The sequence below is a fragment of the Pleurodeles waltl genome, chromosome 8 (assembly GCF_031143425.1).
Source record: "Pleurodeles waltl isolate 20211129_DDA chromosome 8, aPleWal1.hap1.20221129, whole genome shotgun sequence".
NCBI lineage: Eukaryota > Metazoa > Chordata > Amphibia > Caudata > Salamandridae > Pleurodeles > Pleurodeles waltl.
Window position 1 is genome coordinate 1,315,953,993 of NC_090447.1, and position 288,358 is coordinate 1,316,242,350.

Below are 288,358 nucleotides of genomic sequence, written 5' to 3' on the forward strand. Positions count from 1 at the left end.
TAAGCCTGACTGCTCTGTGCGGAACTATCCAAGGGTGAGCATAGGTTATACAGTGACTGTAATAACCCACCCCTGACGGGAGTGGTAGATTCTGCCAGACTAGGGTCTTACTTACCTCAGCCAACTAAAATGTGACACCTCCAACATCCAATCATAGTTTGGAAGGTGAGAATGGCTTCTGTGCCCCTACTTCCTTCTAAAGAAGAGTCCCACTGTTTATGTTTTCTCGTAAAGTAATTAATGGTCTGTCCTATAGCCCCCATCCTCAGGGAAGGCTTCTAGGCTCCAGGTTTCTCTCCAGGTCCACTCACAGCTGGTGGGCTGGATCATCTTGTGAGTAGAGAGCCCTTTTGCTTTGTGTGGTCCTGTAACTGTAACAGGAGGCTAGCCAGATATCTTTTGGGGAGCAGTTCGTACCCCTGTGTGCTAGCAGAAGTCCCTCTGCATTCTTTGCCCAGCAACTGGGGGAGAATAATATTTCTTCTATGTGCATGTGAGGAGGTAGTTGCGAGGTGCCTTTCTTATTCTATGCACAGGACCGTGATTGCAGAATTTTAACTGGGTGCCAAAGCAATCATAAAAGTACCCAGAAGTAACAAAAAAAACAGGCAATACTTGCATGATCATTCCAGTGTGGTTTCAGTTTACATACACAGATCTCATAAAAGAATACAATGCAGTTATAGAAACTCAGCCAAGTGCAAACAAATCAAGGTACAATGATTAAACGTTATTCATAGTGCTGCATGACTGCACAGAGGCTCACAAGAAAAAGCTAAAATAAAAGAAAGACTCGTGGGACAGCTGTTGCAGGAAATAAAAATCTTGGGCACACTGTCTAAAATACAGAGACTTCATAAAAGGAATTTAAAACAATTTAGCGAATATTTTATAAAAACCGCAGAAAGAAAAAATGCATCATAGATTACACAGACCTGTCGTCACAGGGGCACAAACTGGATTCAAGAGTCCTTTAGAAGTAATTAGTTGAGGAAATATCATGGCTCAATAGCAGATAAGCAACAGTGGGCTTTAGCATTTCCGCAGTCAGCTTGTTGGAGCAGGCCTAGGCAAATAGTAACCCTTGCACACGCCTTCTATTTAAATTGCCACTCAAGGTAGGTTCAAGGAAGGCATGGACTAGCCCAATCCCTTGAAAGTATTTCTTTACATACACTAACCAAGGAATGTAAAGACCTTTGTGACATGCTAGACAGTCGTTAATAATGTATCTTGTGAGAGACGGTTCTTCAGATACATAGACAACCACAGCAACAGTGGGTGTGTTCTAATATGGTCACTCAAATAATTTAGACCCACTTACATTTAATTCAGGCACACTTCCCTCGGAAAATATCTCCTTCCTTGCCTTAATCCGTCTGGAAGAGCTTGGTGTTATCAGGATTTATGGATAATAGTGTAATATACTCGAACATAATATAGCTGACAATCCCAGTCATCCACTGGTTGCAATCAAGGTACTGAATAATAACACGTTGGTTGTGTAAGGGGGCACAAACATAGAAGGCACTGATTCAGAATGGTGCCAATAACTACTGCTCAGATAACTTCGAGAGAGAGACAAAGAAACAGTAGGAGGCTTTGTAGATCAGCAACCACTGAATAAATCACACTAATGGTGTTTATTGTTTAACTTTTATTTGGCAAGGGCAAACTGACTAGCCTCAATCATACCAGCAATACGGCCTGGAGACGAATGGCTGAGAGGATCTGTGACTTCCGGAATGGAGCAAGGCTGCACACTGGTTCAGCAGGATGGTTGCAGAGGTTGCTATAGGAGCTGATACAAATGCCACAGAGGAGCTGCCAATATGAACAGCACAGCAAGCAGGTGGCTTTTCCCCTGCACCGTATTTACAAATTGGCGTAATGCTTGCATTGTGCCATTCTGCAACGCCTTAGGCCACATTATGCCTGCATAATGTATGCAAGGGGGCGTTCTGACACAGGGAGGCCCACAAAAACATTTCACTGCACTATTCTTCCCGTCATTTTGAATGCCTGCTAAGAGCAGACGTCAAAATGACGCATCTATTTTAATTAATGAGCCTCCCTGTGCTTTGCTGCACTAATGCTCAGAGCAGGCGTTAAAGCAATGTACCCATTTTAATCAATGGGCATCCCTGTGCTTTGCTGCACTAGCGTCAAAATTTGACGATAGTGCAGCAAAGCACCACAATAGTGGCAAAATCTTTGACGCTATTGTTCTAACCATGGTGCACGGCACTGTAAACAGCGCAACCATGGTGTTGTTAGGTGGACAGGGGCGATACAAGAAAAGTGGTGCATTGAGACCGATGCCCCACTTTCTTGAAATATGCCCCTTGGATTTAAGCATGCAAAGATAAGGAAAACAAAATGGTAAATGGTAAATGGAAAATAGAAAATAAGAAACAAAGGGTTCATAAGAGTAGCAGAGGTGGGGACCAAGAAGAGTACAACTAAGTGTGGGATCCCAAATGCAGAGAGACAATCTGATTGAACTGAACTAAGCCAAAACAACTGGGAGATTATGCGAGGTGCAGACCAAGTGCTTGCACTGGCCTTCTCTAGCCCAAGAAATGCCACCCAGGATCGAGATGTGAGAACTCGCCTAGCCTCAATGTTCCCATCCGCCATACTTGCCAAGCCTGATGTCTTCACAACTTAAATGAGGGAATACACCCTGGATGCCTGGGCAAAGGTACTATACTAGCCTTCCCGATATTCCCGACATGTATCCGCTTTCAGACATCCCGTGTGAATGTAAGGTCTCTCCTCTCCTGATGATACAAGTGTACTCTACTGCTTGGGGCCTAGACAGACAGTCTAAGGTGACTTTGAGGAAAATAAAATCTATTCCGTTCCAGAGGCTTCCATTTGAGATGTACATTTCAGAGGCAGAGCTGTTAAGGTAGCCTTTTGTGTTGCCATCTATTCCAGCCACACTCCCAGCTGACTCATCTGTTAAGCTGTCACTACTGATACCACAGAAGCCTTATTGCTCACAGTAGAATTTACAAGCCAGCTTGTATTCTTGTCTCAGTTACTAGGCAAACTGTTTTAAACTAATTTGCTCTCAGTTAACACAAAGATACCTGCCCACTACATTTTTAAATAAGATCTACTTTCTTTGTTGAAGTAGATTTCTATTAAAAATTGAACACACAATATTGAAAATCTCTATCAGTTTCCAGGCAGAAATAGGCTTTTTGTTATCACTGGGCCTGCTCACAGAACAAGCAGCTTTCTTTACATAGAAGCATACAGCTTTTGGCAGCTGCCGAATTATATTCCTTATTATTTAGTATGTCACGCATTTATGTATTAAGTGCCTATTGCTGAAGGCGTATAAGGCACCATTAGGAGTTACTTAGTTAATAGATAATGGTAGATTTCCTTGCCAGGTGTCACTGCAATCATTTTAAAACTGCAGCCCAGCCAGCACCCTCTGGTCATACACTTAAAGCAAACATGCGGGCAGTGTAAATACACATTGCTGCTCGCATCTGGAATTTAATTGCCATGCCACCACTGGTGTCTTTAATTTGCCCACTTACCAGTGCCTTATTGTAAAGGCATAAGGACACAGCAAAAGCTCTGTTGCACAGACTCAGGAAACGAGGAAAACTAAAGTACATAAAAGACAACAAAAAACTAAACCCAAGGAGACCACTCAATGAGCCCCCTCACTCCCCCACCGTTGTACCTTTTTCACTGTATCTATTTTACTAAACAGACTTTCCAGGGTAGCCATAACTTTTTCAGTGTCACATGGAGGACCATCCAAAGCCACATTCGGGTCCAAAACAGCCCTGTCAGCTTCTTTTTTGCAAGTAATTTGGTGAAAAATCCCCATTTTCTGCAACATCTCTCCACCATATGCATAGGAAACAGTCTGCACTGTAGGGAATACATACCGCAGAGCAGACTTCTGAGTCTGCCCCACCCCCTCTCATAGGCACACTACAGGCCTCTGCCTTCTTACTTACTTGGTAGTGTGTTCTCCACCATAGACCCCCACAACTACCACTGTCAGGTGCACAATCTGAGCCCTCTTTATGCTCCAGTCCATGCCAAAAAAGCCTGAGCTGCAGCCCCAAGGGTAAACAAGCATTTGCAATGTAATAGGTCTCGCATTAGCGAGAGTTAGAGCTGGTGGCGTTGTAAATGATAATGACAACTTCGCATTTGGGACCTTATAAATATTTAGCCATGGAGCACATTAAACCTTTATCAGAAATAAACTGTGTTTGTGCATTTCTTCATACAATTGGCATTAGACTGTAATGGTCTGAACAGCCCCTATAGAGAACCACAGTAAAATTAGCATTTGGAAGAAACATGGTCATGTAAACATATATTCAGCCCCTAGAGGGCATAATCACATACAAATGTTTTTTAGATAATATTGCAGTGTAATCATATAATCAGGCCCTTGAGGGCATAGTGTATTTCACATTTTCAGGCCTAGCAGGCCATTTAAATATCATTTAACTGTGGAGTCAGTGTGTAAATCTGCATTGAATGGTGGAAGAGGTTACATTTTCAGCCCCCTCTCACCTAGTGTGACCCACAGGTGGACTGAAAAGAAAGAGTACATCGTTCTGAATGTACTGGTGGTGGTCCCATTGCCCTAGGACCACCACAGGCTGAATTGTGGGCAAAAATATGTGGCAAAAGTAATGCCTGATAAGCATTATGGGTTGAGTTTCCCCAGAGTGCAGTGAATATTGTAGTATTGGTTCCCCCGCTGTGCTGGGAGAGCTGATGTTGACGATTCATTCCTAGCTCGATTTCATGCATATAAAGCAACAAAAAAAGCACAAAACACAGGTAAAACATAACTACTTGTAATGACCGATTATGTAGAGTAAGGACCAAGTGATAGGCAAACGTGCAAAATGAACTGTTCGGGTGAACAAGAGTGCTTACTGACAAACACGAGAGGCAGGAAACAAAGAAAAATAGTTCCTTCAAACAACAGAAAAACATTCCAGGCGTAAGTAAACTGTACTTGGCTGGTGTTTCTCAGCCAAGTACAGGAAGTGACGTATCGGCTGCCAAACCACTTAGCAGGCTGCACAACAAGAGAGTCACTGCCTCTAAACCTACTGGAAGTGAAGGCAGCGGCAGGCAGGAGCAAATGCCTATATTCCATGCAACAGGTCTTCCAGACAGAGAATGCGCGCTGTCTAGGCTCGACCTAAAAAGGTGGAAGCTGCATCAAACGCTTTCAGAAAGGTAACTATCATGCTCACCTCCAAGCTCTGTCCCAATTTCCATTTTTCATACATTTATAAAACACTATAAAATGTCGTTTATAATCTGAGTGAGCTTTCATTGTATTTAAAGTAGCTGTCTAATGGAGATGACTGCATCATTATGGCGTAGAAGACCAAATAGATGTTAGCATAAGCAGATGAACTCCCCTGGGAACCAAAGTGCAGTTTACAACTTGAGCTTTGTCAAGAAAACACCATTCATACTCACAAAATGCAGGACTGGTTTTGTGGCTGCAGGTAGGAAACCCGTGGGCTGCTCCAAGGCCAGCATTTCAGACCTCTGTCTATCCTGCTTGCCCATCACAGGAAACTGATTTGATGTTCTGGATATTCGAGATGGAAAATAGGTTGTCCCTCTCCATATTGGATTTACAAAAAGTTAGACACAATATTTTTGCGAATAGAAAGCAAATCTTAGCACACTTTGCTGAGACCCCCAATGCTGAAAAGGGGGGAGCAACTCATCTAAGAAGAGCTTGTGAATATGGTAAAATAACGTATTCAGCTTTCATCAGTATACAAGAACAGCATACTAAATACATTACTAATAATGCACGATGGTAAGTGCATATCAACAAACTGCAAGAAAACACAGTCTGCTTCCTAGTCCATTATACAAAACAAACAAAACAAAACAAAAAAAACTTAGAAGTACCACAAGTAAGAAATAAAGAAAAGACCAAAGGAAAAAAGCTGCAACATTGACCAAGCTAGCTGGCGACTGCTGACTTTTACACTAATAGGCAAACGGTTGCCTTGTTGGAACATATTGTGCCTGGTTGAAGTTTAGCTTCTCCCGTGATCGGTGAGGTAGTCCTAATTGCTGCTTTTTCAGTCTAACCCCTTGCCTGCCGTTGCGAAGCTCAATAAAGTATTTGTAGGTACTGAAGTAGTTTGGTATCTGCGAGGCATCTGGGGAGCCATCGACCCCTGTTTGACGCTCCTGAACGTTGAGAAGCCTGAGTGTGCCTTTCTTAGTATAGAGCGGATGGGTAAGACGCCTGTGATACACCAGAGGCTTGGTCATTTGGAGAACAGCTTGAAAAAGGTGGCAACTCAGAAGCTGTGCTGACAACCACACACAGTGAGACTTTATAGCTGCGGGGCAAGGCTCCAATTTGAAAATCTTATGGTGTTTCTCCATACCAAGGCTGAAAGGTTGACATATTTTGGAAAGCCTGAAATACCATACCAGGGAATTGAAGCGTACCAGCAAGGGGGAAATGTCCCAATCCGTGTAAGGAACCTGTGCACTTAGGTACTTGAATGATTAATCTGTGCTCTGCTTCTATGGACTGGACATTTGCATCTGCTGAATTTCCCCGTTTGCCATTTGAAACTGCTTAGATAGCTAGGTAAGTAGATGGACAGGGAAGGAGAGATAAAGATTCTGGGGTTGCGCCTTCTATGTTCATGAATTCAGTGAAGATTCTGTGATGAAAAAACAGCTCGCACAATAACTCGAGGATGCAGAAAGTAATTGTTTTCTAGGAAACCTGGCTAGAATAGGAGTCAACGCCAGAACTTGTACTCGTGAGAAACTTTAGTAAATCAGGGCTCCAGTAAATTAAAAATAAAATACCCCATTAGGGCGGTAATTCCGTGTCACTTCAACGTATTGTTAATAGGAATCATTACAACTCATTGCTCAGCCTGAAGTGAAGAAGTAAAGAGAATATGGACATTAGGGCCTGCGCTATGGCAAGATAATTCTAGACGTCTTCCTACAGTGTTAATCCCAACTTGAAACATCAAATGCCAGGGGTGGGGATAGCAAATATGTATTTTGCCCATGGAATCAAAAAGTCTACTGCCCGCCTTAAAGGAAGATTTATCAAAATGACTGTAGCAAGAGTAAGGCAGAAATAAATATGCACAAAAATAAAATCACACCACACAAAATGTATGTAAATATTTATTTGCAAATGTTAATAAAGAAATCTGTAAACGTATATTATTAAAATAATCATGGTACTCTTTGTTCTAGCGTACTTTCGTTAACATCCTAATAATAAGCACAGGATCAAGTCCTATTTATTTATTCCTACATTAACCACTGTGTATTATTTTCAACTCCGATAACGTGTAGCGCCTCCCGTGAGCCCGATGTTCTCATCTACACAATGATCAAGGGCAACAGGACAAACAGAAAAATAATAATGCAAGGCCACAGCTTGCGCCAATTCTAGAACATTCACAGCCTGGCCGGTTTTGGGAATGCAATCACGGAGAGAACCGGACACTAAAATGAGACCAGGGTGACACGTCTTTTTAAGTGAATCAGGGGAAACGTAATGACATCTTTCATTACAAAATGTAATTGTGCACAAAGTTTCTTCATAAAAGGTAGTGTGATAAATTGCAAATATACCACTGCATAGTTTTGGAATAATAAGACATACAAAATTCGGATTATTTAAAGAACAATTTAAAAATGATTAGACCCTAATCTCTATATATACAAATGGCAACTTTTGTATGCACTTACACGCTTTAAAGTTTAATTATAAATAAGCATGCTTCCACCTATAAACAGAAGTCAATTTTTAATCGAGACGCAGTCATCCAATCTATTACTAAGGGTTCTTTTCGGCATCTACAGCCTGTCTAGCATCTGCAACAGCCTCTGGGACTCGAACTGTTATTCCTTCCATTGCCTTCGTCAAACAGATCTGGCAGCCCAGTCGAGATCTGGAGAGAGAAACATATTTCCACGTAAGAACGTGTAAGAGAGGCATTTTAGTGTACATTGAGGAGGACTCATCTAGTACCACTTCCCATAGTCAAAAGTGCTTTTGTAAATTGGCCCAATGACCACAGCAATATGGCCACATTATACTCATTAAACTGATGACCGGGACCCTCTACTGAATTCTCAAACTGCTGGGATGACAGGAAGTATCCAGAGAGATAAGCCAGCGATTTAACCCCCAAAAGAGGTTCCCGTCCTCTTGAGAAAATTGTAAAAACATACGGTTAAAACTGCACTTTAGGACACATTTTTCGAACAAAGGCTGTTGCGATGCTGAAAATGCTGACATACGAGTAATCTGGTCACACAATATGACACATTCTCCTATTTATTTTTCACAATGAATAAAAACGTGCTCCAAATCAACCTTTTACCTGTTTTCATGTAATGTCCAAGATCATTTTATACCTTATTACTACTGTAAATGAAAATACAGATCTTATAATCACAACCTACTCAGAATGGCTACTGCTCAGATTACAGATAGTTTAAAAAAGCATGTATACACAAACGCCTATATATCTCAAGCTGCACCAGACCCAGGCCACAGATAGCAGATTAATGTAGCGGTGATAATTTAAGTAAAGGCTGACCAAGTGCCCCCAAATGTTTCATAAATTATGTCTCATAGTAGCCATAAATTCAGCAATAAATCCAAAACAGAACGGGTCTTGTCACATGAATATTAGCTTTAAAAATGCAGTAAATACACTTTTTATTAAACATGTCCTTGCCATTTCCAGAAAATGTCATTTTCATCCCCAAAAACCAACTTTACATTTTTGGTCAACGAGAAAGTTCTAGAAAACAAAATTTTGTTGCAAATTAGCACTAAATTGCCAATTAGTAAATGCACTAAATTATCCACAAATATTAATTTGTCAGTTTAATATAGTGTTGGAACCTTCAGTATATCTGGTTGCTTGGAAAATAACCTGTCATCAGGCTGGGAGTTCCCAGAAAAATGTTATGTTATACAGCAATATTAAAAACATCACGTTGACTCCGTGTCCTGGTAAAATCCTAGGGCCTCAATGAGATGGACCCACTGTCAACTAGAGGGCTGTTTTCTCAGCTAGTAACTCTGGTCTGTGGATAACACTTAGCAATACAGCTGGTAGAGGTACGTCCCTCTCGTGTTCTTGTACTCTCTCTCTCTCGTTCTCTCTCTCTCGTTCTCTCTCTCTCTCTTTCCCCCCACCCCCAAAAAAAGGAACATCCTGTTCTGGACTTAAAAAATGTTGCCTGGCAACTGGATAGAGTATATCCATATTCTGTATTGCATGCATGTGTAAAGTGGCGAGCGTACCGGTAAACTCCGCTCCTCCGGCGGTGGGCGGAGATTGTCAATCTCCAAATGGAGCGCAGAGTGTCAAAAACTCAAGAAACTCCGCGGGCGGAGTGGAGTTTACCATGCACCCCTACCTTCAACATCAAATGAACTGTTGCCTTGACAAATCACATTGCTGTATGAACTTTGACATATCGATACCCAACAGGACTTTGGTCAGATTAATGTCAGAGCTTGTCAGATCGGAGATGAGGAATCCTGCATGCCAAGCCCCTTGGAGAGGTATCTTCCTCTCTGCCTTTGTCCCTTTGAAATGCTTTGCTGAGACTTAAAGAGTTTGTGTTTTCTAACACTTAAAGAAGGCTCTTGACCGAGCTTCTGGCATGCTGATGTTTTCCCTTTTTACCTATCTTTTTCTCACCTTAGTTAGAAATCTGTGGCCCGAAATTACCCTTTTCCAAATTCTTTTTGTCCTTTTTGTCTTTTGCTCGCATATGTTCCGCCCCAATTGTTACCTAATTTGGCTAAACTGTAATGCTTTCCTGTGCCCAGCCAAACTGAACTTTGATGATTTGAATTGCCCTAATGCTTGTTAAAAATGAGCAACGTTTATTCTTCGTACTTCAGTTTATACTGTAGAAGTTTTGCATTGTCCTTGTCAAATGTTTAGTTCACCTAATGTTAGTCCATTTGAGCTTACTTAGTCGCCTTAGTCAAACCTTGGTGATTCTGTATCTTTATAACTTTGTCTAGTGAATTATCTACATGACTCTGAGCTTACGTTTGTAATAAATCCTCTAACTTTATTCCTTTATGGAGTTTTCCTTGTATGGCCACATTAGTCACATTGTGTAACTTAAATGGTTTGTATTGAAATTGGTTGTGTGGTTCTACCAAATCCTGTGCAGGGTCCAAAGATGCGTTGACCTCGATGAGCACTGATTCCTTCGAAGGATGAAGATGCTCCTGCAGATCTGGTAGCAGAGGAATGGAATCCCAAAAGGGGGAGAACCATTCAAGTATAGGGCTAGAGATATCGGATTGGTCCCATGCGATTGCCAAGTCCAAAAGTTGGCCACCTCGAATTTTGACCGATGGTCCATTCCGAAGTCGGATGAAGTTCCAGCATCATTCTTGCAAGAGACGGCAGTGTATTAGTAGGGTTTTGCACTTGCACTGCTTTTGGCCTGAAGATTGCGGTAAAGTGTGATGTTGTGAAGTGTTTTGCAGAGTCGTCGTACTCATTTGATTTTGTTGCTTTTTGCTAAAAAAAAATGTCAGTGGTTGTTGGAGACGGGTCTGTCATGGCCTAAGATACCAGGATAATGCACAAGTGTAGAATACACGATTACTTCATTGTCTGCAGTGAGGTACATGTTATGAGACATCCTTGACAGTGCAAATAGGTTTCCATGAGTGAGTGTGAGTTGTTGATATTAAGTGAGCCCTGAGTGCACATGGAGGATCTGTATCAACCGGAGTGAGAATTGCTGGTCAGTTTTACTCGTTGTGCTATTGTGAAAGCTACAGCCGGAAAGTGTATCTCCGTACAGCTTTGAAGTGTTTGAATTCATACCTTTTACTGTGCAGAGAGGATTGTTGTTTTTTGCTAGCAATATTTTGCATTAGGTGTGTGTGAGAGACAACTGCGAAGCGACTGCATTGCCGAAAAGAAGGGAGTGACACGTCAATGTGTGCGGCGATGGTATAGGTTGGATGGTGCGATGCTGCATTGCTACTTGTTGAGAACATGAAAAGGGAAGTATTGCGAGATTGAAGTTACTTCCTGATTCAAATGAAGTTATTGTGATTAGTTGAATTGATAGAAAAAGTCATTTTTAAAAGCTTTAAAGAGTGCAGTAAGAGAAGATGTGTTTATTCCAGTTAGAGAAGGTATAGAGACCCCACCCGAGGGATCGCCAGTTCATTACGTATCATCCGTTAAAGGATTTCACGCATGTTTGTGGCTTGAACAATGGTGCAAGATTACTGCGAAAGAAGGTGCCTTTGCATGTTCCTGTTATGGGACTTTTAACATGAGAATTCTAGACAATCTGGGGCGGACACTGTATGACATGAAACCACCTCCAAGACCTGCACAATTTGAAGCCCTTAGTACTTTCTTTCCACATATGAAATAAACACCTTGCATGATAGTGTTTTGCCCATTCAACATAAAAGTCCGAATACTCAAACAAAAATACATCTCTTCATTCACTAGTTTACCAATCTCAGGTAATTGTTTGTGAATTACGAAATATCACTCCTACTACTTGGCACATGAATATAACCTCCACCTTGTATCTCTTTCATGGGCATTATTTTCACATTGTCCTCAGCCTGACTTGCTCCTGCCAGAGGCACATTTGGCTTTGCTTTCTTCGGATCTTTTTTCTTCCCCCATCTACCTTCCTACTTGTCTATTTCTCCCCATTTCTGAATATATGTAATAAATTCCTTAATGTGAAATTTCATTCCAGGGGAGCTCATGTTGACAATATCTTTTGTGCCAAACTCCAATCTGTAGCTTCTCTTTAAGGGCTTTGATTTCTCTAAATCCACATCATATTTCTTGCCTACTTCAGATAATCTCTCATAAGCTTGTCTTTGCACATGAACTGTAGTTCATCTTCTGTGTGGGTTTCCAATTGAGATGTGTCTAACGTTCCTAATATCATTTCATTCAATTCCAGTTTCAATCTGGGCACATTCACTGATCTGTCTTTTTCCCTTGTCTCTTCTGTTCTCGTATTGCAGTTTGTTATACCTGTTGCTCACCATCAGGGCTCAAATTATTTAACCAGTCAATCAGCTGCTGTGCATTGAACCATCAGAAACTTAAACTGCTATTCTGTGATACTCTTGCCCTCAACAATCCTACATTCTGCAGATTGGGAGCATTATAATTTGACATATTCTCATGTGTGTTAAAGGTTACTGCTCTTTGTGGAGTGCTGTAGTTTGCATTTGAGATCTGATCAGGTCTGGGTACAAAATAAGTTGCGGTTCCCTGAGGAACCCTCGCATCAGTTGTAAATCCTATCTGATTAGTCACTGGATCTGCCATTGACGTAGGGGTTAACAGGTTTAACAAGCTAAACTGTTCTCTCCATTTCTGAGTTGTTAGAATAGACTGATCTCTGCATACCAATTGGTGATATCCCAGTAGATGTAACTGCTAGGACATTTATTGAGTGTGCATTACTTCCAGGTGTACCTGGAGCATACAAAGGGACAACAAGACCTACAGTCACAGGAACTGTTAATGTATCTGGACCCATATGATTTGTTTGATTCTGAGGCACTCCTACACTTTGTCCTGTTAAGACAGTAGTAAAACGTTGTCCTGTTTGACTCTGGTAACATTTTGACATTGTCTGAAATGGACTAAACATTGGCATAGGTTGATTCGGAATAAAGTTTTTCACAGGCGATTCACATAAGGTCACTGCACTGTCTGGTTCACATTGGAATTTGGCACAATCTGTTTCACAACAGGACTTGGTACAGACTAAACTGTGTTAAAACTCTGAAATGGCTGATTAGCTTCAGGAATTTGAGTAATTGAATATGCTGGTGTGTCAGCTACTATCTGATTTGGGGTCTGTGCAACTGGAGCAGTTGGCACTTTCGGGGTTACATTTTGTGCTGCTTCAATTCTAGCTCCTACCTTAACTGAGTGGTACGGAGGCGGACGATTCATCAGGATATGGTTTATAAACTCATCATCTGAATCACTCCCATATGTTGCTGTATTGTTATCCTCGTTTTCTGTTACTTCTGCCTTCACTGTCTTTTTCTTAGTCTTGGGTTTGGTGCTTTCACCATCTCCATTTGAAATAGCTGGATACGTTCTGACTCCTTTATAATATCTGCTCTCCACATTTTCTGTTCCGCATCCCATCTAGGCTTTGCAAGTGTTCTTATTGCTTTCTGCATTTTGTTCTTGTACTGCTTTGTCAATTTCTCTCATGCTACCGTGGAGATACTGTTAACCCAAACCAAGATGCAATATTTGACCTGTGCGCGTCTGACCCACTATGAACAAGTGATTCTTCCTTCAGCGACCGTCAAGAGTTGTACAGTTCTGAATCATGCTATGTTATTGCCAAATCCTGTTGAAAATGTCAATGACTGTGTGGATGAGGTTGACCGTAACTGTCTCAATGTGACTGAACTGTGCATCAAACCAAGACCTGACATTTAAGATGTTCCCCTAACTGAAAATTACTGTTACGTTCGCTGATGGCTCCTGTTTGAGAGATTAAGATGGTACCCTGAGAGCTGGTTATGCAGTTTGCACGGTCTCCGGTGTGACTGAAGCCTTCTGGCTTCAAGGAGCCTTTTCGGCCTAACTAGCCGAATTGATTGCTCCTACCAGAGCATTCTGTGTTTCTGAACAGCTCAAAGTGACAATATTTACTGGAAGACAGTATGATTTTCGTGTTGTTCACAATTTCAGACATTTGTGGTCCCAGAGAAGGTTAATGACCTCCTCTGGATCCCCTATCCGCAACAGTGATAAGTTGTGCAGTGCACAAGAATTCTACTGACGATGTAACCTTAGACAATACCTATGCAGCTGAAATGGCAAGATATTGTGTCCTAAGCTGTACTTCCTTTAATGAATAATAGAACAATGAAACAGATGAGACAAGTCAAAACTTCCTCTCACATATCAACAGCAGTTAGTAGGAAGTTAAGAAACTGAAAAAAGAAGTGACAGAAGAATAGCAGCATAGCTGGGTTAGAGCAGGTTGTGTCAAGAGAGATGAGGATGATATTTGGGTTTCAAATGTTGGAAGAGCAGTTGCCAAATAGCTTGTTGTCACAATGGTTAGATACTATCATGTACAGGCACATACAGGTAGAGATGCAATATTTAGAACCTTTAGAAAGACATGGTTTAACCCCAGCAGAGCCTGCAAATGCGCGTGTGAACATTACAGATTACTTGGTGCTGGATTAGTGCAAAGGACAGGCTGACGGGATCCGTTCTTTGTCTCATCAAGTTGGAGAAGCTACAGCACATCTGCAGCAGGAGATCTGCCATGACCTACGCCCAGGCAACTGGGACATGGTGAAAAAGCATGTGAGGAAAACATGCTTGAACTGCATTGGAGAGGCCCACATCGAGTGGTTTTGATAACCACTACAGCTGTGAAGTGTGCTGGTCTCTCTAACTGTGTGCATGCTAAACACACGTGCAAAATTCCAGGTCCCCTAGATGATACAGCATCTATTCCAGAAGGGGCAGTTATAGTGAGCGAGAGGGATTAGGTTAGTCAAGCTGTTGAGGCTGTACAAGTGTCTGCTACAGCACAAGTACGGTCTGAGGGGGGGGTCTGAGCTTGTCAACAACAGTGGATGGTACAGAAGGCTTGAGACATAATCAATTAACGCATGCAAGCTCAAATGCTGACGAAGGACCAGTTGCTGTAGATAAAAGAGCTGTACCAAGAGACAATTGGCCTGAAGAGCACGCTGTGCCAGCTGTACAAGTTCCTCCGACTATTACTGAGAGGACCGAAGAGTCAAGTGAAAGTGATCGTGATGCTGAGGATCGAGTAAACAGAAAGTCAAAGAGAAAGAGTACCAAGCTGAAAATACTCAGTACCTGAATGAACATAATTTGCTGCCAATTACTTTTGTTTTAATAATTCGAATCCAGTTTGATATTCGAGTTGCGGGGGAGCTGAACTTTGGGACCTCACTGTCCCTTGAAACAAGACATTACATTTTGGAAGTGATTATTAGTGATTAGAAACTGTGCCTTTTTTAGAGACGTTTGAACTTTTAGTAGAACCTTTTTAAACATTTGCAAGTAGAGAAAATACTTGATGACCTTTCTAGAAGCTCAATGAACTTTTTGTGAAAAGTTGCACTTTAAAGAGACCATTTTTAATTCTTCCTTTGCTCGCAAATAAAGAGGACTGAAAAGAGACAGTGATACCTTCAAGCCGCATTGTATTTTTGAATTTTCTTCTTTGGTCTGAAATTAAAGAACTCATGGAGTCGAACAGAAATTGAAACTGTACATGTAACTACATTATTTAATATTACAGTTATTATGATCATATTAATGCCCATTGGATTGAGTCTGCCCATAGCAAGTGATTCAGAGAAGTTTACATCCACAAGTACCCCGAGTTTTGCACACCCCATAGCAGATAAAAATCCCCTCTATAATGGTGAGGAATACCTGCACACTGATGGTTCTAGAGAAGATTTATCCGCAAATGTGTATTATAAGTTGGCATACAAGTATGTAGATACCATGGAAGCCAGAGATTGCTTCATATGCACACGCTTGCCTTCATCAGTAAGTGACGCAATCACATATCATAGCGTTTTCAACTGTCCCCATCATGAAACATTTGAGCAATATCCCTGACTGGAGTTTTCCTAGTATGGCCACATTGGTCATACTGTGTAACCTAATTGGTTTGTATTGAAATTTGGTTCTACTACATCCTATCTGGTGTTCAAAGATCCGTTATCCTCGATGAGCACCGACTCCTGGGACGAAAGAAAGACCTTCAGCAGTCAAACTCATTTTCATGATTCTACAAATATATATATATATCCATATATATCCATGTGGGCGACTACAGTCCAGGAGACCCCATCCCCCTGGAGCCAAGAAAATTAGTAAAAGGGGAGGGAGCCGCCCTGCCCCCTCCCCAATTGGTGCCCTAGGGACCCCTTTCCCGGAGCCCAGCAAATTAGTGCAAGGGAATGGGGCACGAAGCTCACCTCTCAGGTCCGATTTCAGCCCCGGGGACCCATCCCCTGGGGCCCAGCCACTTCATGTTGGGTGCCCTGACCCCACCCAGGGTACCCAGTGTGTGCTGTTGGGGGCCATGGGGGGAGCCTGAATGCCACTGCGGTCCCTGCCGGCTCCCCACCTCCAGCGGGAGACTGCATAGCTCCTGGATGCAGGGAGCAGCAAAAAATGAATTGTATTCATCTGTTTTCCTACCCGCATGATAGTGGGCAGGAAAACAGATGAAGTCCCCTCCCAGCGAGCGGGAGCAGTTTTCCTGCTTCCGTTTGCTGGGAGGAGACTCCCTATTTGCCCTCCCTTGGTGGGAGCTGTCAAAGCTCTGCCAAGGGTAAGCCAACAACGATGTCCCAAGGGTGGGCACTTCAGGCATACAGAACCAGCCCTGGGGGGTGGCAGTCCACAGGGCCATCAATGGTTGCAGGGGGAGGGTCTAGGGACAAGCGGCTCCTCCATCAGAATTGCACCGGTGGCCTGGGGAGTTTATGGTCTGCGTGCCCCCTTCCCCTTGTTCAAATCAGCCTGCCCCGGGGAGGTGGTGGTCACCGGGGCTGAGAATGACCCAGGAGGGAGGCCGCACGACTTCCCTTGTAGAAAATCAGCCTGGCCTTGGGAGGTGGTGGCTCCTCGAGCCAAAAGGGCCCAGGAAGGAGGAAGGGGGGGGGGTCAGTGTGGCCCCTCTCCTCTTGCAAAAGTAAGCCTTAACTCAGTGAGGTGGCAGTCCCTGGGGCCGAAATCGGCCATGGGTAGAGGGGCCGCAAGTGCCCCCTACCCCTTAATTTACATTGGCCAAGCCACAGGGAGGTGGTGGTCCTTGGGGATGAAATCGGCCATGGGGAGTAGGGCTGCATGTGTTTCCCTCCCCAATATGTTTATTTTGTTTGATCCCACAATCTGGCCCACCCAGGGGGCTAAAGTTTAAACAGACACAGGGGATCACAATTTTTTTCCCCAAATTTTAACAGAGATTTGCAGACCTTCTGTGATTTATAAAGCAAAAACTAAAAAAAAAATGTTTTGGGTCCCGGCAAGGTTCATGTGGGACCCCATCAAAAGGCCTAGGGGGTAAATTTAAACAATTGTTTCAATCTTGTGTGGAGCTACATGGATGGATGTTTTTCTCAAGACAGACCTGGGAAAAGAGGGAGCTGTTTCAAATTGGAGTTGAGTGGTCGATTTCTATTGGATGATGCCCCTTCAACTAGGCCTGGGCGGAGCTCATGGAGTTTCACTCTGTGGAATTCTGAGGAGTCACAAAACAACTCCACAGAGTTCAGTGAGCCGGTGGAGTACTGCTCGGCCACCAAGCCAGCACTGCACCACAGCTCACATAGAAGTTTATGGAGTATGGGTTCTCCCTTCAGTCCCTAACACATACCTCTCTGGAGACCTAGTGCTGGCTCGAGTCATGCACCAGGGCCTTTTGTGTCTGGGCTCTTATTCACTCTAGAATTTGGTGCTTACTGGGTTTACGTGCATAGCATCCCTAGTCTAGGAAGGGGCCAAGGGTATTCCTACCCTGCCCCTTCCCTTTTTTTTTTTTTTCCGGTACTCTTCTGAGTCCCAAAAAGGCTGCCAGCACTTCCTGATTGAAGTATTGTCAGCCAATTAGATCTCAGCCTGAAATCTGTTGGATTTACGGCCCTAGACATACAAATTTATTTTTGCTTTATTATCTCAAAAATTACTGAACAGATTTACACCAAATCACAATAAGAAATCCCATGCTTTAAAAATTATTATTATTTTTTTTTTTTTAAATCCACAAATTCATGACAAAAAAGTAGAATAAAATGCTTTTTTGCATTGCCAGGGTCCAAAGGGGATCCCTGCACCAAGGCTAGGGGATCAGGGTATTTATACCCTGTCCCCTTCTCTTTATTTTTTGTTTTTGTTTGGGACTCAGCTAAGTCAGAGTCCCAAAATGGCTGCCAACACTTTCTGAAGTGCTGGCAAGCAATCAAATCTCTGCACGAGACTGGGAGAATCTGCAAATTAATTATGCACTTAGATATACAAAGTTGGATTTTCTTTAAAATCTCAAAAACTACTGAACAGATTTACAACAAATAACAAAAAAGCATGCTTTTTGGACCACAAGCTACCTTTCTGCCAAATTTCATGTAACTCTGTCCAGTGGTTTGGGCTGGAGTTTGGTTCAAAATCCCTATGGGAATTAACAAGGGCAACACTTTTTTGACTCCGCCCCCTTTTTTCTCAGCCCCCCTGCTTGACAGATCACCCCAAAACGTTTCACGTACATAAGACCCTAGAGGACACTTTTTGGGGGAAAATTTCATGAAAATTCGCCAAATGGTGCTAAAAATATAGTCAAGTCAAAAAAGATTTTCCTATGGAAACAAGGTCCTAACTATGACTACCTACTGGCAAGCGCCAGTAGGTATGTGTATGTGTATGTGTGTATATATATATATATATATATATATATATATATATATATATATATATATATATATATATATATATATATATATATATATATATATATATATATATATATATATATATATATTTTGAAAATATAAATATTTTTAAAATATCACTTACCCAGTGTACATCTGTTTGTGGCATGAGACGCAGCAGATTCACATGCTGTGCATTATCCTGCCATCTAGTGTTGGGCTCGGAGTGTTACAAGTTGTTTTTCTTCGAAGAAGTCTTTTCGAGTCACAAGACCGAGGGACTCCTCCCTTTCGGCTCCATTGCTCATGGGCGTCGACTTCATCTTAGATTGTTTTCCCCGCAGAGGGTGAGGTAGGAGTTGTGAATATACTAAATGTGCCCATGCAATGGAGTAAGTATGTATGTACATAATATGTATCAAAAAAAAAAGTATTTATTTACAAATGTACAATTTTCATTCAACTCATAACGGCTACAGGCTCCCGGGGAGGTAGGAGGGCGCATGTGAATCTGCAGCGTCTCATGCCACGAACAGATGTACACTGGGTAAGTGATTTTCCGTTCGATGGAATGTGTAGCTGCAGATACACATGCTGTGCATAGACTAATAAGCAGTAATCTCCCAAAAAAAGGGGTGGCTTAGCCTGTAGGAGTTGAAGTTGTTTGAAATAATGTTCGTAATACAGCCCTGTCCTACTGTGGCTTGTTGTGTTGTTAACACATGTGAATGTATGAGGTGTAGACCATGTGGCTGCCTTACAAATTTCGGTCATAGGTATATTCCCTAGAAAAGCCATTGTGGCGCCTTTTTTCCTAGTGGAATGCGCTCTTGGTGTAATAGGTAGATCTCTTTTTGCTTTAATATAGCAAGTTTGAAAACATTTTACTATCCATCTGGCAATGCCTTGCTTGGATATAGGATTTCCTGCATGAGGTTTTGAAAGACTACAAACAATTGTTTTGTTTTGCAAAACTGTTTTGTTCTGTCAATATAATACATTAGTGCTCTTTTTATGTCTAATGTAAGTAAGGCTCTTTCGGCTACTGAGTCTGGTTGTGGAAAGAAGACTGGGAGTTCCACTATTTGGTTTAGGTGGAATGGTGATATAACCTTTGGTAAGAATTTGGGATTTGTACGAAGAACCACTTTATGTTTATGTATTTGTATAAAGGGTTCTTGTATAGTAAACGCTTGTATCTCACTTACTCTTCTAAGTGATGTGATAGCTATGAGAAAGGCTACCTTCCAAATTCAGTATTGCATTTCACAAGAGTGCATGGGTTCAAATGGTGGTCCCATGAGTCGTGTTAATACAATATTAAGGTTCCACAAAGGTACTGCTGGTGTTCTCGGGGTATGATTCTTTTTAATCCCTCCATAAATGCTTTGATGACTGGGATTCTAAAAAGCGATGTTGAATGTGTAATCTGCAGATAGGCAGATATTGCTGTGAGAAGTATTTTAATAGAAAAGAATGCTAGTTTAAACTTTTGTAAGTGTAAAAAGTAACTTACAATGTCCTTTGCGGAAGCATGTGATTATTGTGGCAGTAGTAAACAAATCTTTTCCATTTGTTTGCATAGCAATGTCTTGTAGTAGGTTTCCTAGCTTGTTTAATGACCTCCATACATTTTTGTGTAAGGTCTAAGTGACCAAATTCTGAGACTGCAGGAGCCAGATTGCTAGATTGAGCGATGCTGGATTCGGGTGTCTGATCTGTTGTTTGTGTTGAGTTAACAGATCTGGCCTGTTTGGTAATTTGACGTGAGGTACTACTGATAGGACAAGCAGCGTTGTGTACCACGGTTGGCGAGCCCAGATTGGTGCTATGAGTATTAGTTTGAGTCTGTTTTGACTCAGTTTGTTTACCAGATAAGGAATGAGTGGGAGAGGGGGAAAAGCGTAAGCATACATCCCTGACCAACTGATCCATAACGCATTGCCCTTGGACTGAGGGTGTGGGTACCTGGACGTGAAGTTTTGGCATTTTGCATTTTCTTTTGTTGCGAATAGGTCTATTTTTGGTGTTTCCCAGCGAAGAAAATAATCTTGTAGGATCTGGGGATGAATTTCCCATTCGTGTGTTTGTTGGTGATCTCGACTGAGATTGTCGGCTAACTGGTTTTGAATGCCTGGGATGTATTGCGCTATTAGGCGAATGTGATTGTGAATTGCCCAACTCCAAATTTTCTGTGCTAAGAGACACAGTTGTGATGAGTTTGTCCCTCCTTGTTTGTTGAGGTAAAACATTGTCATGTTGTCGGTTTTGACAAGAATGTGTTTGTGGGCTATCAGTGGTTGAAATGCTTTCAATGCTAGAAACACTGCCAACAGTTCTAAATGATTTATGTGCAGTTGTTTTTGTTGATTGTCCCATTGTCCCTGAATACTGTGCTGGTTGAGGTGTGCTCCCCACCCCATCATGGAAGCATCTGTTGTGATCACGTATTGAGGCACTGGGTCTTGGAATGGATGCCCTTGGTTTAAATTTATAGGGTTCCACCACTGAAGCGAGAAGTGTGTCTGGCGGTCTACCAACACTAGATCTTGGAGTTGACCCTGTGCTTGCGTCCATTGCTTTGCTAGGCACTGTTGTAAGGGCCACAGGTGTAATCTTGCGTTTGGGACAATGGCTATGCATGAAGACATCATGCCTAGAAGTTTCATTACAAACCTCACTTGGTAGTGTTGGTTTGGCTGCATGTTTAATGTTATATTTTGGAATGCTTGTACCCTTTGCGGACTTGGAGTGGCAATCGCTTTTTGTGTGTTGAGTGATGCTCCCAAGTATTGTTGTAACTGGGATGGTAGTAGATGTGATTTTTGGTAATTTATAGAAAACCCTAGTTTGTGTAGAGTTTCTATAACATATTGCGTGTGAAGAAGACACTGTTGCTGAGTGCTGGTTTTTATTAACCAATCGTCTAAGTATGGGAATACGTGCATGTGCTGTCTCCTTATATGAGCGGCTTCTACTGCAAGGCATTTTGTCAATAACCTTGGTTCTGTTGTTATCCCGAACGGTAACACCTTGAATTGATAATGCACGCTGTGTATTACAAACCTTAAGTATTTTCTGTGCAAAGGATGTATGGGTATGTGAAAATATGCATCCTTGAGATCTAACGTTGACATGTAGTCCTGTTTTTTGAGCAAGGGAATCACGTCTTGAAGTGTTACCATGTGGAAGTGATCTGATTTGGTGTAGAGATTCAGTGTTCTGAGGTCTAATATGGGTCTCAACGTTTTGTCCTTCTTTGGGATTAGGAAATACAGTGAATAGACACCTGTTCCTTTTTGAGGGTTGGGTACTAATTCCATTGCTTGTTTTTGTAACAATGCTTGGACTTCTGGTTGTAACAGGTCTAAGTGTTGTTTGGACATCTTGTGTGCTCTTGGGGGCACATCTGGTGGGAAATTTATGAATTCTATGCAATAACCATGTTGGATAATGGCTAGGACCCATGCGTCCGATGTTATGTTTGACCAGTTTTTGTAGCATGCAGTAAGTCTCCCCCCCCCCACTGGTGTTAAGTGTTGGGGGTTTGTGATGTTGAAGTCACTGTTTGCTTTGACTTGTTTTAGGGATTTGGAATTTTCCCCTTGCTCCTGGGAATTGTCCACCCCTGAATGAGCCTCGAAACCCTCCTCTCTGGTATTGCCCCTGATAGGTGGGTCTGGTTTGTGAGGTGGAAGGCTCTGGTGTTTGGGTACGAAACCCCCCTATAAATTGTGGCTTTCTAAAAGTGCCTCTGCATTGTGGGGAGTAGAGCGCGCCCATGGCTATGGTCGTGTCCTTCTTTAATTTCTCAATTGCAGTGTCCACCTCCGGCCCAAACAATTGTTCCTGGTTAAAAGGCATGTTTAACACAGCTTGCTCGATTTCGGATCTGAACCCTGAGCTCCGTAACCATGCATGCCTGCAAATGGTTACCGCAGTGTTGACTGTCCGTGCTGCTGTGTCTGCCGAGTCCAATGCGGATCTTATCTGGTTGTTGGAAATTGCTTGTCCTTCTTCAACAACCTGTTGGGCACGTTTCTGGTGTTCTTTGGGCAAGTGCTGTATAATATGTTGCATCTCATCCCAGTGTGCCCTGTCGTAGCGAGCCAGTAGGGCCTGCGAGTTTGCGATCCGCCATTGATTAGCTGCCTGTGCTGCCACTCGTTTGCCCGCTGCATCGAACTTCCTGCTCTCTTTGTCAGGTGGTGGTGCATCTCCTGATGATTGGGAGTTTGCCCTCTTTCTTGCTGCTCCCACGACCACTGAATCTGGTGTCAGTTGCTGTGTTATAAACACAGGGTCCGTTGGGGGAGGTTTGTATTTTTTCTCCACCCTAGGCGCAATAGCCATACCTTTCACTGGGTCCTGGAAGACTTATTTTGCATGCTTGAGCATGCCTGGGAGCATTGGCAGACTTTGGTAGGAAGTGTGGGTGGATGCCAAGGTGTTAAATAGGAAGTCATCCTCTATTGGCTCCGAATACATTGCTACATTGTGGAATGTAGCTGCCCTTGATAATACCTGCGTGTATGCAGTGCTGCCCTCTGGAGGTGACGGCCTTGTAGGGTAACAATCTGGACTGTTGTCGGAGACTGGTGCATCATATAAGTCCCATGCATCCGGGTCATCCTGCGTCATCCCCGTATGTGTCGGTCACTGCATTGGGGGTGTTGTTACCGGGGACAGCTGTGGTAAATGTAGTGGAGAAGGCTGTGGCGAAAACCTTGGTGGTGGTGTTTTGCCTCTAGCCACCTTTGCCTGCATTTCGGACTCTTGAAATGCCAGCTTTCTTTTGATTTTAATTGGGGGAAGAGTTTGTATTTTTCCAGTCTCTTTCTGGATATGCAGCCTCCTCTGGGTATGGTCTGGTTCCCCCCCATACTTATTTCCTGCTCAAATCTATGTACATGCATTTGGGCTGAAAGTCCTTGCTCCTCTGTGTAAGAGCCTAATTTCGGCTCCGAGGCTGCTTTTTTCGGTACCGAAGGTTTCAAAACAGTCTTTCGGTTCCGAGGTAACCTTTTACACCTTGGGTGTGTCGACTCTCGGTGCCAAGATGATTCGGAGCCTGTATCTCGACCGTAGTCGGATGTCTTCGGCAGTTGTGTGGCCTTTTTCGGTGCCGATGGTTGGTCTCCGTGTTTTCGATGGGTTAAGCCATGGCCTGCTGACGGTGGCATCCCCTTGGACTTTATGATCTTGGAGTGAGTCTTGGACGGGGCAGTTTTACTCACAGTTTTCTGCGTTGTCGTCGGTAGCTCACTTTCGGAGTCGTCTGAGTCCGTTCCTTGTATGGAGATTCTTTCCTCCTCTTCGACGTCGATCTGTTCTCTCAGTGTCAACGCCATTTGTAGTCTTCTGGCTCTTCGATCGCATAGGGTCTTTTTCGATCGAAATGCCCGACAGGCCTCGCAAGTATCCTCCCTGTGTTCCGGTGATATACACAGATTACAGACCAAGTGTTGGTCTGTATAAGGATACTTCGCGTGGCAATTCGGGCAGAAGCGGAAGGGGGTCCGGTCCATTAGTTTCGACGATGGACGTGGTCAGTGGAAGCCCTGAACGGCCGCCGAATCGCTTCTACTATCGGTGTCGATATACTAACACTAAACCGGTACTGAGCGCTAACAATACCGTCCATTTTTCGATGTTTAGCTAACTTTCCTGATTCGAAATACGGAGCGAAGAGGAACACGTCCGAACCCGATGGCGGAAAGAAAACAATCTAAGATGGAGTCGACGCCCAAGCGCAATGGAGCCGAAAGGGAGGAGTCCCTCGGTCTCGTGACTCGAAAAGACTTCTTTGAAGAAAAACAACTTGTAATGCTCCGAGCCCAACACTAGATGGCAGGATGATTCACAGCATGTGTATCTGCAGCTACACATGCCATCGTACATATATACATATATGGAAAATGTCACTTACCCAGTGTACATCTGTTCGTGGCATGAGTCGCTGCAGATTCACATGCTGTGCACAGTCCGCCGTCTGGTGTTGGGCTCGGAGTGTTACAAGTTGTTTTTCTTCGAAGAAGTCTTTTCGAGTCACGAGACCGAGGGACTCCTCCCACTTCGATTCCATTGCCCATGGGCGTCGACTCCATCTTAGATTGTTTTCCCCGCAGAGGGTGAGGTAGGAGTTGTGTATGTTAGTAATAGTGCCCATGCAATGGAATGAATACGTATGTACATAATAAAGGTTAAAGTAATATATTTACAAATGTACAAATGTTCAAGATCTACTTCTAAACGGCTACAGGCTCCCGGGGAGGCGGGTGGGCACATGTGAATCTGCAGCGACTCATGCCACAAACAGATGTAGACTGGGTAAGTGACATTTTCCGTTCGATGGCATGTGTAGCTGCAGATACACATGCTGTGCATAGACTAGTAAGCAGTTATCTCCCCAAAAGCGGTGGTTCAGCCTGTAGGAGTTGAAGTAGTTCGAAATAATGTTCTTAGTACAGCCTGACCTACTGTGGCTTGTTGTGCAGTTAAAACGTCTACACAGTAGTGCTTGGTAAATGTATGAGGCGTAGACCATGTTGCTGCCTTACATATTTCGTTCATTGGAATATTTCCTAGAAAGGCCATGGTAGCCCCTTTCTTTCTGGTTGAGTGTGCCTTTGGTGTAATAGGCAGCTCTCTCTTTGCTTTAAGATAGCAGGTTTGGATACACTTAACTATCCACCTAGCAATGCCTTGTTTTGAAATTGGATTTCCTGTATGAGGTTTTTGAAAGGCAATAAATAGTTGTTTTGTTTTTCTAATTAGTTTCGTTCTGTCAATGTAGTACATTAGTGCTCTTTTGATGTCTAATGTATGAAGTGCTCTTTCAGCTACAGAATCTGGTTGTGGGAAGAACACTGGTAATTCTACTGTTTGATTTAAGTGGAACAGTGAGATAACCTTTGGTAAAAATTTAGGATTTGTTCTCAGAACTACTTTATTTTTATGTATCTGAATAAATGGTTCTTGTATGGTAAATGCTTGAATCTCGCTCACTCTTCTTAGAGATGTGATGGCAATCAAAAATGCAACATTCCACGTTAAGTATTGCATTTCACAAGAATGCATGGGCTCAAAAGGTGGACCCATGAGTCTTGTTAAGACAATGTTGAGGTTCCATGAAGGAACAGGTGGTGTTCTTGGTGGTATGATTCTCTTTAAGCCTTCCATAAACGCTTTAATAACTGGTATTCTAAATAGTGAAGTTGAATGAGTAATTTGTAGGTAAGCTGATATTGCGGTGAGATGTATTTTTATGGAAGAGAAAGCTAGATTTGATTTTTGCAAATGTAGTAAATATCCTACTATATCTTTTGGAGATGCGTGTAATGGCTGAATTTGATTATTCTGGCAGTAATACACGAATCTTTTCCACTTGTTTGCGTAGCAGTGTCTAGTGGTAGGTTTCCTAGCTTGTTTTATGACCTCCATACATTCTTGTGTGAGGTGCAAGCGCCCGAATTCTAGGATTTCAGGAGCCAAATTGCTAGATTCAAAGATGCTGGATTTGGATGTCTGGTCTGTTGTTTGTGTTGTGTTAACAGATCTGGTTTGTTGGGTAGTTTGACATGAGGTACTACTGACAGGTCTAGTAGTGTCGTGTACCAAGGTTGCCTTGCCCATGTTGGTGCTATTAGTATGAGTTTGAGTTTGTTTTGACTCAACCGGTTTACTACATATGGAAGGAGAGGGAGAGGGGGAAAAGCGTATGCAAAGATCCCTGACCAGTTCATCCACAGAGCATTGCCTTGGGATTGATCTTGTGGGTACCTGGATGCGAAGTTTTGGCATTTTGAGTTTTCCTTTGTTGCAAATAGATCTATTTGAGGTGTTCCCCAAATTTGAAAGTAATTGTTTATTATTTTGGGGTGAATTTCTCATTCGTGGGTTTGTTGGTGATCTCGTGAGAGATTGTCTGCCAACTGGTTCTGAATCCCTGGAATAAATTGTGCTATTAGGCGAATGTGGTTGTGAATCGCCCAATGCCATATGAACGAGTTACTTACCTTCGGTAACGACTTTTCTGGTGGATACATTAGCTACCTGTGGATTCCTCACCTAATGAATTCTCCCATGGCGCCAGCATTCGACGGAAATCTTCTTCCTAGTCTCTGCACGTCGACGAGGACGTCACTCTAGCCCACGCGACGCGTCTGACGTCATACAGGCAATAAGAGGTCCTCGACGACGTGCCGACGTCAGTACCAATCATTTTTTACGTGCATGAGAACAACCAGGCAATGCAATGAAAGAGCAAGGCAACATCCCATAACATTGTAAAATACACAACATTGCATGAATAGCTGTAAATCTTTTATATATATATAACTCTCTCTTTTAAAAAAAAAAAATATATATATATACACATCAAGTATATACACAAAGATATATACATATATACATATATAAATATATTATACACAACATCTATTGCACCCTCGAAGACCAAGAGGAGCGCACTCAAGGATTACTTGGTAAGACCAGAAAGGCAACGGGGAGGCGGGTGGGACTGTGAGGAATCCACAGGTAGCTAATGTATCCACCAGAAAAGTCGTTACCGAAGGTAAGTAACTCGTTCTTCTGATGGATACAACTACCTGTGGATTCCTCACCTAATGAATAGAGTCCCAAAGCAGTACCACGCCTGGCGGTGGGTGCCTAAATGGTCAAACCAAGAAATCCTGCAGCACTGACCGTGCAAAATGGCCGTCCCTTCTAACCTCAGAATCCAAACAGTAATGTTTTGCAAAAGTGTGAAGGGACGACCAAGTTGCGGCCTTGCAGATGTCGACCACAGGAACACCTGTGGCCAAGGCCGAAGTGGCCGACTTAGCTCTGGTGGAATGAGCTCTAATGCCCTCAGGAGGATCCTTCTTTGCCAAAGAGTAACAGATTTTAATGCAAAGAACAACCCACCTGGATAGTGTTCTCTTGTGGACTGCCTTTCCTCTCCTCTTGCCCACGTATCCAATAAACAGCTGATCCTCCAGCCTGAAATCCTTTGTTCTATCAATAAAGAAGCTCAACGCCCTCTTTGGGTCCAGACGGTGCAGTCTTTCTTCCTCTTCGGAAGGATGAGGCGGAGGATAGAACGTGGACAAAGTAATTGCCTGAGCCAAATGGAAAGGTGAAACAACCTTCGGGAGGAAAGCAGCCTTGGTCCTCAACACCACCTCATCCCCATAAAAAGTTGTATAAGGGGGCTTTACTGATAAGGCCTGCAACTCACTCACTCTCCTTGCTGATGTTATAGCTATCAGGAAGACTGTTTTTAAAAACAAATACCTTAAGGGGCAAGAATGCATAGGTTGGTTCAAAAGGGGACCCCATAAGGAAAGTCAGGACCAAGGACAAATCCCATTGCGGCATAACGAATGGTTTTGGAGGATATTTTTTTAGAAGACCTTTCAAGAATCTGATAACAATAGGGGATTTAAATAAAGATGGTTGGTCTGGAAGACATATGAAGGCTGACAAGGCCGATAAATAACCCTTAATGGTAGCCACTGCACAACCTTTCTGCGCTAGAGACAGAGCAAAAGACAAAACGTCCGATAGATGAGCATGTAAGGGATCAATCTGCCTCTCTCCACACCACGCAACAAATTTAGACCATCTATTAGCGTAGATAGATTTAGTGGAGTGTCGCCTGGCCGCTAATATAACATCCACTACCTCAGGCGGGAGAGAGAAAGAACTCAGGTTGCCCCGTTCAATCTCATGGCATGTAGGTGCAGACTCTGGAGGTTGGGGTGTAAAACCTGCCCCTGCGACAGCGAGAGGAGGTCTGCCCTGAGAGGGAGACGGAGCAGAGGGCACATTGAGAGTTGGAGAAGGTCGGAGTACCATACCCTCCTTGGCCAATCCGGAGCTATTAGGATGACTAGAGCCCGGTCCTGGCGAATCTTCCTCAATACTCGAGGAATCAAGGGTATGGGAGGAAACGCGTAAAGCAACTGGCCGCACCAGGTTATTTGAAACGCGTCCCCCAACGCTCCCAGCATCGGATACTGGAGACTGCAGAATAACGGACAATGCGCGTTCTCTCGAGTGGCAAACAGATCTACCCGAGGAAACCCCCACCTCTGGAAGATTAAACAGACTTGATCTGGATGGAGACGCCACTCGTGGTCTGCCGAGAATTGGCGACTGAGACTGTCCGCACGCACGTTTAAGACTCCGGCCAGGCTATCAAGCAAATCCGATGGTCCTTTGCCCAGGACCATAGTCGAAGAGCTTCTCTGCAGAGAAGGTACGACCCCACTCCTCCCTGATTGTTTATGTACCACATCGTGGTAGTATTGTCCGTTAGGACCTGTACCGACTGACCACGAAGGGAAGGGAGGAAGGCCTTGAGAGCCAGACGTACAGCCCGTAACTCTAACAGATTGATGTGAAACATCTGTTCCTCTGGAGACCAAAGGCCTTGGATCTCCAGATCACCCAGATGAGCTCCCCACCCTAGAGTGGAAGCATCCGTTATGACTGTGGCCACTGGTGGCGACTGCTCGAACGGCTTTCCTTGTGAAAGATTGTTGCTTGCAATCCACCACTTCAAATCCACAGCAGCATCTCTGGAGATCTTGACAGTACTCTCTAGATCCCCTTTGTGTTGAGACCACTGCCTTCGGAGGCACCACTGAAGAGCCCTCATGTGCCAGCGAGCATGCGTGACCAACAGAATGCAGGAGGCAAACAGACCGAGCAGATGAAGGACCTTGAGGACTGGAACTACCGCTCCATTTCGAAACATTGGAACCAAATCCTGAATATCTTGAATCCGCTGAGGCGGAGGAAAGGCCCGACCCAATGTTGTATCCAGTACTGCCCCTATGAACAGGAGGCGCTGAGAGGGCTCTAGGTGAGATTTGGGCTCGTTCACCGAAAAACCCAGGTCGAACAACAACTGGGTTGTTGACTGCAGATGATGCGACACAAGCTCCGGGGACTTGGCTTTGATCAACCAGTCGTCCAAGTAAGGGAATACTGCTATCCCCTTCCTTCTGAGTTCTGCCGCAACCACCGACATCACCTTCGTGAAGACTCGAGGTGCTGAAGTAAGACCGAACGGAAGGACCGCAAACTGATAGTGCTGCGATCCCACCACAAACCGGAGATACTTCCTGTGTGACTTGAGTATCGGGATATGAAAGTAAGCATCCTGCAAGTCGACAGACACCATCCAGTCTTCCTTGTTCAACGCCAAAAGCACCTGTGCTAGGGTCAGCATCTGGAACTTTTCCTGCTTGAGGAACCAATTCAAGATCCTCAGGTCCAGGATTGGTCTCAAACGACCATCCTTCTTGGGAATCAGGAAATACCTTGAGTAACATCCTCGACCCCTTTCCTGCTCTGGGACCAACTCCACTGCGCCCTTTGAAAGGAGGGCTTGTACCTCCTGTTCTAGCAACAGGAGGTGTTCTTCTGAACAATAAGAAGGGCGGGGCGGGATGAGGGGCGGGAACTCCCGAAAGGGAAGGGTGTAGCCTTTTCCCACAATACTGAGAACCCAAGTGTCCGTTGTAACAGTCTTCCATTTGGTGAGAAAATGCTGTAATCTTCCCCCTACAGGAGAGGAGTGAGTGGGAAATGGTGGAAGCCTAAGGCTGCTTCCCCTGCTGCACCCCGCCTGAGGATGAGGAAGAGGCAGAGTGCTGCTGAGAGGCTCCTCTGGTGCGGATCCTACCTCTCCCTCTAAAAGATCTATAGGGATGGGAAGAGGCAGGTTGCTGATATCTTCCCCGAAAGGAAGAGGAGGAAGAGCCACGCCCAAATCCACGAAACCTCCTGAAAAATCTGGAAGAGGCCGTGGAAGAAGGAGCTTGGAGCCCTAACGACTTAGCCGTGGCCCTGCTCTCCTTAAAACGTTCCAAGGCCGAATCAGCCTTGGCTCCAAACAGTTTGTCCCCATCAAACGAGAGATCCAACAATGTGGACTGTACATCCGCAGAAAAGCCCGAGTTACGGAGCCAGGCCTGCCTCCTTGCCACCACAGTTGTGCCCATTGCTCTGGCCACCGAGTCGGTCGTATCCAGTCCAGTCTGGATAATCTGGGTCGCAGCAGCCTGGGCATTTGAAACAACATCCAAAAGACCCTGGGGAAGCTCTGTAAATGATGAGGAAATGTCATCCATCAGAGCATGAATATACCTCCCCAGGATACAGGTTGCGTTGGTGGCCTTCAACGCCAAACTGCAGGACGAAAAAATCTTCTTGGACTGCGCCTCCAGTTTCTTTGAATCTCTGTCCCCAGGCACCGTCGGGAAAGAACCAGGCGCTGACTTGGATGAACAGGAGGCCTGCACTACCAAGCTCTCTGGCGTAGGGTGCCTAGACAGAAAACCAGGGTCAGTTGGAGCCGCCCGATACCTCCTGGCCACGGCTCTGTGAACTGCTGGGGAAGATGCCGGCCTGTTCCACACCTCTAACACCGGATCCAGCAGAGCGTCATTAAATGGCAAAAGAGGCTCTGCCGCAGCTGAGGCCGGATGTAGCACCTCTGTTAGAAGGTTTTGTTTTGCCTCCACCACCGGCAAAGGCAGGTCCAAAAAACTACCTGCCTTCCGTACCACTGCGTGAAAGGAAGCAGCCTCCTCAGTATATTCTCCCGGGGACGAAAGATCCCACTCAGGGGAAGTGTCCAGCCCACTGGCCGACTCCAGACCACGCAGCCCATCACCGAGTCCTCTAGCTCTCCTTCCTCCAGGGCTCGTTGGTACTCCTGCTCCTCTAATACACGTAGAGCACGTCTCCTCGAATGAAGCCGTTGCTCAATACGCGGAGTCGACAATGCCTCCGCCGAAGTCGAAGATCGGCGCCGATCTTCAGAAGCCACCGACGCCGCGTCCGGCGCCACAGGTAACTTCGGCGCCGACGAAAGAGCAGTCGAAGCAGATGGACCCACCGGAGTCACAGGCCGAAATCCCGACGTCGACGGGATGGAAATCCCCGGGGCCAATCCCTCTGAAGCCACCGGAGCGGCCACCGGCTCCGACACCGGCGCCGAGCCCACGTTCCCAAAAGGGAGAAAGGGCATAAAGGGTGCCGGCCGAAGAGGCGCAGGATCACCCAATGAAAAGGCCAAAGGCCCAGCCGGAGCACCCCCTGGAGCCATCTGTTGGAAGATGGCATACATCGCATTCAAGAATGCGGAACTATCGGCTCCAGGGGTGGGAAAAACCGGATACTGGGGTGCCTGTCTCGGAGGCGACCCCGACGCCGGCCTCGACGTCTGCGACGCCGGAGATAACACCTGAGGCTCCAATACCTCAATCACCGACGCCTGTCCAGGTGAAGTCGGAGACGCCGGGGAGGGCAACGGCGTCGAAGGATGCGGCGTAACCGTGGGACTGATCTCCCATGTCCTTCGGCGCCGATCCGAAGACCTGGAACGAGTCTCCTTGCTTGAATGACGCCGAGATTCTCTACAGCGCCGGGAGTCTTGATGACGCCGATGTCTTGGCGAAGAAGACTTCTTGCGATGCTTCTCTTTTTTCGATTTCGCCATAAACAGCTTCGCCTCACGTTCCTTGAGGGCCTTTGGATTCATGTGCTGGCATGAATCACAAGTCGAGACGTCGTGGTCGGAGCTCAAACACCAAAGGCAGTCGGAATGAGGATCCGTCACTGACATCTTGCCTCCACACTCACGACAAGGCTTGAATCCAGACTTTCTCTGCGACATTATTACCACAGAGAAAGACTACGCAGCAAAAATACACTGTAACCACAAAAGTAACAGTTGCTCCCTCGAAGATAACCATTTCGAATGCACGGAAAAAAGGGAACTGACGTTGGCACGTCGTCGAGGACCTCTTATTGCCTGTATGACGTCAGACGGCGTCGCGTGGGCTAGAGTGACGTCCTCGTCGACGTGCAGAGACTAGGAAGAAGACTTCCGTCGAATGCTGGCACCATGGGAGAATTCATTAGGTGAGGAATCCACAGGTAGTTGTATCCATCAGAATTTTTGTGTTAGGAGGCACAACTGTGTGGAGTGTGTCCCTCCTTGTTTGTTTAGATAATACATTGTTGTCTTGTTGTCTGTTTTGACCAGAATGTATTTTTGGGTTATTATGGGTTGAAATGCTTTCAGCGTTAGAAATACTGCTAACATTTCCAAGTGATTTATGTGAAACTGTCTCTGATGTATGTCCCATTGTCCTTGGATGCTGTGTTGATTGAGGTGTGCTCCCCACCCTGTCATGGAAGCATCTGTTGATATGACGTATTGTGGCACTGGGTCTTGGAAAGGCCGCCCTCGGTTTAAATTTGTACTGTTCCACCATAGAAGCGAGATGTATGTTTGGCGGTCTATCAACACCAGATCTAGAAGTTGACCCTGTGCTTGTGACCATTGTGATGCTAGGCACTGTTGTAAGGGCCGCATGTGCAATCTTGCATTTGGGACAATGGCTATGCATGAAGACATCATGCCTAGTAGTTTCATTACCACTCTGACTTGTATCTTTTGTGTTGGATACATGGCCTGTATTACTTTGTGAAATGTTTGAACCCGTTGTGGACTTGGAGTGGCAATCCCTTTTGCTGTGTTGATTGTCGCTCCTAAGTATTGCTGCGTTTGACACGGCAAAAGGTGTGACTTCGCGTAGTTGATGGAGAAACCTAGCCTGTGAAGGGTTTGTATGACATATTTTGTGTGCTGTGAACACTGTTTTAACGTGTTGGTTTTGATTAACCAGTCGTCTAAGTACGGGAACACATGTATTTGCTGCCTTCTGATATGAGCAGCTACTACTGCCAGGCATTTTGTAAAAACTCTTGGCGCAGTTGTTATTCCGAATGGCAACACTTTGAATTGGTAATGTATTCCTTGGAATACGAACCTTAGGTATTTTCTGTGTGAAGGATGTATTGGTATATGGAAATACGCATCTTTTAGATCTAATGTTGTCATGTAGTCCTGCTGTTTGAGCAGTGGGATTATGTCTTGTAACGTGACCATGTGAAAATGGTCCGATTTTATGTAGGTATTTAGTGTTCTGAGGTCTAGTATTGATCTCAGAGTTTTGTCCTTTTTGGGTATTAGAAAGTACAGTGAGTAAACTCCTGTGTTTTTTTGTTGAATTGGTACTAATTATATTGCGTCCTTTTGTAGCAATGCTTGAACTTCTAGTCCTAGAAGATCTATATGTTTTTTTGACATTGTGTGTTTTCGGTGGGACGTTTGGAGGGAATTGGTGAAATTCTATGCAATAACCATGCTGGATAATTGCTAAGGTGTATCTGCAGCTACACATGCCATCGAACTTGCTAAGACCCAAGTGTCTGTTGTTATTTCCTCCCAGAGTTTGTAACATTGGCTCAGTCTTCCCCCCACAGGTGTTATGTGATGGGGGTGTGTGACTTGTGAGTCACTGCTTATTTTGAGGGGTTTTGGGGCCGTGGAATTTTCCTCGATTTTTTGGGAATTGGCCCCCTCTAAATTGCCCCCAAAAACCTCCCCTCTGATATTGACCCTGGTAGGTAGGCCTTGTTTGTGAGGTTGTGGTTTCTGTGGGTTGACTTCGAAACCCTCCCCTAAAAGGTGTTTTCCGAAATGTGCCTCTGCTCTGCGGGGAGTAGAGTGCGCCCATGGCTTTGGCTGTATCGGTGTCCTTCTTGAGATTTTCGATGGCAGTGTCTACCTCCGGCCCAAACAATTGCTGTTCATTAAACGGCATATTGAGCACAGCCTGCTGGATTTCCGGTTTGAACCCAGAAGTGCGCAGCCATGCGTGCCTTCGTATTGTGACTGCAGTGTTTATTGTCCTTGCAGCTGTATCTGCTGCATCCATGGAAGACCGTATCTGATTATTTGAGATACTTTGTCCCTCTTCCACCACCTGTTGCGCTCTTTTTTGGAGCTCCTTGGGTAAGTGTTCGATGAAATGTTGCATTTCATCCCAATGGGCCCTGTCGTATCTTGCCAAAAGTGCTTGCGAATTGGCAATACGCCACTGATTTGCTGCTTGTGCTGCAACCCTTTTTCCCGCAGCATCAAATTTGCGGCTCTCCTTGTCTGGAGGTGGTGCGTCGCCTGAGGTATGAGAGTTGGCTCTCTTACGAGCTGCCCCCACAACTACTGAGTCTGGTGTTAGTTGTGTTGTAATATATATTGGATCTGTGGGCGGTGGCTTATATTTTTTCTCCACCCTTGGAGTTATGGCTCTGCCTTTAACTGGATCCTGAAATATTTGTTTTGAATGTCTTAGCATTCCTGGGAGCATGGGAAGGCTTTGATACTGGCTAGGTATGGGTCTGGGTGGAGGATAGGGTGTTAAAGAGAAAGTCATCCTCAATTGGTTCCGAATGTAAGGAGACATTGTGAAACTCGGCTGCCCTTGCGACCACCTGTGTATATAGGATGTACTGTCCTCAGGTGGTGACGGTTTTGTAGGATAAGAGTCTGGGCTATTGTCAGACACTGGAGCATCGTAAAGGTCCCATGCATCGGGATCATCCGGACTCATTGTGGTATGAGCTGGTGAGTGCATTAGTGGTGGAGTTGTCGCTGGTGATGCATGTGTTGATGGTGGTGGAGAAGGTGGTGGGGTTGTTTTCTTTGCCACCTTTGCCTGTGGTTGCTTGTCCCCTTGTTGAAAGGCAAGTTTCCTTTTAATCTTGATTGGGGGAAGAGTGGTTATCTTCCCTGTGTCTTCATGAATATGAAGCCTTCTCTGCGTGTAGTCAGGCTCTACAGTTAGAAGCTCCTCTCCAAATCTATGTAATTGGGTGGTTAACCCTTGTTCCTCTGTATAGGAACTAGTTTTCGGCTCAGAGGCTGGATGTTTCGGGACCGAAACCTTTTGGGAAGTCTTTTTCGGCTCCGAAGAAATTTTCTTTGGTTTCGGCGCGGTGTCTCGGTGCCAAATCTCTTCGGTGCCGCTGTCTCTGTGCCGAAGTTTCTCGGAGCTGCTGTCTCGGCTCCGAGGTTGCTGTGTGGCGGTATCACGACCGGAGTCGGATGACTTCGACACCAGCATGCCCTTTTTTGGTGCCTTGGGTCGGTCACCTAGTTTTTGGGTTAAGCCATGGCCTGTTGGCGGTGGCGTCCCCTGGGCTTTTGTGGACTTTTCGTGAGTCCTTATTTTCGACGTCTTACTCACGGTTGTTGTTTCTTCGGCGTCGAGTTCTTCTGAATCCGACTCGTGGATGGAGAAAGCTTCTTCTTCCTCCTCGAACCGTTGTTGACCTGTCGGCGTGGACGCCATTTGTAATCTCCTGGCTCTTCGGTCTCTCAGCGTCTTCCTCGACCGAAACGCTCGGCAGGCTTCACACGTATCCTCCTTGTGCTCGGGGGACAAGCACAAGTTACAGACCAGATGCTGATCCGTATACGGATATTTGTTATGGCATTTTGGACAGAAGCGGAACGACGTCTGTTCCATCAGTCTTGAAGTCGCACGCGGTCGGGCCGACCAGGCCCCGATGGGGGATCGAAATTACCCCGAAGGGCCACCGGAGCTCTTCAAAATTCGGTGTCGATTTGTTCTAACTAACCCGATACCGAACGCAACAATACCGACGTTTTTTTCCGAGATTCTAACTAACTTTCCGACCCGAAACACGGAGCGAAAAGGAACAAGTCCGAACCCGATGGCGGAAAAAAAACAATCTAAGATGGAGTCGACGCCCATGCGCAATGGAATCGAAGTGGGAGGAGTCCCTCGGTCTCGTGACTCGAAAAGACTTCTTCGAAGAAAAACAACTTGTAACACTCCGAGCCCAACACCAGACGTCGGACTGTGCACAGAATGTGTATCTGCAGCTATACATGCCATCGAACATATATATATATACACACACATTTATAGTACAATTGTTTGTATTGATGGTTGTACTGAGGTACTCCAAGATGGCACAAATGTATCTATTTAGAAGTTAATGTTCTCACACACCGTTATGTTTTGTCAGCCTGTGTCTATTTAATCAGAAATTCTCTGTGTACCACTAACTGTGAGCAAGGCCATAAGGCCACAACATGTAGGGCTGTTTGTCTTGCCACAAAAAACTAATTTAGCAGCAGTGCAATTCTGGAGTGCGAATTTTCCTGTTTACTTGATGGAGTCATGAAAGTTGTGGGGGTGTATATAAATACATACATACACCCACTGGCATCACAGAATTGGTGCACCCAACCCCCATGAGTGGCCTACACCGGACCACCCCTGCCTCTCCCCCCGTTGCTGGCCAACTCCTTGATGGTGAAACGCCTCAAGGCTGGCACTATTTTTTTCTTCAAGGCCCAGCAGGTTATGGGATCCTTACCATGTCCTCTTACCCAGAGTAATAATAAGGAATCTCCAACATTTTCTTCAGGTTGCGGCCTGCCAATTGGATCCAGTACTCCAGGTAGTACTGCATTGCTTGATATAAAATTTGGAAACTTAATTTCTCAAAAACTAGTAAACTTTATATCAAATCAAAAAAGCACACTTTGTGGCATAAGGTCTAGCTTTCCACCAAATCTGATATGAGTCCTTTCAGCCATTGACTTTTCGCTGTTTAATTTTCCTCAGGAAAATTGCATGGGGAAAAATGTGTTTAGGGATCCCCTTTTTCTCAGCCCACTATTAAAGGATCACCCTAAGCTCTCCAGAAAGAAGCAGAGGTGGATTAACTTTTTGGGAAAGTTTTGTAAATATTCATCAAATGGCACCAGAGTTATGAGAAAATAAAATACAAATCTATTTCCTATGGAAACATGGGCTTAGCTATACCTACCCAATCGTGTTAAAAGCTTTTTAAATGGTGTAAGAGGGTTAATAAAAATGCAGCATCTTTCTCATGACCTCCAAGTGATTAATCACCTTCTGCACTATTGGTATGTCAAAGGGGAGGACAGAAAAGTTAATAGTTTATCAGCTCTCACACACTATTTCCTCACCTAGTTAATTATTCTAATAGATTTGAGGCTCATAAGCAGGAATGATTTAGTGAGTTTAAAGATCAAATAAGAGAATTGTCAGGAAAGCCTTTTTTCTCTTTTCGGGAACAAGCGAAATTTGAGACATGCTGCATTTTCTTTTGTAGGAGAGGAGGTGGATCAATGTTAGTTTTACTTTGAAGGCAGAGATGAGGCACATGAAGCGGAAGTGAAAGCACTTTACAAGCTTGTATTTTTGTGCTTGTTAAAAAATTGGGTTCATGGTTGGCTAGGGTCTGCACCTAAGCCAGGCAAAACCCACTCACTCCAGTCAGGGTGAGGGAGTTACACACCCAAGATAACCCCTGCTTAACCCCCCTGGTAGCCTGGCACGAGCAGTTAGGCCTATCCCAGAGGCAATGTGTAAAGCGACAACATACAACGCACTATCCCCACCACAAAGGAAACACAACACCAAGTTATATAAAAATAATCTGTATTGTACACAACATCAATAGACCAAACACAACATGTCAGTAATACCCTGCTACCCAAGCAGTTGTCAGAACATTACACAGTACTATTACTCTGCGAAAGTCCGCAGTAGTCACACAGGTTACTGATTATTCTGCAACAAAAGCAGTAGTCAGGAAAACATTACTAAAATAGGACCCATGCCATCATAAACATAAATGCCTATAAAAGGAACATGAGAAACACATGGCAAGTCATTAGAACATATCACCATAAATGTAGGGTCACAGTAAAACACGTTACTAAGAATGCACTTACCTTAGTAAGCATACCATAAACGCCCATAACAGGAACATCATTAGGAATAGTCATAGTATGAGAAACATAAGCTCAACACTGCTAAAATATAATGGTGGCACATTAGATAAAACCGACACATCCTCAGGGAGGTACATATCATGGTAACACACACATTACCAAAATGGCAAGACATTAGCATGAATGCATCTTCCCCTATACTCTTACCAGGCGGAGTAACCTAAGCCCCATAGGTGAAGCGTGGGAGCTATTATGCTCTTGTGATCAACCCCATGGGACTTGTGTGATTTTCAAGGTAACAAGCCTGTCTCCCTTACCAAGGGCCGTTCCCAACCGAACTGCAGCATCGAAATGGCGGAATAGGGGGGTGGTGACTCATGCCAGTCCTGTCTCTCTATGCCAAGGGAGGGAAAGAAACCGTCTGGCAACCGCCTGCGTGCACGCGGAACGGCTTCTAGTTGCGCCCCTGACCCCCAGCAGGGGGGGCACAGATCTCCTCTGTCGGCGGTGCGCTCCTCCTGGAGCATGTAATGAGTCCTCTGGGGCTTCAGACAGGCACAGCCACTCTACCTGGACGAAGGTTGCCAATGGACATTCTGCCCGATCGGCAGGTGACTTTACTTTCTCCCCGGTCTTGGCCACAACAGGCTCTGATAATGATGCCTGCTGGTGCCCAGAGGGCACTCTCCACCGTGCTCTGGTCCCCCGGGGCACCCAGCAGAGCACGATCGCTCCAGACGTCCTCTTTCCGTGCCCCTGGGGCACACAGCACAGCGCGCTTTGGACGCACTTCACCACTACAAGTTGCCCGGGTCACGGCAGTGATTCCTCCAGCGGCAACATAGGAATGCACCCTCAAGGCGCGATGTCCACGAAAAGAAAGCGCTCTCAAGGCGCCAAGGAAGCAAGTAGAGCACTACTCCCTGTACTCCAGTGAACAAGGGGAAGTGCTCCTCAGACACTCTGCTTCACCACAGGAGCCTCCAGGTGCATCGCTATCCTCGCGCTGAAAAGCAAACAGTTGCAGGGTGTCAGGGGCCACAGCACCCAGCCCCTGGGGACACAAATGAAGCACAAGGCGAAAGGGCCCAGCAACAAGCCTGCACAAGGGGGAGGCAGCCAGTGGCAGTTTATCCTAGTGACCCAGCAGGTCAGTGGTCAGCACAGCAGCAGCAGTCCAAAGCGGTTCCTGGTGAGTCCCTCCAGCAGCATCCTGTGTCTTTCTTCAGAATGTTTCTTGTGCACCCTTACATGTGGAAAATCCCCCTGTACTTATACTCAGTTTTGCAAAGTATTTACAAAGAGGGGGAGAAGAGGTTCCAACCAGTTATAACTGGTTCCAGGAGAGCCCCCTCTCTCCAGCACAGGCTCCGAACATCAATTGGGATAAACAAGCCCTTTTGTGAGGCTAGGGCACAGCCTTTACACATGCAGGTGTGCCCCGCCTCCTTCTCTCAGCCAAGGAAGACCATTCAATATGCAGATGCATCTCTGACACACCACCACCCTCCCTGTGTACAGGCTGTCTGAAAGGTATGCACACAGCCCAGCTGTCACTCTGCCCCAGAAGTGGATTGGTCAAGCAGCATTTCTCACTACCATTACAACCACACCAAACATGCCTATGCTACCCCTCATAAATCAGACAATACCACCTAGTCGTCATAAGGCAGGGCATTTCCAATGCAATCTTATGAGCAAGGCAGCACTCATAGCAGTGAAAAAAACAAATAGGCTGTTTGTCACTACCAGGACAGGCCACACAACAAGGCACATGTCCTGCCTTCTACATACATAGCACCCTGCCCACAGGGCTAGATAGGGCCTACTTTAGGGGTGACTTGCATGTTGTAAAAGGGGAGGTATGGGTCTGGCAAGTAAGTATAGATGATAGGTCCCTGTGGCAGTAAACCTCACACGCAGGCCCTGCACTAGCAGGCTACAGACAAGTTTGAAAGACTACTTCTGTGGGTTGGTTAAGCAGCGCTGCAGGCCCACTAGTACCATTTAATTTAGAGGCCCTGGGTATAGGCATACCACTGGACAAGGGACTTACAGGTAACTTAAATGTGCCAATTAGGTGTAAGTCAATCATACCAACTTTAGTAGGGAGAGCACCTGCACTTTAGCACTGATCAGCAGTGATAAAGTGCTCAGAGCCCTAGAGCCAAGAGCAAGAGGTCAGAAAAAACAGGAGGAAGGAGGCAAAAAGTTTGGGGATGATGTAAAAAGGGCCAGATCCAACAGAGCTTTATTGTACCAGTCATCTGGATCATCATCTTTTTAAATCACGGTGCGCTGACTGGTGACTAAGTGCTTCGGAATCATTTGTTGTTAAATCCAGGCTCAGTCCAACAGGTGGGAGGAGGAAAGAGTCTTGACAGCAGTTTACATCAATGAAAGTAGGCTTTGTGCCTTGTTCTTGCACCGAAAGCAGCAGAGAGGGCAGCAACGAGGTCCGGTGTCGCTGTTAGCAAAGGTATCAGGCTCCCATTTATTTTAATTTTTTTGGGAAGTACACTTTGTCCCTCCAGCCCTGGGTTTATTTATATGGCAGATGTACATATTTTGCAGCAGCAAAATTACATCACTTATAGAGAGAGAAGTCAAGGGCTGAAGTGGGCTGACCCAATGCTCTATGCTATCGTGCACAGAAGCAAAGTATGAATGGCAGCTAACAGCAGACCAATAGATGAAGACCTCTGACCAAAAGCTGCTGCACTAGTATATTGTAAATCACTTTTCTTTTTTTAAACTATGGTCTAGCAAGATAGCTCAACTGGACATTGCTTTTATGTCTGGATTATGAGACAGCTTAAGCTGCTAAAACTGTTTAAGAATAAATGGGTTGGTTGCTGGTCTTGTGTCTGCTGGCTACTTTGGTTTAAATGTTTAGTGAATAAAACATGTCAATAAGCAATCTCTGAATAATTTACCAGTATTAACTACTTAAGTGCCTCTGCGACCCCCCCATTCCTTCCCCAAGCTCAGACCTTTGTTTGTTTGATATTTGGGGCAGTTCATGCTTAGGCCTTCATAACATTTTTTTTCCACAAAAGATATCCAGGTTAAATGTGTGTAGGTTTCCCTCTGGTTAGGGAGATTCAGGTTATCCAGGGTCTGTGATTTTTTCTGGAGGGAACCAAGAAAATGACAAAAAAAGTAGCAAACGTTTGTTCTTTTTTGAAAAGTAGGGAAAAGGACTGTGCAAGAAGGGGTGTATTTTTCTTACATGGTATGAACAAAAGGTTTGCTGTGCTAAATCCTAGCTTTCAGGAACAAGCAGAGTGTGCGAAATATTTTTATTTCAAAACAGTTTTTCAAATGTTGTTGTCAAAGTTTCATATTTTGCACTTTCTGCCTGCTTGCAATTTGATGGGGGTAAACTAGTGTTCAAAATCCATGAGAGAATTTGGAAAGTAATTCATTTCTGAAAAACAGAAAGAAATTCTGAATTTAGCAAGGGAGTCATTTGTGTTGATCCCTCCCGACTTTACCCAGGAAAACAGCAATTTAAATTAAGACATTGTAAAAGTAGGAAAAAAGCAGAAATAGGAGGCAATATGTTCATCATCAGGTCTTTTCTCTGTAGGCTGATCTTCAAAGGTAATATACAGGGAGTGCAGAATTATTAGGCAAGTTGTATTTTTGTGGATTAATTTTATTATTGAACAACAACCATGTTCTCAATGAACCCAAAAAACTCATTAATATCAAAGCTGAATATTTTTGGAAGTAGTTTTTAGTTTTTTTTTTTAGTTTTAGCTATGTTAGGGGGATATCTGTGTGTGCAGGTGACTATTACTGTGCATAATTATTAGGCAACTTAACAAAAAAAAATATATACCCATTTCAATTATTTATTATTACCAGTGAAACCAATATAACATCTCAACATTCACAAATATACATTTCTGACATTCAAAAACAAAACAAAAACAAATCAGTGACCAATATAGCCACCTTTCTTTGCAAGGACACTCAAAAGCCTGCCATCCATGGATTCTGTCAGTGTTTTGATCTGTTCACCATCAACATTGCGTGCAGCAGCAACCACAGCCTCCCAGACACTGTTCAGAGAGGTGTACTGTTTTCCCTCCTTGTAAATCTCACATTTGATGATGGACCACAGGTTCTCAATGGGGTTCAGATCAGGTGAACAAGGAGGCCATGTCACTAGATTTCCTTCTTTTATACCCTTTCTTGCCAGCCACGCTGTGGAGTACTTGGACGCGTGTGATGGAGCATTGTCCTGCATGAAAATCATGTTTTTCTTGAAGGATGCAGACTTCTTCCTGTACCACTGCTTGAAGAAGGTGTCTTCCAGGAACTGGCAGTAGGACTGGGAGTTGAGCTTGACTCCATCCTCAACCCGAAAAGGCCCCACAAGCTCATCTTTGATGATACCAGCCCAAACCAGTACTCCACCTCCACCTTGCTGGCGTCTGAGTCGGACTAGAGCTCTCTGCCCTTTACCAATCCAGCCACGGGCCCATCCATCTGGCCCATCAAGACTCACTCTCATTTCATCAGTCCATAAAACCTTAGAAAAATCAGTCTTGAGATATTTCTTGGCCCAGTCTTGACGTTTCAGCTTGTGTGTCTTGTTCAGTGGTGGTCGTCTTTCAGCCTTTCTTACCATGGCCATGTCTCTGAGTATTGCACACCTTGTGCTTTTGGGCACTCCAGTGATGTTGCAGCTCTGAAATATGGCCAAACTGGTGGCAAGTGGCATCGTGGCAGCTGCACGCTTGACTTTTCTCAGTTCATGGGCAGTTATTTTGCGCCTTGGTTTTTCCACACGCTTCTTGCGACCCTGTTGACTATTTTGAATGAAACGCTTGATTGTTCGATGATCACGCTTCAGAAGCTTTGCAATTTTAAGAGTGCTGCATCCCTCTGCAAGATATCTCACTATTTTTGACTTTTCTGAGCCTGTCAAGTCCTTCTTTTGACCCATTTTGCCAAAGGAAAGGAAGTTGCCTAATAATTATGCACACCTGATATAGGGTGTTGATGTCATTAGACCACACCCCTTCTCATTACAGAGATGCACATCACCTAATATGCTTAATTGGTAGTAGGCTTTCGAGCCTATACAGCTTGGAGTAAGACAACATGCATAAAGAGGATGATGTGGTCAAAATACTAATTTGTCTAATAATTCTGCACTCCCTGTAATGTAACATCTGTCCGAATCTTTTGGTTGCAGAGACAATAGTGTTTCTTGCCTATCCATGAACGTAATAACAAGAGCCATCAACCAAGCTGTGGCATATAATGATTGTCATTCTGTTTCGACCAAGCATCAGTTTCAGATGGTAAAATATAAGGCGGAAAAAAAAAAGAAAAAAAAAAAAAAAAAAGGTGCTAAGGAACAATTAGAAATTTCCAAATGTTCAATATTTTGAGTTTAGGAACAGGGGTTGTTCACATCACTCTGAGTTTAGGGTTAACCATAATATCAGGTGACTCGGAGTTTTTTAAAATGTGATTTTTTTGTGGACACGGACTTACATTTGCAAGCCACAAACTGAGAGAAATTGAGAGACCATTTCCTACTAGTCTGCATTACCACAGTTCTGCTGACAAACAACAGTACCACACCGGTGTGAGTGGGCCTTCTGCCTACCACAGGAAAGGCCCTAAAATGCAACATCAACAAATCAAGATCTTTCCTTTGTAATTTAATCTTTCTGTCAATGCGGATTTCTGTGGTATTTCGACCTCCAGTTAACCCAGGAGATTTCTGAAAACTAGGCATGAGGGTGAGTCTGGGTTGCTTGACTTAAGTGAATCACATAGCTTTTTCCTACCCAGAATACCCTTCAATCGTGAAGCTGTGTCTAAAATCAAAGCTTTTCCTCTCATTTCTGTGACGGAAAATTCCAGAATCTGCAGGGATCCAGGAAAGTCCTATAATCAAGAGTTTCCTCCACTCGTCCCCCAAATAATGTGTGGGTGGACCTAGTGGGCCGATCCCTGCTCAGCGATAACCCATCAGCAGTCATTCCAGAGCAGGGATCACTAGGGAGAGATGAGGCTGGAAAAGGGTGTCTCTCCACTTTCAAAGGGTACCTCTCCCATTCAAACTGGCGTGTGAAGGGGGCACAGCTGTGCCCCCAAAGCACAGGGACATAGCTTCAGAGGGGTGTTTGGGGTGTTACAATCCCCACACCCCAAATAAATGTAATTACTTAATAAATAGCTGAGTACTGGGGCTTTCAGTCGGGTATGATAAGGTGTCGGGTCTGATAAGGTGGGGTGTTTAAGTACTCAAACAAAAACAAACACAGATGCACTCGTCTGCTTTGAAGGTCTTAAAACATGGCTATTTTACAAAATACTGTGTTTAAAGTACCCCTTACAATCCACACTCGTTTCCCTTTCAACTGGCCCTTAACCACCCCATGTGCTGCTTCTCATATAATGATTATTATGATATGCCAGTGTGATTGTCGGAAAAGCTGAATCTCATATTTCCAGTCTTACCGACAAAGCTATACCCCTACCCAACCATCAGTCACACAAAAAGCCTATATATAACGTCACTAAAAAAACACATACTGGGCTGTGAGGGAATCTCTTCATCATAAATGATATGTAATTGACAGTGGTATTTTGTTTTAGATAATTAACAATCATTTTGACTTGACTACTGCTTTTGAGTTCTGAGAGGTTAAGATAGAGCTTTGTATTCTGTTTCAATACAGATGTATTCCCGCTAACCTTTGTGAGGTTGTGCTTTTGCTAGATACCGATTGTCATACACATTGCACACACACTATGAATGAAGGGCTCTATCCTGGCACTCTACAGATTTACCAGGACGAGCCAGCATTTCAATGTGTGCAAAAGGAGTGACCACTGCCGTTAGTAAATGCGGTCTTTTTTTCAGTTAAAATGCTCTGCTCTCTGCAACTCTAAGGCAACAGCATGATATTCCGAAAACTGTAGATTAGCCTCACAAACATGGCTGCCAGGACCAGGCATAGAATAAACAGGCCTACACGTCTTGGCTATGAATTAGCTATTGCCAACCCTTAATTATGTCAAGCCCTGTACATAGGGACAATAATCAGCCTTAAAAAAGGGTTCACCGTTGGTAGGACTCCTCCTATCCAGGAGATTGTAGGAAAGGCAACAACCTAAACAGAAAAGCATCATTGCATATTTTAAAGAATTAAAGAAAAATTATCTTTGTTAAAGTTATAAAAGATCCCACAGGTGCACTAAGAGATATTCAATATTTCGGCTAACAACGTAGAGCCCATCACAGGGAAGTTAACTTATTTAAATCTGCAATGAGCCACCATTTCTTGCAGAAGCCAAACCAGTATTTATTATAGTTTTTTAAACTACAGTTGGGTGATGGTATTTACTCGGGAGACTTACAGTAAAACGGTACCTTCAAATATTTAATAATTTACCATGCTATCACAGAAATAAATTGCATGCGATTGGTCCTCAACAACTACTGGTCCATTCAGCTGTTTCTTCAGTCAGTCCTTCAGGCCCAAGTGAGGGACTCGCACTGACCCATTTAACAGCAAACCAGAGCTACTCGTTTCCTGAGAGCATTATGGGCGGAATTACACGCAGGCTATTTCCTTAAATTATCCATTGCACCTTTCATGAAAATCTGTACTCATAATCCAAGCTTTGAAAAACTCCTTTGATTACCTGCGGGGACCTAATACCCTGAATTATTAAACATTTTTTTAACCCCCCCTCCCCCCTTTAGTTCACATCACTGATTCTTATAAGAGCAGGTTTCAGAGGTACACATATAACATTCAGCTGCATTTGGAGCAACAGGAAAGCCCTGGAATACAGCCTAAAATCGGGCTTGTTAGGGAGCAGCGAGAGTCAATATACCAAATCATGTTCTTGCTGCGTAGTCCTTCTTCTCCGAGTTTTCGTTTCCTTTCATTCGGCCATTTTCTGCGAGTACACCGCCTCGGCCACTAGACAAAGTGTGTAATCTGCGATCTGCCTTTCGTTCGTCATGTAAACAACGTAGTTAAATATGTTTTCACCAGTGAGGATTATTTGGGGTCGACACAATAGTTGACCATCCCAAACTACACTATACATGAATGAAATGCACACTACCCCACCAAATTCTTCATCAAGCTGTTAAGAATACAAAAGAAAGCCACCTGACATACTCAAAATATGTGGACAGCTGAGTGCCTCAATACTCCGTTAAGAGCTTTTAGCTAGCTACTGGTCAAGAACATAACTAGAGTTCAAAATCATGGGCATCATTGACAGGCCCTGTATGGGAAGGCCCCAATTTGCCTATCAGAGATCTATATTATCGTACCAGAGTTCAAAATCCACCATCCTGAACCTCATTTCTATCCAGGCCACCAAATACAAGTAGTTTGATGGGAAATAACCACATTGTTGAGGTTCCACCCTATTGATCTGCCTCCCTCTCCGTCTCGGGCTTTAACAGAATTTCATGGACTACAAAAAAGGTTTGAAAAGCCATTAGATCCTCAAGGCATTTAGTGTCACCACACACTGGATTAAGCCACAATAATATGGGCTTGTCCCTGTTCACACCTGTTGGCCCCCTACTATTCTACGTGTTGCTTAGTATTTTCAAAGGATCGGAAAGTGATTTCAGCACTATTAAAATAAGTAACAATAATTAACCATTAAAAATGCAGAATTGACATGATCATAGTTTCTTAATTGCATCATAATTTTCAAACGCAAAATAAACCCACCCCCTTGCCTGTAAATTGATGACTTACGTTTCTGTTAATCCATATGCCAGGTCCAACATGTCCATCTCCTCATCTGTAATTGGTTCCAGCTGCTCATAAACATGGTTGTCAAAAATTAAGTGGCAGGTAGAGCAGGCAAGTGTTCCTTCACAGGCACCTAGGGATGCAGGCAATGTTTCATTAGCTCTAAACCAACATTCCGAAAAACACAAGATCAGCCTCACAAATATGGCTGCCAGGATCAAGCAAAGAATAGCAGACATGCACAATGACCAGAAGAAGTAGCCCTTGTAGTAGACCAGCAAGAAGCACTGAGGAAACCTACTCGTAAAAGATGTGATAGAAGCATGGATTTGGTGAAACCTATAAAGAGGCAATCAATATTTCAAGAGAGCCAGATCTCTGTGGTTTCAGAAAAGCCATCTCCACAGCGACCCCGCTGGAGGCACTCAGCAGGTGCCAAGTTTAATGCACAATCTCAGTCAAATTTTTTGTTTTCCAAAAATAAGCTCTCAAAGCAGGAGTTTGTTGTTGAAAACAAAAAAAAATAATGACCATAACAAGACAAGAGCTCCTGGGAAGAGAGATCAGGACTCCCAGAATCTCCATGGTAGTGAACAGGAAAAATTGTGGTTGAAACGTTTGCTCTTATAGGGCCATGTCAATTTTGATTTACTCGGACCCTCCAACCCAGATCCCTCTCATTCTTTATGTCAATTTGGCTGCTGAGCCAAGGTTTCCACCAGCGGGGTCACTACAGGTTGTTGCCCCGATTATTAACAGAGCTGGGGAACTCAAAGTATGGCAGATAGGGTACTCAATCACATTTTTTGGTACAGTACCATCAAACTCTAAATAAGGCCCCAAGATGTTTTTTTTTTCATCCACTCTAAAAAGAAAAAAATTATAGTATACGGTTGTAAGCCTACACTCTCATATAGGTGAAAACTTTCTCTAACAGATTAAGGTAGTCCGAAACTTCACAGTCACAACAATACAGCACAATGACAGTTGGCCCATAGGATAATTTTGGCTGCCCAATAAAAGGCATTGGATCTAAATTAGAACTCTATTTTGTGTAGGAAATAGGTGCTTTATGAATCTTGTTGGAGTTACAGGTAAGCAACTTTACGGTCTCGATCATTAATATTCATAAACACTAATGAAAATAACAAGATCATCCCCTCAAAGAGGAAGAGGCACAGTAATGTATGTCTGAAGTCAACACTAGTATTTATTTTGCAAACTACTTCAATAGGAAAATCTTTAAATAAGGCACGGATGTTTAAAGTCGCAGACTGAGATTATGTCCTGCCAAAAATGGTTTGATGAACTTCTTGTGACATATGATAAAAATAAATTCTAGTTCACAAACAGTTGATATGTTACCCAGCCCATAGGGACACAGGCCTAGTTTCTCTAGATTCAAATTATGGTTTTCATTCAAGCAATAGTTAATATGTCCTTACATCATTAAACGAGTGGGACACTTGCTTTGTTAGAACAGCACTGACAGAGAAAAATATGTTAGATAAAAAAAAACAGATATGCCTTAAACAAGAGATGGGACTTTGAGAAGGGGAAAGAAAATGATGTATGCTTAGTATGCCTTACACCAGTTAAGAGTTATGGAAGGTTCTGTGAACCTAGAACATGAGTGAGTAACTCTACTGATAATTTGAAGTCGTCTAATAGTAATGACTTTCTCATTTAATACAGTCATCTGGGTTTGTTATGGACTCCGAGGGAGAGTCAATTTAATCAGGAGAAAATAATGTTCATATCTATGGAGGAAAGGTGGAAAACCTTATCTGTAGTTAAAACACACTGTAATACTAAAAGACTCAGGAGGGGACATATCAATATGCAGCTAAAGGAACTAAAGGGCCTTAATAAAGAAGAGATGCAAATCAAATTTAGTATGATAAAACAGAATGCTGGGTAATCAATGAGAGTCACGCGTTCACACTTGGAAGCTTGGTATGAGCCACAAGGCTAACCTCAAAAGATGGTTAAGTAGGTAGTGTGCAAAATCAATCCACATTATAAAATCTAAATAGATGCAGGAAAACCACAGGTCAAGAGACTATTAGGGTCTGGACAGGAAGATAAGACTAAAGCCCTTAGAGCCCACTACCGCTCGAAAGGAGGACACAGCAGTCCACTGGGGCTGATACTCCAGATAGCAAGAAAAAAACATCCAACACTTGAGAGGAACCTAGGCCCAAAAGAAAATTCCTGGTGGATGGAGTGCCAACACCAAGAGCAAAACAACACACACTACAAAAATCGGGAGCAGAGATACATTAATTGAAAGAAAACCCTCATGTACAGCCTCCTTGCTGATCCCAGGCAGGTCCCACTAGGGCTTGTGGGGCAGCTAGGTCAAAGGACACCTTTGAGATATTTCCTGGGCAAGAACAAGAGGATTGTGAGCACCATTGAACTATATTCATAAAATAACCTTTTTTTTTCCTCTTTTTTTTTTGTCGGCGGGGCCAGTGTCAAAGAAACTTATGCAATCGCAGATTCAGTGACCAGCGGAGCTTAAACAATTCCAGAGGGGACCGCAAGATCAATGGCACGGTCACGTTATATTATAAATTACCCCTGTTTTTCTATTTTTAAGAGGTGAGGGCCTCCAACATAGGATCCCATGCCGTGAAGCCCCCATTACCATGGACCAAAGACAAGGTTTAACAGACCCTGCAAAAATTGATGGAGAAGCAGAGAGAGATTTTGATCCACCATCTGCCTATGGGAAAGTGTGACAGCCGGTGGCTGCATGCAGCTTTAATAAGAGCAGGAGCACCAGCACTCTAGCACCAACTTGGCTGCATCAATTTTTTTTTTTAAAGAAAAGGAAACATCTTACAGCCTGCAGTGGGTGCATACAAAGGAGGGGAGCAGCAAAAAGGATTATCTGTAAGCGCCATGAGGGCTAGTTGAAATCTTATTGTTTTAGCAGAAGTGCCATATCATGTTTGCGAATCACCCGGGAGCACTCGTGGGCCCTCAAAAGGCAGGTTTCATTGAAACTGGATACTCCTGTGGGACATTAATAGTGACCAGAAGGGATTTAGCCTATTCGAAACACTACTGGCAATGGTTTTGCATGGAAGTGCATGGATCTATTGATTTTCTGGGTCATCCGCAGTTGCTAGGCAACCAAGTTCAATAGTAGAGATAAGGGTTTTGGGGTAATGTTCAATGCCACAGGCAGTGCAGGGGCCCGGGCTTCCCACCGGGCATGAAAAGGCTGGATTAAAGTGGGGTTGTAATCAACCAGGTGGTGCTGAGCTCAGAGCTGCCCTGGCTGGTTACAACTCTGACCGCCGTCACCATGTCAGGAACAATGTTTCTGGCGGAAATGGTGGTCTCCTGGTGGGTCCGCCCGTCAGGGTTGTAATGTGACGGTCAGACATAATTCTTATATATAAAGATATATACACACACACATATATTTTTGATCATTATTTTTATTTAATTTATTCTTTATTATTAATATATATTTTTTAGATTTATAATTTAATTTTTTTATACATTTCATTTATTTTTTTCTCGCGTGCAGTAGGACTAGAGTAATAAATAAATAGATATGTAAGTACATAGTAAGGGAATATATGGCCAAGGAATATAATAATGGGTATAATATGAGGAGAAAAGTAGTATTGTATAAACACAGACTTTCAAGATTTGTAACATTTTAAGTTAACTAATTAATGTTCTTGAAGATGTGTGGTGGGCAAGGGTCAGAAGGGCAACCGTAAGGTCTGCTTGTTTTGACCAAATCCATAAAATCACCTTGTGATATTTGATTGAAGGACTGTAGAGACTGGGTTGGTTTATTGTTAGAGGGATTTTAGGCAGGGGGTGGTGCTGGTGGTTTTCTTCTGTTTTAAATAGGAGTCCAATGTGCCTGCCTGGTTGTGTAATGTGTTGCCAGTTTGTTTGTGAAATCTTGACTAGTGGGATGACTTCCTTCCATGCATGTAGCTGTTAGAAACGGGGTCTCTGGTTTGTAGTGGTTGGCACCCTGCCAAAGTAGGGACCCTCACTCTAGTCAAGGTAAGGGAGTCACACACCTAAGATAACCCATGCTCACCCCCTTGGAGCTTGGCACAAACAGTGAGGCTTATCTCAGAGAAAATGTGTAAAGTATTTGTACACACACATAAATAATAATGCAGTGAAAATATCACAAAAATACTCCACACCAGTTTAGAAAAACAGCCAATATGTATTTGAATAAAACAGAAACAAAATGACAAAAATCCAACATCCACAAGCAAAGATATAAATTTCAAAGTTTTAACTTCAGTATAGCGCTTAGAAGCACAATAGCTCCAACTAAGACTTTCACAACATCGTTGACGGGTTTGTTTTTAACAGTCCGATGCCACTCGCAAGGGAATGTGGGCCGGTCACAGAGTTGCATGGACCCCCAGGTACAGTACCTTTAAAAACGAAGAGGGGGGGAAAAAAAAAAAAAAAAAAAAAGACGTCACAAGGAGTCGGGGAGGTGAGGCGTAGCTGGAGTGGCGTTGGTTCCTTACTACTAATGGGGAGGTGAGGCACGGGTTCCTTACTGCAAGGCAGGGTAGGTGAGGAGTTGGTTCCTTACGGTTGCAGGGGAGGTGATGTGGTGTCGGTGGTGAGGCGTCAGTTCCTTACGATCCAGCAGGGTCAATGAACCAGCACGTCAAGGCATCGACTTTGTGGTGTCACGATCACACCGAGGAGCCGCAGGTGCTGCGGTGGAGTCTGTATCAGGTGTCCCAGACTTCAGAGACACCGCACTCAGGACTCACGCTATGGCGGGTCTTCGGATGCGCTGCAGCGGCATCAGGTCTGCAGTGTTGGTCGCGGTCGTTGCACTCAGCGGGGACCACGGCTCCTGGTGCAGGCAGTGGCATGGAGTCGGACAGCGGCGACAGTTCCTAAGTTGCTCCGGAGTCGTTGTAATTGGTTTCACTAGGACTCAGTTCCAAGGGCCCAGGAACCACCTAGCAAGTCAGTACTCTCCACAATATAGCCCAGGTGCTGACAGATGAAGTTGTTGATGTCTCTGAGACTTCTAACAGGAGGTAAGCTCAGTTTCAGCCCTTGGAGAACCTTGGAAAGCACAACATAGAAACCAAAGTCCAGTCCTTTCACTCCCTGGACGGAAGCAGCAGGCCAGCACAGCAAAGCAACAGTCCCTCCTATGGCAGCTTTTTTTCCTGGAGGAATGTCTTCAGTCCAGAAGTGTTCTTGTAGTGCACAAGACCCTGCCTTTTCTGCTCCTGCTCCAGACCCACACCGGGGGGTTGGAGCCTGTTTCGTGTAAGGACAGGCACAGCCCCCATTCAGGTGCAAGTGTCAGTTCCTCCCACCACTCTAGTCCAGGAAAAACCATCAGGACATGCAGGGCACACCTCAGCTCCCTTTGTGTGACTGTCTAGAGTGAATTAACAAACAGCCCAACTATCATCCAGACATGTATTCCACAGACAGGCAGAGGCACAGAATGATTAAGCAAGAAAACTCACACTTTGTAAAAGTGTTCTGTTCGAGGGCAAGCGCAAAGTGCTCCGTCCCCTGCAATAATCTCTCTTGGGCTTCTAACCACGCCCATGTCACGTCAGTCACTTTCATTGGTTCGTGGGCTTGCCTTTTAAAATCTGCTTGCTTTCATTCGTGAAAGGCATGCATACGTCATGCCTTTTCCGGTGTTTAGCCCACCTACACAGCACCGGTAAACTACTGAAAATATATGGGGCTCCATGTTTTCAGCATGGTTTCCAAACAACTTTATCTTTTTATTTTCCACGCAGCCCGATCGCGCTGGGGTTTACATAGCGCGATCGTACTCTGTTTTTCCGTTAATTTCAGTGCGATTGCGCTGCATTTTACATAGCGCAGTCGCGCTTCGTGTTTTTTCTTTTAATTTGTGTGGCAAGAAACGTCTGGTTAGGAGTTTACAAAGCTAATAGCTCTACCTCAAGCAAATGCGAGACCCGTTGCATTGAAAATGCTTGTTAAACTTTCAACCTAAAACCAACTTCACCAAAAGATGTATTTTTTTCATTGTAAGTTCAGAGACCACAAAGTCCATATCTCCAGCTGCTCCCCATTGGAAATTACACTTAAGATATTTTAAGGCAATCTCCATGTTAACCAATAGGAGAGATAGGCCTTCCAATAGGGAAAAACAAATTTTGCACTATTTCACTATCAGGACATGTAAACCACACCGGTACATGTCCTACTTTTTAAATACACTACACCCTGCCCATGGGGCTGCCTTGGGCCTACCTTAGGGGTGACTTACATGTATTAAAAGGGAAGGTTTTGGCCTGGCAGGTGGGTACACTTGAAAGGTAGAACTGGCAGTTCCAAACTGCCCACACAGACACTGCAGTGGCAGGTCTGAGGCATGTTTACAGGGCTATTCATGTGGGTGGTACAATCAGTGCTGCAGGCCCACTGCTAGGATTTGATTTACATGCCCTGTGCATCTCTGGGGCACTTTACTTGTGACTTACTAGTAAATCTGTCAATCATGGATAAACCAATCACAAATACAATTTAGACAGAGGGCACTTGCGCTTTAGCACTGGTCAGCAGTGGTAAAGTGCCCAGAGTCCTAAAGCCATCAAAAACGAAGTTCAGGACAGGATCAAAACAAGAGGTCAGAAGCCAAGAAGACAGAGGGAAACCACGCAAAGGGCTGATAGGTCTAACACCACCCCTGTAGTGTATTTCTTGTAATTCTGTTAATTGTTTTTTTCTCAAAGGCACACATTGCATCAACCAACTGCAAGAGTCATTGTCTATAACCTGTAGAAGACCTGTGAAATCAAAGAACACAGGATAGAAATAGTCTTAAGCAGGCCAAGACAGCTCAAACGTCTGCACAGCAGCATTTCCCAAAATCAAAGGCTAAATGCACACTCTACTGAGTAAACACATCGAATGTACCACAAGAGGAGATTAAAGAGGTTAAACTAGTATTGCATGTCCTCCTTAAACCAATTATTGAACCACACAAAGATATACTTAGCATCACTGAGTATGCTGCAAAAACCTGGATCTAAGAAAAACAATGCTCAATATATTTGATGAGGAAGCATCACCTACACGTTTGTGGCATACTTCTTCAAAGGCAACCTCATCCCACCCCGATAAGACGGACTCGATCTCAATAAGAGGGAGTTCAGAATAAGAGTAGCTAGATAATGAAGGAATCTACATCATTTAGTGAAACAACCTCTGTCTAAATCCAAGCGAATTCCCTTATTCAAGGGTGCATTGGGTAGGATTAAAAACCAAGAAAATGTATGAGACCGGAGTACTAGGTCTCTCTAATTTTTAAAGATGCCAATATGTTTCAGCCCATAAGGCAGTCCATATAGGGTCACGGCTTTCATCAGGGCAATGGGGATCTCTATTTTAAGAACTGTGTGCCCACCCATACTATGGTAAGAATACGTCTTGGAGTCAGAAAATGTGTATTAAGCCCATCTCTTAGGGTTGATATTACCATCTGGTCTCTGAGGAAGAGAACACTTTCAGTAGTCACACATTTGTCAAGAAGTCTGTCCTGCACTGCTCCATTTTCGTCCTCCACGGATAAATGGGTTAAGTATTTGGAAGGGGCGTATTAAAGGTGTCCCTTTAAGACACCGATTTCTTATGGGAAGTATTGTTTTGCAGCCAAACTCCGGTTGTAAAACGTTACTATTTTATCAACAACTCAAAGCTGATAACAAAAGGGAAGGTGTGCCCAGGGGACACCGTCTCCATTCAGAATGCAGACAAAGCATTTTTAGGACTAGGCAGTTTTCCAAGGGACCACTGCCTACTCCTAAAAACGTTTATCATTTATTTTTATATTTTAAACGCACCCCATTTTCGGTTACCAGATAATTTTAGGTAAATTTTACAAAGAGGCCGTGGGTTGAACATGGTCATTGTGGACAGTAGCGCAGTGTGCACTTGAAGTTAGAAAAACTGGACAAGACAGGAGCGGCTACCACAAAGCCATGTGGCCAGAAGTCTATTCAAAACTTCTGCAAAAAGAAAACGAGGTGCTGGACAACGCCACACGCATTGCCAGGGGATGTCGTGCTCAGGCTGGCCACTCATAAGTCACCAATCTCATCGCTAGGGAAGGGCTCCACAAGCAGCTATCCTTTGTGCTGATGTTTACTGCAGGATCTAACAGTTTAGTAGGCTAAGTGCCCTGGACAAGAAGGAGCTCTACTGGTGTAAGTGTCTTCCTCTCGGGGCTCCAGCGAGGCCCTCTAGTGCTCAAAATGCTCCGTACTGCCTGGAAGGACTGGGTAATGCAGTGAACTGCGAGCAAGTCACCCTAGGGCTGACTTTGAGCCAGCCGTGAGGCATCAGATGCTAACGGAAAAGGAGGGGACAGAGGGTGTCCTTACCACCTCCTCCCAGAGATTCACCCTCCCACGCATCACATGTGTAAGTAGGAGGCAAAACCATGATTCCCCAAGTGGTGCCTCGAAGTCCAGCGGCCGTGGCTTCAGGCTGCAGCAGACCAATGAAACACAGATCTGGCTACTCCAACCACTACACAGGGCCCAGAAGAGAGGGTCACACTTTGGTCCGCTGCTACTTAGCAAGGAATGCTCTTGCAGAGTCCCTCTACAATGTTAGTAACATGCTCGTGTCAGCTTGAACTCAAGATGGTGATGAAGTACAGCTCGAGTGGTTCTCAGCAATAGCTGTTACTTCCATCTCGGTCCATGAGTGGGCCACCGATGTCTTTGGCCTTACAGGCTGTGGTGGAGTGTTCAGACGCTCGGCTGCCTGGATACCAGGGAAGCTGTAGCTCACCTGGAGAATTTCAAAAATTGACAGCCACAGCCTGTGAACTAGGTGCAGAAAAGAAAATTAGAACGTGGATTAGGAAAGCCATGTTGGAAAGGTGACTTTCCAGATTAAAAAGTAAACAGACTAAATATGAAACCAAATCTATGATTTAGATAAATTCGTAAATACACTAGAATGCTTGCCAGGTCTTGTTTTTAATACAAATATTTTTTCTATATATTCGATATAGTTTTGTTTCATCAGATTTTTTTTTTTTATAATACTAGCCAGGTCTTGTTTTTAATACAATTGTTATATATATTCGATTTAGCATTGTTCAAATATTATAGTGCATTTAAATACTTATTTAGATCATACTTCAAATAAGTGTTTATTTAAGGCACAGACTAAGGCGGTCATTCCGCCGCCCGTCTGGCGGGAACTGCCAGAAGACCGTACCGCGGTCAAAAGACCGCGGCGGTCATTCTGACTTTCCCGCTGGGCTGGCGGGCGACCGTCAAAAGGCCGCCCGCCCGCCCAGCGGGAAAGCACCAGCAACGAGGAAGCCGGCTCCGAATGGAGCCGGCGGAGTTGCTGGTGTGCGACGGGTGCAGTTGCACCCGTCGCGATTTTCAGTGTCTGCCAAGCAGACACTGAAAATCAATGTGGGGCCCTGTTAGGGGGCCCCTGCAGTGCCCATGCCAGTGCCCATGCCAGTGGCATGGGCACTGCAGGGGCCCCCAGGGGCCCCACGACACCCGTTCCCGACAGCCAGGTTCTGGCGGTGAAAACCGCCAGAACCAGGCTGGCGGGAAGGGGGTCGGAATCCCCATGGCGGCGCTGCTTGCAGCGCCGCTGTGGAGGATTCACAGGGGCAGCGGGAAGCCGGCGGGAAACCGCCGGCTTCCCTTTTCTGACCGCGGCTTTACCGCCGCGGTCAGAATAGCCCCAGAAGCACCACCAGCCTGTTGGCGGTGCTTCCTCCGTCCCCTACCCTGGCGGTCTCGGACCGCCAGGATAGGAATGACCCCCTAAGTTGCTATCATTGAGGGAAGCCGTGGAAGTAAACAGTCTTACAGTCTCTACAGGCTGTTGCTGTTCCTAAAGACACTGTATCTTGTGCATTGCAAAAGAAACACTTTCTTGCAGTGGAAGGATATGTGTAGCACATAATCAGCAGCATAATGGGCAAGAGGATATACTCTGATTGGCTGATCTAAAATGTGAACAACATTTTAATCGAGCGATACCCAAAGGGGTTTAGGCAAGCAACCAGTGGTGGAAGGAGGAGCCTAAAATCCCCCTCTATCTGGATAGGTTTCGTTCATCACATGAGTTTTAGCACATAGCTAAAGTTGTCTTTAAGCAAGATCTAACAGTTGCACACGTAGGAATTTCTGCATTTTAAATGTGAACTTTTTAACTTGCTGCCAAGGGACCTCTACTCTCTCAGCTCACCAATTCATTGGACCAGTATTAAGAAAGGTTGTTTTAGCAAGTGCTGAAAAATCATACCCAATTAGGATTCTTCACCGACTACATTTTGTCTTTTCCAATCCCCTACTCAAGTGACTAGTCCAACAATGTTTTTCCAGGCAGCACGACAAGAATGATTCCCTGAACAAGTCTGCTGGGGAAAAGGAGACTTTGTATATTATATATTATGCACAACCCCCTCTGCAGATGCAAATCATTGTTTGCTCCCATTTTTTTGCTCCCAGTTATAGGGAATTATCCCACTTTAAAAAGTGTTTCCTTTCACGAATCCTTTGAAGTTGCTCACTTTATAGCTCTACTCAGGAAATATTTCCCCAGCACAAATTTCACTATTTGACATTTGTCATGAAAAATCAGTGAGAATCTGAATGCGTTTTATGAGATTCAGCTTGCAAAAGTGTACTAAGTAAAAGACAGAAAGTGACTCAGAAGTTCGGGCCAACAACACCCCTTCTCTGTACACCTACCCCCTCACCTCTCTTCACTGGAGCACACACACTCTTGCTTAAGAAATCGCAAAAAAAAAAGATGTTGTCCTTGCAAACGTTGGCAGGTTTTGAAACCTGAACATTAAAGTTTGGTTCAAAGGCCGGTTCTTGCCGAGGGTAAGTTTAATATACGGTAATATCAAGACGTCATTCATTGCCAGAGGAAATATGGACCTATAGAAATTATCATCTTCACACAATATGAGCTTTGAGAATCCATTATTTTCTTAAATTGCCCAAACAGGTAAGGATCAGCTATGAAATTGTGGTTTAGGTTTCAGTACAATAAAACATCTCTCCATTTGGTAACAGTGATTGAGAAAGAGCTTGCAACTGCTAAAACACTTTTTGTAATGTGCTAAACCCAATTAATGATTCAGAAAAGGTTTTCCGAATCAATAAATTGGTTAAGTAAACATTTATGAATCACTATTGAGAAAGGGCATGTTAAGGGTGTCCCTTAAAGATATCGATTTCTTTCTTAACGGAAGTATAGTTTTGGATCAAACTCCAGTCCTAAAACATTAATTCCCAACAATGTAAAACTAATCACAAAAGGGAAGGGGTGCCCAGAAGAGACAGTTTTATTTCAAAATGTTGACAAAATGGTTTTAGGAGTAAGGGTTATCTTTTCATTTTGTTTTTTTTAAATCACTCCCCACTGGCCCCCTAAAGGGAACCATGCCTGTGACTTTAGCCAATCGTAGTGGGTTACAATTTGCGACCTGCCTCGTGCTTATTAATGAGCTAGGTCAAAATGTGACCCAATATGATAATAACATATATGTCCCTTGACAACATTAATTTCCATTTGTAAAAAGTCGGTGCACAATGTACAACATTTTTTTGCAAATTGAATTTATCATCCTCTAAACTGTGATAAATAGTAATTAGAAATAGACTTAAATCAATTACCTCCTAGCTATGTATGCTGTGAGGATCAATCACTTTGGTTCCAGGATTACATATTATACATTTTATATAGCGCCACATGTCATCCTCTTTTAGGAGATACATGTTTTTATAGATTTTCCCACTGCATCACATGAGCAATATAATACTCTAACAGTAGGTTTACAGTAATTTGGCCACAAAAAAAAAAACTCGACAGCTGAGCTTTGCATAATTGTGTCATGCTAGCAAAGGAAAACCTACAAAAAAAGTTTGCAGCCTTTTTCATTGAGCGGAGGAGGTCTCGAGTACACGTAAAGAAAATTAGGCCATCGGTACATAAAAGGAAACACAATTTACAGTTAAATAACATGCGATTGTCCTGCCACCTAGTGGTCTACCGGAATACTGCTCAGTTGAATGAATGAAAAATTGTATTGCGCGATTACTAAAAATCATTCTAATTTCCCACATTTATACAATCACATTAAAATGAGATAAATAAGACATGAATCACACCAATGCATACATATTTAAACTATAGCTTGTCAATTGCGCTCAATTCAGGCACCATATTTAGGGTAAGCGGTCTAAATAGAAGCACAATGATAGCACCATTCCCTGCAGTTTGTCATTTAATCACGCATAGTAAATTATAGTCCTATTCAATATGAAGAAACATACATTTCGGGTTAAATGTGTATCTTCTAAGGCGTCGATGTGCTTATTATACATAGTATTGTTTGAAATAAACGTATGTTTAACAACTAAAAACTTCTATTTCTCCGAAACGAACTCACGCCTGGAATAACAGCTGCTTACTCAATTGGTAACCGTGCCAGTCATTTAATGGACACATGCAATTCGGGCTAAAAAAAATGCCTATCTTATAAAGTGACACTGTGCTTTTATACCTAGAACTTATGGAAAGAGGTTGTGTTTTACACTTGAAGTCTTGTATCTCCCAAACGCACTCATGCCTGATATACAGCTACTTGCGATAACTCTTGCATTGTTCTAGCTGTGTAATCTGCCGGCGTTGATCTGCTGAGTTTAAATGCTGTTCGGGAAGGCCCTCCACAGTTCGTACAGCCGCAGCTGTACACTGCCAGGCTGCCTCAGTGCTCACAGCCTCGGATCGCCACAGTACGTCAAACAAGACTGATAATGGGACATAAGCAAAGTACTGGAGCATCCATGAAGATATTGTTCTACAAACTACTCCTCTATTGTTCTCAGCGTTTCGGCAAACGGAAAGGAGACAAACAAAGTCTGCAAATTTCTGAGCACTTTTTGCCCAACACCTGCATAACTACAAATTGACCCTTCCAGAGTCTAGTAACTCGCTGAAAATGCATAGCCTAAATAGCTGCCTCACTGAAGTCCTGATACAGACATGCGACGCAATTATAATGCAACTATGAACACATCAATATGCCCTTAAGACTCTCCCCGAGCTGCTCACTGCAGTGAATCTCCCACGTCAAGTGTCCTCCAACTACACCGGACCCTCACAGATTTCCACAACCTGGCGTGTACCACCACAAGAATCCCATTGTCGCAAGCTTTCTCACACCCCATTGTAGACCATCTTGTTTAGAAAGCACTGGTGGAGGTAAGCCTCCCAGCTGGCTCCCCGGCAGACTTCTGTCCTGCTCAAACCTTCGAACGCCTTGCCAGTTCTTGCTGTGGTGGTGCAACTGTCCCCACCAGAGCAAGAACTCGTTATCAATGCTCTAACATCAGGCACCAGCCCCCTTCCTCCCCCCACTTCAAAATCTTCTACATCTGAACACTCATCAAGAAGAAGCCTGATCGGCAAAACCCAGAAAGCAATTGATCGATTTCCAAAGGACTACTGTTACTGACGAAAATAGGTGATTTCAGTCAGTTATGCAACTTCTCAGAAGAAATCAATCTTCTTTCAGACCCTTAATCAGCTTTCTGCCCTACTAGAGACAGCAAACAGCAGCATATACCAATCCAAGGCGAACTGAAGATTATAGCACTGGTTGCTGCTTGTCTATTGCTAAACCTCTCTGCAGCCTTCAGCACATTCTACTGTCACTTTCTCCTACTGAAGCTAGACCGTCTATTTCCTGTAGCTGCTAGAGGAACCTGGAATCCAAGCAAACCGCGCAGATTGGATCTCCTCTTACCTTCTTGTCAAACAGCTCTGGCTTCATCATCCTCTGTCCTTCTACAACACAACGTCTCAAAATGGACTCTTGCATAACAAGTTTCACTCATCTGCTCGACACTTACTACCAAAACTCATCATGTTTTGAACCGTGCCTGCTACAGTTATGCAGATGACAAAAAGCAGGGGTGAGCGGTGAACTTCGCCCGTCGGGGGAGTTCACAGAGTTTTTGTCACTTGGGCAAAAAAACTCTGTCAACCAAGAGGCGGAGCGGAGTTTACCGGTGCTTGCTCACCCACAAACAAGTTCTGCATAGTGTCAGTACCGCTCCTAATCTTTAGCAACTTGTTTTCAAGCAATGTGTAGCCATTCCCCATAGAATATATTTAGCCTGATTTTAAAATGGCTGCAGCTTATGACGTGACACCGCCCATGTTCACCACAATTTCTAAGGAGGGTGTATGTTGTTGTTAAGAAGCCCTCTCCAGGCATCAACTGAAACCATGAGGCTCTGCTTTGAAAACAAAATTCCCACGTGACATGTGCGGATGGAAGGTGATCATGGCTTCTGACAGTTGCAGAGGTTCCCGGATGTCACTCGGAGAGCCGCGGTGCAGCACCGGGCTGCTGGGGGCGGTGGATGATACCAAGGACCGTACATAGCGGCGGAGAGAAGCCCGCTCTACAATAACACCGGGGGAGGCTGACCTGCGTCAAGTGCGTGCACATTCATTTTCTTTGACATCCGCGACACTGAGAGGTGAGTTGGGGTCAGGGTGTAAGGGACAGGACGTACCTACCGCCTAGGTATAGCGGGTAGGTGGTGGTAACACTGACACCTTCCCAAGTCCCTACTTTCTTCCTCATTCATGGCAGTGAAGGATCAGAGCAGGCTCCCGGGTACTAGTGCCAGTGTTGTGAAACATGGCTTTTTAAAGGGTGCGAAAGGGCGCTCCACCTTCTGAATCACAGGAAGAGGTCCGATGTGTGCCCCAATTCTGAGGACTGGCAGGTTCCCGGACAATAGTCATGTCCCCTTTATTTGTGCCATGGCTCCGAGCAGAGCCCGCGTGTGCTGTGAACACCGGCTTTGCGGGCGCGCGCGCTTTACGCCCAGCATCAGAGATCTGCTCTCTGTGCCATATACACACTGTGTACTCAGATGTAGCGTAACATATTGAATGCTTGTTTTTTTTTAATGTTTTATTTTAATGTGTTCCCTGTGCATTATGTCAGTGTATTTCACGAGCACATACATACATACATCATCTGAATGTCTTAGGTGTGCATTGGGTAAATGTTATTCATTATTTTATTCCCAGGTATGCAGTGTTAATGTGTGCATGGGTTTAAAGTCCAAGACCAACAGTCCCATCACCTGATTAGTGGTGACGTCATGTCTTCGGAAGACCACAAGGCTCATCTGATTCTTGCCTAGCTCCTCACAACATGATGCCCGCTCCGCCCTGGGACACGAGCTGTGCACTTCGAATCAGGGTGGGAGGAGGGGGTGTGTGGAGCGAGGAGGCGCAGTGTAGAGCAGCACCCTTTGAAGGGTTGAGGCGCAGCGTACCCTACAGTTAGGACAAGGACTGGAGAGGCGCAGTGTGGCTCATCACTCCCTGATGGATGAAGTGGTGGCCGAGAGGGTGGTGCTGGTGCACCCCCTGCTGTAATTACATTGTGTTATGATGTCGACCCCGCTGGGACTATGATGCCTTCCACAGTCGCATTGTGTTACTCTTGTGAATTCTTGTTAGCTTACAAAGTGAACAGATACTGGGTAGCTTGCTTGAGTGTAGAGCTCCCAACTCCCCAGGTCTGCCATATTTGGAATCACTTTAACCCCGAGAACCTTCACCCTGCCATGAATCTCAGGACATAAACGGAGGACGACCAAAACTCTGCGGAATTAGGCAGAGTTTTTACAGTCACTCCGCGGAATTCCGAGGAGTAAAACTCCGTGAGCTCTGCCCAGCCCTAACAAAACGATTGTCTTCTGCTGGAAAACCTAAGAAACTAGGGAGATCTCCAGATTTGACCATTACCTTGAGGCTGTCGACCACTTGAGGTTGATGAACCACCTGAAACTTAATTCCTCCGAAACGAAGGTCTTAACCTGCAAATAATAAAAAATCTACCAGGCTTCGACCATACCATCAGCAAACAGCCAATTCCTTTACCAGTCATATGCAAAGTGAACAGTCACAAGAAAAGCTTTCTACAACATGTAAACTCCCCATTGCCTTGTCCTGCGTCCAGACTATGCAAACAGTTTCTTACTTGGCACTCTCCCCTACTCTGAAGACTTCAAAGAAAAAAACGAAATTGAGCAGCAAGAGATCTGTAACACATATTGCATACATCACATCAGTCCACCAACCACTTCACTGACTACCTATGGCTAAATGGTCTTTCAATTCTTTCAAGACATCTGTATTGACCAAAGGGCCATCTATACACAGGCCTAATCTCCACTCAAGCAAAACAGCAAAATTACTGCAGGAATAGAACCCTTTGATCAAGATTGGCACCCATGCGATCATTTGATTTTTCACGAAATGGTGCAATCGTGGAACCTCTGCTGCCATCATGGAACTCACTCTAAAAAAATATAGGAAACATTCAAGACCATCTGAAATTCACGAAAGTGGTAAATAACTGGCAGTTCCCTTTCAGATGATAAAGGACTACACCAACTAAGAGAACCATCGTTCATGACAAGAGTGTATGAATGAAATAAGACTCCTCAGAAACCTACCAATCCAAGATCTGGGAACACGTCTCTGAAGGCTGGTAGGCAAGAGTACACGAGCAACTATCTTTCAGTCCCCTTCACTCCACTCCTTGCAAAAGTGCAGATACACAATAAGAGCCACAAACTTGCTCAACAGGATTCTAACAAAATACTTCCCATAAGGGCAACACTTACAACCAACATGGTTCAAACCAACACAACCATACAGTATTATGTTAAGCAATATACCTATCATTTCTCTTTGCTCTACAACATACATAGACACAGCAAAATATGACATGTCAAGAGTACAGATGTGGTTATCAGTCATAACACCAAACAAAACTTACCAAATTGGCCTTCTAACTAAACTCAACATATGTTGTAGCATAGTACCCTCTGCCAAAGTGCTTCTGTGCCTCGTCAGGTGTACAAAGTGTAACATAAATACAATACAATGCAAACTTGCATCAGGCTAATCAATAAACGGCCAGTGAAAAGCACAGATGCTAAGCGATTGAGGGATGCTGGCTATGAATAGCGTTATAAAGATGATTAATGTCAAGTCCAAGCATCTTAAAACTCACTTCGTCCAAGCACACCTGCTCTTCCATATCAGGAAGTTAAAAATATATATATTAATTTTGTAAAGATGCATTATTAATGCCTTTCATTCAGTCAACCATCCAATGCCGCCATGGCTCTGTCAGAGTAAGGTAGAGTAAGGTTACATACTCCCAGGGAAATCTGTTGGTGAGGGAGAAGGAAAATAAATTAACCTCAATTGCTTTCACTTCTGTTTCACTTCATGTGTGTGTGTGTGTGTATATATATATATATATATATATATATATACACATACATATACACACACACACACACACACATACAGACACACACTTATTTTCACTAAAAAAAAAAACAAAGGTTAAAGTAAGTGACTTTATATTCAACGTAACAAAAGAAGAATAAATGAAATTCATAGATCTAAAAAATAAAAATAAAGGTTAAAGTGAGGTAGTTGGGTGACGAAGTCATACAAGAGCTATCCTCTAGAAACCGAAAAAAACACTAAAATGAATTGGTTATTGTTGAGTGAACTAACTACAGCCCCTGCCCACCCCCAACGCGCTACTTATGATCTCACATATTACATCACTCATGACACTTTAAATTACATCACTGGTGGCATCACCCAAGGCATCGCAAAGTACATCACTGATGATGTCACTGATGACCTCATCTGGGCATTGTGACAGCATCCTATAGGGTTGGTGGACTTGAAATAATTCAACATGCTACACCTGGGCACATTTTCTATCACAAATCATGGGGTAATGGACATAATCTTTGACTACATCCTTGTTACATAGCATATCGGTCAGTCCACCCATATTTGAGGGATGTTACCCTTTTTATTAGTATTTGTCAATCTAACAAAAAATGATCTGATAGACTTTAATGGTGTCATCCCCTTTTCAAACCTTGAACACCCTTTTAAAAAAAAGGGTTCATAATCTAGTACAAGCTAAAAAGGAAAAGTACTCACCAGAGGCTAACCAGAGTGTGTTTAAGAGGCTGCTTAATCTGCTTTGTGGTTTTAAACTGTGTTTGGGAAGTGTATGAAGCACTCGTTTTTGGGTAGAAAAAAAGTGATTTGTTTAAGTGCATGAAAAGTAGTATTTTTAGTGGCTTTAGATTTCGACCTTACCAGCAGGGTTGAACAGGAACTACAAAGTGTGGATTTAGCCTATCGGTATCCAAGGAGATTCTGAATTCAGGAGCAATTCCCTGCTCCGTGACACACCAGTTTATGTTTAAGGTCGTGTGCCCCTTATATACGTTTCTTGCTGGTTGTTGCACCTGTGCCCTGACTGGCTTCTGGAGGTAGGGTTTCTATTGGACTTGGGGTTAGAGTTCTAATCGGCTGATATGTCTAGGGTTCTGATTGGTTCCTAGGGCTTGGGTTTCCGTTGGACTTACGGCTAGAGCTCTGATTGGTCAATAGGTCTAGGATTCTGATTGGTTCCTAGAGCCTGGGCTTCTATTGGACTTATGGTTCTAATTGGCTGACAGGGCTAGGGTTCTGGTTTGTTCCTAGGGCTTGTGTTTCTATTGGACCTAGGGCTTAAGGTTTGGCTTTTGATTGGTTGATAGGGCCTGTGTCGGGCCTAGTGCCAAAAATGCTACCCTTTTTACTATTTGTGCCATTTAGCAGCCACCACCTTAACCCATCCACAAACATAATAAAACACTCTCAGCTAATGCACACTACTTAGTTACAACCAACAAACCCTAGCTACACACCATTGTCTCAACAACCACTACAAAACCCCACAGTACACATCTACACACCCTTCGACCACCACTGCTACACAATGGCACCTTCACTCTCACACAAAACACCACTTTGTCCTATACCACTATCAAATCCATTCATTACAAACAAAACACAAATCCAGAATATACTTAACCTTAATCCCTAAACATACTTCCTGTTCATACAAAACACAAGCTCTACCCTCTACTTGCTCCTAATAGATCCCATTCCATCACCACCAAATCTATACCCAAACCCTCTCTCATATGAACCACCAATATCACCTTCCTCCTTTTTCTACCATAAACACATAACCATACAATTGTTACACTCCACCACACATTACCTCTTCTTGCTACCAAATCTAACAAAGACTCATAACCACTGTCCATCCGTTCTTACACACCATATACACTCGTCTCCAATGCATTATCACCACCCCTTTACCACTCAATATCTACTCACCAACAGTACCTTACATTCAAATCATTCACAGAAATTTCCTTCATCAATATCTCATGTTGCTACTCGACAAAAACAAAAGATAACACACACCGGCACATCAAAATATCACACACACACAACTTCATTCCGCCACAAAATATAAACAAGAACCCACTCCCAGCCTCATGACTACACAAATACCGCAGATCCAAAGGCATCTTTACACCTAAATCTTCTATCTTCACCAAAATCTACCACAAAAGCTCCAACACAACAACATCCATTCATCCTCCTCTTATCCACTGCACAATTTATAGCCTTAAAACATGATCCACGTGCCCTTCCACCACTCCCAACCCAAATACCATCCACCTTAAACAGAAGCAAACAAAATAAACAACATACCACTCTTCACAACTTAGCATCTCCATGTCTATTGCACAACAAGGATACTCTACGAAAATAACAGCTCACCAACTCACTTTCAACCACCACCTACACTCGCAGATCCAACAAAATGCCCTCTAAGCCTGCTGGATAAGGATTAAGATACAGACAAACAACATTATGTCATTATCTTCACACAGTTAATACCAACACTAATAATACACTTGGCTAGAAGTTCAGAGTACTACTTTTTCCCCTAGCGAACAGTCACACCACCACCATAGCAAAATCTCTAAACTACTTACTAATAAATGCTTGATCACTCTAAAAACAAAGCACTGCATCTACCATCTACTCTCTTACCACACAAACTGACTTACTCCTCATAACTGAATCAATGTTGGGAGATGGCATGGCTCCAGTGTTGCATGATGCAGTTCCTCCAAGCTATCAAACTGTCAGTCAAAATTGCATAAACAAAAGAGGAGGTGGATCAACTGTTCCATTCAAATAAAATATAAATCTCCATACAAAGTTGTGAGGTCCTCATGATCAGATGTACTCCTCCTCAAACTTCCTCCTTCCTTACAGACCACCAACTAGCAATCAAAAATTCCCAGACACGTTTGTAGGCAGTTTCAAATCTTATGACACTACACACCAACCTATGCATCCTTGGTGACCTAAACATACAGTTTGACAAAACCAATATGGAACATCCAAGAACTATCATCAATGGCCTAGACACACTGAACCTACATCAGATCGTTCACAAACTAACACACATCGCTGGACATATTCTAGATGTCATCTCTGCTAATCCAGAACTACTTTTCTTTCCTTTCAAAAGAACACTTGTCACATGGTCAGACCACCATCTGGTACAGTTCGAACTCAAAACACCAAACATCAACATACCTAAGGCCACCATACATGCATCCACCTATCAACAATGGAACAAAGTCAATTAGAACACATAGGAACACAAATCATTTCAAACAAAGATCTAGACACAATAAATGTCATTCAAAAACTTTATTAGTGGCTCCAGGAAGCGCTTGATATCCTAATACCACTAAGAACACCAAAACAGGACAAAAGAAAACAAGTACCTAAGAGGAATGCAGAACTAAAACAGATAAACCAACAAACTGCAAAGCTGCAGCACACCTGGCTCAAGACAAATAGCAAATCAAGACAAACCAACTACCCAAGCTTAACAGAATATACAAGTCAACAATCAAAAAAGCTTTAAAGAAAAGTACCATTCAGTCAGAATTCAAAATGCTAAAGTGCAAATAAATAATTAAAAAAAATTCTCACTTAATTTCGTAAGCCCAAGTTCACAGAAGGAACTTATCCCATGATTCAAAGATTCACTAATAAATTGGCAAATTATTACAGAACCAAAGCAGAAATGTTGGACTCCTATTTAAAAAGAAGAAATCCACCAACCCATTTCCAACCACCCCCTCCAAGAGTAGCATAACCCAGCCTCTGCATTCCTTCAAACAACTATCACAAAGTGAATTTATGGATCTAGTCAAAGTAAGCAGACCAGCCATCCGCCCTTCTGACCCTAGTCCACCACAAACCTTCAGTAACACTCTTAACTACCTCTGCTGCCACACTAGTGAGACAAATCAATCATTATTTATCTACATGAGTTTTTCCAGAGGAAGACTTAAAAAGGCATCCATATGTTAATTTTTGTAGAAAACAAACCTGGACCTGCATGACTCCAACTACAGGCTGATTACAAATGGACCTTTTCTGGTAAAACTGATGGAAAGAGCAGCATTTGCCCAGATGATACAATTAATTGAAGATAACACCATACTTTCCGACTACCAAAAAGGATTCCGTCCAGGAAGAGGCACAGTAACTGCCCTCATTGCCATCTAGGATGAGATTAAAAACACAGTAGACTGGAACGGGGTTGCTACACTACTTCTCTTGGACCTTTCAGCTGACACTAATCCAAAGACTCTATGAAGCTGGCACAGAGGGAACTGCTCGACTAGATCACATCCTACCTTCAAAACAAATTTCACGCACACTCCCCCTTTCACATCCAAACCATAGTTTACACAATCAGGAGTCTCTCAATTCTCTACCAACTCACTCCTTCTTTTCAACATCTACATGAAGTCATTACTGGCAATGATCACTGAATTTCAGCTCACATGCTAGAATCTATGCAGATGATACTTAAACAGGAAAATCTAAAAAACGTTGGAAACCTCAAACATCTTCAGTTGCCTCAGAGCCGTTGATCAGTGGATGACATGGAACCACCTCAAACAGAATGCTTCCAGAACTGAAATACTCACATGGGGTGATTGGAAAAATTATGACCCAGTATTCGCCTGGCCTGACGATCTACGACCACCTCCTAAAGTGTCTAAGGAAGTAAGAAACCCTGAAATTACCATGGACTCCAAAATATCAATGAATGCCAACGTGGACATGTTAGTAATATCAAGCGTCATTACTATGAAAACTCGGTGATGCATCTTCCCCCACCTAGGACTTCCACACAAAATCCAAGCTACTGTCTCTCTGGCACCTTCTAAACTGGATTACAGCAGTGACCTCTACCAAGGATCATCTTAAACAACTCTGCTGCCAGAATACTCCTACATGTAAAGCCAGAAGCCCACATCTCCCCTGCCTTGAAGGCCCTACATTGGTTACCAATTGCCAGAAGATCCACATTCAAGCTACTTTATATCACCCACAAAGCAATACATGGAACAGGACCACTTTTTATCAGGAATAAAATCACAAAATACATACAAAGTGTTAGGCCTGACAGCCTTAGGGTGGTCACCCCTAACTTTTTGCCTGCCTCCCGCCAATTTTTAGATGCTGGTTTTAAAGACTCTGCACAATTTACCACTGCTAACCAGTGCTAAAGTGCATCCGCTCTGTCCCTTTAAACATGGTAAAATTGGATCATACCCAATTGGACTATTTAATTTAATTATAAGTCCCTAGTAGAGTGCACTATATGTGCCTAGGGCATGTAGATTAAATGCTAATAGTGGGCCTGCGGCACTGATTGTGCCACCCACATAAGTAGCTCCTTAACCATGTCTCAGGCCTGCCATTGCAAGGCCTGTGTGTACAGTTTCACTGGCAATTCGATTTGGCATTTAAAAGTACTTGCCAAGCCTAAAACTCCCCTTTTTCTACATATAAGACACCCCTAAGTTATGCCCTAGGTAACCCATAGGGCAGGGTGCTGTGTAAGCAAAAGGCAGGGCATGTAGTTTACATGTCCTGGTAGTGTAAAACTCCTAAATTCGTTTTTCCACTGCTGTGAGGCCTGCTCCCTCCATAGGCTAACATTGGGGCTGCCCTCTTTAGTATGGCCAGAATGGTGATACAAAATCCTGGTGAAGTTGGATTTAATATTACTATTTTAGAAATGAAACTTTAAGAAAGTGAGCATTTCTCTGCACTTAAATCCTTCTGTGCCTTACAATCCACGTCTGGCTGGGTTACGTTGACAGCTCCCTTGTGCATTCACTTAGACACTCCCCAAACACAGGATACTCAGCCTCACTTAACATACATCTGCATTTTGAATGGGTCTTCCTGGGCGGGGAGGGTGGAGGGCCTGACACTTGCATGTCAAAGGACAGTAGCCTGCCCTCACACAAAGGACTGCCACACCCCATACTGGGACCCTGGCAGACAGGTTTGAACTGAAAGGGGACCTGGTGCACTTCTAACCCACTCTTTGAAGTCTACCCCACTTCAAAGGCACATTTGGGTATTTAAACAGGGCCTCTGCCCCTACCAACTCAGACACTTCCTGGAGAAGAAACTGGAACCAGAACCTGCATCCTGCCAAGAAGAACTGCCTGGCCGCCCATACGACTCACCTGGCGGCTTTCTGTGAAGGACTTCTGCCTTGCTGTTGCCCCCTGCCTTGCCGTTCTATGGCTGTGGTGAAGAAGTGCTCTCAAAGGGCTTGGATAGAGCTTGCCTCCTGTTCCCTGAAGTCTCGGGACCAAAAAGACTTCATCTCTAAAAGAGGGACTCCTTGTGTTGCAAAATTCGACGCACAGCCTACCAGAAACGACGCACAGCCTGCACCGTGGTGAAAATTTCACTGCACGGTGAACCGGAACGATGCAATCCAACTCTGCATGGAGACGATAGACGCAGCACCAGTGTAGCAACTGGAAATTCGACGCACGGCCCACCGGAACAACGCACAGCCGAACCGGAACAACGCAGTCTGACTTCCAGAGAGGAATCGACACAGCGCTTGCCGTGCAGTAGAAAATTTGACGTAAAGGCCACCGAATCGATGCAGCTCCTGTGACTTCGTCCTGCCAGTGCAGGAAATCCAGGCATCATCCCCAGGGCGCCTGAAAACCCCACAACCCAAAGAGGATCCACGACCGAGTGCCGGAAATCGATGCACAGCCGCCCCTGCGTGAAAACTAAACGACGCATCACTGTGTGCTGCCAGAGAAATCAACGCACACCCCCTTTGTTTCCACCACATCTCCCCCCCTGCGGTTCTTTGTGGAGATTTTGCACACAAACCAGGTACTTTGTGCTTGAAAGAGACTTTGTTTGCTTTTAAAAGACTTAAGACACTTTGGGGGTCATTACGACCCCAGCAGTCGGTGGAATAGTGGAGGTATTACCGCCAACAGGCTGGCGCTACCTACCTCCAATTTTATGACATTGACGGTTTGGCCAAAGCAAAACCACCAATGTACCACACCGACCGCCACTAGGCTGCCCATGGCATTATGACTCTGCCCGCTGCCATGGTTTCAGTACCGCCACTGAAACCATGGCAGTAGGCACTATCAGTGCCAGGGAATTCCTTCCCTGGCACTGATAGGGGTCTCCCCCCACTCTCCTTCCCCTCCCCAGAAGCCCCCCCATCCTTCCCCTTTCGACCCCCCCAGCACATTTACACACATACACGCACACACATACACACATTCACCCAAGCATTCATACTTTCATACACACTAACATGCAATCTCACGACACAACATGCACGTACACTCACACCCACTCATGCATACACACGCATGCAAGCATTCACACACAGTCACACCCCCCCCCACTCATGCACACAACACCCCTTACCCCCCTCTCCTGTCAGAGAAGCCGACTTACCTGCTTGCAGGGGGTCCTCCGGGAGGAGACGGGACGCGGCGCTGCCAGCAAAACACAGCCAGGCCGTATCATGGAACATGATACGGTAGGCGGTGTTTTGCTGGCGTGGCACTGCTACTGGCAGCAGCGCCACCTTACCACCGTCCGACACCATGACCATGGACGGAATACCGCCAGCCTTCTGGCGGTATTCAGTCTACGGCCATAATGCCATGGACGGTTGGTAGCCACCGCAATGGTATATTGGCGGCCGTCGTATGTTGCACACTACTATTGGATGATCACATGGTGAGCTTATAAGGGACAGGGAAAATGGCATCAAGCATGTTGACAAAGGCACTGGGTGCCAAAACGCATTCTGTGCTTTTAAGGCTTCGATAAAGATTTTCGCCATTGTGCTCACACCAAGTGCCTGTCTTGGGAGGAGAAAGTGTGGAAAGTAGGCGCTGTGGCGCAACGTCATACGGGCACCACCAACACTTTGGTGTGGACCAGCAACACAGTAGCAAAGAAGTGCTTATATTATATGTATGTGTACATTATTTTATGCTTAAATAGTATATAGTTCACTGCATAGTTTTCATATGTTATTTGATTAGATGTGTATGGTTCCTGTTAAATTTTGCTTATCACAATATGTAAATATGATCATAATAATTGTATCTAACTGCTTTACTATTGAAATATTGAAGAAAACATGAAACTGAAATAAATAAAAAAAAAAGACATAAAAATACACGAATAAATTAGCTTTCACGTACAGCAACACCAAATGTCTGAATTTCTTTGTATCCATACTTGTACATATGGAACTTTTTGCAATACAACTTTCTCTCTCCATTATTTTCCTTATACATGTATACCCTTTCTATGTAGTTATGGCTCTATATATTTATCACTTTACTCCTACCGTAAAAAGAAAGAAAGAAAAAAATGTAAATACCTTCAACCCATCCAATGCACTATTCTATGTCTCATCCTACAACTCTCTCAATTTATCCTCTACTGACTCATCTCAAACCTCATTCTATTACTATGATCTCCCATATAACCCGTTCTAGTCGTTTCCCTCCTTGATTCACCCTAAACCTCATTTTACTACTATGCTTTCCAAAATAACACCTTGTATACTTTTTCCTCTTCTATCCATCCTTCACTCATCTCAAGCCTCAATTTACTACAATGATCTCCCTAATAACCATTTCTAAACTCTTCCCTCCTTTGACTCATCCCAAACCTCATCTAATATGAACTCCCAAATAACACTATCTAGACTCCGTCCTTCTCTACCCCTACTTTATCCTATTCACTCGATCTAACAGGCTCACATGTCCACCACTCAAAGTAACAACTTATATTTCCCTATACTAATCAAACACAAATCTTTTTGGTTCTAGAATAGCATGCTACTCACCAAAAAGCCCTTCAATGCCTCTTCATGGTCAGTAAGCACTATATAAATACAGTAACAATAGAATACGTTGACATCCCTGTATTACAACTATATAACACAGGCACGTGCCCAGATATTTACTGATGGACCATCTATTTGAAGCAGAAGGCGGCACCATATGATGAATCAGATTAAAACGTTCCCCACCAAAAATGTTTATCCACCTTGCCTCCTTCATAGAAATTTTAGCACTGTCCCATCAAGTGGCTACCTAGATTGAGGGATTTTCCAAGTTAACTCCCATAAAAAGCTCTGCTCTCAGACACAGCAAAAATGGCAGAATGGAATTACGACAAATTTGGCAAAAAGCACACTTTTTGTGATTTGGTGTGAATGCGTTCAGCCGCTTCTGAGAAATATGCATTTAAAGAGGGACTCAGATTGGGCACTGGGGATGAAAGGGTTAAAAAGTTAGGTATGTCTGGACCGTTGGTGTCGAGCTATGCTCTGATTGGCCAATTTAATGGGGACTAGTTAATTCTGATTGGCTTGCCACAATATGAACAATATGTTGTGGCAGCCATTACAAGACTCCGAGACATGCTTTTTGATTCCTGAAAATTAACTGAAAAAATATAAGGGGCAGGTTGATACACACAACATGTTGTGGCCGCTGACACAGGACTCATGGACATGGTCCTTACTGTAATGCACTGTAGTGAATGCCAGGCTAGGAGGGTTACAAAAAGGGTGATAACAGATTTTATCAGAATATAAAATCATTTGTTAGTGCCGTTATACTTATTTTAGGAATACAGGTGAGTTTGCAAGTGAATTTACCCGGTAAACCTGCTGGTCATCTACTAGGACTTAATGATCAACTGCAGCTTCAGCACAAAGTTCTAATGAGCAACTGGAGCGCTAACATTCTGTATTTTGGGAAAAGTGGGAAATGCCTGAACACCACCTTACTGGACTCAAATCTGTAAAACTGAATGCAATTCTTACAGAGGTTACTGCAGTAAAGGAACAGAATGGGTGTGTTCTTTTTGTTTTAGGAAGGATGATTAGTGCTCTACAAAGCTAGACCCAACCCTTCACAAGCATCAAACCCCCACTGCACACAATGTTCAGCCATACAAAGGACAACTTTGACACAGGACTTCGCATGCAGCCAGACCCTGCACTTATCCCTCCACAAGGGGACAACCTGTATTATGCACAGACTGTGGGCATACAGAATGGAGATAGTCTGCAAGGACTGGTATCACACCAGACCCTGCATCCAACATACAGGAAGAGTTGAGCCGTGACCAGACCATGTAGCCAATCCTCTGCATGTGGCCAAACCCCTCCTGTGCATGGCCGGTAGTCGTGCACAGGGTTAGGGGTTGGACCAAGGGCCTACCCCTATTCAAAAATACATTGGTAGTTTGCCCAATTCTACACACTTTGCAGTTGCTGCATTTAATGAAACATTTTTGTTGTTGCAGTAACCAGTTACCATCATTCTTTTGCACAAAATGACTCCTGACCAGCTTGTCTCTCAATGATTGAGCTTTTCTAAACATTAGTAAAGATTTATTGCCCATCTGTGGGCCAATATCAGGATCTTTCGATATTAGATTCCAATGCTTGTGTAGAATTTGGTGAATCATTTCACTTTCCTTACTGTACATAGTAATTAGTCTAAGCGAGTCATTGCCCTCCAACTTCTTACGCAACACGTTCGTAATCAAGAGTGTTATTGAGACTTATGGAACTTATTTTTCTCATGCTGTTGATTAGGACGCTATGTTTACATCCGCTTGCTGTAAATATTTGCATAGTTTCTTGATACTTTGTGCGTCAACATAATTGGAACAATTTCTATGCATGCATATCATTTCCCCATATAGTAAGCTGTTGAGAAAGGGTCTAGGGTTAAAGCTGCTCCCACGCAGCACACTATTTATAGCTGTTTCTTCACGAAAGAAAGTTGAATCAGTTTGACCATTCTGATCGTATACTTTAAGTTCCAAGAAATCTATTCGCTCTCGACTGGTGTTGCATGTGAAGTTGCGTTCTAAATCGTTTGCATTAAGAATGGAAAAATAAACCATGAATTCTTCAGATGTAGGAATTTTAAGCAGCAATAGAGCTGAAACCACTGGATGGGATTAAACCAAATCTGGCAGAAAGGTAGCTCTTGGTCCAGAAAGAGGCCTTTTTGTTATTTTGTGTAAATCCATTCAGTAGTTTTAGAGAAATTAATGAAAATCCAAATTTGTATATACATAGGGACGTGAAGGATATCATGCTGAGATCTGACTGGCTGCCAACTCCTCTTGTGCTGATATCTGATTGGCTGCTGCCATGTTGGGACTGCTTCAGACGAGTCCCAGAAAAAAAAAAAAAGGGGTCAAGTAGAGTCACTCTGACCCCTTAGCTCTGGTGCCCACCCCCCTGCCCCAGATGAAAAAAAAAACTTTAAAAAATAATAATTTGCCGCAATTCACCACCTCCCCGGGGCTACAATAGGAGGGGGGGGCGCGCACCCCCCTTGAGGAGCCACTGATGGCCCTTGGGACCGGAAGGGCCGTCTCCCGCTATTTCCCTGGGTAACCACCCCCGGGACTTAGCTGTTTGCTTTTGCTTGGTGGGGGCTGCCAGCCCTCAGAAAGCAAAAGCAAACAAAGGTCTGCTTTCCACAAGAGAGAGCTGTCAGTCTGCTCTCACTTGCAGAAAGCGGAGTTTCCATCTGTCTTCCATGCATGCATATTTACACACAGGGAAGACAGATAAAAACAATGCTCCCACAAGCAGGGAGATGTTACTAAAAGCAGCTCCCTGCTTGGGGGACCAATGCCAGCTCCCACAGGACGTGGGGAGCCGGCTAGGACCGCGAGGGCCTTCAGGCTCCCCACATGGTCCTGTCACACACTCATGCTCTCTCTCTTTCATTCCATAGTTGGGCGGTAACTTGAGGGTTCTAGTCCAGGTGGTCATTTTCCTACTTTAATTTTTTTTTTTTTTAATCTAGAAAAGTTTAAGGGTTCTTATAAAAGGTGATCTCACTGTTTGTAATTGACAAATACATTTTTGTTTTCAATTTATCCAGAAATATCTCATTCTAATTATATCATTCACCAAAGCCTAAAAAAATGTTTTTCTCTCTCTTACTTTCTGTTTTCAATCTTTTACCCACTCACTCATCCATTCACACCCTTACAGACCCACTCAGAAACCCACACACCCACTTACAGACCCACGTGCACCCACTCAGCCCCTTACGCACCCCCTCACAGACCCACAGAAGCCCTCATGCACCCATTCACAGACCCACACAGAAACTGACGAACCCAATAAGACACTGATGCACCCACTCTCACACCCAGGCAGAGACCCCCTCTCAGACCTATTCTCACACCAAGAGAGATAGGCTGTGGCCAACTCCTGCAGTGCATGGCAAAAGGGCCGTGAGCAGCGTGGGGTTTGGTGGCCGACCGCAGGGTCTGGGCGCAGGCCAGATGGCCCACAACTGCTGTGCACGGCAAAAGGTCATGCACGCCGCTTCGTTGGATTATATATAAAGTAACGAAAATTGCTTTACATAAAAAAAATAAAAAAAGAAATTCACTGAAAAAAAAGAAACAAAAGTTACAGGAACATTATAGTTAGGCTCACATTTTAAAGGTACCAAACCATAGAAATTCACTAGTTAAAGTTATCTCAAGTAACTATAACTTGTGCCCTACGGTAACTATAACTAACTGGTGAATTTCTATGGTTTGGAACGTTTCAAATGTGAGCCTAACTATAACATCCCTGTAACCTTTGGTTTTTAAGTGAAAAAATATATATATTTATATAAATTTCATCCAAGAAAAAAGACGCCATACTCTTGTGGATATTTAACAAATTTAGTTAGATTCAGTATCTCCACTTGCGCGTTTCAGCAATTACCCCTTGTTCACGGTTACAAATCCGCCAACAATTGCTATGTTAACTACTCTCCTTTAAACCCTGCTGGGAATTATGGTCCTTGTGGTTTCATGTTCTTTCATACCTCTGAAAGAAAATGTAACTTTCATTTTATTTCAAGGAAAAGCACTTACTGCCCTCAGAGCGTTTCTTGTGCAACATAACATTCACTATAAAACATATTCCCCACGGGACCAGTGTCTCTAATTCGGGCAATTAGCAATTGCTGTATTTGTCAAACATTAAAAAAACAAAGTCCATGAACCCTTTCCTCTCCTAGGGTTGTATCGGCGTGAAGTACATTTTGCTAGGGACACATGCTCGCCCTCTATTGTGAGATTGTCCTCGGCTCAACTCCTCTTGTAGGGAAAAACACTAGGCGTGTTTTGAAGTCCGTACCCCTCCAGACTATTATCGTCTTCAGTGTACAGTACTCACGCAGTAGACTACTGAGTATGAAAGAACATAAACTTCAGAACTGCCCAGAGTTCTCTACTTTTTTCAATAATGTATGCATCACTGTAATCCTGAAAGGGGTTTGTTTTGACATATACACATACTCACAATTACACACTCGTTTCAGACAGAAAAAAAAGATGACGGCGCGTGGTGCTCACAATTTAAATTTATTTCATTTACACCTTAAAAATGCACATACGCGTTTCGGCTAGTCGCCGCATTCACTATGATTGCCTCACCCATGGCCGGCCCTCTACATGTACTATCATTTTCACTAAAATCATTGACACTGAAACCAAACAATAACAAACATTGAAAAAGGACAATTTTCTCTCACAAAGTTTATCCAAATGTATAAATTGCCAAGTTAACGTGCTTTTGTTTGAGTCCATGCGGTTATTGGCACCATTCTTATCCATCGCTTGTTGTTGAGATCCATAAACGTCAGCTGCTGCTTGACTGCGTGCAGCCCCCCTATACATTACAAACGGTGTCGAGAAAATACTTAATACAGAGTTCAAATCTCCACCCTCACTCCTGCCAATAACCATTAACATATCTGAAATTAGCATGCACTAGATTCTTTTATGGGTAACAATTACAGGACAAGCATTTACAATGCATCTCGCGTTTGCTCATGTTAGAGCTGATCGCGTTAACTCCTAACCCGACTTTTCACCTATCGGGCAAAAGTGCATAACCCGAAAAAGTGAAATCAAGTATGTAAAGCGCTCGACTTCTGCCAAGCAAGATCGGGCTCGTAAATTAGAGGAAAAAAAGTCCACGAGCCCGATGGAAAACAGCGAGCCTCGCATGTTTTCTGTACTTGGTCGCTGCGCTGGAGGAGGGCTAGCCACCAGAAAAGGCATGCCATATGCGTGCCTTCCACTAATGAAAGCAAGCAGATTTTATTAGGGAAGCCCACCAACCAATAAAAAACACTGGCGTGAAGTTGACAGGGCTCCGAGCCCTTTTCTAAATACATAAGAGTCTCCCTGCTAAACGCATGCGCAAGCGCATGCAACGCAGGCTCGACCCTAAAAAGCAATTCCGACTCACCCGCGGAGTTAACCCAGAAGACGCATGTTCTCAATCCCAGAGGTTCTCAGCGCTTTACCAGGAGGCAAGACATCCCGGATTATTTTGCCTCTGCAGATTGCAGAATTTTGTTTTGTATATCTCTGTGGTTAATGGTGGATCTGGCAACCTGTCTTATTTTACAGTTCCACCGATAAACTACCGGTCCCGGCAGGCGGGTGCCTCCGTCTGTGAAGGTAGACTTACGTTGTATATTTGTTTTCGACAGTAGGCCAAGACAAACCAGTGAGGATTAAACATCTTTTAAACTGCAGTCCTGATTATGTTGTCTATTGCCTGTGTCTCCGTGGAATAGAAATACAAAGAAAGCACAATGCATCCAGTAAAGAGACTAATACTGGAACATATGCGAGCAATAGCAAATAGGGATCCCACATATCCTGTTGGAAGAGACTTTGAAATGGTGCATTCCAGTAATCGAGACCAGATGAAAATATTTTGCTTTGACAGAATATCCCCGGGGAAACGGGATGCAATAGGGTTTTAACCTTAAGAACACTTGAGTCAAGGTATATTATCAATTTGTGCACCAAAATACCTGAAGGCCTCAACAATGATGAGGAACGCTGGGCTGATGTAGGAGCGTGATGAATTTAGTGAGCCTGCAAAAAGTTGGCAGCCAGTGTTACCCCATTCAGGGTGATAATGTAATTCAATACACAAATTAGGCAATTATTATGATATATGTAAATAAAGCAGGTTACCACTTGCACATACAGGGCGTGAGTGAAATAGGATATCAGTAAGGCCATAAGGGATAGTTGGAAGGTACCATACAGAGAGGAAAACCAGTAGGCCACTGTAAGGATTTTTATAATATGTGTGTGATAATTACTGTAGAGACTGCACAACTGCATTTAATCAACAATACAACTGCAGATAAGTTTAACTAATAACTGTAACTGTTATTGTAGGTTATAGTATGACATTCCCATGTTTTACTTGATGTGTTACCATAAAGATAACAAATCATGAGGGAAACTGATTTTAGGGACTGACTGGGGTCGTTAGGATGGCCGCAAAATGCAATGATAGATTAAAGTGATAAGAGACAATAATATGTTAAAAACAATGTTACTGTTTAAAGATGGGTGCCATTTCACCTTTTGTCCATTATACAGGTGAAAAGTAATATCTCCTTTTTCTAGGTATGTTCTGGTTTGGTTTCGATTTCACTAATTTTGGTAAACACGGTGGTGGTATATGTAGATGGTGGGACATGGGTGAGGCAAGCACAGTGGACAAGGCGACTAGCCAAAATGCATTTGTAAGGTGTCAATGAAATAAATCGTGATTGTGAGCAAGTGGATGCCACTTTTTCTGTCAGAAACTAATATACAACTTGAGTCCACCCTCACAGATGGAGGGACCCGCCAGGATTGGCAACATATCAGTGCAAGATTAATATGTGTGTGTGTGTGTGTGTGTGTGTGTGTGTGTGTGTGTGTATGTATATATATATATATATATATATATATATATATATATATACACACACACACACACACACACATACACACACACACACACACATACATAAGGACACACACACACTGCTTAATTTGAACCAATGGTAGCGGGTGGGGCCACCGGCACTTGTTCTTGGGGACCAGTGCTTATTTTTCCACATTAGATATTTATCACGAGGAAAACACACAAATTGGAAAGAGAAGCAAAAGAAAACGGGCCCATTGAGAGAAAGCAGGAAGAAGCCTGCAAGAGTGACATAAAGGGGCATAGGCTGTCTAGTAGTGGATAAGAGAGGCCTGGGGTTGATTTAAGGCTACGAGTCTTGGTATTCGGCATGCAGAAATGTAATTGCACCTGCTGCAAGCTTCTGAGAAGAGCTTCTGGCACCTGCAGGCTTTCTTTTACAAACTAAGCACAGGATACACACATATCGAATGTACATCAACACAAAGACACTTCATTCTACACCACCTGTGAAGGCCACAGAGACTTTCTGTGAAAAGCTTGGGTTTTTGTAAACAAGCACAGCCTACAAAAAGCGCACAATGCTCTCATGTTTTGTCCCCCCAGCATTTCACTTTAGACATCAATATGCAGCTGTAACTCCTGGCCAATCCACATTACACAATCTGTTAAAAAAAGAACCAAGTGTGACATTGAGTTTCACACGAAGAACCAGAGTATAAAAGGAAACAACTTAACTAATTTTCATGAAGTTACTCCTAAGAATACACTATGAAACCTAATTTATGCATCCATGAAATGTACAGAAACAGCCTCAGTCCTGTCATATGGGCAGGATATTTCTTAACCGTTCAAGCGGCCATTCCCAAGGCAGTAAATGTCTGTTTATGGACTCGATTTCTGCATGGTGATATGAGGCAACATTAACATGTCCACCTGCTAATTTCCGTTTTTTTTTTTTTTAGTACATAATAGTTACGAGATTAAGAGTTTGAGCATATAGTTCTGCTAGACAAGCACTGGCAATACCAAAAGGTCTGGCGTATAAGTGAAAATGCAAACCAGGACAATTGTCTTCACCAGTGCCATTTATTTTTAAAAGCATGTAGTAATCCTAAATAACCTCTCTGCTCACCTTTAAGGACTAATGTTGTGAACTTCTACTGGGCCTTATCCTTGCTCCTACCGTAAGAAGCCTCTACTGATCAGAGGCAACATTTCGTTAGCTCAGACTTATTTACAAAATGGCATTTGCTGGTTAGAGTAGAGCTGCTTATCAGGATAAGAATATGGGGCAAAAAGATGGCTAGATCTGCATATGGCTACAAAGTGCAATGAGTTTTGGGGCTTAGATACAAACACCTGAATTGCCCTCAAATACCTTCTTGTAACTAAGCAGATATTTCAGGGGTCAGTAGTTAAGCAGTGAATCGTCGAAACAGACTATCACTCATGTTTTTCTGTCCCTTGTCCTTGAGAAAAAAGGTACAGCCAAACCAGCGGCTCAGACACTCATGCTGGGGACTATACAGAAAACCTTATTAGACGTTAGGTCATAAATATATGCTACGTCTGTTTTTAACTGGGGCCACCAGAAAAGCCAGTCTACAGTAGGGTCAGATGGGAATGAGATGTATGTAGTTGTCCATCTTGTGCTTTCTATTGAGGTTGTGGATGGCCATATCACCCAAGTGACAAATACCCCCCTCGCCTGTACCCTTACTTTGCTTCTTAGATTACATTTGTGATCTTGGGCATGAGAGGGTGCCAGTCTAACAAAGAAGCAATTTGGCTCCTTCAATGAAGGAATGAGAAAGACAGAAAAGGATAATTAGTCCTTAGTTCAAAGTATCGAAGTCCTGAATTGTACTCGGATAACTTACTGCAACTAAGTAGATCTCACAACAATGGAAGTAAGTAAACAAAAAGGCCTCTCCTCATCAAATAGAAAAAAAGTGACCTCATCCTATACCTCCTGATGTGAAGGAGACTTATGCAGCTGCCTTTCATAAGCTACTGTGGAGGTGGCCAGGGAAGTGCTCACTTGACAAAGACCTAAGATGCCACTCCTTCACTTAAAACCTTTGACAGGAAAATGTTACTTACTTTGTAAGCATCTTTTCATAGTATACAGTGCTCTAGATTCACTTGCTTTGCATACTCCTGCCATCTATTGTCGGGCTAGGGCATTTACGAGTATTTTTCCTTCAAAGTAGTCTTTCAAGTCATGAGAGATGCTTTTAACTCCTCCGCTGGTCCAAAATGCACACAACACAGACTTCACCTTAGATTGTTTTACGCACAGCAGGTAAGAATGTGTATGGAGTAATGACTAAGCCTACAATGGGGTACCTTGCACATTAGGCAGGGTCAAATGACTAGTAAGAGACGAGATCTGCAATCACGACAAGCTTCCAGAAAGGAAGGTGGGTGCATGTGAATCTACAGCACTAAACGCCTTGAACAGGTGCTTACAAGGTCAGCAACATTTGCCATTCGTAGCATGTGTGGCTAAACACACACATACTCTGCATAGACTACAGAGCAGTGCCCTACATAAACAGTGATTAGCGAGTAGGTAATGCAGATGTCTGTAACAAAGTCCTTAAATATGTCTGGTCAACCCTAGTCTGCTAGCGCGTCAAAATGCCTCCCAAACCCCCCACCCCCAAAGGTAGTTGGTAAAAGTGTGTTGTGTTGACCAGGTGGTCGCTTCAAAGATGTCACCTAAGGCATGGTCACCAGTTTCTTGAGGGTTAGAAGTAAGACTTGCTTAGCTTTGTGGTAGCAAGTTGAGATGCACCAGACCATCTTATACTTGTAGGATAATGATCAAACCACGGCACATCCCGAAAAGTTCATATTTTTCTTGTTTATTCTTCCATGATAAGTTATTCACATCCAGACAAATGAAGTCATACAGCAAATGAAGCGGTCATCAACAGCCGCAATAGATGAAGCGGTTCAAAACCATCAACAGCCAACACGTTTTTCGTTGAAAATGTGACTTTTTCAAGGCGCAAATTATATGTGGCTATGATTATAATATTTGTTCCAAATCCCGCAGCCATGGCACTGATGTAAATTTAAAACTAGATTAGAAATCCTGAATCACTCCAAGTCCATGAAGAAATTTAGACCATGATAAGTTGGATCGAAGTTAGGCGTCCTGCGAAGATCAGCGGTCGTGAAAAAGTCAAATCTACCTGTAGAAAGAAGGCTGGGAGCCATATTTTCTGACTGAGGTGAAGAGGTGATAGCACCTTCAGGAGAAACGTGGGATGGCTGCTGAGAACAACCCTACCATTATGAACCAGAGTGAACAGCTCTTGTAAGGTAACTGCTGGCAGCTCGCAAATACACCTGTTGGAAGTTGTGGCCACTAAGAAGGCTAACTTTCAAGAATGGGGCTGTAAGAATATGAGTGTAAAGGTTCGAAGGGTGGCCGAATAAGCCTTGTGAGAACTATATAAAGGTTCCGTATGAGGCAATAAAGTATTCATGGAGGTATGACCCTTTAAAACCCTCCAAGAATGGCTTGATATTGGCCTTCTAAAGAAGGATGTTCCCTGTTTTTCATGTAAGCTACTAAGGGAGCGAGCTGTAGGCAGGGCCTGACTTCTGCAGATTTAAAAGATAGCGGATGACGTCCTGGTCACTAGCCTTCAGAAGCTGCAGATGATTGAAAATGCATTAATGGACAAAACCTTCACATTTTGCAGCATAAGAGGTATGTTTGGTGGGCCTACGCGCCTCCTGCAAAATAGTCATGTGTTCAATGGGGAGGCTGAGGAACTCAGGTGCAAGATCACCAGATTGAGCTGTGTGGGTTTTGGGTGTTTGTTCTGGCCTTGTCTCTGTGTGAGAAGGTCTGGCCTGAGCACTAGCTTATAATATGGGATGATTGACATTTCCAGAAACAGGGAATACAGAATTGTCTGGTCTTAGTGAAACCCACCAGGTTGAGTGTCAGGGACCGCGGTCTCATTTTCCTCACCACATACATGAGGGATCGGAGGAGAAAAAGCACAGGCAAAGATCCCTCACCAGTTCATCCATAGTGCATTGTTCTTGGACTGTGGGTGTGGTGACGGGAGGCTGGATACTTTGTGGATTAAGGTAGAAGTTTATTGGTATGCTCCCCCAAATACAAAGGCTATCAGGACATCACTGATCCATTTCTACCACTTCAACCCCCTTTCCCCAAACCTCCTGTATCCCTGCATTCTACACACACTCCCACCCTGACATTCCACACTCTAACCTGGCATAACACTCTTATGGGTCCTGTCACATCCAGTGCTAATTTGGACCAAGGTATAGATGGAACTTCAAAAGGACTGACAGGAGAAGGATGAGTTACTTGTATCTTATTGCTCAAAATACATGGACCACAGTCTCTCACAAAACATTCAATATCCTTATCCACTCCAGGCCACCAAAGTCTTCTTGTACTCTACACTTCATGACTCTACTCCCAAGGCGGCCTTCATGCCCTAACTCCAAAACCTATGTTTTTTAAAGGTATGCAATATAACTAATCAGGTATTCCTGGATAGCAATCCATGGTTATATGCAAGTTCATTCACTATCTTAATGTAAGGCTTTACCTGATAATCTAACTGGCTGGCATGTCAAAACATCCCCATGTGTAGCATCTGAGTCACACCCGACTCTCCATTCCTTCTGACTCAGAATACCACTCAACACAACACATTCATCTTCCCCTTGTAACGGCATAGTGGACAGGAAACCTACAATAACATAAATTTTTCCTGGAACATAGTCCATGCAGTAATTGAATTCCTGCAGACAATATTGCCACTTGGCAATCCTAGGAGTGGCCCTGGAAGCTCCCTTTGTACTAAACAAGTCAGTCAATCAATGGTTTGTGATCAGTTCAGATGGTGAAAGATACACCCCAAATGTACGTGCAAAAATGCTATGCACCCCACCACAAGGCTAAAGCCTCCTTCTCTAAGGTGGAATAAGTGTGTTCTGCCCCCCCTCAAAGTTGTAGATGCAAAAGCTAAGATGTCTTCCTTACCGCTTTTCTGCTTTTGCAGAAGCACAGTACCAAAACCAAAACTGCTGCCATCAGTGACGATGCTGGTGTTGTCCTTGGCATCATATAATCTCTTTGGCATGGTTGAAATAACGTCCTGACGAATGTTATTTAATGATGGCTGACGCTCATGATCCCACAGATATGATGTGCCTCTTTTTCAACAAGTGACCCAAAGTATTGGTTTTGCTATCAGAACTTGAGCCAAATTTGGAATATAATTCCACAAAGCCCAGAAAAGATCACAGCTGATCTTTGCTGAGTGGCGCAGGGGTATCTTCAATTGCTTCCAACAATTTCACTTTAAGTGTTACTCCATCCTTGGATATGTGATGACCCAGATAATCCACCCCATTCTGTTCAAACACACCCTTTTCATGCCTTAGGATAAGGCCTCTCTGCTTTAAAATCTGAAGGACACTGTATAATCTCCTATTATGCTCTTCTACAGAACTACCAAAAACCAGTATGTTGTGCTGAAAATACATCACACCCTCACGATCTCTAAACATTTCCTTTATGAGTGTCTGAAAAACAGATGACCCTGACGCCAATTCAAAATGTATACAACTGAAATGGAGTAATAAAAGATGTTCAGTGTCTAGATCAGGGCTCAATATCACCTGGTGATATGCAGTCGACATATGAAGAGTGGAAAAAACTGAAGCACTCTCAAGTGTACATAAACCTTCATTTATATTGGACTGGTTCTCCATCAACCCAAATATTTTGATTCAAATCACGCAGATCAACACACAATCAAATGGATTTGTCCAATTTGTGTGCTATAACAATCAGAGCCAAACATTCAGCTCTTTCTATTGGCTCAATCGCTTCCAACTCACACAGTCTACCCAACTCTTTACACAAATCTGCTCTCAATGACAGAGGTATTTAATGAACCTGGAGAGCAACCGTGAAGACCCTTCACTAAAACTATTCAGTGTTGAAAATCTACCAACTTTCCAAGGTGCTCACCAAAGACTTCAAGAAATTTCATCACACACTGGTTCTCAACAGTAACATTTATGCACAGCAATTTAGATTTAGACACTACCCTATTAGGATGGTTGGGATTGAGAATTCTATCCAACTCACCTTGGTCATTCCAGCCTAAAAGGTTAGATCCTTGTTTAGCTACGTAAAAATTAATATAAGGCGTTCTTTATGTCAAACTCTAATATAGCCTAGAATTTAACTTATGTGCCAAATCTCTTACTCTCATATACATAAGACTTTATTATTAGTCTCCTTTAAGATGAGTGGTAAAAATTGTTTACAAATATTGGGACAAATCAACATAAATGGCAATCCTGAATCTGCCATCACTTCTACTACAATGCCGTTCACCATGACATTACATAATGATGGCTTTCTTCTTAAGAGATTCAACACAGCAACATTTCCACACTGCTCCCCGTCAGGACAGAGAGAATATTTTGTCCAATGTCTTAATAACAGATATAAAATCATCTATGACACCAGCACTCATACTGTCTCCTGATGCACCTTTTATACTAATTTGCATGTTGATCACAATTAAGGGAAGTGTTTTCAAACTTGAGCTGCCTTCTGGACCCAAGTTGTGTAGCAGTAAAGCTTTCTTTTTCTTCTTGGTGAATGTGTCCCCATCTAGAGCATCCATATGGACTTCCAATGCGTTATTACAGCGTACCAAATCAAATGGTGAGGGCCCTGGTGCACTCAAAAGCGGAGGCGGAGCCATAACGCTTTCCATATTTCAAACTACAATGCAGCAGCCAGCAAGCCAATAATAAATGGTCAATGAATTAGGTGAAAAAATAATATTAAAAATGCAGTAGAAATAAATGTCATTAGATTTGAGACCCAAAAATATGTCACCAAAACTAAGAGGAAATAAATTTACAATGTGCAGGGTCGAATTGTTAAAGTACGGATCCCAAAGCAAAATGATGCTCCAAAAGATAGGGAGCCCAGTTCAAGGTGGCTTTACAAACATGTGCAGATTGTATCCTAAAAATGGCGGTTGTTAAAACGATGTGAAACCCATGTAAAAATGGCAGTCCCAACAGGTGCAGTTTACGTTAAGGGATGGCACCAAGAACAACGATTGGGAGCCCAATTCTAAACGGTGCTCCAAAATGGACTGGATGATTCAATTTCTATTTCTTCTACTGTCCTACCTCCTGAAACAGCGCAGCACACCACAGGATACACTGCTGACAGGGGAAGCAAGGAGACACCAACACAGGAGATAGTTTGCGGGCCAAACCTTCCTGCATAGCACAGACATGAAAGGCGTCAAGACAATGGCAGAAAGAGTCTCAGGAAAGGACAGGCTGCAAACTGATGTTCACTGCCATTCATGACCAGTGAAGGGAGGTTGGATAGTTTGTGGATTAAGGAAGATGTTTATTGACATGCTTCTCCAAATACGAACACCATCAGCACATTGCCGATCCATTTCTCCCGCTCCAACCGCTTTTCCCTGAACCCTACGCATTCCACCCGCGCTCCCGCCCAGACATTCCACATTCCAACCTGGCAGAACCCAACACCTGGGCAACTGAAGAAGAAGCTTGAGCATTTTTTAACATAGTAAACTGTTCCTTTTGCGGGGTGCCCCAGCGCTGGAAATACTTGTGTAGGACTTGTGGAGTTCCCACTCACGGACTTGATGCATCCAGCTGAGCAGGTCTACAAGGTTGTTGTTCACACCCAGATGTTCTGCTAAGAGTTGAATATCACTCAGTGACAAATCCCCTACGCTAATGCTGAGAGCTAGGGAGAACGCATGATATCCCTGTTTCTGCAAGTAATACGTGGTCATCATGTTGTCTATCTTGATGACAACAACCTTCTCCCAAAAAACCCTGAAGACGGATTAGAGCATACAGCCAGCGGTTCAAGGTAATTCATGTGGTTCTAGGTAATTAATGTGGTGGCTCCTGTTTTGAGGGACCCACAACATCTGCACAGTCATGATGCTGAGACACTCATCCTAGCTTATGATGGAGGCACACGTGATGGTCATCTGCGCAACTGGGTCTGAGAAAGGCCTGTCCTGAGACAGGCTGTTGCTTATTAACTAATGGAGACCGTGGAGAGTGCTGGCCTTCACTTACAGCAGATCTTCCCAGTGACCCTCTGCTTCAGAACAATGCCTTGCAAGCACTTTTGTAGAGCACTAACGTGCAGCCTGGTGTGGGGTATGACAGAGATGCCCAAGGAATTCATACCTAGAATCCGCATCACAGTTCTAATCATGAGCTGACAAATAGGATAACAAAATAAAATAAGAGGCAGCAGCTGCTGGAATGCCAACATGCTCTGGTGGTTGGGGTAGGCCTTCCCTGTAACTGTGTTCAACAAAGAACCTAAGAAGAGTTGGATCTGGTGAAGCTGAAAGTGGTGCATGGTATTATTTATGGTGAATCCAAGGCTGTAAAGTGGGAAATTGCTGCTTAGGTGTGCACTGGGCACTGCCGTTTACTGCAGTGATTAACCATCCCATCATTGAGATAGGGGTGGGGAGGTGCCCCCTTCCCTGGAGATGGGTGGCTACCACTACTGGGCATTTTATGAGCACACTAAGTGATGTCCACTTATCACAAACATAGGTGCCCGTGATTGGCAGGGTGGATGGGCATGTGGAAGTAGGTATCCCTGAGGTCAAGCACTTTCATGCAACTGCCTTGTCAAAGGGATGGCATTCTTCTGGGTTGTCATATTAAAATGTTCAACAGGATACATAGGTTTAGAGGCTGGAGGTTCAGGATGGGCCTGAGGGAGCCATCTTTTCTGTGAATGAGGAAATAAAGCATTTTCCTTTTTCCTGATGATTTGGAAGCACTCTACAAATTGCCCCTTTCTGGAAGCACCTCTTCTTCGAGAAGGCAGAGATAGTCTCTACCAAGGACGTGTCTGCTGGCTGGAATGTTGGGAGAAGTTCTACGCAGTAGCTGTAGTGAACAAGCAGTAAAACCAACTGGTCTGATGTGATTAGTTTTCTACAGCAAGAAATGAAATCTGTCATTTTTCCCCCAACAGGAGTGATGAGTGATCAGAGGAGAGATGGGTCAATTCACTATTTGGAGACAGAAGCTCTTTTACTGGAGTCGCCTCAGCCCTTTCCCCTTTTGTTTACCCTGCATGCACCCCTACTGTAACCTGTGCAGGCCTGTTAATGGAAGGTGTACTGCTGTTTGTGGTAAAACTGCAGCTGGTCTGAGGGTGTGGCCTTGGCCTCTCATTTTTTGGGGCACCCATATACATTGCAATCTCTGCATCCTTTTTTTTTTTTTCCCAGCACCCTGTCAACCTAGGGACCAAAGAGATTCTCCTTGTTGAGCGGGAGGATGAAGAGATGCTTCTAGACTTTCAGGCTGGTGGCCGGAGATGTAAAGGCAGGTGGGTCGTTTGAGAAGGACGATGGTGTTAATGCTCCTTTAGGCTGTATCCATAGCGTTAAGCGTGCAACAAATGTTGGTGCTCAAGATGGTCTTCCCCTCGAACATATCAACTGCCCGCTATGTACTTGTCTGGAAGCAGTTGGACACATTCCTGCATCTCTTACCACTGAACTGTTGTACCTGGAGAGAAGTCAGAAGAAAAGGGAATACACCAGTGTGTGGCCACCTCTACTACTACTATTTAGCCTGCAGCCTTAAGTTGTTTACTCTCCTTATTAGGCGGAGGCTTTCTTAAGAGTGATTGGAACCACCAAGGACCCCTGATCTGGACAGGATTGATGGGCGAGTGCTTGTATATGTTCTCTGCCCTAGGTGTCACCACACTAGCATTTACTGGTTCCTTAAAATTCTCTTTGGTAGATTTAAGCATGCATTTAATCATGAGGGTAAAACTGGCCTTATTATTCAGACTTTTAAAGAGTCTCCACTAGAAAGTCTTCTTCCTCTTGAACATACATTTCCACTTTGTGGTGTGTAGCGGCCCTCTACATGACTTCATTGTAGGTCGTAGTATCATCCAGTGGGGATCTCCCCAACTGTGGAGCTGTTCAAGTCAGGATCACCCGGGGGATCAATATTCTAGTCTTCTGTTGGCCCTGTGTATAAGGGTGTATCATATAGGCCAACTGGTCATATGGACTGCTGAGGTCAGAAGAGGTATGTTGGAACTCTCAGGTGATATGCATGAGCATGATAGCTGAGGAGGAGGAGGCAGTGGTGGAACATATGAGGGAGGGCTTGTGCCCCTATCCCTGTGCTTCTTCAGTGCTGGCTCCGAAAAGGCCTCAGAGAAGTGATTTTATTTGAAAGCAAGCCTTCTCTTGCAAGAGTATGTCTCTGAGGGATTTGGTGGAGGTAGTTATGCCCAGATCTTCCCAGTGATGCGATGTATAGAGACACTTACGCCCTACTGGGATCCTGGCAGACAGGATGGAACTGAAAGGGGACCTTGTGCGCTTCTAAGCCACTCTTTGAATTCTCCCCCACTTCAAAGGCACATTTGGGTATATAAACTGGGTCCCTGGCCCTATCAACTCAGACACTTCTTGACAAGATACCTAGTGGAGAAGGAGCTCTAAACCAGAACCTGCAACCTGCTAAGAGAAGCTGCCTGGCTTCCCAAAGAACTCACCTGACTGCTTGGCTGTTGGCCTGCTGCCTTGCTGGCCTCTGGTTCTGCTGAGAGGTGCTCTCCAAGGGCTTGGATTGAGCTTGCCTCCTGGTTTATGAAGTCTCAGGGCCAAAAAGACTTCATCTCTGCAAAGAACTCCTTGTGCGGCGAAAAATCGCCGCACAGCCTGCCGAAATCAATGCACAAAAATCTCATCTGTGGCAGTAGAGATTAAAATTTTACTGTTAATGATGAGTGTTACATCAATCCATATTTCTCCTAATGCAGGCATGCAGACATTTGACTGGGCTTCTTCTCAGTGTTTTGGTTGGTACCACTGCACTTTACAGTATGACAGTTTAATCAAGGTTCATGAAGTACAGATGAAAAGAAGCCACTTATAATGGATTACGCATGAAGAGTAACTGTTAGAAACTGGGTTTCAGGTTGGCAGAGTTATGCACCCTGTCCAAGCAGGAACCACAATCCTAGTCAGGGTAAGTCAAATATATACCATAAATCAACCTGTGCTCACCCTCTGGTACAGAGCATAACTTAATACACACGCTTAACTTAATAGGCATTGTGTAAAGTATTTGTGCAACACTTCAAACAGTAAAACAGTGAAAACACCACACAAAAATAATCCACACCAAGTTAGAAAAACAGAACTTAATGAACAATACAAGACCAAAACGGCAAAATTCCAATGAGTAGAACTTGAATAATGAATGTGTGAAGATTAAAATGCAATATAGTGCTCAGTAGCATAAAGCACAAACTGGGCATTTGTAGTCACACTAGACCGGATTAAATCCAAAAGGTCAGGCCAACCATGTTGGAATGCGGGTCGGATACAGTACCAGATAATTCCCGGTGAAGTTTTATCTTCTCAAGAATTGGGACAAGAGTCCTGTTCGCGGAGAAGAAATTCACAGGGAGCAAGGAGAGCATCGATGGCGGTGGTCTGCGGGCATGAAGAGTTGCCAGGGATCAGATGGGCGGGCTGGTGCCTTCTGGTTGCAAGCAGCAATACTTGGTGTGTGAAGAGGCAAACTTGTGGTGGCTTGCGCTGATCCTTTGGACATGCAGCAGGCCAGTTCGCAGTCATTAAGACTCCAAAAGCTTGATTTCAGGAGACAAAAATCGCTGCCATGGGCCCACGACTGGAGAGGCAACTCTTGGGGGTCAGGAGCTGGTTGAAGACCGGTCCAGGAGCTGTAGAAGGTGAGTTGGAAGCCTTTTGTGTCCCTGAAACTTCAGAAAACAGAGGGCAAGCCAGCAAGTCCTTGGGCAGAGTATCCACAGGTCCAGAAGTGTACTGAGTAGGTTGTGTCAGAGGTCCAGCACTTGTACTCTGTTGTGCCTTTGAAGTGGGGGAAACTTCAAAGAAAGGTCTTTGAAGTGCACAGAGGTCCTGCCTTCCTGCCCTGGCTCCAGACTCACCACAGGGTGGTATGCAGCCTTTTGTGTGGGGCAGGACACTGTCTATTCAGGTTTAAGTGTCAACCCCTCCTTCCCATCCTGCCCAGGATAGCCCATCAGGCTTTTGATGGCCCATCAGTCACAACTAAACTCCCTTAGTGTGTGCCTGTCTTGAGGTAATGCACAATCTCAGCTGTCACTCCACCCCAGATGTCTACTGGAGACAGACAACAGGCAGCAAATGGCTAAAGTAAGAAAATGCCAACTTTCTAAAAGTGGCATTTTCAGAACTGCAAATTAAAATTTGACTTCATCATAAGTTGTTATTTTAAATTGTGAGACCAGACACCAAACTTGAAAAATGTATCTCTTCCAGATTGCGAATAGCACTTTTAAGATGTATTAAGGTAATCCCAATTTTATCTTATGGGGCAAATAAGCGCTGCAGTAGCGAAAAACATATTTGGACGTTTTTCACTACCGGAGCATTTAAAACTTACAAGTACACGCCCGGCCTTTCAAAATCATTGCACCTGCTCTACAGGGCCTACCTTGGGGGTGACGTGTATAAAAAGGGAAGGGTAGGCCTGGCAAAAGATTTATCTTGCCAGTGTAAACTGCACAGACAGGCTCTGCAGAGGCAGACATGAGCCACGGTTAGGGGTCTACTTTCTTGGGTGGCACAACAAGTACTGCAGGGTCACTAGTAGTATTTAATTTACAGCCTCTGGATACATGGAGTGCACTTTTACTAGGGACTTATAAGTAAATTAAATATTCCAATTGGGGTTAAACCAAATGCTACCATGATTTAGGGGGGGAACACAAGCATGGCAGTACTGGGTAGCAGGGGTAAAGTGCTCTAAGACCTAAAGACAAGAAAAACGAGGTCAGAAAAATGAGGAAGAGGAAGGCAAAAGTTTGGGGTGACCCTTCATAGGGTGTCATTTTCCAACAGTAACCCTTTACTGAGCACAAGATCTTTCGAGCATATCTCTATTGCACCCTAGACATCTCAAGCTAGTGGACGCATCAAAGTGTGAAATGCATAATCCAGTTTTTGGGTATTCACTCTTACCCTGAGAATCAAGGATTAAACTTGTTGTGAATGACAAATGAGGTCCAAGAGTTACTGATTCCTGGGAGACAGGTGGGAGAAGGGGGAAAAGGGAGTTGGTGCCTTTTTACTTTAACCCATAACAGCAACTACAAGAGGTGGCTGCTTCGTGAATAGATTCATTTAAAGAAGTTCTTCATCTACTGTCCATCTTTACAGGGAGTGCAGAATTATTAGGCAAATTAGTATTTTGACCACATCATCCTCTTTATGCATGTTGTCTTACTCCAAGCTGTATAGGCTCGAAAGCCTACTACCAATTAAGCATATTAGGTGATGTGCATCTCTGTAATGAGAAGGGGTGGGGTCTAATGACATCAACACCCTATATCAGGTGTGCATAATTATTAGGCAACTTCCTTTCCTTTGGCAAAATGGGTCAAAAGAAGGACTTGACTGGCTCAGAAAAGTCAAAAATAGTGAGATATCTTGCAGAGGGATGCAGCACTCTTAAAATTGCAAAGCTTCTGAAGCGTGATCATCGAACAATCAAGCGTTTCATTCAAAATAGTCAACAGGGTCGCAAGAAGCGTGTGGAAAAACCAAGGCGCAAAATAACTGCCCATGAACTGAGAAAAGTCAAGCGTGCAGCTGCCACGATGCCACTTGCCACCAGTTTGGCCATATTTCAGAGCTGCAACATCACTGGAGTGCCCAAAAGCACAAGGTGTGCAATACTCAGAGACATGGCCAAGGTAAGAAAGGCTGAAAGACGACCACCACTGAACAAGACACACAAGCTGAAACGTCAAGACTGGGCCAAGAAATATCTCAAGACTGATTTTTCTAAGGTTTTGTGGACTGATGAAATTAGAGTGAGTCTTGATGGGCCAGATGGATGGGCCCGTGGCTGGATTGGTAAAGGGCAGAGAGCTCCAGTCCGACTCAGACGCCAGCAAGGTGGAGGTGGAGTACTGGTTTGGGCTGGTATCATCAAAGATGAGCTTGTGGGGCCTTTTCGGGTTGAGGATGGAGTCAAGCTCAACTCCCAATCCTACTGCCAGTTCCTGGAAGACACCTTCTTCAAGCAGTGGTACAGGAAGAAGTCTGCATCCTTCAAGAAAAACATGATTCTCATGCAGGACAATGCTCCATCACACGCGTCCAAGTACTCCACAGCGTGGCTGGCAAGAAAGGGTATAAAAGAAGGAAATCTAATGACATGGCCTCCTTGTTCACCTGATCTGAACCCCATTGAGAACCTGTGGTCCATCATCAAATGTGAGATTTACAAGGAGGGAAAACAGTACACCTCTCTGAACAGTGTCTGGGAGGCTGTGGTTGCTGCTGCACGCAATGTTGATGGTGAACAGATCAAAACACTGACAGAATCCATGGATGGCAGGCTTTTGAGTGTCCTTGCAAAGAAAGGTGGCTATATTGGTCACTGATTTGTTTTTGTTTTGTTTTTGAATGTCAGAAATGTATATTTGTGAATGTTGAGATGTTATATTGGTTTCACTGGTAATAATAAATAATTGAAATGGGTATATATTTTTTTTTGTTAAGTTGCCTAATAATTATGCACAGTAATAGTCACCTGCACACACAGATATCCCCCTAACATAGCTAAAACTAAAAACAAACTAAAAACTACTTCCACAAATATTCAGCTTTGATATTAATGAGTTTTTTGGGTTCATTGAGAACATGGTTGTTGTTCAATAATAAAATTAATCCTCAAAAATACAACTTGCCTAATAATTCTGCACTCCCTGTATTTAAAAAAAATGAAAAAAACACATTACAAAGTAGCTTCTTCATAGATTCCATGCTTATAAAATGTAAGGAAGAAACGTGTGTTATGACTTAAGAGAAACCACACGGACCTGGAAGGTTTTTAGGAAGAGTGCACTATTTGCATGGACAGACTTTGCTTTGGAAGGTCTCAAAATCTTGCTTCTAAAAATGAAAGTAATGCCGCCTTCTCCATCAGTAGGAAATTCAATATCACCCCATCCTTCTCCTGCAATCTGACATGGTTAACTAGACACTAGACTGAGCTGTCACAAAGGGTAAGAGAGGTGAAAAAGATTCTGGGTAAATGACCTTCTCACCAGAAAAAACTCTGGTGCAAGATCAGTTTACACCAAAATCTTACTCTCAGTCGCACTATGGACTTTCCTAAAAGCTAGTACAATCAAAAGATATTGAAAAGTTCAGTAGAAAACTAAATGGGGAAATCAGAAGGCAAATGTGGTGTTTTGCCATCTTTTTATACTTGTGAAAAACTCTGAGATGTCACAGCCATCAATATTTGATGGAAAGTCTTCTCTAGTAGCTAAGTCTGAAGCAGATAAAATACAGGAATCTGCCAAGGTGCAAAGAATTGGGAACTATTACAATAAGACATTGCAAATGACAAGTTGAAGGGTCTTAGCCTACGAAAATGTAACTGGAAAAACCTTACCAAACTGTGGCTTTTTGGATTAAAACAATTTCTCAAAACTTTGGGAAGAGAAAGGCAAGGGAGTGTGCAGACAATACTCAGGTGTATTACTGTAGAAGACTTATAAATAGACCAGATGATCTGTGCTCCACACTCCGTCACTAAATCTGTTATGCCTTCACCTTGAAGTGAAATGCGTATGTGGGAATGAAACATTGTTCTCTGCATGCAAATGAGAAATTCTGATTCACGTGATCAGGATTTCCATGAAGATTTTATTACCCGAGGAAAAAAGTCTGCTAATAGTTATCTATTGCAACATAATAAAGGGTGGGAGAAGGAGACAGGGTAGTAGCTCCAGACACAGGAGCAGAGAAGTCTTAGGCATAGAACACTGTTGATATTTTCAGGTGCAGCTTTTTTGCTTTGCAAGTACCCAAAAGGTTACACATTTAAGTCAGGAGTAGACATGTCTACTCTCAAAGATTCACAACTTCCATTGTGAATCTGGTCCCATAGGACTGCAGTGAACTTGTATTGTATAACCCTTCAGACCCAGTTAATAAGAATCATCTTCTGTTAAATCTAGCAGATCTATAGCACATTCACAGTACTCAATACCAAGAGTGATACCTAGTAAGCTGTTAATGTGTAAGAGACCTATGGTATAACTGTCTCTCTCCTTGCACATTGAAGCCTATGGAGATACAGGCAGTTATGAAACCCTGGTGCCCTACTGTTAGACCTGACTGCGTTAGGGTGTTCACCCCCAACTTTTTGCCTGCCTCCCTCCACTTGTTGATATTGTTTTTGATGGTTTTAGGACTCTGTGCACTTTACCACTGCTAGCCAGTGCTAAAGTGCATATGCTCTCTCCCTTAGAACATGGTAACATTGGTTCATACCCAATTGGCATATTTGGTCTACTGGTAAGTCCCTAGTAAAGTGCACTGCGTGTGCCCAGGGCCTGTAGATTGAATGCTATCAGTGTGCCTGCAGCACTGGTTGTGCCACTCACATAAGTAGCCCCTTAACCATGTCTCAAGCCTGCCATTGCAAGGCCTGGGTGCGCAGTTTCACTGCCACTTCGACTTGGCATTTAAAAATTCTTGCCAAGCCTTAAACTCCCCTTTTACTACACATAGGTCTCCCTTAAGGTAGGCCCCAGGTAACCCACAGGGCATGGTGCTGTGTAGGTAAAAGCAGGACATATATCAATGTGTTTTATATGTCCTGGTAGTGGAAAACTCCTAAATTTGTTTTCCACTACTGTTAGGCCTACTCCTTTCATAGGCTATCATTAGGACTACCCTCATATACTGTTTGAGTGGTAGATTCTGATTAGAAAGGGGTAAACAGGTCATATTTAGTATTGTCAGAATGGTAATACATAATCCTGCTGACTGGTGAGGTTGGGTTTTATATTACTATTTTAGAAATGCTACTTTAAGAAAGTGAGCATTTCTCGCCACTAAAATCCTTCTGTGCCTTACAGCCTGTCTCCAATCCACGTCTGGGCTGAGCTTGTTGCAGCTCCTGTGTGCACTTCACCGAGACAACCACAAACACAGGATGCTCAGTCATACCTGCACACATCTGCATACTGAATGGGTCTTCCTGGGCTGGAAAGGTGGCAAGCCCGACACTTACAATTTAAAGGACAGTGGCCTACCCTCACACAATGGACTGCCAAACCCCCTACTGAGACCATGGCAGAAAGGGTTGTACTGAAAGAGGACCTTGTGCACTTCAAAATCACTCTTTGAAGTCTCCCCCAATTCAAAGGTACCTTTGGGTATATAAACTGGGTCCCTGACCCTACCAAATCAGACACGTCTTGAAACAGACATTCCGCACCAGAAACTGCAACCAGCCAAGGGAAGCTGCCTGGCTGCCGAAAGGACTCACCTGGACTGCTTTGCTGTAAAGGACTGCTGCCTTGCTGGCCTCTGGCTCTGCTGAGATGTGCTCTCCAAGGGCATGGATTGAGCATACCTCCTGTTTCCTGAAGTCTCAGGGCCAAAAAGACTTTATTTCTGCAAAGAAACTCCTTGTGTATTGAAACATCACCGAACTGGAACGATGCAGCCCGGCTCCCCGAGTGGAGACCGACGCAGCGCCAACGTTGCAACCGGAACTTCGAAGCACAGCCCACTCGATTGACGCATCGCTGAGTCAGAACGACGCAGCCTGACTTCCTGCGAGGGGAATCGACGCAGTGCCAGCCATGTGGCAGAAATTCCACTGCATCGACGCAACAGCTGTGACTTCGCCCCGCATGCCCAGCATTTCCACGCATTGTCCCTGGGTGTCAAAAGACCCCACATCACAAAGAGGATTCAAGCCTGCGCCGGAAATTGGCGCAAAGCCCTTGCCGCGTGGAAAAGAATCGACGCAACGTCTGCGTGCACCCGGAAAACCAACGCACACCTCCTTTTTTCCACGCATCTCCTCCTCTGCGGTCCTCATGTGTGTAATTTTGATGCATACCAGGTACTTTGTGCTTGCAAGAGACAATTGTGGCTTTCAAGAACTTAAGACTCTTCTTATCATTACAAAAGTGATATTTCAACTTGTGATTATCAAATCTTTGACCTTAAGTTAATCAGATAAATATTCTATATTTTTCTAAACCTGTGTAGTGTCCTTTTGTGGTTTTCCCACTGTGTTATTGCATGATTTATTGCACAAATACTTTACACATTGCCTTTTAAGTTAAGCCTGACTGCTCAGTGCCAAGCTACCAGAGGGTGGGCACAGGATAATTTGGATTGTGTGTGACTTACCCTGACTAGGATTGTGGACCGTACTTGGACAAGGGTGTATACCTCTGCTAACTAGAGACCACATTCCTAACACCAACCCTGTACGACATCTCAGATTTTCTTCTTTCCAGATCTGTACTTCAACGTACGGGAGACTAAGTCACTATTTCATAGTTGTTACAAAGGAAAGAAGATCTTCTTAGTGACTAAGCTGCTAACTGTGGAACCCACATTTCTAATATGTACTTCAGCATTTGATCAAAACAAACTATGTGATTCAGACCAATTCATACCTCTAACCTGAAATTGCAACACATACAAAAGGATACCAACCTACTATGTTATTTTGCTAGATTGGCCTTGTCAAGCATGATAAGAGGGGAAAAGTTCACACAGGAAGAGACACGTTTGTTGCAACATGTCCCGTCTGAATTTTGATTCAACAAACTGGTTCTCCCTTTGTGAAAGGCTGAGATTACAAGCCGTTTTTAATCTGTCAAACCCAGATCAAAACTTTCAAGTTGTTTTGTGAACCCCAGCCATGGGACTCCTAGTTAGGAGTCTCTCAGCCATAAGGTACTAGGAGCCATCTAGACGTCATTTTTAACTGAGAGTTCAAACTATAAATTCTTATAGCTTTAAAAAAAAAAAAAAACAAGGTCTAGATATTCAATCTTTATTTTTTGTGATTATTTGTACCATGCTGTCTCTTGTCAAAACCCTTGGCAACCCCACATCAAGCCTTGACTGATTAAGCTGCCACTGGACAGACATGAATAAAAAGGAAGCTTTGGCAGGCCTTTTGCCAAGAAAGACACAGATGCACATGCACTTCACAAACGCAGGTTATTGCTGTATTTTTGTAATCAACTGCTAGTTCTCTGATGCCCAAAATGATAAGAGATATTTCTTAAAGAAAATGAAAATACATATGAATGTGTAATACTATGCTTACCAAAACCATCGATATCCAGATTCTTCTCAACTACTACATCCAACAGAGAGTCGCCAACTTTTCCTTTTGCTACCAGTTTATCTCCATCACGATTTATAAAGTGGACAGTGACTTCATCTTTGGGGCTGCAACAGAAACATAACCTTTGCAAATTCATTGAAGAAAGCATCATAATTGTCAAATGTGCAAAATAGAACGTAAAAGCGAATTGGGCTATAGTAGTAAGTTTAAAAGTGCATTTGCAACTAACCTTATTTCATAATACAGTCAGTCCACTGCACAGTTCTCCTCAAAATTCCACACCCCTACGTGGGCAGATGTCTTAATTTATTTATTTAAGTCACCTGGTATAGCGCACAACTCAGTCCCAGAGGAGTATATCAGCCCTGCGCTGAAACAGGCAAGCTAAGCCATATTAAAACAACCACATTTTAAAGATCTTTTGAACATTTATGAAATCTGGGCAAGTATGTAGATAGAGCGAAAGTTTATTCCAATTGTAAGAGGCCTTGTATGAAAAAAATCTGCCTCCAAATCTTGAGATGTGGATGCACAGGGTCTGCAAGAACACTTCATTTGAGGACCTTAGCTGTCTAGACCGCTGATAATGACTGAGTAGTGATTGCAGAGAAGCAGGGCAAGCCTTGTAAAGTGCCTTATATGTCAGACAGCAAAGTTTGGAAAAGAGCCGCTTTCTGATAGGTAACTAGTGCAGTTTTCTTAGAATAGGAGTGGAACACAACCGTGCCGGAAGGTTGCAGATCAGCCGAGCAGGTGTATTCTGTACTACTTGGTCAGCAAGGCATAATTTACCAATAATGCATTCCCGTAGTCCGGGCGACTGATAAGAGCTTCAGCAAGGGTTTTTTGGGCGGTAACCTGTAGCCAAGGAAAAACTTTCCTTAAAAGCCTCATTGTGGCAAAACATGTCACGTTAACTTGATCTTTCGTGGACAGTGATTGATCGATTTTTCACTCCAAGATTTTTCACCACCTGCTAAGGGGCAAATCTGAGTTCTGAGGGCCACCAGTCCGCTGAGCATCTCCCATAAGCTTTACCGAAAAGCATGACCGCCATCTTCTCGCTATTTAGTTGGAGACTGTTTTTATTAATTCAGGCAGAGATTTCCTTCATGCAGCCCTTACATTTATTTTTCACTTTGTTTGGATCTGGGCCAAAGGAGATGAGAAGTTAAGTGTCACTTGCATGTGGCATTATCTCCAATCTTCGATGAGGATGGTTTAAGCCCAGTTACATTTCAGGATGTTCTGGACTGGCCGGGTTCTTGAAAATAGCCGTTTTTTTTTTTTTTTACGCTAAAATTTGTACTAAGTCATCTCTGAGATCTTGGGAGGCCACAATGGTGGAAGTACAAGCCCGTGGTTCATAAAGTTATTTAAAACTTTATATAATTATTTTGGCGTTTTTGTCAGTCGATGGAGATCTTTGAACATGCTAAATGTATGTGACTTGTAATGTGCATGTTACAAACCAAATTGTGTCAAGGCCATAACCTGCAGCAGGGCAGAGCAGAAAAAAGGCAGGAATGAGAGAATTTTATGAAAAGGCGATTTTGAACGCCCTGTGTCAAATATGGTTGGGACACCTTAGATCCGTATGCAAATCAGTTCCAAAATGTATAGACCATAACAGAGAAACACCCATCTCTTAGGCCCGTTCTTCTGGCTGCTGGGGTTGAGAAGGGAAAGCTGTCTGCGCTGTTTCCAGGGAAGGGGCAGGCTAAACCTTTAAATTATTAAATTCTGTGTTATTCAATAGGTGTATTTAGACAGTTTTAATTTGTGAGATAGCTGTGTTATGGCCACTTTAAATTTTTACGTTGTGCTTCAACTCACGCAAAGCATTCATTTATTTATTTAGAACGCCGCTTTTAAACTTGCACTGCATTCTGGTGCCTTTCGATGCTCTCCAGACCACCACGGCTGGGTGCCATTTCCTGCAAGGAGAGTTGGTCGTCTGTAAATTCGTGGGCCCTAGGCCCACATGATGTCATAACAAAGGACACAGACACCGAAGTACAAGTTACTTAACAGGCCTCGAGCATGTGCACTCAGGCTCTTTTACTAGTAGGGTCACCTGACGGGTGACGCATGTGATGGATGGGTGTAGAGTGGGTGTAAAATCCAGCCCTCTAAGTGTGGCTGAGTAGCAAACACTAGAATGTGTCCTGGGAGACACTACATTCCTGCCAAACGTTATTGAAAATAAAACTAAACTGTAAGGATAAAACATAAAAACACATGAAACACCAACTAAGTCTCTCGACCTCAAGTGTAAGTCCGCAGGATGGCAGTGGACAGGTGAAGCCGGACATCTTCGCACGCGCTCATGGTTTAACCAGCTACTGCTGGGCACAAACACTTTATGGATGGAGTCCAGATTCGGTGACAGCCAGCTGGTTGGCTCAGTGTCCACTCATGCACTGTGGGTCAGGCCTGTGTGCTCTCGTGGTGATGTGGCTGATGTGAACTGTTCAAACTTGGTGCATAAGGAGCGTTTGTGGTCTGTTGCGAAGATACTGCCTGAGACATCCTGACTTCAGGAAGGCCAATTTCTCAAAGACTGTGAAGGCATCTGCGGTGATGTGACATCTTCCTCTGAATCCCTGGCGCATCCTGATGCTTTGTCCGTGGAACTGCTTCCAGATCACCTCTTGTTACGGATTCCCCATTCAGGAATTCCCTTGAGGCCCTTTCAATGGGCTGCCACGGGCCTGGTGTGGACTGTGCTGGGCTGCGAGTGGGCCATATGTGGGCTGCTGCAGGCTCTCCAACAGGAGTCCTGGCCAAGTCATTCGTGCACCCGCAAAGGTGGATGATAGAGTCAGCGCGCTTGCCAACATGGACCAGGTGCAGATGGGCTCTTAGATAGTCTCTTGGCAATTGGTCTCCCACATTGCCAGGAGTACCTCGTTGGTTTCTTGATGTTTTGCAGAGTTACGATTCCACTCTGATGTTAGAATGCTCTTCGTTTGGATGAAGTGATGCCCCTGGCGATGATGGTGTTTGCCTGTAGGTGACCTGCCAAATAGACGTTGATGTTCCTGGCGTGAAGACAACTGGAGGGACTTCGGCATGGTTAGTGCAGTCTTTCTTTTACTTCATGTACAGATGCTAACAGTGATGCCATCTGCTTCAAGTAGCCGGTGACAGGTGGCTGGACGAACGCACTGTGAAGCGTGGGGCTAGTATGCGGTTTGCGCATGCAGGTGGGTTACTGCCGGTACTCATGTTGAGCTGTCTCCAGTGGTGTCACTGCACCCCAGCGGCGGTCTTATCAGTAGGGACACTCTTGAGTGTTGGCACAAGTCCTCCATCTCTCTACTCTGGGATCTTTCACTCTTACGCCTCTGCGGTCGTCAAGTTTCCCCACTGTGACAGATGTCACATGATTTTCTCTCTTCTTTTTTCTTCCTCCTTTTCAACGTGGCTTCCCGCCATGCTCTCTTCTCGTTTGCCATGATGTGGTGTCCAGCCACGTCTTCCCTTTGTGCAGACCTCTTGCCAGTCCACTCCTGTCCAAGGACTAGACATTTTGTTATTGTTGCAATGGTGGCAGCTTGCCATGCCACTTGGGATGCGCGACTCTCCTCTTGCCTATTGTGAGTCACTGTTGACTCAGTCTTGAGGCAGGTGGGAGAGGACACTCCTAGATCAGTCTCTGGCCCAATGTGCGGCAGTTTTGGCGGTTCACATCTTTTCCGCCTCATCGCTTGATGGTGCAGTGGCTGCTCATCGCAGGTTTGGCCACTCTACGCGAAACTCTTCTGAAATGGACAAATGGTAGCCATTCGATGCTGGGATGACCAGCTGTTGCTGCCTCTTTCATGCAGCCATGCATTGTCAGTATGCCCCTCAAGGCATTGTGTCTGCTCTTGCAGTGGTAAGCGTATCTTCAAGAGCGCAGTGGCGGTAGAGAGCCGCTAGGGGGCACACACTGCTGCTGCCATACTGGGCTCACCTTCTGCCCTGCTAATGTTCTTCATGTCGCTTGCTCCTGTCAGTATACATGTGCCTTCTGTAGGCTTGCCTGCTGAAAGGCAGGGCTTTGCAGTGCACGGGGCTTTGCACAGTTGAGGAGTGACTTCTCCGTAGTATGAGTGTCTAGTCAGTTAGGGGAAGGCACTGCTGATTTTCTTGTGCTGCAGGCCATGCCATTAGTTGCAGGTGCTGCAGGTACAAACATGGGGCAGTGCAGGCTCATGTATAGCGCTGGTACAGTTAGGGTGAAGATGCTGTCTTTACTGCATTCAGGCAATGCTAGGCTTTTCCCTCCTCTCTTGTCTCTGGAGAGTGCTGCAGGCACTGGGCAGGTGCGTGGGGTAGATGGCAGGCGGCTCCTTACTTGTCTTGGTGTGGGGAGCTGTGCCAGTCTTCCTGTTCATGGCATCTGCAGCCAAATCTCGCTGGTGGGCACCTAGCAGATGCTCCTCTCGTACACTGCCACTTGCTCATTCTCAGTCTCTCTGGGCGTGTCCACCGCAGGCTCCCCATATGCTTGCAGTTAGTTCTTACTTCTGGCGGTGACCACTTGCCACCAGGGGGCATCCGTTCTCTCCTACAGCTTCACAGAGCAGTACAATGAATGGGTGGCAAAGTGGCTGCACACTGGTTTTGCTCGATTCTGCTGCAGAGCTTGAGTTTTGGGGGCACCTCTGGGCTTCTTGGGAATCTGCTGCTGCAGGTCTCGTCACCTGGAGATGCAGCCTTTAACAGGGGCCATGAAAAATGTCTTGTACTGTGGGACGTTTCTCTTCACAGGCCGCAGCGGTCTCAGTGCTACAGGCCATGCCTCTCACATGGGCGCTGTGGCCATTCAGTGTAAGGGGTGGCCTCTGGCACTGGCTCTGCACCAGACACCTGCGGGAGGGGTGCTATCTGGCAAGCCAGGGGACTCGTCGGTGCGCTTCTTGCCTGGGGCACAGCCGGTGCTGGGGAGGCAGCACTGGAGGCAAACCCATCTCGTTGCATGGCAAAGTGTCAGCAGGGAGGGCATGGGGGGGGCACACTCTTCTTACACTGCGGCTAGGGCATTTGGCTCATATGCAGCCTTGGGGCAAGCGAGGCTCAGTCTTAATGTTTATCGAACGCCACACATGCACTGTGGCCATCAGTGTGTTTTACTGTTTTGTGCCACGAGGACATTACAGGCTCATTTTTGCTGGGTGGCAGGGCAGCTTGTCACTTTTCAAATTTCAAACCCTGGCCCAGTCAGGGCAGCTCCATGCCGATCACTGTTGCTGGTTGCAGTGTGATAGAGTGGCTGCTAGGCAGCACTGCGGTCACTCACTTCATGCCACATCAGCATCTTTGGTGCTGCTGGTCTCGCGGTACATTCAAGATGTTGGCGTGGGGCCGCAGTAGTCTCTGGTGCGGCCTCACGACAGGATTGCCTTTGTTGGCTAGGTCACCATACTATTTCAACAGAAGTGTTTCCCATACGGCTGCGGGTTAATGATGACTTGTCTTGCTGCACTGCCTGCCCACACCCACCTCTAACAGCAGGTTAATGGCGCATCCTCTTCTCCGTCTGGAGCAGACTCTTCGCCCCCCACAGGCACTTTTACTTGCGGCCGACAGTAGTGGCCTCTTGCGGGCAGGGACTCTCACCGGGGTCAAGTTGGCAGGCAGGGGCAGTATGCAACAGATGACGTGGAATACTCCTCTGACCTTAGGTGCCTTGATGGGGGTTTGCACAGTGCGGAGTTTTCAGCACCTGGCCAGCATTTTCACTTTATTCACCAGTCAGTGTTACGGGGGTGCATAGACCTCTCAGTGCCTGTCCTTTGTTTCTCCAAGCCAGACTTCAGGGCAGTGTTGGTTGCTGCAAGTCGGTCTGCCGGCGCGCATTGCTTTTTCTATAGGCGGGGACACTGCTGGCTATTTTGAGGACGGTGTAGCTAATGTCTGGGTGTGATGAGGGTTAATTGTGGGCATCCTGGGCAATGCAGTATTACTGTCCCCCTGTTTCTTTACTGGGATAAAGGTGGCAGGGAGAGGGAGTAGAGAGCCGCCGCAACAGGTGTTGGCAAGTGGGAGCACTGACATGCAAGGACCGCTGCATAACACTGGGTACAGTCCCTTATCTTCACGTCGGCACCGATGGTGGCCGGCTGGGGCAGCTTACGGGTGCTTTAGGAGGTAGGGGCAAAGTCAGTCACAGGCCCTTCTGCACCTTGAGGGGGGGTGCATTCTCTTGTAGGCACTCGCCTCTCGTCATCGCGCTGCCCGCAAATTCAAACAGGCACTCACCAGGCAGATGGCAGGAGATGAACAGTCTCTTGTCTTTCACCCAAGGGACGTTCAGCACAGCGAGTGGTTGCAAGACATGACCGGCGGATGGCTCTTCACTCCCCCACCCCCCAACCCTTCGAGGAATGGCAAAGCGGCTTCCAGACGACACGCGGGGTACAACCCGCTCATCAAAGTCGTGGGCCCTAGGCCCACATGCTGTAATAACAAGGGACACAAACACCAGTCTGCAGGTTACTTAACTGGCCCTGAGCCCGGGCTCTTATTAGCATGGTCACCCGACTGTGTGGGGTGGGTGTAAAGTCCAGCCCTCTAGGGAGCAAACACTAAAATGTTTCCTGAAAGACACTGCAGTCGTCTTCCTAGCCTGTACCTTTAGTGATCTACTGGACAGCCACCATCTTGGGTAGGTCGACAATCTAGATGCAAGGCTCCCGGCTGAAAAGCCACATATAAGCAGCTGCAGGCCAAGTAAAACCTTTTAATTATTAAATTCTGGGTTATTCTATATGTTTATTTGAACAGTTAATTTGCGGGACTGCTGTGGTTTGTTAGGACCGCCTTTAATTTCATGCTGCCCTTGAAATCACGCAAAGCATTAATTTATTTTTAACGCTGCTTTTAAACTTGCGCTGCATTCTGTTGCCCTTCAAAGAGTTCTGGTCCGCCGCGGATGGGTGCTGTTTGCTGTGGAGAGAGTTGGTTGTCTGGCTAGACTGTACCTTTAGTGAGCCACTAGACTGCCTCCATCTTGGGCAGGCCAGGTGTCTAGATGTAAGGCTCCTGCCTGAAAGGCTGCTGCAGATTGCGGATGTGTGTATCAGGCGTGTCACAGGTGCACCAAAGGTAAGCCCATCTGGGCCCATCCGTGCCTGGACGATGCCAGACGCCAGGGCCCCTGCCCGTTTTTCCTTTTAGATCCTGGCCTTACAGCCAACTGTATAGTAAGGAAGTACTCCCATACCAAATTTAAATTAATCCAGAGGACCTTCACTGAGGCAAGTTGCCCTCTGCTACGCTGCAGTCAATAATTGCCCTCCTTGCGGTCCCACCCTCCTGTAAGAAATGCAGATTCTCTTGCTCAATTACTTCGAAATCATCAGGAGCTGAAGACCTGGTGTCACAATCATGCCCACCCTCCAGTTTGTCTGAAGACACTTACATCCAAAACAGTAATTGGAACTCTCCAATTTATAATGACAACTTGAATAGGACAGATAGCCTAAACTGTATAATTAGGACTATGGCCGGGCATGCCATAGAAATATGGGATCTCTTCTCATCGCTTTGCCCCAAGCTGTTTCTTCATGGAAACTTGGCTCAGTAATACTGTTGTTACCTGTATCATCCCTACCAGAACATTACTTCTTCGATAAATTAGATAGGCTAGGGCGTCTGGGTGGTAGCATCACCATCGCTTTTCACGACTATCTCAAGGTGGAGTTATCGGTCATCTTATGCTCAGGCTGGATAGAAATTTGTATTTTTTTAAACCATAATTTCTGCCACAGACGTATGTCGGGGTGCCCTCATTCATCATCCACTTGGTACTAGGAAAGATTTTAGTCAGGCACTAATCAATTATATTATGCCTCATGTACTAGCTTCCAATAAGTTTCTATTAATGGGTGACTTCAATTATCATGGTGAGAATACCTACAATTTAGGAGTGACTCAACTACTAGTAGTAGATCTAGACACACTAGGGATGAAGCAGATAGTATCAGTCCCGACGCATAGGGCAGGGCACATGTTGGATCTCATTTTTACAAATATTGTGGAAGTAACATGCGAATCTCCGCTTCCTATCACTTGATTGGATCATTATCTGATGAAGCTTTGCATTCCTTGTAAGAACGCCCTTGAAAATCCTAGAAAGGAGGTCGGTAGACCTCAACGTCCCTGGAAAACAGTCACTCTCACTACCTTTTTCGGAGGCCTTTAAAGCTCCTTTAGTTACATCCTATAGGACTTAATAGCTCCTCATAATAAAATCTATTTCTACCTCTTCCAGAAATCAAGCTCCAAGATACATGAACACTCTGCATCAGGAAAAATCAATCTGCACACGCCTTGAACGCAGATGGCGTCTTACAAAATCTCTGGAGAATAAAGCAGAATATAGGGCTAGCCTAGGTAATTATAACATGATTAAGGTGGCACGGAAAGCGTACATAACCGCTACAATTGCCAATGCGGGCAATGCTACAAAATAATTATATAAAGTTTTAAATAACTTTATGAACCACGTGCTTGTACTTCCACCATTCTGGCCTCCCAAGATCTCAGAGATGACTTAGTACTAATCTTAGCGTTAAAAAAAAAAAAAAAAAAAAACGGCTATTTTCAAGAACCCGGCCAGTCCAGAACATCCTGAAATGTAACTGGGCTTAAACCATCCTCATCGAAGATTGGAGATAATGCCACATGCAAGTGACACTTAACTTCTCATCTCCTTTGGCCCAGATCCAGACAAAGTGAAAAATAAATTTAAGGGCTGCATGAAGGAAATCTCTGCCTGAATTAATAAAAACAGTCTCCAACTAAATAGTGATAGGACGGCGATCATGCTTTTCGGTAAAGCTTATGGGAGATGGTCAGCGGACTGGTGGCCCTCAGAACTCAGATTTGCCCCTAAGCAGGTGGTGAAAAATCTTGGAGTGAAAAATCGATCAATCACTGTCCACGAAAGATCAAGTTAACGTGACATGTTTTGCCACAATGAGGCTTTTAAGGAAAGTTTTTCCTTGGCTACATGATACCGCCCAAAAAACCCTTGCTGAGGCTCTTATTATCAGTCGTCCGGACTACGGGAATGCATTATTGGTAAATTATGCCATGCTGACCAAGTAGTACCGAATACACCTGCCCGGCTGATCTGCAACGTTCCGGCACGGTTGTGTTCCACTCCTATTCTAAGAAAACTGCACTAGTTACCTATCAGAAAGCGGCTCATTTCCAAACTTTGCTGTCTGACATATAAGGCACTTTACAAGGCTTGCCCTGCTTCTCTGCAATCACTACTCAGTCATTATCAGCCGTCTAGACAGCTAAGGTCCTCAAATGAAGTGTTCTTGCAGACCCTGTGCATCCACACCTCAAGATTTGGAGACAGATTTTTTTCATACAAGGCCTCTTACAATTGGAATAAACTTTCGCTCTAGCTACATACTTGCCCAGATTTCATAAATGTACAAAAGATCTTAAAAACGTGGTTGTTTTAATATGGCTTAGCTTGCCTGTTTCAGCCCAGGGCTGAGATACTCCTCTGGGACTGAGTTGTGCGCTATACCAGGTGACTTGAATAAATAAATTAAGACATCTGCACACGTAGGGTTGTGGCATTTTGAGGAGAAACAAAGAATATAGGAGCCCTCTCTTGCTCACTGGTAAACCGCTGAAAGCTTTCCAGTACTGGGGAGATTTTCCAAGGTCAGCAATTCGTCTCACCTCAGTTTGAGATCTTCTATAGTCAGTCAAATTTGGTAAAATTATAAGGGTGGTGGAATATATTTTGGCGTTGAGAGGGCCCACAGCAGCAGGCCACAAAGAAGGTGTGATGTGTGCTGAACTACTCCCGGAACAAAAGAATGCTCAGTTAATCACAATGTTGCCTTTTAATGTAGAGGGTGTTATCCAGGAAGACACGCAGGCTTCTGGCCAACTCGCAGAAAGGCACTTTGTGACCACAGCGGGGGGAAAAGTGGAGGCAAAACGCAGGGCAAAAGTATTTCCATTTAGCTTCAATGTTCTCTGCCTCATCCTTTCCTCCATGAAACTCTAAAGTAAGGTCAATGAGGAGTGACCCATTCTGATGACCATCGAACATCAGGCAGACTTGCATGTCACTTGCAGAGAAAAAGGCTAGCTCCGGAACACAAAGGAGCTTCATGAGAGAAAATGTAAAGGCTGAAAATAGAGAAAAGACGAACCATGGGAGGGCCACAGATGAGGGGAGACTGGTTGTGAGATTCTAAAGGCTGTTAGTTTATCATGAAGTAGTTCTTCCATATTTTGTTTCTCTATAGGTTACATGGACCTACACACACTGCCTTCACTACCACCTGTCTGTAAACAGGAGCTCCTTCAAGTATTAAGTGTCAAAACAGACTGCCTGTGATTCAACGTAGGTATACTTATTTTTCTTTCACTTTAGAAGTGCATATTCGTAAGATAGCTGTTTGACAACTGCTTTCACAATCATAATGCAGTAAAATTTCACAAAAAGACACCAATTGCCTAATGAGATTGACGTTACCTTTTGGAAGTGCAATCAATCAATATTTGATCCTTACAATATATACGTAAATCGATTTTATAAAATGGTACGTAAACATATCTCAAAGGAGCACAGAATTACAATGTCGCAGTCTTGATTTAAAAAAAGACCCAACAGCAAAACATACATCATGTCCCAGGGGTGTGGAATTTATTAAAATATCTACTTGTCCAGTGGACAGGTTGTTTCTCAAATCTACTTGTCCTGTAAAAAGATCTACTTGTCCCTTTGGTGCCATGTAGTGTGGCGACAAATTATGGCAGCAATCTCATTATGTAAGTGCTCTGATAATAACCTCTCTGATTATGCCAGGGCTACTACCATAGTAGGGCTTGAATACTTGCAGTTTCAATCCCTACTGTAGCAATTTCCTTATTTTGCCACCTTTCTGCAGATCTGCATACTGGGGCTGGAGGAAGCAGTAAGCAATAGTTCTAAGGCTGGAATGCCTTTGAGTCTGCAAACCTACTAACCTGCATGTTTTAAAGATTTTTACCAGCTTCTCTCTAATATTTTCCCATAATAAGAAAGATTGGACATTTACTCCTGACAATGGCAGAATTAGAACTTCTTCCAGGGTTGGGAAGAAAGTGGCTGGAGGGAAAATGAACTTGCAAATGCTCAGTAGATTTTTACATGAGCAAATCTACACATTGTATTTACCCATGCTAAAATACAGTTCACAAATATTTTATAGGGTAAGGCATATACAATGGGTGCACTTTTGTGACTTTCTTTAAGAATTTGGGGCCACATGTAGGTAGGTTCAGATTTGTAGGATGGTGTCCCTGACACCATCTGTGATTCGCAAGGTCTTCGCAAATGCCTACCTCATGAATAATCATGAGGTGGGTCGCAATTTGAAACCCCCTCGCGAATGGTGGCCCTCACAGGGATGGTGGTCTGCTGGAGACTTCGGACCACCATGTCTGTGACTGCTTTTCAATAAATCAGTTTTTTTTTTGTAATGCAGCCCGTTTCCTTAAAGGAAAACGAGATGCATAACAAAAATGAAAAATGAAACATTTTCGTTTCATTTTTTCAGAGCAGGCAGTGGTCCACAGGACCACTGCCTGCTCTGAAATTGTTTTTACAGTGACATTCACAATGGGTAAGGGGTCCCATGGGGATCCCTTCCCTTTTGCGAAAGTGTTAGCACCCATTTGAAATGGGTGCAAACTGCGATTGGTTTGCGCCCGCGTTCGCGGTCACAAAACAATCCTACATTGCACTGCGAGTCACAATTAGGAAGGGAACACCCCTTACTAATTGCGAGTCGCAAACCTGTTTTGCGATTCGGTAACCAGGTTACCGAATCACAAAACTGGGTTTGTGCATCGCAGTGTGCTTTTTGCATGTCGCAAACAGCGAAAGTCGCTGTTTGCGACATGCAAAAAGCTACCTACATGTGGGTCTTGGTCCCTAATTAGGTCTGGTGTTAACAAAGACATTTTGTTTTTATTAAACTTCTATTTCTCTCTCTTTCGGCCGGCTTTACTGTGAGTGATCGCATTCTGCTCTTCCACAAGGAGCATATTGCCACACAAAGTAGTTTTGTTCAGTGTCAGGAACTACAGTGGCAATCAGTGATGTAACTAAACTGGAGGGTGCCCCTTTGTAAAGAACATGGAGGAGCCCCCTCTCCAGACTCACTCAGGGCAGGTGCTGTGCTGAAGGGGACCCCTGGAGGGCAGCTGCGGGGCCTTTGTTATGCCACTGGTGTGCTTTTAGAGAGTTCAAAAAACTTTTTTGGGGTGGTTTGCCCGTGTTTGTTACAATGTTGAGGGCCTGGTAGCTCCCACAACAATAAAGTGTTACAAAAGCCATGTCAAAACAAGACATGCATTGATGAAACTAAAAGACTTATAAAAATATGTCAGATCAGTTGGCTTTGTCAGTGTTTGTTTATTTTCATGCTTCCCATAATCGTGTTGAAAATGGTTACACTGATTTTCCATTAGAAATATTTTTGGGAAATACTAGCATGCATCAACACATTTACTAAATGACACTTCATTTGCATATAATCAGAGAGCACTCTGGGAGCATTATACTTAGCCTTATAGCCTAAACTTTTCAAACATGTGTATACATGTTTTTTTTTTTTTTGGTACTGGAACCAACGTCAGTAGTGAAGTGTGACCTTAAAACATTTATTTACAGCACTCACCCTAATAATGAAGGCTTTCAAATAATGAACCATAAATACAAGTTCGAACAGCATTATCTTTAGGAAACACATTACCTCAACTGCAGAGAGTTCCACTCTCTGTAATCAGGCAGCCAAAGGGTTTGTGCTGCAGGGGGTTGGACCTACTTGTCCCAAGGACAAAGTAAACATAAAAACTTGTTGCCCTTGACCCCAAACAAGATGTCCTGGGCGTCGGGCGATAGGAATTCCACATCCCTGTGTCCCTTTAACGTCTTTAACGTCTGTAAAAAACAATGTTGGCCTGCATCCCTTAAAATTAAGCTTTTTGGGTAACTAAGTAAAAAATATCTTTTCATATACAGACAATAAAAAAAGTAATGCGCAGTAGTCTCTTATCAGATACCTCGTCACACAGGCAGGAACAATCAATACTGGCCCAAATGAAAGGACAAACTGTGGCACATGGTGCCAATTTTAAATCTTGAGAGTAAGGCTCTCTACCAACTACTTGCAAAACTTGACAAAAAAGATTCTATTCCATTTGTGGTTTGCACAATGACATATTTCCTTATTCTGCTGACTCTTCAGTGTGACACCTACTATTTAAAAGGACTTTTTCAGCCATGCCTTGTCTGATGTTATAGAGGGATTAAAAAAAAAATAAGGTTGGCCTACCTACTCATGACCTCCATTGCCATTTGTATGTAAGGCAACCATGGGCTCTGCAGACATTTACCACACTTAGAACAATTTAAAATACTATTTTGATTTAAACTGGCAGTAGAATTGTTCTGCACTGATTCCCACAATATAAGACTAGCATGCTTAATAGATTCTTCAATGCAACCTAAACCAAACTTCTCATGCCAAGTAATGTGGACTGCTCCATGAAAGTAAAAAGAAGATAAGACAGAAATAGTTCTCCTCGAACTGCAATCTCCTGACTTTCATGTAACTCCAAATCGCAGCAACACAAAAGGATGATGGACGGAATGCTGAACAATGCAAACACTCATCCCCAGTCTCAGATCTGGGTTTAATCCATCGTTCTTTTGCTCACCATGCCACCCCAGTTTGGGCCCAGCCATGCAAATCAGTCTTGACCCTGTTCCTCATGGGAACAGTCCAGCCCGAACTGCCAAGCCAGGTCCTTCCTGGACCGTAAACAAGCATCCCGGAACCGGTTTCAGGGTTTCACCCTTCATCAGCCAGGCTAGCTTGAATCCTGTGGCACAGTGAGCACGGGACCCACGTCTGGGCATACCCTTCCCACTTAGGGCAACTTTAGCAACACAAAAAGGATGATGGACGGAATGCTGAACAATGCAAACACTCACCCCCAGTCACAGATCTGGGTTTAATCCATCGTTCTTTTGCTCACCATGACACCGCAGCTCCATATAATGCAATCAGCAGGGATGTGGAATTCCTATTGCCCAACACACGGGACATATTGTTTGGGGTCAAGGGCAACAAGTTCTCCTGTTTATTTTGTCCTTGGGACAAGTAGGCGCAGCCCCCTGCAGCACAAACCCTTTGGCTGCCAGTTTACAGAGAAGGAACTGATTGCAGTTGAGGTAATGTGTCAATATGTTAATGGTGTTCAGGCTTGTATTTATGGTTCATTATTGAAAAGCCTTTATTATTAGGCTGAGCACTGTAAATAAATGTTTTAAGGTTACACTGCATTACTGACAGTGATTCCAGTAAAAAAAAAAAAAAAATCATTAAAAAAAATGTACACATTTGAAAAGTTTAAAAATATGAGGCTAAGTATAATGCTCCCAGAATGCTCTCGGACTAGACGCTAATTTTTGCAGGAGTTTGTAAGCAAGAGTGATGATTCTTTGCTTTCAAAATAAAAATGTTCAGGAAAAAAATTGAAGTAGGAAAAAAACATTTCGCTCTTATGAAATTTTAGGTGCTATTTCTTTGAAGTGCCATTTAGTAAAATGAGTTAGTGCATGCTAGTATTTCCCCAAAAATATTCCTAATGGAAAATCAGGGTAACCATTTTCAACAGGATTATGGGAAGCATGAAAATAAACAAGCACTGACAAAGCCAACCGTTCCAACATTTGTTGCGAGTCTTTTGGTTTCCCCAATGCATGCCTTGTTTTGACATGGCTTTTGCAACACTTTATTGTTGTGGGAGCTGCCAGGCCCTCACCATTGTAACAAACACTGGCAAAAAGCAAAACACGTTTTTTGGGTCTCAAGAAGCATACATTGCCACCAGTGGCGTAACAAAGGCCACCGCAGCCCCAGCAGTGTTGGGTGGGGGACCCCTCCAGGGGACCCCCCTCAGCAAGCACCTGCCCTGAGTGTGGAGGGGGCTCTCCATGTTATTTGCACAGGGGCCTCTCCAGTTTCATTACGCCACTGATTGCCAAAGTAGTTTCTGGCACTGAGCAAAACTAGGTTGTGTGCCAATATGCTTCTTGCGGAACAGCAGAATGTGATCACTCTCAGTAAAGCCAGCCAATAAGATAGATAAATAGAATTTTAATGAAAACAAAATGTCTTGGTCAACACCAGACCTAATTAGAAACCCAATTCTTAAAGAAAGTCACAAAAGTGCACCCATGCTATATGTCTTTGAATTAGTGGCTTTAATGAATTCACAAGAACTTACAGAAGTCGACCAGGAAGTTACACTCCTAGAATATGTTTGTGAACTGTATTATAGCATGAGCGAACATACATGTGTAGATATTCTCATGCGAAAATCTATTGAACGTTCACACATTCACATTGACTCCAACCACTTTTTTCCCCAATCCTGAAAGAACTTCTACTTCTGCCAATATCAGGAGTAAATTTCCAACCTTTCTCAGTAGGGGAAAAGATAAGGGAAGAGCTAGTGAATATCCTTAAAACATGCAAGTTAGTAGGATTGCAGACTCAAAGGCATTCCTGCTCTGGAACTATTGCTTACTGCGTCCTCCAGCCCTAGTATGTAGATCTGCGGAAAGGTAACAAAAAAAGGCAATTTCTATAGTAGGGAATGAAATTGCAAGTTTCCAAGCCCTAATAAAGTATTAGCCATGGCATGTTCAGAAAAGCTATTATCAGAGCTCTGACATAATGAGATTGCTGCGATAATTTGTCGCTGCACTGCATGGCACCAAAGGGACAAGTAGATTTTGTTTTTTACAGGACAAGTAGATTTAAGAAGCAACCTGTCCCATGGACAAGTAGATATTTTATTAACTTCCTCACCCCTGAATCAGTGCAGATTGTGGTTTATAGACTTCAAGTAGTAAAGCTATTGGTTTGCAACCTACGTTAGAGGCAAGGCTAAACATCACAGCAGCCAACTGACCAAATATTTGGCGTCTGACAGTAAGACAATATAGCCATGTATTTCAAGAGTGAAAAACTACTCCAAAATAAGAAAACTGTTGGACTTTCTCAAATATTTTGTTTTTGACATAGATGGTACGCATTCCAGAGCTATTAGGGTCACAAAACTTAATATCACATTTTGTGAGCTTAGTCCCATGGTCAAAATCCTCCATAAAGGAGACAAAGGTGTCCACTAAAGTTTTAAGGCTAATAGTTGGATGAGCCACTGGAAATGCTCCATCCAACTATAAAAGTGACAGAACTAGCCTGGAGTCTATTACAGGTAGATTCTGCCCACAGTTAATGAAACATGAATTAAGATTGTTAATATATACGATAAACAAAATAAAAGCAAGGAAACAGCCCTGATGCACACCCTGTTATAATTTATAAGGGTGTGTGCGCTCACCATTTGTTCCGTACCTTAGTACCTTATCCTTAGCAGATAGGTTAGAGTGCAACACAGACTAATTAACAACAAAACGGACAAGAGTAACTCCAAAACCTATTTCAAGTAAATGCTGCCAAAGTTTAGACCCATTAACACAGTGAAATGCGCTGGTAAGTTCCAGTTACAAGGGGTAGACTTTGGTGATTGTGTATTTGCCAATAATAAGATGTAGATATTGGCATTGCTCCGCTGTATCCGAGCCTTCTCTAAGTCCATAAACTCAAACTTTTGTGGTATGTGATCCAGTCCAAAATGCTATTATGCAAAATTATACCCACTATTTTCATGATTGTGGCAATCAAAGATACGGGTGTACAGCATTAGGATCTATATAGGAAAAGAAGTGGAAGTGGCCCAAGAACAAGGTAACAACTAACTTTACAGGCACTTCATGGGTACACCATCTGACGCAGATGTGTTACCAGAAGGACATTCTGACAGTGCAAGGGCAACCTCATGGCACTAAAAAATTACACTACTCCCTCCAAATATGTGACTATAACACATAAACCGTACTATTCTGAAGAATAAGACAATAAATAATGAGACATCCATTGACCAGCAGTGATATGTGCCCCCACGCTAGGGACAGGGCTGTAATTATTATTAACAGAACTGTTTGCCAAAACGATTTTGGATCTTTATGCTTACACACAGTCATTAAGAATTTCCAACATTTCCTTTCACCTTTCTTACTCTTTAATATTGCCTTATAGTGAGCAATATAGAGGTCTACCTTCACCATATTCCTTGGTTCATTAGATAAGGCTCTGTGAAGATGCATGTTAGATGAAGAACAAGCAACATCAAACAGGGTTTTGTACCTATTTAGGAAATTACCTCTTTATCAAACACTTTATGTTGACAAAGAATTACATTTCTTCATAACGGACCTCAGTAGGAAGGCAAATATTGAAATTAACTGTTTGATTCTTTCTCAGATTACACAACAATGCACAGGGGTACAGGAGATTCCAAACTAGGATCAAACCTTTATCTTTAACTGCTTGAAATAGATTATCCATCGTGTGACAATGTGGAATCTAGAAACCGGGAACTGTAAGGTAACAACTATTGCATTATGGCCACCATAATCTTTAGCTAACACCTCCCTACAGAGAGATATTTAATCAGGGTTCAGGACACAAATTACCTGGTAGATAACAGAAAATCAGCCTCGCCTAAACATTATTGGGATGGAATTAAAATCTCTTGCATCATATTGCAGGGCGTTGACTATGTCCCATTCTGTGATATAAACAGAGAAAGGAAGAAAGGACCCCCGGCATCAGATCGATTAGATACAGTACCACTGCTCATCGAGCCTGCATTCATTCATTCATCCATCCATCCATCCATCCTTCCACTGTGTGACGACCATCCTGCATATGCCTGCCAGCCATTCATTCATTCATTCATTATGCCACTGACTGCCAGGTATACTTACCCTGCATGCTAGCCATTTTCACACTACGCTAGCACCTACCAAAAGAACGTCTACCTTCTTCCCTTTCAATGTTACACATGTCAACTCGAAGCCATCTAGTCCTGTATTCTCACCCACACAGTCTCACCCAATTCCATCCACTGAAATTTCCCCCTTCAACCCACTCCTATTCATTCATTCTACTGCACCCCATCAGCCACCCATTAAACAACTTTTTCTCAATTCCAAGCATCCAGCCTCTAATTGCTACCGCCCATCGTTTCACAATATAAAATAGTTGCTATTCTGCATACCAGTCATCCCAAATGCAATCACTTATCCATATATGCATACATTCCTTTTCGTTCAACTCGCTACCGTGCATCAATTGTCCCACTTCTTCAATCCATCCATCCCACCCACCATCACTTATGTTCATGTTCCTTGGCACCTATAATTCCTTCATAAACATACATTCATTGTCCATCCACCCTCCCTGCTTCTTTTTGGCCACTTTTTATCAATCCACCAACATTCCCAACCTGTTTCATCAATTCTCCCAAGTTCAATCTATTGATCCTAACACAACCTTCTGTTCGGCAATTCTTTCACAAAGCAGCATCCCCTGTATGCCCGTTTTCTAGTCCTTTCATTCATTCACTTCTTTTCAGCCACTCTCCCACTCCTAACCTTTGGTCCATCAACCCAGTCCACCTATCCATTCTTCAACTCTCATCTGTTCTCCTACTACCTTTACTTTTTGTCTACCATCCTCCCACTGCCTGACTGCCATTCCACCCACTGCTAGTTTTATCACTAGTCTCATCAATCCACAGCCCCTTCCCATCAAACTCTCCCATCCATCATTCCGGTCCTTTCCATCCAATCTCTGATTCTCTTCCATCCATTATCCCCTCCCACTGTCAGCCAGCTATTCTCCTACTGCCTTCACTTCATTTACACACTCATTCCAATGATTCTATTTATCCTCTAAATTATACCCAATAATGCATCCACAAATTCCCTTTTGCCCACCCATCTTTCCACTTGCATTCATCTATCCATCCTTTCACCCACTTTCCTCCATACCCCACCTCCCCCCATCAGCCATCAAGCCATTCTCCAACACTAATCAATCCATTCTGCAGCAAGCGTGCAATCTGTCCATTCCACTGCAAGTGTTACTGGAAATATAGAAAATGCACATGAAAATATAACGCAACAGACACTGGCAGAATGCGCTACGTAGATGTATGAAATAAAAGGACACTGAAGGCCCATATTTAATGCTGGCCGGAATAAGATGAAAAGCTCACTTGAGGACAATGACATCAGTAACCTGAAAAGATTGCAGTTAAAAGCTAACTTGTGTTTAGCAAACATGTGGGTATTTATGACTTTAGGCATACAGGCTCACTGGCACATACTTAGTATTTTCAAATAGATGTAAAGGTTTTTAGACAATGAGTACAAGAAATCTAATCAGCTCAGATTACACAGAGGTCTTAGAGATACAATGATAAGGCACAGATGGTATTAAAAATGTATGTATTCAAAAGTGAAGAATTGTTAAAGCCAGAAGTGAAGAATGTGTTGAAGATTAGTTTATAGTTAAGGGGTTACGGCAGTGGTCTTCAAACTTTATGCCGTGCCCCCTTCAGTTGAAAAATAAAAATCATTGGGCCCCCCCTCACAATGTTTCACAATTATTTGATAAAGATGGCAATGTTTAAATATGTCTGGACTTATTTAAACATTTCAGTTAAGTACTGTTACCTATTTAAAAACAAAGCAGTGATATCTGTATGTTGCTTCTTTTGCCCAGAGCCTGGCGCCCCCGGAATGAATTGAGGCCCCCCTAGGGAGGCACGCCCCCCAGTTTGAAGATCCTTGGGTTACGGGGTCACAGGTGTTCAAATGTTTTTCTGTTTCAATCTATGACTGGTCAGTCAACAGTTATTTACTATTTTGTAATAAAGCATTGTGTGCTTTTGTATAAAAGAGACTGTCTTTGTCACAGCAATTTGAGACCGGCTGCCTGCCTGTGTGAGGAGGGTCAATCTCCCTGTCGCAACAGTAAAGGGCTGTCTTTTTATTGCCAAAGAAGATTCTGTCTTTTTTCCATTTTTATGTTTTTATTTAGCCTGCAACACAAGCAATCAATCCATCCATTCATCTCCAATAAATCATTTCATTACCCTCTTATCAATCTTACTATCAGTCTATTCTCCTTTTCCAACCCACTCATCTATTCTTCCTCTCCAATCCATCCACCCTCAGTCTCCAATCCCTCATTGTTTATACAACCATCACTTATATTCCCACTTCAGTCCACCTCCCAGCTTCCTATACATTCATCTTCACAACCATCCGTTTTGCCATTGGAATTCATACATCCATTCTACAACTCCCATCCATTCTCTCCCTCCCACTCACGTACATCAACCCCAACTCCCAAATAATCTACCTACCATTCACATACATCCACCCATTTCAAATTTTCACTCCCTCTCTCATCCTTCCATCCTATCACTCCCTTCCATCCATGTTCACCCATCATGCCTTTATTTTTCCCATCCCCATCCATTTGGTGTACCTGGCCTCATCCTCCTCAATTCGGACCAACACCATCATCGACAGTATTCCTAGTTGTGCGCCTTCAGCTGTGCAATCGAAGCAGCAGCCGTCAAAATAGCTGAATTACAACATTTGAACTGTGTTTTAAAATATTAGGGCTCTTGACTTTCCCCAAAATACTGTGAACTGGAGTTATAACAGTCCTCCAAGCTCATCCTCACTCCCTCCCTTGCTGCTACCTTGCACTGTCCCATGTCCCTTCCAACCTACTTTTCACCATTCCTGTACCACTTTCTTTGTGGTCAAACTCTCTGCTCACGAACTACCCTGCAGTTCCCCACCCATCGCTTCTTTCCACTTTCCCTTTTTTCCTCCACTCCATCTGCCTTCACATATCCTGACAGACTGCCAACCTCTCCACATCTTAGTCTGTTGCTCTTCCATATTCTTCGCCGTTACAGACTTTCAACTTCCCCTTCCAGTAAACCCATCCCTGCTGTTGAAAGTTAAAACAATGTAAACAAATTTGATTCAAAATGTTATGCATTAGTCACAAAAAAGTGAAACAAGGAAAACAATGACTTTCTAGGATGAAGACTAAGAATGGGCGCTTCTTCAGGCAAGGTGTTTGTGGTGGATCACATCACAACACCCCAATAATGGCTCAGACTACCCTGTGACTGTTGCATGTGTTTGTTAGTGCAAGGCATAACACAGATGTATCCCTACTGGCCCAACACACACGGAAAGACATCTATCTTCTGGGAGCTAGGCTCAGAAGCATCCCTCAGCTAGATAGTCGGGTCTTATTCAAACTCCAAATTTGTGCAATAGTCTTCGTTTTCCTCTCCTGGGGATCCCACAAGTTTGTCTCGCCCTAAATAGCTCCAGAGCCCTCCCGAAAGTTATTAATAATCCTCCCTAGACCCTCCTCATTTGGAGGAACTATTCCCCATTTTCCAGCCACTCTTCTTGTTACTCCCACGTTTACTACTAAAAAGCATACTTACAAGTGAGGAGATCTTCACCATTGGAGCTTAAGTCTTGCATAGAAAAGATAGAAGAGAAACTGTAGATTTATGACTAGCATTTTGTAAAACATGAGCAGTATTACAGTCGTACTTATTCATGTACTACAACGTGCAGTTTGTGAGAAACCCCATCCCTGTATTTATAAAGTACAACACCCACTCACGAGTTCTTTTGGTCCTGTAAAATGAGGCATGTTCATAGCTGAGAAGACAGTGAAGCATTGCAATGCTTTTCTCTGCCACGCTTTTACTTTTTTCATAAAAGACAGATGATAGATTTGGTTTTTAAGATGAAGAGGGAAAGAGTTCCAGAGTTTAAGAATTTAAACTCTGAAGGTTCTGCCACCCCATCTGATTTACCTTATCTTATATCATCTCATCTTAGGCACTACAGAATGTGTATACCTGTCTGCTTTAGTGTATCATCTGAAAATGCTTTACTTCCCTGGCCCTCTGCCTTGGTCACAAAGTGCACAAAGGGAAATAATATCTTCATACCTGCCACCCATCGTCAGCTTACACACAAATGCACATGGGAGAATTCTTCTCTATCCTCGAGAGACAAAGGGGAAGCTCTTCCACCCAGAACTGACCATGCACTTAAAGGGCAAAGTTACCTGAAACCAACTCTTTGGGCTGGACATATAGGATTCTATTTCAGGACCGGAGGCTCGGATTATGCTTTCTCTTTCTTTACTGTTAAATCACAGCAGCCAATCAAATAACAAGAAAGGAAAAAACTACATATCCCATGGTGCTATAGTCCAGTATCAGATGCACCAATCACTGTCCGTGACCTATCCCATATCAAGCATGAACCTAAACGTCATATCCTCTTTCTTTGCTGCTTTGCAGCAGATAAGTACTATTTCCCTTCTTCTTGGGTGTAAAACTTGTTTAATGTGACATATTTGTATGGTTATAACTGTCTTTCACAGCAACACGATTCCACTTGCTTTATTTCATAATTGCGCTCGATTTTGTGGCAGAATTCTGACTTATTTTGCCCGTTTTTTTTTTTTTTTCTGGTGGAGTGGGAGCAGGAGCGTCTTCGCGCAGTCTGTCTTATCTTTAATTTTTAAGACGCGCGCGCACATGGGACTACGAGCCGATCTCTGACTTTCAAGGACTGCTGGAGACCGGCTTGTGTTCCCGTCTGCGCGCGTATGAGAATCTAAATTTTAGATCTCAGTTGAAGAGAGCAGGTCTGCTTCGAACGCTTCCTAGTAGGAAGCATTATAAATCCTTCGTGCTCCCTGACGCCCAGAGTGCTCGACACCTGGGTTGTAAAATAAATTAGGCTCTGCCTAGAGTGGTCGCAGGCAGCTCCCTCCACACCTTATTGGGCCTGTATATTCTTTTGATTTTGCCTGCTAGGGGTTTTTTCCACTCTCCCTGTTTGATATATGTTACAGATAATACAGAATTCAGAGCATTACGGCTCAGTGGGAAGACCCAGAAGCAGAATTCTTCCCTGATGATTCTAGCAATCAGCTAGAGGTTAATTTAGTAGAAGCTTTGTATAACAGAGTACAGCAGTCTGTAAACGATGCTTTGGTTAGAGCTTTGGGTTCTTTTTCTGGACAGCTTTTCGAATATGCTCAATCGCAGGGCTGGTTGTCTAACCAAAATAACCCTCCTTTAGGAGAGGATACTTCTAAACAGAAAACTAAATCTAAGACTAATGAGGACACCAAATCCCAACCTATAGACCCTCATGCGGACATCTTTGACAAGATGCGCAAGAAAAGGGAGGCAGAACATAATTATAGCTCTAAGAAAGACACCCAGTTATTGTCGTCATCCTCTGATAAAGACTCTTCCAGTGATTTTGATGACTCAGACGTCCCTGGACCCAGTAAGAAAACCAGAAAACAGGCTTCTACTTCATCAGTTTTTAATTTTGACCCTAATGAACCTATTCACCCCAGATCTTCCAACTGGCTTCCTTCGGATGAGGTAGCGCAGTATGTACATTCTAATCTCAGGAAGAGTTTTGATAAGGAAGTCCGCGCTCGGCTCCGAGCGGAATGTCCTCAACCTGACTTAGACAATAAGGTATCGGATACCCCTGAGATTGATCCTACAATGGTAACATTTATGGAAAAATTTGCAAAAGACCCCAAAAAAGGTCTGGATAGGTCATGGAGGCTCTGTCAAGACAAACTCCTCGATTTATCGGGTCCTCTGACTAAAATCTTGGAGATGGCAGTTAATGCGAAGGAATCAGGGACCCCTGTTGACACAGATACTTTAATGGGCTGGACGCAGAGAGCCATTTGCCAATTGGGTAACACCAATTGTGCCATATCCGCAGAGCGCAGGAAGTCTATCCTTATGCGCATTGACCCTAAATTAGAGGACCTAGCGACTTCGGAAGCTGGTCCTGCGGCTGACGGAATGCTATTCAGTTTGTCATTCATTAAACAACTGGCAAAATTCTGCTCGACTTTTTCTTCCCTCGATAAAGCCCAGATGTCTATTAAAAAGTTTTCAGAAGAGGCCTTTTTGTCAGGGCCGGTTGTTTTGGAGGACGATTGCCCGGCAGAAGATCCTATTCTAGTCCCCAAAACTATTACCCAAGAGGCAGAGGTGGATGGTGCCGGAGATCAACCCGACCCTACCTTTTATCCCACCCGCTCCAGAGGCAGTCACCCCAGATTCCGCAGAGGGCAGCGCAGGAGTCAACAAGGAGCCATCCAAGATGCTGGCTAATCAGGTAAACATTATTCAACACACTCAAGTTCTTCTTGGGGGCAGAGTGGGTCTATTCTTGGACAACTGGAAGAAGATCTCTGGGGATCCCTGGATTCTGCGGACGGTCTCTGGGTTTCATCTAGAGTTTGTCAGAACCCCACTCCAATCCACTCCCCCTATGCAAATGAATTTTTCCCTCGACGTTCAGAATTTTATAGACAGGCTTTGTTAGACAAAGGAGCGGTAGAGTTTTCTAATCCTCACCCCTCTGGATTTTGCAGTCCTATTTTTGTAGTCGACAAAAAAGGGGGAGGTCATCGTCTAGTTCTCAATTTAAAAGACTTTTCTTGGATTGTTTACAGACATTTCAAGATGGAAGGAATCCACATGTTGAGAGACATTCTTTCAGAGGGAGATTGGATGGTCCGTCTAGACCTAAAAGATGCGTATCTATCAGTTCCAATCTTTCCCCCTCACAGAAGATTTCTTCAGTTTCTGTGGAAAGGCCATTGTCTGGAGTTCAAAGCACTTCCGTTTGGCCTGTCATCAGCCCCTTGGTGTTTCACAAAACTGTTGAGACCAGTTGTAGAATCGTTGAGAACGAAGGGGGTCAGACTGATTATATATCTGGATGACATTTTATTGATGGCTCAGGACCCTCCCTCTCTTCTAACACACCTGAACTGGACCATCACTTTATTACAGGACTTGGGTTTCCTGATAACTGCGCAGAAGTCGTCATTGATTCCATCTCAGATGATGGAGCTTCTGGGATTCAGGCTAGACTCTGTCCGAGCTCCCCTGGTTCTACCATCAGCAAAAATTCGCAATATCAAAAGGGAATTGAGAGCAGCGTTAGCAAACACATTTATCTCACTGAGGACCATTGCCAGATTGGTGGGTCTGTTGACCTCCTCTATTCAGGCAATTTTCCCAGCCCCCTTACACTATCGTGCTCTTCAGAGACTAAAGATAAGACATCTTCAGCAGGGTCTGAATTATTCCGAGTTGATTCCCTTGACGACAGAAGTCCGGGAGGAAATTCATTGGTGGTTGCAACACATGGAGGCTTGGAATGGGAAAGCCATCTTTGGATCACACCCAGAGGTAGTGATATAATCGGATGCCAGTCATTGGGGTTGGGGAGCCCGTTGCGGATCCCTGGTGACAGGAGGCAGATGGTCTCAGACGGAAAGCTCCCTTCATATCAACTGCCTGGAACTTCTAGCAGGTTCGTTTGCTATAAAGAGTCTTTCTCCTCAAAAGACGAATTGTTGCATACTACTGCGAATGGACAACATCTCAGCGGTGCGCTATGTCAACAAGCTGGGAGGGACGAGATCCCGTCTTCTAGCGGAGATAGCCAAGGAATTTTGGCATTATTACCTGGAACATCGATTATTAGTGATAGCAGACTAGCACTCTCAAAAGATATTCGTCTGCCTGGGGTAGATGGAATGGTTGGTGCAGTGGAAGAAATTGTAATCCTGTGGAGTCGGGCATTGATTTGATTATTAATTTTCTTGCTGAGTTAGCTTCTTCTGGTCTGGCTTACAGGACCATCAACAACTTTAGATCTGCCATTTCAGCTGGTCATACTATGGTGGACGGTAAACCAGTGGGAGAACATCCATTAGTATGTAAACTTTTGAGAGGTATTTGTTTGTCCAATCCCCCACAGGCTAAGTACTCTAAATTGTGGGATGTGAGTATTATTTTGAAGTTTCTAGAGAACTGGCCATCCAATAGGTATATATCACGTAAACAGATTTCTGCAAAATAAACTATGTTACTTTGCCTGGTATCTTGCAAGAGAGTCTCAGATGTCAAGGCCTTAGATCTCGCAGGTAGAGTATATTCTCCAGACGGAGTTTCTTTTAACATTACCAAAAGAACGAAGACAAATTGCAGGTCAGTAACGTATCCTACATTTCCAGATAATTCTCAATTATGTGTAGTTCAATGCTTAAAAGATTATGAAACAATCACTGAAGAGTTTAGACAGAATGTCAATGGTCAATTACTTATTGCCTTACAAAAACCCTTTAAACCTGTTTCTTCAGCCACTCTTGCTAGGTGGATGAGATGGCTCATGAGTGAGGCGGGTATAGATATAAATATTCTTGGAGCTCACTCTGTTAGAGGAGCTATGGCATCAAAAACATTTGCTTTGGGTTCGAGACTAGAAGACATTATGAAAGCTGCAGATTGGTCTGCGGAGTCTACTTTTAAGATATTCTATCATAAACCAGTAGTTGATGTTGCTTCTGTGGTTATTGATCAGCTTTGAACAAGCATAATCCGAGCCTCCGGTCCTGAAATAGAATAAAACAAATTCTAGCTTACGCGTCAAGAATTTTCAATTCTATTAAGGACACGGAGGCGAGGATTATCCCCCCCGTAGATGTTTGTTATACATATTACTGATTGCTCATAAATGAGAAATTATTATAGATTATATTATTGTGCCCACCCTGGGTTATTGAATAAGATTGTTTATATTGACTTTACTATGCCAACAGTATAAGGTTTTACCTTTAAATATAATATTTTAGGTTCAGATCAAAAGAATGCTTGATCATCTGAGAGAGGGATATCGGAGAAGATCTTGTTCGGTTGGTGTTTAGAAAATTGTTCATCTTCCAGGTCCATGGAGATCGTTCAAGTTGGAAGTGGCTGAAAGGGTTCGAGTTCTTCAGTTCATTGGCTCGTTTCGATGCAGAAGTTTCAAGGTTATCGATTTCGCAAAGAAAGAGGATATGACGTTTAGGTTCATGCTTGATGTGGGATAGGTCACGGACAGTGATTGGTGCATGTGATACTGGACTATAGCACCATGAGATATGTAGTTTTTTCCTTTCTTGTTATTTGATTGGCTGCTGTGATTTAACAGTAAAGAAAGAGAAAGCATAATCCTCGCCTCCGTGTCCTTAATAGAATTGAAAATTCTTGACGCGTAAGCTAGAAATTTTTTATTCCTCACAGCCTTCACTTTTTTCCTCTGTTAACACAGACGTCTGCTTTGTACACACAATTGAGAAAGCTCTGGGGAATTCAACCCACATGCTCGGCTAAGGCACTCACCCGGCCCCTCCCCTGGAAGCACTTGAAGCAGGGTTACGGATGCTGAGGATTTCACTGCACAGTCTCGGAGCTGGCCGTAGTGGCCGCAACCAAGCTAGGCAGAGTCTTGGCAGCTTAGTCAGAGGTCTGCAGCCTCCTCTACTGCTAGAGACACAGAATCGGGGCTCACTAGAGGAACAGTGCGCCTGCCTCAAGTTAATTCTCTCTGAAAATGGCGATGCAACGTGAATCCCGTTTTTTGGAGTTGAGTGCAAGCTGCAGCAAGGAGTCGGGACATTTCAGCACTCACCACTGAGAGAGACACCGTGGCTGTATGAAGCAGCGGACTCTTGCCAACAAAGCACTGAAACCTGGTCATAGATGGGATCACAACTAGACAAGGAGGCAAAGGGGAACACCTCGTACTTCGCAAGCTGGCTTGGCAGTGCTGTGGAAACCGCTATAGGTTGACTAAAGCAGCAAGTGGTTTCTTTTTGTAAAGGCATGAAGGAGCTGCTTTTAGTCTGTTCTTTAATGGCAGATGTTCTTACAGCAATAATTCAAGTTTCCTGCAGTTACCTAGACACGCCAACCACTCCAAAGTCTGGAACTTTGTCTCTTGGATCCTGCGAGAAGGAATAACTTGCTGCAGCATGCAAACGCTTCAACATTAAAAAGGTTAATACTACCGCCGCTGCATTTAGTCAATCCATCCCGGCTCAGAAATGTAAGCGCAGGAGGCGGCCAAGGGAAACTGGCCACAATTTGGGTGAATCGCAATGCGCAGAAAGGATGGAATCCAAAGTTGGAGAGCTCCTTGAGGCTGAGAAGACTAGGAGCCACAACAATCAAATAGAGAGCAAAAAGGGTTCAGAAATTGAGGGCAGGGGGTGGGGAAGAGTGGGGGGTTGGGGGGGGGGGGGGGGGAGAGTGTTCAGATCCCCAGTTGCTGGGCTCCCCTTTAGGTCTGGAGTACAAAGATAATAATATCAAACTGAGAACTAGCGCTACTGTAGACACAATGGAAGTTGCTTTAAGCCGAGTTGGGCCTAAACAATACCCCCTGTTCTCAAAACATTTGAAAGCCATTACACAGATGGATGTTCTGGCAATTGAAATAATGGACAACAGGTTCTTTCTCCGTTACAGGCATCCTTTCTGGTAGTTGTGTCCCAGTCCATGAAGTCTAATAATGAAAGAATACAGATGTTACCAGAACAAGAAGTTATTTTAAGGGGACATAATTTGCAGCAGGAACTAGTGGTCACTGGGTGTTGATTTGAGTAGTCCATCAAAAGTAGGTTTAAAATCATCCTAGCTGAGATCAGAGAGCTGAAAATATCATAGACTCAGGAAAACCCCACTTTCCAAGAGTGACTTCCAAAGATAGAGGAGGGTATGGCCTAGGTCCCAGGAAGATAAGCATTATAAACTACTAACTGGACTTTTCTTGCCACATAAATTGAAAATCAAAAGTAAAGTAGTTTCACATAAGCGAGCCCTTTCACAGCGCCACGGCCACCATGAGCATCAGCGATAAGGAGAGACACAAAAGGAAAAAGACTTTCGCTCGCTGTAAAACTTATCTGCAAAAATGCAATTAGCTATGTAACAGGGACGATAGCCAAGGCGGTAACAAAACCTCCCCAAGGAGGGACAAATGTAAACCATTTACCAATGTCATCAAAGGATTTTTGAAGGGCAAGCCCACAAACGAGTGATGGGCGTGAAGTGGGCGTTGTTAAAAGCCCATATACATACCAACATGTCAGAAAAGCAGCGTAAGCGTGCTGCTATGCTCAACCGAAAAAAGAGGCATGCTCTCTTGGTTCAAGGAGATTCATACTTCAGTTGGGGAGAGTGCATATATCGGAACCTCAGTGGAATGCTCAGATTGTCAATTTTCATCTCTGCTCCACTACCATGGGGGCAAGGCAGGGCTCTCTCTGGGTTTCCCAGGGCATGAGTGCAAAGGGGTTCAGTGTCAAGGCACCTAGGCTGCTTTGGAGTGAGAGGGAGGTTAGGTGGGCAATTCCTCCCTCCGGGGATGCACAGGGTGTGAGATGAAAGGGAGGTTATGGGATTATAGCAGTTAAAAAAATGGAAGAGTTCACAACTGGCTATCTGAAGCTGCATACTGGCTAATGGAATTCGAAAGGTAGGAAGAATGGTGCAGGAAGGGCTAGACGAGAAATGGTTAGCAATGTTTAGTGAAGCAAAAGGCGTATAGGCACTTTAAAACTGGAATGATGCAATAAAGATGTTCAAACCGGGTAACACATCACTGTGAAAGGCATTTGAATAAGTACTCGTTTAATTATGCACTGCATTTTGAGACCTGTTATTTTAAACAAATGTTTTTCTTCGTGGCGAAAAAAAACAAAAAAAAACAAAAAAAAAAACTTGGTTATGGGTGCTCTCATATCTTTCAAGCATGGCGCACTTTCTTAGTCAAGGTGGGGTTTGTCCATTTTCAATGCTATGAAATGCACTTGGATACGGTACAGACTGTCTGCAATGTTGAAGAATAAGTATAAACCTGTCCTTGCAATGCATTTTAGACTTTGGCAGAACAGGCATTCTACCACTTTAAGTATGTTTTTATTCCATTTTAAGCATGTCTCACTTTTTCATCTATGGTCATCTTTAAGGCACATTGCACGTTTTCATCCATGGGTGCCTCAGATATGCTGTGAAACGCATCCTGCACTTTATATAGAAGAGTGCAATAGAGAGATGACCCAAACCCCAAAAGGCAATCATTTGATCGTAATGTTTAAGAACAAGCTTATGTATAACTTTCGTACTGCACTTTAGTTAGCAGGTGGTAAAAATGTTTTGTGGAAGTTATGAATGTTTTGGGACTTTTTCAAAACTCAAATTTTATTCTCCCAAGGATTTAATCAGAGTTATGTTAGTTATATGCTGCCATGCTAATTATTCTGAGTATGCAATGTGGAATAAGCATTTCCTGGAAAGAGTATCCATGCTTATAAGTACTACCTGAACCACCTTTTAAGGCTGAAACGCTATTCCAGGATCATTTTCAGAATTTAGATGAAGGTATATATAGATTGTTTGTGGATGGTTAATGGTAATGGCCTTAATAACAAGTGTAAGAGCCTGAACTTGATGGGTTTATGGTGAGAGAAATATCCAGACAGTGGGAATATTCCTGTTTTTCCAAAAGGCATAAATGCGCCGCTAGATTAGATTATTTTCTTTCTTCATGTGATTATAAGTTAAGTAATTGTACACATGTCTTGAATTGTTTTTCAGATCACTCTTTAGTGGAGAAAGAAGTGGCAGGGATTAAGTTAGAAAGGCCCTTTGAGAAACTGTATTTTAGCTAAGTAAACCTGGAAAATGAAGAATGGTGTAAGGAGATACAAAGTGAGATAGTAAATTATTTTAAGGTGAAAGCTAACACGGCCCAGATGGAAAATATCTGGGATGCATTTAAGGCAACGATTTGTGGCTAAATAACCTCTAGAGGAACTTGGGAGAGGAAACGTCTATTAGAACATTGGACAAGGTTAGAATTGGCAAACATGGAATACTTAAGTACAAGAACTGTTGCTAATAAGCTGGCACTCAGACAGGATGGACTTCGTATGCATGATTATTATTACGAGCCAAGTGTACATTGCCAATGCTGCTTATCTTCAAAAGATTTATGAAGAAAACAAATATGGAAGCTGTTAGCTTGGCAGCCTCAAGAGCATCAAGCACAGAAGAGTGGCATCACTCTTCGATGAAGAAACAAAGACATACATTGCAGATCCTGCTCAAATTCAGGAAAAATTATTTAAATAATATGAATCGCTATATATTGCACATCAGAAAGTAAACTTTTCCCAACTAAGGTGTTTCTTAAGCCAGCTTCCTGTTTCAAAGCTACGACTAAGACAAGCTTGTACTTTGGCAGCCAGATTCTCTGTTGAGGACGTCAAGAAGGGAAGGCTTGGGCGAGGATGGCCTACCAGCCGCGTTTTATAAGAAATTAGTACCCGTTTTAAATCCTGAGATATTAAAACTTGCCAATTATATTATTGGACCGGGAGAAGTTCTGGCAACATTTCGTACCACAATAGTAGTAAACATCCTGAAAAAGGATAAAAACAAGGAAAGTGTAAATTCCTATATGCCCATCAGCCTTTTAAATGTTGACTATAAGATCATCACAAAACTATTTGCCAACCGTTTGATTAGCATTCTTGGTACAGTTGTTCACCCGAATCAATATGGTTTTGTTGCTGGTAGACAGCTATTCTCCAATACGATTTAATTGATGGAAGCCCTAGATTACATTCTGCAAAAACAAGTTTCTGCTCAAGTTCTACTATTGGACGAAGAAAAGGCATTCGACCTAGTGTGCTGGGAAAGCCTTTTTTGTTACTCTCAGGGAGTTTGGATTCCCTAGTAGTTTCATTCAGATCATGTCTTTGCCACACAAAGGTGCAACAGCCCAAGTAATTATCAACTCTTGCAATACTGGGCTTGTAAGATTAGCAGGAGAACCAGTCAAGGAGGTCCCCTGTCACTGTTACTCTGTTATTTTTATCAAACCCTTAGCAATAGCTTTTTGGATCAACACAAGCATAGAGCCGTCAATAACTGAGATGACAAACATTAAGCTATATGCTGATGATATAGCCTTATTGAAAAAAAACAAATTTAGAGACTCAAAAAAGGGTTTTTCCAATTTTCCAAAAGTACCAAGAACTGGGTGGGTACAAGATTAAGAAGTTGAAAACTGAGATTTTATTATGTAATTGTGCACTTGACACTTATACCTATAGAACTGAATTCCCTACTCAATTCAAGGCATAAGCAATATTTAGGAGTGTATGTGACAGAACATTTTAACACTTTATATGCACTGAATTTAATCACTCCCTCAGGATCAGTAATATCAAGGCGCTCTTTGCAAGATGGACTAACATATGTCTTTCAATAAAGGAACGTGTTGCATTGATCCGGATGTCAATTTTACCTTCATGCGATTTTCTGTTTGCTGCTATCCCTTGTTCTTTAGAGAACCAGAAGGAATGTTTTCTGCCTTTATATGGGCCAATAAAATGCCTAGATTAGCGCTAGACAATCTATGTAAACCAGTGATAGAAGGGAGCCTTGCTTTGCCTGATTTGAGAGAATACTATTTTGCACATGGCTCTTATTGGTATTTTAAGTCCCCAGGAATAAACTGGATTGATAACTTTTTTTAAACTTGATCTTTCCGAAATATGAGATTGATGATTTTTTACACCTCACAAGATCACCTAAAAAGGTTAGATATAAGACCATACAGTGGTCCCTAAAGCATAAGAAACAACTGTTTCAACATTACAATGTTCCTGCCATTAGTGGAATGACTTACTTGACAGACATCCATATTGGAGATCAACCCCCCTATTAGATAAGAACACTGCTACTAAATGGGAGAGCAATGGGTACCAAAAGATTGTTGATTTTCTTAACTTAGATGCTTGGAAGGTCTGGACCAAAGTTGAGCCTTCTACAAGGCATTTAAAGCAATGACACATTGGCCCGTTATTACGATATGACATTTTTTTTAATGATTTGGACCCGATTAGAATCCTGATAAGTCTGGATCTGGTTGAGGAGTTGATAGAAACTAGAACCCGCAGATCCTTTAGTTGTTGGGTTTCTATCTTTAGACTAAAGAAGGGCAATGAGGTGATCATGAAGGCCCGAGAAAAGTGGCAGTCTAAGAAAGATCTCCAGATCGAGCCCTGGAATTAGATAAATGTGTTAGAGAAAAATTTAATGAATGGAGCGAATTTCTGACAAAGGCAATTTTAAACAAAGTAGCACCTTTATAGAACCCCACCTTTTTGCAAACAATTAACACCTAGATACCAGAAAGTTGTTTTAGGTGTTCAATTTGGGGGAGGGAGGCTAACTGGACCCACATCAGTTGAGGTGGTAAATGGATCCACATCGTTTGGGGCTGTTAAAAAAATAAATCAATTTTGGGCAGATATTAAGGAATATTGTCTTCGTACATTAGGGACCGAACAGTCAACAGATGCCCAGACAGCAGTGTTGGGATATTCTCACAATGTTAAAATAGAACCTCTGCAGAAATTAATTGCAAGATCCATAATTATTCATAATTGGCGTTCAGAAGCGATTCCAACTTACCAACAATGGTGGTCGAAAATGGTAAAAATCAAAGAGCTAGAATATCGATGTGTTAAAATCATGATCTGATGATAAGTTTTAGAGATTATGAGGGGCTTTGGGTTAGCGGAGGTGCTAGAGGGAGGTTTCCTCCCGCTCTCTAGAATAAAATATATGTATTAAATGAAGTAAAACGAGACTGGGTTCAATGTACAATATAGGATTATTTATTGGCTTTACCATATTGTGGTTTATTTTTGTATTATGTGCAATTTAAATATCGTCTTTTTACCATGATGTATAATTCTACTGAATGCGTTGCTTGATGGCTGTATGAACTCTTCCAATAAAAATAAAAAAATAAAAACACAACTGAGAAAGCTCTGCCAGGTATGTCTCTTACCAACTCCATTCCTTTTTAATGTGGTTTCAATATTATTATACCACAATCTGGATTGCGGTCCTGCTTGCTAACATCACATCCTAGTAAAAGTTAGCCCTAATAATAATAGTTACTTCACTTCTTCTTCCCCATGCCAAATACACAGTCATGAAGGGTTCCTACCACCGTCAACATATTCGGGGTGTAGAAGGTTTTATAAAATAACTACTTGCTATAGGTCCTGTAAAAGAAAAATTCCCTGATAACTTCTGGTGCCATGCAGTGAGATGACAAATTATGTCAGTGCTATCTTTGTCTTTCCACAACCACTAACTTGAATCTTTAAGGGTTTTCACCAGCTCCTCCCCTATAACTTCTCAGGATGGAAAAGGTTGGGAGTTAGCTCTTGACTAGGACAAAAGTAGAACTTATTTCAGGATTTGAAAAGGAAAGTGTCAAAAAGTGAATTTACAATTGCCCACCATATTTTTGCATATGAAAAGAGAATTCGCAAAAATCTGTGAGGTGTATGATTTCCAGGCATACTCCGGTAAACTGTAAAATTCCTAAAAGTCATCAATTTGCACCATTGCAAGGACATGTACCTGTGGGTTCACTTTTATGTATTTCTTTACTAATTGGATCCCTAAATTATTTTATTGTTGCTCACAGCAGTTTGACACGGATTCTCCGTCATTTTTAGATGTACAACCTCTTGCATACATTTAAGTACACTTATACTGCAGGCTTAAAGCAATTTCATTCATTGGTTGCAGTCCTTTTAAAAATCCTTGATCACTAGTGATCAGTTCTGTCTCTTTGTCCCTCCTTTTTCTCTTTCAGAGCCGGGACCAACTACTGTTTAATTACACTTTTTCCTGTTTAGCTCTTCTGTAGGGGACTTTTTGTTTTGTTTTTGCCTTACACTGTGGGTGCGAGTTTCAGAGCAGCCACGCTTCCTCAGGCAAGTCCTCCAGCAGGTCTCCCTTCACCCCAGCTCCCTCTGCAAACATAAAACAGCAGCAGAGGGGGGCATTTCCAGGGCCAGCTCGCCCTCGTTGTCTTGTTTAAGTGGCTTCTACAGGAAGTGGCTTGTCTGAGGAGTGCGCTGTGAGTAAGGATCGTGTTGCAGCTTTTTATGTGGACACACTCGAGAGCTGGAAAATCATGTGAGACAGAAGAATTTTTCAACATGAGCATTACCCCAACCAGAAGAGCTAAGTGTTCCATCACAGCGACTCCTCTGTTGTGAGGGAATGATATCACTAGGCATTGCACAGAAAACTGTGTTAAGCAAGAGGTGGCCCACAACAAGACAGTTTGCGCAGAGGTTTGAATCCTGGGAGAAATGGGGGCCAGCACGCACATCATGAAGGGAAGAGAAGATGGAAACAGGGTCATGTGCAGCCAGGGAGAGACACAGTTATATATAAACTTGGTTTGGATTATTCACCCATAACCCTGACCTCTATGTATCCCAGTTTTCTTTCTGAGCTACACCTGCGCTCTAAAAGCCTTCTAAATTAGTTTATAGCTGACTCGCCCCTGTAAATATGTCAGAATGCCTGTGCCAACGTAAGAGGTTTTTTTACAAGTCTTCTTTATAGCCCTGAAGTCTCTGAATGCACGTATCTGTGGTGCTTTGTTTGTAAAAGAAAAGGAAAAAAAACTATAATACCGCAGTTTAATAGTTGATCAAAGCTGGAAGCAGTTGTATTACTCTTAATTTGAAATATTCAAAATGCTATATGATGTTCTATATTAAATTTTCATCCTTTTGAAACTGTTGTTATGTACTCCCATCCCCTATCACTCCCCACTCCCATCAACAATGCCCTCCCTCACTCTCTTCCCATAGGCACCCTCAAAAACACTTGTGTAATAAACTTATGGGGGCTAACCCGTATGCAACCCACAAGTATAGATTTCAATTAGAATGCTAAATGTCAACATATTCATTTTTTGCTGCAGACAGAGGAAGAAGGTAAATGGAAGTGCTTTAATTATATTGTGCAGTGCCGCTGGAATTAAATGGCAGGAAGAGACAAAATTATGAGGCAGGGTTTACCAATTTATGTGGCAAGAAAAGTCCAGTTATGAATTTACAATGCCAATAGCTCTAACCCAAGCAAATGAAAGACCTATTACATTGCGTTTTGCCAACTACAGCATATTGCATGGGGCAATAAGTCAGCCTACTACAGCTGCTGGCTAAATTCACTGAGTGACTGCATTTAGCCCTTTCACGAGGAGCACAGTCACATGAGGTAGTACCCCTCAGTGCCATTGTTTTTGTTTTGACTTTATTATTACTTTAGAATTGTATTTGTAGAGTCTGGTGTGATACCAGGAGGTTGTCTCGCATCTGAGAGCACAGGGAGCATTCCAGCTTTCTCATTTCCTGTCTTCTGCAAATGCTGTTGCAAATTCCTTTGTGTGACAACTGATTCTTCACCCCATACCAGCAGCTTCACATGTACTCTGATTATTAGCTTATGAGAGTGCTCAACTTTACAAACCTGTCATTCTTTCTTGTCTGGCTTTGCCCTCTTTCGTTCCTTTTTTCCTCATTTCCTTCCCTTCTATCTTCTTTCTTTCCTTCCTTCTTCCATTCTTTTCTTCTTGCTTCCATTCCATTCCATCTTTCTTTCCTTTTGCTTTACTCCTTTCTTTCATTCCTTCTTGCCTCCTTTCTTTCATGCCATCTTTCTTTTGTTCTTTCCTTCTTCCCTTGTTTTTTAATTTGTTCTAGCTTTCTTTCATTCTGTCTTCCCTTTATTTTTTCTTTCATTCTTCATTTCTTTCTTTCCTTCATTTATTCCTACTGTATTTATTTCTTTCCTTCTTTGAGTGACAGATCAATTGGCTTTTTTAAGTCTGTGCCTTTATATTTTACTTATAGGGGTTTCCAGACAGACTTGATCCGTTTGTCTGTCTTTCTGTCATTCGCATTCTAAAGCCCAATCCAGCAAGCATCACTGGGCAATGTGTCAGCTCACGTCAGTTGTTGGTGGACTTCACAATAAGTTATGGATTGATGCCCTTTAACAAAGAGCACATCAACACGCAAAGTTGCTCCCTTCAGTGCCAGGGAATGCTGCGGCAATGTGAGGGTTTTTTTTTAGACCAAAATAACAATTTGCCTTTAGCCAATGCTTTTGTTTAGATTGATGAGGATCCATCAGTCTCCTGAACAATAAAGTTTTGCAAAAAACATGACAACACCAAGAACTGCCAAAAGGCTGAGAGCCAATACCAGACTTCTAGGCTTCAACAATGCTTGTTTCTTGAAATATCACCATACATCAAACATGATTTACTAAATGATGCCTCAAAGAAATGTTATCTAATATTACACACCAATTTTGCAAAACGTTTTTTCAAGTTACAATTTTATGTTTGCATTTAATTTTGAAAGCAATCACCTAGTTTGCATTCAAGCTTCCCCATATAATAAGGCAGCATTAAAAGTAGCCTAAAAGTCAAAATTTTAGCAAGCATGTACATGTTTTTGAACTGCAACCACTAACAGTAATGTAAGCGGAGCTCACTTTCCTTACAGTGCTATAATAGTAAAGTCTTTGCGTTGATTAATCATCTAGACAAACTTGGACAATTTACACATAGCAACACAAATCTTGCCTTAGTGGCAGGTAATCTTCTTGCACAGACTCATGCTGTAAACTGGCAAAGGATTTGTGCTGCAGGGGGTTGGGACCAATTGTCCTTTGGACAAATTGAGCATGAAAATGCGTTATTCTCGACTCCAAACAATATGCCTTGACTGTAGGTATTTCACACCCTTGATGTTTCTGCATACGCTTTCACTTTCTATAAGTGAGGAGCAACTTCTACCTAAGTAAAGGTTTGACACTAACAGCAGATCAGAGAAGTGGCTGCAGATGTGTGTACAGCTCTGAGCTGGCATGCGGTCTACAAACGTAAGTTCAATCTTCAGGTGTTCTTAATGGGTCAATGATCATTTGAGTGGGATTCTGGAGACTGTCCCAGTGTTCCGCTGTCTCTACAGTCAGTGTGAAATAGCTGCAGTCAGAGAGAGAGAGATACATAGAAAAGAGAGGGAGAGAGAGAGAGAGAGATGGAGAGGTAATGACTGGTGAGGTAGAGAAGTAAGTTATAAAACAGAGTTAGAGAGATGAAGAACATAAGTACTGTGGAAAATACAGGGAAATGCAAAGTGAGAGTCAAATTAGAGAAAGCTAAGAATAAGTCAGAGGGAGGAAGAGAAGTACAGAGAGGTAAAGTCAGTTGAGCAGGGTAGGGAGTGAGAGAGAGGACAGGAGGAAATAATGTAGCTAAAGAGAAGTATAAGGAAAGATAGAGCGTGGTGATGTAGGATAGGGAGAGAGACTAACAGAGGTAGAGATCAGTAGAGAGGGGCTGAGGTTTAGGAAGAAAAAGTATCTTCCGACTGTATTGATCCCTTACCCAGGGAGTCCATAGGAAGGTGGGAACCCTGAATAATTAATGACTTTTCCTAGTTCTTAAAATGGCTCTACAGAGGGACATTTGCGGATTTTCCTAACAGGTTTGGAGTTGGAGATCATGACCTCATATAAAACAGAGCAGTATGGCACGTTCAAAAGAGTGGTGTGAGAAAATGCACATTTTTGTGTGGTTCCCCCAATTTTAGGGTCGAGCCTGCGAGTGTATGCGCTAGCGCATGAGTCACACTTGCAAGACTCTGTTGTGTTCAGTAAAGGGCTTGGAACCTGCCTGTCGCTCATCATTTTTTGATTTGCGTGGCACTCTTCTTTACAGCCTTGTAATTTGTCAAGGCACGGCTGGCATAATTTCTGTTTCTCTGTGTGGAGCAGGGAATCGCGCACTAATTGATTCAACTTAATTAGTGCCCGTCTGTTGCTCCCAACGGGATTGAGGTACGAGTTGTTCTTTTTAACTTTTAGTGCCCCACAAACAGAAGGTTTGTGACTGGCAAAAACGTGCCCAGCAGGACAAACAACATTTCAAAGTTTTATTTTTTAAAGCCTACTTTTTTATTTTGCCAAGTCATATTTTCTCAGTTTCCATGCATGTTTTCTTTTGTTTTTGGTCGTGGGTGCTATCATCAAAAGATGAGAATTAACTTGTTCTAAATATGCAAGACCTATTGCATTGAAAATTATTGTTATTACTGGATTTTGGATTCTGCACAATATTGCACTGCTGTCCAGTGCCCAGTGTATGGGCTTTGAATTCTACAATCTGATAAAACTGGCTAATTCCTGATGGGCATATTTAACTCCCCTACAGGGCCCCGGTAAATGTTTTCACATCCACAGCATGGACAGTTAAATTTCAACTGTAGACTGTCGCACTTAATGTGCCGCCCACAAGTGTGGCAAGAAAACATGGCTTCAGACCTGCCAGTGTTTACTGACTTGTGCAGTTTAAACTTTCAGTATAGCCTGTCAAAAATAACTTTTTGATAAACACCTCCCTTTCAACTATTAATACATTTCCCCATATGTCGGTCTTACAGCCCACAAGTGTTATTTAAAAGTGGGACATGTAGATATTAAATGCTGACATGTCCCTACAGTGACAAGGCCCCTCCCTCCCCCCAGCTCTTTTCACTGTGGAAGGCTCTGTCTGCCTTTGAAAATACTAGAGTATAGCTTAAACATTAATACTATCTTGAGTTTGGGATCATGTCTAAAACACATTCAGATACTGTTTTTAATATTTATTAAAAATGCAATCTAATGGTAAAATCAGGTTTGTAGTAAATATTTTGGAAATGTAGCTTTTACAAATTAAGCTTTTACCTGGCTGAAATTCCTGATGGCTGATTTGTATTAGTTCTTCTGCAGCAGCACAGCTAGCATGTGGCCCTAGTGAGGGATGAAAACTGCTCTCAGAGCAAGGACAATCACCTGGAAGTGGAGGAGGTGATTTCTTCCCCTGCCAGGTGGGTGAGCGCAGGAACCCAATTAACTTAAAAAGGGCCTGTCACAAGTAAATGTCAGGTGACAACAGGCAAGCACTAACCTTTGTCCCCCTAATCAGGCTGGCACCAAACCTAGTAGGGGGGAGAGCTACCCGAAGTACTGTTTGTCAATAACCACAGAGGAGGAAACTGTTCATTACCCTGGCTACACCTCTGGGTGGGCCTACAAGCTATGCATTAGGGGAGAATGGTTGCCTCATCTCAGATTTTGGGATAAGGGGCACTGTGGGAATATCTGCAGTAGGGAAAACATGAACTGCTGCAAACGCGAGCAGGGCTGCCATAGGAAAGTTTACCCCAGTGGTCAGAAAGGAGCCAAGAGTTACTCCCATTCACTAATTGAGGCCCAACATAAATGTGGCACCCCAAGGCACCCTCCTCAGAACAGTCTCTGGACCTGTAGAAGAACAGTAAGAGGACTCCACCTGCTGTTTGAGATCTGCTAGGAGACCTGAAAGGCTGGACCTGCTCACCCTTGTACCTAGGACAAAGAAGGGGACTCCAAGGCTCAGGCCCTATGTGGCTACTGGGACACAAGCTGGAAGAGGTTTTTTCGAGATGTACTTGGCTATAGCAACTGGAATTGGTGGGTACCTTGCTGGTGGGCTCCACTGGAGTGAGTCTTGACCTTCAAGCACTGTTCCAGAGGTCGTAGGATCCCCTGCTGTGTCTAAATGGACTTGTCATGGCAGCTCTGAAAGGTTTTGGACTTTAGACCTCTAAAGGACCGGAATCAACCATCAAAGCCAACTCACCCAAATTATGACTTTGCTAGGATTAAGAAATAGGTTTCTCCCACCTGGAGGTTCTCTACAGCAAAACAAATCAGTTTCAGCTGTACCTCAGCGAGAAGTTATCAAGCTTTGTGAAACTAACCATCGGATACAGCCTTCAACCTAGCCCCACTGGAGGCTTCTGAACTCCGAAATGTGGCCCAAGTCGAGCATGGAAATCTTGACCAGGTGTAGGCACAAAAAGTATTCATTTGATGAGTGAAATTTGATTTTTCCCACCCAAGCTAACGGGCTTCAGCAGGGCCTCGTCCAACCACTATCTGGCCTTGTAGAACTCTTCTTGGATATAGCCTGCAACTTTACCCCGCTGGTGGATTTTCACTTCCATGTCACGAGCGCAGCCACAAGGTAAAATGTCTGACCAGGACAACCCTACTTGGTATACATGTCCCACCTTTCATCGTGGTCGGGCTAAAATCACACATACGTCCCAGTCAACATAGACTATCATTTGTGTTCTACCTTTTCTTGGATCTTTGTAACTTAAGTCTCTCAAAATTCATATCTCTGGATCCTCTTTTTGGATTTTTGGTGTTTTATTGTCATTTTGTGCATTTAATTTTACTCAATTTCTATAAACTGGCCTGGAATTTCTTTTAGCGTTTTTGACTTAGAACTGTTTTGGTCCTTTAAAATGCTTTGCACATTTTCTCAAAGTTTAGCCTGTCTCCTCCTTTACCTTCTTCCATGTGTGTTTTCTTGTGCAGAGAATCTTTGGTAGGAGCAGGGGACATGCGCATCTTGGAAGAAGTTTCCTTTCCAGGAGTTTGGAGAACTCTTTGAAATAAAGCACAGGGATGTGCAGAACCTTTTTTGCTGTATAGTTTCGAATTACTCAGACTCATAATAAATACGCCTAAAATCATGCATCCCCCTTCAGTCATGTGCCACAGGCTGTCCTGGGCTTTTTCACTTGGGAACACCAGGTTTCTTGCTGAGAAATCTCAGACTCACAACCCCTGACAGTAATACCTAAGATTCGCCCCGATTATGGTCCTTCCCCTATTCTAAGAAGATTGTGTCCTGCTCATTTAATAATTTATGCAAACAGATGGCATTGCTCTTTGAAAAAGTGTACCATGGAGAAATATTTTTTCCGTTAATGAAATCCCTTCATATAACCCCCATTGAATGTGGGAGTGACTGGGGCTCAATCTCACAAAACATGGGCAGGTAGATCTATTTCCTCTAGGAGAGAGGGAGTACACACACACACACACACACACACACACAACAACTATTTGCATGGCTGGACACTCCTTTTATTGACTGACTTGAACAGGTTTTTTCTATTGCCCATTTGACACGAATGACAAGATGAAATAAGAGTACATGAAAGGATGAGGTTACACAGAAGAAAATGTTCAAGGCAAATAATGTTGGTCAAATGGCCTGAGCCAATCCTTATGAGAGAAAAGCAAGAACAAATAATGACACACTTTTGTAAGCGCCAGGAACCTGCTAGAAAAACCTGGGATGATTACAAAGAGAAATGCTGTATGACCAGGTCATCATTTCCTAGCATTACTACTGCACCCCCAATAATTACTTAAAATGCTTTTAACTATATGAAGTGTAAACAAGAATTGGCAGAGCAAACAGGTCTCACCTTGATGGTCAATTGGATTTAACAATTATTTTTACAGATGCTTTGTAACACAGACAATAAACTATTTTTTTTTAAAAAGGGAAAGAGCAAGAAAAAGATAAAGGGACAATGGCACAGCCACGGCTTGCAGCCATGCAATTTCTGTGGAAGGAGCAAGTGAGGGGAAAGCAACAAGAAGTGGGGGGCGGGGGGGCAACGGAGCAACAGAAACCCACAATAGTGTTTTTTTGGAAAGCGGAGCAGCCCAGCAGCAAATGGCAGCTACTGCGCAGTTCAAAATAACTAATGATAAAACGTTTTATTCAAAGGGCTTGAAGGTGTAGGAGAGCAATGGAAGAACAGGTTGGGAGTATGTGTAGGGGAAGCACCAGAAAGGGTGGGGGGCAGGTATCTGAGCAAGTAAAAGTACCACGTGAGAGAGAGAGCAAGAAAAAAACATGAACTCTTGTAAAATGCTTAATGAAAAAGAAAAAAGTAGTCCCCTAAATGTGAGTGGTGGAAGGATATAAGTAATTCAGTCGAAAGGATGGTACAGAGATTAATGATTAAGGAAATTAATTGAAGAAGTCAGAAACAAAAATGAGATTGACAGTATAGCCAGCGGTAAGCAACGGATGGGCTCTAAGCTCACTGTAAGGATTGGTTTTGGTCCACCAGATGTTTTTTTGCAAACACACAGCTAAACTCTGCCTGTAGTAAGACGTAAAAAGTGTCCGGTAAACAAATTATTAGGTATTTTCTTCTTCTCAACTTAGTTAAGGCACAATTTGTAATAAAGAGCTTGGTTTCAAAGGCACCATATGAATCATATTTTGCCTTCCAATACTTTTAAATAAACATCACATACAGAAAAAACATAATCGGTACATGTAAGAGGATATCATATTGCTAACCCACTGACTTATTTTATTTTTTAGCAGTCCAGTGTACGATCTCCCAAGGTACAATACTCACAACAACTGAGTGCACTGTTCCGTAACTTATGTTCTACAGACCCAACTAGGGGAGAACATAGGCCACCTAAAGCACGTCCCTAGTGCAGAGCAAGAGCCCTCACCCACCAATTGGTGGCATGCTTCATCATCTGGCTTTCTCCTCATCAGGCTGGCGCTGCAATGCATGACGGGCCCGTAAGGGAGCTCTTTGCTGGAGATCTTTTGAAGTAGTGCCATTTAGGAACTAAAGGAGTGCTGTGGGTCCTAAGGTGTAATCTGGTAAGGGACTGCGGAGTGTGAATTAAAAATGTACTATAGGTACTGGAGTTACATTTTATTCTAACTAAAGGTACCTACCTACTCAAGGTTGAAAACAAGGACAGAAGACTGTGGGAAATAATGTTCCTACCCTCTCTAAAAGTGCCTACGAATGGGAATACTACAGACGAGTCTTGTGCGACAGGAAATACGGGACTCTAGTTAAAGTAGTAGAGTCTCAAGGTGAGAAGGCCTAAGGATAAGTTGGGCTCATGTGACCGAGCTGGGAAAGCTTTGGGTTTAGGAGTTCAAGTTTGTTTTCCAGGGGAAGCCCAACTTAGTGAGTAGGGAGTCCAGGTAAGCAGAAAGCCCAAGGTTAAGTCTGGCTAAAGTAACATCAAGCTGAAAGAGCGTGGAGTGGATGTAAAGTTGTGGAGGAAACTTTGCTACGATGTTCACCTACAATATTTGTTCAATGGAGAGGGTTGTCATTGAGAGTATTTGAGAGTTGCAGATCATTCTGAACCAGGAATTTGCTAAGTGGTGCTGGTTCACCATTCTCTTTGCAGGATTGGTTGGTCTGATTAATATCTATTAGTAGAAGATCAGGGTTTTCATTGTTTAAAAAGTGTTGGGGTATTGTAAGGGTTCTATGGCACTGGGTGGGAATGGTTATTCAAGTGAGTAGGTGCAGATAGGGTGGAGGGAAAATTTAGTTCTCTATAAGCAAAACTGTGAGTGGTTAAGCACATGGTTCAAGCGTATTGTCAGATTATAATTTGCTCTATAGAATGGACCGTTTGTCAGCCTTATCTTGCGATTTCAATAACTGGCATCTATATCTCCTTGGCGTTTTATCGAAAATGTTTAAAACAAAATAATGGTGCAAGGCCTTTAATACATACTTTTATTACAAGTAACAAATTCTGTCTGCCAGGACTGATGGAATCAATCATAACCCCCAAGCAGACTGGACAAATGTGACCATCTTCGCAAACCCACCCCCTCTGTTTTCACACAGCCTCTATGAAAGATGTGCAAAACTTGCTTAATGTTCTGAAATGCGCATGTGCCCTAGACAACACTGACTAGAAAATGTGCACATATTCTTGTAGCAATAAATCTTTGTCTTTGTGCAATGGTGGTGAAGAATACCATCATATTTAAAAAAAAACTCAGTTATTAAATAACTTTATAGCCAATCAATGTATTTTATGGTCTTCAACATATTGATTACATTAAAGATCAGTCAGTTGGACTTTTTTTTGTTTTTGGTATTTTTTTTTTTTTTTTTTTTTTTTAAATTCAGAACCAGCAAGGTAATTTCCTCGGCCAATTTCAATCAAGACACAGAAAAATAGAATACTCCATACATGTGACTGTAGTCTGACCCTGACTCCATGACAGGTGAGGGCTCTTCTCCCTTCCTTTCGACCACCCTCTCTTCCATTTGCTTGACTTCTACCTTAAATTGCTATGATCTCAACTGATGACCATCAGCAGTAGCCTAAGATGGGAACTTCCAGTCATTTCTTCTAAGGGTAGAATGTGCTCTTCCAAAAAGGTGTCTTAATTTCCTGCTGCAATTTCAGATCTCTCAGAGACCTACTGATGCACACAGGACTTCTATATATACAGCTGAAACAATCATATGGTTAGTGGCCCAGGTGAGATTTGTCAGGACTAACTCACCAAAGTTGGATGCAAGCAATGAGTCCCATACCCTGTTCGATTACAGCAAAACTGACATTACAAAACTGAACACCACCTTATCTCCAATTCAAAATTGGAAATAGAAATCTAGGGAGTATCTTTTATGCACTATTTAGGAAGGTTCTCATTCATACTGTTGCCTGTCCCCTTATTAATACAAAATTGAGTACACCAATTCATTATTGTAAGGAAAGGCAAGAGCAAGTGATCGTACAATTATGGTGTTCATATGGTGTTTTACAAGGTACTGAAGAACATTTGCTATTGAGTAGCATACTACCCCTTAGCAGTGCACAGCTAGAAGCATGGATCTGTCATGATGCCTATGTGAATAACAGTATCATGTTGCATGGGCCAGAGGTGTGCTCTGATCATGTTTGTCTCTGGGTCTTAGTATGTAGTGAATCAAAAGGAGTGAAATTTAGGACACTAAAGCATACCAGATGTGAGTGTATGAAAGAAGAGTTGATGTGTGAACATAGCGTGCTCTAAGTGTGAAGTGCTTTGGCGTTGTATGTGTGCGGCAGAGGCTGCTCATTTGATGAAGCCACAACCATGTAGTTGTGTCTATGCCTAGAGCGGATCACAGGAGAGCAAGTGGTGCATGTTGTTGTTCCCAACGTCTGTGGAATGACTTATGGAAGAGCAATTAGGGCCTGGGTATGAACTGCGACCAGTTTCACTAACCTGGGCTCAAAATTGGTTTGCTTGGTCTGAGCAACAATTAGGGCAATCTTCAAAAAATGCATTCATGACCACCTATAGCCAAAATATCCTACCAGGTGTACAGAAGGTTTATGTAAAAAGTAAAATGCTTACACCAAATATAAAAGAAAATTGAGAAGCTTTGTTCAGGAATGCTGACATTACAATTAAAACACAAAAGTTGTATAGCTGCTGTTTAATGAAGTCATAAAAGAGGTGTAATATTTGCCTTAATTTCTTTAAAAAATATATATATATAATTCTGATGCGGCTGGCGATCTTTCAAAATGGTGGAGGTCAGAAAAAACGTCCCGAGCATGAGAGGTTTACTTTCTCAAAGAATGTTCAGGGTGGTGTGCGTCCAAAGAGAAGAGAATAATACAAGAATAAATAGTCCATTATACAGCAGAATTGTCACTTGTATTACTATGTTGCATGGGGCACTCATTAAATGTTCCAGTGCTTTCATGGTGTGCCAAGCAGTCTGAAACACCCCAATGTTTGATTTAATTATAAAGTGAAACATACAGCAACCCTCAGTTTCTTGGCACTAAAACTAAACAAGCATTTGCAATGCAATGGGTCTCACATTTGCTCGAGTTAGAGCTATTAGCGCTGTAAACTCTTAACCGGACTTTTCTTGCCACAAACTGAAAATGAAAAGTAAAAGGAGTTTCATATTAGCAAGCCGACGGCACCATGAGCGCAAAGATGACACACAAAGAGAAACAGAAGTTTGCTTGCAGTGAAACGTATCGGCAAAAGTGTGATTATCCATGTAACCGGTAAAAGTGCAATTATCCATCAACAAAAGGATCACCTTCCGGCTCCTCACCCACGCACACAAAGCCCTCCACAACAAGGGACCCGAATACCTCAACCGTCGCCTCAGTTTCTACACGCCCACTAGTCAGCTTCGCTCCGCCAACCTCGCACTCGCCGCCGTCCCTTGCATGCGCCGCACCACGGCAGGTGGGAAATCCTTCTCCTACCTGACAGCCAAGACATGGAATTCCCTCCCCACCAACCTCAGGACCACCCAGGAACACCCTGCATTCCGGAGGCAACTCAAGACCTGGCTCTTCGAGCAGCAGTAACCCCTTCCCCCTAGCGCCTTGAGACCCTCACGGGTGAGTAGCGCGCTTTATAAATGTTTTTGATTTGATTTGATCCATGACTAAGGTGCAATTATCCATGCAACCGGCAAAATTGCGATTATCCATGTAACAGGGTCGATGTCCTGCAAAGCGCTCGATTACTGCCCAGCGAGATGGCGCTGCCTATGAAATAAAGAGAAAAAGTAGTCCAGAAACCATATGGAAAACATGGAGCCTGTATGTTTTCAGTAGTTGGCCAGTGCGCTCAAGGTGTACTAATCAACGGAAAAGGCATGACGTATGCATGCCTTTCACTAATAAAATCAAGCGAACTTTAAAAGGCAAGCCCACGAAACAACGAAAGTGATGAGTATGACATGGGCGTGGTTAAAAGCCCACAAAGAGATTACACCAGGGACAGAGTGCTTTGCGCGCTCGACCCTATAAAATGGTGCTGGTGTCAGAGCTTGCAGAGGGAGAGATGCCCACTGCCTCAGCTATTTAAGATAAGCATTTTAATTGGTGTCCTAAAAGTCAAAACTGAGGGGTTTGTCTTAGAAAAAGAGTCGGGGTAATCCCATCCAAAGCTTGGTAACAGAAGGTAGGTGCGACTCACACTGTGGAGTTTCTTTGTTTTGGAAATCTGAAAAACATGGCCTGAGGATATCAGAGACGTTTGAGGACAGTAGTGCTTCAAGTGGAGACTGGTGTACAAAGAGGATTCATTAAAACAGTCTTTGTGCATCAAACAAAGGATCTTAAAACTGGCCAACGCAGACACCTCACTGTAACTGAGACATTGTCATGTTTCTTTATAATACAAATTAGTATCACAGCAAAATTCTGAATACACTGCAGCCTGGTAATTTGAAAAAGCAGTAGGCCCATATATACATCATTACAGTAGTTCCGCCTGGTCATGACGCAAGGAGATACTGTGGCCTGCTGAACGGCTGTAGGGAAAAAGGGTAGAACCTTTTTTCGGCACTTTCAGCCAACAAAAACAGGAATTGACAACAGAAGGTAGGCAGTGATCAACGGTTAAGTTTTCTTCAACTAACACCTACAGAGACTTAACCTCCATCAACTAGTGGAGCACTTACAGGACTAGGGCAGTTGTTTCAAATAAGTTTCCAACCGCTCCAAAATAGGAAATCTTTATTTTTTCCAAAAATAACCCCTGAAAAATGTGAGCCATCCACTGCTGAATCGCAACCCAGACACTAGTGCCGATTCCCTGCAGAGCTAGGTGTTGATGGGCATCTGGGTGTCACATTTGCTCTGCACTCAAAGATGAACACAAAGCTTAATTAAACTAGGGCTGTAGTTCCCAACCTGTGGTCCGGGGATTCTGGGGGGGTCCGCAAAGCCTCCTCAGGGGGTCCGCGACTGCTTAGAAAATTAAATAATATTAACAGATTAGGTCCACAGTTTTCAGTAATGACTCTGTGGGGGGTCCCCAGACTCCATTAAAGATTCAGTGGGGGTCCCTGGGCTCCAGTAATGATAAAGTGGGGTCCACAGAAGTCAAAAGGTTGGGAACCACTGACCTAGGGCACAAGGTGGAGCCTTGTAGTAACACTGTAAGGATTAAGAAATCCTGGGGATAGAAAAGTGGCTGATCTTATGATTCAGACAGCTTTGTCAAAAAGCACCTGAACCAGGTCTAAATCGTGTCTTTGAAACCTTAATCCGTTATTCTATTCATGAGCACCAGGAGGTCTATCATATCAAAAGCAGCAGAGAGATCCAGAAGTATCACTTCACCTTAATCCGAAAAGCCTCTCATTTCAATTACAACACCCACCCAGAAGCAATTTTAAGAAATCTGCCACAAAATGGGGGATTTTTTCTGCACAATTTACCTTAAAAAAATCTGAAGTGCCAAGTGTGATATTGGCAGCTCACAAACTGCATTTTTATTTGTCCCATTATTTTCAAAGTATCTTTATTTTACTCCAATATTTCATTTGTCAACCCCACATCTTCCATTTTCATACTCAGTTCTCTTACAGGACCTACAACCTCATTTGAAGTTGTTCCGTGGAAAGATAAAAATACGCAAATCTCAATATCTCAGGCTATCCGTTATTCGGGAAGTGAAATGCACGACGGGGCTGTGCATGGGGGCCTCTGCACTGCTCATGCCAAGTGCATGGGCAGTACAGAGGCCCCCAGGGGGCCTCCAGCACCCCCATTCCACCAACTGATGGAATGGAACTCGTAATCAGGTGGGCAGCGCTGCCCTGGTGGATTACAACTGCCAGGCTGGAGGCCGTCTCCGGCATGGCGGTGTCAGAGGTATTACCACAGCATTATGGCTGCAGTCGGAATGTGGCGGATCAGACCGCCACTACCGCAGCAGTCTGATGGCCACCTAGAGTCTGGCAGTCTCTAGACCGCCAGACTCGGAATGAGCACCAGAGTCTGCCACTGTCCACAGCATTGCTTAATAGATACGAGGAACTGGGAATATGTCCTGGTTCTCTTCTAAGTGCCGAAAGCTCTGGATTATTGTCACTGACTTCCAAGAATGCTCTATGTCCTCCTTGCAGATTTTATTACGTTTATTATACCAGTCAGATATTAAGAACATGAAAGGGTGAGTGGACCCACTGGGATTTCAACGTGACCATGAGGTAAAGAGTAGATCCCAGGACCAGATGCATAAGCCAACTGAGCCACCAAACCTAGCTGTCTGATTTCGGGTATTTAAACTTACCGTTCGTCACACAAGCCAATAGATCCGATTCAGGCAGAAGTCAGGAGCGCCTGATGAAGCTAAAACGGTTTTATTTTAACTGTTACCAGCGTCAAATTTCCTATGCTTCAATAGAGGTTAAGGGGGGGAATACATTCTCGCTATTCTTTTTTTTTTTATCTATTACTTTCCTCTCCTAAAATGTTGGCATGTATGCACTATGGACACCTTGCACTGCAGGTCTTACCCAACTGGTATGTGGCCAGTTCTAAAGAGACGTCCAGGAAGGACCTGACCATTCTAAAAAAAAAAAAAGTGTTTTCTTCGCGTGACAGATTCAAAATTTTCAGCAATCAAGCTTTTCGAGGGGTAAAGTAGCAATTTTGACTAACAGATCGAAGCGTATCATCGTCTGTTTGTCACTAATGGACAGTCTGTCACTCAGCGGCTTTTAGGAAGGCTCCCACCTCAGAAACCTCACTATTCCATAGAATTTCTCTGACAAACCCCTCGCAGTCCCCTACACCTGCTACGTAAGGAAGGCCTTTTTGGAAAAAGGTCACGAACTCTGCCCTTACAGTCAATAGATTACCACTTAATTTTTAGAGTCGGGGGGAATAGGGGCCGACCCTAGGCACGGGGATATGCCAGAAGCCACAAGACAGGCACATACAGGGCAATCCGAGCGTTCCGTTACCTCGGACAGACTCGCTGGCCGGTCACAGGTCACTGTCAGACCGAAGTACTTGCCGGCTTTTACTGCGCCTGCGCAAATCCCCGCTTCCGGCTTCTATCTGCACTTACCGGCTCTTACAAGACGACACACTAAGCGCGCGGGCTCCGCAGGCTTCGAGCCGCAACCACTGCGGAAGAGTACGCCGGGGTTTCGGCAGACGGCGCAGGGAAGCGCACAGTAACCTACTCGTGATGGCCGCCGCCATGTCTGACCGGAGGAGGCGGCTCAAGTGTGGGCGGGGACGTATCCTCCCACTCTACCGGGGCAGGCTTTCCGTGTTTTACGTAATGCGGAACGTTATTGGTCGGACGAACTGTGCGGGTTGCTTCACTGTTAGTGGCTTTAATCCTCTGTTGTGCTCCATTCCCGTAACTCGAAAGAATGGCTAGTTTTAGCGTTGGTGGTTCCCAGTACACCAGTCTTTGTTGACGTCCTGTTCCAAGGACGTCCTTCGCCAGCCATTCTCTAAATACTACTGTCAAATGGTGCCCCTCATCTCTCTGTAGCCCCTAAGAAGCATTTATTGAATTTATTTAATTTTCTAGTGTTACTTATTCTAGGATGCGTTGTCACAGTGCTTTACATCACACATTCATATCAAATGAGTCATACAAGTGTGCAAATCAATGTGCAGGAAATGTTACATAAGACAATGAGGGCTACAAGAAGTCAAGTCATACCTCACCCATTCTGGTTGGCTTATATGTTGAGTGCTTGGTATGGCAACCAATTAATCTTTGGCAAGGTAACACATGCCAACCCTCCCAATTCAGGCAGGATACTACCGATTTAAAGACTAGTCTCCCTCCTCCCAATTCCTGCATGTAAAAACCTGATTCCTCTGTGGGCTTCAGCTGACAGGGCCTGGTATTGTGTAACTCGGAGTATGCACTGACAGTAACTTGCTGCTGCAGCCAGTGCATAGCATTTTCATAACACACTTTCTACCTGCTCTAGTGCTTTCTCTGAGCTACTGATAGGTTAGGGGAAAAAAACAGACATTTGTGTATTTAATATTCAATCTGGCAGCAGCAGACTTGCAAATCCTATACATAAAAGTAACCCAATACAGGCACCTGTAGAAGTCAATGGGGGAAAAATATTCTCCTGATTTTATTTCTAGAAATCTCCTACTATTCTCTTCTAAAATGTTGGCATGTATGTAGTGATTATGGGTGTAGGAAAGTACCATCTTGCCTGGCATGTTACCCCCATTTTTACTTGTGTGTCAGTTTGTTTTTGCCTGTGTCACTGGGATCCTGCTAGCCAGGACCCCAGTGCTCATAGATTGTGGCCTATATGTGTTCCCTGTGTGGTGCCTAACTGTATCACTGAGGCTCTGCTAACCAGATCATCAGTGTTTATGCTCTCTCTGCTTTTAAAATTATCACTGCAGGCTAATGACCATTTTTACCAACTCTGATTGGCACACTGGAACACCCTTATAATTCCCTAGTATATGGTACCTAGGTACCCAGGGTATTGGGGCTCCAGGAGATCCCTATGGGCTGCAGCATTTCTTTTGCCACCCATAGGGAGCTCAGACAATTCTTACACAGGACTGCCACTGCAGCCTGAGTGAAATAACATCCACGTTATTTCACAGCCGTTTTACACTGCACTTAAGTAACTTATAAGTCACCTATATGTCTAACCCTCACTTAGTGAAGGTTAGGTGCAAAGCTACTAAGTGTGAGGGCACCCTGGCACTAGCCAAGGTGCCCCCACATTGTTCAGGGCAATTTCCCTGGACTTTGTGAGTGTGGGGACACTATTACACACGTGCACGACATATAGGTCAATATCCATATGTAGCTTCACAATGGTAACTCCGAATATGGTCATGTAACATGTCTAAGATCGTGGAATTGTCCCCCCATGCCAAATCTGGTATTGGGGTGCCAATCACATGCATCCCCGGGGCTCCAGCATGGACCCCAGGTACTGCCAAACTAGCTTTCTGGTTTTTCTCTGCAGCTACCGCTGCTGCCAACCCTCAGACAGGTTTCTGCCCTCCTGGGGTCTGGTCAGCCCAGTGCCAGGAAGGCAGAACAAAGGATTTCCTCTGAGAGAGGGTGTTACACCCTCTCCCTTTGGAAATAGGTGTTAAGGGCTGGGGAGGAGTAGCCTCCCCCAGCCTCTGGAAATGCTTTGAAGGGCACAGATGGTGCCCTCCTTGCATAACCCAGTCTACACCGGTTCAGGGATCCCCCAGCCCCTGCTCTGGTGCGAAACTGGGCAAAGGAAAGGGGAGTGACCACTCCCCTGTCCATCACCACCCAACGGGTGGTGCCCAGAGCTCCTCCAGTGTGTCCCAGACCTCTGCCATCTTGAATGCATATTGAGGGAACAATGGAGACCTCTGAGTGGCCAGTGGCAGCAGGTGACGTCAGAGACCCCTCCTGATAGGTACTTAGCTGGTTAGGTGGCCAATCCTCCTCTGAGGGCTATTTAGGGTCTCTCCTGTGGGTTTCTCTTCAGATAACGAATGCAAGAGCTCACCAGAGTTCCTCTGCATCTCTCTCTTCAACTTCTGCCAAGGATCGACCGCTGACTGCTCCAGGACGCCTGCAAAACCGCAACAAATTAGCAAGACAACTACCAGCAACATAGTAGCGCCTAATCCTGCTGGCTTTCTCAACTGTTTCCTGTTGGTGCACGCTCTGAGGGCTTTCTGCCTTCACACTGCACTGGAAGCCAAGAAGAAATCTTCCGTGGGTCGACGTAATCTTCCCCCTCCTAACGCAGGCACCAAACGTTTGCTTCACCAGTCCTCTGGGTGCCCTCTCATCTTGACGAGCGTGGTCCCTGGAACACAGGAGCTGGATCTAAGTGACCCGACAGTCCAGTGGTCCTTCTGTCCAAATTTGGTGGCGGTAATTCCTTGCCTCCCCACAGCAGTCAGTAATCCTATGTACTGCGTGGTCTGCAGCTGCTAGGGCTTCTGTGCACTTTTGCAAGGAATCCTTCGTCCACAGCACAGCCCAGGTCCCCAGCACTCCATCCTGCATTGCTCAACTCGCTGAGTTGACCACCAACTTCATGGGACCCTCCTTTGTTGTGCTGACACGACCACCGTGCTGAGATTTCTTGAACGCCTGTCCAAGTGCTTCTGTGGGTGCTGCCTGCTTCTGCGTGGGCTCTCTGTACTGCTGAGCGCCCCCTCTGTCTCCTCCAAGGGTCGACCTCATGGTCCTTCCTGGGCCCGGGCAGCACCCATTATCTTCAACCGCGACCCTTGCAGCTAACAAGGCTTGTTTGCGGTCTTTCTGCATAGAAACAACTCTGCATTCTCCAGCACGCCGTGGGACATCTTCTGACCAAAGGAGAAGTTCCTGGCACCTTCTGTTGTTGCAGAATCTTCGGTTCTTCCACCCGGAGACAGCCCTTTTCCACCTTCATCCGGGGTTTAGTGGGCTCCTGCCCCCCCTGGACACTTGCGTGACTCTTGGACTTGGTCCCCTTCCTTTGCAGGTCCTCAGGTCCAGGAATCTGTCTTCAGTGCTTTGCATTCAGTTGTTGCCTTTGCAGAATCCCCTATCTCGACTTTACTGTCTTTCTGGGGTAGTAGGGTAACTTTACTCCTACTTTTCAGGGTCTCGGGGTGGGGTATCTTGGACACCCTTAGTGTTCTCTTACACTCCCAGCAACCTCTACGCACTACACTAGCCCTGGGGTCCATTCGTGGTTCGCATTCCACTTTTGGATTATATGGTTTTTGTTGCCCCTGGGCCTATTTCTCCCTATTGCATTCTATAGTGTTCTACAGTGTTTGCAGTACTTTTCTAACTGTTTACTTACCTGATTTTGGTGTGTGTGTATATTTCATGTATATTACTTACCTCCTAAGGGAGTATATCCTCTGAGATACTTTTGGCATATTGTCACTAAAATAAAGTACCTTTATTTTTAGTAACTCTGAGTATTGTGTTTCTTATGATATAGTGCTATATGATATAAGTGTTATAGTAGGAGCTTTGCGTGTCTCCTAGTTCAGCCTAGGCTGCTCTGCTATAGCTACCTCTATCAGCCTAAGCTGCTAGAACACTACTAATCCACTAATAAGGGATAACTGGACCTGGCACAAGGTGTATGTACCATAAGGTACCCACTGTAAGCCAGGCCAGCCTCCTACAATGGGTGATGCCAAACTCCATCTTATCCTGTTTAATTTTCTGTGTGTCCCAGGTCAGAGTGAGACTTCTGCAGGCAGGTCCGGAGACCCTATGGAGATCGGTGCCATAGGCGTGGGCCCAGCTCATACAAGCTAAAGGCTAACCCTCTATGACAAAACGCAAATTCAGGAATTAAAACATAACACAATGGTTGACGTTGTCTATACTACTAAGAATCTATTACTACCAAAGAAACCCTTTTTTAGCCTAAGAGTAATGGACGATTAAGGAAAAAAACAATAAGGTTCTAAACCTATGCCTTGCAATTTGCATGCAGGTCTTTTATGGTGGGTCATAGCTCTTTGTGCTATATTAGAAGGGTAGTAACATATGAATTGCAAGTAACAAAATGATCTCTGTGACAAAAGCAGTAACCCACTGATCTATCTACATTTCATACTAATCTGGATCTGCAGGCATATTAACCCTCTGGGCTACTTAATCATCAGTGTTTTCTTGCCATTATTATTATTTGAAAGTTGCTGGGCACACAAAGATCTCTGCAGGCCGCTCTTTTCTCACTTGTCATGCTTAAACTGTCACTCTGATCTATCCAGAGCGTAAATGTCGCCCTTCATACTCAACACCCAGTGCAATGGCACCTCTCCCTAAAACCATTACTGCTTAGAAGGGAAGAGGGCAGGCTGCAGGCAGTTTGAGAACAAACATTGGCAAATGTACATTTTTTTGCAAACATACAAAAAATTGACAAACCAAAAGAACATGAATATAGGGAGTGTGGGATGTGTCTTTATTTGTAGTGTTTAATAGAACGAGAAATCAAGCTTACGCTAATGAGATAATTTAATACTTTCTCCCATTTCTCCATTAAAAAAAAATGTGACTATAGAGTCATAGTATTATGAGAGAATCTTCAAATGTATTCTATAGTAAAATGTTTCTTCTTGTATGTTCCCCATTGGTGCATATCCTGTGAGCCATGTGCTAGTGTAGTGTATGTGTGAAAAAAGGCACCGAAGTGAAATTAGGTGTGACAACTTTTTCACTGGTCTTGTTTTTCACACACACAACAAATTTGACGTCATGTCATCAAAACCTGCCAGGTGTCATGCTTCATCATAGGACATCCTCATGCTGTACAAAAACTTTGGTTTGATGGAGAGTAGGCCTACACCCTGGGATCAGGGGGGCACTTTTCTGACCCATGATCCATAAATTAAGTTAAATACCAGTGGGGTACCCCAGGTATGTTTTTTAACTATACAGGGTACCATTTAGTATTAAAGTAACTGAGTGTGGAGATTAGGGGAGTAGGTACCCAACCCCACTAGTGTGTCAACATGTTTCTGCCTAGCGGCTCAATGGAGTCCATGGAATTCATGAGGAGATGTGTTGGATCCTAAACAAATGTATATCTACTGTATACACCGAGCAAACAATAAAGTGATACTTCTTACCAACTTTAGTTCTCAGGTTCACGGTTACCTGTAAGACATAATACAATGAGTGTGTCATATGTCAGTAAATACAAAGGGTGATACAAGACTAATGAGTTCGGCAAAACCTATTTCATACCATAGGCAGTGTAATTCTGACACTGCACTTGTGTAGCATACCCACTCAGTGTCATGTAGCGTCATGCTATGAGAGGTTTACTCACACTACTCTTACCCTAATTAAGAGTCATCTGGACCGCATAGAGGAAGGCCTCAGGAACACCTAAAGTCAAACTCTTGATAAGAAAAAAGACAGTTGTCATCCCTTGACGGCTGACATTCATAATATAAGATGCTTTGCCCTGCGTTCCCCACTTATTACATGAACGTACATCCCTCTCTGTGCACCTGCTGTTACTGGCTCTTCCTCTCAATGATAACTCAGGTCTATGTCCATGCTCCTTAAGTATTCTAATTCAAACCCACCTGATTGAAATCATTTAGTGTGTTTTCAGCTGCTGTGATTCAATGAATGGAATTACTAATTAAAGCACAGCAGCTACTATTTACCTCATATAGAATCACACTTCTACTGCAGGTGGATGCAGGGCACGTCATCATGTTATAAATACGTGTCAGCTGTAGGCCGACCAGATTTTGAGAAGCAAAAACTGAAACAGGTCAGACATAAAAGTAGGTCTGGATAGGCCCCCACTGGCTCGCTCATAATAATTTATCACCATATTGCCTGACAATGATCTCAAAGTTTGCAGGATTCTCACGTTATGTGAAACACACTAAAGACTCAGTTCACTTATCATGGCCATAAATATATAAAGTCACAGCACAACATTATCAGCGTACCTGATGCTCTGGCTAAAGGGCAAACAATGACGTCGGCGTTCCAGGAACTCCAGGTGCAGCTTTGGGAACACCAGCAGTCACACATGCGCAGAACGCCACACGGAGGAGGGCAGGAATAGCAGCAGTGGAACAAGCCGTCAGAGCAAACAAGGTCCAAATAAAAGAAGAGAAACTAGGTCCGAGAGAAAAGGAAACACAACAGATGTGTTTAAAAGGCTCCAACAGTATATTAACGAATTGCTCAAATCATGCCCTGTCTTTGTTTCCTGGTGACTAAAACGGGTAGGGCCAATTTGATTAACCCTCTGTTTTCTCAGAGCTATTTTATCTGCCTTTCATATTGGGTTCCTCACTAGAATGAGAGAATGGGAGTTGGCATACCGTGCAGTAGTTGATCAGCCACGGCCTTCTGCAGGATGGCAGCACAAGCCCATTTAGAGCATTCGCTGTAGATTCCAGAGAAGAAGGGGTGCCTGGGAAGGAAGGTTAGGCAGGAAGAACATGATACTTGATGAACGTCTATGAAATTTACAATTAAATCGTAGTTGGGGGTCAAAGGGAATGAAAAAGGGTTGTTAAAAGCAACCTTATATGGATCGCATTTCACCACAATGCCAGAGCTAGCAAAAGCAGCATCACTACCCTATAACACAATGGGAAGTGATATCACATAAACTTTGACCCCAATGACATCACAGGAAGCCATTCAACCTTTGGCCCTGATAACATCACTTAAGTAAATTTAACACCAATACACACAAGTTTAATAAAATCCATCACCGCTTACTAAAGAAGATACATATCTATACGTACATATTCTGGTGATAACATAATGTGCAGAGAGCACAAAGATGCCAAATCATAGCAGCTGCATGCATGAGTACAGCCATTATATGGCCAGGGAAGCACAAGTAGCCATGCATATTCATCATATGACCATGCACAACTGACGTATGTTGTCACGTTCGATGTGCTACCTCACAAGTGTCAGTACAGCCATAAAAAGTCCAGTACAGCCATATAAACCCATCACAGTTTCAATATGGTTAGAAAAAGCCTCAAATGTCCCACGCATTCTTTTCATGAATAATCATGCAGCAGTTTAGCCTAATTACACAGTGCATCTTCCTTGTGTTAGTAGTAGCCTCAAGTGTCTAGCACCTCACATGCCGGGTTAGCTTCAATTCCCTGTACAGTCTTCCAGTACACAAGTTTTGTCTCTAATGTCTAGGGACTAGTTTCAATTGCATACTGGTAAGTGCACAATAAGCAGCCCTTATATTGTGCTGGCCAAAGCTGCCATTTCCATACTTTTTGTGCATAGCATGTACAGTAAAGTTGTGTGCAAGTGGCAGCCCTCCCGGGCTGCCATAAACACAAAGCTTGCAAACTGCCCTCCTCAGGGCCACCTCAAACTTAGGCAACAGTGCAGTAGCCAACCCACAGTCACAGAATTTCCCCTCTTCTGTAGCTCCATGATTGCACTGAGCACTGGGCCCCTTGAAGCCACAGCAACCCCGAGTCTCTCCTCTCTAGAGGTCCTGTCTTCAGCTCCGCCTAGTTTTCTGATTAGCTGTTTTAGAAATTTAATTTGTCTGTGTTTATGGCTGATCTGTAGAGCCCTCCGCGTGCCTCACACTGTAAGGCCTTTGTGAATTTCACAGCTTCAGCATATGACGTGGAACTTAACCCCAATGGGCATGGAGTTAGTTGCAGTTCATAGGCTGAAGCTATTAATGTTAATTACTTCAAAGAATTATAAGGATTTTTCCTTAGAGTCTCCCACTCCATATTAAGGGAAAACATATCTTTAAACTTTGTCAACGCTCTAATGCTAATGCATGTTGTATTTCACAGAACTTGACACTCTGGGACATATTCACAAACAGCATTTTGTAGTATTTTAGATGTACTACAGTAGTACTACTAAAGTACTACAAGTAATAAAAATGCTATTCACAAACCTACCAGCATATTTATCTACCTCCACCTCTCTAATGATTTATAGGGGGACATCTTTACACATGTAAGTTTACTACTTAGTAGTTACAGGGGGAGTGGCTGGAAAATGGGGCACTAAACAGGAATGTTTTAGGGAGGAGTAATGAATGATTTATGGAAGGTTAGGGACGGACATGCACCCACCCATAAACAAGTACGCCCATTCTTATTCACAAACTAAATATGTAAAATTCCTGCAGCTAAAAAGGGACCCAAAATAGTGGTATATTATTCTGGCTTGGGGTTGAAGTAAGTCCAGCATCACTCATGGCCAAACACAGGTACTGTAACACCCTCTGATAGAAAATATTGGATGCAGAGACTTAAAATAAAACCCCATGGGAAATAATGGTACATGAAATGAATTTAAATAGTTAAAAACCTGGCTAAAAATAATTTAATGGTGAAAAATCTCTAAAAATCATTAGTTAAGTATAAAGCATTTTAACAACCTTTTTTGAATTTAGAAATTAATTTAACATTATATTTTATATAGTTACAATGACATGACATTTGATTAATTTTATACATCCAATTTGAATAATTATTAATGCATAATAAACGTTTTTGTTTTACTTTAGGATTGATTTTATTTTGTAAATACACTTCAGAAAAGCGTTTTGTATTGAATTTGTCATATTTAAATGATTTAAAGCTTTAATTCAAAATTAGGTTAATAGTGGTGTTGCAATTTTTGGATTTTGTTCTGTATTTAAAATAAATATATAAAATTAATTAATCAAGGCTTCTTCTATTCATCCCAAAGCCCTCTCCTGAACAGTTAGGCTTCTGCCACAGGAGGGTAAACCATTTTTACCCTGTGAAGTAGAAGAGTGGCCAAGAAACTGAAGACAGGCCTGCCTGGTGACAGCTAGGTCTCGCCATCTCGAAACATGGCCTCATGGATAACTTTGCAGGACGGAAAATAGAAAGTGTTACAAAGAAACATGGGGGACTGAGAGAAAAATATTAGGATTGGGCAGTAGAATTCCTCTAATTACCGACTAGGGCACAGGATAAATCTGGCACCTCAATTACCACCCCCTAAGAACAGTCCTGTAATTAGGAAGACTCCATCTGAAAAAGAAGGCCCTGCTCGGAAAAGAATCCTGACTTCTGAATGCTGACTCTTGCTGGAAGAAGAAGAGAACTCACAGGAGGGCTCAGGGACCCTTGAATCCTGTTAGCACCCTCCTGCTTACATACTTCAGTGACACAAAAATCAAAGAGACTACTGACTCCTAGAGGGCACAGCTGATTACAGAGAACTAGACCCTCCAGCATACCAGGCTGGAGAGAACTGGTGCTCTAAACCCTGTCCAGAGGAGCTAGGAGCTGCAAGGCTGATCAGAAGAAGCTTTTCCCAGCAGTTGGAAAGTAAGTCTGAAGCTAAAATGTCTGACCGGTACAACCTGCTTGGTGTATTTGATCTTCACTCCAGCGCAGTTGGCCTGAAATTGTGTTTAGGTACAGGTCCACCACAAAGTGTTGTTTTTCCATACTCCATGTTTTTTTTTAGGCGAGAGTTGAAGATTAGCGCCCCAGAATTTTGATGATTCTACCTAGCAGCACAGGCTCACTAAGCAACTGATTTGTTGACAGAAACCTGACCTTACTGAGTTTCCAGAACGAGAAAGAGGGCGAAGAGCAGAGAGAGTGGGGGGAGTGGAGTGGAGGAGGAAGAGTGGCTTGCTGTCGGTGTTGCTGCATAGCTGGGCCAGGTCAGAGCAGCTCAGAGACCCGGTGAATGGTGTGGAGGCGAGTGGAGTGCGGAGCGTCGCTGTTGAAGTACCTGCATGTCGGCTTCAGCTGACACCTCGGGCCAGTGTTTGGCCGTTTTGGCGGTGAGTGGCACCAGCACTGCAAGGCACAGTGATCCTCGGTGATTGACAGATTCGTGGCTCCACTATTGCTCCTATAATCCTCCTCTTCGTCTACTCTCGCTTAGTCCTTATAAGCCCTCACCGCCGCACCCCCCCCAGTGCTGCACGTGCCGTGCAATAGAACAGCATCTGGCCCACATGGAGGATAGGGCCCAGACCTCAAACAGACTCAGACTATTTTATAAAGATACATCGCCACGGTAATAGGGGTATTTAGAAGTAGCCGTGCTCGTGCCCTTCCAGGCCAATGATAATAAATTCATGCTATCCGTGCTTCAAGGCTGGGGCGAAGGTGGCAGTTGCTCCTCTAACCCCTCCAACAGGATACTGGGTTAATCACCCTCATCAACCACATCCTAACCCTACACAGGGAACTCTGTTCACTAAACATTACACCAATAAAACAAATGGAAATAACTCATCTAAGTTAAACTCCACGGACAATATCACAAAATGAGGTCCAGAAAGTCTTGCCAACCACCAATGAACAAGTCATGGAAGCATGGACTGCTAAAGTACACAAACACATCCATTAAAAAGCCCAAAACTTCAGGCGGAAGCCTGGCGGCAGCATCTTCCCCAGGTTTCATAGCATCATGCTTCGTGAAAAGTAACCAACTTCAAAAAATGGTGTTTTTGAAAGACCCCATGGCGATAAAATATGCCACACCAGAGGACGTACCTGGCTTGCCCTGTCCCTTCACACCACAAAAACCGGACCATGGCATTTACACTCACTTATCCGGTCTGTTCAACCAACCTGTGCAAGTGATGGAACTTTATACAAGCTTGTCACAGCAGCTCACACTGCAGGAAGAGACCCCCATTGGGTCTCCCAGTTCTTCAGTGTCAAATTCCTACAGCAAATCTATTAGCAAGCCTATACAGGTAATTGCCCAGGTTCACATACCTCAACTCACCTCTATTGAAGATGTTGTAAATGGTTTAATCCCAGAATCTGAATGCAACATGGCCTAGGATCCTCACCAACATGGGGTAGGAGGCATGTAGGAAATGGCTCCTTGTTGCATTTACCCCGCCCCCACACACTTTTTGCCTGATATTGATGCTGACTTGACTGAGAGTGTGCTGGGACCCTGCTAACCAGACCCCAGCACCAGTGTTCTTTTACAAAAAATGTACCATTGTTTCCACAATTGGCACACCCCTGGCACACAGAAAAGTCCATTGTAAAAGGTACCAGTGGTACCAAGGACCCTGTGACTAGGAAAGGTCACTAAGGGCTGCAGCATGTGTTGTGCTACCCTAAGGGACCCTTCACCTAACACATGCACACTGCCATTGCAGTTTGTGTGTGTTGGTGGGGAGAAAAAGGCAAAGTCGACATGGCATCCCCTCAGGATGCCATGCACTCAAAATACTGCCTGTGGCATAGGTAAGTCACCCCTCTAGCAGGCCTTAACGCCCTAAGGCAGGGTGCACTGTACCACAGGTGAGGGCATAGCTGCATGAGCAATATGCCCCTCCAGTGTCTAGGTCCATTCTTACACATTGTAAGTACAGTGTGGCAATATGAAATATGTGGTCTGGGAGTTTGTCAAAACAAACTCCACAGTTCCATAATGGCTACACTTAACACTGGGAAGTTTGGTATTAAACTTCTCAAAATAATAAACCCACACTGATGCCAGTGCTGGATTTATTAAAAATGCACACAGAGGGAATCTTAGAGATGCCCCCTGTATTTTACCCAGTCCTTCAGTGCAGGACTGACTGGTCTGTGCCAGCCTTCCACTGAGAGAGGAGTTTCTGACCCCCTGCTGTGAGAGCCTTTGTGCTCTCTGGGGCCAGAAACAAAGCCTGCACTGGGTGGAGGTGCTTCACACCTCCCCCCAGCAGGAGCTGTAACTCCTAGCAGTGAATCTCAAAGGCTCAGGCTTCGTGTTACAATGCCCCAGGGCACCCCAGCTAGTGGAGATGACGGTCCCCTCGGACATAGCCCCCACTTTTGGTTGCACGTCCGGGGAGATAATGAGAAAAACAAGGAGGAGTCACCCCCTCAGCCAGGTCCACCCTTAAGATGAACAGAGCTGAAGTGACCCCCTCCTTGAAAAATTCTCCATCTTGTTTTGGAGGATTTAGCCCAATAGGGATAGAGATGTGCTTCCCTCCCCAAAGGGAGGGAGCACGAGAAGGGTGTAGCCACCCTCAAGGACATCAATCCAGAAGCGTGCGTCCCCACCACTCTTCACCCGACGCCCCTGGCCCGTGTCCAGAGAAACCAATGCCGCAGAGAGGACCCCGAGGCGACTCCAATGACATGTCCACCCTTAGCCGACCTTTCTGCACCCCCACGACGATGCCTGCAGAGGGAATCCAGAGGACCCCCTGACCACGACTGCCCGGTAACAAAAAAACACAATGCCTGGAAGAAGCACTGCACCCGCAGCCCCCAGGCCTGTGAAAAACCAACTACCAGTGCAGAAGTGACCAGCAGGCAGCCCTTACCCTTGCACAGTCGGTGGCTGGCCCAAGAAGCCCCTCTGTTCCTTGCCTGCATCGTCAGTGTGACCCCCGGGTCCCTCTATTGATTTCTATACAAAACCTGACGCCTTGTTTGCACACTGCACCCGGCCGCCCCTGTGCCGCTGAGGGTGTTACTTTGTCTGCCTGTTTGGGACCCCCCCAGTGCTCTACAAAACCCCCCTGGTCTGCTCCCCGAGGACACAGGTACTTACCTGCTAGCAGACTGGAACAGGAGTACCCCTAGTCTCCACATGCACCTATGTTATTTGGGCCCCTCTTTGACCTCTGCACCTGACCGGCCCGGTGTTGCTGGTGTTGGGTCTTTGGGGTTGACTTGAACCCCCAATGGTGGGATGCCTATGCCCCGGAGACTGAACTTGTAAGTGCTTTACTTACCTCAAAAACTAGCCCGTACTTACCTCCCCCAGGAACTGTTGAATTTTGCAGTGTCCACTTTTAAAATAGCTTGTTGTCATTTTATGCCAAACTGTGTACATTACTGTTTTTATTTAAAGTCCTATCTTTACCTATGCCAAGTGCCTTACATTTAGGGGGTCATTCGCCGCCAGGGCCACCGACCACGGGAGCACCGCCAACAGGCTGGCGGTGCTCCCACGAGCATTCTGACCGCGGCGGTTCAGCCGCGGTCAGAAGCGGAAAGTCGGCGGTCTCCCGCCGACTTTCCGCTGCTCGGGGGAATCCTCCATGGCGGCGGAGCGCGCTCCGCCGCCATGGGTATTCAGACACCCCCTACCGCCATCCTGTTCATGGCGGGAAACCCGCCATGAACAGGATGGCGGTAGGGGGTGCCGCGGGGCCCCTGGGGGCACTGCAGGGGCCCCCGTAAGAGGGCCCCGCAAAGTATTTCAGTGTCTGCCTTGCAGACACTGAAATACGCGACGGGTGCAACTGCACCCGTCGCACCCCTGCAACTACGCCGGCTCAATTCTGAGCCGGCGTCCTCGTTGCAGGGGCATTTCCTCTGGGCCGGCGGGCGCTCTTTTGGAGAGCGCCCGCCGGCCCAGAGGAAATGTCTGAATGGCCGCGGTCACCGCGGTGCGGTCATTTGGCGGCGGTACCTTGGCGGACGGCCTCCGCCGTCCGCCAAGGTCAGAATCAGGGCCTTAATGTACTTACCTGCAATCTGAATCTTGTGGTTCTAAAATAAATTTAAAAAATATTATTTTTCTATGTAAAAACCTGTTGGCCTGGAGTTATGTCATTGGGTGTGTGTTCTCATTTATTGCCTGTGTGTGTACAACAAATGCTTAACACTACCCTCTGATAAGCCTAACTGCTCGACCACACTACCACAAATAGAGCATTAATATTATCTATGATTGCCTCTGTCAAGCCTCTGGGGGAACCCCTGGACTTTGTGCACACTATCTCTCACTTTGAGATAGTATGTATAGAGCTAGCTTCCTACAAGGTCCAATTGGAGGGCTCATGGTCCTGCTCGCTTTCAGTCTCTAGTAACACAGGACTTACGCAGCCCCTGGAAGTTAAAACAATGGCCCTCATTACGACCCTGGGGTCAGCGATAATTTGGGGAAAGGTACTGCCAACAGGCTGGCGGTACCTTTTCCCAAATTATGACATTGGCGGTTTGGCTCAAGCCAAACCGTCAAAGTACCACTCCGTCCGCCAGGGTGGTAACGGCCGCTGGGATGGAGACTTTAGTCTCCAGCCCACCGGCAGTCACAATCCCACCCTCGGGATTATGACCCCGCTTACCGCCATGGTTTTCGTGGCAAGCGTCCCGCACGAAAACCATGGCGGTAGGCACTATCAGTGCCAGGGAATTCCTTCCCTGGCACTGATAGGGGTCTCCCCGCTCCCTTCCCTCACCCTACAGTACTCCCTCCCCCTCCCTCTCCTGACCCCCACACATTTGCACACCCACACGCGCCCACACATACACACACGCATACCCACATCCACCCATGCATGCACATACATACCCACACACCGCAACACACACCAACATACTTTGCCGCACACATGCATTCACAACACACAACATACACGTACACTCACATTCAGGCATTCACGCACTCATTCAATGCGACTGACACCCGCATGCATGCATTCATAAACAGACACCCCAACCCCCACAACACCCCCACACATGCACACAACACCCCCACACACGAACACAACACCCCCCTCTCCTGTCGGAGAACCTGACTTTCTTGCTTGCAGGGGGTCCTCCGGCAGGACACAGGACGCGGCGCTGCTGCCAGCAGCAGCATCCACCAGCAAAACACCGCCAGGCCATATCATTGCTCATGATACAGTAGGCAGTGTTTTGCTGGCGTGGCATTGCTGCTGACAGCAGCACCACCTTACTGCCATCCTAGTCATGACCTTCAGCGGTATTCCGCAGCCTTCTGGCGGAGTTCCGTCGACAGTCATAATGCGGGTGGGCGGCTGGTAGCCACGGCGACGGTATGTTGGCGGCTGTCACCATGGCTGTAGGCGGCAGTTACCGCCAATGTTGTAATGAGGGCCAATATGTCTAGAGGACAGCCAATCTCCAACGCTTCCTTCGGACACTAGGGTGCCTTACTTCTTGCGGGATAAAACAACAAAAACCAGAAATGAATAACAGGGCAGAAGCATAGCCACACTCACTAATGGAAATTCTTTCCCTAATACAAGTAACATCACGGCTAGGAAGGATGCAAGATGCCCCTTCTGGAAGACTGCTTCAGTGCTTCCTCCAAAATCAAGTTTAACCGTAAGGATGCCTCCATACTGTCACAAAGGAAAAACCAGGCAAAGCTCCCCATCTCCTCTCAGGTCTTCCTTCACATACGCACACACGACCTCTACAACTACAAGCAAGCAAATACAACCCACCCCGCACTGGTGTGAAAGTCTCTTAACGACCTTGCAATCGCCCATTGAAGTTTAGAATTTTCAATCAGACAAACTAGACGCACAGATCGATATAATGAACCTTATGGCCATGCACATCTCAAGTATCAATCAAAAACTGGAATCCTTAATATCTCTAATCACAAGGGTGCAAGCCATATGCACACCGTCAACAACGAAATGTACATGCGGCCCAATAATTAACAAATTATCTCTTCTCCTGGAACTCCTGTTGAATATTTTAGCATCAGACAAGACCACCATAAAAAATGAACCAATTAACAGCAGATCAGCAGTTCAACCTAGGATATAGAGCATATGGCATCAGCACAACAGGAAGTGCAACATGAACCACTAATTTCTGCCAATCAAGCTGAACAAAAATAGGTAAACGTAGTGCAAACAAACCAGGCGGTTACCCATAATTTAATCAATAAAAGTTCTTCTACTTCAAAACTAGGTCTCTATAGGAAAATTAACTGCAACAATATCCAGATACAGGCAACTCCAGCCTACTTGGAACATAATAATGACAGGTAACTTAAATTTAAATCTCATGCCCACTACTGAGAATAATGATATAATATACTCAGCATCGACAACTCATTCTGGAAAGTCCTGGCCCAGGCCAGTTCGAAAGTAAAGCGTCAAAACCAATATGGCAAACATTTAGTCACAACACTGGAATTCCTCAGAAAGAAGGTCCTAAACGGTAGATTTCCAGAAGACACCCCACGTCACGATCGCTCATCAACAATATAATTCTCTCCTTGCTTCTGATTCCTTTGATCAAGGACTTCTCAATGAGATACAGCACATGTAACGATCACTCGCTCCAACTCCTGTCATTAGGAATAGCCCCATATATTCACATATGGACCTCAGGAGAAGTTGGTGCCACCACAGCCACACATCTAAAGCAGTTAAGTTGGTCAACTGAAACTATAGCAGACCTCGCATCACTGGCCAAAAAGCTAATGACTGATAGCTTAAGAACAAAGTTTCATCTAACTGATGTTTGGGACCACTTTGGAAATAAGCTACTAAAGCACTTTCAAACATTGACACTACAACAGTTTACAGGCTCAAAAGCTTTGCCACAGGGAAGATCCATCTTTCGGAACAATTCATTGAGCTAAAAAAAGACTAAAACAACTTGCCAGACTTTTGAAAGTCCACCCTGCAAATTCTTTGCTTTGGGAGCAACTGAAGGGCCTTAAGAAAGCCTACAGAAAGGAGCCGTGGAAAGAAAAGAACACAGCAAGATACTTTTTTTGAGCAAAAATAACATTCAGTGCCAGGCAGAGTAATCCTAGGCAATTCTGGGAAACTATTAACAACCTCAACTCCAGAGGCAGAAGCATAAACAATTTAAATATCTCAGAACCTACATAGGTGAACTATCTTACCTCAACTTTTTCTATAGAACATCAGCAGAGAAGTGTTGTTCACCCCATCTGCAATCAATTGGATATGAACTTAGCTAGAAGGAATTTAAAGCCAACAGGAATTGACCCTAATTTCACCCTGTCGTCAGTTCGTAAAACACTCTTTAAGGGCCGTCCAGATTCCACAGGCCATTTTTAAAGAAGATGTAGAATTTTGGTCAAGGGTGCTGGCCTCACTATTCAAAGAAATTCAGGTAATTGGTGCCATTCTGCCATTTGTACTTCTCCCTCGAACAATTGAGTTCAACAAAACCTATGGCATATGGCCTGCCATACAATGCCTTCAAAAAGGGAACTAATAGGGCCACCAAATCAGTTTCTTTCATCAAAGACAAAATCAAATTCAGTGCCCACTCACATGCTTGGATGGCAATAAAACATTAAACACAGCTTAATTACTTTTCCAAACAAGGCAGCATGGAAACACTCCAGTTCAATGTTATGCAGGTACTGTAACAAATGTGAGGAGGATCTAATTTATTCGCCTGCATTTGTCCCCAGCTTCGAAAACTTCGACTGCAACCATTGAAGAGAAGCTTCAATAACAGAACTATCCGGACTTGTAGGGGGGCCCTATAGCGTGCTTCAACCCTGGTGACCTGCAGCTAAACTGAAAATTTGTCAATTTTTTGGCATTACCAATTCTAGAGTTGCCTAACCTTCATCATTCAATCTGGTCTTATTTTCACCAGAAATTAGCTCACATTGGTTCACCCACAGCGAAAAAGTTAGTGATCCATTCTGAACACCTGACACAGGATATGTTCATGATAAAAAGTCTCCTCAGCAGTCCGCTCAAAAATGGCACTAATTATTATGTCGAACGGAGTCCACATACATCTAGACATATATTAGCCATTGAAGATCAGCCCTAATCCAGTCCTATTTACAGATACACTTTACTGGTCTTAGAGACAGGAAGCATTAACATACTTCTGCACGCTTGGAGATTGGAAGTTAAAGTTGAATTGCAGTGTGTTTAGATGGCTTATTGTAGCTGAAGTTTAATGGTAAATGTTACAAATGGGGTTTCTGGTTGGCTAGGGTATGCTCATAAGCCAGGCAGAACCCACCCACTCTAGTCAGGGTGACAGAGTTACACACCCACGATAACCCATGTTCACCCCCTTGGTAGCTAGGCACGAGCAGTCAGGTCTAGCCCGGAGGCAATGTGTAAAGCGATTGCACAACACACACAACTGACGTGATGCAATAAATACACCACAAAGGAAACACAACACCTAGTTATATAAGAATAAACTGTATTGCATAAAATAACATTAGGCCAAATACATATACGTTTCAGTAATACCCTGCTACCCAAGCAGTTGTCAGAACATTACACTGGTTACTAGTACTCTGCAAAAATAAGCAGTAGTCATAATAAAACACATAGGTTAGGTAAGCATATAGGTTACTGATTATTCTGCAATGCAAACAATAGTCAGGTTGTCAATATCACCCAAAAAAATTACCTGTCAGGATAACCATAAGACTAGAGATGCAAAACCACAGTGATGAATGCACATACAATGAAACATCCTCATATGGCATATGGCAGGCACTAAGAATGCATATATACAAAGCCATCGCTCCTGAGTGTATATGTTATTAGGTAATACTCTCTCCCACACAAGTCACCATTATTATCAAGAGAGGAGAAATAAAAAGGGCAGAGCAGCTGTGGGGAACTGCCCCAACTAGAAAGTTCTCCAGCAGCCTTCCTTTGCACAAAGAGTACAGCACTGTAGCACTGATGCTGGGGGACACACGGTAGTTACCACTCCCCAATGCCAGGCACCAGAGCTCCTGTGCTCCACTGCCCGTAAATAGGACGAATGTTCCTCGACAGGTGGGAGCCTCCGTTAAGGCGTCCAATCCATTCTGCAAGGGCGGCTGAGAATGGGGCATGTCGTCGGACCTGCCGCGCTCAGTCCTCCTGAGCGGGCCGGGTGAACCGGTATGGGATCCCTCCCCGTGAGGGGAGTCTCCGATGGCGAGGCTGCTTCCTTTCAGCCATCTGGGGGGGCGCCCCAGAACGGGGGTCCTGAGAACCGGAAACGTTTAAGCAGAGGGTACAGCTCACCTGGAGCTGCTCCCTCCATTGGGGCGACTGTCCCCACCATGGCACGCCAACGGTCCGGCTTCCGTGGGGCCCGGCCCATCCTCAGCTCCTCCAGGAGGGGGGCGCCGGTCAGCTCCAGCAAGAGATGTCCTCCGAATGCGGCTCCAGTCATGGCAGTGAAGACACCCACCAGCAGGGGCCTGTCGGTGCCCTGGGAGCATGTTATGAAGCACTTCTGTCCCCCAGGGGCACTACACATAGCGCTATTCACGTGCTGGGCCTGCAGCGAAGTAGAACAAAGCTAGGAGCGCTCCACAGTGCTTTTTATGTGATGGGCTCCCCAGAGGCTCTAAAGGGGGGACACGAAGACAGGTGGCAGCGGATGGGGAGACCAGCATCCCACAAGCAGGTAGGGGCGATCATCATAGATAGTCCAGCAGTGCCAGTCCAGCCACACCTAGGAAGGCAGCTGGTCAGCAGGGCAACACGCAGAAAAGTGATCCTGATGAGTCCTTTGTGCCACCTAGCAAGAGCTAGGCAGCAGGGCAACAAAAAGAAGGGAGTCCAGATGAGTCCTTGGTGCAGTCCAGTAGCCTCTCTGGCAGAGGTTCGGTCCCAGTTCCAAAAGTGCTCTAAAAATGTGGAGGAAAGCCCCCTGTACTCATACTCATTTTGCACAGCCTCCACAAAAGGGGGAGAAGGGGATCCAACCAGTCCTAACTGGTTCTAGGAGTGTCCTCTCTGTCTTCCACCACAGGCTCCAGACATAAGTGGGGGTAAATGAGCCCTTTGTGTGAGGCCAGGGCACAGCCTTTAGAAATGCAGGTGTGCACCCACTCTCCCTCTCTCAGCTCAGGAAGGTCATTTAATATGCAGATGCACCTTTGTGACACCTCCACACTCCCTGTGCACACGCAGTCTGAAAAGTATGCACAAAGATCAACTGTCACTCTGCCCCAAACATGGATTGGAGTCATGCTGCAAAACATCAAATTCATATACACAGAGAAATGCCCACTTTCTAGAAGTGGCATTTCTATAATGGTAAACAAAAATCCACCTACACCAGTAAGTAGCATTTTTCACTAGTATTACAACCATACCAAACATGCCTATGCTACCTCTCATAGATCAGACAATACTCCCTAGACATAAGGTAGGACATTTCCAATGCAATCCTATGAGAAAGACAGCACCCACAGCAGTAAGAAACCAAATAGGCTATGTTAGAAATTGGGTCATTGGTTGACAGTCAGGTTACCCCCTGTTCAAGCAAGGACCCTCACTCTAGTAAGGGTAAGAGAGAATAACCTCAGCTAATCCCTGCTTACCCCCTTGGTAGCTTGGCAGAGCAGTAGGCTTAACTTCAGAGTATTAGGTGTAAAGTATTTGTACCAACATACACAGTAACTTAATGAAAACACTACAAAATGACACAACACAGGTTTAGAAAAATAGGAAATATTTATCTAAACAAAACAAGACCAAAACGACAAAAATCCACAATGCACAAGTGAAGTTATCAATTAAAAATCAAAAAGAGTCTTTATGTAGTTTAAAACACACATTAACACTGTTAGTGTGAAAATGTACCTTGGGTGCATCAAAAATAACCCTGCACAGGTGAGTGTGCGTCACAAAGGGCTTGCGATGCGTTAATTCCACTCACGAGGTGGACCTTGTGTTGTTTCTCCTTTTGTCAGGTCGGGCGCATCGTTCCTTCTGTCCGCAGGAGAGCGATGTGGCGATCCGGTCAGCACTCTCGGGTCCGGGCAGGCCTTGCGTTGTTTTTACCCGCCCAGCGGTACTTGTGTCGGAAATTCAGCCACACGATGATCCAAAAACCACACAATGCGGGTTTCCATCTCTGAGTCTCCATCAGCGATGCTGTGCTTTGTATCTCCTGATCTGTGCATCGATTTTTCGGTTGCGTTTCCGGCGAGCGTCGATTTTCAGCCGCGGAGCCGGCGGCGCATCGTTTCTTCAACCGCAGATCGGAGTTGCGTCGATCTCTTCCCCGCACGGCGCTCTGTGTGTGGATTTCCTCCTCTTAGGCTGCCAGCTTCTCCTTTCAGGGTCCCAGGAACTGGATGGGCACCACAGGGGAGAATAGGAGTCTCTCCAGAGACTCCAGGTGATGGCAGAGAGAGGTCTTTGCTGTCCCTGAGACTTCAAACAACAGGAGGCAAGCCCTAAATCAAGCCCTTGGAGAGTTCCTCTCAAGATGGAAGGCACACAAAGTCCAGTCTTTGCCATCTTACTCTGGCAGAAGCAGCAACTGCAGGATAGCTCAACAAAGCACAGTCACAGGCAGGGCAGTTCTTCTTCCTCAGCTCTTCTCCAGGCAGTGGTTCCTCTTTTTTCCAGAAGTGTTCTAAAGTCTATGGTTTTGGGTGCCTTTCTTATACCCAATTTCTCCTTTGAAGTAGGCCTACTTCAAAGCAAAGTCTCTCTTGAATGTGAAATCCTGCCTTGCCCAGGCCAGGCCCCAGACACTCACCAGGGGGTTGGAGACTGCGTTGTGTGAGGGCAGGCACAGCCCTTTCAGGTGTAAGTGACCACTACTCCTCTCCCTCTAAGCACAGATAGCTCATCAGGGAATGCAGACTACACCCCAGCTCCCTTTCTGTCACTGTCTAGTGTAAGGTGCAACCAACCCAATTGTCAAATTGACCCAGATAGGGAATCCACAAACAGGCAGAGTCACAGAAATGGTATAAGCAAGAAAATGCTCACTTTCTAAAAGTGGCATTTTCAAACACACAATCTCAAAATCAACTTTACTAAAAGATGTATTTTTAAATTGTGAGCTCAGAGACCCCAAAACTCCACATGTCCATCCGCTCCTAAAGGGAATCTACACTTAAATCATATTTAAAGGTAGCCCCCATATTAACCTATGAGAGGGACAGGCCTTGCAAAAGTGAAAAACGAATTTAGCAGTATTTCACTGTCAGGACATATAAAACACATGACTATGGTCCTCATTACAAACCTGGCGGTCGGTGATAAAGCAGCGGTAATACCGCTAACAGGCCGGCGGTCAAAAAAATTGAATCACGACCATGGCGGAAACCGCCAACACAGACAGCCACTTTAACACTCCGACCGGCACGGCGGTAGAAAAAAACACTGCGGCGGTAACCGCCAACAGACAGGCGGAACACAATGTACCGCCCACACTATTACAAGGCACCAATCCACCAGCTTTTCCGGGGCAGTACCAACGCCATCAAAAGCACAGCGGAAACAGTCTTTGGAAGGGAAACCACTCACCTCACAACACTCAACGAAGAATCAGGACACCATGAAGCCCGAACTACAGGTCCTGCCCATGTTGTTGTATCTCTTAATACACCACGAAGTGGAAAGAAGGCGGCGGCAGCGACGACCGTGGTGAGTACTGCACCTAGCACACAGGGGAGGGGAGAAGGGAAAAGAGAGTGACACACACACACACGCAAAACGCAACACTCCCACCCCTCACCCCCCGCAACACACACACACACATATCCAATAACATCACAGATACACCCTGTCACCCCCTGGATAAACGCAAGGACCAAACAAAATTAGTTTAACTAGTATAATATTCGAACAATCAGATAGCCCAAGAGAACAGTAAATAATCAGTATACACAATATTTACAGCAAGTACACAAATCCGTACACTGTCCCATGAAATGTCCGTGGACCAGTGGTCCTAAAAAGCATGGGCGAAGCCCACACATAACACCTGCCTCAAAACGGAGAGAACACTGCAGGGGAATCAGGTCGAAAAAAAAACAGGCACCTCAGGGGGAAGGGGAGGGGGGCACCTCAGCCGGATGATGATACGGTGCCACTGCTCCTTGAGGGGGCTCCATGCCCACCGCTTACTCCTGGGGAGTGCAAAGCCACAGTCTCTCAAATCTCTCAAGTGGGTGGGTTGCCCACTGCTTGCTCCTGGGGAGTGCAAAGCCACAGTCTCTCAAGTGGGTGGGTTGCCCACTGCTTGCTCCTGGGGAGTGCAAAGCCACAGTCTCTCAAGTCGGTGACATGTTCCACTAGTTCTGGAGGGGGCTTTGTGCCCAGAGTGCTTCATCGTGCCAAGGACTGTGTTAGTGGATGTTTTTCTCCACTGGTTCCGGAGGGGGCTTTGTGCCCAGAGTGCTTCATCCTGCCAAGGACTGCCAGTGGATGTTTTTCTCCACTGGTTCCGGAGGGGGCTTTGTGCCCAGAGTGCTTCATCCTGCCAAGGACTGTGTTAGTGGATGTTTTTATGCACTGGTTCCGGAGGGGGCTTTGTGCCCAGAGTGCTTCATCCTGCCAAGGACTGTGTTAGTGGATGTTTTTCTCCACTGATTCTGGAGAGGGCTTTGTGTCCAGAGTGCTTCATCCTGACAAGTACTGTGTGAGTGGATGTTTTTCTCCACTGGTTCTAGAGGGGGCTTTGTGCCCAGTGATGCTGCACTTGGGATGTGGCATGTTGACTTCGTCTCACCTGTGTGTCACAGCCACACGATGCACCCGGAACAGGTAGCATGATACTTCATGGAGGCAGACCCACACTCCATCCTGCGGCAACTTAGGCTGACAATTGCTGGTTCGTGTCAATGCTGGAGGTGGGGTCTCAACTGGTGTGTCCAGGGTCCAGAACGTCACCTGCAGACTCTGACGGCTGCACACTGGGGATGGGGCTGATGTCCAACAAAGTGGCATTGGCTGTGCACGTGGCAGTGCTGATGGTGGTGCAGGCGGCGGTGGCTGCGGCGGAGATGCTGCCAGTGCTGGCCATGGTGCAAGTGACTATTGGGGTGGATGGAGACACCATCCCGTCTCCGGCAGCTTCGGATGGTTGATCCTTGGGGAGGATGCTGCCGACTGACGTTGTGGCAGCGGCGGTGCAGGTGGCGGTCTGAGCGGCAGTGGTGTCTGGGGTGCATGTGGCTGCCATCCCTGATGATTTGGTGGTCACCAGCCTGTCCCCATGTGAAATCGTGCCCAGAGGTGATGTGCCCTTTGGCTTGTGCCCCTTCCCCATCTTGACAGCCACTGCAGGGACCTTGGCACTGTCCACTCTGTGTTTGTGCGAGGCCTTGCTGGGTGGGTGGTGTGACTGTCCCCTGCTTGAAGCCTGTCCCTTTTTAAGTTTTGCAGGTGGTGGAATAGGGTGGTCCTTCTTTTCTGTCGTTGGCTCACTGGCAGCTCTGACGGGTGCCCCCTTTGACTGTACTGGAGTAGCAGGGATCACAGCGGATGCAGATTTGGTGGCCGAGGTGCTGGGCTGGGACCTAGACATCCTGGCCCTAGGAGAAGGATGGGGGGGAGGTGTAGGTAAGAGCTCCAGGTTATCTAGGTAAATTGTTTTGGACACGCTGGGACGGGAAGATGGAGGGGGTTTGGTAGTGGAGGAAGAGGTAGTGGTTGTAGGAGATGTACGTCTGTCGAGTTTTGGTGACGATGCATGGGTTGGAGGCTGTTGTGAGGTGGATGGCTGTTGAGTGGGTATGTGCCTGTGTTTGTGTACTTTGGGAGGAGGGCTTACAGACACACTGGGAGAGGACACAGGGGACGTGTGAATGGTAGTGGGGGTGGTGATTGCACGTGTGCGGTATGTAGTGATGGGCGTGCTGGTGATGGAGGTAGAGGCTGAGGATGTAGTGCATGCAGGTGTGAGTGGAGACGAGACTGGGAGGGAGGCGGAGGACGTGGAGGAGGGGGACACAGTGGAGGCTGTGGATGTTGGTGTGTCTGCATTGGGATGGCGCTTGTGTGAGTGCCTGTGTGATGTGAGGTGCTTATGTTTGCCTGAGCCACTTTTGTGGGTTGATGTGTGTGCATGCTGGTCTGATGGTGTGCCTGGGATAGGCTGAGATAGAGGGGATTGGGTATGGGTAGTGGAAGTTGGAGGGGGAGGCTGGACACAGGGACAATGGCTGCCATCAGTGCTGAGGCCAAAGTCTGAAATGCTCTTTGTTGGGCCAACCACGCCAGAGTGAATGCCCTCCAGGTATGGATTTGTTTGCTGCAAATGCCTCTCGACACCCTAGATGGCATTCAGAATGGTTGACTGCCCAACAGTGAGGGATCTCAGGAGGTCAATGGCCTCCTCACTGAGGGCAGCAGGGCTGACTGGGGCTGGGACTGAGGTGCCTGGGATGAAGGAGATGCCCACCCTCCTAGGTGCGTGGGCATGGGAAACATGCTGAGGGGGTGTTGGGAGGGCGGTGCTGCTAGGGGTGGCAGCTGTACCTGTTGTTGCGGTGGGCACAGAGGTGCCCGCCACCTCAAGGGAGCTCCCATCAGAGGAGGAGTCGCTGTCGCTGGTGCCCCCTCCTGTCCCCGTCATGGAGCTCCCCTCGCCCTCCGTCCCACTGGTGCCCTCACCGTTGGTGGATTTACCCTCCTGGGCCATGTAGAATGCAGCTCCCTCCGTCACCAGTGCCTCTGCTCCTCTGCCAGATGATGCTAATGCACACAAGGACAGGGTGACAAAACAAGAAGGGGGGGGAGACAGACAAGACACATGGTCAATGCCAACAACACCACTACTGTTGGCAGATACAACACACAGGGAGCAGCCCTATTCACTAGGCCATGCACTAGCAGTTAGTAGTAAAATCACCTGCCCATGGGGGACTATGCCTAACACCATTTGCTGCACACCTGGAACCCACAGGAGCCTGACTAGTTGTAGATGCCCACTTCCACTATTGGGGTTGGAGTGCCTCAGAGCCTGCCTAACAAGGGACCTACCCTCCCAAGTTCGTCCTGGCCTAGGGGAACCCACAGCCCACATCCCCCACCCAGACACCTCGTAAATCGCGCTGAATGAGACTGTACTCAGCCCCTTATGGCTGCTGTGATGCCCTCAAGCACCCATCCAACTCTGGATATGCCACTGCCAGGATCCGGAATATCCAGGGGGGGTTATGGCGCGACGGGCACTCCTTCCACGTTGGGAGGCCATCCCCAACTGGGCCTCTGCCGTCTTCTTGCTCCAGTGGCGCAGGCCCTCCCATCTCTTGCGGCAGTGGGTGCTCCATCTATGATAGACCCCCAGGGTCCGCACTTTCTTGGCGATGGCACGCCAAATACCCTTCTTCTGGTGGGCGCTGACCTAGAGGAAAGGTACAGAATGAAAGGAAATTACTCTCCTGTCTGGACCATCATAGTCATTTCCCACCAGTTCCCACCCATGCCCTGACGCACATACACTCACCATCCTCACATGCAGGCCTCAGCCCCCCCACATGTATCTTCCATCCACACAACTCCATACATTCATGGCCCACGCATCATGCTCACAGTGTACTCACCAGTTTGTCTGGAGGACCGTAGAGTAGCGTGTACTGGGGGAGGACCCCATCCTCTAGTCTCCTCAACTCCTCCGAAGTGAAGGCAGGGGCCCGTTCCCCAGACACTCGAGCCATTGTCGCTTCCAGACACAGGTCACAAGAGCACTTGCAGTGTAGGTTCTCTCCTGTTGAAGGTCAGGTATCAAGTGAGTGAACAGATAGAAAATGGTCACGTCCACGGTGGTGCGTACCGTCACCACCGGTGTACATCGTCATTGGCTCCTGGAAACCATAGGGCCCAATGATAACCAACGCTAAATTTTGCAGCGGTCTTCGTCCGCCTACGGCAACACTGCACATCACCAGCGCAGTTACCTCATTTCCTCTTGTCCCTCCTTACAGGTCATTTTAGGGGGGCACATGGCATAGCACCTAACTGCGTCACAGCACATTTTGGCAGAAATACAGACAGACAACGCCACACATGGATTTACTCATTTTACAGCATAATCACTTGTGCAACCTATGTGGTACATGACCCTCTGCTCACCATTCTCCTCCATAGGGCACATCCGCTGGGGCAGATGATGAGATGGCGTCATCCTCCGGTGTACAGACCCCTGGTGGACTTGTCGACAATGGAAGACAGATACATCATTATCACCTACAGACTTGATTGTGCCACAATCCAAGACCTGTGTGGCCAATTGGAGCCAGACGTGATGTCAGCTATCCGCCATCCCACAGGAATACCCTCTCTAGTGCAGGTCCTGTCAGTGCTCCATTTCCTGGCAAGTGGCTCCTTTCAAACTACAGTGGCCATGGCATTGGGGATGTCTCAGCCCACAGTGAAAGCTGACTTCTAAGCCCTGGGACATGTCCCCAACATAATTGGTACCATTGATGGTACACATGTGGCATTTGCCCCCCCCCGCAGAAATGAACAGGTGTACAGAAATAAAAAAGCTACCATTCTATAAATGTGCAGATGGTGTGTTTGGCAGACCAGTACATCTCTCATATGAATGCCAAGTATCCTGGCTCTGTGATTGACGCTTACATTTTGAGGAATAGCAGCATCCCTTATGTGATGGGCCAACTCCAGAGGCACCGGGTGTGGCTAATAGGTGAGCCCAAGGTCCCCACACAGTATGAATAGGTGTCTGGGTATGGGGTAGTCCCTAAGGGTTAGTGTGTGTCTAACAGATTTCCCTCGACATTTGCAGACGACTCTGGTTACCCCAGCCTCTCATGGCTACTGACCCCAGTGAGGAATGCCAGGGCAAGGGCAGAGGAATGCTACAATGCGGCACATGGGCGAACTAGGCATTTTATTGAGCGGACTTTCTGCCTTTTGAAGGCCAGATTCCGGTGCCTCCATCTAACAGGTGGCTCCCTATACTACTCACCGAAGGAGGTGTGCCAGATAATTGTGGCATGCTGCATGTTGCACAACCTGGCTTTGCGACGCCAGGTGCCTTTTCTACAGGAGGATGGGCCTGATGATGGTATTGAGGCAGCTGTGGAGCCTGTGGACATTGAGGAAGAGGAGGCAGAGGAAGAAGATATTGACAACCGAAACAACATCATCATGCAGTACTTCCAGTGAGACACAGATAAGAGACTGGCACTGCTCATCTCATATCTGATTACTGCAGGACATTGTAGAAGTCAGCCTCTTAACCTCTGTGTATGGACACTGACAGTTCACTTTGGCTTTCCATTTCACAGATCTGGGTACCTCATTCTGCCTTCTGCTATATTTACTGCTTCCCAACAACTGTCATACATTGGTATGTGCAAATGAACATTAACATTGATATTTGTGGAAGAAGTTGTAACTATACATTTGTGAAAGTACAGACTGACTCCAGATTGGTATGTGATTCAAGGGTGTTTATTTATGGGCTAATGTGTATAGGGGTATATGTAAGGGGCTGGGGTGATGGTGGAGGAAGGTCCATAGTAGAGTCCAGTCTCTTGGTATCACAGGTGCGTTGTCCAATGGGGCTTAGGAAGTGGAGCAATGTCAGTTCAAGGTGGACAGGGTGACAGAGTGGGACAGAAGGGTGACAATCAGGAGAGTCTTTTTTTCTGGTGGGGGTCTTGGCAATGTTCTCTGTCTTCTGCCTGGATCGCAGGGACCGTTTGCGGGGTGGTTCTCCTTCTGCAGGGGTTGGGGTGCTGGCTGCCTATTGGTCCTGTGACGGGACCTCCTGTCCACTAGCGCCGGTGGACGTGGAAGGCTGTTCATCGTTCGGGCTGGTGTCAGGGGCCCGGTGGTATGCCACTGTCTCCCTCATGGTGTTGGCCATGTCTGCCAGCACCCCTGCAATGGTGACCAGGGTGGTGTTAATGGACTTCAAGTCCTCCCTGATCCCCCAGGTACTGTCCCTCCTGCAGCCGCTGGGTCTCCTGAAACTTGGCCAGTACCGTGCCCATGGTCTCCTGGGAATGGTGGTATGCTCCCATGATGTTTGATAGTGCCTCGTGGAGGGTCGGTTCCCTGGGCCTGTCCTCCCCCTGTCGCACAACAGACCTCCCAGCTTCCCTGTTATCCTGTGCCTCTGTCCCCTGAACCGTGTGCCCACTGCCACTGACCCCAGGTCCCTGAGTGTCCTGTGTTTGTGGGGTTGCCTGGGGTCCCTGTAGTGGTGGACACACTGCTGATTGACGTGTCCCGGGGGCAGTGGCATGGGCCCGCTGGGTGGGTGCTGTGGTGGTGTTTCCTGAGGGGGGAGGTTCTGTGGTGGTTTGGGACTGTGGCAGAGGAACCGACTGTCCAGAGGTCCTTGATGGGCCGGGCTGATCATCTTGATCCAGGCGTGCAGATCTGCTGTTGTCACTGTGGGCCTCTTCTGTGGGGGGACTGGATATGGCTGGCACCTCCTGTCTGGTGACGTTGTGTAGGGTAGGGGTCCTGTTGGAGTGTAACTGCATTGTTATTGTATCTGTGTGTCCCATCTTGTGCAATGGGTGTGTTTTCATCTACTACTGTGCTTTCAATATCGCCTTGGCCCTTGTGTGAGTGGTGATTGTGTGCCCTGGGTGAGTCTCTCCCTTGGACATGCTTTGGTGATGGGTGTCCATGCATTGTTGTTGCATGCAGGGCTTGGTATTGGGATGGGTGGGTTGTGATAGTGGGATATAAGTGAGGTGGTGGAGTGATGGGTGTGAGGGTAGGGGTAGGTTTTTGTGGTGGCATGCAGGAAGGGTGGGGGGATAAAATAGTAAAGATTTGCCTTACCAGAGTCCATTCCTCCTGCTACTCCTGCGAGGACCTCAGGATGCATAATCGCCAAGACTTGCTCCTCCCATGTTGTTAGTTGTGGGGGAGGAGGAGAGGGTCCACCGCCAGTCCTCTGTCCGGCTACCTGGTGTCTGGATACCACAGAACTTACCTTCCCCGTAGGTCGTTCCACCTCTTCCTGATGTCATCCTGTGTTCTGGGGTGCTGTCCCACTGCGTTGACCCTGTCGACAATTCTCCACCGTAGCTCCATCTTCCTTGTAATGGAGGTCTGCTGCACCTGTGATCCGAATAGCTGTGGCTCTACCTGGATGATTTCCTCCACCATGACCCTGAGCTCCTCCTCAGAAAACCTGGGGTGTCTTTGAGGTGCCATAATGTGGTGTGAGTGATGTGTGAGGTGATGTGTGGGGTGATGTTTTGGGGTGTGTGGTGTTTTGTGCGTGAATGGTGGATGAGTGATGGTGTTGTGTGCCTCTGGATGCTGGTGTGGTTTTTGCTTTTCTGTCTCTCTGCTTCTTCCAAAAATTTCACTGTAAAGGGTTGTGGGTGATGTGGGTGTGTGTTTTATATTGGATTGGGTGTGTGTATGTGTATCAGGTGTGTGTATTTTGAACTGTCCAATGTGGTGGTGTTTTGTAGGTGTGTGTGTATTTTGAGCGCGGCGGTGTGTACCGCCAATGGTTTACCGTGGTTGAATGACCGACGCGTTGATTCGTGGGTCGTGATAGTGTGTGGGCGTATTCCTGTTGGCATAACAGTGTGGGTTTTGGTACCGCCAATTTATCACTGACCTTCGGTGTGGCGGACTTGTGTGGGTGTCTGTATTGTGGAGGATTTCTAAGTGTGGGTCATAATACCCGTAGCGGATTTCTGCCGTGGACACAGTATGTTGGCGGCCTTCAGCACGGCGGTCAGCGGGCTTTACCGCCAGGGTTGTAATAAGGGCCTATATGTCCTACCTTAACCATACACTTGACTCTGCCCTTGAAACTACCTAGGGCCTTCCTTAGGGGTGTCTGGCATGTAAGAAAAGGGAAGGTTTAGGCCTGGCAAGTGGGTACACTTGCCAAGTTGAATTTACAGTTACAACTGCACACATAGACACTGCAATGGCAGGTCTGAGACATGATTACAGAGCTACTTATGTGTGTGGCACAACCAGTGCTGCAGGCCCACTAGTAGCATTTGATTTACAGGCCCTGGCACCTCTAGTGCACTTTACTAGGGACATACTAGTGAATCAAATATGCCAATCACTGATAAACCAATTATGCACTGGTTAGCAGTGGTAAAGTGCCCAGAGTAACAAAAACAGAAAAATCTGAGTCTAGCACGCATCAACAACCTGATGAACAGAGGCAAAAAGTTAAGGGAGACCACGCCAAGGATGAAAAGTCTAACAGGCTATTTGTCACTACCAGGACAGACCACACACGTAGGCACATGTCCTGCCTTTTACATACATGGCACCCTGCCCATAGGGCTAGCTAGGACCTACCTTAGGGGTTACTTATATGTAGTAGAAGAGGAGTTCCAGGCCTGGCAAATACATTTAGATGCTAGGTCCCTGTGGCAGTAAATTGCACATGCAGGCCCTGGGCTAGCAGATCTGTGACAGGATTGAAAGGCTACTTCTGTGGGTGACGCAAGCAATGCTGCAGGCCCACTAGAAGCATTTAATTTACAGGCCCTGGGTATAGAGATACCACTGTACAAGGGACTGACAGGTAAATTAAATGTGCCAATCAGGTGTAAGCCAGTCATACCAAGTTTGGAAGGGAGAGCACATGCACTTTAGCACTGATCAGCAGTGGTAAAGTGCCCAGAGTCCTAACGTCAGCCAAAAAGGGTCAGAAAAAATAGGAGGATGAAGGCAAAATGTTTGGGAAATTACCCCGTAAAAAAAGGGCCAGGTCCAACAGTAAACCATGTGGTAGCCTAGCCTATTAATTGACATCAAGTGGGAATTTGTAAGTAACAAGCTTACTGACTTACCACAAGTTCTGTATGTAACAAGCTCAATGATTTACCATGGCTACTTTTAGACTAATTTTAAGGCAATTATAATTTATACTGAAGAAATGTTTTAATCTGTATATTGTTGCAGTTTTAGTTAACTAAACCAATAAACTTAATACTGACACTGATACTGAGGTGCATTTTGCCTTGCAATTTTAATAATTCATATCTCAGTTCCTCATAACCTATTTTGATGTTCTTTTGTTTTTGCACATAACATTTTTCTCGCTTTTTCTAACTTTGTTTGGGAATTTTATTTTGTTGTCTTCTGTACTTTAAAATTGTTGGTATTGTTTGAACGTAGCACACACTTATCCGAGGATTGACTGCTGCTTGTGCCATAGCTGCTAGGGGTTAATCAGAGAGTCTCTCATAACTGTATTTTGACTCAATTACTGTGGATTTATTGAGTTGGAAGAGGTTCCCCACCATTCCAAATTAATACCTCAATTTCTGACAACCACATATTCATTATTTATGGGGAATTCCACGCCCAAACCCTGATGCAAATGTGGCAACCTTCCCCATCCACTCAATATACAAATTCTTCCCACTCCCAATGCACAACACTACTCACATTTCCATCCCATCTTTACTGAAACTTTGTCATTAAAATGTCTCCCTTCATTCGATGTCAACTGGTCACACAACCTTCGTACCATTTCATATGTTGCTCACCAACCAACTTTCTCTCTGCAGCAATAGGTCTGAGAAAAGATGAATAAGTCTCATGCAAAGAGCCATGCAAAGGGTCCAAGAGGATTTATTATCTAAACTCAGCATCTTCACTCCATCCATTGATATTGACAAACGCTGAAGGATTGCAAAAAAACTATTCATGACATCGCTGACTCCATTACGCCTCGATACTAAAATACATAATATACAGAACAACCATGGTATAACAACTTCCTCTTGAACTCCAGAAGAAACTTGTGAAGCTCTGAAAAGGCTTGTCACAGCTTAAAAACACCCACTCTCCTTTCAAAGCCCTGCGGAAGGAATACAACTGACGGGTTCATTCTGGAACAACCTTCCGCCTCTCCTAACCCTTTGGAGGCCCTTTTAAGTACTTTCTGTTCGCCTTCCAACTCCTCATATGCATCAAATATCACCAAATTAAATACATTTGTCTTTTTGCCAGTGACAAATAATGACATCAGCGAAAAACGTTTTACCAAACACCGGCAACACCGAAAAAGTATACCCAAAAACAGCAACCGCCTGGGGCTTCTTCATTCCATCCACCAAGAAGTTATCCAAAATGATAAAGCCGCTCGAGCTGACAAATTGTCTTAAAGAAATCCTAAAACAAACATCATGAAAAATGTCACATATTCGAAAAGGTTTAGTGTCTGATGTTTCTGAAAGCATGCCAGACCATTTAAGTCCTGAAAATGTCAAACCTTGACCCTAGCCATTAGGCAGTTTCAGGCTGTCTCCATCTTAATCCAGGCTGGGGAATACAAATGAACAATGTTTCTCAAAACAACAATCTATTCTGTTTACAGAGCAGAGACCGACACCTAGAGATTCTCTTTAACATAGATTGTATATCAAGATAGGGATGACCCATGCTTACTCATATTGCTAGATCTATTACAGGCTGCTAACTATGCTGGAGCACAGAATGATTTCAAACAAGAAAGTCCTGAATTGGTTTTCCTCTTTTCTCTCTGATCGAAACCAGCTGGCGAGGATTGGTGATGACATCTTGGTTGAAGGTGAAACTGATGAAAAGCAAATTTTAAGAAACAGATTCTGACGACTCTTTATTGTCAAACCAGTTTGAACAATTTTTCTTTACTTTAAATGGCATTCACCAGGTTGACAAAATCAACCTGACGAATGTCCTTCTTGCTGAAAACTTTAAACGGTACTTTATTTATCCCATCCATACTTATTTTTTGTCCACCAACTCTCCCATTACACCCTGTTTCTTTTTTCAGGGTTGGGGAGGGGGTGAGTTCCCCGTGAATGCTCTCATACTACCCCATCCCCATTCTAGCCTCTCCCACATCCTGTTACTCCCAGTGCTTAATTTGTAAATAAGAAGGTGCCGGTGCTCAAAGCCCTCCTCTTAAACCTGCGGCTTCTGCAATTAAATGTGGGAACCATCTTGGGCCTCTTCAGTCCATTTACAGCCACTCCCTGCCACTTCAGGTCACTTTTGCAGCTTCCTGCTTTTCCCCTTTCTGACGCTTTTTCGTTTTTCCCTTCCTCCGTCTTTCCCATATGTGTCTTTTGCTCGCAGTAAATGCTCGAGGCAGAAGAATAAGCCCCGGCTCTCAAAAATAAGTGCCGGTGCTCAGCATCGCAAACAACAAGCACAAATTAAGCACTGGTTACACCCCCATAACTCTACATGTCTTCCATGTCACTGCTTTTTCTTTTTACAAGGGTCCTCCTTATAACCATTTATTAACCTCCTTAGTTTTTTAAAAGGTTCCCTTTTTCCTCTCTCCTCTCCTTTGTACTCCTGCTGCTGTGTTTATACCTGCCAAAACCCTAATCACTCTTTTTCCTCCCCCATCTCTCACTTTTTGTACTTACCATTTCTTCTTCCTTGGCCACCTTCTTCAAGTCCTTTCTGTCTTCTGCTTAATTTTTTCTTTTTGGTCATAGTAGTCATAGAAAAAATACTTTTAATTCCATTTTTAAACATATTTCATGAATTGTAAGAAGTTTATAGGTGTTTATACCAGACCTCGCCTTCCTACCCGGGTCCAGCTTACGTTTTTTCCACGAAACCCATTTGATTCTCATAGGAAAGGTTCTTACGTCTGAAAACCTCAAAATTAAAAACCTCTGAAGTAATGGAAAAAGAATCCTTTACTAATGCTTCAACCACCCTTTGGAACATTTCCCCGGCACTACTTAGAACATAACCGAACCTATTTTATCTCAAGAAACTTCTGAAAATGCCATTCTTACATCTCCTGAAGTAACCCGAGTCCATACATTTATCTCTGTCCTTCTTGTCTGTTTCCTGCAATTATCTTATATCAAGATAACCTCTCTTCTCCCTCAGTTGACGTGAAACATTGAAATATACATCTTTATTCTTCTGTGCAAAGCATGCCAATGCATGTTTCTTGGAGCAGCGTCATAGAAAATGCATTAGGAAATAGACTGAGATATTTAAAAAAACTCATTAATCAATAACCGTATCTCTAGTTCCTATTTAAACGGAGATGCTTTCGAAAATAAAGCCTTAGTTTGAAGAAACCTTACTAATATTTAAGAGGTTTTAAAAATATTTCTAAGTACTACAATGTTGCCATTTCTGAGCGCTACAGAAAAAGTCAATATTATCGCCCAAATTAACGATGAGCAGGAATGGTTTGTGAAAAGCCCCGAGCATTTACATTGACCTCTATTTCGCCATCTGTAATTGGCAACATAATTTGCAACGAAAAATATGAACATATATTGTAGTTAAAGGCAGGTGTGTTGGCCTAGGTTGCCCTCTAGTGGCCATATTAAAAACTTACAATCAATTATTTAGGTAGACGTTCAAAACTGGTCTAGCGACAAATGAGAGGGTTATGTAGTCAAAGTGAGCTGAGAACTGAAATGAATCAGCTGAACAGGTGTATTTACTACTGATTCCAAATTCCTTAGTTACATTGTGTTCTTTATCTGACTATAATTTGACGTTTTGTCTTCTGAAATGGAAGAAAACGTGTTGACCTAATTAGATAGAAATATAATTTCATACTCTGCACCAAATTCAGCTCGAATGCCCTTCACGACCTGTTGAAACAGACCCCGTACGGCGGGTGGTAATCAGAACTGTATCCTTATTATCAGATGATTTCAATTTATCTGTGTGCAATACTAAACAGTAGGCGGATGTCTTCCTCCGGTTCTAGGGACAAAGCCGCCATGAAAACATTTAAGCATTTAATTTGCTCCTTTGTTAAAAGTATTAAGTGACAGTGGCTGTGGAAATGGTACTTTCCAACGCCCACCACTATTCCTAAGCCTGCAAATATTATTGCACACATAGGCCCTCATGACAAGCGGTCCATCATTCCCAACAGGGCTAGTAACTTCAGTTCTCACTTTCCAGCCTCCCAACCTGAGTTCGCAGTTAGCAGTCCAGCTTAATTCCATAAAAGAGGACATTCCCATCGACACTTCCTACTTTGTGGTTCTTTGCAACAACCATCGAGAAGCAGAAACGTGTATTTATGTTTGTTTGAAAATACTCGTATGTGGTCCCAATTTATTTTGAAGTCACTGACACACAAAATCAGCTTTAGCAGGTTCATTTGTCCCAAACACTTTTTTTTATATGAAAGCAAGAGGCGATGCTTAAAAAAGTTTGGCCGTGCCATTAATATTATTAGGAGAGCTTCCTGAGCAGCCCTAAAACGTTTCCCTTTTCAAAGAACTTGCTGAGCAATTTCAAAATATTTCTTCTTTCATGAAGCAAAGGCAATCTATTCACAAGATTTGCTCCAGATTTCCAACCACATAGAATGTGGACGTATTATCATTCAGGTCGCATAAAGGGTCTGATATTTTCTTTCCCTCTCATTCCTTTAATTCAGACAGTTCTACTCAATATTCAATATAAAAGTTTTACTGGTAGTTCAGTAGTGGTCCAGCAGATCATCATTTCCTCTGTCGACTCAGCTGTCAGCAGAACCTCATTGGGAATTTCTGGTAGCCCCAGCTTCTATAGCCATTCCCTTTCTATCATTACAGACCATTGTCAAACTACATGTTGGGGTTTGGCATTTGAAAGTGTCATCACTTTTAATTATTAAAATGAAAAGGATGGAAATGGAGGCTCAGGGCCATGGGAGTCTCAATAGACAGCAGCCATAAGCAATTAAAAGAAACCTCTACAGGACAAAATTCCAAGTCAAAACTATGAAGGTTAATTCAGATTTAAGAATCATTACCAAAAGCAAAACGTAGTTTGTCAAATTTAAACCTTCATCAAAGCATCAAATGAGAATGTGAGCGGTATCAACATAAGGTTAACCTTCAAAGAAAGTAAATAGCCAAGAACCAAAGGATAGTTCAGCAAGAAAAGTCAGTGGACATAGTGAAAGTGAGCAGCAGGTGAAAGTATAAATCATTAGTCGCACTAACATAGAGTCTGCTCAGGTCAAAAAGCAGGAAACGTCTGCCACACCTCCCAAAAAGAGTATGCAAAACATTGATGGATGGAATGCTTGAATTAATCTTAGCCACTGGTAATCACTCAGGCTATGTCCCAGTCCATCGTTATTTTGTACACCATGCCGCCTCAGTTTGGATGCAGCTACATGCAAATCAGTCTTAACGCTGCTCCAATAGGAACAGTCCAGCCGAAACTGCCAAGGCAGGACCTCCCTGAACAGCAACACAAGCAACTCAGGACTGGTTTTGCCAAATTTATTGCTCATCAGCCAGGTACGGCTTGGTTCCACTGATACAGTGTGCACTGGACCATCCCACTTAGGGTGACACAATAAGTATACAAAACATTGATGGATGGAATGCTTTAATTAACCTCATCCACTAGTAATCACTCGGACCACATCCGAATCCTTCGTTATTTTGCACACCCTGTCAACTCAGTTTTGACAAAGCTATATGCAACTCAGTTGTAACCCTGCTCCAAAAAGAACAGTCCAGCCTGAACTGCTAAGCTAGGTCTTCCCTGAACCGGAACACAAGTAACCCAGGACCAATTTTCCCCTAGTTATGGGATCATCATCTGGGTACAACTTGGTTCCAGTGAAACAGTGTTTACTGAACCCATATCTGGGCACACCCGTCCCACTTAAGGTGACACAATAGGTATACAAAACAGTGATGGATAGAATGCTTTAATTTATCTCAGCAGCCGGTAATAACTTGGCAAGAAAGCAAGAAAATACTGCCACATCTCCCAAAAAAGGCACATTTTATAGGTTTCAGACAGTGAAAAAAACACTCTCAATATGGTGAGATCCTATGTCAAAGGGCTGCACTAATAAAGTTAGTTCACATAAACCAATAGTAAACCAATAAAATATGATATATCAAATAAGAAACATTTAGGAACACCTACTTTCACTCACATGTAATTATAATAAGGCCTACATAGGAAATGAAGGCAAAACATTATATTTGTGCAACAAATGAAAACAATAGACAGTACAAGGACTTAGAGCAGACTCGGGAAAGAGCTTTGAATAAGTTGCAGCTATAGGAACATTCTGCACATGGCTTCCTTTTCAGTAAACACAAATTAATACAATTAGTATATTTCAGCTGCAGAAGTAAATACCATCATGAAATGAATTCTATTTCACTTATTTTCTGAGAGGGAAAGAGACAGAAGACAATCATGTATATAAAAAACTCTTTCATGTACTTTTAATAGCACATTTTCTTTCTGTAACTGTAAATTAATGTCAATCCAGGCTGACTTTGGACTAGTCATGTCAAATGAAACTGTGTTGTGCTAACTAAAACACATTTAAATCAAACATTATTTTCTATTAATTAAAAATGTGCTAACAAGAGGATAGGACTCAAATCATGATGCTGCTCAGATCAAGTAGTAAATTTCATACAACAGTCTTGATGCCTTTCTCTACTCTTAGGTTATTTGAGCGCCGATCCAATAATTTTCAGGCTTGGTGTTCATCAAACAAACTAGTAGCAACTTCCTGTGAAGTAATTAAAATTCTTGATCTCCTTAAAGAAGGGCTTGACAAAAATTTAGCAGTTTCTACTTTTAGGGGCCAATGGTCCACAATTCTTGCTTTTAGGGGTTCAGAAGTAGAGTCAATGTGTGTTTTGGTAGAGAGACTTCAAAGAAATTACCTATGAAAGAGACAGGTGTCTTGTAACCTGTCTCCTCAATGGGACCTTCAACAAGTGCTTCAAGACTTCAACATCCATCATTTGAATCTTTCTTCTTCAGGTCTTAACAATGTTTCCTCGAAGGTACTATTACTGGTGCTTGTAGAGAAGATCAGGAGACTTGGGTGTGTTGTTGTGTAAACAGCCCTAATTTAGACTTGTCCCTGATAGAATAATTATGAGACTCAGTGAATCTTTTCTGCCTAAAATAATACCATCTTGCCATTGCTCTAGGGAGTTGGTCCTCTAAGTATAATTTCCTGCACCATCATTCAAACAAGAAGATGATTTACATACTCTGGATTTACATAGAGCTATTTCCATCTATTTACAACTGAATCGTTCTGGAAAGTCAACAATATTTTTGCCTCATTTGGGCTATCAAGCAAAGGTATGAAGCCATTAATATCTACTCTTGTGAGGTGGCTGAAACAAACTATTTTATTTTGTCTGACACAAGAGGAACAACCTCACCGGGGTAACATACAGGGTCACTCAAATATAGGTGTACGGACATCTTGTGCAGCATTTGAAAGAGCATCAATCAAGGACATTCGGAATGCTGCCACATGGGCATACTCTAATACCGTTGTTTCACATTATAAGTTTCTTTTGGGTGGAAATATATCTTCAACCATTGGTACGTATGTTCTGAACAAAGAAATTAATTGTGAACCATCTTAATACAATAAGTTTACTAAGGGTGTTGCACTTTAATTTTAATTTTTAGAGTGGACCCAAATACCTAATGGCGTTGGTACTGGCTCATGGATAAGGACTGGGACAAGGAAGGTGGACAAGGACTAAAAAGACGAGTTACTTACCAGCAAATTTCTGGTAGACTTCACAAGTCCAGGCCTTCATCATCATAGTCTACACTTCCAATCTACCCAGCCAATTGGTTTCTTTTGGTTTTGCCATGGTATTACAGGAAGTTGTCATGGAAATTCCTGCTTTTAAGGAATATATCTGGACTGCTACCTGTGACTCCATGTTGGAAGGGTGAGAAGTGAGAACGCGTTTCTTAATAATGTTATGCACAGGGAGCGAGTGCTCATGGGTAAGGACTGTGACGAGGAAGGCCTGGACTCAAAATAATGAAGATTACCAGTAGGTAACTGGTGCATTACTGCACCCTCAGTAATATTGTATTGTTTACAGGAGACAAGTCTTCCGGGCCACACCTGGAAACAGTGAGTTAACAGGCTAGCAGTAGCACCAGTTTCCATTTATGCATGTAGAACCATATGCAGTGGTGTTATTCCCCACTGCATCGGGTTCTACAGAGCCTCACCTTGCAATCTCCAGTAATATTGGTGCCAGATTTAATGGGGGCCAAGGATGCCACTGTCCTCTCTATTTTAGTTTTTGTTTCTGGAGACTCCAGAAACGAATGTAAGTAAATGCAAGTAATTTATTTACCAAGGTGGGTCCCATCCAATACTGGGAACTTAAATGTTGCAAATGAATTACTTGCATTTCTGTACTAAATGTGGTGGGATTCATTTATTTTGTTGCATGGCCCTGGCAGGATTATAATTCGACAAAGAGCAGAGATGGGTAGTACAGTTAGGGAGTCAGCGTCATAACTCAAGCCCTTACAGTTCCTGTGGCACAGCTTGGGGGGCAACCTTTCAGTGATGAATGGACTAAAGGGAATGTGGTGGCACAGGTTAGTCTTGACTAAGATGGGGCTAGTTAGATTGTGACAGAGGTAAACTATGGAGATGGTAGTGAAGATGGTAGAGACAGTTTGGGCATGAGGGCGGAAGCTGGTGGGCTCTAACTGAGTCAAGGCTGGGGTGTGGGAGCTCTGGATAGTGACTGATAAGGCAGACATGCAGTGACTATCGTGGGGATATGGGGGTGCAGGGGAGCAGTGGTAAGTGACAGAGGTATGAGCATATTTGTAGAGCAGGAAAGTAGTATCTGAAGGTTGGGCAGAGGTCAAATGAGTACTGATGGTTGAGGTGTGGGTGTATGTGGGGTAGACGAGTAGTGAATGAGGTGAAGATTTTGGTGGAAGCAGGTGAGGCAGCCGAGCAGGGGATAAGATGGCATCAGGAGTGTAAGGGGCATGTGATCAGTGAATGAAAAATGGGCAGAATTGTGAAATGGGTGGATAGTGTCTGAGGTGTGTACAGGAGTGTAAATATCAGATGGGTTGGGGCAGAGGTGTGTGTAGGGGCGTTGAGTAGTGACGAAGGTGGGGAAAGGTGATGAGTGGCTAAGACCAGGATAAGAGCGTAGGAGACTTTTGGGTAGTGAATGCTATGCAATATAGACTTGGGTGGGTGGATAAATGCAGAAGTGAGAGCAGTGATGTGGAGGCTGGTCTGTAGCTGCTGATAACCCTTGCTCTGTCTCCCATTTCCTCACTGTGACCCACCTCGTCCCTCTCACTCTCCTAAGCACTGAGCGGAGGAGCATCGGCTCCTAGATTTTTGAAAAAGGAAAAATAAAAAGATAATAATGTACGCAACGTTATCATTTTATTTTTTCTGGGAGTAAGGGGTGGGGCTGGACTGGAGGGGGTCAGAGGAGGGCTATGCACCACAATGTGCGCATGTCTATCTGGCCGGCCGTGTTGGGCCAGCCAAACAGACATGCGCACTTTGCATGTTCTCTATCCGGCTGTATTGCACAGCCGAGTGGAGAACATGCACAGGCTCCCACTCCCAGTCTGAGCGGCGAAGCAGGCTGCTCAGACCAATCCTGAGGCTGTTGTCATGCTGGTGACAGCAGTGTCGTGAATGGTTGGGAGCCTGTGTGTACCTGGGAACAGAAAGAGGACGAGGACAGAGGGGAGACGAACGCGTCTCACCTCGAAGGTAAGTGTTTTTTTGATTTTTGATTATTATTATTTGTTCAACCCCCACTGTCCCGTCGCTCCCCGTTGCGCCCTGCGACCCGTGTTCAGTGGCAGCCGCCACTGTGTTACACTAGCAATCCCCTGTCACCTTTCCCGTCACCCTCTTCATCCCTGTCACTACATCTATACATGACCCACTTCGTCCCTGTCACCCTCCTAATCACTGCTACATTCCCAATTCTTGCCACCCTCCCCATCACTATCCCAGCACCTTTAATCCTCCCCATCCCTATCCCAGTTCCAGTCACATTCTCAGTCCCTTTCATTCTCCCAAATCCTCTTGCCCTCCTCATCCTTGTCACAATTCTGGTCCCTGTCCGCTATTCCCTGTCTGTTACCCCCACCCTCCCATTACCTGGTGATGGTCATGCTTGAAGGTACTGGATTATATCCTGCCCCTTCAAATCATATGCCTTTTTAGCAGGATTAGGTACCTATTGAGGGGCGGCTCCCCTGCTAAGTCAGAGGAGCGACGCCTGCTGTATTTCTGAAAAAGGAAAAATAAAATGATAATAACGTTTGTTACGTTATTATCATTTTATTTTTCCAGGGAGTAAGGGGCAGGATAGGGCTGGGTTGGAGGGAGGGGGCCGAAGGAGGGCTATGCACCACAATATGCGCATGTCTGTTGAGCTGGTCGTGTTGTGCTAGCCAAACAGACATGCGCACTTTTTCGTGTTCTCTACCGGCTGTATTACACAGTCGAGTGGAGAACATGCACAGGCTCCCATTCCCAGTCTGAGCAGCGAAGCAGGCCACTCAGACCAATCACGACGCTGCTGTCATGCTGGTGACAGCAGCTTTGTGATTGGCTGGGAACCTGTGTGCACCCGGTAAGAGGACAAGGACGGAGGGGGGACGAACGTGTCTCCGCTCGAAGGTAAGTGCTTTATTTTTTTTGTTCTTTTTTAACCCTCCCAGCCCCGTCGTGCCCCATCCCGCCCCACCACCCCCATTCAGTGGCAGCTGCCACTGTAGCTATTATACCCTTGTGACTGGCCGCTGTTACAACAAGTGGACCTGTCATGCCGAACTGCAACTGACACTGCCTCTTCGACCCGGAGGAGCTTGCAGCGTCGTCCAATTCCTTGCCACTTCTGGGGAACGGAGGGCAAGAGGAGGTGATGAATGCTTTTCAGGGCCGTAAAAAGGATGACCTGACCTGGACTGTCGCATCAGAGCGCCCGGAGGAGAAAAGGGATCCATAGTGCAGGAGGCAAGGAACGCAGGACAGAATGCAAGCCCAGATAGCAGGAAGAAGAGCGTGGAAAAGGAATAAGGGGAAAAAGGGGCCGTATTGAACAACGTGAGAAAGGAAAACCCAAAGCACCCCCACAAAGGTGAAACGTACAGAGAGAGGAAGAACAGAGGAGACCAACAGAACAGGTCGCAGGGAAGAAAAAGAAAGGACAGACAGAAATACAGAAAAGAAAGAGGCAGAAGAAAGAAAGAGAAAGTAAGAAAGAGGGACTTTAGGAAAACATTCGAAACAGAGTGAAGAAACCCACACTTACCTGTATTTCTTTCCTTCTTATTCCCACATGCGCCTTCCGGGAGCCCTAAAGACGAGAAGAAGAAGAGAAAATTAAAAAGGACATTCCCAACCATCTGGAAAAACGTGAATTGTACAAAACAAAAGTACAGCTTCAATAAAATTCCACATCATACCTGACACTGACTACTTGTCCTCATTGCGCCAACCTGCCACAACCCTAACCTTACCTTTTGGGCCCATTTTACATCATTTTCCAGAAGGATGAACACCCCATTCCCACTCCTCCAGGAACCACTGAAGCAATTAGAGCTTGAACACTTTGCTCCCTCACTGTGTGCAGCTCATACCGACATCAGCATTAGACTTTTCTAGCCACCTCTCTTTACTGATGCCCTTTATATCACTCTTACTTTGAAAAGTCCACCAGCAGTAACTGACAACTGGGCCCCTACAAATCCATTGGCACCCAAATCCCTCTTCTGGCACAAAAAGCCGCCTCCACCACTGACTGGGAGCCCATATTAGTGGTGTTCCTGGTTTCGGTAATATGCTGTAATATCCCTCTTAACTCAGGAACACATCTAACAGTTACTTTTCATTACTGGAAAACAAGCATCCATATCTGAGACAACATCGAATGCTCATTTGTAAAGGTTTATTAACTGTAAATAATGCAATAATAAATAAAGGGCCTTATTTAGCTTTTCAGCGGGCGGGTTATGCCATCACAAGCCCGCCAAAATCTAAATCAGGCCCAAAGTCTTTTTATTCTTGGAAAAAAGGAGGAGAAGTCTTGCACAAGTGGATTTTTAGCCATCAACAGTAATTACTACCTGAGGTATTTCTACCATCAATGATAATATCATATCAGCTGCAGTATACAGAGTACCAGGTTCACGGACAATACCATTCAGCAGAATGGTGATCTCAAAGACGTTTCTTATGGTATGGCCTCCAGTGAATTTCCATGGGCCTTTAGGTTAGACTTATAGCTTACCATGAAATCTGTCGAATGGTGAGTGCAGGAGTGAGCACAATTGCTTGGGGTAAAGCACAATTATACTGCATGTTTTGTTTTAAGTGAACATGCACACAGGAAGAAATATACAGCACCTTTATGCAGGACATAAGCAGTAATTGCAATCATTACAAATAGTTTCCTTTTAGCCATAGGAGTATATCTGCAAACTTTAATGATACTGCACACAAATGGGATGTGTAGCACATTCATGGCACAGGTACACAGCACGGTAATATGCTGCACAACTTCAAAGGAACAGAATGCACTACATCACTCTGAAGGACACGTGCAAAGGCCTGGGTGAAATTAACTGCACCTATCTGTGAAACAGATGGAGACAGGTGAAATTTACTGCATGTCGCTGAACGTCTGCAAAGGGTGGAATGCACTGCACCTTTCCCAAGTGTGCATTTACACAGAGTGGACTATTCTGCACCACTCTGAACAACAAACATCTTTCTGTGCTCATGCTCAACCTATGCCATTCAGAGCCATTATATACACTTGTAAACCTCCATACTACTGCAAACAATCTCATTAAATAGCACACTCAGAGCGTATGAACACAGGACCGAACACATTGCAGAGGACACCTGCATTCAGAGTGCAATTCACTAAATCCATGGGAAGGACATTGTAGCATTTGTTGTTTAAAGTAGGCCTGGGTGAAAAACTCTGCTCCTCTGGCGGAGTTTACGTAATACCGCAAACGTGCAGTTACCGATAGACTCCACACTATGCAAAGTAGCAGAGTTTTTTTCTGTTTTTTCCCCCATTGACCCACGCTTACTGCCATTTCACGCGCACGAGAAGTGAGACAAGAGACTTCTGGTACCTCGTGAGCACAAACGAGATTTTTTACCCACTCGTGAGAGTTAGCTTAGCACCAATCCAGTGCATCTTGTATGATGTAGACAAGCATGAGTGGCCGCGATCGACTGCTGCTGCAACATAGTGAAGCTGAAGCAGCTAAAATCTACAACTTCGAGTGAAAAACCTTCTCTACTTGACCATTCATATTGATATTGTTGTGCCAGGAGTACTGTTTGTTTTTTCCAACAACAGGAAGTGCCCCAGAGACTCCAACTTCCTGTTCCTGCCTGGCAGGCTCCTCCCACTGCTTTGTCCATCTCCTGTTCACTTTTCACTTGAATTTCGAGCTGGAAGGATCACATTTTGTGTCTCCTGGATATATCATTGGATTTAAGGACTTTGTTGTATTTGGGATTTCACAAGTAGGTTAAAAACACTTATATAAGGGTGGTGTACAACCTATTAGTTTGATAGAGGGCATGCACTATGATTTATATGTACTTTTATTCAATTTTTTAATTTATTGTGGTGCGGTGGCCTGCATTTGGGGCCTATTTATAGTTTTACTTGTAATTTTTGTTCTACAAAGGTAAAATGTTTTACAGTTCACTATATTTTCTCCATGTTTTGTTTTGAGAACTTGCAATATTCATAAAATTCACTATGCTATGTTAATGTTAAGTGGCTTAGACTGCTAATGGAATAGTCCATCCAGCTGCAGGCCCAGTATTAGTCATGGTTGCATGATGAAACAACTCTTTGTGGTGTCTGTGGAACTGAAACATAATGGATGACATTAGATTAAAGATAGCAAATAGTTGTTTGGTGGTATTTCACTTTTTTGTCTGCAGTACATGGTTGGGTTATAGTTCTTCATGCTTTTGTATGATGTGTTGTTGTTGTAAAATGTTTACCCCCTTTAATTTTAGTTTCAGGAATTACTGACTTAATGCTGTTTTTGTCCTGTACCAATACCTACTTTGTCTGACCAGTGTGTGAGAGTGTTTGTCATAGGCCACCATTTGTCTTTCTTCCCTATGCCATGTGGACAGGGGCTCTTTATATATAGTCAATTATAGTCCTATACCTATATGTGCTTTTTGTTTTCTATTCACCCTGCTTGCTGTTTGTACATGTGGCAGGTGGCCATTTTGTGTAGGCAGCCAGCAGTCCTGCATGAGTTCTTCTTTGTTGTGGTGGCCATGCATCCTTGATGGTTATTTGACCATGTGGCTGGTGGCCATTTTGTGTAGGCAGCCAGTGTGCTTAAGGCCTGCATATGTTCTTCTTTGCTTTGGGGCAATGCCTCCTTGCTGGTTGTTGTTTGACCATGTGTCTGGCTGCCATTTTGTGTAGGCAGCCAGTGTGCTTAAGGCTATGTGTTCTTCTTTGCTTTGGGGCAATGCCTCCTTGCTGGTTGTTGTTTGACCATGTGGCTGGCAACCATTTTGTGTATGCAGCTAGTGTGCTTTAGGCCTGCATGTGTTCTTCTTTGTTGTGGTGGCCATGCCTCCTTTCTGGTTGTTGTTTGACCATGTGGCTGGCAGCCATTTTGTGTAGGCAGCCAGTGTGCCTAAGGCCTGCATGTGTTCTTCTTTGCTTTGGTGGCAATGCCTCCTTGTTGGTTGTTGTTTGACCATGTGGCTGGCGACCATTTTGTGTATGCAGCCAGTATGCTTTAGGCCTTCATGTGTTCTTCTTTGTTTTGGTGGCCATGCCTCGCTGCTGGTTGTTGTTTGGCCATGTGGCTGGTGGCCATTTTGTGTAGGTAGCCATTGTGCTTAAAGCCTGCAAGTGTTATTCTATGTTGTGGTGGCCATGCCTACTTGCTGGTTGTTGTTTGACCATGTGGCTGAATGCCATTTTGTGTAGGCAGCCAATATGCTTTAGGCCTGCATGTGTTCTTCTTTGTTGTGGTGGCCATGCCTCATTTCTGGTTCTTGTATGACCATGTGGCAGGCGGTCATTTTGTGTGTTATCCAGGCCTAGTAGGTCAATGCTTATTACTGAATGTATTGTATGAACAGTTTTTTATATTTTATTACATACTGTTTTTGTATTTTTCACCTTCACCACTCCTTGCCTCTCAAATCCCTGTGGTTTTTCATGGTAGTCCCCTTCCCCTAGTACATCAGCAACTGAAATCTCTTTTTTTTTAAATGTATTCTTTTTTTCTAATTTTTTAACTTTATTGTATGTAATTTTATAATAACAGTATAATAATAATAATGTTTAAATCGTTTTTTTTATTTTTTGCTTGGTTTTAGAATGTTTTTTAATAATTTTATATTTAAAAAAAAATATATATATATTTTTCCCATTTTCCCTATTAGCCACATGTCTGCCATGGGCATACAGTTGCAACACATTATTCAAGGATTATTATTCCATTTGTCACCAGTACCTCCCTGAGTGCCAAATGCCAACTTGATGCTGATAGATAAAGTTACATTCTGTATGTTGTAGTTGTTGTTCTTTCTTTTCCTTCATAACTGTACATGATAATAAAAGTTAATGTTGGTGTGGTTTTACGAATTGATACACTGTATTTCATAATTATTTATAACCACTAAATGATATTGTTTCTACTACTAGTGTAACTGCAACAATGGCACATTTCACTGATACTTCTTGCATGTTTGCTTTAAGGTGCATGACGAGAAAGAGACATCACCCACAGTACTGCCAGATAGAAGGCCTGTTCATGGCGTGACGCATGACCACACTCACGATCACACAGACATCTCTTCAGCTTGTGAAGCTAAGTGCTACTGCCAACCGACGGCTTCAAGATGGCCCCAAAGAAAGCTGCTACCAAGAAAGAGGCCAGTGATAACAAGGAGCTTCCCACCATTGGTATGTCACCCAGTCTTTTTTGGGCAAAAGCATGTGCCTGTGGCACCAGCCTCTGGGGAGCAAGCGGGGAGCAGCACTCCCGCATCAGTGACTCCATTCCAAACTAGGCCCAAGCTCATGTCTGGCCCAGAGGCAGCCTCTCTAATCACAGGAATGCCGACGAGCAATGTTGTTGAATTGGACTTATCTCTTTCTCAAAGTAGTACACAATAGTTGCCAGAAACTCAGGGCAGTGGACGATAATAGCCGCAGCCAGCAATAGCAGTTCCTCCTGAAGTAGGAGCACATCAGGATGTTGAGCTTCATGCAGAGGACGCCGAAGAAGCCCTTCTTTCACAAGATTCACTGTCTTCCAGAGCTCCGCCATCTTCTTCTTCAAGTCCCCCTTCTGATGATCAAGAGTCCACTTGGATGCCACCTCAGTCTGAGACATGCCAGGAGTGACAAGGAGTGAAAAGGAATGTTCCTGAAAGCCTTAGAGTTAAGAAGAAGAAGGAGGAGGACGACAAGCCTGACGACGAGCCAGACATCATGGATGTTAGCCAGTGGAGTCAAACATTACCCCATCTTCTCAACCTGCTCCAAAGGATGTGGAACTGATCCCACCAACTCCACCTCCACCAGCTTCCATATTTACAATGCCCCAGGTGCAACGTACATCCATGGCCACGTCAGTAGAAGAAGGCACTGCAGAGAGGCAAGCATCATCAAAACAACATCCACCTACCGCCACTTCTTCAGACATTGGCAGTGGCCCTAGTGTTAGAGAGTTAACCTCCCCAGTTTGGGACTTCTTTATGGTTAGTGAAAAGGAGCCAAACATTGCCATATGTTCTATTTGCCGAGCATTTGTTAGTCGGGATAAGCTTGGTACAAAAAATGGAACCAAAGGCCAAACAACCCATTTGAGAAAACACCACGCAATCCACTGGGAGGCACACGTTAGCAGCCACAAGCCTGCAAGTGGTGTTAGTGAAAGTGTTGAAACTAGGGAATCTGATCCGATCATGGTGGAAGGTCAAAGTGAAGAAGAGGGTGAAATTTTTATTAGACAAATCAGCCCTGTCCTCAGCAGTGCAGTAGTATCACCACCCACATCAGCACCTCTCCACCCACAATGGCACAGGAAGACTCAGAGTCCGGTCGAAAAACACCAAGGTAATAATATACAGTGGCTGCCCCCCATGAAACGTACATTGAGCCTACCACCACATTCTAAGTCACCTGCATCAGTGGCACCAGCAAAGAAAAAAATCCAGGCTACTATTACTGCCATGTTTAGCCAGGAGGGGCAGTACGAACTCAGCCACCCAACGGCACATTTGTACAACGGGAAGCTGACTAAAATGTTGGCACTAGACCTCCTCCCTTTTGCTTTTGTGGAAGGATTGGGTTTTCTAGAATTTGTGGCGGCTATTAGCCCAAAATGGAAGGTTTTTAGCTGGGTCTATTTCACTAGAGTTGCTGTTCCAGTGTTATATCACGATGTGCTGGAATTGGTTGGACAGGCTTTCCAGCAGAATGCTGTCCACACAATCCACCTGACGACAGGCATGCGGACCAGTTGCCAAGTCACTGATTATATGTGCATCACTGCACACTGGATCTTTTTTGTGGGGGTTAGAGAAATGATATATGCAGCTGTTGACACAGCTGGAATTTTTAATGGCGCTCAGAAGCATGCAACAGTAGCTATGTTCACCATGTAGAAATCCCATACACCTGCAAACATCTTGGATTACTTTAACAACAAGTTATTTGAATGGCTGCACCCCAGAGGGCTTAACATTGGATTATTTTGCCACGGACAATGGCAGTACCATAGTTAAGTCCATGTCAGATGATGGCTATTTTAGGGTCCTTTGTTTGGTGCACTGCATAAACATCATTGTACAGAACTTCCTCAAAAAAGAGCCCTGAGTCAGCACCTTATTGTCCACATGCAGAAGAATCTGCACTCATTTTAGCCATTCATTTAAAGCCTCCAAGCTGTTGAGAATTATCCAGTGTGATTATAGAATGCCAGTTAAAGCCCTCATACAGGAGGTGCCAACAAGTTGGAATTCTACTTATTAAATGTTACAACGTCTGTTTGAGCAGTACAGACCGATCAATGAATATGTCATGCAAAGAGGGGAGCAACTGTGAAAGGCGTGATCATTGAGATGGATCAATGTGGCATGGTCAAATGCATGACAGAGATGCTGCTTCCTTTTGAAATGTTCACACAGGAAGTCAGCAAGGAGGACTGTACCATGGGCCAAGCTATCCCATTGGTGTATATGCTGCAGAAACAGCTAATAGAGGTGTCGGAAATGTACGAAGGTGTGGATGAAAAAACAGATGAGCAGAAGTTGGCGGAGAGCCTATTCCTTCGCTTATCTGTTAATACAAGGGTGCAAAGAAACGTTGTGTCATCCAAACATTACATCTGTGCCACAATTCTGGACCCACAGTACAAACAATGATTTCCCACTTTCATTCCTTTTTCTGACAGGTATGTTTCAACCTACAAGACATGGATTGCTGAGCAAGCCAGAGACCTACAAAAAGAACAGCTGGAAATTAGAGGCCTACTCATGGCCAGAATTTCTGGGGTGCAGCTTACTTCTTCCACTGAGCCTGCGGACAGTGCTGTTGGCTCACAGCAGCCAAAATCAATACCAGCAACAACAACAGGAGCAGCAATCCCAAAATCTGTATTTGATTGGTTTCTAAAGGCAGGGCTTAAGTCCACTGCAGAGGCAAAGGCAAAAGAGCTTAAGCAAGGTGGAGAACCAATGACTATTGAGAGGATGGTTCAGGCCTACCTGGATGACCCAACGGAGGTCTATCTGGATCAAAACCCATTGGTGTATTGGTATGGAAAGAGGTGCAATTGCCAGTGCTCAGCAGGCTGGTAGTAAAGTATCTGGCTTGCTCTGTAGCCATTGTGTCTGCTGAGTGTGAGCTCAGTGCAGCTGGTGCAATTGTCACATTGAGAAGGACCAGTCTCTCACCCCAAAATGTTGAGAGATTGACCATAATCAAAAGGAATCAGCACTTTACACCACCAAATTACAGCATACGTGAAGTACAACAGGAGGTGGATGAGGGTGGTGATTAGTCGAACTCAGGTCATGGTAGTGTGTTAGCTGACTAACCTCTGGGCGAACCACTTGAGTTTGAGGACGAACTCTACTTCCCTGACTAGACCTGAGGCACCATAATACTTTCTACTTTCTACTATTGATGAACTGCTTTGAGAAAAAAAATAGATAAGTCGGGGAACCATATTATTTTATATTGTTTGTTTCTGTCTAAATGACTGATGAACCACAGCTGTTTCAGTCACACATATGGCCGAAGTGGAGTTGGACCAGTGTGCATTGAAGAAGCCCCCAATCCTCCCAAATTCAATTCAAGGAGATTTGAGAGACAATGCCTGCCTCCATTCTGTGCCTATCCTTCCTTTTTGTCCACTAGCAGGACTACCCCAGATATCTGATTTACAACTTACTGGCCAATATGTGTTTCGTTTCCTGACTCAAAGAAGTACAGTAATGTACCACTTTCTTTGATTGGAACAGGTAAGTAATGCTATATGCCTCACCGATTGATACGAGGGATACTTGTTTCAATGTTGAGAATTGAGATGGTTCATGTCACTCATGTCTAGTGGTGGCAGATAGTGAGATAGTGGGTGTTTATATTGTTTAAATATATTATGCTGGCTTGTGTTTGTGTTGTTTGTGATTCACAATGTTGGCAGCATAGAAAATAATAATGGGTGATAATTTTTTTCCTGAAGGTGATTTATTCCCCTTCCTCTTTGACACTTAACGAAATGTGTTTGCTGTCGATTTCACACTGCTTTGTTTTCTGGTGCTTTGCTTTCTAGTTCACATTTGTCAAAGAAGACCCGACTAGTTCATATAGCTAGCAAACAAAATTCTAGTCCAGAAAAAAAACTACTCAATGTTTCTCTTGTTGTTAAACAGGTTGCTCTATCTCAATTGGGTCGGGAGACTCTGAATTGTACATAATAGTCTTTAATCAGAGTCTCAAGGATAATGGAAGGAATCAGGGTGTGATTTGATAACCTAAACAGCTGCCAGAAGAAGGAAGTTATCAACTTCATAGAAATTAACATGGATGATGTGAGGATGGTTCTAAGCGGCCTACTCCAATCTGTGGACTGGTGGTGAGAGGTGCTTCAATTACTTGATTTGGGAAATTCAGTGCTACTGTGTGTGTCTGCTGGCTGGCTCAAACTTGAAACAATGTGGTTGGTTCAGGGGCCTGTTGTAGGAAACTGGAGGAGACAGACATGTGATGGATGATAATGTCACATTATGCAGTGCTCTAAGCTAAATGTTATGATGAGCTTGCAGTTGCAAGTTTGATCATCCCGATACATGTGACACTTGTCTGTGATTGTTGGTGAATGATTGCAAAGGTTTTTGCTCTTGCTCTTCCCCCTCTGAGACTTTTTGGTACAAGACTCCTCATGAAGCTTACCTTGCATTCCATCTTTATTGATTCTACAATATTATGATATTCATTTCTGTTTTACAATTCACAGGCCTTCTCTTCTACTGCACCACAACATCCATGCTTACATTATCGGACCTCTTCAGGGAGGCACCCAAGAAGACTGATGGGTAATCCAAGAAGATTGCAAATGCACCCCCCCATTTGACAATACAGACTAGTTTCATTTTTCTTTCAATACGGCGGGTGGCTGTCCTGGCACTGTGGCGGAGGTGTTGCTGGGCTGGAGGCACTGTGGCCTGGCTGGGACCCTGTGTTCTGGCAGCAACTGCTGCTGCCTTATCCTCCTTTTCCTCAAGTATCACCAGCTGCTGATACTCGGCCTGTATGGCCTCCAGCCTTATCCTCCTTTTCCTCAAGTATCACCAGCTGCTGATACTCGGCCTGTATGGCCTCCAGCCGCCACAGCCGGGCTGCTTTTTCCTGTCGTGATGTGGACCAGCAGGAATAGCTATATCAAACAAGAAAAAATATACATTGTAAACAATGCTCTGAGCAAAACACTTGTTTAAAATCATGTAGTGTAGTAGCACAGTAGCAGTACATTTGGTGACCACCTCAGGACATTCCATTTTAAGGTGATAACTTTCACAGCTATAACATGCACTATAGAGTACAAGTATTCTTCTATCTCTTGTTGTGCTATATTTATGGTGGCATTGCTAGCTCAGCTGGTGCCCTAGTCATACTCGTTACTGTCTGCAGCTGAGGCAGCTGTACTAGAAAATTATTTTATTACAAGAGGCCAATGAATACTAAGAATGAAACACGCCACGTAGTATAATATAATCAATCATGCAGACATCCTGTCTGCCATAAGTAGGCAGTGAGGAAAGTGATGCACTGCAGTACCGGGAAAGGATTAAGGAATGGAATATAGATTGTATTTGGCCCATGCACTGCAGTACAGGGAAAGGATTAAGGAATGGAATATAGATTGTATTTGGCCCATTCGCATCATCACAGACTATCCCTTTCAGGAAAATCAAGGCAGTCCCTTATGGACCACTTTACTCACTGTCCTCATGCCCCTCTTCCACGGCACTTTGTAATAACTACTTTTTTTCCAAAATAATACATTTGCTTTGCAGTCAGGAAAGGTATCTTAACATACTCAACTGCAGGGTAGAGGGGATTAGGATGCATAGGTAGAGTACACACTTTACAGATGAGTCAATTCCTCCTCATCATCATCATGTGCCTAAAATTTTGCTAATAGTGTGACTCACTATGGTTGGCAAATGTTGAAAGGGAAAAATTAGAACAGAACTAAATACATTATGGAAGCCATAATGAATTATATTTATCACTTGGCTTGAAAAATGTGGCGCAAGCAAAGATTGGATTGTTCAAATTATTCAGAAGTCTGGGACAGAACTTAAGAAATATTAAAGGAGTGAAGTATAGGAAGTGACTGACAGAGTGGGCACTGGGAGGAAAGGGAAACATACCTTGTTTTTGCATTGCCGTGCATTGAAAAGTGTTTGACACATTAACTTAACTTAAGCTGACAGACGCACATTGCACAACCAACAGTGCAGTGCTGATTCTGTCGAATTGAACCATGCAGCTGCTAGGTCATCATGGGTGGCACTGGTGAAAGGCCATAGCATGGGAGGGAGGGGATGATAAATGGATGCTGGGATACATATTACCTACCTCACTTGAAAAATACTGTGAGTCAAGGAAATATTCTGAAATACCATCAAACATTTGCATCAAATCTTTGATAAAAAACATTCCAAGCAAGTAAAGTAGGTATCAGGAACGTCCTTATCCAGAAGATCTCCCTTGTTTCTTCATTCCAAGCATTTATCTAGTCATCTTTGCAGATGTGTTCTTCTAGACCTCTTCTTCTTCACCCTTGGCTTTGTGCACACCATTGAAGCTAAGCTTTACATTCTCTCATCCAGTCCTTTGCCATTTAAAACCATCCAAATTCCAAACATTGCTTTATATTAACCTTTCACCAACATCCGTTTACCCAATACTCACTCATGTATCCTTTCACCCAGCTGGGCTGGCATCCTTCACCCGTATATCCTTTCATCCATCCTTCACCCACCCATGCATCCTATCGTCCTCCTCATCACCCACCTATATGATTATTATGCACCCTTTCATCCACACACACATCCTTTCACTCATATTATATTTCACCCATCCATTCTACTTCCATCCTTCTTTCAATTTTCCAAAACACATCAAAGTTCAGGTTCATTTTATAAACCTTAGTCTGCTGAGTTGCAGATAGAAGAGGCCAATAATACTTACCTAACTCTCTCTGCATCTGCTAAAGCTGGATGTGGATGAGTGAGTCAACTACACTACTACACCCTTGTAGTGACTATGTGCCAGATGTATGAAGGTCGGCATTTGCGATTCCCAAATAGTGATTTTTACTGAATCGCAATTTGTGATTCGCTAAACCTAGTCGCATTTTTAGGGAATTGCTATTTTAGCAATTCCTTAAAAATGCACTGAGAATGCCTTTCGTACATCATAGAAGGCTTTTTTGCATTCGCAAACAGTGGAATTTTGTGATTTGCACCTATGTGAATGCAAATTAGTTTGATACATCTGGCCCTTTGTTTCTAAATTACAGGTTCACATATTAGCACAATAAGGCCAGCGACGTCCCATTAAGAGCCACAAATATGCTCAGATATTCAATTGAAGCTCACCAATGGCATGTCAAAAGTTTCACGACTTGAATAATTTGACCAGCCTTTGTGTTTTATGATGTCAACAACAGAAGTCATCATGTGTCTGTATTGTTTTGTAGAATTGTTGATTGGACATACTTAATACCACATTTGAGGTAAAAATACAGCTTTGTGGTAAAATCCTAGATATATTTTGTAAACACAAACAAATGAATTTGTTCTTTCAAATTTATGCTGCTAAATATTGTGAAGACAAACCGATCTTTTTAGCTAGCAGTAGACAGGGGTCATCCAATGACGGATTACTCATTCTAGCTCTTTATTGTATTGGGGATAATGAGAGTGTTCACCTAGTACCTAAGGATAGGGTTGTGGAGTACTTAGCAACAGCCTGTTATTCAATTTGTGAGGTTCCAAAGACATGCAAGTGTCTTTAGAATGCAAGTTTAGCACAATAAGGGCATCATTACAATGTCCTGATAGAGATCAAGTTTTACTAATACATTATTGGCATAGAAGTTAGCATACAATGACTTATAAACCTTCATTTGAAAGCCTAACAGAGAAAATTAACCCGAAATGTAAAATGTGCACATTTGAATTGTGGCGGACAATGTGGCCTCCATTCGTATTTGACATCGTGTTTTAGTATGAAAAATATTGTGTATGTATATTAGAGTAAACTAGTGGCATGAATTAATATTGAACCTATTATTTTTAAAGAACTAGAAGAGATAAAGTACATCATAAATATTAAATGAACATGAATTAATCATACTTATACTGATTTAAAACAGATTTTATTAACGTGAGTTACATGAGTGCAGAAAAATAAATGCACGTTTAAACTGTTTCTAGTATGCCGTGAACAATGTTTGCAATTAAATAGGTTTTATAAGTATTAACTATATTAATGTGTATTTGGGCTTTCTTAGCTGGACTAGGCATGAAAATTCATTTTTGCAGGAGTAGATGAAAATTACTTGTTTAATTCTGTTCCACTCTGACCTGAATTATTTCCTACGTTGCTGACGTGTTGTTGAATGTCCTATTGTATTAAAGACTGAGAACAGTTCAATGTTGACAAAGTAACAGTATTTGTTCTAGCTGTCGATCAAGGCAGGAAGCCTTATTGAGTTCACATGAGAAATGGTCAACTCATCCTGTGTACCGTGAGAAAGGATCCCAAAGTTGCGGTTAACAACAAGTATCATATTTTGGTGAAACTGTATGAATTCGTCAAGAAGAACATGCATCTTCCCTGAGAAAATCTGGAATAGTTGCAAACCTGATCGGCATGTGGAATTCTTCAGGATATTGATTCCAGTGCGCAAGATGAGCCCAACTGGAGGACCAATCGGAAACTCCTAGACATTTATAGTTAAGGAATAACTTTTGAAAATTGTAGTTAGTTTGCTAGAGTCTGCTAGTGTCTGCTGCTGTCTGCCGAAGCCTGAGCGATCCTCTTGGGTGTTCATTCTGTCACCTCTCTAAGGGCCAGATGTATCAAAGTACTGATTTGCATTTCTTAAATAGTGAATTTTAAGAAATCTCTATTTCAGAAATGCTAAATGTTATATAAGAAAATGCTAATCCCTAATAGCGATTTCTTAAAATTTGCAATCGCAACTATGGAATCGTTAGTAGGGAATGGGACTCCATTCATCCCTACGGGCCTGAAGGCCTATAGGTGCAAATGGTTTTGCATTTCCTAATTTGTGAATTCCTTCTAGGAATTCGCAAATTGGATAATGCAAATCCAAGGGTGCCTAAGGCCCCCTTTGATGCACCCCCCCACAAGAAATTGTGCACATGTAAAGCGCACCTATGCCCGAATGCATTATTTTAATTGCACATAGTTACCACCAAATTGGATTTGGTGGTAATTGCATTTCCTAAATACCCAGTTTGCATTTAGGAAATGCATGATACATGTGCATAGGAAATCGCAAATAGGAATTCCCTATTTTCAATTCCCTATTCGGAGTCACAAATTTAGGGAATTGCTAAAAATTGCAATTCCCTAAAATTGCACTGCAATGCCTTTCATACATTGTGAAAGGTGATTTTGCACTCGCAAACGTTGGAATCTTGCGATTCACACCGTTTGCGTATGCAAAATATCTTGATACATCTGGCCCTATATTACTAATTATCAATAAGCAAGCAATAGGACTTACCACCACCCACCACTGCCGCTGCAGAGACTCCCCCTTCATCTGCTTCCGCAGCTGCTCACCGCTGGTGCTCCTGGCCCCGTCACTGGTGGTCGGTGCAGCTAGAAAAAAACATGACACAATTTAGAGGCCACATATGCCTCGCCCTATTGTTTTATGTAATAGCAAAATACAACTGCAATACATCACTATATTTCTGTTACAGATTCTCTTCCATCAAAATATCAGGTGGGCATTTTGTTGGTTGGCAAGTTTTTTAAAAGCCAGGTAGTCAAGTAAAAAAAACAAATTGGTAATGGAGGGGCAGAACTAGCTATTGATGAATCTGAGTTTTTCAAGAGAAATAAATGGGTGCAAGAATTGGTCAATGAAGGACATATGGCCTTGGTTGGCTAATGCAATGGGGCCATCCTCCTCATACTTCCAACCATGTTACATGGTTATCAACTGCTAGTATACTAATAATACATACACAACATTGGAGTGTACAAACAATAACATGACCATGTTCAAAGACAATTTTGTTTTCCTTTTTTCTTAATGATTGAGCTGGAGCAAGAAAAAGAAAGCCTTCTCACAAAACATGTGTAGAATGCCTTACATGGGCATGCAGTCTTCAGTACATGTGTTTTCTGACCCTTACTATCCCTCCACAAGATAAGATACATAAGTGGAGAGGGAAAGCTCACTGACAAAGCAAAAGAAAGAAAGCTACAAACAGACTAGCACAGCCAGACAGTTTGAAGTAAAGAAACTTGAATTATAGAAAATAAGTAAATAGGATATTGCAGGGATAAGAAGAATTTACAAAACAGATCAATCGAAGTGGAGTTGGAAACAAATTAGGAGACATACACAGTAAAAAAAAAAATTGAAGTGTGGAGCAGTAAAAGTTAGGGAAATAAATATGAATAATGACAACAATAGGAGGACTTACTTGAGCCAGCAGAGCCATCTGCCCGGCACTTGGGGAGGGGCCACCTTCAGCTGCCTCGCCAACCTCGTCACCAACAGCCCTCTTCCTGCCCCTGGATGCTGGATGATGGAAGAAAAAACATTAGAAAGATAAGTGGTATTGTTAATAGATAATCTCTCCTAGAATATTATTTTATTTAAAGGAAAAGGCAAACGCAATAACATTTCTACATAAGAGGTTCAGAGAGCCTGTATATTAACAATGCTAGTATCATGGACCATCCTATTCCAAATTTCCTAACCCTATCCCAAAATTTCCTAAACTACATTTTGGAATTACTGATAAATTGCAATGAATGATTTCTACACTTCTCATCTCATTCTCAATTTCTCATTGAATAGATTGGATGCATGCAAAACTACTACAGATCACTGAGAATTGCTTGGCAGATGGCACTGTAGGAGCTACAAAAAATAAAGGCACAGAGAAGTGAAAGAACGTGCAAACTCACTAATGCTAGTATTAACAATGCCTATCTTTGACAGAGCACAGGAGGAGTCTCGGCATTACTTCTTAATCAGCCCAAGCAAGCGCCAAAAACAAGTACAGTTAGGTAGCACCGAGCACCTGTCTAGATGATGATCACATAATATTATATTTGTAACATAAAGTTGACTTACCTACATGTGAGCAGCATGCTTGCTATTTGGGAAGAAACTATTGGCATAGAACACAACTTATAAATAATTATTACTCAACGAGCACTGCAACCTTGACGCCTAGCAGGTCAAGAAGGTCCGTTTCCCGATCTAGGATGTCAACCCACTGGTGTGTCAGCTATTGTTAGGTGCCCCGGGCCCCAGAGCTGCAGAGCACAGCCGGGCGCACCCTCTGCCAGCACTGCTGGCGCTCCCGGAGGCCGTACCCAGACCCGGGACTGCCGTCTGCTACCAAGGTGGAGGGGAGATGTCGCTACGCATAGAACACCAAGGCAGCTACCTCCATCTCAGAAAATATGGTGCGGGCTGCACCCTCTGACGTCGCTGCTGCCCGCAAGAAAGGAGGCCGACGCTTCAGGTTGGAGACCTGGCGCTGCTGCTCCCCTGCTGTGCCATGGCACTGGGAATTTTGGGGGGGGAGGAATAAGGAAGGATTAGGAAAAAGGAAAGGAAAAAAGTAAAGCAAAAAAGTGAAAACCTAAAAAAGTCGCAAAAAAAACCAAAAATTAGGAGAAATGTTAAAATATAAAAAGAGAAAAGGTAATATAATAAAAAGAAACTAGGGGAAAATAGGTCTTAAAACAGAGCAATGGGAGAGATATAGAGGGATAGATAAGTAGGCCTCAGCACCTAACAAGCAAAAAAAAACAAGTTGGCTGTGCCCATGCAAACTGCATGGTGCAGTTCGTGCAAGAATTCCAACGCGAGGACACACTTCACGTTGCCAGTGATGTTAGATGTCATGCGAATGGGCGCGGCATGTAACTCCACCCGCTAATGGAAGTCCACATAGCGCAAATGAATTTTTTTAGACTTTGAGAAGTTCTGTGTGGCGCGGCTAAGCGAACTCCGCCCAGGCCTAGTTTAAAGAAGATTTTCCATTAAAACTGTTAGCCATGGCATTCTAGTTCTCCATACTTTTTGTTCCCCCAATGCAGTAAGCTGGCCTTGTGGCATGGCATTCTGTGTGATATTTGCTACTAAAATAATCAGCCCAATGTCATGTTTTAAGTGTTTAACCCATCTTGACTGTTTAGTCTTCAGCACTCTTATTCTTGGGTCTTTTAGTTATGATGTATCCATTATCAATTTATGCCTAGTAATCCCAATTTGCAACTTTCCGATGGAAAAATAGCAAGTGTTACCTGCAGGTGTCCAAAATAACATGGGTCTTCTTGGCTTTTAATACTCTTACAGACAAATTGTACTGGAAAGGCAACTGAGGGCCAGCCATAGCGCAGGACTCAGAACTCTTGACTCAATGAGGAGAGCATGCCAGTTTCTCGGCAACAGGATACACATTCCACATGTCCTCAGGCACAAAGACCCACTAGTTTCTAACAGCTGCAGGCTATGTCACTAAGACCAGGTACCAGTCAATAGCACCACAAACAGAGCCTCAGACTGACTGGGCAATATTGGCCACTCTTTTTTTCCTTCTGAACTTTGGGGTTAGCCCCCAGCTCCCTGCTTTTGTTGAACCCCTTACTTCTCTTTTTACCTTCTACCATCTGAAAAACCTAAAAAGCCCTTAATCCCCTTTACCTCTACCCACCCCTGGAGCCTATTAATCCCTTGCCTCACTTTCCCTCTATCCACCCCTGGACCCTAAAACCCCCTTAACTAACTTCACCTGTACCCACTTCTGAATCCTAAAAAACCCTTATTTTCTTTTACCTTTACCTGACCCTGAACCCTACAAACCCCTTACCACTGTATACCACTACTCACCCTTGAACGCTAAAAAACCCTTAACTTCCTTTGCCTCTCCCTGTCCCTGAACACTAAAAGCTTCTTACCTCCCCTCATCTCTAGCCACCATGAACCCTGAAAACCCCTTATTTCACTTTACCTCTACCTCCTCCTGCCTCCTAACCCTAACAGTTCCTTACCTCTCATTTACCACCACCCATCTCTGAAAACTGAAAACCCCTTATCTCACTTTACCTCTACCTCCTCCTGCCTCTTCACCCTAAACGCTCCTTCCCACCATTTACCACTACACGTCCTTCAACCTTTAACTCGCTTTCCCTCCACCCACCCTTGAAAATTAAAAAAACCCTACCTCCTTTTACCTCTACCCGTCCTTGAACCCTAAAAACACCTTTCCTTCCTTTACCCCTACATCCACCTGCCCTTTAACACTAAGGACTTCTTACCACTCTTTTACCACCACCCATCTCTGAACCCTAAAAACCCATTAACTCCCTTTACCTGGCCATGAACCCTAAAAAACGCTTACCTACTTTTACCTCTACCCAATGCTAAACCCTAAAAAAGTCTTACCACCTTTAATCACTATCTACAGCTGAACACTAAAAACTCATTAACTCTCTTTACTTCTACCCAACCCTCAGCCCTAAAACCCCCTTGCCACCCTTTACCATAACCCAACTCTGAACCCTAAAAACCCCTTTAAAACTCTTGCAATAGCAAACCCTTACCCATCTCATAACCCTTAAATATTTTTTTAATGGCATAATAATTTTACCATTTAAAAAATTGCTTACCTTTGTGGTGAAGTACCATGTGGTAAAGTGCCTAAAGAGTCCTGCATGGTACTTACCTGTGTGGTATTACATGCATGGTGTTTATCTGCATGACAAGTACTTGTGGGGTAAGAACCATACAGCCTACAAAATGTCACAAAATAACAAAATATCACAACACAAAACAGTACATCACCAAGATAGAACACACAAAGGGGTTTGGATTGCTCAACAATTGTTTTGGTGTGTTATAATTCATTGGCACGTTGGTGAGTTGTTTTATGCTGTGTTGTTTTATGCTGTCTTGTGTTCTTGTGTTGGTGCTGTGTTCTCTTGGTGGGCTGTGCTGCATTTTGATGTTGTGTTATGTTGTTAAGCTGATGAGTCGTGTTCACATTTTCCCTAGTTAGCATGTTGGGATGTGTTGTGTTGGGGTACTTTATTTTCTGACGCAGTGCATTTTGTTGTTGTGTGCTCTGATACTGTTTTCTCGTATTGGCATGTTGTGTGCTGTAAATGTGTTGTATTTGTGTTTTGTTGTCTTATTGTTTTGCTGTGTAATTGTAGTGGTGTATTGTGCTGATTTATTAATGTTAAGTAATCTTTATTGCACTATAATACTGTATTGTGCTTTGTTATTGTGTTTGGTTGTTGATGTGACGTGCTGATGTATTAATGTTTAGTATTCTTTATTGCACTATAATACTGTATTGTGCTTTGTTGTTGTGTTTGGTTGTTGATGTGTTGTGCTGTCTTGGGTTATTAAGTTGTATTGTTTAGTATGGTGTTACAATTTTGTTGTGTTGTGTCATGGTGTATTAAAGCACTGTTGTGATGTGTTATTGTGTTGCGTTGTTGAGATACTGTGTTGCTGTGATACTGTGTTGTTGTTGAGCCATCATTGCATTCTCCCTGCTTAAATATTAAGAAACTCTTGGCTCATTATACTGATATGCCAAACTCACTTGCATGGTATGATGTCAAAATATGTTTGTCTCAGACACTGCACTATTTACATTTACCACGAAATATCACTTCCTGAAGTAGTTTTGTGATCCAACCCATAATCGTGTAACAACACTACTCTTCTGGCTTATTTTACTACTCACAGACTGCAATATAAGATAGCTTCTGAGGTTATGGTACTTGCTGCAGAGATCTATGCATATGCAGCAATATGCTCTATGTATAATTTGCCAGTTGAAAGTTTTAACCATGATAAAAATACATTCAATTTATTAAAGTCCAAAATGGCAAGATTAAAAAACATAAAATACAGTATGATCAAAGCTCATTGGAGCAATGCCACACTGCTGTCTTCCTCATAGTATCAGAAATATCATGGCAGTAAGGCAGTACCATTTCAAATTCCATGAATAGACTTAGGCCCTGATTACGAGCTTACTGGCTTTTGGTGGGTATACCCGAGGACCGAAATCCCCATTTCTGGGCCCAATCCCTGCACCAAAAAACAGGGATTCAGCTTGTTTGTCTGGAATGGGGAATAACCATGAAACCCAAATGTACCAGGTCCTTCTCTGTATGGTTTTCCATTAGTCTGAGAAGAAAACCTGACATTTTTCACCTGTTCTGAGCAGGTGCAAGATGTCACTGGGAAGGCTGGTTGGGGTTTCTGACTATAGTAGGGTAGTGGGGGTGTTTGGACAAAATATTGTGTGGTCAAAATATTGTGACAAGAATATCAAGGACAAAACTATTCTGAAGGTACGTTTTCATGGGAAAGCAAAGTTTTACTATACTTAACTCCACACATAATACCTTGACTATATATATATATATATATATATATATATATATATATATATATATATATATATATATATCTTCAAAGTACATTATGTATATCTTCAAGGTACATATATGTGGAGTTATGAATAGTAAATCTATACTTACCTATTTGCACTTCCCTTCTAAAAATTGTGGTCCTCAACATTTTTTACACAGTATTCCGTCCACACAATAGTCTTGCAGTTGATATTCTTTCAGATATCTGTAGTGGGATATCACACCAGGCTTGAGCCTTTCATGGGGGGCTATTATCTGCTACCCCTGTGCTGCTGCAGGTATAAGGTATGGCCGAGATATGATCATGTCTGAATATGTGAGAGTTTCTAACTGGCTATGGTGTCTCAAGGTCTGGAGTTATGAAGTCTGGGTTAGAAATATTTAGAATTATAACTTTGAGTGGAACTCTTGCAATCCAGGCCTTAGTACAGCATCTGCAGTTAGAGAATCAGATTAAAATAAACTAATAGCCACAGTGTGTTACTGAAAGTCTTATATCAGTGTATGATCTGCCTACGAGCTGAACATGTGTGTGAAAAAAGGCTTAAGGTTTTGTAGCTGCAAGGTTCTACCACATGCAGCACATGTTTGTGTGAAGAGTTGAAGCAAAAACATATGCCTAATCAGTGATTGGAGTGCATTACTTGATTTTTAGGTTTGGCAGTAGCCAAGACCTTTTGATTTTACTAAAATAATATTTATAAATTGCTTACTAAAAGGGGCATTCAGCCACTAGTTTTTTATTGTGTCATCCCCAATTTGAACCTGTCCAGTACAGTATAAAGTATGGGTCAACCTATTTAAGCTTCTGGATAATGTCACTTTGGATGACTGCATTTTTTTCTTTCACAAGGTGCACATCCACACACAAGGAGTACCCTACAGTGTTAGTGTTGCCTGATGTGTTAGTAGGACACACCTGAAGTGTGCATAGAGTACATTCCAGCTTTATCGGTTACTATGTCCTTCCAATGCTGTTGTAAATTCCTTTTGAAGTGGACTACTGCTATTTCAAAGCATAGCATATTGTGTACCTGGAGTCGGCTTCACCAATGATTCTTTGATAAACTTTGCCCAGGAAGAAAATCAAACTTTGTGAAGGTTAATTTAAGGAAATCTTGTAACAGCATTATTAAAACATAGGAGAGATGTAAAATGGGTTTTAGCAGCTCATGTTCTATACTGTGAACCTTCTTTCCTTCTTTCCATCTTCTTTCTTTCTTTCCATTCTTTTCTTTTTTCTTTCCTTCTTCTTGTTTCTTCTTTCTTTTCTTTTTGCCTTATTTTTTAGTTCTTTCTTGTTTGCCTTATTTCTTTCTTTCATTTTTTCTTTCTGTCTTTTTTGGTTTTCCTTTTTTCTTTCCCTCCTTTTTCTTTTTTGACTCCTTCCCCTTTTCTTTTCTTTTCTTTCCTTTCTTCTTTTCCATTTTACCTTCTTTCTCTTTCTTTCCTTTTTTCTTCTTTCTTTTCTTATCTTTTTGCCTTCTTTTTTATTTATTTCTTGTTTGCCTTTTTTCCTTCTTTTGTTCTCTTTCCTTCTTTTTGCTTGTCCTTTTTTATTTTCCTCTTTTTTCTTTTTCGTCTTCGTTCCCTTTTCTTTTCTTTCCTTTCTTCATTTTCTTTTTACCTTCTTTCTCTGTCTTTCTTTTTTCTTTCTTCATTCCTTGCCTTTTTGTTCTTTCTTTCTTTTCAGTCTTTTTTTGTTTATTCTTTCTTGTTTGCCTTTTTTCATTCTTTTGTTTCCTTCTTCCTTACTTTTTTGCCTACTTTCTTTTTTCTTTCCTTCTTTTTTGTTTCTTTCCTTCAGCCTTTTTGCCTTCTTTCCTTACTGCTTTCCTTCTTTCATTTCCTTCTTTTTTGCCAATATTTCCATTTCTTACGTTTCCTTTTTGCATATTTATTACCTGCTTTGTTTATTTGTTGCCTTTTTTCCTTCTTTTTTCATGCTTTCTTTGCTCCTTTTTTGCCTTCTTTCTTTAATCCTTTCTTTCTTTTTAAACTTCCTTCTTTTTCTTTCTTTCTTGCCTTCTTTCCCTTTTCTTTTTCTTCTTTCTTTCATTTTGCTTTCTTTCCCTTATTTTTGCCTTCTTTCCTTTTTTCTTTCTGTTTTGCCATCTTTCATTCTCTATTTTTCCTTCTTTCGTTTTAACTTATTTGCCTTTTCTTTCCTTCTTTTTGTCTTGTATCTTTCTTTCTTTTACCTCCTTTCTTCCTTTTCCTCCCTTCTTTATTTTCTTTTTTCTTTTTTCCTTTTTTCTCTAACTCTTTCTTTTTTGCTCTGTTTCCTTCCTTTCTTTTCTTCTTTGTCTTTTGCCTTCCTTATTTCTTTCTTCTTTCTTCTTTTTTGCTTTCTTTCTTTCCTCCCTTCTTTCTCGTCTTTTCTGCCTTATTTCCTTTTTTCTTTCCTTCTTTCTTCTTTTTTGTTCTCTTTCCGTCTTTAGTTCCATCTTTCTATTTTGTCTTCTTTCTTTCTTTCTTTTTCCTTGGCATGCCTTTTTTTATTTTTTATTTTATTCTTTCTTCTTTTAGCCTTCTTTCCTTCTTCCCTCCTTTCTTTTTTTTTTGCTTATCTTCCTTGCCTTTTTGCCTCCCTCCCTACCTTCCTTTTGCTTTCCTTCCCTTTTTACATTTCTGCCTTCCTTTTTGTCTGCCTTCCTTCTTTGTCTTTCCTTCCTTATTTTCCTCCCTTCTTTCTTGCCTTCTTCTTCAAACGTTAGGCTAGCAGCCAATGTCAGACCAATGGCTTTTTTGGTGTGAGTTAGCCAAGACCTTTTGACTTTACCAAAAGTATGTATCAAATAGTTACTTATAGGGGCTTTCAGCCGGACTTCATCTATTAGTCTGTGATCGTGTCAAACACACTTTTCTTCCACTCATTCCAGCGTGCATCAAGGGGCAATGCTAGCCTACTTCAGCCATTGGCTGACTTCATGGATATGTGTACTTTTTTGAGATCATAAAAACACTTTCACCTTTAGCCATTGTTTTATTTTTAGATTTAATAATGGCCCGGCAGATTGCCGAACCATAAAGTTTTACAAAAACCTTGACAAAACAAAAAAAAAAGAATTGCCAAAAGGCTGGCAGCCAAAGCCAGACCTATTGGCTTTGCCAAAGCTTCTTATTGCTCTTTTTACCTGTATATTTGCCCATAGAGACCCTCTGAAGCATTCAAAAAATGTATTTAGATTGTCCATCTGTTTGGGCCTGCATGTGAAAGAGTAACAAATGGAAGGCGTGTAGGAGAAAAAGCGGGAAATAGAAATAGTGGTCCTTGTACCATCAAAAGAGGCACCAATGTGCATGCATGGGGTTGATTGTAATATGATTATAGATCCTTAATTGATCGTAATTCTAATGCTTAATTGATACCATCTACTATCTTTTCACAATTTACTGATATAATTAAACAAATAGCATTAACGGATGTTTGGAGATTGTGTAACCCCACATCACGGGAATACTCTTTTTAATCTCCTGTACATTCCTCTCAATCGAAGATAGATTACTTATTTGTCTCACAGCATCTTGTGCAACATGTGTTGGATTCAGAAATCGGGTCTAGATTAATTTCTGATCACGCGCCCGATAGTATGGCCCTAGATCTTATACCACATTTCCAATCAAATAAAAGATGGAAATGTAATAATTCTTTACTCCTTGATATTAATTTTTCTCGAATTTTGAAATATTTTCACTACAGTTCATTTTAGATAATGATACTCCTCAGTTTTCAGCTCAGATTATCAGGGATGCTTTTAAAGCTGCTTCTAGAGATTTTATTATTTCTTTTGTTGCCAATAAAATGAAAATTGCTAAAACAATTACTACAATCTTTAAATCACATTAAACAATTAAAAAATATATATTACTCTTCCAAATCTAAAAACTGTCTTAATGAGTTAGTTCAAGCTATGTTTGCCTTTAATAAGAATTCCACAGACATTCCTATTTCTTACCTTCTTAAGCCTAGTGCTAAATATTATGGAGGACCAAATAAGTCAGGGAAACTTTTAGCAAACTATCTTAAAATTAAAAAAGATAAAATAAGGCTAGAATCTATTTACAAGGCCTCTAATTCTTTATTACATAAAAATGATGACAATTTGCCTTATTCCAAAAGATAACAAAGATCCAAAATTGTGTAAGAATTATAGACCAATGTTCCTGGTTAATTTAGATAATAAATTTTTTGCTAAAATGTTGGCTCTTTGTTTGGAACCACTTTTGCCCAAATTGATTGGTAGGGAACAATCAGGATTTATTAAAGGGCGCCTATGATCTGACAGCACAAGATTGTTCTTCTAATATTTTAAGTAAATCTGCTATTCATAAAGATTCTCTCTCAGCAATTGCTCTAGATGCTGAGAAAGCTTTTGATTGTGTTAATTGGACCTTTATTTTCTCAACTCTTTTATGGTTTGGTTTCGGAACTAATCTTAATAATACTAACATCATTATTATATTTTTCCCCCTAAAGCAGCCATTTTTCTAAATGGTTTCATCTCCCCTTCTTTTTCACTTTATAGAGGAGTTTGACATGGGTGTCGGTTGTCACCACTTTTGTTTATTATTGCTTTGGAACCCTTCCTTACAAAACTTAGAGCTAATCCAAATTTGTATGTTTTTCAGTTTGGGGGAAAACAAGTACAATTTTCGGCTTATGCAGATGACATTTTACTTTTTATATCAAAACTACAATCTTCACTACCATTCTTTTTGTTGGAAGTTGAAGATTTTGTTTCGGTTTCAGGATATAAATTAAATAAAGATAAATATTAAATACTCCCTTTAACACATAGTAACACTGTTTGGGCAAACATTTCACTTCCTTGGTGCCAGTGATGCGTTTTTCTCGTTATTTAGAAACTTTTGGTGTTTGAGGTAGAAATAAATTATTGAAATCTGCAATTTACGCAGTAGGTAATGCATTATGTGGCAAGTAACGTAAGTCCATAATTACATACAAAATCCTGCGATTGTACAATCACGTTATTCCATTGGCCCTGGACTAATCCAAAGGGTTTGGGATACACTTCCAAACAGAAATACACATTGTATCAACTTCACAACTGATTCACTGGCCCCTTCGAGTTGGTAGCTGCGAGGTGAGGTTGTGAAATCTGAGGACTGTAACCAAGTATCACTGGCACCACGACCCACCACACAAGTAAAGCACCTGCCCCGTCCACAGGGGGGCGCCATTTTTTCAGCTCTTCCGGGTGGAGCGCCTTTGACTCGAGCACTCGCACACGCAATTACGTATACATATATGCCTCAGGCATGATAAACAGGGCCTCAGTTACAGGCACAGCTGGGGCCAGTAGGTGGCACCACTAGAGGAGCACAGGTAAAATGTCGGTTGTCCCTAACCAGAGATCATTATGCCACCACTGACCTGAATAGAGAAGGCAGTAGCGGCTCCCGCAAAAAAGCTTCAAAGTGGGGGAACCCTGACATCAGTGCCAACCTCTGATATTGACAAAATTAAAAGGAGAGTAAATGAGTAGCTCCGGTGAGTGGCCGGATTGTGAAACACACTGAATGTAAACACAAGGAGCTGTCCAGGAAAACGAACAGAGGCAGGGTCACAGATTCTAAAAGCCATACAGCGAACTTTCATCCCAACTTGGATGGATGAAAAAGAAATCTTAATTGCACCCTGTGTCAGCGTTGTCAGTGGGGTGAATTGTGGCCCTCGAAGTGATTGTCTCTGGCCAGCAAACACGGTTCCGAGAAAAGCACGGAACTGTCCGTCAGCTGGGCGGTTTGCACCTTCCTCTGCTTTCATCCTGTGAAAGGCAAAATGATATCTGTGAAATTTTGAGGATTTGCTCCGCCATCCTCTTCAGCTAACCAAAGAGAGAAAAAACATTACAGCACAGCCATCTGCTCTCTTTGAAATTGCGAATCAGGAACTCAATTGCAGTTATCCCCTAAAATCTTCCAGTAAGGAATGCTCAATTTTATTTATTTTGCTTAGACGTTTTTACCACGCAAAAACTGAATTTCTACCAGTGGGTTTGCAAAACGTATCCATTTTAATAATTTCTACGCGCATACATATACATTTTTTCACTCATCGTACGAATTGGTTTCAAGTTATTGTCATTCAGTGTTTGCACAGGACAGCGCAACCAGTACTCCCTTGCCAGTGCTGCATTTTCAGAACACAAACCTTTTGTAAAACATAAAAACTGTTTCAGAAACCACAAACACTGTTTTAAGTTGAGTTCCAAATTTTCATTTGGCAAATATGGGAAGAAAAGCGCAAAACAACTTGACAATTGTTATCCTGACAATAAGCATACTAAATGAAGGTTTAACAACTGCACTATGCAGAGATTTAAATTGAGGATATTACATATTGAAAGTTTTACCCGTAGGGAACATAATCTTGACAATTCTTTGCAGATATTACATGTTCGTTTCAATATTAGGCTTTGTATTGAACTTGTCAGTGGGTGTCTACTAGAAAATGCCCCAAGAGGGCGCACGAGGTATACAAATATTCTCGCCTCCAACGCGACTAATTTGGTTGAAAGTAAAAAAAAAATTAAATACGATTTAAATGTTGGAGTAAATTATTCTGAAGAAATTACCCAGTTGATTTGTTTTGGCTGGCAGTCTATTTGGTGCGCGGTTTGTGCTTCCGGGGGGCGAAACAGACTTAAAGTTGAACAGATTTCTATATATGTGGAAATCAATGAATCCGGCCTATTATTACATAAAAGACATCCAAAAAGAAAAAGGGAGCACATTTGCTGGAGTGTGAGGCAGTGTGCTCCCTTTTTTTGTGTGTCTATTATTACATAAAAGACGGTCGGCACAAACAATGGTGACCACAGTATTGTTTTCACTTGTTTTAAAGAGTTAATAATTGATATACGAATTGGATTGATAATTAAAACCACAACTTGAGAAACTAACCGACTTGGTAGAAAGCAGATTGTAGGTAAGTACCCACAGTTCCAGGACAAAGGCCTTGGGGTTTAGGTCAGCACCCGGGGAGGGCTGGTGGTGGGGGGCGTCACAGGTTCACACCAAACACCCACCCCCAGCAGCACAGGGGGCCCAGCTGCAGGGTGCAAACATTGAGCTGGGCACCCTATGCTTTTCATTGGGGGGATGCCGGGGGTCACAAAAGATGCTGCAGGCTGGGTCCAGGGGTTTGGTTGAGGGAAACCAAAGGCTGGAAAGGCAGGATGGGCACCCACTGGATGCCCACTGGACGTAGTTGGACCGTCGGTCAGATTCTCCAAGGCCAGGGGGCTGCGGGTGCAGGGTTCTCCTTGGGCGTCAGGAAATCTTTGTCAGATCTCGTCAAAGTCAGGGGGGTCCCCCAATTCTGGCTGCCGGCGTCGTTGTGTTGGCCAGGAGTCATCAACCGAGGGTGGACTTGAGGTCGGAATCATCTGGGGACCTTCTCTGGACTAGTGGGCCACCTGGATGTGGGATGTGGGCGTCATGTGCAAAGTGGGCAGGGCTCACAGATCTGGGGTGGTTCTGGAGTCCTTTTTGGAGGTTTCTTCTGAACAGGGCCACTGTCCTCAGGAGTTCTTGGTCCTCTGCTGGGCAGGCAGTCTCTGAGGGGTTGTAGAGGTCACTGGGCCTTCAGGATGCATCAGCTCTTTGGAGCAGGATTCTTGAACTGCAGACAGGCCAGTAGGGCTGGAGCCTAGTCCATTGTCTGGAGTCTTCACTGCTGGGGGGTCGGTTTAGCAGTCCTTCTTCTTTCTTCTTTCTTATTGAGGTCGCCAGGAATTTGGTGAGTATGGTTGAGGGTTGCCCCTAAATACTAGATTTATGGGTGTTACAGGGGTCAGTGGGAAGTAGCTAATGGCTACTGTCCCTGAGGTTGGCTACACCCTTCCTGTGCCCAATCCTTTTGGGAAGGAGGGCACATTCCTAACCCTATTGGTCCCTATCCTCCAAAACAAGATGAAGGATTCAGCAAGGAGGGGGTCACTTCAGCTCTGGACACCTTAGGGGTGGTCTTAGCCGCAGTAGTCACTCCTTCCTTTTTTTACCAAATTTTTCTGCTGGACCTGCCGCAAAAAGTGAGGCTTGGACTGGGAGGCGGGCAACTCCACTAGCTGGAGTGCCCTGGAACACTGTAAACGGAGGCCTGAGCCTTTGAAGCTCATTGCCAAGTGTTGCAGTCCCTGCATGGGAGAAGTGAGAAGCACCTCCACCCAGAGCAGGATTTGTTTCTAACCCAAGAGAGCACAAATGCTCTGACTCCATGGGGTCAGAAACTTGTCTGTTAGTGCCAGTCTGGCACAGACTGGTCAGCCCCGCGCTAAAGGGTTGGGTAAAATACTGGGGTCATCTCTAAGATGCCCTCTGTGAGCCTTTTACAATAATACAACACGGGTACCAGTGTGGGTTTATTGTGCTGATACGTTTGATACCAAACTTCCCAGTCTTCATTGAAGCCATCATGGAGTTGTGAAGTTCGTAATGACAAACTCCCAGCCCACGTATTCAATATGGCCACACTGCACTTACAATGTCTAAGAATGGACTTATTATTGCTCATGCAGCTATGTCCTCCCCTGTGGTATAGTGCACCCTATAGTAAGGCCTGCTAGAGGGGTGACTTACCTATGCCACAGGCAGTAGGCTGTGGGCATGGCACCCTGAGAGAGATGCCATGTTGACTTTACCTTTTTCTCCCCCCAACACACACCATCCGCAAAGGCAGTATGCATGTGTTTGGTGAGGGGTCCCTTAGGGTGGCACAATACATGCTGCATCCCTTAGCGACACTCCCTGATCACGTAGCCCTTGGTACCACTGGTACCTTTTACAAGGGACCTAGCTGTGTGCTAGGGGTGTGCCAATTGTGCAACCAATGGTACAGTTTAGGAAAAGAACACAGGTGCTGGGGCCTGATTAGCAGGATCCCAGCACACACTCAGTCAAGTTAGCATCAATACTAGGTAAAAAGTGTGTGTGGGGGGGGGGTAACCATGAAAAAAGGGACACTTTCCTACACAAACCCATCCCAAACGAAAGAGGATGAGACTAACTGTAGGAAGTTGACTCTGTATGTACTATTTCAAAGTAAGAAATAGCATGCACAGAGTCCAAAGGTTGCCCTTAGAGGTAAGATAGTGGCAAAAAGAGATAATTCTAATGCTCTATTTTGAGGTAGTGTGGTCGAGCAGTAGGCTTATCAGAGGGTGCAGAGGTCAAAGTGGTGCCCAAAATGCATAGGCTTCAATGGAGAAGGGGGTTCACCGGTTCCAGTCTGCCAGCAGGTAAGTACCTGCGACTTCGGAGGGCAGACCAGGGGGGTTTTGTAGGGCACCGGGGGGTACACAAGTCAGCACAAAAAGTACACCCTCAGCGGCACAGGGGCGGCCGGGTGCAGAGTGCAAAGCTCCTCGGGGTAGCCACCACCTGGGCAAGGGAGAGGGCCACCTGGGGGTCGCTCCTGCACTGGAGGTCGGATCCTTCAGGTCCTGGGGGCTGCGGGTGCAGTATGTTTCCCAGGTGTCAGGTTCTTTGAAGCAGGCAGTCGCGGTCAGGGGGAGCCTCTGGATTCCCTCTCCAGGCATCGCTGGGGGGGTCTGGGGGGGTCAACTCTGGCTACTCACAGGGTCGCAGTCACAGGGGAGTCCTCCCTGTAGTGTTGGTTCTCCGCAGGTCGAGTCGGGGGTGGCGGGTGCAGAGTGGAAAGTCTCAGGCTTCCGGCGGGAAACATGTGGTCTTTAAAAGTTGCTTCTTTGTTGCGAAGTTGCAGTCTTTGTGGAACAGGGCCACTGTCCTCGGGAGTTCTTGGTCCTTTTAGATGCAGGGTAGTCCTCTGAGGCTTCAGAGGTCGCTGGACCCTGGGGGACGCATCGCTGTTGCAGTTTTTCTCGAAGTGGGGAGACAGGCCAGTAGGGCTGGGGCCAAAGCAGTTGGGTTTCCGTCTTCTCTGCAGGGCTTCAGGTCAGCAGTCCTTCTTCATCTTCAGGTTGCAGGAATCTATCTTCCTTGGTTCTGGGAGCCCCTAAATACTGAATTTAGGGGTGTGTTTAGGTCTGGGAGGGCAGTAGCCAGTGGCTACTGTCCTTGAGGGTGGCTACACCCTCTTTGTGCCTCCTCCTTGAGGGGAGGGGGGCACAGCCCTAATCCAATTGGGGGAATCCTCCAAAATCAAGATGGAGGATTTCTAAAGGCAGGGGTCACCTCAGCTCAGGACACCTTAGGGGCTGTCCTGACTGGTGGGTGACTCCTCCTTGTTTTTCTCATGATCTCCCCTGGACTTGCCGCCAAAAGTGGGGGCTGTGTCCAGGGGGCGGGCATCTCCACTAGCTGGAGTGGCCTGGGGCATTGTAACATGAAGCCTGAGCCTTTGAGGCTCACTGCTAGGTGTTAGAGTTCCTGCAGGGGGCAGGTGTGAAGCACCTCCACCCAGAGCAGGCTTTTGTTTCTGTCCTCAGAGAGCACAAAGGCCCTCACCACATGGGGTCAGAAACTCGTCTCTCAGCAGCAGGCTGGCACAGACCAGTCAGTCCTGCACTGAACAATTGAGTAAAATACAGGGGGCATCTCTAATATGCCCTCTGTGTGCATGTTTTAATAAATCCAACACTGGCATCAGTGTGGGTTTATTATTCTGAGAAGTTTGATACCAAACTTCCCAGTATTCAGTGTAGCCATTATGGAGCTGTGGAGTTCGTTTTTGACAAACTCCCAGACCATATACTTAATATGGCCACAACTGTACTTACAATGTCTAAGAATAGACTTAGACACTGTAGGGGCATATTGATCTTGCAGCTATGCCCTCACCTGTGGTGTATAGTGCACCCTGACTTAGGGCTGTAAGGCCTGCTAGAGGAGTGACTTACCTATGCCACAGGCAGTATTTTGTGTGCATGGCATCCTGAGAGGGATGCCATGTCGACTTTGCCTTTTTCTCTCCACCAACACACACAATCTGCAATGGCAGTGTGCATGTGTTAGGTGAGCAGTCCCTTAGGGTGGCACAACATATGCTGCAGCCCTTAGGGACCTTCCCTGGTCACAGGGCCCTTGGTACCACTGGTATCTTTTACAAGGGACTTATCTGTGTGCCAGGGGTGTGCCAATTGTGGAAACAATGGTACATTTTAGGTGAAAGAACACTGGCGCTGGGGCCTGGTTAGCAGGGTCCGAGCACACTTATCAGTCAAGTCAGCATCAGTATCAGGCAAAAAGTGGGGGGTAACTGCAACAGGGAGCCATTTCCTTACACTAACCTTTCCCAAGAGAGTCTTCATTGTCTAAGTGGAATAACTTGAAAAATCCATCTGCACTGGCATGGGCAGTGCCAGGTCTATGTTACATTGTAGAGTCCATTCCCAGTAGGGAGATAGACCGCCTCAAAAGTTTAGGGTTCTCACATTTCATTTACATCAGCCATCTGAGTGGTCTGTGGTCAGTTTGAACAATGAAGTGAGTACCAAGCAAGTATTGTCTCAACTTCTTCCAGGACCAAACCACAGCAAAGGCCTCTCTCTCAATGGCATTCCAACGCTGTTCCCTGTGGAATAACCTCCTGCTAATGAAAGCAACAGGCTGGTCATGGCCATCATCGTTGGTTTGGGACAGGACTGCTCCTATCCCATGTTCAGAGGCATCTCTCTGCACAATGAACAGCTTAGAGTAGCCTGGAGCTTTGAGAACTGGTGCTGAGCCTATTGCCTCCTTCATGGTGTCAAAGGTCTTTTGACAACTAACAGTCTAGTTTACTTTCTTGGGTGTCTTCTTGGAGGCCAGCTCTGTGAGGGGGGTCACAACAGATCAATATCCTTTTACAACCCTCCTGTAATAACCAGTCAAGCCAAGGAATGCCCTGACTTGAGTCTGGGTTTTTGGAGCTTCCAAGTCCAGAACTAGATCTTGGGCTGTAAGGGTTTCACTTGGCTCCACCTGCAAGGTGGCCCAAGTATACAACAAGTGCCCTGCCCTAGCTGACATTTGGCTGCCTTGATAGTGAGACCTGCAGATTGCACAGCCTGTAAAATATTCCCCAGGTGGACCAGGTGTTCCTGTCGGGAGGAGCTGAAGACAGCAATATCTTCTAGATATGCTGCACTGAAGGACTCCAAGCCAACAGGGACTTGATTCACCAACCTTTGGACTCTGTGGATGAGGTTTGAGGACTATGACCACTGGTCTAGTCCAGGGATTGTCAGAGTGTTAAATAACCCCTAAATCGAGCACCTTGTTAACTTCAACTTTGATTAACTGGATCAGAGTACCAACACATCTTAGATTTGACAGGCAAGCTGTCTCCTGTGTCCACATTATAGGTGCACAGGTGTGTATGTCCAAGGGTTAAGGCGAAGAACTCTGCATACTGCTGCAGCAATTGCCTGCAGTCAGGCTGTGGTTGGGCGGTGAGGGTGTCTGAGTAGATAACTCCATCTACTGAGCCATCCTTAGGGTTGTGAGAGAGGGGGTCAGGGAGAGGCTCACTCCTTGCTCCTCATCAGTAACCATCAGCATGGTGCCCTGTCACAGAAAATCTTGAGGCGGTTCACATGGCTCACCCTTTTGGGTGTCCTTCTAGTGCCTAGGTCTACCAAGTAGGTGACCTCACTTTTCTCTACTAAGATAGAGTAAGGGCTACTCCACTTGTCCTGAAGTGCCCTGGGAGCCATAGGCTCCAGAACCCATACATCCTGCCGTGGTTTAAACTATACCAGTGCAGCCTCTTGGTCATACCACTGCTTCTGGAGCTGTTGGCTGGCCTCACGTTTTTGGATGCTTTTTCCATGTACTCTAACATCCTAGAGTGGAGGCCAAGCATAGTCTACCACATTTTGCTAAGGCTCGTGGAGTGGTCTCTCCCAAGCCTCCTTCACAAGTGCAAGTGGTCCCCTAACAGGGTGGCCAAACAGAAGTTCAAAGGGGGAAAAACCTACTCCCCTCTGAGGCACCTCTGTAGGTGAAAAGCAAGCATGACAAGAGGACATCACATCTTCTTTTAAGTTTTTCAGGGAGCCCCATGATCATGCCCTTCAATGTCTTGCTGAGCCTTTCAACAAGTCCATTGGTTTGTGGATGGTATGGTGTGGTGAACTTGTAATTCACCCCACACTTAATCCACATGTGTTTTAGGTAAGCTGACATGAAGTTGGCACCTCTGTCAGAAACCACCTCCTTAGGAAACCCTACTCTGGTAAACATACTAATGAGGGCTTTGGCTACTGCAGGAGCTGTAGTAGACCTAAAGGGAATTGCTTCAGGATACCTGGTAGCATGATCCACTACTGCAAGTGTATATTTGTTTCCTGAGGCTCTGGGTGGTTCAAGTGGACCCACTATGTCCATACCAACCCTTTTAAAGGGAACCCCAACCACTGGTAGTGGAATTAGGGGGACCTTTGGGTGGCCACCTGCCTTACCACTGGCTTCGCAGGTGACACAAGAGCTGCAAAACTCTTTCATCTTTTGAGACATGTTGGGCCAGTGGAAATGGCTGATAAGCCTATTCCAAATTTTAGTTTGGCCCAGATGCCCAGCTAGGGAGATCTCATGAACCAAAGTTAAAATGAATTACCTAAACTGCTGAGGCACTACCACTCTCCTGGATCCACCAGATATGGGGTCTCTGGCCTCAGAGTTTAGGAGTCCCTCCTCGCAATAGACCCTGTGGGAGCCACTGACATCTCCCTTTTCCTGTGCAGCTGCTTGCTGCCTCAGGCCTTCAAGAGTGGGACAGTTTCTCTCTCCCTGGCACAGTTGGTCCCTAGAGGGTCCCCCTGGGCCCAGGAGCTCTACCTAGTAAGGACCAAGTTCCATGGGTTCAGTTCCCTCAGAGTATGGTAAGACGTCTTCCTGAGAAGAGGAGTCTTGTGCTTTTTGCTGTACAGAAGCTGGCCCCCAGTCTTCCTGACATTTCTCTTGAAAGGTTGAGCCATAATTCCAGGCTCCTGTACTTCTTTTTCACACTGTGCTCAGCTATGTGCTCTAGTCTTCACACACACATCTCAGGGATTCCCAGCATGGCTGCATGGGTTTTGAGTTCTACCTCAGCTCAGGTAGGTTTATTGTGCTGAGAAGTTTGATACCAAACTCCCCGGTCTTCAGTGAAGCCATCATTGAGCTGTGGAGTAGTTATGACAAACTTTCAGTCTATGTACTTAATTTGGCCACACTGCACATACAATGTCTAAGAATGGACTTACACACTATAGGGGCATATTGCACATGCAGCTATGCCCTCCCCTGTGATATAGTACACCCTGCCTTAGGGCAGTAAGGCCTGCTAGAGGGGTGATTTACCTATGCCACAGCCAGTGTGGGCATGGCACCCTGAGAGGGATGCCATATCGACTTTACCTTTTGCTCCCCACCAACACACACCATCTGCAATGGCAGTGTGCATGTGCTTGGTTAGGGGTCCTTCAGGGTGGGACAATACATTCTGTTGCCCTTAGAGACCCTCCCTGGCCACAGAGGCTTTGGTAACCCTGGTATCTTTTACATTGGACTTAGCTATGTGCCAGGGGTGTGCCAATTGTGGAAACAATGGTACAGTTTAGAGAAAAGAACCTGGTTAGCAGGATCCCAACACACACTCAGTCAAGTTAGCATATATACCACGGAAAACATGGTGTGGTAACCATGCCAAAAGGGGCAGTTACGTACAGGGAAGTGAACTGTTTATAAAACACTGCTGCAACTCACAACCTAAAATCCTCAAACCTTGACTTTCCAGGCTAGCAGCCCTAGCAAACTAACCACCATAGGCAGCTCTTCCATAGTCTCACAGGGATTCTAGTACATTTTTTGTTATGTCTTCTTCTCACAGCAAGTCCCTAAATCCTCACAACTTGCTTATGCCTAACAGGTGGCCACACTCACATATCCTCAACTCCTTCAAGTGGTCATTGCTCCACCTCTTGTAAAGAAGTCTGCTCTGCCCAGATTGTGCTGCAATACTTTTTCAAAAGTTTATCATATTTTATGAAATAAAAACAAATAGCGTAAAGAAAAAAAAGTACATGAGGCATAAGCAAGTCACAATGTGGATATCCCGGTCACATCAATTTACAGTGCCCTGTGCATCCAAAAACATTGACAGAAAACACAGCTGACCTCATTTCATCGCTCAAACTCTCCATTGGTATATAATTTGACACAGAAACATTCCCAGAGCCCCTATTCTTTCCAGCTCTCCCTATGGGCCAAAATGTATTATTTATATTCTTATTATACTCCTTGCCTTCACATATGTATTGTTAGGTGAGCATTCATCAGTCAATTCTTGAATGCCATTTCTCTGTTGTGAGCGCCACAGAACTTTTCCACTTCCTAGTCACATAATGTTGAACCGCAATAAAGAGTAGATCATAGAACCGTTTGCCATATCTACTGTACTGGCTATAATTTCCTTGTTCCAACAAGATGTTTTCCTAAATCACAAACTTTGCTTTTCCCCTAAACTAAACGGACCCAAATGTCGATGTGTGGCTAAGAGAATGTTGCCATCCTCTTTCAATTTTCTCTGATCTGGCTCCTGGTTTAATAGCCCTCATTTAGATATGCTGTAAGAGTACTGATTTGTTTGATCCACACCCTAATAAGCGTATTATAACCAAACCAAGGCCCGCATTATGAACATGGCGGAAAAGACTGCACCGTCTGCGGTGGCGGTAACTACCGCCAACAGGCTGGCGGTCTGGACCGCCAAATAATGAAGCACTTGAAAAACAGGCAGTCTGAAAAACACTCACTGGCAGCAGAGGAGTGCCGACATCGACGGAAGAGGCCGCCCACAGGCCAACGGAAAGGCCTCACCCGCCCAACAAATAATGAAGCACAAGACTGCCATCAGTTCCAGTGCGGGAACTACCGCCACCCAAAGCCTGGCGGAAACAAACCAAATAAAAGGAAACACTCACCGGAGGTACACACAACACGCCGAAGCAGACATGGAGAGAGAGTTGGAAATCATGCTAGTCCTGCTCCTTGCCATATACCTCCACGACCGCGACCATGATAAAGACGACAACAGTAAGTACCGTAACCTACTAAACAAGGGAAGAAAGGGCACAGTTACATACCCACCCACTCCAGCCACCCCGTAATGCGACCCCAACCCCTCACAACATCACAAGCCATATTCACCTGAGCAAGAGGTACTTACCCGACACAAGGCCGAGACAACGTGCCCAAAGTACACACATGTGCACAACACCCCCCCACAATGAAATGATGAACCACGTATCCAGAGTGTGCCAATACCAACACTGGGCACACAAACTTTATTACAAATGTAATATCGTAATGTCCAAATAAGGCCATTGGCCAGTCCAACACAAAAAGGCTGAAGGGCCCAAATGGCCCGAACTTGACTCCCACATGTGCACATGGTACTCCACCATAAAGGGACATCAATGGGGAAGTCAGGCACCTCAGGGAACAGGGGCAGGGGGTCGCGGGGTGGCGACTTATGACTGGGAGGGGGGGCTTGGGCTTACGTTTTGGAGGTGGAGGGGGTTTAGGTTTTGCCTTGGAAGGTGGGGGAGTGGGCTTGGACTCGGGGTGGCAGATGGACCAGGGCCAGCATGTGGCTTCTTGCTCACTGGGGAAGGGGTACAGGAATGGGAATGGCTGACGGGGCGGACTTGGAAGTGGAAGGAGTGGACAGGGCACGTTTAGGGACGAGACGGGGTGGGCCAGTGGGTTTGAAAAGGTCAACACGGGGTGGACATGGAGGAAGGTGTGGGAGTGGAGGTAGAGGGAGTGCTCGTAATGGGTGTAGATGTGCTTGACGTTGATGCAGGTGGCTGTACAGTATGCTGGGTGGGTGTCTGGGAACGTTTGAGTGTCTTTGGAGGAGGGGGGTGGACACAGTGGGACAAGACAGGCTACCAGTGTAAATGGATGTTGTCTGAATGTCTGCAAGTCTGGTGAGTGTGCTGCAAGTATCACTCACAGTTGTTGTGGTGAGTGCAGTTGTGGTGTCTGGGGTGCATGACTAGATGTCTGATGTTGTGGTGACTGCAAGAATGGGGCCAGCAACAGTGACTGAGGGTGCAGTGCTTGTGAGTGTGCATGTAGAGGTGACAGACAGGAAGTCGGAAGAGGCAGACACACTGGGGGAAGTGGATTTTGTTGTGTGCGCCTTTGTATGTTGGCTGTGTGTATGTCTGTGGTGGGAAGGGTGGTGGGAAGAGTGGTGCTTGTGTTTCTCTGTATGTTTTTGTGTGTTGAGGTGTGTGCGACCCTTGACCCTGCTTCAGGCAGGTCTCTCCCCTGCACCGAGTGCCGGTGCTGCCTCTGATCCAGGTTCCCTTTTTCTTTTTTTGGGCCCCTGCCGCTGCATGCCACTTGTTCTTTTTTTGGCCCCTGCCACTGCGTCCCTGCAACGCCATTACACCCTCCTCGCACTCAACACAGGTCGAGCACATGCCTGCTTCCTGGCCTCCCCTAAGCACACCCAGGGACCCTTCACCTGCCAGAACTGCAGCCTCACCAGTCTCCAAATCGCCAAACCTCCTGCCTAGCCTGACCGCAGCTACCTCCGATGCATCCTACTTAACACCCGCTCCGCACGCAAACACGCCGTCGAACTCTGGGACCTGCTCGACACCTCCACCCCGGACGTCGCCTTCCTGACGGAGTCCTGGATGAACGCCTCCTCGGCACCAGACATCGCCATAGCCTTCCGGATGGCTACAAGATCACCCGCAGGGATCGCACCAACGGAGTCGTAGGCGGAATTGCCATCGTCCACAAGAACACCATCAGGGTCACAACCTATACCGACGACACCCTCAGCACCGCCGAACACCTGCACTTCCAGATCCACACCAACCCTAACACCACCCTCAGAGGAACCCTCATCTAGAGACCCCCAGGACCTCGGCCGAAGTTCTGCGACTCCATCGCCGACCTTGTCAGCAGGCACACCCTAGCCTCCGCCGACTACGTCCTCCTCGGTGACCTGAACTTTCACCTGGACAATAACAACGACCCCAACACCACCACCCTAATCGACAACCTCGCCACCCTCGGACTCAGACAAGTCATCATTACCCCAACACACTCTGCTGGCCACGTCACCTTCAGCCACACCACCAAACTCCCATAGACCGACCACTGCTGCATCCACTTCACCTTCCAGAAACCCACCATGCACCACTGCACCCAACAGATCCCCCACCGCAACTGGAGCAAAATCAGCCAAGAGCAGTTGAACACCAGCCTCGCCCGAAAACCACCCACCGAACCCACCAATCCCGACCTCGCAGCCTGCAACCTCTGGCGCTGGATAGACGACTGTGCCAACACTCTCGCCCGCTCAATAAACCTTCCAACGGAGGTGCCAACAAGAGAGCCAGCTGGTTCAACTTGAACCTTCTAGCCTCCAAGCAAACCTGTTGGAAACTGGAGAGAAAGTGGCTCCTCGAACAGACAGCCTTCAAGAACGCCATACGCAATCACCATCACCTCTTCAGATCTGCCAAGAAAACCTCCTTCAAAGACCGCCTGGACAACAACGCACACAACAGCAGGGAGCTCTTCAACATTGTGAATGAACTCTCCTACCCCAGCTCCAGCACAAACGACATCCCACCTTCACAAGACCTGTGCAACTCCCTCACCGCCTTCTTCCACCACAAGATCACAGACATCCATGACAGCTTCAACAGACAGACCACCCGCCAATCACTGACTCCTCAGACTCTCCACCCACTTTCAACTACGACCCCCTGCTCGTCTGGGCCAACGTGAAAGAAGACGACACAATCAAAACCATGGGCTCCATCCACTCTGTATCTCCGTCAGACCCATGCCCGCACCACATCTTTAACAAAGCAAGCACCTCCACTGCACCCCACCTCCACAAAGTCATTAACATCTCCTTCGAGACCGTGACCTACCCGAGAGCTGGAAACATGCTGAGATCAAACCCCTAGTCAAGGGCCAAGGTCATTGATAAGATTGTCAACAGACAACTGACCCACTACCTCAAAGAAAACAACATCCTGGACCCATCCCAGTCAGGGTTCCGCAGCAACCACAGTACGGAAACCGCCCTTATCGCCGCCACCGACGACGTCAGGGCCCTGCTTGACAACGGCAAAACCGCGGCCCTCATCCTCCTGGACCTCTCAGCCGCCTTCGACACCGTCTGCCACGGCATCCTACGCACACGCCTCCACAACGCAGGGATCCGGGACAAAGCTCTGGAGTAGACCACCTCCTTCCTCTCCAGCAGAACCCAGAGCGTCCGCCTCCCCCCTTTCCGCTCCAAAGCCTCCAAGATCTTCTGCGGCGTTCCCCAAAGTTTGTCCCTCAGCCCTACACTTTTCAACATCTACGTGGCCCCGCTCGCCCACGTCGCCCGGCTGCACAACCTCAACATCATCTCCTACGCTGACGACACCCAACTGATCCTCTCCCTCACCAATGACCCCCTCACCGCCAAATCCAACCTCCACGAAGGAATGAAGCCTGTCGCCAAATGGATGAGGAACAGCAAACTGAAGTTGAACTCAGATAAGACGGAGGTCCTTATCTTCGGCGCCAGCCCCTCAGCCTGGAACAACTTCTGGTGGCCAACCGCTCTGGGAGCAGCCCCAACACCCACCAACCACGCACGCAACCTGGGCATCATCCTCGACTCAGCACTCTCCATGACCAAGCTTCAACACCCTCTGAATGCTCCGCAAGATCTACAGATGGATCCCCACAGATACAAGAAGAACAGTCACCCAAGCTCTCGTCAGCAGCAAACTTGACTACGGAAACACCCTCTACGCAGGAGCCCCAGCCAAACTCCTCAAACAACTGCAACGCATACAAAACGCCTGATCCTCGATGCCCACTGCCACATCCACATCACTCCCCTTCTGAGAGGCCTACACTGGCTCCCCGTCAACAAAAAGATAACTTTCAAGCTCCTCACCCACGCACACAAGGCACTCCACAACACCAGTCCAGCCTACCTCAACAGATGACTCACCTTCTACACCCCGTCCCGTCAACTCCTCTCAGCCGACCTCATCCACGCCACCGTCCCCCGCATCCGAAGAGCGACTACCGGAGGCAGATCCTTCTTCCACCTCGCCACCAAGACCTGGAACACCCTTCCCTTGCCCCTACGTCAGACCGAAGACCTGCTGACTTTCAGGAAGCGGCTCAAAACCTGGCTATTTGAGCAGTAGCAGCACTTTCCCCCCCCCCTCAGTGCCTTGAGACCCTCATGTGTGGTAGTGCGCTCTATAAATACACTGATTGATTGATTGATTGATTGATTGTGCATGGCTGTCTGAACGTGTGCTTGGGATGGGTGAAGGGAGTGGGGTGCCGGAAGGGGTAGAGGTGCTGGGAGGGGGGACAGAAAGGCCAGGGACACTGGCTGCCGTCAAAGAGGAGGCCAGAGCCTGAAAAAATCTCTGTAGGCCAGACATGGCACCATGAATGCCTTCCAGGTATGCACTGCACTACTGCATCTGGGATGCTAGCCCCTGGATGTCATTCACGATGGTATCTGCCCTACAGAAATGGTCCTCAGGAGGTCAATAGCCTCCTCAGTGAGGGCAGCAGGGCTGACTAGGGCAGGAGATGAGGTGCCTGGGGCGAAGGAGACGCCCACCCTTCTGGGTGAGCGGGCACAGGCAACTGGGTATGGAGCAACTGGGAGGGTGGTGATGGCATGGGGGTGGCGGAAGATGAAAAAGAATAGGTGGGCCCACTAGGTCCGCCACCACCAGGGAGCTCCCATCGGAGGAGGTATCAGAGTCACCAGTGGTAGTAGCCTCCCCCGTGGTACTCCCCTCGCCCTACAACCCACTGGCACCCTTGGCGTCGGTTGACTCCTTGGAACCGTGGGCCGCTGTATCCCCACTAACCGGTGCCACTGCTCCCTCACCAGATGATGCTGATATACACAGACAACACAAAAGTACAGGGGTGGGGAGACAAAACAGGAGAGATATATGTTAACACCTGAATGGATGTACATCTTTGGTTCACTCATACTCCCACCCAGCTAATTCACCAACACGCTGCATCTACAGCTATAGTCATGCCTATGCCCATGACAAGTGGCCACAACCCTAGCATTCAACCATCTCCCACATGACAGAAGGACCTGAGGAACTGCAGACCTGCCCCTAATCGTCTCAGTGCCCATGGGGCCGTATTGCTGTAAGTCACCAGTCAGAGTCCCAGCCACTAGACAGCATACATACTACAGCACCCTCAGACATCCATCAAGGAGGCATGAAATGGTCTTGGTACTCACTCCCTTGTTTCTACTGTGCAGCCTTCAAGCACCCATCCAAGTCTGGATATGCCACCGCCAGAATGCAGCGCATTAGTGGGGGGGTCAGGGCCCTATGAGCATCCCTTCCTCATTGGGAGGACTTCCCTAGCTGGGCCTCGCAGGTCTTCCCACCGCTTCCTGCAGTGGGTACCCCACCGGTTGTAGACCCCCAGGGTCCGCACCTCCCTGGCGATGGCCTACCAGAGTCCCCTCTTCTGATGGACGCTGACCTGTAGGGGACACACAGAAAAGTAACACAGAGGTCAGACAATGCCCATTTGATACAGCTGGCTATACGTCCCCTATGGGACGGACACTTCACAACATTATTTCATCACCTCACTCATGGTACTTGCCAAACATTCAACACCTGTGCAGTTACAAATTGTGCACACATGCATACAGGCATCCACCACCATCACACACATCCATGCACGTCATCCACCTACTCACCTGCACCTCTGGTCGCCCATATAACTTGGCATACAGGGGTAGGACTCTATCCACCAGCTTCTCCAGCTCCTCCGTGGTGAAGGCTGGGGCCCTTTCCACTGTGATTCGTGTCATTTGAGTAACCAGAGTCGGGACACCACAGCACACTCAGTGGAGTACTTGCATGCACGGAATCCAGGAGTCAAGTGAACCTGGGGTGACGAAATGGCGTACGCTCTGCGGCCGTGTGCACCGTCACAGCAGGCGGCAATCATGATAGGCCCATATTCCTCATTGACAACCGTGTTAACCAATGAATGGGTGCACGGCGGTGAACACCGCCTTACGCCATAACAACAACCTCCAGCAGAATGAGGTCACTTCCACTACTACATATCTGGATGGCAGGGGGCTGCCATTTTGCCAGTACTACGCAGATATTTCCTGGTCATGGGCCTCATGCAGGCCCTATGGAACCCAGACCTCAGTCGAATGCCCACATGACTATTTTCTGCCCACAACAGTCCAGATGTATCAGTTCAAACATGTCACTCCAGTTGTACATCCTAAAATGCTTGTGTGTAACCTACATGTTGTACAGCAGTGTTTTATACACAACAGGATGTGCAAATGTATGTGTGGCCCTCACATGTGTTCTCCACTCCTCTTAGGTACAGACCCATGTGGCGAGGGAGGGCCCCATCTGTGTACAGACCTCTTGTTGATTTGGAGACCATGGTGGAACGTCACATCATTGTCAACTACAGACTCACTCGTGCTACTATCCAAGAGCTTTCTGCATTGCTGGATCCTGTAATGAGACCGGCAAATCGAAATCAGCATGCCATCCCTACTGAAGTGCATGTGCTCTCTGTACTCCCTTTACTGGCCACAGGCTCATTTCAGGTGACAGTGGGCATGGGTGCAAGGTTCTCACAGCCTATGTTTAGCCTTATCGTGTCCAAATTCCTGGAGGCATTTGTACTACACCTGCAGACATATGTGAAGTTTCCCCAAAGGCCTGAACTCCCTGCCATCAAGTCAACTTTTATGCCTTTGCTAACATTCCCCATGTGATAGGTGCCATCGATGGCACCCACATAGCTCTCGTCCCCCCAAGAGTAAATGAACAGGTGTTCAGAAACAGGAAGAACTTCTACTCAATGAACATACAATTGGTGTGTACTTCAGACCAGTACATTTCACATGTGAATGCCATGTTTCCTGGATCAGTCCATGATTCATTTGTCCTGAAGAACAGCAGTGTACCACACATGATGGATCAACTACAAGTGGACAGAGGATGGCTCATATGTGAGTGTGTTTGACACTGTTTCTGTACATAGCTGACAGACAGGCTGTCTGCAACTGATGGCAGTTTGTTAAAGTCCGGTTTCGACACTTTTGCTGGTGATTCTGGCTACCCCAACATGCATTGGCTCCTGACTCCAGTGAGGAATCCGAGAACAGATGCAGAGAGGAATTACAATGAGGCCCATGGACATACCAGGGGGGTGATAGAGAGCACTATAGGTCTTCTGAAGGCTAGATTCTGTTGCCTCCATCTCTTGGGGGGAACCCTGTGTTATGGCCCTGAGAAGGTGTGCAGAATAGTGGTGGCCTGCTGCATGCTGCACAATGTGGCTGTGAGGAAATCTATCCCCCTACTGGAGGAGGAGGGTGCTGTATATCCAGACCTGCTTCCTCTGAGCGGGGATGAGTGTGATGGTGAAGATGAAGAGGGGGAAGATGTCCACTCCGGGAACCACCTGATCCAACTATACTTCCAGTGACTATGCGGTACTGTTCATTGATGATGTTTTCTGCACTGCATAATGTCAGTCTGACTTATTCACTATGGGGATGTGGGGTCTGTAGTCATTGCCACTGTTACATGAATTTATGGTGTCATGTGCCATGATAACCAACATGGTGTACATTTCTGTTTACTCCACACAATGTTGTGCGTGGGGTGCCATTCCTGCAATAAAGGTCTGATAATGGAATTTACTGGCAAATGCATTCACACTTACAATTGATTCAACATAATGACAGGGGACATAGGAATTGGTGTACATGAATGTTATTTGGTGTCATGAATGCATTGGTGCGTATTACAGTGATAGGGAGTGGGCTAATGGTGGATGTCCATACTGGGTACATGGCTCAGAGATTGGTGGCAGTGGGTATAGGTCCATCTTTACCTTGCAAGTTGTTAAGTTGCTATTGGCCGGTGAGGATGGAAGCTCAGTGGCACACTTGGGAGACAGTTCATGTCAAAGTCACTTCTTTGAGGGTGCCTTGGCCTTTGCAGATGTTCCTGTACCACATCTGGTTCTGAGGACCGTTTGAGTGTCTGGTGCTGGCTGCACGGGTAGGGGGGCTGGTCTCCTGTGTGTCTTTTGCCAGTGACACCAGTCCAGTTGCTGCTGCTGAGGTTGATGGCTGGTCTGTGTACTGGGCAGTGGTAGGGGCTTCCTGGTTTGTGGGGGTCTCAGGCTGGGTTGGATGGTGGTGCTGCAGCACCTCTTCAATAGTGGCCATTGTGGCATTGAGTTGTTTCCACTGCTCAATGGTCTCTTGATGTTGGTCTATCTGCAGCCTTTGACTCTGCTCCAGGGTGTCCAGGAACTGGCACACCCTGTCTTGTGTATGGTGGTATGCTCCCAGGACCTCAGAGATCACCTCCTGGGCTGCAGCATCCATCCTTTGGCCTCCCCCTGGGCCACTGATACTCCCCACTGGGCCTAGACCCCTGTGTCTGTGTCCCCTGCACAGGTCTGGTGGTACCACTTGTACTGGGGCCATCGTCACCCTGCCTGTTGGTAGGTTGAGACTCTGGCCTCTGTACTTGTGTTCCACCAGTATGTGGCCTGGATACACTGGTGTGGGGCCATTTGGCATGTGCTGATGTTGGTGGCTGGGTGGTAGGAGTGTCAGTGGTGTCCTGGGAGGGGCTCCTGGAGAGTGACACTCCAGGACTGTGTGACGGGCCAGGGTATTCCTCACTGTCCACACTTCCCTCTCCAGTGTCCTGAGTGGTGCCTCTGTCTCCATGTAGGGCACTGGCGCTCCTTGGCCTTTCCGTCAGGGTGGCATGGGTGGTGGTGCCTGTGTGGGGGAATGGACATGTATGTTACATTTATTAATTTAAATGAGGATGCACAGCTCTGGCCTATTTTGTGCTGTTTGTTCCCCTGTTGGGCCATGAAGGGACCTTTTCTGGGATTGCCATTGCATTTTGCATGGAATGTGGTGGTGCACTGGGGGTGGTGTAGTGCCATTGTGATACCTTGCAGGGGTGGGTGGCTGTGCACAGGGGGAGGGATGTGGGGCTGTTGGTGGGTTTGTGGGCATGCAAGGTGCCTGGATGTGGGGATTGAAGCCAGGGTGGGGTGTGGTCCTGGTGGTAGTTGGAGGGGTGAGGTGGTGCATACATTACAGGTGTGGTGGATATGGGGTAATTGTAGATGACTTACCCAAGTCCATTCCTCCAGGGAGTCCAGTGAGGCCCTCAGTGTGCAGGATGGCCAGTACCTTTTCCTCCCAGTCGGTGTATTCGGGGGGTGTAGGTGGGGGTCTTCCCCCAGTCTTCTGTACCGCAATCCTGGATGCCATGGACCTCACCTTCCTGCGCAGGTTGTTCCATCTCTTGTGGATGTCATCCCTCGTGCGTGGATGGCTTTCCACTGTGTTGACCTTGTTCACTATAGTCTGCCATAACTCCATCTTCTTGGTGATGGGTGTCTGCTGGACCTCTGCCCTGAAGATTTGTGGCTCGACCTTGAGTATCTCATCCACCATTGTTCTTAACTCCCTATCTGTGGGTTTCAAACTTGCCAATGTGTGCATTTTTTGCTGTTGTGTCCTGCTGCTGGCCGTGGCGGTCTGTACCGCCAATGGTCGTTCTACATCCATTAACCGCTGTGGTGATTTGTGCATCATTATTTGGAGGGCGGGGGATTTGTCTGCTTGGCAGTGACAGGGTGGGATGTGCAGCCTTTCTGCCAACAAGGCCCTGCCGGTGGCCGGTGGTAGGAGAAATGTTGGCAGTTTTTTGTTTTTTGTATCTTTATATGGCGGGTTTCTGTTCACCGCCAATGGTGGTCTTCTGTTCACTGTCGCCACGGCGGGCGATGGTGTTTACCGCCATGTTCATAATGACCCCCCAAGTATTTTACAGCATTCAAGAAAGCCTCACATCCATTCAAGAAAGCCTGGAATCTTCCAAAAGTCTCACACTTATTTGAAAGATGCTTCATATTCTTCTTCTACCTGCCAAGGCACCACACAGTGCTTCCCTATTGATTTTCTTAAAAAAGACTTTTCACTAAACTCCCTGCTTGAAGGCTTCCATGTTTGATATATATAGTTCCACCCTGCCTGACCACATAAGGTAGGGGCTTCATTTCATTTCTCCTTCAGATTTTGCTGTGCTCTTGATACACTGCACAGTATGTTTGTGTACCTTCTTCAGTACCAGGACATTTGCTCTTGCATATGCAGCACCAGGCTTTGTTGGTGCTGTGGACTGTGGGCTTTTTCTCTTCACAGTCTATTCTAATTTGGCCTTCATCCGTACTATACTGGTTTGATTTTGCTTTAGTATTGAAGGCAAAGTGTGAATGCTAAACCTGTGACTAGCCATAAGCTCTAGGACCAGCTGAATGTCAGTACGGCATGTAGGAGCTCATTTATAGTTCAGTGTCACCTCTTCAAAACTTCAGCAGATTTACAGCTAAGAGCCTACTTCAAATCAACCTCTTAAACATTTTGATGGTTTTCTTACCTATGGACGTAATTTGCAGTATTTGTTCTTACTATTTCTTATGGGAACATTTGAACTTATTACATTTTTGGTCCACTTATTTAATTGTCTATATTCTTTATGATTTCTAGCTAAAGATTACAATTTCTACTTACAGTTTATTACTATGGAATGTCATTCACCTTGAAGGGTGTTTGTGCCTTTGATTTCTGTAATACTATGATTTAAGGGCCAGATGTAGGAAGATTCCAAATTGCGAGTTGCAATTTGCGAGTCCCAGCGACTCGCAAATTGCAACTCGCAATTTGGAATGCAGAAAGGTGTCTCAGACACCTTCTGCGAGTCGCTATGGGGTCGCAAAGACCCACCTCATTATTATTAATGAGGTGGGTCGCAATTTGCGACCCCATAGCGATTCAGGGCACTCACGGGGATGGTGGCCTGCTGGAGACAGCAGACCACCATGTCCGTGACTGCTTTTAAATAAAGCAGTCTTTTTTTTTCAAAGTGTAGCCCGTTTTCCTTAAAGGAAAACGAGCTGCACTTTGAAAAAAAAACGAAACCTTTTGTTTCGGTACTTTTCAGGGCAGGTAGTGGTCCCTTGGACCACTGCCTGCTCTTAAATTTTTTTTTTTGTTCCAGACACAAAGGGGAAGGGGTCCCACGGGGACCCATTCCCGTTTGCTCCTGGGTTACCATCCACTTCAAGTGGATGGTAACTGCGCTTTCATTTGTAATCGCGGTCACAAATGAAAATACATAGCATTGCGAGTCGCAAATAGGAAGGGGACGGTTCCGACTCGCAAAATGCATTTCTACATAGCAATGAGGCTTTAGCGACTCGCAAACGGCGATTTTCGCTGTTTGAGACTCGCTAAACCCTTGCTACATCTGGCCCTAAGTGTTTTTATGCTTACTTGATGTTTCTGGACTTTTAACTTTTGCTGGAATTTGCACGCTAGCTTGGTTTGGTGACTCCACTGCAGTCCTTGCCAGGGGGATTAAGCAGAAGGAGGGTTTCTTCCGATAGCTCTCCACCTTTCTTTAGCCCCTGCATTACTTGATACAGGCACCATCTTGAGGTTTAATACATGTCCTGTTCCAGCCTAGAATTTTCTCATGTGTTGACTCCCATTCGGACATTAACAGCGCTTCCGTTCAGCTTATTACCATAGTATGAGTACAACTGAATTGATTTCTAACAGTTCTCAGAAAGTTATTCGCTTTGGAGTGAGATTGTGGGTTTCACATATGAAACACTGTGTTTAAATCTTTTCACACATCCTTGATGTTTTTCTATTCTTAATTTTCAGGGTGCTTGCATGATAGCTTTTTATTGGTACGACTTGGGAGAATGGGCTCTAACACGATTTATCAGCAAGGTATGGATCCCTATCATATGTGATAGTAGTAACTCTTTGCCTTTTCTGAGTTACCACTTCACTCCCAAGATACCTTGATGTAAATAGACATTTTTCATCATTTTTGATTGTGAATTGTATTATTAAAATTACAATTACAGTAAGTGTGATTATATAAACTGATAAAAGTAATTATGATTGTGTTGAGAACACCAAGTAAACTTTAAATTTTTTTTTATCAATTTCTTTTTCCAGAGCTTGTGGTGAATGACCATGCAGCAACATGAGGAAGGCTGAAACAAGCACATATTGTCCCTCTGATCACCAGTGTATAATTCATTTATGGTCAAATGTCCAACATTGAGTTACACTGACAAGCCTGAAAGCAACATGGTTCCCCACATATTTTACCACAAGATGTGCAGGAGCCTGTTTACTATGAAGAAAGATTTACAGACTATTAAGCGAAAGGCTGAAGCAAGTGACAATGATGATGCTGGAATGAGTGAGTATGAGTACACCCTTGAACAGAAAAATATAATTAAAGTCAAATGTGCATGCTGAAGAATGTGTAGCTTGTGGAAAGATAAAATGCTACAAGGGAACATCAATGTATGAGAAATTATTTAAGGCCCACAGATCTTAGCGTTGACAAAAGGCTTTAAGAGTGTACAACCAGTAATTGTGATTCAAAGATCTAAGCAGTTTGTAGTAGGGACATAGTGGCTGCAGAAGCCCACTATTATATATCTTGTTACAAGAACTATACAAGGGTTAAAGCAAAGGAGGAATATCATGCATCTAGCATTCAAACTGATGATCACTACAAAAATATGAGAGATGAAGCATATGATGAACTATTTCAATACATTAGAATTGTGATTATTCCTAACAAAGAGATAATACGTGTGACAGCTCTCACTGAAAGGCTTGAAACCCTCATGACACACAGAGGAATACAGGGAATAGAGAAATCAACCAAGAAGCGTATTAGAAGAAAATTGGACTCCGAGTTCAATGACAGCCTCCGCATATTCCCAGACAACCAAGGAAAATTATTGGCCCAACCTGATTGTGTCATGCTACAGGATGCTGTAAGAGAAAACCAGAGTTAGAAAAGAGGATTATCAGTTTTAAAGTTTAAGGCAACAGACATAAACAAGATCATTGGAGAAACATCACAGCACATAAGAAGAATGATTAAAAGAAACTTGTTAATAACACCATGGCCATATCATCCATCAGACACTGATAAAAATCTATTTAAGGTTCCTGATTACCTTAAACTGTTCCTATTAAGACTTCTGACTGGAGATCCAGAAAACACAAGCCGATCAAAAGGGTTGCCTTACTTATGCAATCATTTATTCAGGACATTATATATGCAGTTACAAGTGGACTCAGAACACCCCTCCCCCAAGCAATTGTTGCTTCCATATGCCATAAAAACGGTGACAAGCAATGTTGAAATCATTTGCACTCTAAACAGACTTGGTCATGGGATTTTATACCCACAAATGGAAGAAAATTATACCACCTTGTGTCTTCAGGAATGTGCTGCTATCTTAAATGAGGAAAAGGTTTTTCCAGCTGACATTCAGCCTCACGTTGTCACTAACTTAGCATGGGATAACATTGATAGGCGGAAGAGACTCTTATTGGTAAGGGGGCAACATAATGAGTCAACGGTATAGCTTGCACAAAATAAGAACATAATCTGGGTTGTAACAAGAGAAGAAGGAAGCCTCGCACAGATAATACCAATTTGGACAGGATTTAACATCAATACTAGAGACCTAGTTAGTGTATCACAGGATTTCATTGGCTACTTGCCCACCATTAATGCCCCTGCAACTGAGTTGACAACTGTTTCTGAAATTTTGAAACAGTCAGAACTGATAAGGGAATCACTGCATTTGACGAAAATCATAGTGGTCATGGTTCAAGCTCTCTGTGCAAAAGCAACTGAGCTCGTGTGGAAGCATAACGCAGCGTACAACAGAATCATTCTTCGAATGGGCACCTTTTACACCATTTGTATTCTTGGAAAACACTTTCAGGACGCTGGCCTTCGCAACCTTTTTCATTGAAGCAGACATGATAGCGGAAGGATCAATATCATCACTACTAGAAGGTCGTATGCACAACTGTGCAGTTCAAATACACAAGTGCGTGTATGAAGCTATGTTGAGACTGGCTTGATTGGAATTTATCATCTGGGTGGAGAAGTACTACAAAGAGAACATTCAGGTAGTCTACTCCTTCATTGAGGATATTAATGACTTTGCAAAAGACCTATGCAAACAAAGGTTAGTCACCCTCCTGCAGAATGCTGCCTTTTGCCGAAGTAAAACAGCTTTAGGAGGTATTCCTGAAACATTTTCGTTGTGGCAGTGGAGATCTCTCTGCATTTCCGATGTCGTATGTGGATATTATTGAAAATGTCTTGCTGCCTCTGCTGCCTGCTGCTCGGGAAGGAAATTGGCATTTACATCTTACCTCCTTTCGCTCTATGATCTCATGGTGTTTTGTGTATGACAGGATGACCTACACTAGATATCTTCCTGTATACTATGCCGAAATGACATTATTTGCAGTGAAACATCCAGAGATACACCACAACTTCATCAACAGATTATTTTCAGTTCAACTGTCAGATGTTAATTCGTTTGGACGAATTCCAGTCAATCGAGTGATAGAGGTAACAATCAAGAAAGACACACAGACTCCAGGTGGGTTCAACCCTGAGGAGGGTGCTGTGAAAAGATATCATATGACGGCTGAACACAAAAGCACTGTTTTGGGTCATATAAGGGAAATGGTTTGGAACAACAGATCACTTATTCATGCAGACCTACATAAGTCACAAATTGAAAAAAACAAAGATACTTTTATGAGAGCTATTAGTCTGGTTCAAAACTGGATAAACCCACATGATATCATTAGTCTCTCCATGGCAAAAAAGGCTTCTCAAGACATAGGCCCTCATTATGACCTTGGTGCCCAGATGACCGCCATGCCGGTGATGGCGGTAGTGCCGTTGTCAGGCCAGCAGTAATGACAGCCAAACAATGACCATGGTGGTGATCCCTCCCATAGACAGCCAACGTATCACACCAACCGCCAGTGTGGCACAACCACTGAACATGGCGGTAGCCACCTACAGGCAGGCGGAAGACAAGGATCCACCTACCATATTATGACATACCACACCGCCAGGATTTCCAGGGCGGTAGCAATGCCACCAAAAGCCTGGCGGAAACACATCATATAAAAGGAGACACTCACCTCCAGGTACACAGAGGAGTCAATGGCCGCCATGGAACCTGAACTGCAAGTCTTCCCGATGTTGTACCACGCCATGGCCATCCTGGGGCACCAACTCCGACAATGACAGTGAGTACAGCCACCTAGCACACAAAGTAGGGAGGGAGGGAAGAGTGACACATACACTCACAACACACACCATACACACAAACCCAGAACCAGCTGCAGAGTAAATCAACTTAAACGGGACCCAGGAGCAAAGAAAGCCAGGACACATACCTCTGTTCCAACCACTGTAATCCTGTTGGATGAAGAGTCCAAATCTAAAAAATACAGAACTGCATATTAACATGCAGGCCCAATGGCCAGTTCAAAGTCTGTATTGCCCACAGGGCAAAGTCTAAGCCCGAACTTGACTCCTGACAACATCGGGACTCCACTGTTCAGAGGCATCATGTTGGAAATGGGCAGGCAGCTCAGGGTGCCTGGGGGGGTGGGGTGGGTGAGGGTGCTTCTCATTGGGAGGGGGCTTCTTGGCCTTTGGTTTGGGAGGGAGCTCCTTGGCCTTTGTTTTGGGAGGGGTCTTCTTGGCCTTTGTTATGGGAGGGGTCTCCTTTGCCTTTGTTTTGGGAGGGATCTCCTTGGCCTTTGGTTTTGGAGGTGGCTCCTTGGTTTTAGCTTTTTGCTTGGGAGGGGTAGGCACTTTAGCCCTCCGTTTTGGGGTGGAGGAGTGTCCTTGGGGCGGGGGCCAGCATCGCACTCATGTGCCCCTTAGTAGCAGCTGAAGACTTTAGAGTGGAACAGGGTCAGACTGGGTGTTGGAGGTACTGGGCTAGGGGGAGGGACCTTCCTCTTACGGGCAGGATGGGGGAAGGGAGAGGGAAGAGGTCAAGGCAGAAAAGGAAAAGCGTCTTAGGGCCAATGGGGCAGGATGTGGGAGGAGGAATGGGAGTGTAGGTAGAGGGAGTGGTTGTGGGAGAAGGAGGTGTGCTGGACTTGGGTGTAGGTGTATGGACAGTATGCATGTGTGAGGTGGATGGCTTTTGGGGGTCAGAGTGCAAGCATTTATGTGTCTCCGGAAGGGAGGCAGACAGGGTGGGGGATGTCAAACAGAGCGTGTGGATGGATGTTGTAGTGGTGTCTGCAAGTGAGGTGGGTGTGCTGCATGAGGTGGTGATGGTGGTGGTGGTGACTGTGCATGTGGTATGTGGGGTGCAAGTCTGCAGGTCTGCTGTTGTGGTGACTGTGGGCAATGCTGTGCAGGTGGCAGGTTCAGGGACTGTTGATGCAGTGCATGCAGGGGTGAGTGTGGATGTGACTGTCAGGGAGGAGGAGGAGCGGGAGGCAGTAAAGGCAGTGGATGATGTTGTGTGTGCATTTGTGTGTTGGCTTAGTGAGTGTCTGTGGACTGAAGTGTGATGCCTGTGTTTGTCTGTGGGAGTTTTGTCTGGTGTTTTGTGTGTATGCTTGTCAGAATGTGTGCGTCGGATGGGTTTGGGGTGACGAGACTGGGACTGGGAAGTGGTGGTTGGAGGGGGGCAGAAGAAACAGGGACACTGGCTTCTGTCAGTGAAGAGGCCAGAGCCTGAAGTGATCTCTGTACAGCCACCAAGCCAACGAGAATGCCCTCCAGGAAGGCATTGCATTGCTGCATCTAGGATGCCAGCCTCTGGATGGCATTCACTATGGTTAACTGCCCTACAGAGATGGATCTCAGGAGGTCGATAGCCTCCTCACTGAGGGCAGCAGGGCTGACTAGGGCAGGGCCTGAGGTGCCTGGGGCAAAGGAGATGCCCACCCTCCTGGGTGAGCGGGCACCGGCAACTCGGTGGGGGCTACTGGGAGGGCGGTGCTGGTACGAGGGTGGTCCCAGAGGGGTCCACCACCACCAGGGAGCTCCCATCAGAGGAGGAATCAGTGTCACTGTTATCAGCTCCTGTCCCAGTTGTGGTGCTCCCATCGCCCTCTGCCCCACTGGTCGCCTCGGCATCAGTGGACTCTGCCTCCTGGGTCCCGTGGGCTACAGCTCCCTCAATTGCCAGTGCCCCAGCACCTTCGCCAGATGATGCTAATGCACACATGGAGAGGATGACAAAAGGAGACGGGGAAGAAAGGGAGCACATGGTCAATCACAGCACCAACAGCACAGATGGCATACACATCACTGTCACACACTGAGTGTGAGAACGGGCAGTATGGACCACACTAGCATACCATTGGCTAATTACCACAGCAGGTAGGAGCCAAACACTGCCATCTGCACACCAACTGGGACCAACTAAGCCCTGTCTGCCATGGAAAGCCAGCTACCTAGCTAACAAAAACATGCATCTCACCCAATTAACCTAAGCTGGACCATGCAGCAATGTCTAAACTTGCATATTGGGGCATCCACTGACTAGTACCCTGCACCCAAATCCTATGCCAGGCAACAGAGATGGTTGTGAAACACACTGTACTCACACCCTTGTGGCTGCCGCGATGCCCTCAAGTGCCCATCCAGCTATGGGTAGTCCACCACCAGTATGCTGGCCATCAGGGGGTCAGGTTCCGATGAGCACCCCTCCCTCATTGGGAGGCCATCCCCAGCTGGGCCTCTACGGTCTTCCGGGCCCAGCGTCTCAGGTCCTCCCACTGTTTCCTGCAGTGGATGCTCTGCCTGCTATGGACCCCCAGGTCTGTACTTCCTTGGCGATGGCACGCCAAAACCCCTTCTTTTGATGGGTGCTGGCCCGCAGAGGAAACACAAACATAGGGACACCATGAACCAGACAATCCTGCCTGTCACACATATGGCCTACAAACTGCATTTGCCCCTCATTAGGCACACACGTGGCCCGTACCTCTGCATTAACACTACCACCAGCCATACCCCCCCAATGACACACTGCCAGCACACACACACACACATCTACATGCAGCCATGTCGCATGCAATGTACCCATGGTGTACTCACCTGTTGGACTGGAGGCCCGTACAACTGCCCATACAGGTGTAGGACCCCATCCACAAGCCTCTCCAACTCCTCCAATGTGAAGGCTGGGGCCCTTTCCACTGTTGCATGGGCCATGGCAGGTTCAAGACACAGGTCATAGCAGCACATGCAGTGGAGATGTCGTCCTGTGGAAAGTCAGGAATCAAGTGAATTGGTAGAAGTAAAATGGCGGTCACGGCAGTGAACACCGTCATCGCAGACGTTGATCATCATTGGTTCTCATACTCCAATAAGGGCCATGTTAGCCTATGAGGAATTGCATGGTGGTGTAACCCGCCTCCCACCATGTCATGAACGTGGCGGAATGAGGTCAATTCTACCTGTCCCGGCATACCGGATAGGTGGTTGCCTACTGCTAGTACACACAAACAGATTTTAAAGTGCTCATTGTAGTCGAATGTACACACCTAGACAATTGCAGTGTCCAACATACAAGAATGCTCTGTGTACATTGCTGTAGTGTGTTCACAGTTCCTGTTGTCACTCCCTTCTTACTTTTGGGTCCCTTAAGTACCAACCACTGTGGAAGTATAGGAGGGGAAGGCAAGCACTCGTGTACAGACCCCTTGTGGACTTAGCTAAACTGGAGGACAGGCACATCATACTCACCTATCATCTGGACAGGGCCACAATCACAGAGCTGTGTGCACAATTGGAGCTTGATCTGCTACCTGCAATCTGTTACAACACAGTAATACCCCCTCTTGTGCAGGCACTCTCAGGGCTCCATTTCCTGGCAACTGGCTCTTTCTGGGCGACAGTGGGCTGGGCTGCAGAAATGTCCCACAGCTGATGGCACAACTACAGAGGCACAGAGTGTGGCTTATAGGTGAGCCTGAGTCCCCACCCAAAGTATGTCAGTATATGCCTTCAGGAGCCATACCCCATGCCATTGTGCAAGGCTAATGTGTGTCCCTCACTTCTTGCAGGTGATTCGGGCTACCCAAACCTGTCCTTGCTCCTGACCCCTGTTAGGAATCTGAGTACAGGGGCTGAGAATAGGTACAATGATGCTCATGGGCGTACCAGGAGGATTGTTGAAAGGACCTTCAGTCTCCTGAAGGCCAGGTTCAGGTGCCTCCATCTGACAGGTGGATCCCTATGCTACTCCCCTGAGAAAGTCTGCAGGATTGTTGTTGTGTGCTGCACGTTGCACAACTTGGCCCTCAGACACCATGTGCCCTATCTGCAGGAGAAGGGGGGTGGCAATGCAGTTGTGGCAGCAGTGGACACTGGGGACAGTGAGAAGGAGGATGTGGACAACAGGACACATATGATACAGCAGTACTTTCAGTGACACTCAGGTAGGACTGATGAACTAAACATTTCTCCATTTCAGTGTTGTGCTGTGTGGCTGTAACATAATGCCAGTCACTACCTTTGCATCCCACCTGACTGTCACCTATGCCTTCCCTTATTGCAGATGTGTACAGACTGCTGAGACACATTTGTAGGATGGAGCAACATATTACTGGTCATTTGCACAGGATCCCGCAGTTCATTACAGTTCAATACATTGTACATTACCTTCAGATAAAGCACTATTACTCAAGTTGTGTCCAAGGGTGTTTATTAAAAATTGGTATCCAATGCAAAGTGCAACAGAGTGGGGTGATGGTTGGGAAAGGTCCAGTGTAGTTGGCCAGTCTGTTTGTCGTACATGTCCAATGTCCAAGGGCCCCTCCGAAGGGGAGCAATGGCAGTTCTAAGTGGACAAGGTGACACAGTGTGATACAAGGGGGACATTCAGGAGGGGCTCATTTCCTGGTGGTGGTCTTGGCAGTTGTCTCTGGTGTCTGTATGGGCCGCAGGAACCGTTTGCGAGGTGGTTCACCTTCTGCAGGGGAAGGGGTGCTGGTGGCCTGTGGGTCCTGTGGCAGGGCCTCCTGTCCACTGGCTGCAGCAGGTGTGGAGGGCTTGTCCGTACACTGGCTAGTGGAAGGGGCCCACTGGTTTGCTGTGTACTCCCTCATGATGTTGGCTATGTCACCCAGCACGCCTGCAATGGAGACCATGTGGTATTCAGGGCCTACAATTCTTGCTTGATATCCTGTTGGTGTTCCCCCTGGAGCCGCTGGTTCTCCTGCATGATGTTTAACACCTGACCCATCTTGTCCTGGGATTGTTGGTAAGCCCCCAGGACATTAGTGAGTGCCTCCTGGGCAGTCAGTTCCCTGGGCCAGTCCTCCCCCTGGTGCACAACTGTCCTCCGACTGTCCCTGGCCCCCTTTGCCTTTGTCCCCTGAATGGTGTGCCTACTCCCAATGACCCAGGACCCTCATTGTCTTGCCTGTGAGGTGTGGACTGGGGTCCCTGTACAGGTGGGCACACTACTGATTGACGTGTCCTGGGGACAGAGGTCTGGGGACGTTGGGTGCCTGCTGTTGTGTTGGATTCTGATGGGGAGGCTCTGTAGTGGACTGGGTATGGGATGGGGTAGCCGACTGACCAGTGGTCCCTGATGGACCAGAAGGGTTCATCCAGATCCAGAGCTCCAGAGTTGATGTAATCACTGGGGGCATCTTCTGATGGTGGACTGGGTAGCCGTGGCACCTCTTTGTCGCTGAGATTGGCTGAAGACCTATGGGGATTAAAGTGGTGTATTATGCTACATGTCTGTGACATATTCTGCATCACTAACTTCCCCTGTGTTATTGTTGTTGCCCTGCCACCTTTGGTTGTGTATGGTGATGGATTGTGGGATTGTTCTCCATGCTGTGCATGCATTGGTGGTGGGTGTACATGCAGGGCTGGAAGGGATGTGCATGCAGTGTGTATGGCATACATGGCTTGACATTTCTTTTTGCTAATTGTGATGGTGCACTTTGTGGGATGGAGTGGGGTGATGGGTGTCAGGGTGAGGGGTCGTGGTGGCATGCAGGTATGGAGGGGTGATAGGTAGTAAATGTTGATTCACCAATGTCCAGTCCTCCGGTTACTCCAATGAGTCCCTCAGGATGCAGGATTGCCAGGACTTGCTGCTCCCATGCTGTCAGCTGTGGGGGAAGAGGTGGGGGTCTACTACCAGCCCTCCTGATGGCGAGCTGGTGCCTTGCAGCAAGGGAACCACCTTTCCCCATAGGTCGTTCCTCCTCTTCCTTATGTCATCCCATTTGTGTGGTTGTAGTCCAACGGCGTTCACCCTGTCCGCGATCCTCCGCAATAGCTCCATTTTCCTGGCAATGGATATCTGCTGGACCTATGCTTCAAACAACTGTGGGTCTACCCTGACTATTTCCTCAACCATGACCCACAACTTGGTGAAACGGGAGCCTTTGTGGGGACATGGGTGTTGTGTGGTGTGTGCATGTTGTGCAGAGGGTGATGTGGTGGGGTGTGTGGTGTGTGGTGCATGTCAGATGAATTGGTAGTTGTGATATGTGTGTGCAGTTCTCTTTTGGATTTGCATCACAAAGTGTAGCCGTCGCCTCGGGTTAGCAAAGGATTGTTGGTGATGTGGGTATGTATTTTATGGTGCTGTTGGTGGGTGTGTGGGGTGGGTGTATTTGTGTCAGGTGTGGGGTTTTTGTTCTGGCCAATGTTGTCTTGTTTTGTATTTTAGGTTGGCCATATCAACTGCAGCAGTGTTCACCGCCAATGGTTTACCGCCGTTGAATGTCCGCTGTGGTGATTCATGGGTCATTATTTGGAGGGCGTAGTACTGGTGACGTAACGGTATGGGTGGTAGTACAGACAGTTTCAAACATTTAGTGGGTCTGGCGGATTTGTGGTTGTGGCTGTTTTTGTCAGTTTTGTATGTATGTGTCATAATCTGAGGGACGGATGTCCGCCTCTGTGGAGGTATGCTGGCGGCAGTCAGTGTGGCGATATTCAGCACTTACCGCCAAGGTCATAATGAGGGCTATTGTATCTGACATAATGAAGGTGCATAAAATAAGTGAACAGTAAAACAGTCAAAAAAATGCATATAATCTATATCAATATATGAGGAATACAATTAAGTTTTATTGTTATTATTTTTATGACTATATTATTATTAATAGAATTAATAATCATGAATATTTTTAGATTATATTGAATTTAACCAACCTGCTGGAATTTTATTTATTTTTTCACATATTATGATGAATTTATATGCGATTCATCAAAAATATGAAAATCATGACTATTTTTTCGGATATGGTTGTTAAGCCAATAATTGCAAACAAAAGGCAAAGAGTGATAACTGCTATCATGTATTTTCCATCTCTAGGCATCCATACCTTGCAAAAAAATCATGCTAGAAACCATCCCCCCGAATGGTATCAATGGCCTAAATTTAGGGTTGCGGCTCATGGCCTATTGGTGGGTGCAAGCAGTGGCAAGGTTTCTTTTGTCCACACTCCACCTTTCTTTTTTTATTACAGGCAAACTCTTGACACTAAACTCAGGTTGTGTTAAAGTTTAATAATGTTTTTCTCACTCGTGTGCTGGCTCCTAGAGTGCTATATACTGACATAAGCAGTGTCCTTGCAGCAGGCATATGCAGCAGGCGTACTGACAGCACTTTAAAGGCAAACCTGCATGTTATCAGGATTCATCCAAGAACAGGCTTCACCAGGGCCGGCTGGCCGATGCGGGCAACAGGCGTTTTTTCCATTGGCTGTAAGAGTGGTGGCAGGTTTTTCAGAAGTATGAGCTGGTTTTGTTACTAGGGGCCAGTTTTGCAGCAGTGTTGCAGTATCGGCCCCAATAGCAAATGAACAAAAGCAGCAGTGCCTTGTCCTCCCCCCGACCCTGGGGCTGGTCTGACAAAATTTCCAGGGCTACTTTGGGTTCCCAGTGCAGCCCTGGGCTTTACAGTATGTTCTTCTGATTCTACAGGGGTGCAGGCACACAGGAGAATCAGCAGTACAACAGGGAACAGGAAGGTGACATAGTTACCTTCTACAACTTCAACATTGTTTATATGGTAAGTTATCCAAATGTGCTTTTGAAGCTCCCTCAGTGCCATTATGGGCGATGCCATCACAGGTAAAAACATAGGCATGGAAAAAGTGAAGGTAGGTATGCAATGGCCCACATCCAAGAATTTTAAGGAAGCGCAATGTTGTGGTGGATTTGCCAATGTTTACGGACAATGTATTCAATCCGTTTCAACCATTATGCCCTCACCACAGGTTTAACTGAAAAAGGTTTTTTTTTTTAATTTCGGGTATGAAACAGGAAGAAGCATTCTAATCCCTAAAATAAGCATTTACTTCAGCTCCAACACCGCGTCATAAAGGTGTTTCTTTTATTCTTTAAACTGATGCTTCCACCATGCTCATCGGAGCTATACTATCTCAAAGAGACCCTCAGAGAGAGGTCTTACATCGAGTGGCTTTATCAGAAAATGAACATTATACTATATACAACAGAACATTATTAGCAATCCGAAGTTGCTTTGGCCGTTGGAAATACTATTTGGAATGAGCCAACCATGTGGTAGACGGTTGGGCAGACCACATGAATCTTAGTGTCTTTAAGTCAATGAGATTGTATTTGCTGGTTGTGAGGCTTGGGGTGAGCCATGAAAGAGAGAGGAGGGAAGTCTAGAATGGGTTATTTTGGAGATTGTAGTAGAAGAATGAGGTTTGGCTGAGTCAGAGAGTGGAGCTAGAGGACAGATTGAGAGAGGTATGTGGGGATACAGAGTAGTGCATGGGAGAGAGTGATTCTTTTTTTCTCTTGTGCGCTTTGCACACAGTCAGTGCATGAATAAATTAGGATAGAGGCACCAAAGGCAGCTCTGTGGCATGGCATCTGCCCCGTTCGCTGGATTCTGAGATCTGGGTTTGGTTATTTGTGGGTCCTTTTCCTCTAAACAGGGAACAACATCATGGGGTCTGTGATTATCCATCAGGCTTCCACATTCCTTCAGTGTAATTTAAGATTTCCTTCAAGACGACCTGCAGCAATGTAATTTATCTTGAATATAGTGGAGCTTCGGAGTTAAATTTCCATCATCCTCCAGAGGAGGGAGGCTGGCTGCAACAAAGGACTCTGTCTTCATGCAACACAGGCCACTCCCCAAAACCCAGGTGCTTCCCAGGGCTAGCCAGCCACAGTCCCACTCACAGACCACTCCACCATGCCAAGAATGAGGAGACAGGCGCAGGTAGACAGACTGTAGATTACAACATGAGCAGAGCACCCCCATGAGGCCCTTCTGGGGTTGCACCACAGTGCTCCACTTCTCCTGTTTGTGGTATCTGCTTCATGAAAGCCAGTCTTTTAGGAGATATGAAAAAGGTGTGCGGCTACTTGCCAAGTTTCCCAGGTCAATGAGTGATGCAATGGCACATGGAAGCCAGGATAGACACTCAAGTAGTACTCTCATAAGACTTCCATGGAAACTTGCTATAAGTGGTGTTGCTCCTGGGAAGAAGATAACATAAAACTTACAATGTGCTGAACAGAATATGTTCTGCCCAATAGACTTCTCCACGGTCTGTGGATTGAAACAGAACACACAGATCACATAGACCTGAATATATAATTTATATATATATATATATATATTTATATATATATATATATATATATATAATTTAAACATATATGCCAATTGACAGCTATGTATATGAATTTCCTTGCAGATTAGCCTTAGTAGAAAGTTACATGCAGATGATGAGCTAACATGAATCATCCAATGGCCCTCAAAGTGTGAACATTTTTTTTCCTATAGAGCCACTAAAAACTGCACAATTAAGCATTAGCAATCTTAAGAATTATTTCAGCAGGGGGTGCACTAGAGAGCCCACAGCAAGATTGTTGCACTTTAGAGCAGCTCCGCCGGCTATGAGCTACTATCCAACAATGATCCTGCCTTCCAGTTACAAAGTTCATTGCAGTTGGTGCTGCTGGGCACGAGCTAATCTCCCCAGAGCTACAAATCAAGATGAAACTGGGCATGCTCTTGATGCAGGCCAGCCCCTGTGATAGACCGCCATGCTGAAAATGGCACTGCCTGACTCAGCGTAGCAGCTGCGAGCCAAGGTGCCTTCTGCTCCGGTGTGGACCCACCCCCCTCCTGACGAGCAAGGCTAGCAAGAGGCACTACCTCGCATATACTCTGGTGGCCCTGGAACGCTGGTGCAGGTGCGCCGGATGTGTCTGCAAAAATCTCAGACATGCTCAATGGATGCTGCTCTTCTGTTGTTTCTATTTTTGCATCATTTACAGACAAGGAAATATAAATAGTAAAGCAGATGTTTCATCAAGAAATTACAAAACATTGAGGAAACATCACCACCTCAAAAACCTCCTGCTGTTCATACTGGATCTTTCACATCAGACTCTCTTGTGGAAGTTGTAAAGGAAGCTGACCTAGACATACCTCAACAAAAATGGTTACTGGAAAAACCAAAGCTAAGACTTATTCAACAAGACATTCTGGGCAACTGATAAACTCCAAAATCAAATACTGAGAGTAGACTCCAAAGTTCTCACTTCAGACTCCACACAGTTTTGGGTACTCAGTAAAACCAAGGGTACATTGCATAGCATATGTAAAATGGTGCCTGGGGCTACTGGGTAGATGGAGAGTAATAGTACATGCAAGTATTTTGTCTTAATCATTTCAAGATGACAGATGCTCAGTGTGCAGGGAATAAGGGTGTTAAAAATGGGGTTTCTGGGTGTGTACCTAAGCCAGGCAGGACCCACCACTCTGGTCAGGGTAAGGGAGCTACACACACAAGGTAACCTCTGCTCAACCCCTTGGTAGCTTGGCCAGGGCAGTTAGGCTTATCCTAGAGGCAACGTGTAAAGTGTTTGCACAACACACACACTTCCATTGACACAATACACCACAAGAGAGACTCCAGACCATACTATGTAAAAACATAACATATATTGTTCATAAACCATAGACCAAAACCTCATAAAACTGGTATTACCTTTCCAACTAGGGAATTGCTAAACATCACAATGAGGGCAAATAAAAGATATGTTTCCACATCGCACATGTCATGAAAACACCATTACTGTGCACATTAAACAGTCACCTCATATATTTACTTGCTATCCTGACAATGCCAGGCATCAACCGGTCCCAGGATGCTTGTGTCTGGTGCAGGGAAGACCTGGTTCGGGCTAGACTGTTCCCATGAGGAAGAGGGTCAAGACAGATTTGCATATGGCTGGGTCTAAACTGGGGTAGCATGATGAGCAAAAGAATTGATGGATTACACTTAAATCTTGTTCTGCATTCCGTCCATCATTTGTGTGTGTTTACTTTCTAAAAGTGGCATTTCCACATTACTAATACAAAATCCACCTACACCAATAAGCAGAAATTTTCACTACTATTCCAACCATACCAAACATGCCCAGGCTACTCCACACAGATTAGAAATGACCACTTAAGTAGCTTTAAGGGAATTCCCAATGCTAGCCTATGAGAGGAGCAGACCTCACAGTACTGATAAACCAAATAGGCTGTTTGTCACTACTAGGACATGACACAGAATGAGAGCACATATCCTAGCTTTTACCAACACAGCATCCTGCCCATATGGCCGCCTAGGGCCTACCTTAGAGGTGATCTATATGTAGAAAAAGGGAAGTTTCAGGCTTGGCAAGTAACTTTAAATGGCAAGTAAATGTGGCAGTAAACTGTGCATGCAGGCCCTGCAGTGGCAGGCCTGAGTCAGGTTTGAAAGGCTACTTCTGTGGGTGGTGAAAACAGTGTTGAGGGCCCACTAGTAGCATTTAACTTACAGGTCCTGGGTATATGGGATACCATTGCACAAGGGACTTATAGGCAAATTAAACGTGCCAACTAGGTGTAAACCAATCATACCAAGTTTAAAGGAGAGAGCACGTGCCCAGAGAACTAACACCAACAAAAAGAGGAACAGAAAAACAGGAGGAGGAAGGCAAAAAGTTTGAGGATAAATCTGCAAAGAGTTCCAGGTCCAACAAATGGTCATACGCATTCACAATGGTGGCCGGTTTCCTCTTCTGAGCATCGATATGAAGAACAGCATATAAGGGCTGCAAATGTGAGTTTTTGTGGGCTTCCTCGCTCCTCATATTTGGTTGTGCACAACTCCCCTTCTATTAGCACCTTTGTTTTTTCTTGTTGCTACCTCTCTTTCTTCCTCATTTGCTTTTTTTCATCCTGGAATCCTAGGATTCACTCTTTTGGAGAATCTGCACCTTAGGCTCCAGGTGGTAGTGAAGAGGAGTTCAGTACTTTTTTTACTCCAATGTTTCTCCCTTTTTCGATACCCCTCCCTATGTCCCTGGGGCTTAATTGCAATTGTTTGTGGTTCTAAAATAAGTACCAAGACTTTTAGGCTTCAGGGAGGCTAGTGCCCATCTGCTTGGATTCAAATCCTACCTAATATTGCTTCATCTCTGCCTGTCTGTGTCTCTGGAGTAGCCAAGACTGGTGCCTCGGTCAAATTTCCCCAGTACTCATGGGCAGGAGATATTGTTGCTCTTAACTTTTAGAAGCAAGACTGAAGTTAATTGAGCTATCCCAGAAGTATGATTCTTTTACAATTTAAGTTAAGGTGGATAAGATGTTATTGTTCCCCACTACCCTCTCTATAACATCACATAATGTGATGCTGTCTTTTAAAGCAGTTTTACCTACTGTAAGATCTTTACCTAAATATTATACAGACATTTAGGTTCTTATTGTAGATTTGCACCTTGACTTTTTTGTATAAAAAGAACATTGGGTACAAGAAAACAGCATGCCTGATATTGCTTTGGCAGTACTTCATGCATTAAGGATTCACAACATTGACAGGTAAATTAGGAACGGTGCAAGGGTAGCTATCATTTACTACCTTCACCTTATAGTTTCCATGGTTCTCATCCCAAGCCTAGAGCAAGCAGACTTTCTTGCACTCAACTTTGCCCCTACTCCGACTTCAGTAGTCCATGTATTCTGGTCTACTGGCATCCTGGGACTGCTATTAGCCTTGTTACTATTTTGTGCATTTCGTGGCCTCAATACCACTTTAGGTTGTTACATTTTTGGCAATTTTAATATCAAACCAAATTACCTCAATGCTTTTACCATTAATGCCTTTGGTGTTTGACCAAAATATTGGTGAAAAAATAACATTGGCCAGAAAAAAGTGGCCAGATTACTGTGAGGTCAGATTTTATTGGACTAATTATCAAAGATAAAAATATTGTTTGTTTGGTATTGAACATTGATAATTTAAATATATATTTGTATATATAATGCACTATTTTAAGGTATTAATATAATAACAGTATTTGTGTTTCATTTGTCTTAGTACAGGTTTGTAAATTTGTCTATGTTTTTTTCAATTAAAGTAGAACATTTTAATTTAGTAGCAGGTTGTTGGTTTTGTGGATTAGGATGGGAAGAGTTTTAATATGTAAGTAATTAATGTAATTATTTAGTTGTTAATTAGTTGTGTACAAGTATATTATGAACAATTCTTTTATGTAATGTTTTTCAATTGTAAATTACTTTAATTAATTGTTAACTTGTTGTTTACCTTTTTTATCCAATTATGGTAATACATGTATATGAATTGTGAGCATTAATTTGAAACCTTTAATCAATAATCAATGTAATAATAATGTTTACATTTTTTAAATATAATTTAGACTTTATTAATTTTAATTGTTTGTGGGTGTACATTTTAGGGTAGTAGGATGGAAAGTGCTTTTTATATTTTTATAATTTTTTTGTTTGTAATAAGCAATTTTTTTATATTTAATTTTGTCTACATTTAAATGTTTTATTTTAGTACATTAGGGATGAAATAGTAAGTCTGATCCTTCTAAAGTGCAACACTATTGCTACTTTTTATTATGTTGACGTGGGAATATTAAATCTGACCAAAGGCCAACATTTACCCTACTGTTGCTCAGATTGGAGTGGAAATTGTAAATCTGACCCCTCCAAGACCAACACTTTCTCTACTTTTGCTTATGTTAGAGTGGGAATAGTAAATCTGAACCCTCCGAAGCCCCACTCTTTCCTTACATTTGCTTATGTTGGAGTGGAAATAGTAAATATAACCCTTCCAAAGTCTAACATGTTCTTTACCATTTCTTAGCTAAGAATACATAGTATTTTGTAAGTTTTTAATATTGTTTATTTATCAAATTCAATAATTTGTATTTTTTAATTTATATTCATTTCTTTTCAAACAAATGTTTGATATCATTTGCTATATGTTTCTGTTTTATAAATATATGAATATGTTCGTTCATTTTTCTTGTCATTGTTTAATTTTGTAAATGGCATTTACATTTTTATTAAATATAACGCTATGACACTTACAAAGTATCTAAGCATAGAATTTTATGTATCTTTATATTTTTTGCAATAGTCAGGTACTGCAATATTCTTGTTGGGAATATTATGTCACACAACCACAACTCAATGCGTGCAGGATTATAGAACTTACCCAGTAGATTGATTTCAGTATACATGAGGCTGAACATTGTATTGACTTATTGTTCCCAAGTCTAATGTTGTAACAAAAATAATAGGCTTAAAGTCAATAAGATCACCATCTCATCATCTTAGCATTCCCTAAACCACATGCATGACTAGTACTCGTTAAATGCTTAAAAGAAATTAGTCTAAAGTCATGATCAGTAAACATGGTCCTTTATTGTCCGTGGAGGCTCTGCTTTTGAAAACTAACTTGAAAATGTGCATACGAAATATCAACTCATGGATTTATAGTGCACTTGAGCAAATTGTGCTGACTAGTTAGTCAAATCATTGAGTAAAACACTTTTGCTTCCATAGTATATAGAAGCCGTTAGTATGAAAAATGTGCCCTGAGGAAACTTTTCACAATTGTCTTACAGAGTCATATATAATTTCACCCTAGCCCCCAAATTCTCCTGCAGATGATCAGACTCACATGCTACACTGATTTGTTACAATATAATGCTGGTCTGAACACTTTTTCTAGGACTGTTTTTAGCTCCTAGCCCACTACTAAGTATAATGTTCAATATTTAGGAATGCACAAGGAAACCTTACTTCAGCGTTTTAGGAATATGCAATGCACACTGTTTTCTTTACTAGAGGAGGTCATTTGTTGCTGTCATTCAGAGTGGGTAGAGTCCTTGCTTTAGAGCTTGCGCATTCTGGCATGCAGAAAGCATGATGGGTTCAGGACTGTGACTGTAATAAGTCAAAAAGCACTTGGGTGATCATGTTGGGTAGTGTTATTTTACCTCCTTTTATCTTGGATTGGTCAAGTCACAAGTGTTGTATATATGTGTTTACATGAATTTTGACTTTTCCGTTGTGCTGATTCTGATGCTACTGCAGTAGGGTCACATTTCTTTATTTATGTGTGATGACATGTTTGTTTGATGATTTCACTAATCTTTTTTGTTTCTTTTCAATGACACAGAGATCGGAGGGCCAGAAAGCTGTGACTGAAGACACTTAAAATATGTTGATATTGAAGATGTATAACCAAAGACAAGCTGCATGACCGAAGATTGTTCAGGTAAGTCAAGTGAAAGACAAAAGTTCATTCTTCTCCAGGGGGTGATGTAGAATGTGTGTTGCGCTGCGGGGCATGCCCTAATTACCTATTGTTTTCCTCAGCAATATCGCAAGACTAGACCCAGCCTGAAGGTGTCTTCACCACGGCCAAGTCATTTCCTAGTGGACTTTCTGGAGAGTTTCAAATCTGTCTTGATGTTTTTTTTGCCTCCTGTACCTGCCCACAGTGTTGTGACATGCTGTACCTGTAATGCTGACAGTTATTTCTGAGAATCCCTAGATTTTTATATGTGATCTGGCACACTTCCTGGTATCATGCCATCAGGCCTTTGATAAAATTCTAAAAAAAATCCAATAGCTAACATTTCAGTAAGTCACTAGAATTTACTTGATGACCCCGCCCTTTTGGATTGCACACCATTGACTTATATCTTATATTTTCAGATTCTAAGACTGTCTTATCTCCTTTATTAGAATAGGGTTTCTTCCACCAAATGGCACCACTTTGAAAATCACACACCTTTTCAATATGAAAATATGAAAAAGTGGTTTATTGTGTCCTTGTTGATGTTTTCAAATATGCACTAACAACTAGCCTACCCATGTAACACAAGTCATCAAAAACTGTCAGCCAAAGTTTTACTTTTCCATGGAAACTGAAAAGCTGCAGTGTTCTTGTGTCCTTTGTTGCATTGCGTCCTCACACTGTGGTTGACATTCACCATAGGGCACACTGGACAGGCTAGAAAATTGTATTTTGCAAGGATTTAAGCTCACCCTCTAGATTGTGGCTGCTTGGAATTACATTATGCTTATTGTATAGAGCCCTGAGGAAGACACCAAAGTACTTTCATGTGGGTTATTTAATAGGATAAGGGTTTTCCTTTTGTCAACCACTTTGGAAGATACCTTTTGTGCATTAGTGTTCATAAACTCAGATCTCATTGTTGCAAAATCATACAAATAGGGAAATACCCAAGTTAGCACCTTGATGCAGCGCAATAGGCATTATTTGGGCTTGAAGGAATAAGTGTTGTTCCCTTGGTGAAGGATAACAGGCACCTGCAAAGCTCTTAAGTTTTTTAAGCTTTATACATGAGAAAGTGCATCCAAGCCATGACTCCAGGAATGTGAACCTTCTTGCAGGATTTAGAGTTAGTGTTGTCTGTTGCCTGAAATGAGGCCTTAGAGAATGTGTGTCAGCTACTTCCCCCTTGGAGAGGATCAGTCCTGATGATCAGGGGGTCAGACCACTGCCAGCCCCACACAGAAATAGAAGTGAGCCCTAAGACACAAGGGGCTCCTTCTATACAATACAAGCCTTCCTCGATTGGGCTAGCAGGACCACTGCAACAGTATCATCAGTGAACAACAAAGAAAATAATAAAAGTCAGTGCAGAGAAGGTGTGCACTCACCATCATCACTAAGCTTACCTTCACTTATCATTGCAGGTTTCTTGAACAAGGTGATCCTCAATCTTGCAACCTATAGTTTTACAAAATTAAATAATTGTCTTCCTTCATATCACAGAGCACAGCATGTTGTACCACTATTTTCTTCTGAACTTAGACTCTTGATCAGACTATCCGCACACTTTTTTATTTGCTCCTATTGTTAGTGGCTGATGTCCGCAGTTACGACTGTAATCTTGAATAATGAGTGCAAGTACATTGTGGCACACAAATATCATGGACAAAATATGGAGTGACAAAATATCAAAATGTAAGTGCACAGAAGGAAAAATAGACTTACTATTCCTAACTCCACATCTATCTACCCTGAAGATACATAGACCTGGACTTCTGGGTACATAGACTTGGCTTCAGGCATAGAAAATCTATACATATTCACCTTTCAATATGTTGTTGCTTGATATTTTTCTCCACGATGTTAGTGGACTGTGCTTTCTTGGACTCGATATTCAGCAGCAGAACCTGCAGGAACTATACAGTTATAGTTACTATTCCTAATCCCCCTTCTCACATCCACCATGAGAATAAAAGAGGGTAGATGTTGAGAATTAGGGTAAATGGAAATTAGAAGAAACAAGACTGGTTGGCCTCTACATTCCATGTAGGCCTCTATTTTGCATCTCAGCAATCATCACTTTTTTGTGATGAGCCACCTCCATTGTTACTGCAAGCTAAGGTACATTGCTTGAAACAGAATGAAATGGTTAAACATATCTTATGCACGACCACAAAGTTTACTGCTTTAACCTGGAACAATCCACTTTATTCAGGGATCATCTCTACTTTTAACAGCTCCTACGCTACACTAAGGCACCCCTTGTGACACCACCACAACACTGCCCTAGAATTGAAATAAACTACCTCAAAAGAAGTCTACTACCTACGGGGAAATGAGTGCTACAAAAGCGAAATGTATTTTTGCCTGAGGCACTTTACCGAAATTTCTTGCGCCACAGCTAAGTCAGTCCATCCAAACAACTCTGCTTTCTAAGCCTCTACCCCTACATGCCCTACCCCTAAACATTCATCACTCCGAAAAAGAGGAAAATTGCAGTGCAACTTAACCTAATCCTTTGCAACCGCACAGTACAATAAACAAGGAGATCAAGACAAGACGTTCAACAACTTCTGAATCGGATGATTATGTGCAACACAAATGACCCCCGTCTGTTCTGGTCACTCCCAGCCAGGGTCATTAAAGTACCAGAAATTATGTGAAAAAACAGAAAGGGAGCACCCTGCCTCACACTCCAACATGCAGTCAGCCCAGTGCATCATGGTAAATGCAGTACAAGTTCGTTTTGTATCCATAAAGTAAACTAATGTTGTTTAACTTAGTAGGTGCAGTTAAGTGCTCTAAATCTCTGGACATGTGTTTCTGGGTAAGCCCTTCATCAGCAGAGAGCAGCTTTGTCTGTGGGGTTGCTGAAAATGCTGCCAAAAGTCCTCTCAGGTTAGTGTACCACTCACTGGCACGCAGGTGCTTCAACCAGAGCTCATCAGCTTGTTGGCTCAAGGGAGCCTTCTTAAACAGAAAAACCAGAAAGGGAGCACCCTGCCTCACACTCCAGCATGCAGTCAGCCCCAGTGCATCATGGTAAATGCAGTACAAGTTAGTTTTTTACCCATAAAGTAAACTAAGGTTTTTCACCTTCGAAGGTGCAGTAAGTGCTGTAAATCTCTGGACACGTGTATCTGGGTAAGCCCTTCATCAGCAATTGATTACTCGATTCTAAAACATGGAAGATGCCTTTGTCACACAAAGAAAGTTGATGCTGTACAGGATGGCACTGGCACTTCCTTTCAGGTCTCAGCATCACAGGAGTAGAGTGAATGCATTTGCCTCCCTAGATTTGCTTACACAAAGGCATAGGGAACAAGCACTGGCAACCTCAACAGGACTGACTTGAATGTGTCATTGCATGTACACCCAGACACTTGCAAATGTTGTTTATGTGCATTGTGTGCACAAAAGCTGTTTATCACATTAAAGCCAGCTTTTCCGGCTTTGCCAAGGCTTGGAAAAAATAGCAAAAATGATTAATTGTGTGTGGAATATACATGAGAGATAAATAAATTCATGTGACAGACAATAATGGACTACCATCTTCATGAAGCCTATTCCCTCATTCACCCTGGCCATCGGCATTTCTCTATCCTGAGCAAAAATTCTCTATTAAACAAATTTAACAACAGAGCGTGACTTTAATGCCAGTATAGCCCAGCTACAGAGGGCTATAAGACTATTAGAAAATTCCACCACTAGAAGGCAGAATGTTCTAATGAACAAAACAAAGGTCTCACAGATTGAAATCCACTGGGCTCTGTGAGGCCTTTGTTCACAGCAACAGTTGTGAACACAACATTGGAATTTTGGAGCTCCAGGCTTCTAATATAGCCTTAGAACCTGCTGTAGCGTGCTCTACCGGCTATTAAAGGCCCGCTCCCACGTTAAATGCCCGAGCCGAAGGCGAGGGCATTTAACAAGGGAAAGGGCTTTTAATAGCCAGGTAGAGCCCGCTACGGCGGGTTCTAAGGCTATTAGAACATTCTGCCACTCAGGGCAGAATGTTCTATTAAAAAAAACAAATTGCTCATGGAGCCCGAGGGGATTAAAATCCCCTTGGGCTCCGTGAGGCTTTGTTCACAGCTTTTGCTGTGAACAAAGCGAACATTGGAATGTTGGCGCTGCGGGCTTTTACCGACCAGTAAAAGCCCGCAGGACTCCATTGTTTTCAATGGAGCTGCCAACGTTCCAATGTTCTAATGGCCATTAGAGCCCGGAGCACTCCATTGTTTTCAATGGAGAACCCAACATTCCAATGTTCTAATAAACAAATTCATATGCAGTAATTTTGCACATTTCAGTGCCTGGTCTGAGACATAGGGGGTTATTCTAACTTTGGAGGAGTGTTAATCCGTCCCAAAAGTGACGGAAAAGTGACGGATATACCACCATCCGTATTACGAGTTCCATAGGATATAATGGACTCGTAATACGGCTGGTGGTAAATCCGTCACTTTTCCGTCACTTTTGGGACGGATTAACACCTCCTCCAAAGTTAGAATAACCCCCATAAAGACTTCTCCATTCAGATTCTTAAGGATGACCAGTACATACCATTCTGTGAGTCTAAGGGCCTGATTTAGAATTTGGCAGAAGGGGCTACTCCATCATAAATATGACAGATATCCCGTCCACCGTATTATAATTCCAATATAGCCTATGAAACTTGTAATATCCATCATGTTTGTGACAGAGTAACCCCTCCGCCCACCTCTAAATCAGGCCCTAAGTACTTTATTGATTACATCACTATACAATGGGTTGAATCTACTGACCACATTCCTATCTGACCTTCTATTCCTCTAGAGCAATCCTGTTGGCCAAATAGTTTGTTTCATTGCTCCTTCAAATTAACTTTAAAAGGTAGCCTTTCGTGGAACCTGGCGGAACCACCGCCAGACTCATTCTGGATCTCCCTCACCAAGAACATATCTCCCAACCTGAGAACCCTCCACTGGCTACCGGTCGAGAAGCAAATCACCTTCAAGATACTCACCCACAAGTACAAGGCCTTACACAACGCAGGACCAGCCTACTTGAACCACTGCATCTCCTTCCACACCCCCGCTAGATCGCTCCACTTCTCCCAGATGGCCCTGGCCACCATCCCTCGCATCCGCAAAACCACCACCGGAGGACGGTCCTTCACCTACATTGCAGCAAACAGCTGGAACAACCCTACAACTTAAAGCCCATCACTCACCATCTTCAGGAAGAACCTCAAGACGTGGCTCTACAGATGAGGCCCCTGCCCCCAGCGCCTTGAAACCCTCACGGGTGAGAAGCCTCACTTTACAAAAACAGATTGATTCATTGATTGAACCTAGTACTTCTCTGTGGAGCAAAATATAGCAAAAAACTGCTAGGGCTGAAATTAATATCTCCCTCTCATTCCTTGCTAGATAACGTATCCCACACAAGTGCAATGATGATATTAAGTCAGCTTATGTCATCTTTCGAAAAGCCTAGCAACAAGCTTCTAAATATGGACATAAAAAGCCCCGAGGTAGTTAGACAAGTCTCAAGGTCAGCATCCCGCCCCAGCCATAAATATCAAACGTCCCAAAAGTGTTCTGAAATCTTTGCTGTATGCGTTCCTAAGCTAAAACTAGAGAGGCATTCTACAGAACAAATGCCATAGATGTTATTTTACAGCTCTGCCAAAGACTACCTCTCCGGTGATAGTGGTAATGTTGGCATTCCATATTTCTGCTGGTGGTACGGCATTCCTGCCAATTGTAAATACTGTGTTGAAAAATGTAATGTTTTTCTGTAGCTGTATTGCAAGTGTATCTTTACCAATGCAGTGAATTTATACCATGATGGTAAAATATACCACCAGTTCGAAGTAAGACTGCAAATCATAGGTGCAAGTGACACACTAAGACAATACACATCCCCTATCCCTGGCTCGGTAGTGACTACACCTACTGTAAGGTACTAACAGATAGCAATGGTTTTGATCATTTTTAAGACCATCTCAGATCTACTCCTTTGATAAATGCTGTTATTTTGATATGTGTTTAAAGGCTATCATTTTACCACCAGATTTTATCTTTCAGTTATTCCATTAAATAATCCGGCAAGAATGGCTTCAACCTGTGGCAAGCATTTTCCTGTTCTGAATGAGGCAGTAAAATTATTTACCAATGGTTTCACAATGAGGCCACACCTGTCTTCTGACAAGCCTAAAACTTAGCATGTGTTTCCAAATGCGCAACAGCAACGAGTTGAATGGCTTTTCCGGTGACCCAACAGCAGCTCCTCTGGTGAAATCAGTTTAATCACAGTTATTAAAACGGTTGAAGATTATCAGGACTGAATAAAATGCCCATGGAGCCCAAGCATTTAGTCATGTAACTCCCCCTCTATAACACGCATTGGCAAAAATGAATGCACATTCGCAGCACATATCTTGTAATGTCATTTTGTGACATAGTACAATATGCATGAAAAGATGGCTACTGTAAATACGTTTGCATCCACAGTAAACATCTTTGAAAGCATCGTTTTATTTTAACAAATGCCATTCAAAGAATGGAGTTTGTTAACATTATACAAACACATTTGGAGATGCTGGCCACACTTGTGTACATGGACACGCACGGGTGGCCGTATTGGAATGGTCACAAAGCCATTTAAGAGAGCCACTCACCGATAGTGTGGCAGGTGTAAAAAACAGGCGCTGAGTCAAAAAGAGAAAGAGGGTGGAAGATGGAGAGAGGGACAGGAAATAGTTCCTCCATCCTATTCAAAAGCAAGGTTTGATATCATCAGGGAGTGAATAACTAATTGTTGGACTTTTGTGCTTATGCAGGGTCATCCCCAATCTTTTTGCCTCCTGCCTCCTATTTTTTCTGACCTGTTGCTGTTGGCTTTTGGACTTTGAGCACTTTACCACTGCTATCCAGTGCTAAAGTGCATATGCTTTCTGTGTAAAATTGTATATAATTGGTTTAGCCATGATTGGCATATTTGATTTACTAGTAAGTCCCTAGTAAAGTGCACTAGAGGTGCCAGGACCTGTAAATCAAATGCTACTAATGGGACTGCAGCACTGGTTGTGCCACCCACATAAGTAGCGCTGTAATCATGTCTCAGACCTGACACTGCAGTGTCTGTGTGTGCAGTTTTAACTGTAAATTCGACTTGGCAAGTGTACCCACTTGACAGGCCTAAACCTTCCCTTTTCTAACATGTCAGACACCCCTAAGGTAGGCCCTAGGTATCCCCAAGGGCAGGGTGCAGTGTATGGTTGAGGTAGGACATATAGTACAGTGGTTTATATGTCCTGACAGTGAAATATTGCTAAATTCGTTTTTCACTGTTGCAAGGCCTGTCCCTTTCATAGATTAACATGGTGGCTACCTTTAAATCTGATTAAAGTGTAGATTCCCTTTGGGAGCGGATGGACATGTGGAGTTTGGGGTCTTTGAGCTCACAATTTAAAAATACATCTTTTAGTAAAGTTGAAGAGCTGAGGAGAAGTGCTGCCCTGCCTGTGACTGTGCTTTGTAGAGCTATCCTGCAATTGCTGCTTCTACCAGAGTAAGAGGGCAAAAACTGGACTTTGTGTGCCTTCCATCTTGAGAAGAAATCTCCAAGGGCTTGATTTAGAACTTGCCTCCGGTTGTTTGAAGTCTCAGGGACAGCAAAGACTTCTCTCTGCCAGCACCTGGAGTTTCTGGAGAGACCCCTACTCTGCCTTGTGGTGCCCATCCAGGTCCTGGGGCCCTGAAAAGAGAAGCTGGTAGAACAAGAAGAAGAAAGCGATGCACAGATGCCGTGCGGGGAAAATTTAGACGGAACCTCTGGGAAAATCGACGCGCCGCCGGCTTCGCGGCTGAAATCAACGCTCGCTTGCAACGCGACAGAAGAATCGATGCCTGTGGCTGGAGAAACGATGCGCATCATTGTTGACGGAGGTTGGGAGACCGCACCCCGCGCTGCGTGGTTTTTAGATCATTGTGCAGCAGAAGTTCTGACGTGAACCATCGAGTGCGTGGAAAAACAACGCAAGGCCTGCCCTGATCCTAAAGTGCTGACCGGATCGACGCATCGCTCTCCTGCAGAGAGAAGAAATGACGCGCCCTGACCCAGCGAAAGGAGAAACGACGCACGGTCCCACTTGTGAGTGGAATCAACGCCTCACAAGCCCTTTTTGACGCACACTTGCCCGTGCAGGGTTATTTTTGACGCGCACCAGGCACATTTTCACGCTAGCAGCGCTAGTGTGTGTTTAAAACTACTTAAAGACTCTTTTTGATTTGTAATTGATAACTTGACTTGTGTATTGTGGATTTTTGTCGTTTTGGTCTTGTTTTGTTTAGATAAATATTCCCTCTTTTACTAAACTGGTGTTGTGTCATTTTGTAGTGTTTTCATTAAGTTACTGTGTGTGTTGGTACAAATACTTTACACCTAGCACTCTGAAGTTAAGCCTACTGCTCTGCCAAGCTACCAAGGGGGTAAGCAGGGGTTAGCTGAGGGTGATTCTCTTTTACCCTGACTAGAGTGAGGGTCCTTGATTGAACAGGGGGTAACCTGACTGTCAACCAAAGACCCCATTTCTAACACTAATCCATTCAAAACACTGTAAGACTTCAATCTTCTGGGTGACACAAACCAAGGAAAATGATAAAAAAACATTGAATCTGGGGCAAGGAAGTGAGATACACAGCAAATCCATCCAACCATGAGTAAGGGACCCACTCTAAATATTTGCAATGTATTGGCAAGCTATATCTGAGATCCAAGATGTGTAACACATTTCAGCTCAACTGCTTTGTTTAATAAGAGTCCACTTTTTCCAGAGGAAACCATAGAGAGCTGAAATTAAATTAAAATAAATTTATAAAGAAAGCATATTCTCAAAGCTTTCAAGGCGCTAACCCATTAATCCACCCTAATCTCAAGGATAGGACGTCACCTTAGAGGCCCTAACAGATATGACAGAAACACTATAAAGTGAAAAGCCACATTTTTAGGGCTTTCCTAAAGGCCATTTGTTTTTCAGGCTAGAAAGATGTCGAGGAAGGGTATTCCACAACGTAGGTGTCGCTACTTAACAATATCCACCTTCTCATCTTGCTTTCTGACATTTTGGGATCCCCACCAAACTGTGTTTAGCCGAACGGACAGGCCTGGTCGGCAAATACCAGTTGAACATTGTTCTGATGGCTTTAGACCTTGAGCTATGTAAGGGATTGTGTGGAATGCACAAGGCTTTATACATAGTTGCTTTTTTACTAGATTCCAGTGAAGCTAAACTGACTCAGCAGAGACTGAATTGTATTTAGGAAGACCAAGTATGAACCTCGCTGTTGCATTCTGGACAGCTTGGAACCTATTGAGAGAAGATGTACTGATGTTCAGATAGAGCACATTACAGTAATCAATTCTTGAAGCAATCAAGGCCATAAATTCAGATTTTCGTGCTGCCATAGGGATCTAGGGAAAAACTTTCAGGACTATCCTAATAATATTAAAGAAGGTTGATACCGTTCGGTTCCCCTGCAAGTCAAAAGCAAGGTATTGGACCACAATGACACCAAGACTTTTTGCCGATTTGGTAGTTAGAGGAAGGGTTCCCAATACATCTGGCCACGAGTTACTGTTCTAAACTGAGGGTTGACTACCAAAGATAATAACTCTAGACCTGTCTGCATATAATTTTAGACAATTATCCCTTATCCAAGTGGCAATTGCCTTCACGCAGTTATTAAAGTTGACAGCTATGGGAGTTCATCATCTCTAATAGACACAATTATTTGTGTATTGTCCTCATATGAAAGAATATAGATTGAGTAGTGAAGGACTTAGAGAAGATCCCTGAGGTACCTCACATGGAAGAACCAAATAACATGATGTAAACTGACTATGGGTTACTACTTGTGTTGTGTCAGTTAGGAATGATTTCAACAGATTCAGCTCTATGTCTTTCATGCCTAGGTAATACCATCCACTGCAGAAACCAGGGCAGTTTCCATTATATTGTAACTCCAGAAATCAAATTGAGAGATATCCAGGAGCTCATGATCCTCAATAATTTACATCAGCTGTCCATTCAGATGTTTCTCCAAAATATTTGCAGGAGTCAGGCGAATGGAAATAGGGCAATATTTTTTTAGGCCATTGGGCTCAAGGTTAGGTTTTTTAAAAAGAGGCTTAAATGCTGCTTCTTTCTATGATTGAGGAAAGCATCCCCTAACACTAGCTCTACTCAGGATCGAAAACAGGGGAATGGCGATCGTGCTGGCCACTAGGTGAATGGTTTTAGGAGAACAAGGTTCGAAGGAGGAATCTGATGACGCTGAGAAGATTATTCTCAGTTAGGGAGCTGTCATCCCTCAATGGAACAAGCGTGTTCCCTGCAGCAACTTGCTAAAGAGCTATCAATCTGTCATTAAACCAGACTGTGGCATTTTTTACAACAAAATGTTTTACCTTTGATTCTCCTTAACCAGTCTGTGGCATTCTTTATTTTTGATCATGTAGCACTCTTCAGTATCAACAAGGCACATATAGGAATCGGTAGCCATGTCCTCATATGGGACATTTACTTTCTGTAGCACTGCTAACAGGCAGAAAATAGAGTAGTACATATTTCATCCTGTCCCCACGCTTTATGGTATCCACCAGGGCTCACTTCTCACCCCTCTTCTGTTCACAATGTACATTGAGTCTAAAGGTAGACTGAATAAAAACTTGAACATCATTGCACACCATTAAGATAAAATAAATTCAACTCTTTTAGTAACTATGGAACAAGAGAGTCTGATGCAGTCAGAAATTAATGTCTTTATACTATCTAAAACTCGCAAGACTACAACTATTTTCTTTTTCACCAGAATTAAACTTCTTATTTCTATGCAACTTTTATCACAGAGAATACGGAGGTCGTCTTGGAATGGCAGCTATTGCCATCAGATTGTATCTAATTATAAATTGTAACAGAAGTTACTACTGCTCACAATAAATGTAACAGGAAACACGTTCTGATTGCTCATGAATTGTGAGGTCAGAGGTAGAAAACTGGTTCTTTATGGGTGAATTCCTTTGCTGTTTCACTTAGTGAATTCTCACCATGTTCAAAGCAGTGGTTCCTATTGTTTGCAAGCGTGGTGTGGACTTCATGGCAGGACCGAGTGGAATGGCCTGGTCATGTGACAGGAAGCTTTTAGGACTGCTCTGTGGGAAGCTTCTTAGTGTAGGAGGCTTATCAATGACTACCCTGGTGGAAGATGGGTAGTGGTATATTGGACATTAACAAATCCTTCAACTAGACTGGAGTGGTGGCCTGGAGGAAAAGTACTGGATCCCACGTTTTAGGTGATGAATGTGATGGATTAATGTCATGAGTATAAGAGAGAGGGGTGCCCTGCTAAACACAATGCTGCTAAATTAAATTAGAATAATAAATGTGTACCATTTTATAATTTTTAACACTAATTTAAACATACGCATAATTTTAACTACTTTAAATAATTTAATTTAATGTAACACTATTTCCTATGAGGTTTTATTTTAAGTGCCTAATTCCATTATCTTTTTATTTTAGAGTGTTGGCGTAATGGTGGTTGGCCATGTGTAGTGCTGTACTTACTACAAAAATATAAGTTACTACAAAAGCGTAAGTTACTACAGAAATGAAGTTTGTGAATAGAGAAAAATAGCATACCCAAAAGTGTAAACATACTCAAAAGTGCACTTTGTGAATCAGGCCCGTAATGTCTCAGACATTTAATGAATATACTGTGTTTGACCACTCATGTAACCACTGTGTAGTGCCAAAGACTTTAGTTGGAAGGTTACAAGAAGTTGGATTATTTTTTGGTGATTAGGATTCACCTTTTTTGTTCCATTGAAATGTATTTTAGTCAAAGCCTGGTTTTAAGGCTTAGAAAAAGGTGCATATTGAAAGAACAATAGCATATTTTAGTTATACTATGGATCATTTGTTGGTGGTGGTATACCAATTTTATGAATTGTGGTGAGAATTTCTAACATGATTTTCTCATGGAAATGTAGGTAAGTGGCTAGAAGCTAAAATAAGGGAACACTTTCCATTAATTTTTAAATATCATCCTGAGCTCTGAGAGGAAAAAGTCTGATGTGCTGAGTACACACGTACTTCCCACAGGAGCAGCAGTTGATTCCTCAGTTTTCTACTACAGCTTCACCACAGAGTTCCAAAAAACACCTACGGCGTTAATGTTATATGTTCATGAGAAACGTGTGGTGCAGCTGAAAGATAATTTGTTGGAAAAGAGCTGTAGAAATTCAATATTTTCCTATAGAGAATATTGCAGTATACGAACAAAATGATGGGCTTCAGTATGTCATACAAAGTGTTGTTAGTACTCTGAAATGCTACAATGATGACACATTTTCTATAAATTCTGAAATATTTTATTTACTTATGTCAGAAATATGTCTCGTAGGCTGTGTAAAACGTGCTTTTAGCAGCAGTGTGTCAGTTAATTTTACAGTGATCTCCTGTTGTTCATTGCATTGTCTAACGAACAACTAGAGTGTCAACATTATACATTAATGGCTAAATGGGCACCATGTTGCTTAATAGGAGAATTTCAATTTAAAGCCTTTCGTATGAAGCAGACTGAAAGTAAATGAGCCTTGAGGTGTTAATGTAGATATGAAACCAACAGGTTAAACATATGTGAGGGTAGGTATATCTTTTTAGTCATGTATAGTATAATACATTGTAAAGGGCTAAAATAGTTAATGCGAGAGATGCCAAACTAAGGGTAGCATCCCTTTTCCACATCTGATTTTTCAGATTGTCCATCTTCTCTCTCACTTAATACCTCCTTGAAATAGGAACATTCTGGTAGATACAGATGTTTTCTTAAACAAAATGTAAATTTTATTTTTCGTAGTTCCATCTGACAGCCGGCCAGTAAAATATTCACAGCAGTACATACTTCGATTCCCTTCAATGCCGGGCAGGTATGGTAAGCACACAAAGCCTTACATCACACTATCTGGAATGGGTATCTTCCTCTTCAGTCTAGACTTCATTAATTCTATGTACAACTTTTATTTAATCATAATTTAAATGTGTGTCAGTAGGTATTTAGAGGTTGCTGGAAGCTAGGTATTACCAGACTGGCCTGATATTTAAAATTAATACATTTCTGTTATTAAGGGCAGTGAAAACCTTCAAATGAGTCGCTGCTTGGTATTTATTTATTTATTATTACTTTTTCCCCTCATCCTTTTGTCAGTGGTTTCAACTCCTTGTTTGAGTGTGCACCGGTTTCAAAGTTATTTTTGTGAGTTAATTACAAACAAATGATAAAACACGGTTTAAAGTATAAAATATATATTTATTGTCTATAAACATGTTTCAATGCATACCTTATAAGTGACTATACAGGTTTTCTTTTAAAGAAATGACATTGTAAATCAGGCAGAACATTGACACTACTCAAAGAAAACTTTAAGAATATAGTACAAACAAAGTGAAAGGAATGTTTTCAGGGTCTCATTTATTTCAGGAGTTTGCAATAGCAGAGATATGACACATTTTCTTGTATATATATTCAGCCTTCTGTACTGCAAAATCACTTATCCTGACATGCCTTCTCCAGAACATGTCTCCTATGTAAAGGCACCTGCTGTGAGCTAGGTGAACGTTCTGTCTCTTTATTAGAACTCTCTAGTCTTCACACGCATCTGCTATGGAAAGAATGAGTGATGGAATGAGTGTATGTGGGTTGATACAGTAATGAGGCTTGTCTCAGATACTACCTATGGGTCTCTTAGGTAGATATCAACCAGCTAGGAGCCCATCAAAATGCTTACATGTTACATAGAATATGTAAAGAAGAAATACGTCTTTACATATTCAATGAGGCATTCTAGATGGCAATTTACTGATGATTTATCTTCCAGAACGCTGGTGTTTAGTGGATGGTAGGAGTAAGGGGTGGGGCTACAGGCTCGGCTTTTAAAAGTGAGGAAACCTTTAGGTGTGGGCTTTCTTTTATCTTTCCCTGATTACTGCTTCAATTGGGCTGATGCCAGCCAGGTGCAGATACCTCACACCTCTTTGTACTTCTGCTATGGTGCTCTTGGATGAAGGCAATCCTGCTGGGAGAAGCAACACTCGTACACAAATGTGTGTCAAATATGCTTCTGGACAAACAGCCTGGAGTGGAGTCAAAAGAAGAACTACCCCAAAGCAGATTCAAGTTTGAGACAGTGGACACATATCTCCTATATGAGATCTCAGATGCCCCACTTTGTTTCAGTTACACATCTTCTGCAACCAAGGAAGGAAGTGCTCCATTAAGTACACAGAGAGATGCTGTGCATCCAGGGCTGGTATCATACTGACAGTCTCCTAGAACTCCTAGGACAGCGCCTGGAGTCTGGATCTCTAGCTAGATGAGCTTTGTACCTGCCCTAGAGCAACAAGAAGCCTGACTACCTGTTGAGAGAAGGGAAGATCATGCCTGGCCTTGTTGGAGGAGAGACTGTCCAGGAATGACTGATATCCAGTGCACCCCGAGTGACTGCGTGGTGTCCAGTAAAGAGCAGGCAAATCAAGAATGATACATAAGGGCCCTGGTGCCAGAAGGCTCCTCCAGTAGCTCCTGTTGGTTCCTGGTCCGAACAGCAATTCGGTGATGATGTCATTGCTGAAGTCCCTCATCTGCTGAATTGCTGACTGACCCATGCAGGCTGTATCTAGTGAATTGCTGACTGGACTTGTACAGAGCTGCATTTATTAAAGTGCTAATCAGCCCATGCAGGGCTACATGTTTCACATTGTTGACTGGCCAATGCGTAGTTGCATCTGACAAAATGCTGAGCAGCCCGCGCAACCTTGCAACTGCTGAATTGATGAACAGCTTGTACTGGGTAGTATCTTCTAAATGGTTGAGTGGCCCGTGCAGGACTACATCTACCAAAGTGCTGAAGGCCCGGTTGGTGACCACACCTGCCATCCAGTCAGCCCAGGCTTGATCTATGTCTACTTATTGCAAGGCACCCCGTGGGTCTGTACATAACCATAGTCTGGTTAGGATAGCATTAACTCTGGATTGCCAATCTTCATTCTCCTGATTCCACATGTCAAGGTAAGGCCTTGTCTTCCAAAACCACTGCAGCAGCAAAATGAAGAGCTGTAAGAAATAGGGTTGTTGGTTAACTGGGGTGTGAGCCCTGATCAAGCAGCAATTGCAATCCGTGTGAAGGTGAGGCACAAGCCAATCCTAAATTAACCTGCACTCAACCCTCTGGTAGATTGGCACAGGCCAGTCAGGTCTAATCTGCAAGCAACATGTGAAGTATTTGTGCAACACTTGGGACAGTAATAAAGTGAATAGAAACACACAAAAAGGATCCCACACAAAGTAAGAAAATAGAGTTGATTATATTGAATACAACAGGACCAAAGCAACAAAAATTCAATCAGTGGGACCAGAGGTATGCAAGTTAAAAAAATTATGTGAAAATAGCACCAAAAAGCACAAAGCACCAACTGTGGATATCTGCTCGTGCTGGACCGGGACGAAGTCACAAGTTCAGTCCGACCACAATGGAGCATGGGCCACCTACAGAGACCCAGTCAAGCCTGCTGAACAAAGTACCTTAAATCCTGGTTTGCGGAGCATCAAGAGGGTCCGTGTTGAAGATAAGTCACAAAGCAGAAGCCATGCATTGGTTATGAGAAGCAACAAGGCTGCTATGCGAGATCCTGCATCCTCATCAAGAATCCCGTAGACAAAAGCTTGCGATGCGAGGTCCTGCGTCGAGTATGCGTCATAGAGTTAGGGCAATGCCTCAGCTCTGAGGAGCTGCGAGACTGCGATGGGGAGTTCAGTGCAGTCGTGAAGGCTACCATTATTAAGGGATAGAAGGCCCCCCGCCGAGGATGCATCTCACAGTGACGATTCTGATGAGGCAGCGGGCTCAAATGCGATGTGGGGCTTTTGTGGTGGGTAAGACCTGTGCACCAGTGACAATGCATCTGTTCTGCTAAGGGTTGTTCCACTCAGCAGATAGCATGCATCAGTTCTGCTGGATCCACAGAGGCTGACAGAACATCTTAGGCCCCCTTCCAAGGGCCCAGGACATGGGTGGCTCCACTAGGTGGGGTAGACTCACAGATGGCAGAGTCCAGGTGCTGGGGGTCAAGGTTGTTGGAGCCTTCTGCCCTGAGGCTCAAGTCAGGAGGGCAGCCAACTAGCCCTTTGAGTCACTCTGGGGCCTGGGTTCAATAGATGCAGGTCCAGTCCTTCTCACCCAGACAAGAGGGCAGCAGGCAGCAGGTCAGCACAGCAGGCTAGCAGTCCTTCAGATCAGCAGTCCAGCAGAGTGATAGTCCTTTCAGCATCACAGAGGTCCTTCTTTATTTTAAACTATCCACAGCCCAGAAGTGTACTGAAAAATTGGTGCCTGAGGTCCAATATTTTTACCCAGTTCTACCTTTGAAGTGGGAGAAGCTTCTATGGGCATGTCTCTGAAGTTCACAGGTTCCCTGCCTTCGTTGCCCTGGCCCCAGACTAACCACAGGGGGTATGGATCCATTTGTGTGGTCTCAGGACACAGCCTATTCAAGTGTTAGTGGGACTGTGCCCAGCTCCTCCCTCCCATCTTGCCAGTGATGGCCCATCTAGGCACACCCTAGTTCCCTATTGTGTGTGGCTGTCTAGGAGGATTACACTAAGCCCAACTGTCAACTACAACCAGTCATGTGACCCAGATATAGGCTGTAGTCACCAAATGGCTAAGGCAGGAAAATGGCAACTTCCTAAAAATGGTATTTAAAAAAATTGTAATTTAAAATCCAACTTCACCATAAGTTTGGTTTGTTCATTACAATTGCAAAGACACCAAACATGAATGAGTACCTGTTCCCAGTTGGAAGGTACGGCCCATAGACTGTAATAAGGTAACCCCAATGTTATCCTATAAGAGACATAGGCCTTGCAGTAGTCAAAAACAAATATAAGAGTTTTTCACTACCAGGGCATGTAAAACCTAATAATACATGTTCAACTGTTTAAATACAGTGCACCCTGCCCTCTGGGTTTCCCTGGGCCTACCCAAGGGGTGACATATGTATTAAAAAGGAAAGTTTGGGCCTGTGAAAAGGTTTATTTCAAGAACAGCTGGTGCTTCGTCACGGACCAGCATGAAGCTGCACTGCCAAGTGAACGCTAGTGATGAAAGAGAATAACAATCCAATGTCCATCCATGTTTTTTCAGATGCTTTAATTCACTCAGAGGCAACATAATTCAAAGCTTATATCCCAAAGCAATGCCTATCCAGGCCTTTGTCATCAGCACATTAGAATCCACATATCATGTTAGGTAACCATACACACATATACCCAATGCAAGTTTCTTTCGCCAGGTTGAAATGGCAGTTTAAAACTGCACACACAGGCTGCAGGTGGCAGGCCTGAGACATGTTTAAAGTGCTAATTAAGTGGTCTCTTTCAGGGTATCAAAAGCGTTCTGGCACCCATCTGTCTATATCACCAGTCTATGCTGTTTATTAGAAATCAGCTCTATCAAAGGTGCTACAATGGTGCCATATCCCTTGACAAATCTCCTGTACTAACTATTTAGGCCCAAGAAGGCCATCACCTCTGGTTGAGTTTTCGGGGGGTTCTCAAGTCAGGATGTTTTTGATTTTGGCCTTGAAAGGCTGCACCTTGTCTCCTTCAAGTAGACCACTGAAACCTGTCCTTTCCGGCACTTACTGTCCTTGATTGTCAGGCTTTCCCTATGCAGAGCGTGAAGCACTTCCCTGAGGTGGCACAGGTGGTCCTCCCAGCTAGAACAGAAGACCTCAATGTTGTCAAGATATGCAACACTGTAATTCTCCAACCCAGCCAGGACCTGGTTGACCCACCTCTGGAAGTTGGCAGGAGCATTCTCTCAACCTGAATGGCATTCCCTCGAACTGGACGAGCCTTTCTAGAGTACAGAGCGCAGGCCTCTCTTTCGCCCCCTCAGTTAAGGCAATCTGCCAGTACCCAGATGTTAAAACAAACATGCTGAGGAACTGTGCAGCTCCTACCCGATCTATGAGTTTGTCAGCTCTGGGAATGGGGAGTGTATCAGTCTTGGTGACCGCATTGAGCCCCCAGTAATCCACACAGAACCTTAGTTCTGGGGTGGCACCTGGGAAACCTTTTAAAAGTGATATTTCAACTTGTGCTTATGGAGTTTTTCTGTTTTGACCTTATTTTATTCAGAAAAATATTATCTATTTTTCTAAACCTGTGTGGTGTGTTACTGTGTTTTTTCACTGTGTTACTGTATAATTTATTGAACAAATACTTCAAAAAGTACCTTCTAAGCTAAGCCTGACTGTTCAGTGCCAAGCTACCAGAGGGTGGGCACAGGATAATTTGGATTATGTTGTGACTTACCCTGACTAGGACTGTGGTCCCTATTTGGACAAGGGTGTATACCTCTGCCAACTAGAGACCCCATTTCTAACAGGAACCATTTCTTCTTTTGCTCAAGTGGGGGTTGGGAGTCCTGATCGTTAGAGCTAATTTGAGGGCCTTTAGAGATCTCTCTGTTTTCACGCTTATCTACCCCTTTTTCTTCTAGTGGGGACTCTGCCCACCCTTGTGATGATCCCCCAGATACTTTCTTAGGGACCATGGTGCTGAGCTAGCAGTCCGCCTCCTAAGCAAGCTCCCTGGGGGTCAGTGAGCTTACTGCCAATAAGGTGCTGGTGCAGATTTGCAAAACAAAGACTGAACAAGTGCTGTCTCGCAATCCAATTTTACAGCCCACTGCCCTTCACCCAACCATCCAATGTCTTGCAAATGGAATCCACACAATCCACCTAGGACTGCTGGTCCAGCTTACAGCTTTCCCTAAACTTCTGCCTGTACTTCTATGTGGTGAGACCATACTTTCTGACAGGGGTTCCTTCATGGGGAGATACCTCATCCTGTCTCCCTTACCTAGGGTGAGTAGGGCATCCCTCCCTTCATTAGGGATATGCTTCTTGAGGCCTGCCCCACCCCAGGGATCCTATGCATCTGCAAAGCCACTTCATACGCTTCAAACCACATGTCCATGTCACCCCCACAATAAAGTCAGACACCAGGCCTTTGGGAATAGAGACCCTCTTGTTTCAAAGTGACACTGCAGGCATGCTGCCACAAGTATTGCTGGACTCTGCCTGTCTGGCATTGATGTCCATCTGTTTGAGGCTTCTTTCATGAGCCAGTCAGTCTAAGGCCAGTTTCTACTCCATGGCTAATTTCCGTCTCTCCATCCTGATTTTGGCCATCTCCAGCCTTAACTTCCTTTCTACCTGCCACCCCGCATAGGGCAGGCCTTGGGAAGACACACTACTCTCTGTTCTGGCAAGGAGCTCCAAATCAAGAGGTACTTCAACCCACTCAGCAGGCTGCTGCCTCTCAGGACTGGTATCCATATCCTTTCCTTACCTGTCTACATCATCATCTCCTTCTGTTGCTGTAACCAGTGACTGGTGGATGTCCACCCAGTCCCTCAATGCTGCCTGGAGCTCTACCTTGCTGCTGTTGCTCTTGGCTGGAAGTCTGCTCGCTTTGCAGAACACCTTGAGCTGGGCCACAGTGTAGGCATCCATGTTGGCCAGCTCAAATGCCATCCATGCAGGTGTGGATTCAGGCACAACAGTCAGAATATAGAAATGCGAAAAGACCAATCAAGGAGAACCCCCAAATTGCTCTCAGATATGGGATGATAGTGTACACAAAATAACTGTGGACTGCACAAACACAAATCCTAATCCTCATCACTGATCATCAATGTAACAAATTGGGTTGTTGGTTAACTGGGGTGTGAGCCCTGGTCAAGCAGCAACCACAATCCTTGTCAGGGTGAGGCAAAAGCCAAACCTTAATTGTGCTCAGTTATCTGGTAGCTTGGCACAAAGCAGTCAGGCTTAATCTGGAGGCAATGAGTATATGTGCAACACTTAAAACAGTAATTAAGTGAAAACACCACATAAAAGGGAACCTACTCCAAGTTAGAAGAATTTAGTAGATTTTAATAAATAAAATAAGACCAAAACAACAAAAATCCAATCAGTAGGACCAGAGGTATGCAAGTTTAAAAGTTTCAGTGAACATAGCACCAAAAAAGCACACAACGTTAACTGTGGATATCTGGTCATGCCGGACTGGGACAAAGTCATAAGTTCAAGACAACTGTGATGGAGTGCAGGCTGGCTACAGGGACCCAACTAGGCCCATTGAACAAAGTGCTTTAAGTCCCAATGAGGCATTGCAAGGGTCCTTGATGAAGACGGTAGAGCAGCTGAAGCGATGCAGCGGTTCATGGATGCAGTGATGCTGCGATGTGAGGTCCTGCGTCACCGTCAAGGATCCCAATGACAAAGGCTTGCAATGCAAACTCCAGTGTTGAGGATGCTCAATGCAATCAGGGCGATGCATTGGGTCCGAGGAGCTGCAAGGCTGCAAACAAAGTCCATCATTGTTGTCGAGGCTGTTGTAGATGAAGGATACAAGGGCCTGTGCCAAGTTTGCGCCACACAGGGGTGGTTCCAAAGAGTCAGTGGGCTCCGAGCCAATGCAGGTCTTTTGCGTCAAGAAAGACCGAGGCTGGGGTGAGGATGCATTGGTTCTGCTCCGGTTGCGCCACGCACCAGAGAGTATGTGTTCATTCCACAGAGGCTGACAGAACAATCTAGGCCCACTTCCTAGGGCCTAGAAGTGGGGTGGCACCACTTGGCAGGGTAGACTCACAGATGGCAGAGTCCAAGTGCTAGTGTTCAGGTTGTTGGAGCCTTCTGTCCCTGAGGCTCAAGTCAGGAGGTCAGCCAACTAGCCCTTGGAAGCACTCTGGGTTCAACAGATGCATGGCCAGTCCTCCTCCCCCAGGCAATTGGGCAGCAGGTTAGCACGGGAGGCTGCAGTTCTTCAGAGCAGCAGTTCAGCAGAGTGGCAGTCCTTTCTCCTTTCAGCAGGACAACAGCCATTCCTGGCAGAGTTTCCATAGGTCCAGAAGAGTACTGAAGAGTTGGTGTCTGAGGTCCAATATTTATACCCAGTTCTGCCTTTGAAGTGGTAGAATCTTCTATGGGCATGCCTTCGAAGTACACTGGTGCCCTGCCTTCCTTGCCCTGGCTCTAGATCAACTACTTGGAATATTGAGGCCTTTGTGGGAGGGCAGGACATAGCTTATTCAAGTGTAAGTGGGGCTTTGCCCAGCACCTCCCTACTATCCTGCCAGTGATGACCCAGCCAGGAATACTTATGCCCCCTGTTGTATGTGGCTGTCTAAAAGGAATACACAAATCCCAACTGTCAACAACACCTAGTCACGTGATCCAGAGACAGGCTGCAGACACCAAATGGCTAAGACAGAAAAATGCCAACTCCCTAAAATTAGCGTTTTCAAAATTGTAATTTATTATCCAACTTCACCATAAGTTGGAATTTTCATTACAATTCCAAAGACACCAAACACAAATGAGTTACCTGTTCCCATTTGGAAGTTACAGCTTATTAAATGTTAGAAGGTAACCCCAATGTTATCTTATGGGAGAGGTAGACCTTGCACTATTGAAAAATGAAATTTAAGAGTTTTTCATTACAAGGACATGTAAAACTTAGAAATACATGTCCAACATTTTAAATACACTACACCCTGCCCTCTAGGCTGCCTAGAGCCTTCCCTAGGGGTGACATATTGTTAAAAAGGAAGGTTTGGGCCTAGCATAAAGTTTATTTTGCCAGGTCGAAATGGCAGCTCAAAACTACACACACATGCTGCAATGGCAGGCCTGGGACATCTTTAAAGTGCTACTTAAGCTTAAGTGGGTGGCACAAACAGAGCCCTCTAGTAGCATTTAATTTACAGGCCATGGGCACAGGTAGTGCCACCTTACTAGGTACTTACAAGTGAATTAAATATGCGGGTTGGGTATAAGCCAAACTTACCATGTTATAAGGAGAGAGCAGAAGCACCTTAGCATTGGTTAGCAGTGGTAGGGTGTGCAGAGTCCTCAGGCCAGCAAACACGAAGTCAGCAAAACAGGAGGTTGGGCTAGAAAAGGGAGGCCAACGATGATCTCCACGTCAAGCTACTATGTGAGCTGAGCACCAGCAACATGAGAAATTTTGGCAAAAAGTTAAAAATCTAAACAACTTGACGAAAATCAAAGCAACAGAAAAATAGAAGACAGCTAATACATGTATCTTTTAAAACACTTTGGCCAACCGGAGAGCATGGTGCAGCTGGAAAAGACCCTTGCTCTTCCAAAAAAGCCTGTGCAAGATCCTCAAAATGATACCAGTGCAGGCCTCGAGCCAACTGAAATTTCGAGCAGCAGTAATTGAACACCAAATTTCAAGAAGCCGACATGATGGGGCACCTGGTCCAAATGACGTTTTATCAGCCATCTTTAAGAAGTACAATTCTTTTGGGCAAATAGCTTGGAGTCTGTATTTGAGAGCATAACAACTAGGAACGACATTCCCTCCTCCTGGAGAGGGTCAACTATTTCCCTGATTTACAAAGGCAGCAGTGTCTCGGACCCCGCTAACTATTGACTCATATCACTTCTGGATGTGAAGTCCAAATACATTGCTTGCTGTCTCCTCGAGGAGTTAACATCATGGGCTACAGAAGGGCATTTGAGCCCGTTCAACCAAGCAGGCTTTGCAAGAAGAGTGGGAACCATGTCCAATTTATTGGCTCTATCACTGCTGTTTGATCAGCAAAAGAAATGCAGACAACACCTCTATCTCCGCTTTATAGATCAGAAAGCTGTGTTCAGCCAAGTAGACAGACACAAAATTCAATAGGTAAGAGTTTTGAGATATGATATTGTTTTAAAGAATATAATTGTATTTAGCATCATTTACTTTAATATAATTGTAATACATATCACTTTTATTAACTTAATATATATGAGTATACAAATTTTAACTGCTAGTATTATTAGTATAATTGTTATTATTTAAAAAATATATATAGCTTGTTACTTTAAAGATGTACTTTTTAAAAATAAATATTTAATAATTTATAATGTAGTAGTGAGTTGTTGGGTTTGCAGGGGAATAGGGTGGGAAGTTACATCATAAATAATATAATTGTAATGAAATTATTTTTTATTGTTAAGTAAATATTATAATGGATTATTGATTATGTAATTTGCTTTATTGTTAATTTATTTGGTTATATTTAATCTGTCAATTTATTTTTTATTACAACGTTTATGTTAGTCATTTATATTTTAGTAGCAGATTGTTGGGTTTGTAGGGAATCAGGATGGGAAATTAATTACATTTTAATTAATTTCATTTATATGTTAATTCTGTATTGTAAAATAGTATTTATTTGATTGAAAACCTAATTGGTTAATCATTTAATTGTTTTTTAATTTGTAAATAATAATTAAGGCTCCCAGTTTTTCATTTTACTGATTTTTACAGATTAATACAGGCAGAAAACAATGTGTTTCCTGTCTGTATTTATTTTTAAAAGCGTAGAAATACTGATGGTTTTGTGTCTTGTAGTGATTTGCCATGCTGTCTTTCATCAATTTCAGGTCAACAGTTGAGCAGATAGACAGCACGGGGAGTTAAAAAAACAAAATGAGATTTCCTTAAAAACAAGCATATGCTAATGTATATATGAAGTGTATTTGGTAATATGTGGGTGTAATGTTTTGGCATTTTAGGCTGCTTAATTTGCTAAAATGTGACAAGCATCAAAGTATGAGTGCATGTTCATCAGTTAAGTAAATGTAGCAATGTGCCATTTTACAGTGTCATTTATTCTCAAAACACAACATAAATATGGATAAATACCAATAAGATGGCCAAAAAATGAATATGGATAGATACTGATGGAAATAAAAAACATAAAACCGGGAGCCCTAGTTATAATGTAAATTGTAATTTCTATACTTATGATAGTAATGTATATTTTATTAGTGTGTTGTTGGGTTTGAAGAGACTTTGGCCCTCATTATGAGTTTGGCGGACGGGATAACCTGTCCGCCGAACTTCCAAAGGGGAGGTTGCTGCTGTGCTGGCTACCTCCCAGCTGGACCCATTTCATGCAGGGCTGACCAAGGTTTCCACCTGTCAGCCCTGCAGGAACATGGCAGCAGCATTGTCGCTGCAGGGGTCACCAGAGGGGCTTGCACAGCAAGCAGTGAGCATTGCTAGGATGGTGATGCTGGGGGACCCCTGCACTGCCCATGCCAAGTGCATTAGCAGTGCAAGGGCCACCCTATGGCCCTCTGCACTTGTTCTCTGTCAGCCTTTTCATGGTGGTGATACCGCTATGAAAAGGCTGGTGGAGAACCTGGTCATAATCAGCAGGGCAGCGGTTCATGCAGCACCGCCCTGGCTGATTCCGTCCTCCACCACTGTCAGCCCATCGGGATCACTGTTCCTGGCGGTGACGGCGGCACCCTGTCGATCTGACCACCAGGGTCGTAATGTGGCAGTCAGACAGCCACAGCAGCGGCGGTCCTGACCGCTACCACGAGGGTGGCAGTCTCAAGACCGCTAGCCTCATAATCAGGCCCTTAGACTGGGAAGTTATGAAAAACATATATTTTTTTTATTAATTGTTAATCGTAATTCATTTTTATTCAGAATTGATTATGTATATTTTTAAATATTTAAATGTTTTGTTTCATTTGACTTATTTATTCTTTTATTGTTACACGTTTTTTGTTCAAGTTATATTTTAATTAATATTTTTTTTTGGGTGTTTGTGTTCTTTGGATTCTAGGAAGGTAAGTGACTTTAATTGTATTTTTTTTTTATTATTTTCAAATTTTTTACTTTTATAAGGTTTATATTGTACACTTCTTTATTTAAGATATGATTATACTTTTTATATTTTTCTTGATCGTATATACATTTTCTTATTTTTCGTTTATTTTACGGATAATCTTAAACTGTATTTAAAAATTGCTTAATAAATAAGTTTTTATATATATATATATATGTGTGTGTGTGTGTGTGTGTGTATAGATGCATATATGTATTGCAAGCCTTGAACCTTCTACACACAGACACCTGGGCTAGAATCAGGCTGGGCGACAGTGCTCATTTATCAAGAATCATTTGGACCCACCAGGGATTAAGACAAGGGTGTGTAGTGGTGCCCACACTTTTTAATCTCTTTCTACCGGACAGTCCCACCAGCCTCACCCAAATGAACTTGCACGCTCCAAAATTAGGAAGCACTTTGCTACCATGTATAATGTACATGGATTATTTGGCCTTCTAAATCGCACAAAAGTCAGGCTTCAGAGACTTCTGGATGCTAACACCATATACCCCAGCACAAACTCTATGGAAATTAACCTGAAGAAGACAAAAGCCAAGATTATAGGTAAGCCATCTTTATGCTCCCATCAGTGACATCTGGGAGAGTGGAAAATAGAGGTGGTATCAGAATACAAATATATGGGCATGCTTTTCGATAGGCATGGCTCCTTCAAGCAACACTTGGAGCTTATGAAGCTAAAAGCTTAAGGGCCAGATGAAGGAAACAAAAAAATTGCGAGTCGCATTTTGCGAGTCAATGCGACTCGCAAAATGCGACTCGCAAATTGGTATGCCAGGAAAGAAACCGGTCCGATTTAGCGACTCGCATCCGGACTCGCAACGCTGTGTGCGAGTCCGCAGATTGCGAGGTCGCTGTTTGCGAGTGTGCAAAAAACGAACTCGCAATTAGCGAGTTGGTGTCGCAAATTGCGAGTTCCCTCAAAATTGCTTGCAGGTGCAGCAGAACACTCCAGAAAGCACACCAAAACACTCTGGAAACACTTCCTGGCACATGATGATGACATCACAGCCAGGAAGTTAACAAATACACCTGGGAGGAGGCTGGACCACACCCTTTTACAACTGCCAGTCTGCACACTGAGCTAGCTGCAGCAGCCATGGAGGGAACCCCCAGAAAAAGGAAAATTAAATTCTCAGAGAGGGAGCTTGAGGTGCTGACCGAAGAATGTTGTCAGCACCATGATGAGCTCTTTGGGAGAGCTGCCCTCACTGTTCCAGAGGCCACCAAAAGAAAAATCTGGCAGGAAATGCAGGAGAAAATCAATGCCCTGGGGGTGAGCCACAGGACAATTGAGGACATAAGGAAGAGGTGGTATGACCTCCGCTCCCGGACCAAGGAGAGGGTGGCAGAAAGGCTCCGGGAGATGAGAGGCACTGGAGGGGGACCATCATCTGTGCCACCACCCACACCCCTTGAAGACAGGATTGAGCAAACCTTTGAGCCGGAGGCAGTGTGTGGATTTGGGGACCTGGACACTTCAGAGCCCAGCACATCAACCGGTGAGTACCATGTGATAAGCCTGTACCCCTATCAATGTCATACCCCACCCACCATGTACACATGTGCATGCACAACCAAATTAGCTCCATTTCAGGGTAGAAAAAGCCAGAATGATGCATTATGGGAAATGTAGTCTAATAGGCAGTGCATAGGCAAATGTTTATTAGGAATTGTGCAACAGATACTAGACACTGACAGTGTGTTCCCCATGTCCCACAGGTCTCCAGCAAGACACCCCCTACACCCCAAGCACCCAGGCCCAGGAGGACACCCCAGGACCCTCCAGCACCCCCACATGCACAGTCAGCAGCATTCCTGCAGTTGTAACGCCTGCTGCAACAGCAACGCCAGGAGCTGCCCCAGCAACAGCCAGGGAGGATACAGGTGCGAGGACAGGGCAGCCACCACTGCGCAGGCGTCGCAGGGCAAGAGCGTCTGATATCCGGAATCATCCTCCAACCAGCAGTGAGGCACATCTGCTGCGGGGTCAGCGCCTGCAAAACACAACATTGGGCAGGATCAGTGGGGTGCTGCACCGCATTGAAAGACAAAACCAGGCAAGCATGCGGCACCTCAACAGGCGGATGGACCTGATGTGCCAGAACACTGGGGACATTGCCTCTGCCATCAGGGAACTGGCGGCCGGACTGCTGGGTCAGGCAGAGGCTGGGCGGCGCAGGGATAGGCAGATTATGTTAAGACTGGACAGGATGGCCACATCAATCGGCAGGCTAGCCATCAACACAACAGGCCTGTCGAGGAGGACAGTTGGCCTGCAAATTGAGATGGGCCATTTTGCTGGGGATGTTGCCAGGGGCCTGGGACATCTCACACATATCATTGAACTAATGGAGACACGTGAGATGTCGAGGGCCACCGGGGAAACACCCCAAGATAGTGAAGAGGGCTCCACAGTGAGCAGTGTATCTGCCACTGACAGTAGGGTGCTAAGGAGTGGGAGGCAGAGCACCATAGATGCGGCTGGGACCAGCCAGGCTGGCAGGAGGGGCAGGAGAAGTTAGCCAACAGCCCGGACAAACAAATGTGGCACATGGCTTTAATGTGCCACATGAGTGGTTGGCATTTCCCTGCCCATGGACAATTAAATCATGTATATAGTTCTTCCATTACATTATTAAAACGGTTATTTCTCTTCCACTTAACAAAAGGAGTGTCTGGTTAATGGGTGAGTATGGTGGGAGTTTACACGTACCGTCCAAAATATTGCGTTGCGATGTGTTCCCGTCTCAGTCTGCCTTGATTAGCTAGACTCCTATCCCCATGATGGCGGTGTGGTTGTTCTTGCTCTTCCTCATCAGGATCTGGGTCTGCAGGGGTGAGAGGTAGCCCACGTCTGGTGGCTATGTTGTGGAGGATGGCGCATGCGACCACAATTTTGAAGTCGGTAATGGGGGTGTATTGGAGGGCGCCTCCGCTGCGGTGGAGGCATCGGAATCTTGCCTTCAGGAGTCCGAAGGTGCGCTCGATCAGGTTCCTGGTCCTCTTATGCGCACTGTTGTATTGCCTCTCTGATTCATTGCTGGGTGTTAAAAATGGAGTCATGATCCATGGCCTTAGAGCATATGCACTGTCACCTGTTGGGCACAAAAGTACACTGTTAGTAAGTCCAGATAGTCGTGCACAGTGACCTGTGTGTGTGTCTGCAAGGTGTATGCAGCTCTACCTAGGAGGTATCCGTCTCCAAACTCCCCACGTTCCAGGCGTTGATGGATCCCACTATGTCTAAAAATGTATGAGTCATGGGTACTGCCTGGAAACTTAGCTACGATGTCCGTGATGACGTAATGGGCATCACAAACAACCTGTATGTTGAGTGAGTGGGTACACTTTCTGTTGCGAAAAATATGTTACAGATTAGCGGGGGGCATATTTGAATGTGTGTCCCATCTACACATCCAATGACCTGGGGGAAGTGGGCAATGCGGTAAAAGTCCAGCTTCGTGCTGTTAATTTCTGCCTCATTCCTTGGTAAGTATATGAACTGAGACCTGTGCGCTACTAAGGCATCTAGGAATGCCCTGAGGAACCTTGACACTGCACTTTGGGATACCCCACCTGCCACGGCAATGACCCCCTGATAGCTCCCTGATGCCAAGAGGTGCAGTGCGCATAGTACTTGCACATGCGTAGGGATGGCGCAGCCACGCAGGGTCTTGTGTTCTAGCTGTGGTTTTAGTAAATCTATTAATTCTAGAATGGCAGCGCTGCTAAGGCGGTATTTAGCATAGATCTCCTCTTCAGTTTGCTGGAAAAGGGTCTGCCTTGTTCTATATATCTTCTCCTGTCTGTGGCCCCTCCTCCTCCTCTGCTGGGCTGCGTAGACTCTCCTCCTCACTGCTATCAGGTATATGTCCGCCATCTTGAGTGACCCAGATGCCTTCTGGGTCTCCTTTTATACTTTGGTAATGGTTACCACCTGCTCTGAGTTAGTGGTAAATGCGACTTGCAAACTGGGTTTTTTGCGACTAGTCGCAATTTGCGAGTTGCAATTGCATAAGCTTTGCGAGTCGCAAATTGCGACACGCACATTGCGGGTCGCAAAAGGGGGTCGCAACGGGTGCGACTCGCAAACGGGGCACATCGCTTTTTGCGAGTCGGAAATGGGCTTTTTGCATCCCATTTCCGATT

The 288,358-nt window shown here is 44.3% G+C and overlaps 1 protein-coding gene across 1 annotated transcript; it reads right to left on the minus strand.

Annotated features, from left to right (window-relative positions):
* Positions 1 to 7,187: 7,187 nt before the first annotated feature.
* FDX1 (ferredoxin 1) lies at positions 7,188 to 150,071 on the minus strand. Its single transcript, XM_069202304.1, has 4 exons — positions 149,872 to 150,071; positions 99,459 to 99,583; positions 46,976 to 47,105; positions 7,188 to 7,976 (listed from the first exon to the last, which is right to left on the minus strand). The coding sequence occupies exons 1-4, from the start codon at positions 150,006 to 150,008 to the stop codon at positions 7,862 to 7,864; spliced, it is 507 nt and encodes a 168-aa protein (XP_069058405.1). The 5' UTR covers positions 150,009 to 150,071; the 3' UTR covers positions 7,188 to 7,861.
* Between the last annotated feature and the right edge of the window lie 138,287 nt (positions 150,072 to 288,358).

Coding starts and splice junctions, on each gene's coding strand:
- FDX1 (XM_069202304.1), bottom strand. CDS start 150,008: ATGGCGGCGGCCATCACGAGTAGGTTACTGTGCGCTTCCCTGCGCCGT. Junction 99,584..149,871: donor GTGTCGTCTTGTAAGAGCCG/GTAAGTGCAGAT, acceptor TTTCTGTTGCAG/CCCCAAAGATGAAGTCACTG. Junction 47,106..99,458: donor TCTGGATATCGATGGTTTTG/GTAAGCATAGTA, acceptor CTGCATCCCTAG/GTGCCTGTGAAGGAACACTT.